The sequence below is a fragment of the Schistocerca cancellata genome, chromosome 4 (assembly GCF_023864275.1).
Source record: "Schistocerca cancellata isolate TAMUIC-IGC-003103 chromosome 4, iqSchCanc2.1, whole genome shotgun sequence".
In the NCBI taxonomy this organism is placed as follows: domain Eukaryota; kingdom Metazoa; phylum Arthropoda; class Insecta; order Orthoptera; family Acrididae; genus Schistocerca; species Schistocerca cancellata.
Window position 1 is genome coordinate 261,634,497 of NC_064629.1, and position 288,358 is coordinate 261,922,854.

Here is a 288,358-nt window from a genome sequence, read left to right on the forward strand (position 1 = left end):
TCTTTTCCAATGTGCACTACATCTTCTGCAGATACGCCATCATGATATCTTTCCCTTCTTTGCACACGTTCGTTTTCGTCACCGTATTGGGTATCAGTATTTTTATTTGCCTTCATCTCGAAATGGACATATAATTCTCGCTGTGAAAGCAAAAAATTTAAAAGCGATTTTACAAAATCGACTGCTGTACGAAGTTCAATAGTTGTTTTTTGTGAAGATATACTGACACCACTGAATTGATCTTGTATAGCAACCCAGAATATTTCCAATACGGTATTCTTCTTCTTCTTTTTTTCAAAGTCCTTGAATAGTCACCTGGCCTCGTGAATCACTCGTGATGTTTGAGTCTCATCGTCAGCAATAGACTGCAAAGCTTTCTGGAAATTGTTATAACCTTTTGACAAAGCGTCAGTGACATCGTCCCTTTGCACACCACACAGTGTCGGATACTTTTTCCAGAACTAATGAGAAGTATTGCTTACGTTCATCATGTTTTACAAGACGTTTGAGCAGAATTGCCCAGCGATGCGTTGACGAGGAAAAGGTTGGATAGTGCCTGTACAAATCTGAAGAATGAGATTCCTCCAACATAACTCTCCGCAGCATGTACTCCAATCAAATTCAGTGAGGGCGCTGCACATGCAACGTAGTGTGCGAGGTGATTTATTTTCTTAATATGTAACTGCATAATATTGTAACAAGCAGTCATATCTGACACATTATCGTACAATTTTTTTACACTAAGGGGATAAAAGTCAAGGAATAGCGACATGCGCAAATGCAGATGGCGTTAGTATCGTGTACACAAGGTATAAAAGGCTAGTGCATTGGGGAATCTGTCATTGGGAGTCTGGTGATTTATCTGAAAATGTTTCCGATGTGACTGTGCACGCACGCTGCAATTAACAGACTCTGAATGCGGAATGGTGGTTGGAGTCAGACGCATGCGACATTCCATTTCGGTTATCGTTAGAGAATTCAATATTCTGAGATCCACAATGTCTAGAATATACCGAGAATACCAAATTTCAGGCATTAGCTCTCACTACAGACAACGCAGTGGCCGACGGCCTTCACTTAACGACTAAGAGCAGCGGAGATTGCTTAGAGTTGTCAGTGCTAACAGACAAGCAACATTGCGGGATCAATGTGTGACGTGCGACGAACGTATGCGTTAGAACAGTACGGTGGAATCTGGCGTTAATGGACTATGGTAGCAGACGACCGACGCGAGTGCCTTCGCTAAAACTAGTGACATTGCCTGCAGCCCCTCTCCTTGGCTCGTGACCATATCGGTTCAGTTGGTAAGAGCAGATGGTAAGGTTCGAGTGCCGCGCAGAACCCACGAAGCCATGTACCCAAGTTGTCAAGAAGGTCCTATGCAAGCTGCTGGTGGCTCAATCATGGCGTGGGCTGTGTTTACATGGAATGGACTGGATCCTCTGGTCCAGTTGGACAGATTATTGACAGGAAATGGTTATGTTCGATCTACTTGGTCACCGTTGACTTCCTGTTCGCAAACAACGATGTAATTTTAATGGATGGCAGTGAGCAATATCACCGAGTCACAATTGTTTGCGAGTGGTTTGAAGAACATTCTGGACAATTCGAGCTAATGATTGGCCACCCAGATCTCCCGACATGAATCCCACCGAACATTATTGGACATAATCGAGAGGTCAATTCGTGCACAAAATCCTGTGCTGACAACACTTTCGCCATTATAGATGGTTATAGAGGCTGCATGACTCAATATTTCTGCAGGGGACTTACGACTTGCTGAGTCCACTCCACGTCGAGTTACTGCACTACCTCGGGCAAAAGCAGTTGCCAGACGGTGTTAGGAGGTATCCCTTGACTTCTATCACATCAGTGTATATCAGTGTTATACTAGTTTAAAAAATTTTAAATTACGACTTTTTATAGGAATAAATGTAAGAAAAATTGCTGTTACTTCATGATTTGAAGCAACGTATTTCAGCACTACAGTCAACTGTTTAGTATGAGATACGTCTGGTGTCGAACCGACGCTTATTGAGAAATATTTGGCTTCAATAATATCACCAACAATGAATTGTAAAACGTAATTCCCCAATATATCAATAAGTTCTTTGCAAATCGGTGAAGACAAATGTGGCTGTTTTCCCTTGCGTACATTACCATATTTGGGTAAATGCGAATTAAGGTACTAAAATTCCCAAATATTTGCCATTGTGTCGAGAAACAAAAATTTCCTTATCACCACGAAATGCTAATCCACGGGATGATAAAAATTTAATCACTGAGAACATTCTCGGAAAATTTTCATGTAATATTCCTTTTCTTTGTTCAATGTAATTTCCGGTGAGGTGTCGGTTCGTCCGTGAATACGTCGTCTACTAATCAGTGTCTGAAAACATACTTGGTGTGTTGCATTATTCTCAAGTGACTGAATTCGGTGCAACGCATTATTCCAATCAGAAAACCCAGTTTGAAATTAAGATTGGCTTTGGACCTTACCAAAAAGAACATATGGAAAACAGTAAACTTTGCAGCAGACGGAGAATACATGAGCTTCTCTCGTTTAATCTGACAACCACTTACACGTATCCGATAAAACAAACATTGAGAAATAAATCTTTTTCTAAGGTCGTATCGTCGACTTGAGGCACAAAAACCACTTTCTAAGTGTTGACATTCCTTGGGATTTCTAGTACAACAAAAATCTTGTTTTTCGTTGGTAATATTTTGCCACAAGTCACTGGCATTCTGGTATTAGACTCTTAAATGGACTACGTTTTGATGTAATTGGAACCATTTTCCTCTGCACTCACTAAAGTAGCTGTTTCTTGATGCTGGCCTGTCTGTTCACAACAGTCGCAAGGAATCTCTACTGGGCCTTTTGTTGCTATTTCCTCTTTTTGCGTTTTTCCGAACTACTTTGGACTTTTTTTTCTGTACTGGTACCTCCGACGTTTTGTTCCGGCAAGAAAAGGTAAAGAATCCTGTGAGTAGAGTGCGAGCCTGAAATTTACAAATAACATTTGACAAGTAAGCACATGTTTAAGTATTTAAATACGAGTAAAATTAACTTAACCTAAGTACATAACTATCCTCTATACTTTTATCATTACATCATTTCTTATTTTTCTGCCTTGCTGTTAGACGAACGGAGGGAAAATGAGGAAGAGCTTGAGATGAAATAGTAACAATTTCTATAATATCCACACAAAAAGTACATCGGCACTTCACGCTCGTCGTATTCAATAATTTAAGATGAAATACGTATGTCAAATAAACACTCGTAATCAAACTTACGTGGTGTACCAAATGTAACTTCAGTTTATTAGACTCGTCGTCTCTTCGATTTTCTCGAATCACTTGCAGTCTTTATAAAAATCTCGTACTCATATCCAAATTCGCAAATTTTGAAACACATACCAGAGTAACACTTTTTAAAGTTAATTCACTGTTACAAAACTCTGCCGGCCGGGATGGCCGAGCTGTTCTAGGCGCTACAGTCTTGAACCGCGCGACAGCTACGGTCGTAGGTTCGAATCCTGTCTGCGGCATGGATGTGTGTGATGTCCTTAGGTTAGTTAGGTTTAAGTAGTTCTACGTTCTAGGGGACTGATGACCTCAGATGTTAAGTCATAGCGCTCAGAGCCATTTGAACCATCAAACAAAATTTGTCGAAAATCTGTAACTTTTAGATTGTATGTATCGCGAATTTCATTTGAGCCCGTGTTCAGACAAACAACAGACCTGCAAACAACGTTAACATTCTATAGTTGCAAAACAAAATAAAAATGAAAAGAGTAGTTGAGACCATTGTAAAGGAACGAGAAAGACTAGAACGTATGCTGGCGCTGGATCGAAGAGATCCGGTGCCAGATTCTCTTATATAAGTGCACAATAATAATTTCCACTTCACATACAGAATGCTTCAATGTAAACCACAAAGAGACATTATATTGAGGAAAATTCAATGAATCAAGAATATTTTTTTGTGCGATCTGTTGCTCCTCTGTAGCTAAGGTGTTGCTTTTGCGGAAGTTAACACACTATTGATTTTTGTGAATGCGCGAGTCATGGGGATAGACGAGAGGGGTAAATACCATCGCCGTCATTGGAACGTAGGCACAGAAACACTACCTAGTGGATCTGTGCGATCCAGCGCCAGCATCGGAGTGTTAATATCCGCGATACTCTTGTATACTGAACAACAGCACGATCGGAAACTCTCCATGTGCTTCTTGAAGGCCTACATTCTACCGAACGAATAATGTCTTCTACTTAGTCTACACTCGGTGCATTTGCAGAGTCAGATGAAATGTAACTTCTGGGCTCTGCAGCAGTCTCACGCAGTTTAGTGACAACACGAGTAAACGCTGTTCAATCCGACACTCTGCTATCAGGAAATAGTTTATCGTCTTCTCTACAAACAGTAGCAGCATTATGACACAAAAACCAAGTTGTTGTTGCTGTTGCTGCTGCTGGTTTTGTCTACTGCTGTACTCAGTATTTGTAAATATGAGCACCATGCCAACGACACAGTAGAATTGGCCAACAAATGTTAATGACAATCATGGTTGAAAACTTCAATTATATAAGATCTTATTGTGGTGTCACCGCCAGACACCACACTTGCTAGGTGGTAGCCTTTAAATCGGCCGCGGTCCGTTAGCATACGTCAGACCCGCGTGTCGCCACTATCAGTGATTGCAGACCGAGCGCCGCCACACGGCAGGTCTAGAGAGACTTCCTAACACTCGCCCAGTTGTACAACCGACTTTGCTAGCGATGGTTCACTGACAAAATACGCTCTCATTTTCCGAGACGATAGTTAGCATCGCCTTCAGCTACGTCATTTGCTACGACCTAGCAAGGCGCCATGTTCAGTTACTATTGATATTATGAATCATGTACAGTCAAGAGCGACGTTCACCATTTATGGATTAAAGTTAGGTATTCCACCAGCTACGTCCGTTTTATGCTAAAGTCTAATTTCCTTGACCTGTTCCGGACCTCACCCCAGCCTGCGTGAGCTAAAACGCGTGCCTTTCGGCTTCCTCTAATATCACGGTGTTGGCTCTCCTGCCAACCCACAATACTTATCTCTGTAACCAACTGTTTATCTGTAACCAACAGCCTGCCGTTGTGGCCGAGTGGTTCCAGGCGGTTCAGTCTGGAACTGCGCGACCGCTACAGTCGCAGGTTCGAATTCTGCCTCGGGCATCGATGTGTGTGATGTCCTTAGGTTAGTTAGGTTTAAGTAGTTCTAAGTTCTAGGTGACTGATGACCTCAGATGTTAAGTGCCATAGTGCTCAGAGCCACTTGAGCCGTTTGTAACCAACAAAAATTGGACGCATGTTATATGGATATTTTTTAAACTGATTCATACTACCAGCACATAAAATATTTATTATTCCTCCTGAAACATCCCTGATTGTGACATATATTTAATGTTACATAGAGCGTAGGACCTGCGGAATTCAGTGCCCCGTATGGCGTTGCACTCTGGATGGAAGCCGTACTTGCAGAATAGGCTATCAGCAAGAGAGATGGCCAACCCGGCAGAGGTACACGGCTTGCCGCCAGAGCGCAGCACAGTCCTGCGACAAGTGACGGCCGTTGGTGAGCGATCGGCGCGTCAATAATCGCGTTAGCCGCCGGCACTCTGCCAGTGGCAACACACCTGCTGCTGTCACAAGCGCGCGCATAAATTTGACATAATTCGTTTCGTCGGCGGCAGGCTTCTCCGTCGTTACATCACGAATTTACTGTAAAGGGTGACCCTCCTGATTAAAAACGGCGCCACTCTTGGCCGCATGAAAAGGAGCATACATCACAGTCGTGAAAAGATGTCGCGTCAGGCGCAGCGCGCGCCCCCGGCTGCTCCTTTATGTTGTCACCCAAATTAGCTGCTCTTGAGGCCGGCCAAAGGATTTGTGGAACTTTGTGTTGCCATTACCGGCGCGTTCTCAAATAAAGTGTGCGAGGCGTTGTCGCACCTGTTGCGAGCAGTCTCCACAGCGCGGGATATTGCGCTAATAGACACTGCAAGCAAAATTTACCATTTTAAAAAATAATGTCTTTCAGTGTGGTCCACAAACTGTGAAAAGTACTGAGTGATGTGATTCTTCTGTGATATGAACTGCCTCTTTATTCGCACGAAGTAATGAATGCTATTCACAGGGGACCTCAAGATGATTCCTTATTTTTAGATTTCGAGAATGTGGAACCTTTCCCCCCACAAGCGAATTCCGTGCCACTGTGCGAACAGATTCGCGATTTCCTCTCAAAAAGGTCACAGTTAACAATAATGTCATCTAGCGAAGTCTGGGATCCACAAATAGGTCCTCTGCTGTTCTGAATTTATATAAACAATTTTGGAGGCAATCTGAGCAGCTTTCTTAAATGATTCACGTGATGTTGTCGTTTACTGTCTATTAGGGTCATTTGAGGATGAAAACGGATTTAAAATTATTTAGATAAGATATCTGCAGGGTGAAAAATGATAATCACTCTAAATAATAAAAGGTGTGAGGTTCTGCATATGAATGCTAAAAACACATTAAATTTCATTTAAGCAAATAATAAAATAAATTTAAAGGCTGTATATTCAGCTAAATACCTACGGTTTACAATCACGAATAGTTGAAATTGGAAACATCACATAGTAAATAACGTTGGAAAGGCGAACTAAATTTTCTAGCATAAAATTTAAATAATGTCACAAATCTACTAAGGAGCCTGTCACTACGCTTGTCCGTCCTTTTCTGGACTACTGCTTCCAGGTATGTGGTTCTTACAAGCTAGTATTGACGGAGCACATCGGGAAAGTTCAAGGAAGTGCAGCACGTTTCGTTTTAAAGAGAAATTGCGGAAATAAGGTCACGGATACGATGATTATTAATCATTAAAACATAGGCGTTTTTCGTTACTTCGAGTTAAGTCCCATTGTGCTCAGAGCCATTCGTTACTTCGGAAACTTTTCACGAAATTTAGGTCACTAACTTTCTTCTCCGAATGCCAAAATATTTTTTTGACACCCACCTATATGCTGAGGCCGCAAGGAACAATTTAGTTCATTTTTTCCACGTCCTATACGAGACTGGAATGGTCGAGAAATAGTCTGAAAGTGGTTCCACGAATCCTTTGCCAGAGCAATCAAGTAGACGGAGATCTTTCCTTCGCTTAGACTATCTCAATTAGCAAAAAGTCTACACGTCTTCCGGAATTAGCTGGTTTCCTTCTGTGTGACCACTATCTGACTAATATACACTCCTGGAAATTGAAATAAGAACACCGTGAATTCATTGTCATCACAGGCATCTTACTTAAGCAGAAATAAGTTAAAAGGCTGGGCTAGCATTAATCACAAAACGTCATTATCTCAGAAAGGTATGAGACGGGAACGTTAATCTTGAAACGTCCCCTTAGAGCAATTTTTACAAGACTATGCTTCAACTGACACACATGATGACCTACCTACCAGTATTCTTCAAAACTTCGAATGACTCTGCTGTGGGTTTGCTCTGTTGTGGCCCATTACCTGTCAGCATGTCAAGAGTCAGCACTGTCTTTCCGTTGGAAGGACAACACTACTTCTTCAAGACTGCATGGAAATCCACTACTTCCATGTGCATTGCCTTTTACTGCTCAGACTTTGAAAAAAAAAAAACCACTGAAATTTTACTGTGATGAACAATCTGGACTGTTTCCAGAATGAGATTTTCACTCTGCAGCGGAGTGTGCGCTGATATGAAACTTCCTGGCAGATTAAAACTGTGCGCCCGACCGAGACTCGAACTCGGGACCTTTCCCTTACGCGGGTAAGTGCTCTATCATCTGAGCTACCGAAGCACGACTCACGTCCGGTACTCACAGCTTTACTTCTGCCAGTACCTCGTCTCCTACCTTCCAAACTTAACAGAAGCTCTCCTGCGAACCTTGCAGAACTAGCACTCCTGAAAGAAAGGCAAAGGTCCCGAGTTCGAGTCTCGGTCGGGCGCACAGTTTTAATCTGCCAGGAAGTTTCAATCTGGACTGTCTTTATGCACTGTGAGAAAATTTTAGCTTTCGACCAACATTGTACTAATAAGTGTGTGCATTTGATTTCTTTGTTATTGTAATTATGAAAATTTTTTTCAAATCATTATTGGCCACTCCCCAAAAGAATTTGTAAAATTTTTTGTGGGGAGCATGGGGGCTATGTAAGTAGGCTGTTTATGTTTTCTTTATGTAAGTAGGCTGTTTATGTTTTCTTATTGGCAACGTTACGTAGCGCTCTATATGAAAATCACTGGCTGTGCTGTGTGCAGTCTGTGGCTAGTTTGCATTGTTGTCTGCCATTGTAGTGTTGGGCAGCGGCAGCTGGATGTGAACAGCGCGTAGCGTTGCGCAGTTGGAGGTGAGCCGCCAGCAGTGGTGGATGTGAGGAGAGAAATGGCGCAGATTTGAAATTTGTGCATGAACTGCTATATATATATTATGATTATTAAGGTAAATACATTGTTTGTTCTCTATTAAAATCTTTCATTTGCTAACTGTGCCCATCAGTAGTTAGTGCCTTCAGTAGTTTGAATCTTTTATTTAGCTGGCAGTAGTGGCGCTCGCTGTATTGCAGTAGTTCGAGTAACGAAGATTTTTGGTGAGGTAAGTGATTTGTTAAAGGTATAGGTTAATGTTAGTAAGGGCCATTCTTTTGTAGGGATTATTGAAAGTCAGACTGCGTTGCGCTAAAAAATATTGTGTGTCAGTTTAAGCATAGTCTTGTTAAAATTGCTCTAAGGGGACGTTTCAATCTGACTAAGGTAATGAAAACGAAATTTTGAGACAAACACCTGATTTATTAGAATAATTACTGTGACAAACCCTCATACAGATTAATATAACACGAACCATCTGCTGCACTTAATACAGTCACATTCTTCTCGCTTCCTGATTTGGCAGTATTAACCTTCTGAATTTTTCTCAAAATTAACCTTTAGTAGTATACCAAGAAAAGAATATAAGAATAAATTTTCAAAAGTAAACAATCTATTATTTTTAAGGAGGTGGTTCACTTAGGACCTACGTGAACGTAATGTTCCATCCACCAATCATTTCATGTGTTATATTTGAAAGCAATTTCTCATATTTTCTGGATGTCCCGTGAACTCAAACGCGTAAAACAAGTTATAGACCAAAACAAAAAGCAAGAAGAGGCCCAAAATGTAACAATGCTTTCATTCTGAAACCACTCAGAAAAGCAGTAGTACAAACTCAAATTTCCGTTGCAATAACTTTAGATATACACTCCTGGAAATTGAAATAAGAACACCGTGAATTCATTGTCCCAGGAAGGGGAAACTTTATTGACACATTCCTGGGGTCAGATACATCACATGATCACACTGACAGAACCACAGGCACATAGACACAGGCAACAGAGCATGCACAATGTCGGCACTAGTACAGTGTATATCCACCTTTCGCAGCAATGCAGGCTGCTATTCTCCCATGGAGACGATCGTAGAGATGCTGGATGTAGTCCTGTGGAACGGCTTGCCATGCCATTTCCACCTGGCGCCTCAGTTGGACCAGCGTTCGTGCTGGACGTGCAGACCGCGTGAGACGACGCTTCATCCAGTCCCAAACATGCTCAATGGGGGACAGATCCGGAGATCTTGCTGGGCAGGGTGGTTGACTTACACCTTCTAGAGCACGTTGGGTGGCACGGGATACATGCGGACGTGCATTGTCCTGTTGGAACAGCAAGTTCCCTTACCGGTCTAGGAATGGTAGAACGATGGGTTCGATGACGGTTTGGATGTACCGTGCACTATTCAGTGTCCCCTCGACGATCACCAGTGGTGTACGGCCAGTGTAGGAGATCGCTCCCCACACCATGATGCCGGGTGTTGGCCCTGTGTGCCTCGGTCGTATGCAGTCCTGATTGTGGCGCTCACCTGCACGGCGCCAAACACGCATACGACCATCATTGGCACCAAGGCAGAAGCGACTCTCATCGCTGAAGACGACACGTCTCCATTCGTCCCTCCATTCACGCCTGTCGCGACACCACTGGAGGCGGGCTGCACGATGTTGGGGCGTGAGCGGAAGACGGCCTAACGGTGTGCGGGACCGTAGCCCAGCTTCATGGAGACGGTTGCGAATGGTCCTCGCCGATACCCCAGGAGCAACAGTGTCCCTAATTTGCTGGGAAGTGGCGGTGCGGTCCCCTACGGCACTGCGTAGGATCCTACGGTCTTGGCGTGCATCCGTGCGTCGCTGCGGTCCGGTCCCAGGTCGACGGGCACGTGCACCTTCCGCCGACCACTGGCGACAACATCGATGTACTGTGGAGACCTCACGCCCCACGTGTTGAGCAATTCGGCGGTACGTCCACCCGGCCTCCCGCATGCCCACTATACGCCCTCGCTCAAAGTCCGTCAACTGCACATACGGTTCACGTCCACGCTGTCGCGGCATGCTACCAGTGTTAAAGACTGCGATGGAGCTCCGTATGCCACGGCAAACTGCCTGACACTGACGGCGGCGGTGCACAAATGCTGCGCAGCTAGCGCCATTCGACGGCCAACACCGCGGTTCCTGGTGTGTCCGCTGTGCCGTGCGTGTGATCATTGCTTGTACAGCCCTCTCGCAGTGTCCGGAGCAAGTATGGTGGGTCTGACACACCGGTGTCAATGTGTTCTTTTTTCCATTTCCAGGAGTGTACAAGGTGAATTCGAACTCCAGCGACAACAAATCGGAGGTTGTTCAGGGATGGAATTATGACATATTTGATACCCCAGTTACCATTGTTTCTATGAAAATGCCATCATCTGGTAGAAAAAGCATGTTATATGCTATTACCAAAATGTACAACAGAAAACAAAGAGTAATGCGACTACGTTCAAACAGATACACAAGTACTGCGAAGTAGCTGCCGTCGCTACGGAAACAGCTTATCATGGTATGGTTGTGCTGCTCTCCAGCAGCATCCAGTAAAGCTATGCATGAGGTGCGTAACCGCCAGTCCTTCATTCGCTCGCCTATCCATATATGCATGACTGTTAACGTACAACTAACACTACCGGAAAAACCAATCCGAGACAGAACAGTGAATGCAAGATTCAGGGTGATGAATAAAGTGAACATTCATGTTGTCATCAGCAAATACTTCGAGTGAATTGAACAAGTTTGTTTCCATCAGTGAACGGGGATAAGAAATCTAACGAAACGTAATTATTCTGTAACGAGCCTGCTAAGGCTATGGCCCTCTTACACCAAAATGCTGTCTGAAATGATATTTTTAATATATTCTCTCGCTTCTTCAAGAAAAAATTTAACACTTTATTTTTCTGTCATATTTAGAAAGCGATTTTTAAAAATACCAGCGACTTGAATTATAGGTCACAATATTGTCATTCGGTTTGTAATAATATCTTGAGTGCTGGCTGATTGTCCTGTCTCTCGTTTCACAATATTCCACATACTTTTAATCTTATCATCCGCACGGTTAATTTCTGTCGTGATATGCATACTTCTGGATATTTTAATGAATTTTCTTAAAATATTGCATTATTTATTGTAGAATGGATGCAACTTCAGGCCTTGATTTCTTTCCTCTTATATGAGACTTTAATCCCTTGGTTTATCTGTGGCGCCGGCCGGAGTGGCCGAGCGGTTCTAGGCTCTACAGTCTGGAACCGCGCGACCGCTACGGTCGCATGTTCGAATCCTGCCTCGTGCATGGATGTGTGTGATGTCCTTAGGTTAGTTAGGTTTAGGTAGCTCTAAGTTATAGGGGACTGATGACCTGAGAAGTTAAGTCCCATAGTGCTCAGAGCCATTTGAACCATTTTTTTATCTGTGGCCTGCTTCGTTTTTAGCGGACTTTGTGGATAACTTTTAGCAAAGCTACTTTCTAGTACTGAAACAAATTCACTGTGGAATATACTTATCTTAGCATCTCTTTCTACGTATACCTCAGCCCATTTCTACTTTTTTCACTTACTCTTAAAATATTGTACCCTGGTATCATTAACGAGCCTCACTGCTTTGTAGGAAAATGCCTCGTAGGTGTAAGGTGCTATGTTGTTTATTTCCATTAATTGTGCCTCATGATCAAATAATCCACTAATAATTGGGTACACATTAATTGTCAGGCAGAACACCGTTGCTAAAAATGTTGCCAATCACGTTATTGCTATCTTGATGTACACGAGTTGGAAAGGTCCCTACTGAAATCAGCTTTAAAGAGTCAAATAATGATTCCAGTTCATTCTTCCTGCCAGAATCTTTTAAGAAGTTTACACTGAAATCTCCACAAACTGCTGTTTCCTCTTGTCTGATAGATAACTCAACAACGAATTTGGATTTCTCTTAAATAGTAGAGCGGTCCCAACAGGGTATCTGTAGACTGCTACTATTACAAGAGAACTAAACTGCAGTAGCAACTCACAAGCACATGCTTCTAGATTTTGGTCTACACCAGAGCTGCTTATTTCAATATCTTTTTATTTTACGTCGCACTTTTACATATGTAAACTCATTCTCTTTCCATGTTTCCTTTATATAACACTGATGCTAGTCTGTAATAAATGCCATTTAACTTCTCTATCCCTGTGGTTATATTATGTTCAGAGGGGCGCAGAACATCTATCACTTCGGTGTCTTCCACATCTTCTAGACACAGAAGAAGCTCATCTACTTTTTCTCCCGCTCCCTAATATTTTGACGAGGAAAACTAATTTTACTTTTCTCTAAACTGATACATACATTATTGTCCTGTTCTGTTCGAATTTTTTCGGGAAAGTCTGTCTGTAACATTAATCTAACCCAAAAAATGTGTCGCTTTTGCTCCAGTAATCACAGGGATTTAATTTTGTGTGCCGTCAAACGGGGTGATTTTGGACACTGGGGCGGATTCGGACAGTATGGCGTATTTGCACTTTGCAACTGCATAGAAACAAAGAGTTGCTTATTTTAACATCCGTGCGCCAGTTATTTTAAGCGTAAGATTGTATTTATCGCTTTCCACAATTTTTATTTTGGGTCAACTGTTTCCCTAGGTGAATAATTGACGAACAGTCTCAGTGTTAAAAATCCATGCTTTATCGTAAAGTGGAAACTTTCTATTGTTGCGCCGATCGGGAAGTTATTGTAACCGTAATTGTCAACGCGCTCAGTAGCTAACAGCATTGAGACAATTCTATACACGTTTGTCGAGTTTCTCGTGCAAGGTTATAAAATAATGACGGTTTTTGTAAAACTGTGTACTGTGTGGGGTGATTTCAGACAATGCCAAGAACGTATAAGAGCAGGAGAGATGCTACAGTGCGGTGTAATTATGACCCGGAACTGTTAGATAAAGCTGTTCGTGATATTCAGAGTGGTAAATTATTGTACAGAAAAGCATGTGATTTGTATGATATACCTAAAGCAACCCTACAAAATAATGTGCAGGAAACACATCCTAAAAAATTGGAGGACAGCCAGTGCTAAATAAAGAAGAAGAAGAAGAAGAAATGTTGAAGCAAGGTTTCTTGAGGGTTGCACATTGGGGTTTTCCCTTCACTGAATTGGATATTAGATATTTAGTTAAAGGCTACCTTGTTAAATCTAGCCGAAAAGAGAAGAAATTTCGTAATATCTTGCCAGGAGAAAAATGGGTGCATTTATTCCTCAAACGACAGTCAGAAGATCTTTCCGTTCGCCTAAGAGAAAATATTAAATGAGCTCATGCAGAAGTGAACAAAGAGACTGTTTATTTAAATTCTTGCAATATAATAACTTATCTGTAATATATAAAATTCATTATATCATTCCATATCACTTATGCGTAACAAAGGGCTCCCTTAAAATGTGTAAAATGTCACCAAAATCAAATAAAAAGCATGTAGAATTTAAAAAAAGAGAGTAACTGTCTGAATTCGCCCTCTATATACTGTAACTTCGGACAGAGATTTAAAAAACACATGTGTCCGAAATCACCCAATCCATGGGGCGACTTCGGACATCTTATTTAACTGCCTCAGATAAATATACCTACACCTACACTTTCTGGTTCTGGGATATTTTATTCGTTACACATATACCGTACCACTTCCATAACAATCAATTTAATCTAACAATATATATGAAAGTTACAATCAAAATAACGACAAAACCGTCCGAAATCACCCCGGTTGAGCTTGTGCTTGTGGCCTCTCTTTCATGTTCTTCAAGATGTTCCCCTGCTCTGTCCTTCGTACTTCTATTGAGGCACAGGCCATGATTTGTAAATCCACGTCTCCAAATTGCAGTACCAAGTTCAGCATAGATATGAAACTCTATTTCATTCAAAAATATTCCACTCAGCTCTTTATTTATACGTATGACAGTTGCGTTAACCCAGGGCTGTTTATGGCACTGCAAAACCCCACAAACCGCATACGAATGTCTACTGTTGTTGCAGTTATTTCGTCCCTAGTATCTTTAATAATTTATTCTAATTTACTAGCAAGGCTTTTTCCTTCCTCTTACTATAAGAGCCCGAATTTTTTCATCAAATTCTCTGCACAAAACACCTATGTTGTTTGCTGCCTGGATAAACTTGGCACCAGGTTGCACGATACTTATAACCCGGTATTCTGCACTTTATCTTTCCCTGCAGTAGTTGGCCTACAGTCCTCTCGTAACTACTATACAGCAGCATTGCATACTCTTCCTACCGACCTAGACTTAAATCTGTTCCTACTAATCTGCTGCACTACACTTTGCTCAATAATTGCTTGAGGCTTTTATCCTGGTTCATGAACAAGTCAGACTGATTAATAATCAGAAACTAAAGCTTGATTTCTAAGATTTTGCCCGTTTGCTTATTACTTGTTACTTTTTCGCAGTTCGATAGTTTCTTTTCCACTTCAACCTAACTAATTGCAAATACATAATTTCTAGTTCTGCCTGAAGGGAACAAATCTTTCTTTTGTGTTCTACGGTCCTCTTGTCTCGACAGCATAATTTACAACTCCATGAGACAGACTCATCTGGTCGTTTAGTGGCTTCCTCGCTACAGTCGCCACAATGAAACACAAACCCACAGTCCTGAGTTGTAACCCCCAGACATGCCTACGGCAACGTCCACAGTTATCACACAAAACGCTACTTTTACAGTAAACTGATAAACACTAAAAATGCTGAAGCTGCAGTAAAGTAAGAAATAGTTAGTACTTATCTTTCAATGAATTGCGCAGCTAACTTCTGAACGGCGGGTGGACGTAAACTCGACAATGTAAACACCCCAAAGATATTCACTTAGATCGCAAAAGACATAAAGTGAGTTAAACTAAAGAACACGTTATTTTAAAAAAATTTAAACATAGGCTATTAGAAAATTATGAGAAATATTGCTATGTATCCAAAACAACACGTAGCGTTTCGAACGGTTCATGCTGATTTCAAAGTGTTTTGAGTGTGCGACCGACAGCCATTACTGCCGAATGGAAACTGTTACTAAACTTAGATAATGCTCCGTTTGCAAAGCGACCCTAAACCTGCGATTCGAAATCGTGGGAGTAGTCATGGGGCGTTGTGAAAGTTTCCCAATATCAGACCCGTCCAGCAGAAGGAACAGATACACAGTGGGTGAATAAAAGTTTCTTGATTTATTAGCACGATCCTTTGCGATGTACCTGCCATGAATTTCACGAGTTTTGGATATCAGTAAAATATCAGTAGCCCAGCTGTTCACTCGTGAAGCTCAGTAAACATTCACGTCTTTCGCAACACCTGTTTGTGCAATGTTGATTTCATTGTAATACGGAGTAAATATCGTATGAACATTAACGTAAACAGGAAACGATGGGAGCTATATACAGTCTGATTCCGACATTTAAGAACTTGGTTGTGAACAACAATCTCATCCATCAGGCTAATTATTGCTGTACTCACCAAATACATGGTAGGTACAGAACCGCTTACCACCAAATGTGGTTAGTGTTTTGAGGTAGTGTGGATACTGTATGATATTGGTGATACTAACCGAGAGGAAACGTGTATCCGCCTATATCCGCGTTTGATGGATTGATGTTCCCTTGCAAACTTTTTGAGCGACGCACAGCGGAAGCATAAAATAGTTGATGCCGTATGGCCTGAACACAGTGCTGGCTGAGCTGCAGGCAACCTGACGTTCGACTGCGTATGGCAGTGTTTTATATTTCTAGATAACGCAGCTGTTAAACAGGGCGTCCAAGAAAAATGGTTAGTATTCAAGGATATGACAGGAACGAACATTTGAAGCAAAAACGTCTAATAATCATGGGCTCATGCATATCTTAAGAGCTATGAGCATATCTTCAGGTTCAATACTCTTCGACTGTAAGCTCTTTGCTTTCCATATTTTGGGAAGAGGTAGTATGGAACAAAACAACAACAAAATTATCAAGTAAGCATGGGCTCTAAAATGCATCCCTTAAGAGCTCATAGCTCTTAAATACGCTAATTAGAGCCCATGTTTACTATAATATTTTGCTTCGAATAACCTTTCCTGTTATATCCCTGAATATTGACCTTTCTTTCTAGGACATCCTGTATTGTTGATAAAACAGTTTAATGAATTGTTTTTGAATTTCAGATGCATATTTAATTTAATGTTGTATGTATTGTCATAGATTTTGAAAGAATTTTCGATACAGCTGATAGAAAAAAATTCTGAGTAATAATGAGTGACAGTGGATACTCACCACACCTGAGAAGTAATCGAAAGATAATATCTTTAAACAAAAATAGTAATGAGTACAGGAGGAGAAAGGACAAATGAGATGAAAATCAATCATGGAGGTAGACAACGGCGTTCTTCCTTCGCCAACTTTTTTAGCATCTATACTGAAAAGTCCTCAAAAATTACAAATCAGATAATTATCCACGAATTAAATTAGATAAACACACGAAGCTAAGTAATTTACTATTTACAGATAATAAAGTAATGACACACGAGAGTAAAGATGATCTGAAGTTAGCAGCACGTCGGCTAAACCTGATATGTACGTAATAGAATCTCAAGATCTCGTCACATAAGATAAAAGTTATGGCCTTTCGAGTTGAAAACTCAATGCCGTCGAAAATAGTAGTTAAAACGAAATATTTGAATAGGTTTCATATTTTAAATACCTAGGATGCAGGACGAGTCGTGAAAATTCATTTGTGATTAGTCTGTTTGATCCTTCTTGCTGTCAGTGTTTTCCACATATTTCTTTCTTTATCGATTCTGTGGAGAACCTCCACTTGTTATCTTATTAGTTACCTAATTTTCAACATTCTCCTATGGCACGATATCTCAGATTCTTTGGTTCTTGTCCCCATAACCCGTGGTTCACTCCCAGGCAGTTCTGTGCTCCAGATGTGCAGTCGATGACAGAATTCGCGAGAACTCTCACCTGTTCGTTATGCTGAACTGCAAAACTTTACTGTCTGGTACAGAGCATAGCAGGCTAGGAGAGACAATGATACCAACTTACCCTTAGCCACATGTGCAGCTAGTATATCTTACATGAAACTAAAGGCGAGAGGAAAACAGTTGTCTCTGACTATTACAGCCAGTATTAACAATTTGCTTTTGAAAGGGAGATTTTTTATGTGACATGAAGTGGACATCGCAAACGGCTTTTCAAATTGTTTTGCAGTCTATTTTTCCTGCAGTGTTTTGTTCTCTTCACGACTGACTCATTTTTCCCTTCATCCCTTTTAAAATAGTTTCAGTAAACTAAGATAGCAATAAGAATTGAAATGCTGCATTTCGGACACGTTACTTAGACATTTCTGACACGTTAGAGTCGAAAAGCTGCTGACATTACATGGAATTCCGTGAATTGTATGACAGAAAAAAAATTATCGATAGTGACTTCTACTGAAAGTAATATTGATCACACTAGGTCGTGTCGAAAGAAGAGATCGGTCGTTCGCGAACTAACGGGTCCGAAGGAACGATTCACTAAGATGAACAGAAGGAGCGAGGATTAAATTCTAAGGAACGGTCTTTCATAGTTCACTTCGGTCGCAGCTTCCTACTTATAGTTCCCGGGAACGGGAGACGGTCGGTCTCATTCCCGCAACGGCACGTCGGCCGGTCTCGTTCCAGCCACGCTCCCGTTCCCGTCTCTGTCTCGGTCTCCCTCCGCCGGACATGTCCTTCGCATGGCCACTCGTATCAGTTCCACTGCCGACTGCTCCTAGTTAGAATCGAGTTGTTCGCTGCGCACGCCCATTCTAGACCTGTTTCAAACCTTTCTTGATCTCTAGATTTCTGGTTCTTCTCGTATTCTATTCAGCGTCCGCGACCGGTACTTAAAATGTATTTTATAATTACTAAATTACATCAAAATTACGTTGTATGTAATACATACACTCCTGGAAATTGAAATAAGAACACCGTGAATTCATTGTCCCAGGAAGGGGAAACTTTATTGACACATTCCTGGGGTCAGATACATCACATGATCACACTGACAGAACCACAGGCACATAGACACAGGCAACAGAGCATGCACAATGTCGGCACTAGTACAGTGTATATCCACCTTTCGCAGCAATGCAGGCTGCTATTCTCCCATGGAGACGATCGTAGAGATGCTGGATGTAGTCCTGTGGAACGGCTTGCCATGCCATTTCCACCTGGCGCCTCAGTTGGACCAGCGTTCGTGCTGGACGTGCAGACCGCGTGAGACGACGCTTCATCCAGTCCCAAACATGCTCAATGGGGGACAGATCCGGAGATCTTGCTGGCCAGGGTAGTTGACTTACACCTTCTAGAGCATGTTGGGTGGCACGGGATACATGCGGACGTGCATTGTCCTGTTGGAACAGCAAGTTCCCTTGCCGGTCTAGGAATGGTAGAACGATGCGTTCGATGACGGTTTGGATGTACCGTGCACTATTCAGTGTCCCCTCGACGATCACCAGTGGTGTACGGCCAGTGTAGGAGATCGCTCCCCACACCATGATGCCGGGTGTTGGCCCTGTGTGCCTCGGTCGTATGCAGTCCTGATTGTGGCGCTCACCTGCACGGCGCCAAACACGCATACGACCATCATTGGCACAAAGGCAGAAGCGACTCTCATCGCTGAAGACGACACGTCTCCATTCGTCCCTCCATTCACGCCCGTCGCGACACCACTGGAGGCGGGCTGCACGATGTTGGGGCGTGAGCGGAAGAAGGCCTAACGGTGTGCGGAACCGTAGCCCAGCTTCATGGAGACGGTTGCGAATGGTCCTCGCCGATACCCCAGGAGCAACAGTGTCCCTAATTTGCTGGGAAGTGGCGGTGCGGTCCCCTACGGCACTGCGTAGGATCCTACGGTCTTGGCGTGCATCCGTGCGTCGCTGCGGTCCGGTCCCAGGTCGACGGGCACGTGCACCTTCCGCCGACCACTGGCGACAACATCGATGTACTGTGGAGACCTCACGCCCCACGTGTTGAGCAATTCGGCGGTACGTCCACCCGGCCTCCCGCATGCCCACTATACGCCCTCGCTCAAAGTCCGTCAACTGCACATACGGTTCACGTCCACGCTGTCGCGGCATGCTATCAGTGTTAAAGACTACGATGGAGCTCCGTATGCCACGGCAAACTGGCTGACACTGACGGCGGCGGTGCACAAATGCTGCGCAGCTAGCGCCATTCGACGGCCAACACCGCGGTTCCTGGTGTGTCCGCTGTGCCGTGCGTGTGATCATTGCTTGTACAGCCCTCTCGCAGTGTCCGGAGCAAGTATGGTGGGTCTGACACACCGGTGTCAATGTGTTCTTTTTTCCATTTCCAGGAGTGTACATCTTTTCAGATAACAAAAGGGCTTCTCAGCTTACTTCAGTATTTCGATAAACAGCAGAAGACATAGTTATAGAAAGGCAACTTTTTTTTGTTATTCTACATGGAATGGAAATCGGCACGACACACACCAGTGGCCATTTTCCGTCCTTTTTAAACCCCGGTAAAACGGCGTGTTGATTGTTATGGAAGGCAGACCGACTCAGCGGAGTGAAGCCCGCGCTCCGTAATCGAGTGTCTGGTTTCATATTTTGTGCAGAGAATTAGATATCTTATACAATATTATTTCACTGGTACAGGGAAGCGCACGAAAATTCGGCCCGACTACTAAACTGCTCACTGTCGCCCACCAATCGTCATCTATTGTTTCGAAGTTGTTGTTTGCATTGGCTTATTTTGTTATTTCTTTACTGCCTAATTATTACATGTTTATTCATTCTAAAATTAGCAGTCAACAAATCCCGTGTAATTGGCGAGCAGTCTGTACTCGCAGCCGGTTTTTCGTGTGCCACCTTATATTATATCACTGCGATCATTCACTTAACGCTACAGTTGGCTAAATGAGAGGTTTTACATAATCACAGAAATTACTTCTACAAACGTGTGAGAATTCTGTATAATGAATAAAAACTCAGTACTCCAGGGGGGAGGTAAGTGCCCTCTCCTGGCGCCTTCCATCCTTATGTCACCTATGCTACTAATTTTCAGTTTTTCGTTAGAACCATATACTATGCAAAAATGAACGGTGAACGCGTAAAAATGAACGGTTGCCAATCACCAGTGAACTAGTTCCCAAGAATGAATGATTTTGCCCATCTCTAGTCGAAAGACGTTTGGTGCGTGCTACATGGCATACTTTTTGGACCCAAGCTGACATCATGACTCATTAACAGGACAGACAAAAGGAATCCTGTTTTACACTCTTTGTTACGAATCACTAGGAATCACAATGCACCACGATGTCTCGACCGGTCGAGTGACAGTTTGTGCCTATCGGTTCTGTCAGGCGCTAGAATAGCGACAACTGTTTGGCGTGGTCGACCGTTGGTGGTTTTCTCGAAGGCGATGATTTCATTCTAACTGTCGCCTCTGCTTATCTTAACACTTTCGGTTGACATTGTGAATAATATCTTAATTTAAATCTAACAAACAAAAACTTGTGACAGTTTCCTCTGCAGATACGTTATTAACAGCCTCTACCAGTGGTTGGATTAAGTTCCAGAGATCTCCGCGGGGTCTCATTCGTTGATGGCACGCGACACTGTTGGTGGTAATACGTCCGTCAGATGGCCTCCTTGGTGCTCTTCGAGACGAGTAATCTATCTGCTGACACCAGGTTTTACCCTCTCCCTTCCCTTATTATCATCCAGCACATACATGACACCACACTACACACACACACACCCAGTACAGCCACCTACACTTAACAGTCACATCTCGCAGAGGAAAGGTACCTACGAGTGAATTTTAAATGGCCGCCACATTCGCCTCTGTCATGATCTAGTCTGACCCGATTACGCACCATTACGTTTCACAAGAAATTACTAAAGGTAGTACGAGGCGATCTTCACTTGGCATTACCAGAGGTGAAGGAAGTGTTTTGGTGTGGGTTAAAATTTTTCTAATAATGAGAACCAAACACGAGGCATATCGCATAATAAAATACAACGCGAAGAAATCAGACTTCTAGACAATCGTCTTACGAGGCGTATTCCGGAAGTAAGGTCCGATCGGTCGCAAAATGGAAACCACAGTGAAAATCCGATAAAGCATTTGCATAGGTGTGTTGGACAGTGTCTCTAGTATGCCGTTGATCGCGTCACTTCTGTCTTTTCAGTTCTGAGCGCACAGTGACCACTTAAAGATGCCTAGAAAACAGTGTCTCCCGCCAATATTAGTGCCCGTGAGAGATTTCACCTGATTTCATGCAGCCCACATAACATAGCTGTCATGCATTTCCTTCATGAAAGTCCTCGGCCGCACTTTGCAGGGGCAATGAGGAAGCCGCTGCAACGTTTTCGATGGGTAGTGTTTCATCGCCCTCCATACAGCCCGGACTTTCCTCCCTCTGATTTTCATCTCTGCTGACATGAACCGCTGACTATGAAATCAACGTTTTGGCACAGACAACGAACTACAGACCAGTGTAGAAAATGGGCGAAAAGTGCAGGCGACTGCCTTCTATCACAAGCGTATTGGAAAGTTGCTACAACGCTACGGCAAATTTCTCAATGTAGAGAAGTTGCCGAAAGATGTGGCTAACTATTGCAAATAAAACACTTCTGATTTTCATTGTGGTTTCCATTTTGCGAGCGATCGGACCTTACTTTCGGAATACGCCTCATCCTTTACAAGCAGAAGGCATTAATTTTATATTGCGAATATAAGCAGAAAAAGTTTGAGTCCTACTTTGGAATACATTCAGACATGTCGAAATATGAAGTTCCTTGAGAAATTAATGTATGGTAGCGGCCGTTCACCGCCCGGAATCTGTCACCCACCCCATCAAAAAACCACACAATACCACAGGCAGGTCTGCTTTCTTCCAGAACGAGCATCCCAGAGTCCTGAATTGCTCCCTTGAGCTCTTGATTCGAAAAGTTCCGGTCTCCACTTGACTCCCATAGTGTTCCTCTATTTTCTGCTTTTCCATTTGATGAAGGCCGTCACCACCAAAAATACATCGTTGTTAAGTCCTACTGACATGGTTTGACTCAACTGGACCACTTCCTGCGCTAAATTAGTACATTACAATATTTAAATAAAGAAATGTCCGCCCCCGGTAGCTGAGTGGTCACCGCGACAGAATGTCAATCATAAGGGCCCGGGTTCGATTCCCGGCTGGGTCGGAGATTTTGTCCGCTCAGGGACTGGGTGTTGTGTTGTCCTAATCATCATCATCTCATCCCCATCGAAGCGCAAGTCGCCGAAGTGGCGTCAAATCGAAAGACTTGCACCAGGCGAACGGTCTACCCGACGGCAGGCCCTAGTGACACGATATTATTAATACAGAAATGTTATAAACATTCGGTCACACTCAGATCATTCACAGTAATCACAAATAAAAGTTTGTTCATAAATAAATAAGCTAGTATTCTTGCACAAGTGCACTCACATGCTGGCCGGAGTGACCGAGCGGTTCTAGGCGCTACAGTCGGGAACCGCGTGACCGCTACGGTCGCAGGTTCGAATCCTGCCTCGGGAATGGATGTGTATGTGGTCCTTAGGGTAGTTAGGTTTATGTAGTTCTAAGTCTAGGGGACTGATGACCTCAGAAGTTAAGTCCCATAGTGCTCAGAGCCATTTTTTTTTTTTTTGCACTCACATTAAATGACAACGAACTGTTGTTAAATATTGTTTAAACAATTATTTATGCCTTCTCGACACATGTGTGTTTGGGTTCTCCTTCCAATTGTGGTGTCCACTAACAAATGCAATCGACAACATTTAAATTAGCACAGCTTTTTGTAGCACTCGCATTCAACATTTAAACAAAGTTACTGGCAAAATAATAAACTGCTCATTGAATAACTACACAAGTATGACGATATGTGAGTTATCATATGCTGTACTCATTTGCTGTGTAACTGTGGAGAATACGACGTTCTGACAAACATTTGCATAACAAAAATGAAATAAAATACATCATAAGTCAACAAATAAAACAGATACAGATGAGTTGCTTTCTGGTATGTTAGCTATTGTGCAGTGCTATCACCTGAGATATTGTTTGCTGAAATCACATGAAGTGGTTAAAACTCGTTAATTCACAGGTTGTGGCCCACAGCTCGTGGTCGTGCGGTAGCGTTCTCGCTTCCCGCGCCCAGGTTCCCGGGTTCGATTCCTGGCGGGGTCAGGGATTTTCTCTGCCTCGTGATGGCTGGGTGTTGTGTGATGTCCTTAGGTTAGATAGGTTTAAGTAGTTCTAAGTTCTAGGGGACTGATGACCATAGATGTTCAGTCCCATAGTGCTCAGAGCCATTTTTTTCACAGGTTGGGAAAATGTTTATTCACTGTGAAATATTAACTTATGTAGTGTTAAAGATATTGAAAATATTGTTGTGTCATAGGACATGCCTCATTTTTCTGTGATCGTAAATACACTACTGGCCATTAAAATTGCTACACCACGAAGATAACGTGCTACAGACGCGAAATTTAACCGACAGGAAGGAGATGCTGTGATATGCAAATGATTAGCTTTTCAGACCATTCACACAAGGTTGGCGCCGGTGGCGACACCTACAACGTGCTGACATGAGGAAAGTTTCCAACCAATTTCTCATACACAAACAGTAGTTGACCGGCGTTTCCTGGTGAAACGTTGTTGTGATGCCTCGTGTAAGGAGGAGAAATGCGTACCATCACGTTTCCGACTTTGATAAAGGTCGGATTGTACCCTATCGCGATTGCGGTTAATCGTATCGCGACATTCCTGCTCGCGTTGGTCGAGATCCAATGACTGTTAGCAGAATATGGTATCGGTGGGTTCTGGAGGGTAATACGGAACGCCGTGCTGGATCCCAACGGCCTCGAATCACTATCAGTCGAGATGACAGGCATCTTATCCGCATGGCTGTAACGTATCGTGCAGCCACGTCTCGATCCCTGAGTCGACAGGTGGGGACGTTTGCAAGATAACAACCATCTGCACGAACAGTTCGACGACGTTTGCAGCATCATGGACTATCAGCTCGGAGACCATGGCCGCGGTTACCCTTAACGCTGCATCAGAGACAGGAGCGCCTGTGATGGTGTACTCAACGACGAACCTGGGTGCACGAATGGCAAAACGTCACTTTTTCGGATGAATCCTGGTTCTGTTTACAACATCATGTTGGTCGCATCCGTGTTTGGCGACATCGCGGTGAACGCACATTGGAAGCGTGTATTCGTCATCACCATACTGGCCTAACACCCGGCGTGATGGTATGGGGTACCATTGGTTACACGCCTCGGTCACCTCTTGTTCGCATTGACGGCACTTTGAACCATGGACGTTACATTTGAGATGTGTTACGACCCGTGGCTCTACCCTTCATTCGATCCCTGCGAAACCCTACATATAAGCAGGATAATGCACGACTGCATGTTGCACGTCCTGTACAGGCCTTTCTGGATACAGAAAATGTTCGACTGCTGCCCTGTCCAGCACATTCTCCAGATCTCTCACCAATTGAAAGCGTCTGGTCAATGGTGGCTGAGCAACTGGCTCGTCACAATACGCCAGTCACTACTCTTGATGAACTGTGGTATCGTGTTGAAGTCGCATGGGTAGCTGTACCTGTACACGCCATCCAAGCTCTGTTTGACTGAATGCCCAGGCGTATCAAGGCCGTTATTACGGCCAGTGGTGGTTGTTTTGGGTACTGATTTCTCAGGGACTATGCACACAAATTGCGTGAAAATGTAATCACATGTCAGTTGTAGTATAATATATTTGTCCAAGGAATACCCGTTCATCATCTGCATTTCTTCTTGGTGTAGCAATTTTAATGGCCAGTAGTGTATATTCAGATGTGCTGTATTGGTCGCTTAGCTGGATCTGCCCAGCACGCCTGAGCCCTGGATCCGACAGCGTTCAGCCGTACAACAATTTCACCTCTCTTTATACCACCGCTAGGCAACCAAATCGCTCGATTACATACGTATAACGTTACATGTGTCAACTAACTGCACAGTTGCTAATTCACTGTGCCTGCACTGTGGGAGAAACAACCTAGCTATGGAAATGAACTGGCGCGTTTTGCTATGGTCATTAAAACATTGTTCAAAGACGCCAAAATCAGACTTCGTGAAAGTATTCGTACTTGCTGGCGTCACAGAAGGCCCTCTGACTAATAATAATGAATGCGTATTCAGTTTTTCAAGATCAGGACGATATTTTCGAAATACAGGATTACAGCTCATTCTCACCTCTTCATCTACCTGTCTGTCGGCAAGGAAGCTTCCGTTCCCCATCGGTATATCAAGATCTTCGTCCTCAGATGTCGGTGAAACATCCTACCAGTCTACTCAACTCCTGGAAACGATTAATATGAATAATACAGAATGGAATTCTGATGGAAGACAACAGCCCGCAACATTATCATGAGAGACCAATGAATGGACAAGTTAAGTAGCCATAATGGTTTCCAATCTCAGGGAGTTCGATCGTTGTCATTCGACCCAAGTGCATTTGACGGAAGCCAAATGTGGATGAATACATGTCGTGTTACAGGTTGTCCCTCCGAAACTGGAACCAATGACGGCAGCAGTCAATTCATAGACAATATGTATAGTATGTTAACAGTTGTGGGACAGTTTGCTACCGGAGCAGAGTTAGATATCGCAGATTGAAGAAACATATTGTAAGCGTTCTTTCAGATAATTGTTTTCCGGCTGCTTCAATGAAGCACTCGGGCAGCCACAGTCAGAAGAGAGAGTCTGCTAATAGAGCTTCACACTGTAAGCAGTACTCAGTTTCTCGGCTAGAATTAGTGCGTTCTTTGACGCTTGGTTTGATTTCAATCCTACCAATTCGATTACTAGTCAAGAAAATATATAAGCTCTTGTTACTTTTCTTTGTTCTCGAAGGTCCGGAAGAGTCGAAACAGGGTAATTATTTTTAGGCTTGAAATCTCAAACTTGCATTTAATTTAAAAATGGAGTTAGTTGCCAGAAATAACACCCCGGCAACATGTTTTAACGATCTTGTTAATTTATTCAAGCTTTTTGTTCCATCGTCGTCGTCGTCGTCGTCGTCGTCGCCGCCACCGTCGGCTGTACCTTAATTCCGATTATGCACAAGTTCTTCCTGCATAGAGTGAACATTTTAACTCCGGCCATAAAAAAATGCCCTCACAAAAATCGTACTGATTTTTTGGAAGATCGTGGGACTACAATTGACGGAGCTTCCTTGCTTGTGTCTGGACCTTTTCATGTTTGTGGCGTTCTCCTACAAACGAGTTGACAGCGATGGGTATAGCGTTGCTTCACAGTATATCATCCACAGTACAATCTTCGCAAATTTGTATATTTACACCAATCGTCTTCATGACGTGTCATCTGGTCCTTAAAGCGCTTAAAAGAGGCCCCACGAGGTCTACTGCCACACCAAAGTTCGCCATAAAGGAATTTGCGGGGAAACCTGGTATCACTCACGCGGTGAATGTGACCCAACCATTGCAGTTGATAAGCAATGATGACTGCCACAATGCTGTGTAGATGCGTTGGTAGAGAACCACAGGGTTGGTTACATAGTCCTTCCGCTTAATGTTCAAGATGTACCTAGTTTCACAGGCATACACACTGAATAGCCAAAGAAACTGGTACACCTGGCTTATATCGTGCAGGGCCCCCGCGAACACGCACAATTCCCACAACACGATGTGGCATGGACTCAACTAATGTCTGAAGTAGTGCTGGAGGGAATTGACACCATTAATCCTGCAGAGCTGTCTGTAAATCCATAAGAGCACGAGCATGTGGAGATCTCTTCTGAACAGCACGTTGCAAGGCGTTCCAGATATGCTCAGTAATGTTCATGTCTGGGGAGTTTGGTTGCCAGCGAAAGCGTTTAAACTCAGAAGAGCGTCCCTCGAGCCACTCTGTAGCAATTCTGAACGTGTGGGGTGTCGCATTGTCCTGCCGGAATTGCCCAAGTCTGTCGGAATGTACAATGGACATGAATGGATGCAGGTGGTCAGCCAGGATGTTTACGTACTTGTCACCTGTCAGCTTCGTATCTAGACATATCATTCCAACTGAACTCGCCCCACACCATTACAGAGCCTCCATCAGCTTGAAAATTCCCCTGCTTATGTGCATGGTCCATGGATTCATGAGTTTGTCTCCAACCCATACACGTCTATCCACTCCATACAATTTTAAACGAGATTCGTCCGACTAGGCAACATGCTTCCAGTCATCAATAGTACAATGTCAGTGTTGTTGAGTCCAGGCGAGGCGTAAAGCTTTGTGTCGTGCAGTCATCAAGGGTACACGAGTGGGCCTTCGCCTCTGAAAGCCGAAACCGATTATGTTTCGTTGAATGGTTCGCACGCTGACACTTGCTGATAGCCCAGCATTAAAATCTGAAGCAATTTGAGGAAGAGTTGCACATCTTTCACGTTGAACGATTCTCTTCAGTCGGCGTTGGTCCCGTTCTTGAAGGGTTTTTTTCGGCCGCAGCGATGTCGTAGATTTGATGTTTTTCCAGATTCCTGATATTCACGGTACGCTCGTGAAATGGTCGTACGGGAAAATTCCCACTACATCGCTACTTTGGAGTAGTTTTGTCCCATCGCTCATGCGCCACTTATAACACCACGTTCAAACTCACATCTTGATAACTTGGCATTGTACCAGCAGTAAGCGATCGAACAACTGCGCCAGACTCTTGTTGTCTTATACAGGCGTTGCCGATTGCAGCGTCGTATTTTGCCTGTGTGTGTGTATCTCTGTATTTGAATACGCATGCCTATACCATTTTCTTTGGAGCTTCATTGCAGCAGCGTGAACATACCAACAGCTGTCTACATCATGGATTTGGTATGCAGCTTTAGGTCTTTGTTTATGAACACACTGTGCAGAGCTCTTATAATGCTGCATTGGCAGTCCCAATTCTTTTATTAACATCATGTGTACCGTTTAGACAAGACGCTTCGAAGATGTGAAAAGTGATCGACCTGCGCCGGTGTGTGTATAAGATGGAGATGTTAAACTCAGGAATCGTCAGTTCCGGGATAAGATGTGCGAGTTTTATTCTTTTTTTCACATTGATGGTAAGACCACATGCATTTTTGAAGCAGTTAACTGATTGTTGTAACTCTGCAGATGTTAGAGCATGAGATGCAGTGTCATCGGCATACCATAGTTCTTCCATATGGCTACCCAAGGTATGTCTATGAATAACGTCTTGCCAGACCGAAGAGACCTCCATGAAAACAAAACTCAGTGTCTGTGTCTTGGCAGCATAGAAGCCATGTACAGAGAAAACAGTGTTGGAGCAAGTACACAGCCTTGTTTCCAACCCAAAATGATTGGGAGCGGATCCGAAGTAGAATTACCGTGAATAATCTGCCTAGGCATGCCATCCTGATGAGCGTGAACACATTCCACAATTCTGGACATGTACGTGTCTCAGTACGTTCCACATTGTAAATCTTGGTACTGAATCAAAGGTTTTTTCCAGGTCATAGAAAGCCAAATGTAGAGGTTTCTGCTTTCTGTTTCCGTGGAGTTGTCTAACACAGAAGATCACATCTGTTGTGCCTCTGGAGGCTCAGAAACCACATTTAGCTTCAGGCAAAATCCTTCCTGAAATAATTTGTAGCAACTTTAACAGAGTTATTGGGAGAGTTTTATATGCATTTGACAATAGCGATATACCACGTGAGTTCCCCCATGCATTACGTTCGCCTTTCTTGAAGCTAGTGATGATGGCAGCATTCTTCAAATCGTGCGGTACTTCTCCAGATTCCCAAATTAAGAGGATGGGTATAAAAGGTCTAGTCCTCAAGGGTATACCTCCATTTTGTATCAATTCCAAAAGGATGTTGTCAGGAGCAGGACCCATTCTTAAACATTACACCACAAGCGCTAACATTGCGTAATAGCATACATGAAGGCTTGCTGGGAAATAATGCCTCCGAGTATTTTATTCTATTCTCGATATCGGTTGAGGTATTACATTTCATTTACTTGATCGACTTTGCCGCTACGCTGACTCAAGTTGCAACCCTCTGCTGTCATACGGCTCCGAATTATGTGTAACGTAACTATGTCGGTGCGTGAGAAATAGCGTGTTGCAATCGAGTTTCTAACCGCAGAAAACGCACCTCCAATTGAAATACGTAGAAGAATGAAAGCTGTGTACGGTGATGATTGTTTCCATATCGTAATGTTTGGCGTTGCGTTGTTCGTGCTCATAACGAAGGAAACGGTGGTGCTAACCTCGACGTGTGTGGCGAAGCCCGAAGTGGACGACAGCTTACGGAAGTCAACGAGACTCATAGGACCGTGTAGATGAACTCATCACATAAAATCGCAGGGTAACATAGACACAACTCTCAGGCAAGTGTGGAATATCGCGAGATCGTGTACAGGCCATCTTTGCATAACTGCGGCACAGAAAACTGTCTGCACGGTGAATGCTACAAATACTCACCCCTGAAGTGAAACAGAGGAGATTCGATATCTATCAACAATTTCTATTGCGTTCTCAGCGTGAGGCCGATGGGTTCAAAATGGCTCTGAGCACAATGGGACTTAATTTCTGAGGTCATCAGTCCCCTAGAACTGAGAACTGTTTAAACCTAACTAACCTAAGGACATCACACACATCCATGCCCGAGGCAGGATTCGAACCTGCGACCGTAGCGGTCTCGCGGTTCCATACTGTAACGCCTAGAACCGCTCGGCCACTCCGGCCGGCGCGATGGGCTCAAAAATGGTTCAAATGGCTCTGAGCACTATGGGACTCAACTGCTGTGGTCATAAGTCCCCTAGAACTTAGAACTACTTAAACCTAACTAACCTAAGGACAGCACAAAACACCCAGCCATCACGAGGCAGAGAAAATCCCTGACCCCGCCGGGAATCGAACCCGGGAACCCGGGCGTGGGAAGCGAGAACGCTACCGCACGACCACGAGATGCGGGCCGCGATGGGTTCCTTTACTACACTGCAACAGGTGATGAAAGCTTGATTCACCATTTTGATCTTGAAAGCATGATAGCATCAGTGGATTTCCGCTATAAAGCATCACGAATGCCAAAAATGTTTAAGGCCATGTCATCAGCAGGCAAGTTATTCTCACAGTGCATTGGGTGGTACATTTGGAATTCATTCCTTAATTCACCGCCATAGTTTCTACAAAGTACTGTGAGGCTGTCACAAAACAAAACACGAATTCCAAGAGTTCGTCCACACGTGGAGCATGTTCCCATTCAGCATGACAATACCAGACTACACACGAGGACTGCGACATCCGCAATAATCCGACGCATTGCGTTCACTGTCATTAGTCATCCTCCATACAGTCCCGACATGGCCCCATTCGAGTTTCCTCTGCCTCCAAAACTTAAAGAACACCTTCGAGGACTTCACTTCCGTAGTGATGAAGCGGTGCAATCAGAGATCAGATTATGATTCCGTCAACTAAGTCAGCACTCCTACAGCGATAGTGTCAACAAACTGGTCTCTTGTTGGGAGAAATGTGTTCATCGCTAGGGTGACTATGTTGCGAAATACACTATGTGATCAAAAGTATCCGGACACTCCCAAAAAACATACGTATTTCATATTAGGTGCATTGTGCTGCCGCCTACTGCCAGGTACTCCATATCAGCGATCTCAGTAGTCATTACACATCGTGGAGAGCAGAATGGGGCGCTCCGTGGAACTCACGGACTTCGAATTTGGCCAAGTGATTAGCTGTTACTTGTGTCATACGTCTGTACTCGATATTTCTACAGTCATAACATCCCTAGGTCCACTGTTACCGATGTGATAGTGAAGTGGAAACGTGAAGGGACACGTACAGCACAAAAGCGTACAGGCCGACCTCGTCTGTTGACTGACAGAGACCGCCGACATTTGAAGAGGGTTGTAATGTGAAGTAGGCAGACTTCTGTCCAGACCATCACACAGGAAATCCAAACTGCATCAGGATCCACTGCAAGTACTATGACAGTTAAGCGGGAGGTGAGAAAACTTGGATTTCATGGTTGAGCGGCTGCTCATGAGCCACACATCACGCCGGTAAATAGCAAACGACGCCTCGCTTGGTGTAAGGAGTTTAAACATTGGACGATTGAACTGTGGAATAACATTGTGTGGAATGACGAATCAATTGCCAGCGTGTGTAACGCCAACACTAAAATTCAGAGACGGTGGTGTTATGCTGTGGTCATGTTTCTCATTGAGGGGGCTTTCCACCCCTTGTTGTTTTGCATGGCAGTATCACAGCACAGGCCCACGTTGATGTTTTAAGCACATTCTTGCTTCCCACTGTTGAAGAGCAATTCGCGGGTGACTATGCATCTTTCAACACGGTCGAGCACCTGTTCATAACCCACAACCTCTGGAGTAGTGGTTACACGACAATAACATCCCTGTAATGGACTGGCCTGCACAGAGTTCTGACCTGAAACCTATAGAACACCTTTGGGATATTTTGGAACGCCGACTTCGTGCCAGGTCTCACGGACGGACATCGATACCTTTCCTCAGTGCAGCACTCCGTGAAGAATGGGCTACCATTTCCTAAGAAACCTTCCAACACCTGATTGAAAGTATGCCTGCGAGAGTGGACGCTGTCATCAAGGCTATGGGTGGGCCGACACCATACTGAATTCCAGCATTACCGATGCAGGGGGCCACGAACATGTAACTCATTTTCAGCCAAGTGTCCCGATACTTTTGATCACATAGTGTAAACATGAAGACATGATAACAGATATGCAGAATGTTAATAAGACTTGCTTTATTTAAAAAAGCTTCAAGGGTTTTCACATAAAAAAATTCTCAGGAATTATTTTTCAGCATGCCCTCGTATAAGGAAACTTCACACAAAGTGTCTCACTCATAAAATATCCACCAAGCTCCACAGTGTCATCTAGATTTCATTGACAAACAACGTAACTTGTTACAGGGTCAAGACAGTTATTACATTTTAATTGTTTTTACAATGGTCATTATTAAATGTTTACATTTAAGTTAAACACAAAACGGATTTTGGTAATTCTCTACTTCTTTGGAGTGGTGAGTGACTATAAAAATATAATTCAGCGTTTCGGCCTTTAGCATGGTACTTGATCTCCGAAGTTGGTTTGGTACTGAATGCATCAGGCTAGAGCCAGCCAGCTGGTTTCATTCTCATTAAGAGTACTACAACCTCAATGATGAGATACAAAGATCATTTTTTTCTGTGGTCGTGCAATGCAGATCTTGATATGCAAATGAATCTCTCGTGATGCTTGCGGAGGTTACAATTTCCCTCTAACAAAATATTTTCCAATAATTGCACGTTGGTTCGCACGTGGGGCTGGCTAGTGCTTTTTCTGAGTCTTGGTGCAGCTCTTGACAGGCTACCGGTGGGAAAGCGTTCCTGGGGTGCAGTGTGTTAGGCTCGACAGAATACATGAGGCCTCAGATAAAAGAGTCGTCAGTAGCATGAGCGGTCTCATCTCTCATTCCCCTTGGCGTTCGTTGTTCAGAAATGGTTCAAATGGCTCTGAGCACTATGGGACTTAACATCTAAGGTCATCAGTCCCCTAGAACTCAGAACTACTTAAACCTAACGAACCTAAGGACATCACACACATCAATGCCCGAGGGAGGATTCGAACCTGCGACCTTAGCGGTCGCGCGGTTCCAGACTGAAGCGCCTACAACCGCTCGGCCACACTGGCCGGCGGCGTTCGTTGTCCTATTGCCCTCACTATCGGGTGAGGCGGCATTTCGCTAATTATACCAAATAAAATCTTGCCCGGGTCGAGGAGCACTATCTCACCCATTAGGCCCGCTCCTGAATTTCGCAATAACCAACCTGGTGTCGAGTCTTGGAGGTTATCAACCTGAGCTTTTGACGCGGGAAATAGCGCACTCATCAGGTGCATGATGTGCTAAAGAAGCCGGAGAAAGAGACGCGGAACGGTGAGTTCTTTCGAATTGGCCAGGGCTTCCCCAATTTTCCCAGGTGGGGCTCTAGAACCAAACTATTGTCATTTTTTTAAACTGAAAGATTAGGACACTGGCTCAAATAATAACAAACGGTTTAGAACAGAGGAGGAATTGTGTTCTATATGGCCTCTGGCGTAATTCCTAACATTCTGTCCAATTGGGAAATCAGCAATTTTTTGCGTTCTTTCCGCAGAGAGCTCTGATAAGCGTCGTTCTTATGGTGCCCTTGGTAATAACTTGAAGCTATACAGTATTCTCGGTCGGGACTCGAAGCATACAGTACTCTGAGTTAGGACGTCACTTAGAACGTTACTCTTGGTCTGCACTGAGCTATAGCAGCTCTCTGCGGCTAGACAGGGCCGAGGCGAGGAATTCATCCTCTGTGAAGGGCAGCGGCAGCATTTGCAGTGCAGATGCCGTCTGCAGTTGCTGAAGTCGCAGCTCGTCTTTTCGCCTCTTGAACTCTACAGGTTGATAATTTCCGATATAGATGTAACTAATGAGACAGGAGTAGGCGCGTTTTCAGTTAAAGCATGGGACATCTTGCTTTCAATCAAGCTTTGGCAGTTAATGGCTTAACCATGACTATTTAAGTTGCTGCTTGTGTTTTTCTAACCTCACATGTGCCACTCAATTATCGTGTCCAATGCGAAACTATATGCATAATTTACTTGATTGAACCCGTGAGTTAGTTACCAGGCTATGTTCGTCCCTTCCCTGAGGACTTCCCCGCCCAGTTTCTGGTACTGATTAATTTTACATGTTTCATATTACGAGTTCTGCTCATCCCCAGTGTGTGAGTGAATTAATTATTACGTGTGTTTGCCGTGTGCAGTTCCTCCTGTGGAGTATTTTTTAATAAACGATGATCTAACTCACCACCCTTTCACTTCAGTATTTAGTGATGGAGCCCTCGACCCCTGTTATCACTTTTAACTTCAACAAGAAGCACACTCTCGACTCAGTTGTCAGGGTCACTCCTTCGTGTTCCCTTTGCTCTCAGTTTATTAAATACATCTGACTAACAAGGGGAGGGGGAGAGGGACTATCTGCATATCGAAGTGGCTCATTCAGTTCAGATCAGTGGCACTGTTTATGTTTAGCCGTAGGTCAGTAGTGTCTTACAGTAATCTTAAAGTATACTAACAATTTAATGAATCTCCAAGTGTTACATACTGTTTTGGTATTATAAAGTTCAGATCATGATGAGAGTATCATTATTAGTGTTAATGAAGTGTGCTTTAGAATTTCCATTTGAGACGCTATTTCCGTATTTAATACTTTGATAATAACTTAACACAACAGCTTTGACATAATTTAAAGGGGATTGTGAGTACTACTTCTTCTAAGCTTTCTAATGAGCTATAAATTCTCGAAAGTTAATGAGTTTATACAGATACGTATATTTTTGAATTAAGTCAGACTACGTATCAGTTAGTATTCTGTAATAATTAGATAGTTTTATAGTTTCTCCACCAGCTATGGAAATTATCGATGTACGTGATGTATTACCAGCAGTTAAATTGCTTCTCAGTATGTTGCTTTTAGCATTTTGATGTTGCAGACGTGGCTGTAATTAGAGTTCATCGATACATCTCACTCCTTGAGTAACTCACAAAAATATGAACTGCACTTAATAAAATTATGTAGATATAGAAGTCGATAACAGTACCCCGATGCTTTTTTCCTTAATTTATTGATTTTATATGTCGACAGATGAGTGTGAAAAATTTTAGTGAATCTCATACATAGCAAAAAGCGTAGTAACATCCAAAATATGACCTGATTCAGTGCTGAATTATCAGGTACACGGTCTAAAATGGCATTACGCTCAAAATATTTCTACAGCTTCCATTTTCGAAACATGGTTCAAACTGCATATAAATGTCGGCTTTAAAGAATTCTCTGTTATCAGGCTGGATGGACCAGACTGAAAAGTAACTATCGCTATCCTACTAATGAAAGATGTTAAGTTTATGGAAGTGCAGATCAATTCCTCCACCACAAGGCTACAAATAGCACTAGTACAAAGTAAATTACGGACTATATGATAACTCTCTTATCAAGATATTGCTCCCTGAGAAGAAAAATATGTGAAGGAGAAAGAAACACGTTGTTCCAAACTAGAATCACCTCTAGCTCTCTATGGGGATTTCAACGGTCACAACCCAAGTTAGGGTTGTGACAAAAATTATCTAATGTAATAGAACCTATTCCTCACATAAACGGTTCTGTTGTAGATCTCACGTTATGTTCATGTATTACTTGGTCACTACTATGTAACATATTGCGGTCAGATCATTTCTTTAATATTCTGTCCTTCTGAGCGTTGAAGTACGGCGAGAGACTTGAAATTTTTAGCTAATACCCCTTGGAACGCCAAGAAAGCAATCTGTCACTCTTCAAAACACAAAAAAATGGAGAATATAACCGCCGAAGTACCAGGAAGAGTCCCTGCGTGTGTGACCCTTATGCACTATCAAAGTTTTAAATGAGGTAGCAGACCTCTCTGTCCGCAAGCTCGTTTTAGGTTAGAATTTCCGTGATTAGGTGGAACACGTAATGCTCACGAGTGATTTCCCAACGTCGTATAGCAGCATAAGATCTCTTCGTCCTGTTAAGGTTATCTGCACTACTGGAAGGTAGATGTGCAGTCTAAGGGGTTTTGGAAAATCAAAATCTTAACTCGATAAATTACTTTGAGTGTTATGCGGAGGACCTGGGTTAAGTTCCCCGTACTGACATGGATGGTGGGAGGAGATGGGTGGGGTGAACTCACAGTCGCGACACCAGCTGAGGAGCTACTTGAATTAGAAGTAGCGACTCCAAAGCCTAGACTGTAATTTAAATTAGTTGGATGGGATCTGACGTTTAATGTCCGAAGTTGTGCCGTTGACGGGAAAAATATACTGTGCAGGGAGTCATAACAGCGCTCCGCTCGTGAGCGACGTTACAAAAAACCGCTTTAAGGTCTTTCTCTTTCTCCTTTAAAAAATCACTTAAAAACTTGAAATTCACGTATTAGATATATCTCCATAGTCTATTTAAGAATGTCAGCTATCTGTTATTTATTTAATTAGGGCCAGAGTTGTTTTAATTTTCTGAAATAATTAAACTTATCGCGTTCGAAGAACAATTTCAATCGTATCCGAAACAGTACTGAACTCACTGAAGTTATTTACTTGCGTTCATTGCCGGCCGGAGTGGCCGTGCGGTTCTGGGCGCTACAGTCTGGAACCGAGCGACCGCTACGGTCGCAGGTTGGAATCCTGCCTCGGGCATGGATGTGTGTGATGTCCTTAGGTTAGTTAGGTTTAATTAGTTCTAAGTTCTAGGCGACTAATGACCTCAGAAATTGAGTCGCATAGTGCTCAGAGCCATTTGAACCACTTGCGTTCATTACCAAATCACCTCGCTCAAAAAAGGATGAAGAGCCGTACAGAAGCGCATTGCTTGTGTATGATGTATGGTAAACGTTTTATGCTTTTTTTAAAAAAGTAGTCAATATTTAACTCGCAACAAATACGAAGTTCAAAGTCTCTGACTCCTAGAGAAATAACGAAGAAATTCTGAAATTTACCAATGTTATAGAGCTCTACAATGCCTCTGAGCAGATTCATAATCTGTTCTTAATATTAATCAGAGTGGAGTCATATTATTACTTGAAACCGGCAAAATTTTCGAGTCAGAAAACGTTTCCTAGCCGCGAATTGGCAAGCTTAATGCTTTGCACATCGAAAGTGGCAACCAGTGGGGGCCGACAGTTTCAGCTCTCCATTGGTGTACGCAGTTTAGCTGGCTCGCTGTCAGATGGCAACTAATTTAAATTGACTTACTAAAAGTCGACAACGGCTGGAAGAGCATTTTGCTGGCGCCATGCCCCCCCCCCCCCCTCACACACACACACACACACACACACACACACACACAGCATCTGAATGACTCCAAGTGGCAGAGAATGACGTGGCGGCCTGTCGGCATGGCCGGTCCCCTGAGCTTGGTCGCGGAGTTTAACGTTCCCTTTCTTTTTAGTATCATTGCGATACCCCAGTTGAAGTTGATTGTTGAGACTCCGCCTGCACAAAGACTATGTACGTTTTTCCCTTGAATTAGTACATTAGGGTATCATTACCTACTCTCATATTACTATTGTAAAGGTGAAAGATGTCTCTTGATTGAGCCACTCTTCGTTTGGATCACACATTTTTCGCATAGATTACGAGAGAGCTCTTTGCGTTTATTTTTGGAGCACATGTATATCGATTTCTATTCTTACATCTGCTACATGAGAAATACTTGAGTTTTACTTGTGGTCTTTGTAGTCGGTAGATCGGCCAACGAACGGCTAGGGCGTGGTAGCGCCAGGTAAAATGTAGAATTTGAAAGGAAGTAGGAGAGGCTGTAGCAGGGAATCAGTCAGCCTGTTGTGGTGAGATATTGGTAGTCTCGCCATGTAATGCAGTGCACGTTTTTGTGAGTTAGTTAGCGCTGGGCAGTTTTACATATGAAGTGCGTGTTATTGACAGTTTTTGTGGGCAGGCAGGGCTGAGCCGGAAGATGCCATTTGAAAGTTGCTTGTATCAGACAAATTGTGGTCTGGTAATTCTTCTGCCACTCAGTCGAACAGAAGGAGTGCATGATTTTGAAATTGGTATTGAGAGTGGGTACACTATTAAATCTTGAGAGAGAGAGCTATATTTTTTTAACTGATTACGACAAGCACATGTCGCTCATCTATTTTTAGTCTGCTCAGCGATAGGATGTAGGTTGTTACTGTTTTCCTCACGATTTGATGTGTTACGCAGAGGTAGTGTCACTGATTAGGTTTTCCTATAAACCGTGTACCGGAGAGACGACTAGAATGACATCAATATAACGCATTTTGATTACGTTCGCGTCCCATGTTTAACCCGCAATCGAGAACTACTATGTCGTCGTCTTATTCGCCACACAGTCTAGTAATATTTCTGCTACTTTTTTTTAAATCGTTGAGCACCAGTCGTCTCTGTCTCAAACTACCATTCCACTAATTCTGTTATGAAGTACCAGCATGAAACTACAGATAGTGTACACTAAGGTGTTTCTACGAATGTAGTGCATCTTAGCAGTCATTTACAGCGTTCAAAACAACAGTTGGTGTAGAGAAAGTGCTACGTGATTGTAGGAGATGGTGAATGTGTTTTCAATGGTCGTCATATCGAGGAGATAATTTACAGTGAAAGTAAGTATATCTAAAGTTATTGCAACGGAAATTTGAGTTTGTACTACTGCTTTTCTGAGTGGTTTCAGAATGAAAGCATTGTTACATTTTGGGCCTCTTCTTGCTTTTTGTTTTGGTCTATAACTTGTTTTACGCGTTTGAGTTCACGGGACATCCAGAAAATATGAGAAATTGCTTTCAAATATAACACATGAAATGATTGGTGGATGGAACATTACGTCCACGTAGGTCCTAAGTGAACCACCTCCTTAAAAATAATAGATTGTTTACTTTTGAAAATTTATTCTTATATTCTTTTCTTGGTATACTACTAAAGGTTAATTTTGAGAAAAATTCAAAAGGTTAATACTGCCAAATCAGGAAGCGAGAAGAATGTGACTGTATTAAGTGCAGCAGATGGTTCGTGTTATATTAATCTGTATGAGGGTTTGTCACAGTAATTATTCTAATAAATCAGGTGTTTGTCTCAAAATTTCGTTTTCATTACCTTAGTCAGATTGAAACGTCCCCTTAGAGCAATTTTTACAAGACTATGCTTAAACTGACACACAATGTTTTTAGCGCAACGCAATCTGACTATCAAAGATCCCTGCAAAAGAATGGCCCTGAGTAACATTAACCTATACCTTTAACAAATCACTTACCTCACCAAAAATCTTCGTTACTCGAACTACTGCAATACAGCGAGCGCCACTACTGCCAGCTAAATAAAAGATTCAAACTACTGAAGGCACTAACTACTGATGGGCATAGTTAGCAAATGAAAGATTTTAATAGAGAACAAACAATGTATTTACCTTAATAATCATAATATATATAGCAGTTCATGCACAAATTTCAAATCTCCGCCATTTCTCTCCCCACATCCACCACTGCTGGCGGCTCACCTCCAACTGCGCAACGCTACACGCTGTTCACATCCAGCTGCCGCTGCCTAATACTACAATGGCAGACAACAATGCAAACTAGCCACAGACTGCACACAGCACAGCCAGTGATTTTCATATAGAGCGCTACGTAACGTTGCCAATAAGAAAACATAAACAGCCTACTTACATAGCCCCCATGCTCCCCACAAAAAATTTTACAAATTGTTTTGGGCAGTGGCCAATAATGATTTGAAAAAAATTTTCATAATTACAATAACAAAGAAATCAAATGCACACACTTATTAATACAATGTTGGTCAAAAGCTAAAATTTTCTCACAGTCCATAAAGACAGTCCAGACTGAAACTTCCTGGCAGATTAAAACTGTGCACCCGACCGAGACTCGAACTCGGGACCTTTGCCTTTCTTTCAGGAGTGCTAGTTCTGCAAGGTTCGCAGGAGAGCTTCTGTTAAGTTTGGAAGGTAGGAGACGAGGTACTGGCAGAAGTAAAGCTGTGAGTACCGGACGTGAGTCGTGCTTCGGTAGCTCAGATGGTAGAGCACTTGCCCGCGTAAGGCAAAGGTCCCGAGTTCGAGTCTCGGTCGGGCGCACAGTTTTAATCTGCCAGGAAGTTTCATATCAGCGCACACTCCGCTGCAGAGTGAAAATCTCATTCTGGAAACAGTCCAGATTGTTCATCACAGTAAAATTTCAGTGTTTTTTTTTTTCAAAGTCTGAGCAGTAAAAGGCAATGCACATGGAAGTAGTGGATTTCCATGCAGTCTTGAAGAAGTAGTGTTGTCCTTCCAACGGAAAGACAGTGCTGACTCTTGAAATTCTGACAGGTAATGGGCCACAACAGAGCAAACCCACAGCAGAGTCATTCGAAGTTTTGAAGAATACTGGTAGGTAGGTCATCATGTGTGTCAGTTGAAGCATAGTCTTGTAAAAATTGCTCTAAGGGGACGTTTCAAGATTAACGTTCCCGTCTCATACCTTTCTGAGATAATGACGTTTTGTGATTAATGCTAGCCCTGCCTTTTAACTTATTTCTGCTTAAGTAAGATGCCTGTGATGAGTCACTGTTGTAGAATACGTCCAATTTTGTAAATGTATGGTAAGACATTCTGTAGTGTGAAGAACCTGCGCCTACCGAGCTCTTATACAGTATTATCCCTTCAGGATATTGCCAAAATAATGGTATGTACCCGTGTCAGTTTAAACGTGCTTAGATATTCAGGGTGATTTTTTCCACCGAGTACAAGCAAATGAACTTATGTCCAGAAATGCATGGTTTGCATGCTAGAGACCATTTATTCAGTAATACCTTGTTACTGACGTTGCGGTCTAATACCCGCTGTACCATGCAGTCACAGTTACAGTACGTGCTGAAAATGGATTCCACGTGCCTCAACGCATGCGTGTACGCGCCGTAGCATGTTTATCTCACACGTTCACATCAATCAGGCTACATCCGAACAGTGTCAAAGAAAGCATGAATACGCTGCTCCAGTGTCTCCACATCTGGGCTCTGCATACACGATACTTCTGAGATGGCCCCATAATCGCACGGATTGAGAACCTGCGAAAGAGCAGGCCCTGCAACAGGACCCCATCGTCAGATCCATCGACCAGGGAAGACACTATTGAGATGTGTCCGAAACATTAACGGCAAAGTGGGCTGAAGCACCATCATGTAGCACTCACATAACCCTTCGAATCATCAGTGGCACTTCTTCCAGCAGGGGAGACAAAGCCACCCGTAAGTAACGCCGATAGTTCCGGCCTGTTAGGCGACGTGGAAGGAGGACTGGTCCCAAAATGCGGTCGCCAATTATCCCGGCTCACACATTCCGGCTGCACCGATGCTGATGATCTGCTTTCACCATACCATGCGAGTTCTGCATACTATTCTACAGATGACTGTTACGAAAGCTGAAGATAACACTCCGCATAATGTTGGCCTCATTGTGAATAGGATGGAAGATACAAATCCCGGAATCGTGGTTGCCTGGTAAAGAAAGCAGAGACAAAACTGCTACCATCTGGGAAGTCTGTCACTAGTAAGCCCAGCACACCCTGTAAGTGATAAGGGTGGTAACACTTGTCATGGAGAATGTGACACATGGTCGTGTGGTTTACCAAAGTGCTTGGTACTGACACGGCGGTCGCCGCCCACAGTGTTAATCACATTTTCCTCCAAGTCTGGTGTCCGAACATTTCGGGTATGTCCTTCATGATTTCCTGCTTCCTGAAACGTACCTGTCTCCTACAAACGATGAAACACTGTTGCAAACATTGAATGCTATGGTTCTGGTCGGCGCGGATAGGTCTGGTACAACCTTGCTGCCGCCGCCCACTGCCATTTGCTTTTCCGTAAGTAAACACCATGTTGGCAAGCTCTCGATTCGAATAAGGAACGACTGTACAACGCTGTGTCATATCCATTACAAGCTGAGTCAGCAAGGGAAGGGAATCGGACACAACATTATCAATTACTATGTCAGGAGAGGGAACTAGGACATGATATATGAGGAACAGTACCACCCTCTAGGAGGAAACCATGCATACTGTAATTGCGGCTGCATCGTACAGCGCTTATTAGACCGCAGTCCCTGTAACAAAGTGTGATTGAATAAGTAGTCTCTAGCATGGAAACCATGCACTTTCCGACATACGTTCATTAGACTTTTTTTGTTCCGTATTCTCTCATCGATTAATCCCTAGATTCTCTACACCGTGGAAAAAATAGAAAAATCGCCCTGTAGCTAGATGCGTATCGATACTATTGCCAGACGAGTCCACTTGCCTTTTAACAGATGCCGTACAATGGTGGTTAAAAAAAAAGAACTTCATATTAGAATTCTGTTAATGCGGAAAGTTGACAACCATAGATTTAATTTTCTTGCAGCATTCTGTACCTGAAAGAAATGCACTACGACAGTTTCCTTGGCGAAACAAGCAGCCTAGTTAGTATGATAGCATATTAAGTAGTTAAGCTTAATAAATACTGTTATGCTTCCTGCACAATTTCTAATAATACTGAGGTGTCTTTTGGTGAGATAAAAGGTTCGTTACCGCGTTACTCGACCACTGATCCATTACTCGAACCACTAGTTCACCACAGATCCTTCAATGATAGCACTGTGACACGCGTCATTTTGGTTGTCATGATTAAGAATCTGAAGACGCGTAGCATATGGGGTAACACAAAGTATTGGAGAGACATCTGTTGGCAGCCCTCAGTACTTTATAAACGTTGCAGCTTTGCAATTTGGGCTGTGGCTGGCAATAGTAAACAACGAATAAAAAAGTTCATGACACGGTGACAAAGGACACAGATCCTTTGTTTTCTCAGTGACTCAGCAACTTGCAACTCACATCGTAATGCTCTCAGAGAACAATATTCATTGGACACTTCTGTCATTTTGAAACCTGTGTAAAGTCTTGAAAAAAAGTGAAATTTTACATGCGCAATTTTAATTAAAGTCCAGATAAACCGCCATAGGTAGCATATTATTTGATTCATAGCTATTTTCGGTCATTATACCCGAACATCTTGAAATATTATTCCGTCCTCTTTCGGGTGTGCATCTGGAAGAAAATTATTTCTTCTTTCGATATTTCAGCTGATAAACGAGCAGTCGGTGACTGAAATAAAATCACTTAATGCAGATCTACTGTGGAGTAAGTACAGGTGGGTAAGAGATAAGGCAATCGCCACAAGAGCGTCAGTCATAGACGAATTTTTACTCATCAAAGAATTAAAACACTGCAAGCTGCTAGTCCACAAATCCACAATGCTTAATAATTATGTAGTTTAATATTAAAATGGTGGGCATGTGTTGGAATGCGAGGCAGCGAAGAATCAGAACAACAATTCCTCTGAAAGCGCAGACTTGAAATGAGTGGTTTCCATCATTCGTCGAAATAGAAACCCTCGTCTCCTTTGAGCAGGTTATCCAATAATTCTACATTGTGCCCATAATTAAAATTGCAGTTTCGAAACGCTGTAGAAAGAGAACCACTGCTGATAATGATGTAGAATTGGAACAGCATATAATTGATGTAGGGGAAAACGCCATGGAACGAAAAAAAGTTAATGAAAATTTAACCAACAGATGGCACTGTAAACGTCAGAATATGCACACCAACAGACGTGCGCCACACGGCTGTTTCTCAATTTGCGGCCGAGAAGTTCCCAACACTCAAGTGTATGGAAAAAGACATTGGTCTGATGTCTGCTAAGGATCTGGAGAAAATTATTACAAAATTTGAAAAGAGATGTTCTTTTGAAGTAGAGTGTGGCAGGGGGAAGATAGGAGTTGATCCGACGTCTGTCGAAGATGTGGCGACAGTATTGAAGGAGGGGTCGAGCGGTGGTGTGTAAAGTGCACTGCACGGGGAATTCCCCGTACGTTGGACGTACTGCGAGCACGGTGCATAAAATCCTACGACACATCCTGTATTGCTAGCAATCCAAAATCGCCGGCCAGTGTGGCCGTGCGGTTCTAGGCGCTTCAGTCTGGAACAGCGTGACCGCTACGGTCGCAGGTTCGAATCCTGCCTCGGGCATGGATGTGTGTGATGTCCTTAGGTTAGTTAGGTTTAAGTAGTTCTAAGTTCTAGGGGGACTGATGAGAAAAGATGTTAAGTCCCATAGTGCTCAGAGCCAATCCAAAATCACCCATGTTCATGAGTTTCTTCCTGCTGGCCGGCCAACAAGACAAACATTTGCTCCGGAATTTCTAGCTCGGATGAAAGTGGACAATGAATGGCCACTGAACATTTTATAGACGGGACAAGCCCATTTCCATCTCGAAGGACATGTCAATCCGCAGAATTGCAGCATATGGGCAATGGAGAAACCGCACGCACATCAACCAGTACCAATTCATTCTACAAAGGTGACTTTGTAGTGCGGGTTGACGGCATCGTTTATCGCAAGGCCGTAATTGTTTCGAAGCGATGAGTCCTGCGGGTCCTGTTACATGTACCGTCAACGGTAAACGTTATGAAAGTCTTTTGCGCGCAAACGTCATTCCAACTCTTCAACAGCGTGGATGTGTGGGCAGCATAATTTTTATACAAAGTATCCGCACGTTGTAGAGAATTTTTGAAATGCTAGAATTATCGGACGTCATTTCCCAGCAGCCTAACCGCCCAGATCACCTGATCATAATCCGTTTGACTTCTGGCTGTGGAGTTTTCTGAAAGATGTTGTGTCCAGTGCTCCAATTACCAACGTAGCTGATTTGAAGGCACGCACTGTGCAAAGCATCCTGAACGTAACCCCCGAGACACTCCAATCTACGGTGGAACATGCTGTGTCTCGATTTCAGCTTGTGGCAGAAAACGGTGAGTAACATATTGAACATGTCTTGTGCCAGTCTCACGATTCGATAGCATTTTGCTTTTTAGATAAGTTTTGGCCGCAGGACAACTACAAACCGATGTCATGTTCTTTTTAAATGGTTTTTGGCCCCAGGACAATTAAAAACCGATTTTCCCATCCGATGTGGTACGACCGTGGCGTGGAGGATTAGCTTACCAAATTAGCACGAGTATGGTGCACTGTTCACACCCCTTAGAAAATGTATCAGGCTTGGTGACAGCACTGAACACAAACAACACTAATGGAATCTGATGGCCGTTCTGCCTGTACAGAGAATAGCAACTAACCATTTACATACCCACCAATATCGTGTATGTGTACAAAGTTAAGCTGATTTCTAACCACGTCTTCTTGGTGATTCACTTTTTTGTCAGGCAGCGTATTTCTCATCTAAATTTAAGAAAACTATACCGAAAAAAACTGATAGAACTGGTTGTTTGACATCGTATGGTTTCACATCTTCACTAGACAATGAATTGTTTTTCTTTTCGTTATTCAAATGGCTCTGAGCACTATGGGACTTAACAGCTATGGTCATCAGTCCCCTAGAACTTAGAACTACTTAAACCTAACTAACCTAAGGACAGCACACAACACCCAGTCATCAAGAGGTAGAGAAAATCCCTGACACCGCCGGGATTTTCGTTATTCGTCATAGTTACTGTTATGCATCGATACAAGCTAATTCGCTGAGCGAAAATTTAATAGGTTATAGTGGTAAAAGCACATTATGTACACTTTGTGTTTGGTTTACATTAGGTCATGAAATGAGTCATTATACTGATGCCTGTGCTCGCCGTCAGTCATCGCACATTGCCACAGTGGACAGATGACAAATCACTCAACAATTTGGTATTGGAAAACTAAAACCAAGGAGAAGCCAAACAGACGCTAACCAAAACAGAGCCTAGAGTGACCGCAGAAACACTGTCACTGGAAGTTCGAAGCATGGAAAAATATCGCCCATACCGTTGCGTCGCGGCGTACGTTCGTACACGCCGACGTCGACGCAGAACCCGATGGCAGGTAAAGGATGCGGAGAAGCGTCCAGCTTGCTAACAGGGAAGCGTGCAGACACGTATCGCAAGTAACAGAGGTATGTATGTACACTCTAACAAGGGTACCTCCCCATCGCGCCCCCCTCAGATTTAGTTATAAGTTGGCACAGTGGATAGGCCTTGAAAAACTGAACACACATCAATCGAGAAAACAGGAAGAAGTTGTGTGGAACTATGAAAAAAATAAGCAAAATATACAAACTGACTAATCCATTCGGAAGATAGGCAACATAAAGGACAATATGAGTTGAGGAGCATCGTGGTCATGTGGTTAGCGTGAGCAACCGCGGAACGAAAGGTCCTTGGTTCAAGTCTTCCCTCGAATGAAAAGTTTATTTTTTATTTTCAGACAATTATCAAAGTTCAAGCACTCATAATCAACTTCGCTCTCCAAAATTCTAGGACATGTTCATATTTGCTTGGACATATGCAGGATTTGACGGTCTACACACGGAAAAATTTGAAAACGTTAAAAACATGTTTTGACAGAGCACAGAGAAAACTGTGGGACTGTGAAACTGTTGCATTCATTTGTTGCAATTTATGTGACAAACTCTTATGTTTTCATCACTTTTTGGGAGTGATTATCATTCATTAACGGGCAAGTAGAAGAATCTTTTTACCCACTCGCCAAGTGTACAAGTCAGGTGGGTCGACAACATATTCTTGTCATGTGATGTACATACCGTCACCAGTGTCGTATAGAATATACCAGACGTGTTTTACTGTGGAGGAATCGGTTGACCTATGACCTTGCGATCAAATGTTTTCGGTTCCCATTGGAGAGGCACGTCCTTTCGTCTACTAATCGCACGGTTTTGCGGTGCGGTCGCAAAACACAGACACTAAACGTATTACAGTGAACAGAGACGTCAATGAAGGAACGACAGATCATAACTTGCGAAAATAAAGAAAGAAAAATTTACACTCGAGGGAAGACTTGATCCAAGGACCTCTCGTTCCGCAGCTGCTCACGCTGACCACGGGACCACGGCACTCCTGAGAGCAAAATGTCCTTGATGTTCCTATCTTACACATGGACTACTCAGTTTGTATATTTTGTTTATTTCTTTCATAGTTCCACACAACTTCTTCCTGTTTTATCGATTGATGTGTGTTCAGTTTTTCAAGGCCTATCCACTGTGCCAACTTATAACTAAATCTGAGGGGGGTGCGATGGGGAGGTTCCCTTGTAAGAAGGAACAGATTCAGGTTTCGGTGCTAAGGGGCTAGGGGAGAGGGTTTGGGGGTTCATACATCGTTACTGACACCTCCCATCCCCCAATATTTTGTGTGTGTGTGTGTGTGTGTGTGTGTGTGTGTGTGTGTGTGTGTGTGTGTGTGTGCGCGCGCGCGCGCGCGCGCGCGCCGTCACTCTCACTTTGAATGAGCGTCAAAGGCGTGCTGAAAAGTTATGCCTCCGAATTTTTTCTTCTATTTTCAATATCGGCGGAGGTACTACATGTAATGCGAATTTTTTCGACCGACTATCCCGCTTGGGTTCACTGTCACAGATCATCCTCTATTCAGTCCCGACTTGAACCGATCCGATTTTCATCTGTTTCCAAAACATAAAGAATACCTTGTAGGACTTCACTTTGATAGTGATGAAGCGGTGCAAGCAGAGGTGATGTGGCTGCGTCAACAAAGTCAAACATTCTATAGTGATGGTATCAGGAAATTGATCTCTCGTTGGGAGAAATTAGTTCGTCACCAGGATGACTATTTCGAGAAATAAATGGATAGACATGAAGAGTAGAGATGTAGCATGAGATGTAGCATGTTAATGCAGTTTGTTTTATTTTAAAAGTTTTAGGAGTTTTCACTAAAAAATTCGGAGGCATTACTTTTCAGCACGTCCTCGTACAGTAAAATATATAAAGTATTCTAATACAATAATAACAAGTCGTTTACATCAGTACTTAGTTCATTGCAGTCCATGAAACTGCAAATCAGAAAAATACAACACTTGAAAAGCATTCGTCTAAAAATTTGAGAAGTAAGAGAGAGTCCTATAGAGTCTTAGAGTCTTAAGAGTCTTAGAGTGCCGGCCATCACTAGTTCTCTTTCTAGCACTAGGTGGCAGCACATACAAGGGGTGAGCTGAAGGACGTAATGATCCCACACATGATACGTCGGGCATTTTGTCCTGCGTTCAGTTGTTTATGAGTTGTGAGAGTTTGATGTTGTTTATGTGAGAGGAGCATGCAAGAAGTTGGATTCAACACTGTGGTTCACGTTTATGAGGTGAGCACCTGAATTTATTTTTACATTTATTTTAACTGTATTGTTTAAGGATACGGTAGCCGTAAAACTTTCAAGACATCGTGTATTAAGCAGTATTCAATCTGTATCGTTTTTATTGCTTTATCGTCGTACAGTACCGGCCGGCTAGTCGTTTTCTAGTACCGATCAGTCAGAAAATTCGGAGAGAAATATTAATAACTCTTTCTCTTCACTTTTCAGAGTGAAATGGTTGAGAACAAAGAGAAAATGAAAGGAAAATGGACTGAAGATTATGTGAGGATGGCAATAAATGAAGTAATATCGGGGAAAATTACAGCAAGGCTGGCAGCTTAGTCTTTTCATGCCCCGAGGAGCACTTTAGGTGATCGAATAAAACACGAACAACAGAGAACAGGAAGTCACAAAGGGACCTGAAGTCAGGTCAAGTACTCAATAGAGGAACGTCAGCTGCATCTAACAGAAGCAAGCAAGTGAACACTTCAAATAGTGGTGCAACAAATAGAAAGCGTCAAAAAGGAGAAGGAATTTGGTGGAACACTGTAACAAAGGGCGATAGCACAATATGTGAAATATACTGTGAATCGTTTGAAGAATGGGTACAATGCACAGAAAGTAGGGTGTGAGCATGTGTTGGTTGTGTAGACCAAGAGTATTTTCTTTGTGATCATTGCAATAAGTGAACAATGGTTTTTGAATTAGTAAATTTTGTTCATATAATACGAGATGCAAGTTCTAAGGCCTCCGATTTTTTTTTCTAATTAACTACTCACCCGAAATCGATGAAACTGGCGTTACTTCTCGACGTAATCACCCTGCGGACGTACACATTTTTCACAACGCTGACGCCATGATTCCATGGCAGCGGCGAAGGCTTCTTTAGGAGTCTGTTTTGACCACTGGAAACTCGCTGAGGCAATAGCAGCACGGCTGGTGAATGTGCGGCCACGGAGAATGTCTTTCATTGTTGGAAAAAGCCAAAAGTCACTAGGAGCCAGGTCAGGTGAGTAGGGAGCATGAGGAATCACTCCAAAGTTGTTATCACGAAGAAACGGTTGCGTAACGTTAGCTCGATGTGCGGGTGCGTTGTCTCGGTGAAACAGCACACGCGCAGCCCTTCCCGGACGTTTTTGTTGCAGTGCAGGAAGGAATTTGTTCTTCAAAATATTTTCGTAGGATTCACCTGTTACCGTAGTGCCCTTTGGAACGCAATGGGTAAGGACTACGCCCTCGCTGACCCGGAACATGTACACCATCATTTTTTCAGCACTGGCGGTTACCCAAAATTTTTTTGGTGGCAGTGAATCTGTGTGCTTCCATTGAGCTGACTGGCGCTTTGTTTCTGGATTGAAAAATGGCATCCAAGTCTCATCCATTGTCACAACCGACGAAAAGAAAGTCCCATTCATGCTGTCGTTGTGCGTCAACATTGCTTGGCAACATGCCACACGGGCAGCCATGTGGTCGTCCGTCAGCATTCGTGGCACCCACCTGGATGACACTTTTCGCATTTTCAGGTCGTCATGCAGGATTGTGTGCACAGAACCCACAGAAATGCCAACTCTGGAGGCGATCTGTTCAACAGTCATTAGGCGATCCCCCAAAAAAATTCTCCCCACTTTCTCGATCATATCGTCAGACCGGCTTGTGCGAGCCCAAGGTTGTTTCGGTTTGTTGTCACACGATGTTCTGCCTTCATTAAACTGTCGCACCCACGAACGCACTTTCGACACATCCATAACTCCACCACCACGTCTCCTTCAACTGTCGATGAATTTCAATTGGTTTCACACCAAGCAAATTCAGAAAACGAATGATTGCACGCTGTTCAAGTAAGGAAAACGTCGCCATTTTAAGTATTTAAAACAGTTCTCATTCTCGCCGCTGGCGGTAAAATTCCATCAGCCATACGGTGCTGCCATCTCTGGGACGTATTGACAATGAACGCGGCCTCATTTTAAAACAATGCGCATGTTTCTATCTCTTTCCAGTCCGGAGGAAAATAATCGCAGTCCTTAGAACTTGAATGCACCTCGTAATGTTTTTGATGTTTTCTTTACTTGCATAATATCACTTATCGAAAAAGCCTGAAGACCTTCCTATAGAGACACTGGCCGGTACGGGAAGACAATTTTTGTACTGACTGAAAAACCACCTGATTTTACTTCTACATGAACTGTCACTCGTGTAAAAATTCAGAGAAATTACACATTTACATCCACAAGGTATTAGTTTAAGTACCAGATTACCGTATTTAGTTCCAAAACTTTTAAATATTTCACATTTTACAAGTGAAAAGATTAAGGTGGGCTGGTGTAGCACTTTCCCCTACATGTGCCTTGAAACTGATATTAAAACTGTTATTTTAAAAAACCTTCTGCACTCATCACTCCCAATATTTCCCTTTAGTGTCTAAGCCAAAATAGTCCCATATTCAGGGAATAAGTTTGGGGGAGCAGATGCAAGGATCCATCATCGCCTAGCTTTGCAAGATCGTAGTAGAGATGGTGTGCTATCGCTTTCCTCTGATCTGTTTTGAAATTTCAAGTCTGAATCTGTGATGTGGGGGAGACTGTGATGAGCGCTTGTACAGTGAAGTGTAGCGTTTTTGTTATTACAGATGGAGGCATGTGGGAAGGTGCAATCCGGTGCCGCTTCGTAGCTTACCTCTCCCGAATAGCACCAACGAGGCCGCTGAGATTAACGTCCTCATCCGACACACGGATCATCATCTTCAGCGTCACACGCCCTCACTTCAACAGACATTGGGGAGAGGTTTGGAATTTAATGCAGGACATTGCCTCAAAGACCGATGATCAGGAACTTTACGCCACGACCTGTCCATTCCTTGCTGGCCAAATACTGGCAGTGAAAATTTTCTACCGCCACGATTCGAAGCGGTTTACTTGCGAGTCGAGCGTCACGGGCGTACGATAGCGGCCTGGGCTACGGAGCAGTTTAGTATTTCACTTAACACTACGATTGTGAACACAGGGCTGGAGACTTTGGCTGTGCGCGCATATAAATGGGACGAATGCTGGTTTTTTTTTCAGTCGGTTCTGATAACATTTGGGTCAGTCTTGACGTTACTTTCTCCCTAGCACGAGGCCTTCCCCCATCTGTCTTGCCTTAATCAACTCCCTCTGTTTTTGCCTGTTCTACTTGTGGATTTGCGAACCGAGTTGAAGATGTTGTTGGTGGCCGATACGGCCAGCGTGTTAATGGAAGGCGTTTCTGGTTGTAATATTTTTTGCAGCCAGTCAATTTCACAACTCAGTCCGTCAGGACAACCCCTCAGGCAAGCAACTCAGAAATATCTTGTGTTAAACGTAGCTTGTAATTACTTCTTGCATTTATTTAGCGTATGGCTAATATTATTTAGCGTATGGCTAATACAGACATATCATGAAATTAAATTACCTATACATATGTACATATTGACACACAAGAAACTTAAGTTTTTAAGTTTCTAAGTCTTTACAACTGAATGTCCAGTCCTTCAATCCAGCGCACTGCATCTGGAGTTGCTAGCAGGAAGTCCTCTTTGGCGCCGTGATAGGCTCGAATCCTGCATTCACTGACAATGTGGTGAACAGTCTGGTATGGAGCCCCGCAGTCACAAGCTGGATCAGGCAGCTTCTTCCACTTAAAGAGAGCATCCCTGCATCGCCCATGGCCGGTACGGATTCTGTTGAGAGTAGACCAGGTCTTGCGTGGTAAGTCGAATCCACTTGGAAGTTTAGCACTTGAGAAGATGTTATGCAGGTGCACATCTGTCACTGCTTCCCACCGACCTTTCCATCCTTCAAGAGGTTTGAAATTCTTAGCAACCTTGTCAGCAGCATCGCACAGAGTTGGATGGCGTGATTTCAGTCTCTTGCGATTTTAAAGTGGCAGGTCGCTATGCACGGTTAGGTTAGAATTCCTGGAGACCTTGTGGAATTCCCTCACAAAGGCAGTACATCTGCGTAGATCAGGAGGCATTATACCGGTTAACAGTGGAAGCCAATAAACTGGAGTAGATCTTATTGCGCCAGATATTATGCGCATTGTCGTATTCAGCTGTGTATCAACAAGCCTTGTATGATGACTGTTCATCCAAACAGGTGCACAATACTCAGCACTTGAGTACACCAAGCCCAGAGCTGAAGATCGCAGGGTGGTTGCTGAAGGTCCCCAGGTAGTTCCGCATAGCTTATGGAGGATGTTGTTTCGAATCCTCAGCTTTTGAGCTAAGTTAAGAAGGTGTTGTTTGAAGCATAGTGTATGATCCAGGATGACACCAAGATATTTTGGTTCCAATTATAACGAAGAATTCTGCCTCTGAAACTTACTTCCAGTTTTACGTTCGCCAACTGGTTATTTAGATGGAAGCAACAAACTTCTGTTTTACTCACACTGGGTTGGAGTCTCCAGGTTTTGAAGTAATTATCTAATGCAGACAGGTCATTGGCTACAATCTCTTCTGTTGTCTTCATTTCCTGGTGTTTTACGGCTAGAGCCAGGTCATCGGCATAGCAGTATTTTCTGGACGAAGTGTCAGGTAGATCAGATAGATATAGATTGAACAGTAAGGGTGAGAGAACTGATCCTTGAGGCAATCCGTTGTTCAGCTTCCTCTCCTTACTTACGTTGCTTCCAGTGATTACCTAGAACTTCCGATCACTTAGCATGCTGTTAATCAGTTGAGCCATTGTTCTGCAGGGTATGATGCGGAGAAATTGGTAGATAATGCCTTCCCTCCACACAGTGTCGAAGGCGGCAGTTAGATCAACAAATGCCACAGATGTTTTCTGCTTCATTTGGTATCCTGACTCTATGAAGGATGTGAGAGACAATACTTGGTCGCAGCAGCTACGCCCTGGTCTGAAGCCTGCCTGATCAACTAGAACGTTCTCTAAGATAGCGCTACTTATTCTGTTATATATTAGCCTTTCAAAAAGCTTGTAGCAGCAGCTGAGTAGGGAAATGGGGCGATAGTTTTCTACCTTGTCGCTGGGTTTGCCAGGTTTCAGAACAGATATTATCTTCGCCTTTTTAAACTCCGATGGAAGTTGACCAGTCAGCAGGATGTCAGTGAAGAATTCTGCCAGCCATTTCTTAGCTTTTCCTCCCATATGGATCAGGAATTCTGGATGGATACCATCGAATCCAGGTGCCGAAGAGGTTTGAGGTCCTTCAGTCCAGAGTCAATGTCTGAAACTGTGAAGGGATGGGTATACTCAGATGAGGGAGATCCCTTCTTTTTCAGGTTACGAAGCTGTCGTCTGATATGTCTTGTATGTTTCTTGTCAGGAAGTACTCTTGAGGTAGTAATGATGTGGGAAGCAATTTGGTCTGGTGTTACTTCGGAATTTTTCTGCATGCTGGTGCACTTCCTCCCAGTTTTCTCAGAAGACTCCATGCTTTCTTGCTCGATTGGGTAAAGTCCGTAGTTTCGACTGTTTCTGCCCATTTCTGCCTCCGAAACATGTCCAAGCTGGACAATAGTTCCGTAGCTACCTCTGGGTCACCACTTTGCTGGAAGTGTTGGTACAGTGTTTCACTTTCATCATTCCATCCTGGAACATATTCTTTTCGGTATCCTCTTGGCATACACTTTTTAGCTGTTGCTGCTACTGTACCAATGAAGCGTTGATAGTTATTATGTGGTGGAGGTATCCATCGAATGGTCTTATCCAGTTCCGTTGAAAACTTCATCCAGTCAGCTTTCTGGAAATTCCATCGAGCATGCGGAGTTGATCGTATGACAGGAACAGTGCAGCCCATTTGTATTATTACAGGTCTGTGTTGGCTGTGAGGAAAGGCATCTATCACTTTCCTTGTGGTGTTGATGGGAAAGCCAGTTTCGTTGCAGCTAACAAAGCATAAGTCAGGATTTGAATCCTTGTCCCAAGCAGCTGACCTAACAGTGCCTTGATCTTTGGCATCAAACACTAGATGAAGATTATTCTCTTCGATCCATTCTGGAAGCATGCTCCCATTTTCACCATTTTGAGAGTACTTCCAAAGTTCGTGGTGACTATTGAAGTCTCCTATGTAAAGTGCAGGATGTTCTGCTGTGTGTAGGACAAAATCGGGCAATGTTGTTTTGGGTGGTTTGTAAACATTTGTAATAGTAATGCCGTGCAATTGTATGACAACTGTATGTATATCTGCCTCCACACTAACAGAAATCAGTGAAGCTTCGTTTATGTTGTTACGAAGATACGTAGCAATTCCACACACCTCGTGGTAAGTTACACCAAGTGCAGAATATCCAGGAATTCGACCTCGGCTTCGGAATATTTCTTCACTGGAAACACGAGTTTTTTTTGAATGGCGACGATATCGATATTGTTGTCCAGCAAAAATTTTGACAGGTAGTCACACTTTGCTCTGCTAATGCTTTCGATATTCAGTTGAAGGAGTCTGATAGTTGGTCCAATGTTTCTTGTTAATGAGCTCTGAAAAGAACTGTTTCTGCTATTTAGTTGATATGTCATTTCCAGGAGATCCTACGGATAGTCTGGCTGCCTGTAATCACTGTTGCTCAATTAGCACCACCCAGGAGGCACGTGTAGGGTATTTTAAGGTTAAACCTACGGACGTGAGCAACGCTACCTCCCTACTTCTTGCAAATCTTATAAATGGGAACATTTTCCTCCTGGACTCACAGCTACGTCTGAGCAGGACTCGGAAGGCCCAACGGTGCCGACGGACCGCCGTGTCATCCTCAGCCAACTGGCGTTATAGGATGCGGATATGGAGGGGAGTGGGTTCAATACACCATTCTCCCAGCCGTTGTCAGTTTTGCTGACATAAATCCGCTGCTACTCGGTCAAGTAGATCCTCAACTGGAATCACGAAACTGATTGCACCCCAGAAGGTCAACGGCGCATGGCGCCCAGGACGTCAAAAGACGGTACTTTAACTTCGGTGATCTGACGGGTGTATCCACCATGGCACGGCCGTTAACCTCGGGCTATAATAAAATACATTAATTCACGGCAGTGATTTTGGGGGTAATATGAAATTGCGTAGGGATGTCTGTAAAATCATAAATTGCTTAAAGACTAGTAAAAATTTAAGAATAAATTGTTCTGCCAATATTTTTACAAAACAAAATTGTTTTTAATCGATATACTTCTTCCTACCTTACTATGAAGTGCAACAATGCATATCGTTCCTTTTAGGAGGACACTGTTCTCGTATTAACTATGATTATGCATTGACGCACTGCATACTGAAGTAGTAACTTTTTTTAAAATCAATAAATTTTTTATTATAAAATACTCTGATAACAGAGTGCTGCATTATCACAGCTGAACTATTCTTTTAACAATTTATGTTATTACAGCTGTCACTTGAGAATGACATTTAGGCCAAAACCACGATTGTGAATAAATACATTTAATAGACTTTCAGGCGAAATATTTTGCCATTCTAGAATGTAACTTGTCGCTGTCTAGAATTCGTTGCCATTTTCACGAAACTTAGTTTCCGTGGTACTGAATTATCCGAAAATTAACAGCCTAATTTGCAAACTGGTATAAGTAAAATTATAAACCTTTTTCCTAAAATGTTCTTCGGAAGTGGTCATAAACCCCATGCGCATGGTTGTGATACTGATGATCTATCAGACGTCGTCTCTTAGTGGGGAACTTACTGTCTGCTCGTGTGCAGCCGTGTGTTTAGCTACAGTAGCCAGCGGGTAAGTCTAACTTGTGTGAGGCAATAAACCTCTTCATCGCTCCCGTATCTGGTCAGAGTAGTTTGTGGGACGTCCTACGGGCAAGAGGGTGCTAGAGTGAATTCGCCCTCCGCCCCCTCCCCCCCCCCCCCCCCCCGACGCACCATCTCCCTCCACTTGACCTCTGTCCTGTTGAGAATATGTCAGACTTGAACACCCCGTTACACTGTGATATAAACCTTAGCTACTATTGACAATTGAGTGCACTGGAGCTCAGGAGAATGCTGGACCAGGAAGCAGAGGGTCCGCTTTAGGGTGGGGGGTGGGAGGGGGGAATCCAGTTTAGGACACTTCCCTCTATATATAGACAGTATTGTCACTTTTGAGGCAATTACGTATCCGAGAACAGTTTCCCAAATGGACACGGATTACCACAATAATACCAGTATCGCGCTTTCCATACAGGCCAAAGGTAGAATAAACGCTACGAAGTCACCTGCGGCATCAAAAGCACGCAACATAACAAAAAGCCAGTTTTACGCCGTATTTCCCGGTCGCATTGTTGCAACAGAATTACGGTTACGTAACGCGACATTCCGGTCTTAATTTACGTCACTGTCAAATTTCTAAGCGGGGAGAGGGGCGAGGGGGCAGGAAACTGTCGTGAAATACCGGGCATTCCGTGACACGCACAAAAATTCTGTGCTCGATAACCTAGAAAAATGCTTCGTTGAACACAATGCAGCTTGAGAGAACACGAAGCAAAGTGCCAGTAAATACAACGAAATTAATGCAGCGTGTCGTGTAAATTACACCCGTGGAGTATTTTAAAGAGAAGTTTCCTTTGTGGCGTCTGGCGCACTTCTAGTAATGGACGCGTGGCTACCGGGCGCGCCGCACTCAATCGCAGAAAACCGGTTCTGCGTTTATTCATTCTACGCTTTTCTCTCCTTCCCTTCCTGCAGGTCCACTGTACACCCCCACTCCCTCCCCCCCCCCCCCCTCATAAACACACATGTATGTACGTAAGCACACAACACTTTACACATACATATAAACGCCGCAAGCCACTGTGCAATGCTTGGTGGAGGGTACACTCGCGCCAATATTATCGATATTCCCCCCTCTGCCATTCGTGTCTTAAACGAGGGAAAGATGACTGTCTATACATGCCATTATGTCTACTAATCTATTTCTAATTCTCATGGACGTTACGCGGTGTGTACGATGGCGGCTGTATAATACTCGCACCTGTGTTCTCCACGCATTGCAAGTAGCTTCTCTAAATTTATGCTTTCTTCCAAGGTTGTCGCCTTTCTTGGATTTTACCCTGTCTGTACACTCAGTCTGCAGTAAGGGAAACCAAAACGAAATATCTCAAGGCAGCCAAAGTTCAAAGACAAGAAATAAAAACTTTCAGGTTTGCCGATGACATTGTAACACCGTCAGGAAGAGATAAGGATTTGGAAGAGCACTTGAACAGAATGAATAGTGTCTGGAAAAGAACTGGAAAATTGAAGATGAAAAAAATGGCTCTGAGCACTATGGGACTTAACATCTGAGGTCATCAGTCCCCTAGAACTTAGAACTGCTGAAACCTGACTAACCTAAGGACAGCACACACATCCATGCCCGAGGCAGGATTCGAACCTGCGACCGTAGCGTTCGCGCGGTGCCAGTCTGAAGCGCCTAGAACCGCTCGGCCACACCGGCCGACCAAGAAAAGATGAACATCAACAAAATTAAAACAAGGTTGGTTTGTTTGGGGAAGGAGACCAGACAGCGTGGTCATCGGTCTCATCGGATTAGGGAAGGATTAGGAAGGAATTCGGCCGTGCCCTTTCAGAGGAACCATCCCGGCATTTTCCTGGAGTGATTTAGGGAAATCACGGAAAACCAAAATCAGGATGGCCGGACGTGGGATTGAACCGTCGTCCTCCCGAATGCGGTGGTATTAAAACAAGGGTAACGGGATATAGTCGAATTACAGTGGGCGATACCGAAGGAATTAGATTAGGAAATGAGACACTAAAAGTTGTAGACGAATTAGGTTATTTGGGCAGCAAAATAACTGACGATGGCCGACGTGCAGAAAATATAAAACGCAGACTGGTTATGGTACAAAAAGCGTTTTTGGAAAACTAGAATTTGTTAATATCTAATAATAGAAAATCTTTTCTCAATGTATTTATCTTGAGTGTACCCTAGTACGGAAGTAAAATGTGGACGATGAGCAGTTCAGACAAGAAGAGAATAGAGGCTTTTCAAATTAGGTGATACAGAGAAATACTGAATATTAGTTGGGTAGATCGAGTAATTAATGAGGAATTGGTGAATCGAAAAATAAATTCATGGCACAACTGGACTAAACGAAGGGATCGGTTGATGAAAAACGTCTCAAGTTTCCTCATGAGGGGAAGTGTTGGGGGTAAAAACTATAGAGGGAGAACAAAAATTGAATACAGTAAGAAGGTTCACTTGACTAGAGACTGCAGTATTTATTCGGAGATGAAAGGCTTTCACAGGATAGAGTATCGTGAAGAGCTGCATCAAATTAGACTTCAGACTTGAGACAACAACAACAACAACAACCTACAGCTTCGTGCTGGTATGCTCTTCCACACATGTTCGAAGTTGGCATGCTTTCTGGCCATTCTGTAAAGGGGTAGCACTTCTGACGAACAGTATTGTTAATGAACATACGTCTAGAATAATAGAGAATTTCATGTTACATGTCTCAGTGGAAGTTGTTTCCCTGTACGCATAAGTGATGCATTTTAGCAGATTCTGTCTGCAGTGTTTCGTGCTACCCTTTGAGCAGGGGTCACTATTATGCTAAGTGAAACGTATTTGCGATTGCGAATATGGACGACCATCAGCTGTATAATGGAATGACCACAATGAAAATTAGTGCCGGACCGGGCATCGAAGCCGGATTTCGAAGGGACTTCAGGAAGAAAAGAACAACCTAAACGCTATCCAGTAGCAGACATTTAATTTATTTTATTTTCCAGTTTTGTTTATTTATTGTTTATGTTTACTTATTTTTATTTTTTAATGTTTTTTATTGTTTTTATGGAAAGAAAACGGAGATCTGCCCTCCAATTGAAAGAAAAAAAAAACATTCATTCGACTAGTAGTTGTTTCATCTAGGGTCCTCGCGTTGCCTTCTCATCGTAGCGTGTCTTCTCCTATCTTTTGTTGGGTAGCTGTTGTTCGTTCTAAAGTCGTCTGCATTAGAACATGTCCCTCATCTCCCGCTATGGATGATGCAGCTACTCAGGGGACTGTGTAGTGCTGGTATAGCACTAGAACTAGTTCGAAAAATATTGTCTATTCTTGGGATTCCTAACTATCGCGCAATGCGTTCCTGCATATAGTTTCAGAAATAAAATACATTCTTTGGGCCGTCACTGAACAAGTGATGGATAATAGGCCGCATAGCCTCGGATCCGTGTTAGGTTATCCGAATACGCTACATGGCAAGACCCAAACTTCCATATGTCGTCAACTATGTGTCTACACCCTGCACTCGTACATTTATTCTGTATATTCCCCTACAGTATTCCCATACAGGGGAGACATTTTAATTAAATGTCGGTTGCCCGGTGTCGGCGCATAATTACAATATTGTAATACCTGCGCTGTTCAGAAGTACGATACAATGTTCCTCTGTTCGAAGGAACATTGCATCGTACCTCTGAGCAACACAGGTACTGCAATATCGTAATAACTCTAACAAGGAACCCCCTGAGTACGAGGTTGCAAACAGTTATGATTTTCACGGCATTCGAGCCCACATATTTTCTACTATACAACCACAGTATTGGTTGTTAATGGCAATAGTGGGCGTGACTGGATGTATCCGATGATGAGCATAGCATGGGGCCATGGAGCATAATTGAACTGCTTAGTTGACGAGTAACTCTCAACAGTGCTACAGTGTTAGTTAATGTTGATACTAAGGAGAGTAACGACAACGATAAACAAAGAAAACATTGCATTATGTCTACAGCAGCTGCCGAAGTTGACATTTCGTCAGAAAGGAACCCAAGGAGTGTCGTAGACTGAGAAAGAACTGGCAGATGAAATATTAACGATTCCGCAAGATGAGTCTGTGGAATGCGTGGTGTTGTATAGGCTCGACTGTGTGGAAAATGTACATACGAAGTACAATGATTATAATACTTGCTTAACAAGTGAAAGTGATATTGAAACAGGTGTCTAACCATACAGTTCGTCATCCTTGACGTACACGGAACTAAAAATCCCGGTTCCATTGAAACACAGTAATGGACAATCGTTGGCTAAGGAGCGAGTACTAAACGTAATTGCATACATGTAAGATCATCCGCAGCATAGTAAAAAAAACAATTAGAAGCATATTTCTAGTAAGTTCGCAGCACTATGACAGTGTAGTTCATAAGAAAAACTGCGGATATTCGAGGGACGACAAAAACTGGTGTTTGCGCGTTTCAGTGATGCTTGATACAGTTTACGGGATGTGGATGATAGTGACCTACTACGTTATGCACATCAAATTGTGCGTTACATATATTAGTGACTTCAAGGGAAGCAGTGGATAGTTGCATAACTTCAAACAGTGTACAGGACTGGAAGACGTAAGAGAACGAAATTTCAAACAAAGCGTCAAGTTGACGATACACAGCAAACTGCGAAATTGTAGATGAGATAAACTTACCCCATTGTTCAGTAAGGAATTTGTTTTCGACTCCGACCAATTGGGGTTTTAAGAGTAAACGCATATGAAAGGAACCTTGGAAACTAGAAGTACAAAGAGACTTTTATCAAAATCAACTAACATCTATGACTTAACGCATTGGTACACAATAATGCCTATCGTTAATCTGGATGGCGAACTGGATGGAAAGTTATTTACTGTTCTGTGCAAAGTTGGAGGTGCTTTGTCCCCTAAGATTCCTTCTCGTGTCCATGGTATTGCAACGGCAGTAGGGAATGTTAACGTAACAGCAAGCAAGAGTGGGAAATTGGGAGTAAGAGAATTATAACTTTGGTATGAACACTGATTTTGGTCAGTAACTGGACAAAATAACTTGCTTTTACATGATACCTGGTCTACTTATAAAAATCATACAACCTTTAGAGCAAACTACACGTTCTGAAAAGTGTCTGACATTGCGGTTCATGCCGCCTGGAAGCACTGAACAATTTGAGACTATGAATGATTGTTTTTTCCGTGCCTATAAAACATATTATCGCACTATTTGTAGCTACGTGTTAAAGGATAGCCGGTTACACGACAAATTCCATGACAGACTGTTTCGGATTAGGAGGAGGAGAAGGAGATTAGCGTTTAACGTCCCGTCAACAGCGAGGTCATTAGAGACGGAGCACAAGCTCGGAGTAGGGAAGGATGGAAGAGAGCGGCCGTGCCCTTTCGAAGGAAACATCCTGGCATTTGCTTTAAGTGAATTAGAGAAATCACGGAAAACCTAATTCTACACTACTGGCCATTAAAATTGCTACACCACGAAGGAGACGTGCTACAGACGCGAAATTTAATCGACAGGAAGATGATGCTGTGAAAAGCAAATGATTAGCTTTTCAGAGCATTCACACAAGGTTGGCGCCGGTGGCGACACCTACAACGTGCTGACATGAGGAAAGTTTCCAACCGATTTCTCATACACAAACAGCAGTTGACCGGCGTTGCCTGGTGAAACGTTGTTGTGATGCCTCTTGTAAGGAGGAGAAATGCGTACCATCACGTTTCCGACTTTGATAAAGGTCGGATTGTAGCCTATCGCGATTGTGGTTTATCGTATCGCGACATTGCTGCTCGCGTTGGTCAAGATCCAATGACTGTTAGCAGAATATGGAATCGGTGGGTTCAGGAGGATAATAAGGAACGTCGTGCTGGATCCCAACGGCCTCGTATCACTAGCAGTCGAGATGACATGCATCTTATCCGCATGGCTGTAACGGATCGTGCAGCCACGTCTCGATCCCTGAGTCAACAGATGGGGACGTTTGCAAGACAACAACCATCTGCACGAACAGTTCGACGACGTTTGCAGCAGCATGGACTATCAGCTCGGAGACCACGGCTGCGGTTACCCTTGACGTTGCATCACAGACAGGAGCGCCTGTCATGGTGTACTCAACGACGAACCTGGCTGCACAAATGCCAAAACGTCATTTTTTCGGATGAATCCAGGTTCTGTTTACAGCAACATGATGGTCGCATCCGTGTTTGGCGACATCGCGGTGAACGCACATTGGAAGCGTGTATTCGTCATCGCCATACTGGCGTGTCACCCGGCGTGATGGTATGGGGTGCCATTGGTTACACGTCTCGGTCACCTCTTGTTCGCATTGACGGCAGTTTGAACAGTGGACGTTACATTTCAAATGTGTTACGACCCGTGGCTCTACCCTTCATTCGATCCCTGCGAAACCCTACATTTCAGCAGGATAATGCACGACCGCATGTTGTAGGTCCTGTAAGGGCCTTTCTGGATACAGAAAATGTTCGACTGCTGCCCTGGCCAGCACATTCTCCAGATCTCTCACCAATTGAAAACGTCTGGTAAGTGATGGCCGAGCAACTAGCTCGTCACAGTACGCCAGTCGCTACCCTTGATGAATTGTGGTATCGTGTTGAAGCTGTATGGGCAGCTGCACCTGTAGACGCCATCCAAGCTCTGTTTGACTCAATGCCCAGGCGTATCAAGGCCGTTATTACGGCCAGAGGTGGTTGTTCTGGGTAGTGATTTCTCAGGATCTATGCACCCAAACTGCGTGAAAATGTGATCACATGTCAGTTATAGTATAATATATTTGTCCAATGAATACCCGGTTATCATCTGCATTTCTTCTTGGTGTAGCAATTTTAATGGGCAGTAGTGTAGATGGCCGGACGTGATTCTGAACCGTCGTTCTCCCGAATGCGAATACAGTTCGCTAATCACTGCCCTACCTGGCTCGGTGAGACTGTTTCGGTTGTATGCCATCACATTCCATCAGTTCTCCTCACCCCGTTACACCAGTATGGTTGTACAATACACGAATTTTAAGAGTGGATACCTAGCTGAACGTCCTGCACGGTTTGTAACTCAGAAGGAGTTCGTCTTCTGTTTTCATGGTGCAAACTTATGTGATCACTGTGGCGGGCCATTTTTCACTCGATGTTCATGGTGAAAGTTAATGGTTTGTTTTGAAGGTTTCTTGAATGTCGACGATGTCAGTTTTGTGAAGTGTAATACATACATCCCATAGAAGTTTGATCTCTTGCAACTTCCGGACACTCATTTCCTGTAGCCCTCCTGATGCACATGGTGAGTCATTAGTAGCTAATTTTTTTTTGTCCTAACTGTTGACACAAAACTTTCAAATGAGCCTTACTAAAGATTGAACATGTCATCTCACACGCAAAGGGTTTCTTTTAAATGTTACAATCTGTTAAGAAATTCTGAACTCGCCTTTTTTTACCCCGATTGTTTCGCGCAAAATCTTTTGCTACGTTTTATCCCCCATTTGTGTCATGTGCCACGAAACTACTGTTTAAGTCGATGTATGTGTGAGCACAATGGACAAAATATTAGCCACCTAAGTCCTACACGACGCCAATAATGTGGAAACTACACTGATTACGGCCTCAGGAAGAGAGCAGATAAGTTTCTGTGGGTATGCCGTATCCATCTGAAGCCACTCATTGGCTGTTTGATCACGTAGAGCTACCAAACTGTGGGAATGTTCATTGCTCTACGTTTCACCTGCTGTTCCGCATAAACCCAGAAATTTAGTATGGTATTAAGAATGGGTCTTTTTTTTTGGGAGGGTGGGAGGAGGGGGAGCGGGGAGAGGGACAGTCGAGGTGCAATAGAGGTTCCGAGTGTTCGTCAAACCAGGAATGTCTGTGTGCAGCCCTGTGGACACAGCTGTGGTCATACTGAAAGACACAGCATACTTATCATGAAAATGTTCGAATATATGAAACAACCACATTTGGTCACCGACAATGTTGAAATAAACATCCTAACAGCATAATTTTATGTCGGATTTGAAACCAGTTGTAATTGAAATGGTGTGACACTTGTCTCCAGTCCCTGCCACATACGGTCTCTTACTGTGATTTTTCTTACGCTCTTTTACATGTAGACACGTCGGACAGTCCGGACGTTTGTGTGATTTTCCTGCCTCTATTTTTTTCTTCAAAGCCCATGACATGAATGTTTTGCTGTATCTACTGCGAAGTGCATGTGTCCACACCAATATTGGAACAAATTCCTGGCATGATGTATTTAGGAGCTACTATAATTTTCATTTTTTTGTGTCCTTTCTCTCTTAATCATTACTACCATGTATTGTCCTCCTGAAAGATTAAACGCATAGCATTGCCTGTGCTCACTCATATTCCTTCCATTACTTCAGTATTTTTCACATTCGTCGTTTGATTTTCATTTATAAACGTGCCCTGCTGCGTCTGAAACATTCCTTCGCTATAGTACACGTGCTAAATGCCATTTATATCTATATAAATGCTTTGCTGTCCAGTTTCATTTGGCTCTAGATTTATTGATTGTATGATTTTGCAAGCCAATACAATTTCTCTGTTGCCCATTATACAGTGTGGTTACAATTAAACTTTCGCGGTGTAGACAGCAAACTATTTACCGTATGTGTAGTGTTAATGCCATGACTTGCCGTCAGGCGCAGGTACTGTAACGGCAACGTAGCATTGAGGTTGGCTTGATTTGGGGGAAGAGACCAAACAGCGAGGTCATCCGTCTCATTGGGTTAGGGAAGGGTGGGGAAGGAAGTCGCCCGTGCCCTGTTAAAGGAACCGTCCCGGTATTTGCTTGAAGTGATTTAGGGAAATCACGGAAAACCTTAATCAGGATGGCTGGACGCGGGATTGAACCGTCGTCATCCCGAATCCGATTCCAGTGCGTAGCATTGAAACATAGGCATAAGTCTGCATTACAGCTGCAGACAGTCAACATGGGACTGGACAAGGTGAGCAGGGCTTTGATTACTAAGCTATTTTATCAAAGCGACAGCAATAGTGCTGCTGCTCCTCGTGAGTATCGACGCATTAAAAAAAAACACGGAGAGATCCTCTATCTACACCGACGTTCAAGAACATGTTTCGGATGTTCGAATTCACAGGTGAATTGTGTATTGACCTTGGAGAGGCCGACGACCACCTCTGCCACAAATTGTTGAAGTTACTGTTGCCATGGCTGAGAATGCTGGATGCAATGTGCGAACTTCAAGCACAGCACGAGCTGTGTCCGACCGTTGAACCTTCAGGGTCGATCTTGGAAAAGTTCTGCGAACAATTGGTATCTGAGCAAACGTCGAGGCTGTCGTGAATGCAGCTGGTCGTCACATTGAGCAACGTTTGTAGCCTATGAGATAAATGTGGTAAGCAATTAACAAGTATTACCCTCTCACGTGGAAATTAAAAAGCGTTTCTTCCATGAGTTTATTCGTTATTTCTCTTCTGCATGGCCTTGCATTATGGGTGATTTTTGGGCCTGCTATTATCCATCGCCAGAAAGCATGTCCCCAGGGGCTATCAGAAAACATACATTCCTGATGGAGGCAGGAATCCACTGACCTCTATAACGAATACTTCGAGAATTCCGACCCTGACGTCGCTGACAAGCTTTTGCAATGTTTTGATTCAGTTCGCCAAGAAAAATGGCACACATTAATGAATTAAATGAGTTTCGAACATTCCAGTAGAAAGTCATGGCACTTACTGTCGAGACTGGGTGTGACTTCAATGAAAACAGTAAACAACAGTGATGATATAAGGTGGCCGAGCGGCTCTAGGCGCTTCATTCCGGAACCGCGCGCCTGCTACGATCGCAGGTTCGAATCCTGTCTCGGGCATAGATGTGTGTGATGTCCTTAGGTTAGTTAGGTTAAAGTAGTTATAAGTCTAGGGGACTGATGACCTCAGATATCCATAGTGCTTACAGCCATTTCTTGATGATATAAGTCACAATGAAGTTGTCAATAGAATTTTGAAACTTACTCGTAAAACGCCAGAGACAGACAAAAAGAAAACCAGAGAAATCAGAGCAGAACTGAACAGTGTCAAAGGAAGAACACATGAAACTGACACCTCAAAGAATTTTGAGACATACGAGATCTCCAAGATCATTAAGGACACAAAAACCGGGAAAGCCGCAGGTATCGACGGCGTATATCCAGAATTTTTGAAGCATTGCGGGCCCAATGCTCTACGATGGATGACAGAATTCTGCAACAACATATTACAAACTAAAAAGCTGCCAGCCCTTTTTAAGAGAACCAAAACCATAGCAGTCCTAAAACCGGGAAAGACAGGAAAGCGCCCTGAAGACTACAGACCCATAGCTCTCCTGAGCGACTGCTATAAATTGCTCGAGAGGCTCGTTCTTAACACAATAAAACCCGCTGTTGAGGAGAAGATACCAGTTGACCAGGCTGGCTTTCGACCTAAAAGGAGCTGCAGCGACCAGGTACTAGCAGTAACCACACATATCGAAAGCGGCTTTGAAGAGAAGAAAAAATCCGCAGCTCTATTTATTGATCTATCGTCTGCGTATGACACAGTATGGAGACAAAGAATGCTGCTAAAATTCCTACGCATCATACCTTGTAAAAAACCTGACAACACTACTTGACAATATTCTGGCAAATAGGCACATCGAAGTTCACCTTAATGGCGAGAATAGCCGCAACTACCAACTCAATGATGGCCTTCCCCAGGGATTAGCTTTTTCGCCTCTGCTGACCTATCAAATACCCACTCCAAAATGTTCATTTACGCCAACGTCATATGTTCAATTAGCCAATCTGTCGACTTAGAGACATCAGAAATTACTCTTGAAAACGACCTGAAAAAGATAGATGAATATTTCCAAGTATGACGACTCAAACCCAACGCCATAAAGACAGAGACAACCTACTGTCACCTAAACAACAAGCAGGCACACTATGCACTCACAATCGCTTTCAGAAACCAAATGTTGAGATACAACCCTCAACCAAAACACCTGGAAGTAACGCTTGACCACACTCTCACCTTCACAGCCCACCTGGAGAAGACAGTCTGCAAAATAAAAACTAGAAATAACATAATCCAAAACCTGACAGGAAATGACTGGGGAACGAATGATAACCCTCAGGACATCGGCCCTTGCTCTTCTGTATTCAGCAGCAGAATACTGCGGCTCTACTTGGTTAAACAACGTCCATACAAGAGCAGTAGATACTCGACTGAATCATACTATGAGGCTGATATCGGGAACCATCAAGTCAACACTAACCCAGTGGCTCCCTGTTCTGTCCAACATCCATCCTTCACACTTACGAAGACAGCTAGCACTGAAAAAAAGAGTGACAAAAATGCCTAGCAACCGTCAACTTCCTGTCCATCAAGACCTCATCTCCCAATCTTGACTAAGGTCTCATGGAAGGTGGGAGAGGGTTTAGTAAGAGACAATTTTAACATTGATGATGCTTGGCGCCGAGATGGTCTTCCTCTAACCCAGATTCAAATAATCTAATCAAAGATCCGAGCCAACGCCCTGTCGGATTTGACAACCAAGGAGATCCTGGACGTCACTTAACCGGTTCCGAACAGGGCGTGGAAATTGTCACTACTGGGGGCATAAATGGGACGTGGTTGATAGACCTGACTGCGAATGTGGACACATCAAACAGACACTACAGCACATCGCCACTGAATGCCCTTAAGGAAATTGCAAGGCGCCTTCCACGACCTTCATTTGCTTAAGGGAGAAGCTACCGCCTGGCTGAAAAGACCGGACATCCATCTTTGAGCATACAGTAATGCCAACATCATGGTCTCCTTATGGAATTGTACATCACATATTATTTTATTCCATGTAACTTGTTATTATATACATTTGTCGTTATCAATATATTACACTCCTGGAAATGGAAAAAAAAACACATTGACACCGGTGTGTCAGACCCACCATACTTGTTCCGGACACTGCGAGAGGGCTGTACAAGTAATGATCACACGCACGGCACAGCGGACACACCAGGAACCGCGGTGTTGGCCGTCGAATGGCGCTAGCTGCGCAGCATTTGTGCACCGCCGCCGTCAGTGTCAGCCAGTTTGCCGTGGCATACGGAGCTCCATCGCAGTCTTTAACACTGGTAGCATGCCGCGACAGCGTGGACGTGAACCGTATGTGCAGTTGACGGACTTTGAGCGAGGGCGTATAGTGGGCATGCGGGAGGCCGGGTGGACGTACCGCCGAATTGCTCAACACGTGGGGCGTGAGGTCTCCACAGTACATCGATGTTGTCGCCAGTGGTCGGCGGAAGGTGCACGTGCCCGTCGACCTGGGACCGGACCGCAGCGACGCACGGATGCACGCCAAGACCGTAGGATCCTACGCAGTGCCGTAGGGGACCGCACCGCCACTTCCCAGCAAATTAGGGACACTGTTGCTCCTGGGGTATCGGCGAGGACCATTCGCAACCGTCTCCATGAAGCTGGGCTACGGTCCCGCACACCGTTAGGCCGTCTTCCGCTCACGCCCCAACATTGTGCAGTCCGCCTCCAGTGGTGTCGCGACAGGCGTGAATGGAGGGTCGAATGGAGACGTGTCGTCTTCAGCGATGAGAGTCGCTTCTGCCTTGGTGCCAATGATGGTCGTATGCGTGTTTGGCGCCGTGCAGGTGAGCGCCACAATCAGGACTGCATACGACCGAGGCACACAGGGCCAACACCCGGCATCATGGTGTGGGGAGCGATCTCCTACGCTGGTCGTACACCACTGGTGATCGTCGAGGGGACACTGAATAGTGCACGGTACATCCAAACCGTCATCGAACCCATCGTTCTACCATTCCTAGACCGGCAAGGGAACTTGCTGTTCCAACAGGACAATGCACGTCCGCATGTATCCCGTGCCACCCAACGTGCTCTAGAAGGAGTAAGTCAACTACCCTGGCCAGCAAGATCTCCGGATCTGTCCCCCATTGAGCATGTTTGGGACTGGATGAAGCGTCGTCTCACGCGGTCTGCACGTCCAGCACGAACGCTGGTCCAACTGAGGCGCCAGGTTGAAATGGCATGGCAAGCCGTTCCACAGGACTACATCCAGCATCTCTACGATCGTCTCCATGGGAGAATAGCAGCCTGCATTGCTGCGAAAGGTGGATATACACTGTACTAGTGCCGACATTGTGCATGCTCTGTTGCCTGTGTCTATGTGCCTGTGGTTCTGTCAGTGTGATCATGTGATGTATCTGACCCCAGGAATGTGTCAATAAAGTTTCCCCTTCCTGGGACAATGAATTCACGGTGTTCTTATTTCAATTTCCAGGAGTGTATTTTATAATCAGTATGTACTGTACATATATCTTTTATCTCAAAATGTACCAGATGTAATTTGATGCTGTATTACTGATGCAATCTGATGCTATACTTAAAGCCATACGAAATAAATAAATAAAATGGACTTATACAAAGTTTCATTGACCTAAGATCTCTCGATTTTGATGGGAGCCCTCTCAAGAAGCGAAAATTTGAGAAAACCCCCAAAGAAGGTTTCTGTATCTCCGAAATCGAATTCACTGCAAGTAGTCAGCGAGCCGCTAAAGTGAGAGAATGATAAAGCTGTTATATACAGGGTGTTACAAAAAGTTACGGCCAAACATTCCTCACACACAAACAAAGAAAATATGTTATGTGGACATGTGTCCGGAAACGCTTAGTTTCCATGTTAGAGTTCATTTTAGTTTCGTCCACCTACGCTCAATGGAGCACGTTATCATGATTTCATAGGGGATACTCTAGCTGTGCTGCTAGAACATGTGCCTTTACAAGTACGACACATGTGGTTCATGCAAGATGGAGCTCCTGCACATTTCAGTCGAAGTGTTCGTACGCTTCTCAACAACAGATTCGGAGACTGAGGGATTGGTAGAGGCGGACCAATTCCATGGCCTCCACGCTCTCCTGACCTCAACCCTCTTGACTTTCATGTATGGGGCATTTGAAAGCTCTTGTCTACGCAACCCCTGTACCAAATGTGGAGACTCTTCGTGTTCGTGTTGTGGACGGCTGTATTACAATACGCCAGTCTCCAGGGCTGCATCAGCGCATCAGGGATTCCATGCGACGGAGGGTGGATGCATGTATCCTCGCTAACGGAGGACATTTTGAACATTTCCTGTAACAAAGTGTTTGAAGTCACGCTGATACGTTCTGTTGCTGTGTGTTTCCATTCCACGATTAATGTGATTTGAAGAGAAGTAATAAAATGAGCTCTAACGTGGAAAGTAAGCGTTTCCGGACACATGTCCACATAACATATTTTCTTTCCTTGCGTGTGAGGAATGTTTCCTGAAAGTTTAGCCGCACCTTTTTGTAACACCCTGTAGATGTGTATTCCACAATCGCCAACGTTCTCTTATAAAACGATGGACTCGTGCTCTGGAAGAGTGAATTTCAAGTCCCTACCCTGTCATTCTCGTCTACACTCCTGGAAATTGAAATAAGAACACCGTGAATTCATTGTCCCAGGAAGGGGAAACTTTATTGACACATTCCTGGGGTCAGATACATCACATGATCACACTGACAGAACCACAGGCACATAGACACAGGCAACAGAGCATGCACAATGTCGGCACTAGTACAGTGTATATCCACCTTTCGCAGCAATGCAGGCTGCTATTCTCCCATGGAGACGATCGTAGAGATGCTGGATGTAGTCCTGTGGAACGGCTTGCCATGCCATTTCAACCTGGCGCCTCAGTTGGACCAGCGTTCGTGCTGGACGTGCAGACCGCGTGAGACGACGCTTCATCCAGTCCCAAACATCCTCAATGGGGGACAGATCCGGAGATCTTGCTGGCCAGGGTAGTTGACTTACACCTTCTAGAGCACGTTGGGTGGCACAGGATACATGCGGACGTGCATTGTCCTGTTGGAACAGCAAGTTCCCTTGCCGGTCTAGGAATGGTAGAACGATGGGTTCGATGACGGTTTGGATGTACCGTGCACTATTCAGTGTCCCCTCGATGATCACCAGTGGTGTACGGCCAGTGTAGGAGATCGCTCCCCACACCATGATGCCGGGTGTTGGCCCTGTGTGCCTCGGTCGTATGCAGTCCTGATTGTGGCGCTCACCTGCACGGCGCCAAACACGCATACGACCATCATTGGCACCAAGGCAGAAGCGACTCTCATCGCTCAAGACGACACGTCTCCATTCGACCCTCCATTCACGCCTGTCGCGACACCACTGGAGGCGGGCTGCACGATGTTGGGGCGTGAGCGGAAGACGGCCTAACGGTGTGCGGGACCGTAGCCCAGCTTCATGGAGACGGTTGCGAATGGTCCTCGCCGATACCCCAGGAGCAACAGTGTCCCTAATTTGCTGGGAAGTGGCGGTGCGGTCCCCTACGGCACTGCGTAGGATCCTACGGTCTTGGCGTGCATCCGTGCGTCGCTGCGGTCCGGTCCCAGGTCGACGGGCACGTGCACCTTCCGCCGACCACTGGCGACAACATCGATGTACTGTGGAGACCTCACGCCCCACGTGTTGAGCAATTCGGCGGTACGTCCACCCGGCCTCCCGCATGCCCACTATACGCCCTCGCTCAAAGTCCGTCAACTGCACATACGGTTCACGTCCACGCTGTCGCGGCATGCTACCAGTGTTAAAGACTGCGATGGAGCTCCGTATGCCACGGCAAACTGGCTGACACTGACGGCGGCGGTGCACAAATGCTGCGCAGCTAGCGCCATTCGACGGCCAACACCGCGGTTCCTGGTGTGTCCGCTGTGCCGTGCGTGTGATCATTACTTGTACAGCCCTCTCGCAGTGTCCGGAACAAGTATGGTGGGTCGGACACACCGGTGTCAATGTGTTCTTTTTTCCATTTCCAGGAGTGTATATTTCCGTCGTTCGAATCACTTCCAGAAAATCTAAACATGATTGCTTCACGAAGGCTGTGACCTATATCGTCCATCTACCTTCTTCAACTGCACTCCCCGTTGCTAGCTAATTTTCTTTCCTACATTTTGTGATTCGTATGTAAACAAGTATGAATATCCTATACTTTGGGTAAAACATGACGGACAGTTCAGTTTATGTTATATGAGTCTTAAACTGCAGGATGACGTCAGTACTCCGCAAGGAGTGGGCCAAAGAATGAAGAGGAATGCAGAGGGCAGAGAGGCATGGAGGGCTATGAAATCTAACACTGCTTCAAGGCAGATAATCAAATGATAATGAGTTACACTACGTGATCAAAAGTATCCGGACACCCCAAAAACATAAGATTTTCGTATTAGGTGCATTTGCTGCCACTTACTGCCAGGTACACAGTATCAGCGACCTCAGTAGTCATTAGACATCGCGAGAGAGCAGGATGGGGAGCTCACGGACTTCGAACGTGATCTCGTGACTGGGTGTCACCTGTGTCATACGTCTGTACGAGATATTTCCACATACTGAATTTCATTGATGAAAGGAGAAAATACAAAAATCCAACAAGTGAAGCAGGCAAACAGGAATACAAACGTATCAAAATTGAGATCGGCAGGAAGTGCAAAATGGCTAAGCAGGTATGGATAGAGGACAAATGTAAGGATGTAGAGGCTTATCTCACGAGGGGTAAAATAGAAACTGCCTACAGGAAAATTAAAGAGACCTTTGGAGAAAAGAGAACCACTTGCATGAATATCAAGAGCTCAGATGGAAACCCAGTTGTAAACAAAGAAGGGAAAGCAGAAAGGTGGAAGGAGTATACAGAGGGTCTATACAGGGGCGATGTTCTTGAGAACAATATTATGGAAATGGAAGAGGAGGTAGATGAAGATGAAATGGGAGATACGATACTGCGTGAAGAGTTTGGCAGAGCACTGAAACACCTAAGTTGAAACAAGGCCACGGGAGTAGGCAACATTCCATTAGAACTACTGACAGCCTTGGGATAGCCAGTCCTGACAAAACTCTACCATCTGGTGAGCAAGATGTATGAGACAGGTAAAATTCCCTCAGACTTCAAGAGGAATACAATAATTCCAATCCCAAAGAAAGCAGGTGTTGACAGATGTGAAAATTACCGAACTATCAGTTTAATAAGCCACAGCTGCAAAATACTAACGCTAATTATTTACAGACGAATGGAAAAACTGGTAGAAGCCGACCTCGGGGAAGATCAGTTTGGATTCCGTAGAAATGTTGGAACACGTGAGGCAATACTGACCCTACGACTTATCTTAGAAGAAAGATTAAGGAAAGGCAAACCTACGTTTCTAGCACTTGTAGACTTAGAGAAAGCTTTTGAAAATGTTGACTAGAATACTCTCTTTCAAATTCTGAAGGTGGCCGGGGTAAAATACAGGGAGCGAAAGGCTATTTACAATTTGTACAGAAACCAGATGGCAGTTATAAGAGTAGAGGGACATGAAGGGGAAGCAGAGGTTGGGAAGGGAGTGAGACATGGTTGTGGTCTCTCCACGATGCTATTCAATCTGTATATTGAGCAAGCAGTAAAGGAAACAAAAGAAAAGCTCGGAGTAGGTACTAAAATCCATGGAGAAGTAATAAAAACTTTGAGGTTCGCCGATGACATTGTAATTCTGTCAGAGACAGCAAAGGACTTGGAAGATCAGTTGAACGGAATGGACAGTGTCTTGAAAGGAGGATATAAGATGAACATCAATAAAAGCAAAACGAGGATAATGGAATGTAGTCGAATTAAGTCGGGTGATGCTGAGGGAATTAGATTAGAAAATGAGACACTTAAAGTAGTAAAGGAGTTTTGCTATTTGGGGAGCAAAATAACTGATGATGGTCTAAGTAGAGAGGATATAAAATGTAGACTGGCAATGGGAAGGAAAGCGTGTCTGAAGAACAGAAATTTGTTTAAATCGAGTATTGATCTAAGTGTCAGGAAGTCGTTTCTGAAAGTATTTGTATGGAGTGTAGCCATGTTTGGACGATAAATAGTTTAGACAAGAAGAGAATATAAGCTTTCGAAATGTGGTGCTACAGAAGAATGCTGAAGATTAGATGGGTAGATCACATAACTTATAAGGAGGTATTGAATAGGATTGGTGAGGCGTTTGTGGCACAACTTGACCAGAAGAAGGGATCGGTTGGTAGGACATGTTCTGAGGCATCAAGGGATCACCAATTTAGTACTGGAGGGCAGCGTGGAGGGTAAAAATCGTAGAGGGAGACCAAGAGATGACTACACTAAGCAGATTCAGAAGGATATAGGCTGCAGTAGGTACTGGGAGATGAAGAAGCTTGCACAGGATAGAGTAGCTTGGAGAGCTGCATCAAATCAGCCTCAGGGCTGAAGACAAGAACAACAACAACAACAACAGTGAAGTGGAAACGTGAAGGGACACGTACAGCACAAAAGCGTACAGGTCGACCTCGTCTATTGACTGACTGAGACCGCCGACAGTTGAAGAGGTTCGTAATGTGTAATAGGCAGACATTTATCCAGACCATCACACAGTAATTCCAACCTGCATCAGGATCCACTGTAAGTACTATGCCAGTTAGGCGGGAGGTGAGAAAACTTGGATTTCATGGTCGAGCGACTGCTCATAAGCCACACATCACGCCGGTAAATGTCAAACGACGCCTCTCTTGGTGTAAGGAGCGTAAACAATGGACGATTGAACAGTGGAAAAACGATGTGTGGAGTGACGATTCACGGTACACAATGCGGCGATCCGATTGGCAGAGTGTGGAAATGGCGAATGCCCGGTGAACGTTATTTGCTAGCGTTTGTAGCGCCAACAGTAAAATTCAGAGGCGGGGGTGTTATGGCGTGGTCGTGTTTTTTATGGAGGTGGCTTGCATCCCTTGTCGTTTTGCGTGATAATATCACAGCATAGGCCTGTACTGCTGTTTTAAGCACCTTCTTGCTTCCCACTGTTGAAGAGCAGTTCGGGGATGTGGATTGCATCTTTCAACACGATCGCGCACCTGTTCATAATGCACGGTCTGTGGCGAAGTGGTTACACGACAATAACACCCCTGCAATAGAGTAGACTGCGCAGAGTCCTGACATGAATCCTATACAACACCTTTGGGATGTTTTGGAACGCCGACTTCGTGCCAGGCGTCACCGACCGACATCGGTACCTCTCCTCGGTGCAGCACTCCGTGAAGAATGGGCTGCCATTCCCCAAGAAACCTCCCAGCACCTGGTTGAACGTATGCCTGCGAGAGTAGAAGCTGTCATCAAGGCTGAGGGTGGGTCAACACCATACTGAATTCCAGAATTACCAATGGAGGGCGCTTCGAACTTATAAGTCATTCTCAGCCAGATATCCGGATACTTTTGATCACATAGTGTATGAGAGTCAAAGGACATGAAAGGAAAGCAGTAGGTGAAAAGGGGGAGAGATAAAGCTGTAGCATATTTCCGATGTTATTCAGTCTGTACACTGAGCAAGCAGTAAAGGCAACTAAGGATAAATTTCGAAAGGGAATTAACGTTCAGGGAGAAAAAAATAAAATTTAGAGATTTGCCAGTGATATCATAATCTTGTCAGAGACTGCAAATAGTTCGAAAGAACCGTTGAGCGGAATGGATAGTGCCTTGAGAAGAGATTATAAGATGAACATCAACAAAAGTAAATCAAGGATAATGGAGTGTAGTCGAATTAAATCAGGCAATGCTGTGGGAACTGGAGTATGAATTATGTCTCCAAAGGTAGTAGATGAGTTTAGCTATTAAGACAGTGAAATTATTATAGCCGAAGTAGAGAGGATATAAAATGCAGTGTGGCAATAGCAAGAAAATCATTTCTATAAAAGAAATCTGTTTAACATCTAATGTCAGTTTAAGTTTTAGGTGGTCTTTTTTGAGGGTAGTTGTCTGTAATGTAGTCTTATAAGTTTTATATGAACGTGAAACGTGGACAGTAAGAAGTTCAAACAAGATGAGAATAGAAGCTTTTGAAATATGGCGCTACAGAAGATTGCTGAAGATTATACGGGTGAATCGAATAAAAAATAAGGAGGCACTGAAAAATGGGGGAAAATAAATTAATAGCATAACTTGACTAAAAGAAGGGATTGATTGATAAGACACATTTTTGAGGCATCAGGGAATCGTCAATTTGTTAATGAATGGAAGAGAGGGGACCAAAAATTGGAGAGGGAGACCATGGCTTGCATACAGTAAGCAGTTTTAAATAGGTTTAGGTTGCGAAAGGGGTTCGTTCAGGATAGACTAGCATGGAGAGCTGCATCGAACCAGTCTTCGGACGGAAGACAGCAGCAACAACAACAACAGTAAAAATAATATCACTTAAATTGAAGTAACTTATAAATGATAGTCATTTCCAGTTATAAGCGATCTAATTTTCGGTCTTCTACTTTTTATTAAAAAGGATACTCTGGCGTATCTACTCTTGCTCTGACATAACTAAATCCACTTTCTTTTCGATTACTGTAGCAACGGTATTGTTAGGGAAAACACTGCTGTGTGTGCCCTGTAGAGTATACTGGAACATTCATTGTGACAGCCCATTCGCTGTATTTCATCAAACGAACGCTTCCACCATTTTGTCATCGCTTCTTACGACAGTGCCGGATCTACCAGTTTGTAACGCACCTACGTATTTCCTAAACTGAAGCCAAATTTCCAAGTTGAGAGGGAATCCTAACTGTCATTAATAGTGCTCGTTCCCTTTCCTCTTTCAAGGATACTGATGAGGCAGCGATCCACTGCTTGTAAATACTTAAAGAACGTCATATTCAACTAAATAAGCTGGTTGTTGTGCGAATAATCGGCCACATGGTACGTACGATAGGCAATGATGTCTCTATCAACAAAACTTTCAAGTCCACCAACACTAGGTACACCTGTACCTCCACGTACAACAGCTACAGTAAGCCAACCATTTCCATATGAAAATGTGTCATTAAGGTCTATACTAAAATTAAGTCTACAACCACAGAAAACACACGGTCCGTCGACAAGTGCGGTAGCGGCAACACTCTTCACTGGTATGCGATTCTTCTTGTCCCCAGCTGTTGTGGCAAACTCTATGTTATCAATGGTTTTGTAGACTGTCTGTTTGGTACGGCGACGAGGTCTTCTGTAAGGCATCGTGGGTGCGTTCAATGCAGTTGCCTGTGCAGCAGCTCGCTTATATAGTCTCTGAGTGAGCTGAATTTATCTAAGTGCTTATCCCGGACGCGTGCGGTGGCGTTATCCCGGACGCGCGCACTACCACGATTGTGTAAGCCGGCCGCGATTGGGAGGTCAAGAAGGTCAAGCGATAACAAAAATATACACAAACACTGTTGCCTCCTTGAGCCCCTGGCTCTCGATGTACTATGTGGAATTAAAAACTACAGATCATTTTGAATACATGTGCCTTTATTTATGAAAGTAAAAGGTACAGTCACCAACAAATTTTACATATTCACATACTCCTTTACCTTTAACCCAAATAAACACAGACTCATTTACAGATATCTTTCTCTTACTACGAGTATACAAGGACAATGGCCCAACAGGCAACTGCATTGACCTCCCAATCGCGGCCGGCTTACGCAATTAATGCACACACCTAGTAAAACTAGTGCGCGCGTCCGGGATAACGCCACAGCACGCGTCCGGGATAAGCACTTAGATAAATTCAGCTCACTCAGAGACTATATAATCGAGCGACAGCCGCGCAGAGGCACAGTCGCGCTGCTGCTGCTGCTGCTGCTGCACAGGCAACTGCATTGAATGCTCCCACGATGCCTTACAGAAGACCTCGTCGCCGTACCAAACAGACAGTCTACAAAACCATTGAGAACACAGAGTTTGCCACAACAGCTGGGGACAAGAAGAATCGCATACCAGTGAAGAGTGTTGCCGCTGCCGCACTTGTCGACGGACCGTGTGTTTTCTGTGGTTGTAGACTTAATTTTAGTATAGACCTTAATGACACATTTTCACATGGAAAATTCATCTGTACTTAGCTTTCTTGTCGTTTATTGTTATTTCAGTTCCTCACGAAGTGGTGGACTGGCAGCAAATAAAACTGCTCTTCAGACTAAGTGTTATATATTTTACAAATCTGTCCAATATTAAAAGCTAAGGCGATAATTTTGGTTTTAAAAACTATACGCAAGTGATAGTTTGACGAATTTTCAACACAATTTTGGGCCTAGGGACGACATTCCATGAAGATGTGAAAAATTGTTAAAATTTTCCCGGGCTGGCTCCAGCGCCAGAGCTGAAGGCAAAGCAGGTTAGTACACAGTATCTAGATTCAAACTGTCCGCCCCCGGTAGCCGAGTGGTCAGCGCGATAGATTGTCAATCCTAAGGGCCCGGGTCGGAGATTTTTCTCCGCTCAGGGACTGGGTGTTGTGTTGTCCTAATCCTCATCATTTCATCTCTATCGACGCGCAAGTCGCCGAAGTGGCGTCAAATCGAAATAGTTGCACCCAGCGAACGGTCTACCCGACGGGAGGCCCTAGTCACACGACATTTTATTTACACTGGAATTCCAACAATAAGAAACAGCCGATATTGTATGTAGAATGGGAACACCACCGAGTCAACTGCCACACACCACCTGAGCTGGATGATCAAGGGGCCGATGCAGCAGAGTGACCTCACAGAGAACAGAACATAACGTCATACTGTTAGCCACGCACAGTGAAGTAACAAAGTGTACGTCGTCCGCAAGAGTAGATTTACAGCACACACATACTGCAGATATAACCACACTGAAAGCCTCAACGGAAGAGTTGAGTTGTGACCCCACAGCGTGGTTCAGGAAACTAATACACATTCTATAATTCCTGCAAAATAAGAACGTCATTGTCATAGACTGACCGGTACAAAAACTCTGACTTCCAAAGCCCAGTTCACAGGCAAAAAGTCTTGAGATGGGACCTGTGATGCTCCATCCACGGTCCCTCCCAGCTAACTTTGACGTACGATGCAACAGCTAGCCCAGCCTGAAGGAACCGACTGCTGTGGGCTACCGCCACCTCGTCTTCGCATTCGGTGATGAGAAGACTTGTGCCTCCACCCACCAGGCCCCCTGGAAGCCTAGATGGCGGTACCTGGTGAGCTGCCACACTACCATCGTCCTGGCTGGATGTAGTAGCTGCCGATCCCTGACCTACATCTACAAGCAGACGCTGGCATCTCTGGCCATTCTCTCGCTGGGAGGCCATGGTGTAACATCACGATTACAGCCACTTCATGTAGAGCTGTTGCCTGTCTATCCTAGGTCACTGTGTATGACGTCAGCGAGTGTGCACTGGTCAGCCTCTAGTCACTGCCACCAGGATCACACAGGCAACGTCTGTAGTGCATCCTGTCAGCAACCTCCAGTCACATAGCTGCCCGCTGCATAAGCAGCTCCGTCGCTGAGGTGGACAAGACTGCGAGGCGCGCAGGTATCAGTACCTACTGGCCTTGCGTCAACTTCACCTGCCCACCTAGCTACAGGCAACCTTAGTTTTAGTTATGCCATGTTCCGTAGATCATTTTTCCCATTATTTTATCGATATGATGTGGAACAAGTCAGGTTACAAGTTATATACAGGGTGTTTCAAAAATGACCGGTATATTTGAAACGGCAATAAAAACTAAACGAGCAGCGATAGAAATACACCGTTTGTTGCAATATGCTTGGGACAACAGTACATTTTCAGGCGGACAAACTTTCGAAATTACAGTAGTTACAATTTTCAACAACAGATGGCGCTGCAAGTGATGTGAAAGATATACACTCCTGGAAATTGAAATAAGAACACCGTGAATTCATTGTCCCAGGAAGGGGAAACTTTATTGACACATTCCTGGGGTCAGATACATCACATGATCACACTGACAGAACCACAGGCACATAGACACAGGCAACAGAGCATGCACAATGTCGGCACTAGTACAGTGTATATCCACCTTTCGCAGCAATGCAGGCTGCTATTCTCCCATGGAGACGATCGTAGAGATGCTGGATGTAGTCCTGTGGAACGGCTTGCCATGCCATTTCCACCTGGCGTCTCAGTTGGACCAGCGTTCGTGCTGGACGTGCAGACCGCGTGAGACGACGCTTCATCCAGTCCCAAACATGCTCAATGGGCTGGCCAGGGTAGTTGACTTACACCTTCTAGAGCACGTTGGGTGGCACGGGATACATGCGGACGTGCATTGTCCTGTTGGAACAGCAAGTTCCCTTGCCGGTCTAGGAATGGTAGAACGATGGGTTCGATGACGGTTTGGATGTACCGTGCACTATTCAGTGTCCCCTCGACGATCACCAGTGGTGTACGGCCAGTGTAGGAGATCACTCCCCACACCGTGATGCCGGGTGTTGGCCCTGTGTGCCTCGGTCGTATGCAGTCCTGATTGTGGCGCTCACCTGCACGGCGCCAAACACGCATACGACCATCATTGGCACCAAGGCAGAAGCGACTCTCATCGCTGAAGACGACACGTCTCCATTCGTCCTTCCATTCACGCCTGTCGCGACACCACTGGAGGCGGGCTGCACGATGTTGGGGCGTGAGCGGAAGACGGCGTAACGGTGTGCGGGACCGTAGCCCAGCTTCATGGAGACGGTTGCGAATGGTCCTCGCCGATACCCCAGGAGCAACAGTGTCCCTAATTTGTTGGGAAGTGGCGGTGCGGTCCCCTACGGCACTGCGTAGGATCCTACGGTCTTGGCGTGCATCCGTGCGTCGCTGCGGTCCGGTCCTAGGTCGACGGGCACGTGCACCTTCCGCCGACCACTGGCGACAACATCGATGTACTGTGGAGACCTCACGCCCCACGTGTTGAGCAATTCGGCGGTACGTCCACCCGGCCTCCCGCATGCCCACTATACGCCCTCGCTCAAAGTCCGTCAACTGCACATCGGTTCACGTCCACGCTGTCGCGGCATGCTACCAGTGTTAAAGACTGCGATGGAGCTCCGTATGCCACGGAAAACTGGCTGACACTGACGGCGGCGGTGCACAAATGCTGCGCAGCTAGCGCCATTCGACGGCCAACACCGCGGTTCCTGGTGTGTCCGCTGTGCCGTGCGTGTGATCATTGCTTGTACAGCCCTCTCGCAGTGTCCGGAGCAAGTATGGTGGGTCGGACACACCGGTGTCAATGTGTTCTTTTTTCCATTTCCAGGAGTGTAGAAGACAACGCAGTCTGTGGGTGCGCCATTCTGTACGTCGTCTTTCTGCTGTAAGCGTGTGCTGTTCACAACGTGCAAGTGTGCTGTAGACAACATGGTTTATTCCTTAGAACAGAGGATTTTTCTGGTGTTGGAATTCCACCGCCTAGAACACAGTGTTGTTGCAACACGACAGAGTTTTCAACGGAGGGTTAATGTAACCAAAGGACCGAAAAGCGATACAGTAAAGGATCTGTTTGAAAAATTTCAACGGACTGGGAACGTGACGGATGAACGTGCTGGAAAGGTAGGGCGACCACGTACGGCAACCACAGAGGGCAACGCGCAGCTAGTGCAGCAGGTGATCCAACAGCGGCCTCGGGTTTCCGTTCGCCGTGTTGCAGCTGCGGTCCAAATGACGCCAACGTCCACGTATCGTTTCATGCGCCAGAGTTTACACCTCTATCCATACAAAATTCAAACGCGGCAACCCCTGAGCGCCGCTACCATTGCTGCACGAGAGACATTCGCTAACGATATAGTGCACAGAATTGATGACGGCGATATGCATGTGGGCAGCATTTGGTTTACTGACGAAGCTTATTTTTACCTGGACGGCTTCGTCAATAAACAGAACTGGCGCATATGGGGAACCGAAAAGCCCCATGTTGCAGTCCCATCGTCCCTGCATCCTCAAAAAGTACTGGTCTGGGCCGCCATTTCTTCCAAAGGAATCATTGGCCCATTTTTCAGATCCGAAACGATTACTGCATCACGCTATCTGGACATTCTTCGTGAATTTGTGGCGGTACAAACTGCCTTAGACGACACTGCGAACGCCTCGTGGTTTATGCAAGATGGTGCCCGGCCACATCGCACGGCCGACGTCTTTAATTTCCTGAATGAATATTTCGATGATCGTGTGATTGCTTTGGGCTATCCGAAACATACAGGAGGCGGCGTGGATTGGCCTCCCTATTCGCCAGACATGAACCCCTGTGACTTCTTTCTGTGGGGACACTTGAAAGACCAGGTGCACCGCCAGAATCCAGAAACAATTGAACAGCTGAAGCAGTACATCTCATCTGCATGTGAAGCCATTCCGCCAGACACGTTGTCAAAGGTTTCGGGTAATTTCATTCAGAGACTACGCCATATTATTGCTACGCATGGTGGATATGTGGAAAATATCGTACTATAGAGTTTCCCAGACCGCAGCGCCATCTGTTGTTGACAATTGTAACTACTGTAATTTCGAAAGTTTGTCTGCCTGAAAATGTACTGTTGTCCCAAGCATATTGCAACAAACGGTGTATTTCTATCGCTGCTCGTTTAGTTTGTATTGCCGTTTCAAATATACCGGTCATTTTTTAAACACCCTGTATACACACACATGAATAGTGTTAATATTAATATTACTGAAATTTTTAGTTCTACACTTGCAACTATATTTAGAGGTACAATTTTTTTGCCATTTATGAAACAGAAACTCGTTCATGGAGTAGAAGGATTTGTCCAAAAGAAATGATTTTAAGGTAGATTTAAAACTTGAGCTGCTACCTGCCAGACACTTTATGTTGTTGGGCAAATGATCAAAGATTTTTGTTGCTGAATAATATACTCCTTTTTGAGCAACTGACAGCTTCAATAACGGATAGGAAAGGTCATTTTTCTCTCTAGTGCTGTACGTATAAACATCACTGTTCTTCTTGGATTATTTGTAACGAATTTCATTAGCGAATATATATAGTCTGATGGTGCAGTTACAATACCCAACTCCTTGAAAAGGTGCCTACATGACGTCCTTGGGTGAAGACCACTATTTATTCTCACTGCTCTCTCTTGTGCAATCAATACTTTATGTCTAAGTGTTGAGTTACCCCAGAAAACTATTCCATAAGACATTATTGAGTGGAAATATGCAAAGTAGGTTAGGAGGCTGATCTGCTTATTACCAAGACTAGCGATTTTACGAAGAGCGATAGAAGCTGAGCTTAGTTGTTTGCGAAGCTTAGTAATATGCTTCTTCCAGTTCAAGTTGTCATCATTGTGAACACCCAAAAATTTGGAGAAATCTACCCTGTTAACTCAGCCCTGTTCATATGCTACATCAATTGTCGGTATGACTCTATTCGATGTACAGTACTGGATCTAGTGAGTTTTTTTTTCAAAATTAAGGGAGAGTCTATTTTCTGAAAACTACTTAATAATTCTTTGAAATACATCCTTAGGATATCTTCAGCTGCTTTTTCTGGGAGGGGATTTATTATAACACTCGTGTCATCTGCAAAAAGTACTGGTTCGGCTTGCTGAACGTTAAGTGGTGGGTCATTCACATGAATAAGAAACAACAGAGGACCTAAAATTGAACCCTGTGGGACTCCCTTTGTGATAACTCCCCAGTCACTAGAATTTACCACCTTCCCAACATTATTTTTGCTATTCACCACAACTTTTTGCTTTCTGTTCATTAAGTATGATTCAAACCAGCGGTGTATATAGCCTTCAGTTCCATAAAACCTGAGTTTTTCTAAGAGTGTGACATGATCCACACAGTCAAATGCCTTGGACATATCACAAAAAATTACCAAATGGCGATAATTTGTTATTTAGGGTTTGTACTATTTGATGGGTAAGTATTCAGATAGCATTCTCAGTCAAGTAACCCTCCCGGAATCCGAACTGTGACATGCTGAGTGAATTATTTTCACTTAAATGTGAGAGTACTCTTGAATACATAACTTTTAGAATATTTTAGAAAATGATGTCAGCAATGAGATTGGTCTATAATTATTTAAGTCACTCATATCCCCTTTCTTATGAAGAGGTTTGACAATTGCGTATTTCAATGTCTGAAAAAATTCCCTGTGCAAGCGAAGCATTACATACATCGCTAAAGACTCCACTTATTAAATTAGAATAACACTCCAAAATTCTGTTAGAGACTCAATCAACACCACACGAGCTCTTCTTTTTCAGTATATTTATAATTCCCTTAATTTCAGTGGGAGATGTAGGTGCTATTTCTGAAGGCCTAAAGTCCTGGGAATGACATTTTTAACATACTTTTTTGCTTCTTCAGCTGAACGCTTTAACCCTATTTTTGCTGCTACATTCAGAATGTGATTGTTAAAAATACTTTCTACTTGTGAATTGTCACTCACAACATCATCATTTAGCTTTATTGCTATGGTATGCTGTGCACTGTCAGGCTACCCCGTCTCCCGTTTGACAATATTCCATATAGTTTTAATCTTATTATCCGCATTATTAATTTCTGTCAGAACACATAAGCTTCTCGACTTCTTAATGACTTTCCTTAAAATATTGCAGTATCTTTTGTAGTAAGCAAGTAACGTCGGATCCTGACTTATTCTGGCCTGTCCATATATTTCCCTCTTCCTCTTACACTATTTCTTAATTCCCTTAGTAATCCATCGCTTACGTGACTTTGTAATGGCTTTTTTGGATAACGCTTCAGAAAAGGAACTCTCAAATATTGAGACAAATATACGGTGGAGTAAATTGAATTTGGCATCAGCATCATTTTTTGTGTATACTTCATCCCATCCTACCTCTTCTAGGCTGCACTAAAAGCTCTGTATCCTGTTCGCATTAATAGGTCTCCCTGCCTTGTATGAACCTGCCTGAATCCTGTAATGTGCTATATGTGTTATTTCCATTAACTGTGCATCATGATCAGATAGCCCATTAACAACTGCGTACACATTAATTGTTTCTGCCTGAGCAGTGTCTATGAAAATGTTATCGATAAGTGACCTACTATACTGCTGCACACGAGTTGGAAAATTTACAAGAGATACTAGATTGAAACAACCAAACAAAGATTCTAGCTAATTTTTCCTATCCGCATCTTTTATGAAATCTACAGTAAAATCACCACAAACCACTAACGGCTTCTTTTTGTCTGACAGGTAGCTCAATAATACCTCCAGATTTTTCACGAATAGCTGAAAGTTACCTTGAGGGGTTCTGTAGATTGTTACAATTACTACAGAAGTATATTGCAGTAGCAACTCACAAGCACATGCTTTAAGGATCTGATCTACATGAAAACTATTTGTTTCAATATTTTTGACTTTGTGTCCAGTTTTTATATAAGTAGCAACTCCTCCTTTTTCCATGTTGACTCTACATGAATAATATGCTAATCTGTAATCCTTTAAATTTAACTTCTCCATTCCTGTGGTTAAATGGTGTTCAGAGAGACGCAAATCATCTATACCTTCAGAATTTACCCCATTTTCTGGGCGTACAAGAAGCTCATCTATCTTATTTTTCAGTCCTCTAATGTTCTGATGAAACACAAAAATTTTATTTCTTTAGATACGGTTACAGACATTATGGCACCGTTCTGTTTAAATCTCTTTTAATACTCTCTTTCTGTAACCTGACTAACCTAAAAAATGTGTCCCTCTGATTCCAGTAATCACAGGTATTTTGTCTTGTGTGCATGTGTCCCCCCTAAATTTTCTGCAAGATCAACTAATCTATCCTTCCCCCTCCTATTCAGGTGCAGGCCATGGCTAGTGTAACCCCACCTCCCAATTGCATCGACAGGCACAGCACAGATATGAGATTTAGTTTCTGCCAACAGTAACCACCCCCCTCCCCCAGTTCACTGTTAACACCGTTGACAGCCGTATTAACCCAGGGCTGGTCATCTGGTCATGGCGCTGCAAAACATCTACAAATCCCACACGAGTGTGAGCTGTTGCTGCACCTATTACATCCAGGTCACACCTAATACTATACTCCAAATTGCTAGCCAGGCTGTTTCCTGCTCCTCCTACTATAAGAACATTGTCCACGCCATCAAAATCCTTGCACAAGGCCCCTAGGTTTTCTGTAACCTGGCTGAGCTTAGCACTAGGTTTCACAGTGCTTGTGACCTGGTACTGGACTCCTAGACCATCCTGTAGCAACTGGCCTACACCTCTCCCGTGACTGCTACCTAACAGCAAGACTCTTTTCTTTCTGCTTGACTTTACTCCCGAGCTAGCATTACAGTTGTACTACGAGTCTGCTGCACCCTACTTTGCTCAAAAACTGTTTGAGGCTCTTCTACTTCAGGTAACAGATAAAACAGATTGCTCCTGGAATCTGAAAAGTGATTTCTGAGGTTTTCTCCTTCTGACTACGACTTGTTACCTGTTCACAGCTCCCATTGTCTCTTTCCCCCTTCAACCTGTGTAATTCAAAGTACACCATTTCTAATTCAGCCTGAAGGGCACAAATCTTTTTTCCCTGTTTTTTCTTGTCACGGCTACATAATCTACAACTTCATTGGCGAGCCTCATCTGGCTCTATAACAGCTTCCCCGCTACAATCTCTCCAGTGAAACACCAACCCACAATCGTGACATTTCACTCCTGTGCACACTAATCTACGACAACATCTCTCCAGTGAAACACCAACCCACAATCGTGACATTTCACTCCTGTGCACACTAATCTACGACAACATCCACATTTGTCACACATGACGGCAGATTAAACAATACAAATTACACTACAAACAAACACAAATACAAACAATCCAAACTACACTACAAACAATTCCCCTACACCAATTAATAATTAGAAAAAGTAACTTAGCTTGCGGTGAGATGAGCAGAGAACTTCTGGACGTCAGGCGAATGTAAACAGCGCAAAGTTAACTGTTGGCGTAGGTTATAGTGGCGGAAATCACGAAACGAATAAGAAACTGAAGAGCTCGATATTTTCTAACGACGAATTTGAACACGCGCTATCACTGAGTTATGTATAAATACTCTAGTGGAAACAGAAAGACCACTCAACGACTTTACTGCACAATATGGAAAATTAACTGTACGGAAGTATAGAAACACAGAAAACACGAACCGAATGCAAACTATACACGTACTACACTCTTCACAATAAAGCTACACACACACACTACCCGGAAATTACTGAAAAATCACATAACTTACTTCGGTAAGTAACGGAATCAAATCCACCCCAAAGGCTTGCACTTTAGAACAGTTAACTTTTCACGAGAACTACGCAAGTAAAAGCGACACCTTCAATATATAGATCGCAATAGGTACTAATTTACTTATTTAAGCTATAATATTGCCTTAATAAATTGTTTTTCCACGAGAAAACACCTATATTTACGAGCGCGCTGAGTATACACACACGCCTGCTCCAAAGAGCTTAGCAATTTATGTTGGACAACTGTGTGTACACAAAAAGTAAATGTGTATTCTCTTAACGATGTCCTTCTAGCACAAATCCTAACCCCCGGCTTCAACACCACGAGATCCTGAGAATGGTAGAGGCCACGGCTCCGGCCCTCTATTATAGATAGGCGCTGTATATAATTTTTAAAAACAGATAAAGATTATGGTGGTGTTGGTATGATACAATAGCGCTCTCGTGATGTAATGGAAACAATGACATTCACAGTAGATGTAATAGGATTTTACAGTAATAATTACATGAAAAACTGTAGGAGACAGAGAAAGGGGGGCATGGAAGGTAAATGAAGTACAAACCGTAGGATACCTAAGGAGTGGAATGGACCGCTTTAGGCTCTGGCGGCAGGACAAATATATTTCGGGGACACGGATTCATGGTTGGGGAGTGTGAGTTGGATGTAGTTCGGGCAGGGGATGATGAACAAAACATAAAGGTGCATGGGAGAAGGGATATGTGTGTAATAGTGCAGCGAGGTACCTGGGTCGTAGGTAAGAGGGTGAACTATGAGATTTTATTTTCCAGTTTACATACTGCGTTTGAAGGTCACCTACAAAGAGAAGATTTTGTGGGAGCTGCCTGAGTTGGTACAGTAGGCGAGTTCAGAAGGTAGACGGATGTGGAAAGCGAGATAGTGTAAATGTCACTCAACAAAATGAACGGATTTGGGATGGGCGGTTGTCTAAGCAAGCCGAAGATGGGTTAAGATGGGAAAGTGAGTGATTTCTAAGTAAGGGTAATAGTAGAGGGATGTACACCCGCAGGTGCAGCTTGTTAGTACTCGCAACTTTAGTATTTTCAGTTGGCTTCGATTTTTGTCTCGGATAGTGCGCATTTCATCTTCATTTTCTATCCAAGGTAAGTCTTGAGTACATTATTGCGTTAGTAAGTGGATCGGGCTGGTTGTAAATGGAGAGGTGGAAATCGGGACGACAGAGTCGCCGAGTGGTGCGACCAAGGATGATGGCTTCGATTTAATGCGGATTTAGATGGAGTTTCCATTTCTTACACTGCTCTGCCAGTGTTAATGTGGTAACGTTAGAGGGAGGCATGTGAGAGATGTAGAATTTTATGGGTAACTAGGTAAGTGAAGTCGCCGACATTTTGGGTGAGATCGGCAGTGTATACAATGGAATGGAGAGGGGATGGGACATGTGCGTAAGGTACTCTAGCAGTAGGGTGAAAGACTCGGGAGCAGGTTAAAAGACGTTCGTTACTTTTAGAAGTGGATATCACTAATTAATGTGAAGAGAAACACGATCCCTACGAAATTTCACTTGCATGTACCTATCATCAGGATAGCTGAGGTTGCCACCTAATCTTCTGTAATATTTGACCTCGAGTCCCAGGGGGACTTCACTTTCAACATATAAAATGCATTTTTTATTACTGAGATTACTCAGCCAATCGTGATTAAATACATAACTTCTATTACTATTACTTAAATAGTATCTACGGTCACCGTACGAGAAAGGTCGTATTGAACCAACATAAAAGCGATATATGAAGTTCTATTTGAACCGATAATTGAAATATTATTGTGCGCAGGTTCGAATCCGGTCTGCGGCATGGATGTGTGTGATGTCCTTAGGTTAGTTAGGTTTAAGTAGTTATAAGTTCTAGGATGACCTCAGATGTTAAGTCCCATAGTGCTCAGAGCCATTTGAACCATTTTTCCGCTTAGTGTATTCATCTCTTGGTCTCCCTCTACGATTTTAACCCTCCACGCTGCCCTCCAATACCAAATTTGTGATCCCTTGATGCCTCAGAATATGTCCTACCAGCCGGTCCATTCTTCTTGTCAAGTTGTGCCACAAACTCCTCTTCTCCCCAATTCTATTCAATACCTCATCGTTAGTAATGTGATCTACCCATCCAATCTTCAGCATTCTTCTGTAGCACCAGATTTCGAAAGCTTCTATTCTCTTCTTGTGTAAGCTATTTATCGCCCATGTTTCACTTCCATACATGGCTACACTCCATACAAATACTTTCAGAAACGACTTCCTGAAACTTCAATCTATACTCGATGTTAACAAATTTCTCTTCTTCAGAAACGCTTTTCTTGCCAATGCCAGTCTACATTTTATATCCTCTCTGCTTCAACCATCATCAGTTACTTTGCTCCCCAAATAGCAAAACTCCTTTACTACATTAAGTGTCTCATTTCCTAATCTAATTCCCTCAGCATCACCCGACTTAATGCGACTACATTCTATTATCCTCGTTTTACTTTTGTTAATGTTCATCTTATATCCCCCTTTCAAGACACTGTCCATTCCGTTCAACTGCTCTTACAATTCCTTTGCTGTCTCTGAAGAATAACAATGTCACCGGCGAACCTCAAAGTTTTTATTTCCTCGCCGTGGATTTTAATACCTACTCCGAGTTTTTCTTTTGTTTCCTTTACTGCTTGCTCAATATACAGATTGAATAACATCAGGCAGAGGCTACAACCCTGACTCACTCCCTTCTCAACCACTGTTTCCCTTTCATGCCCCTCGACTGTGGTAACTGCCATCTGGTTTCTGTACAAATTATAAGTATCATTTCGCTCCCTGTATTTTACCCCTGCCACCTTTAGAATTTGAAAGAGAGTATTCCAGTCAACATTGCCAAAAGCTTTCTCTAAGTCTACAAATGTTAGAAACGTAGGTTTGTCTTTTCTTAATCTTTCTTCTAAGTTAAGTCGTAAGGTCAATATTGCCTCACGTGTTCCAATATTTCTACGGAATCCAAACTGATCTTCCCCGAGGTCAGCTTCTACCAGTTTTTTCCATTCGTGTGTAAAGAATTCGCGTTAGTATTTTGCAGCTGTGAATTATTAAACTGATAGTTCGGTAATTTTCACATCTGTCAACACCTGCTTTCTTTGGGATTGGAATTATTATATTCTTCTTGAAGTCTGAGGGTATTTCGCCTGTCTCATACATCGTGCTCACCAGATGGTAGAGTTTTGTCAGGACTGGTTCTCCCCAAGGCCTTCAGTAGTTCTAATGGAATGTTGTCTACTCCCGGGGCCTTGTTTCGACTCAGGTCTTTCAGTGCTCTGTCAAATTCTTCACGCAGTATCGTATTTCCCATTTCATCTTCATCTACATCCTATGCCGTTTCCATAATATTGTCCTCAAGTATATCGCCCTTGTATAGACTCTGTATATACTCCTTCCACCTTTCTGCTTTCCCTTCTTTGCTTAGAACTGGGTTTCCATCTGAGCTCTTGATGTTCATACAAGTGGTTCTCTTTTCTCCAAAGGTCTCTTTAATTTTCCTGTAGGCAGTGTCTAATTTACCCCTAGTGAGATAAGCCTGTACATCCTTACATTTGTCCTCTAGCCATGCCTGCTTAGCCATTTTGCACTTCCTGTCGATCTCATTTTTGAGACGTCTGTATTCCTTTTTGCCTGCTTCATTTACTGCATTTTTATATTTTCTCCTTTCATCAATTAAATTCAATATTTCTTCTGTTACCCAAGGATTTCTACTAGCCCTCGTCTTTTTACCTACTTGATCCTCTGCTGCCTTCACAACTTCGTCCCTCAGAGCTATCCATTCTTCTTCTACTGTATTTCTTTCCCCCATTCCTGTCAATTGTTCCCTTATGCTCTCCCTGAAACTCTGTACAACCTCTGGTTTAGTCAGTTTATCCAGGTTCCATCTCCTCAAATTCCCACCTTTTTGCAGTTTCTTCAGTTTTAATCTACAGTTCATAACCAATAGACTGTGGTCAGAGTCCACATCTGCCCCTGGAAATGTCTTACAATTTAAAACCTGGTTCCTAAATCTCTGTCTTACCATTATATAATCTATCTGATACCTTCTAGTATCTCCAGGATTCTTCCATGTATACAACCTTCTTTTATGATTCTTGAACCAAGTGTTAACTATGATTAAGTTATGCTCTGTGAAAAATTCTACCAGACGGCTTCCTCTTTCATTTCTTACCCCCAATCCATATTCACCTACTATGTTTCCTTCTCTCCCTTTTCCTACTCTCGAATTCCAGTCACCCTTTGACTATTAAATTTTCGTCTCCCTTCACTACCTGAATAATTTCTGTTATCTCATCATACATTTCATCAGTTTCTTCATCATTTGCAGAGCTAGTTGGCATATAAACTTGTACTACTGTAGTAGGCGTGGGCTTTGTGTCTATCTTGGCCACAATAATGCGTTCACTATGCTGTTTGTAGTAGCTTACCCGCACTCCTATTGTTTTATTCATTTTAAACCTACTCCTGCATTACCCCTATTTGATTTTGTATTTGTAACCCTGTATTCACCTGACCAAAAGTCTTGTTCCTCCTGCCACCGAACTTCACTAATTCCCACTATATCTAACTTTAACCTATCCATTTCCCTTTTTAAGTTTTCTAACATACCTGCCCGATTAATGGATCTGACATTCCACGCTCCTATCCGTAGAACGCCAGTTTTCTTTCTCCTGATAACGACGTCCTCCAGAGTAGTCCCCGCCCAGAGATCCGAATGGGGGACTATTTTACCTCCGGAACATTTTACCCAAGAGGACGCCATCATCATTTAACCATACAGTAAAGCTGCATGCCCTCGGGAAAAATTACGGCTGTAGTTTCCCCTCGCTTTCAGCCGTTTGCAGCACCAGCACAGCAAGGTCGTTTTGGTTAGTGTTACAAGGCCAGATCAGTCAATCATACAGACTGTTGCCCCTGCAACTACTGAAAAGGCTGCTGCCCCTCTTCAGGAACCACATGTTCGTCTGGCCTCTAAACAGATACCCCTTCGTTGTGGTTGCACCTACGGTACGGCCATCTGTATCGCTGAGGCACGCAAGCCTCCCCACCATCGGAAAGGTCCATGGTTCTTACTGGATATCTATGCAAGCGGAAACGGGAGGGTTAGTACTGCTACGTTCTGTGGGGAAGATTCTTCTTCGACCTGCTCTGGTCCCTTTGAAATCATTCGCCCAAGCATCCATATCGTACAGACATTCAGGGCCTGGCAAGGGAAGAAGCCTATATCAAAATAAATAAAACAGCAGCGCTCCATTGTATTCTTTTCCCCATTATTAGCACCTGCTCAGATAGACTTCAAAAACAACGACTTCGCGAAATTAACAATTCAGAAAATCATAAATTGTGAAAGGGGGCCAAAGTCGTACTCCTTTCAAGGTTTGATTGGTTTTGGCATACGCTGGTGAACCAAAACATTACGACCATTTATTAAAGCGTGTTAACTCATCTTTGGAAGGAAATATAGTAGCGTTCCTGCCTGACATGGATTCGACAAGTCCTTGGTAGGTTTTCTGAGTTGTGTGGCACCACATGTTTACACACTGGTCACGCAAGTCCTCTAAATTACGAACTAGTAGTTTGTGTTCTCGGAGCTGGTGCCCGATAGCGTCCATCATGTTAAGACAAGGCGAATTTGGTGGTCAAGAAATCAATGAGTTCACTATCATGCACCTAAAACCACTACAGAACGATTCAGGCCTTGTAATGTGGATATTTATCCTGCTGGAAGATGCCATCACCGCTGGGCAACACATCAAGCATGAAGGGCTAGCCGTTCACCTGGATGATGACATGTCCGAACTCGACCATTGAGCTGTGTATTGTATGATTTCTGACTCTCAAAGCCATAGTCTTCCTCCCATGTATCACATCTGAGTTGACTGAATATATAGTAGCTGACGCTTGACGTCCTAGGGTGGACCAAGGCAGGAGCGACGGACGCTGCTACCCGGATTCAGAAATCGTGGGGAATTGCACTAACTAAATAGAACTGTGTTCTGATTGGCAGCTGTTATACAATATGGAGGGTTTACCTTCAGTCGTACACATCAAAACCCTTATTTTTAATTAATGACTGTTTCTAAACCAACATTTAGATTTAATTCATAATACATGGAAGAACGTCTTATTACGTTGCTATCTGCAATAATTTAAACATTATTTTATTATCAATTATTAGATGAAATCTGAACGACTACAAAGAACCGAATTACTTTGTGTGTCATCAGTTTCACGCCAAATGACTGACTAACGAGGTGGGTCGCTCCAAGCAGTTCAGTGTTAAGCCGCAGAGGGTATGGATTACATGCTATGCTTGTGGGATTGCGGTATGCGTCTAAGACCTGGATTCTACAAGCAGTACAGATTATTATTGATTCTAAGAAAGTGTTATTAACATTTCGCAAGCCAAATTACATCATCTACTCAATTAGAGAAGGAATTATATTTTGACCAATAAGAATGAATAGTAACTTTGTGTGTGAACCCTGTAAGCGTATGCCTTATTACGCAGCATTATTGTTCAGTTTGTTGTTTTATCTACATCGACATGACTACTCTACAATTCGCACTTATTTGTTTGGCAGAGGATTCATAGAACCACTCTCAAATCATTTCTCTACCGTTTAACTATCGAACACTGCACGGGAAAAGCTAACACTTAACTCTTTCCGTGGGAGCTCTGATTTTTATTATTTTACAGCAGTTACCATTTCTTTCTATATAGGTGGACATAAACAAAATATTTTCACATTCATGGGGGAAACTTGTTGACTGAAATTTCATGAGAAGGTCTCACCGTAATAAAAAGCACCTCTGTTTTAATGATTGCCACAGCATGACACTCTCCGCCCTATTTCGCGATAGTACAGAACGATCTGCCCGTAGGTTTTTCGATAGCATCCATCAATCCTATCTGGCAAAGATCCCATACTGCACAACAATACTCCAAAACAGGACAGACAGGCATAGTGTAGGCAGTCTCTTTAGTAGATCTATTGCATCTTATGAGGATTCTGACAATAAAACAAAGTCTTTTGTTTGCCTTCCCCATAATGTATTGCCGGCCCGTGTGGCCGTGCGGTTCTAGGCGCTTCAGTTTGGAACCGCGTGACCGCTACGGTCGCAGGTTCGAATCCTGCCTCGGGCATGGATGTGTGTGATGTCCTTAGGTTAGTTAGGTTTAAGTAGTTCTAAGTTCTAGGGGACTGATGACCACAGATGTTAAGTCCCATAGTGCTCAGAGCCATTTGAGCCATAATGTTCAAAAAATGGTTCTGAGGTCATCAGTCCCCTAGAACTTAGAACTACTTAAACCTAACTAACCTAAGGACATCACACACATCCATGCCCGAGGCAGGATTCGAACCTGCGACCGTAGCGGTCGCGCGGTTCCAGACTGTAGCGCCTAGAACCGCTCGGCCACGCCGGCCGGCGAGCCATAATGTATTCTATGTAATCATTCCAGATTAAGTTGTTCATAATTGTAATCCCTATGCATTTAGTTGAATTGACAGTTTTTAGAGTTGTGTGATTTATGGTGTAACTGAAATTTAACGTATTATTTTAGTACTGATGTGGATGACCCAAAATTTTTAATTGTTTAGAATCAATCGACACTTTTAGCACCATACAGGTATCTTGGCTATATCGTTTTTCGATTGGTTTTGACCTTCTGATGACTTTACTAGACGGTAAACGACAGTATCATTTGCAGACAATCTAAGAGTGATGCTCAGGTTGTCTCCTAAATAGTTCAAATGGCTCTGAGCACTATGGGACAACTTCTGAAGTCATTAGTCCCCTAGAACTTAGAACTAATTAAACCTAACTAAACTAAGGACATCACACACATCCATTCCCGAGGCAGGATTCGAACCTGTGACCGTAGCGGTCTCGCGCTACCATACTGCAGCGCCTAGAACCGCACGACCACTTCGGCCGGTCTCCTAAATAGTTTACGTACATTAGAAACAGTAGAGGGTCTATAACACTTCCTTGCGGAACGCCAAATTTAATTTATGTTTTTACTCGATGTCTTTCCGTTAGCTACTACTTTCTGACAGGGAATCACGAATCCAGTCGCACATCTGAGACGCTATTCCATAGGCACGCCGAATACGAAAATAGTTAGCGTACCTATAAACTACAAAACTGATTATTTCAGTAAAAGAGATCCATGACGTGTTTGTTGGTAGTTTCATTAAAGCCTCACAGCTTTGCAGCAGACTCAGGATCTACCTGCTACCTCTGAGATGGAACAATAATATCAGTTGAAAGCGCCAGGTTAGTAGACGTATAAATTCTGTTTTGTTTTCAGGTGGAATAATAGAACTAGGCCACTTAAATGTAGCGCTACTCCAATACCAGCGGAAACAGTTACGTACCATCTGTGAGAGCACAGGGAAGGGAATCGCATTTATTATACTCTTTAAACAGTCAATTAAGATTGTAGGAACGTCGTACCTGATATGACAATAAACGTGATTTATCCAACCAAGCGATAGTTTCCCATTGATCCACGATCCAGTCTCAGTGATCTCCTGCCCAGTGCAGTAGTAACTTAAGATCTAGTATGGGAACACGTAGGGGAGTCTGCTGAGGACCTCCGTGTCCCATAATGTGCGCTGAACGGTGTGCTCCGAAATACTTGTTTCTGCACCAACCTCTCCACTCTATCGTCAAATCTATAGATAGCAGCCTCTCTGGCTTTATAAATTGGGCATGCCTCTGACTTCCGCGTTAATTGATGAGGGGTGGACATTCATCACCTTGTCGGCTACCGGTTGTATCACCGCCCTTCAGCCACTTTCCATAGCGGCTCAAGACAGTAGTACGCCATCAGCCGACCAGTCCCATCGTTTCCGAGATACTCGTTCCCAGGCGCCGGGCCAAAACAATCTGCCCTTTGTCTCCACTTGCTGTCCGTACCGACGCTAGAATCATTGCTCCATTCCTCTCTGGTTCGATTATATGCTTTCCTTTCAGCAGCATGTTTGCGCAAAACCATAACGCTGGATTCACTCTCCGGGTGGCCAGTGGTCATAATGCTTTGGTTCCTTTGTGTGTGGTGTGTGTGTGTGTGTGTGTTTGTGTGTGTTTGTGGAGGGGGTGGGGGGGGGGTCGATGAAGGAAGCGCCCTGTTAGCCTTAAATTGTTAACTGGCAGAGCGTATATCTGTAAGAGTGTACCACAATTCCCTTCCTGATCGAAGGGATTTTGGACGGGAAACAAATTCTTGGGGTTATTTATTTGATGGGAGATAAGGTAGGTGACTTGAAGGTGTTGGTCATCTATGGAGTAGTTAGGACAGAAGCGATATTGGGTGTTGGGAACAGTCAGATGCGTAACTTCACTTGCCATAGTACTATTTCTTAATTTTTTCGAGTTCAGTCGAATCAGAAGAGAGAGCGCAGTAGCTATGGCACCAGCGCCGGCGCGTCTGCAGAGCGCAGTAAACCATATCGACACGCGTCCCTCGCCATCTTTATTGCCCCGTGACCGTAATGTATAAATCTGTAGGAGTATAAAAGCGCTTCCACCTTACGTTGCACAGCTGCGGTCGGTATTAAAGATGGCCGCACTGAGACAAGGCAGAGCGACGGATATACGAGCAGCCACTGCCACCCCGCGCCGCGTAACTCAGCCGCTGGCCCAAACTGCAGCACACTGCAGCGCACTACCATTTGCATTCCAGATTCCGATATGTAAATAGCACGCAAATCTCACAGTATCGTCCATTTTCAAAGGACTAGCGTTTCTCTTTCTTCGCCCGAGTCTTTTGCCTTGTTCGATAAAGTCAGTCTCTTAAAAATAATTCAAAGTTTCTTGGCCATTTCGATGTATTTTTAACCAGAATTGCACTGTGGAATGTACGCAACACCAGAGGTCACATAAAAACGAGTATATGGGTGTAAGGGAGAGTTCGGTAATTGCGTACAGCGAGTCATCGTACACACTCGGTATCTGAAGTTTGCAATAAACATTACTATTTCCGACTACTCTCGTCTGATTCCTGTAACTAACAGGCGGGAAGAAGAAGCCATGCCGGATTGGCCGAGCGGTTCTAGGCGCTTCAGTCTGGAACCGCGCGACCGCTACAGTCGCAGGTTCGAATCCTGCCTCGGGAATGGATGTGTGTGATGTCCTTAGGTTAGTTAGGTTTAAAAGTTCTAAGTTATAGGGGACTGATGACCTTAGATGTTAAGTCCCATAGTGCTCAGAGCCATTTGAACCATTTTTTTAAAGAAGCTATGCGACATTCGAGTTGTGGAATGTGTGCTTGTGAGGCAAATAAAACAGGCCAGTTTTTTTTATTTTCAGCAGACAGAAAACAATAATGTAAATTTACAGTTGTAATAACTGATTTACTGTTATCTGAATACGTAATTAAAACCTGTAACTCATTGTATAACTGAATGGATTCACTTTCTAAATATATGAATTTAGCTTAGAGAATGTGATCACATTAGTAATTAATGGCAGACTGGATTGAAGAACAACAACGGGAAATCTGTATCTTGGTGCTTTACTGAGCAGCCAGAAAAAAAGAAAAAGAAAACCAGAAGTAAGGAGGGAATATGTGAGTCATCATAGGTATCGGATATTTGTGCTGGTAACAGTCACAATGATTACGATAGCCAGTTTACTGGTGCATTGAAACCGCCAGCACGTAGTGAAGAAGGTAATGAGTCCTGTTGCATCTGTGGAGATGCAGATGAAGGCAAATAATTGTAGTACAGGTGTTTTGAGTGCTACCGGTATGCTTGTAATCAAGGTGCATGAATTGGAGAAGACTATATTTGTGATGACTGTTTATCCTTGAAACTAATATCCTAAAAGATTTCACAACCATGTTGCTCTTTAAATAAGTTTCAGTAATCTAATTTTTTAACAGAATTTGGAAGGTATATTTTCACTCGCGTATATTTAATATGAGCTCTTCTCCAGCGTACAATTCCAAAACCACTGCAGATGATTACCTCGCGGAGTGGGGATCCGGGTACAGTCGCATTTTTGTGATATTCGCAGCTAGACTTTACTGTACTCTTTTTTAATTTAAATTGATTTAATCCAGCAGACGTAAAGAAACTGCAGCAATCTTATACACAGTTAATTATATGTAGCTTATTAGGAATTTGTCAAAATATTAATTTTTGCTTTAGTACACAGGATCCCCCTCTTTCCCATTTGTTTGTGGCTGATTGATGTTCGTATAATATTGTTTGTGAAAATTTTAACTCCGGTTTATCAGACTGTTTCAATACTAATCTACAATTAGCACATAATCGGGTAAGCAGGTGGCACATTATTACTAGCACAAAATGAACATTTTGTGCCGTAGGAGCTTTTACAGACTTTGCTATTGAATTGATAAGGATTAGTATGCCAAGTACATAATGCTTCTCTCATTATGCAGAAGAGTCGTTATAATTCTCTAAATTTCTGATAAATTAAAACTGTACTTGGTACAAAGAATCGAGACGGATCTTTTAATACTATGTACAATACATTTTAAGCTTAACTATCATTTTATAAGTACTTTGCTTTACATCAGATTTAGTCTTTTTGTGTAACTGTTTATACGGAATTAAATCAATAATATCACATAAAAATTTTACATAAGAGAACAACAAAAGAATTTTATAGTTCCTGGGGCAGACAAAAATATGCGTCGCTTATAGTGAGAAATAGAATATATTTACACTACTAATTTTAGTTAGAAATGCAGCATTCATAAATTATGAGCTTATATTTAACATAGCTGAAGTACGCAAGGAAAAAGTTATTAATTAGCGGGAGTTATTAGAAAGGAATCTTCTCTGTCACTCTTAGATGATGGCATTTTAGTATCTACTTTTTTTCCCACTACCTGAAGTTCCTTCCCCTTTAGTACAACTGTGATTTCTTGCAGTAAACCTTAACTTCAGAGAAAATGTAGCCCAGCGTTCCACAAGTTTTTTGAGGCTTTTCAGTATTGTCTACTTGACCCTCTTAACGGCATCTTTTCAGCACATGTGATAATCTGACATCAACTTTACTTTACATCATCAGTCTCTGTTTCTTCTCCTGCTTTCTGTTTTAACATCACTGTCGAACAATAATTTAACGGAAGCATGGGCTGTGTAGGGAAAGTATTTGGCCCGTAGAAAAACTGAAACCACGGTCTTAGCGTTATTAGAACGACTTTCCACTCTTTCTCTCGCCTTTTTTGTTTCTATTTTTTATTTTTGCTTATTTTTGTACTTAATTTCTTTTCAAACCATTCACAGGATTGTTATTCAAAATTTATAGAAAATACGCCTTTAGTTAGGGATCAAACTTACTAACATGTTGACACAAAATGAAAATAAAATCGCAGAAGTGAAGGCCTCGCGGCTCATGGCACAGCTTCAAGCTCTCAGCACGCATCCTTCCACATTCCAAACTCCACAGCAGCTCTCCTACGTACCGCCAGCTTAGGTACTTTTACAGTGTACACTCGAGTGTCGGACGTTAGGTTTAATGATTCACTTCGGCAATAAACTATAGGGTGCGGCTAGGTCATACTCTGCGACATCGTTTCTCCCAGCCGTACTAGAAGAGCAAGATACACAGGAGAAATTCAGAGGAATTTAGACACATGTAGAGCACTTGCATCACTTGAAAAGGGGCAATCGTGATTCGTCAGCATCTGATGTCTTCCCTTCGCAATGTTCGATCGGAAACTGGTCGCGATGGACTATCAATCACCGACAGCAGTAATTGCTGTCATATTTGAAACAGAATGTCTTTGACAAGGCGTGACACTCATCTCTGGTCACTGTCGGTTGTGATCTTTTTACGACCACTGTTTGTACACCGTGTGATATGGCTGTGAGTGGCACACCATTCCTTGGAAACATGTTGGACCTTATGTGTTCATATACAAAGAAATAGGGCAACCTGCTTCACGGAGAAAACGATCTCTGTTCTTGAAGATGTGTAAACTACCGATCACATCTTGGATACATGCCAGAAATAAGACTCCAGAAGTAATGGAAAGAGGTGTGGCTTACTCCGTGCAACTGACAGTAGGAAATTCTTTAGATCGAGTAACTAAGGCCGTTTATTGTTGTTGGTATATAAATATGCGCCTTGACTCCACAGCGCAACTGTGTAGAAGCAGAACAATGGTCTGCCTGCAATGCTACGTCCTTGGGTCAATACTCTAGAGAAGGCTCTACAGCACTTCACTACCATGCAGTTGAGGTGACTGTAATCTAGTCCTAACATCATAATTTGCGGCCTTGAGTTGAATTCGCTACTTGTCTAGCAATCTTCATCCTATATCTTTTACACAAGCAACATTATAGAAGCTTTACGACCACGCTCACAAAGGGCTACAATTACACACCTCTCCCCTTCCCCCCACCCACCAAATACTATCTGAAGCATTGAATATATTGAAACAGAGTTTACAGCATATTATCTTACACAAAGCATTGTATATTTTACTGCATCTTCAGCGCTTTTAAAACTTTTGTCCCCTAAAACACTTAGAAACGTTTGTTTAATGGAACATATTTTCTTTTCTGAAAAATCATTTAAAAGCCTTTGAAAACAAAAGTTTATTGAAGTCCTACCTGATATGATTTATAGTGTATGTTTTCCTGAAAAGAAATGGATCATATTTGCAACGTCAGGTAATGACCAATGAACGAAATCCAGGATCGTCAGACACAACACCACACATTCCACCACAGTTCCAAAATCAGTCCAGTTTCAAAAAGCGAGGTTATTCGAGAGTCGGCGACACTGTGGCTTCAATAATGAAATATGAACTGGTGGAGCGAGCCACGAAACACAGTTATTTACACCGTCTGATCAAATGTACCCGGATGTACACTCCTGGAAATGGAAAAAAGAACACATTGACACCGGTGTGTCGGACCCACCATACTTGCTCCGGACACTGCGAGAGGGCTGTACAAGCAATGATCACACGCACGGCACAGCGGACACACCAGGAACCGCGGTGTTGGCCGTCGAATGGCGCTAGCTGCGCAGCATTTGTGCACCGCCGCCGTCAGTGTCAGCCAGTTTGCCGTGGCATACGGAGCTCCATCGCAGTCTTTAACACTGGTAGCATGCCGCGACAGCGTGGACGTGAACCGTATGTGCAGTTGACGGACTTTGAGCGAGGGCGTATAGTGGGCATGCGGGAGGCCGGGTGGACGTACCGCCGAACTACTCAACACGTGGGGCGTGAGGTCTCCACAGTACATCGATGTTGTCGCCAGTGGTCGGCGGAAGGTGCACGTGCCCGTCGACCTGGGACCGGACCGCAGCGACGCACGGATGCACGCCAAGACCGTAGGATCCTACGCAGTGCCGTAGGGGACCGCACCGCCACTTCCCAGCAAATTAGGGACACTGTTGCTCCTGGGGTATCGGCGAGGACCATTCGCAACCGTCTCCATGAAGCTGGGCTACGGTCCCGCACACCGTTAGGCCGTCTTCCGCTCACGCCCCAACATCGTGCAGCCCACCTCCAGTGGTGTCGCGACAGGCGTGAATGGAGGGACGAATGGAGACGTGTCGTCTTCAGCGATGAGAGTCGCTTCTGCCTTGGTGCCAATGATGGTCGTATGCGTGTTTGGCGCCGTGCAGGTGAGCGCCACAATCAGGACTGCATACGACCGAGGCACACAGGGCAACATCCGGCATCATGGTGTGGGGAGCGATCTCCTACACTGGCCGTACACCACTGGTGATCGTCGAGGGGACACTGAATAGTGCACGGTACATCCAAACCGTCATCGAACCCATCGTTCTACCATTCCTAGACCGGCAAGGGAACTTGCTGTTCCAACAGGACAATGCACGTCCGCATGTATCCCGTGCCACCCAACGTGCTCTAGAAGGTGTAAGTCAACTACTCTGGCCAGCAAGATCTCCGGATCTGTCCCCCATTGAGCATGTTTGGGACTGGATGAAGCGTCGTCTCACGCGGTCTGCACATCCAGCACGAACGCTGGTCCAACTGAGGCGCCAGGTGGAAATGGCATGGCAAGCCGTTCCACAGGACTACATCCAGCATCTCTACGATCGTCTCCATGGGAGAATAGACGCCTGCATTGCTGCGAAAGGTGGATATACACTGTACTAGTGCCGACATTGTGCATGCTCTGTTGCCTGTGTCTATGTGCCTGTGGTTCTGTCAGTGTGATCATGTGATGTATCTGACCCCAGGAATGTGTCAATAAAGTTTCCCCTTCCTGGGACAATGAATTCACGGTGTTCTTATTTCAATTTCCAGGAGTGTATGATGAACATTAACAGGGAGTCTAGTTTAATTTATCCATATTTTGGTGCTGTGAACATGACTGTATTCAACACACAGCAAGTATGAATAATGACGCCGTCGGTCACGATTTTTTCGTATTTTACTGAATCGCACTATGCATTTTAGACGCTGTGGGTGAGACGGTCATGCCATATCAAACGAAGTCTGTAAAGTATTTTGAAATGTATAAACCAGTGTGCGCATTATAAGTGACGTCTTGTGTTACTGCAGAATGGATAAACCAACACCTGCTGGGATTAAAACGTTAAAAATGTTCTTTTTCAGTAAGATTTTCGTTGTTTTTCACTGTTTCTCATCATATTTTCCGTCATTTGATTCGTAAAATATAAAACCTAACATCCATCTCCTCAGAACAGGAACATAATTTAGCGTTACCTCACTCAAGAGCAGAATTAAATAATTCTCTAAGACGATTTGCACCTGAAGTTTAACCGACAAGGTTGAAATACATCATGTGATTCATTAAGGCATGGGAAAAAATTACCAAAGGCGTTATTATTCATACTTCATGAATATAACGCCTGTCCACCCATCGCCCTTATGACGGCTTGAACTCTCAGTGTGTTGTCTAAATGTCTGCTGAGGGACGGCAGCCCATTCTTCCACAAGAGCCGAAACCAGAGGAGGTAGTGGTGTTGGACGCTGGGGTATGGAGCGAATGCGACGTTCTGACTTATCCCAAACGTGTTCTTCTGGGTTCAGGTCAGGACTCTGGACAGGCTAGCATACATCGGAAATTTTATTGCCCACAGATCATTGGCTCACAGATGCTGTTTACGACAGGGTGCATTGTCAGGATGACGCAAACAGTCATGGTCTCCCAACTGTTCCTCTACTGTGCGCAGCATACAGTGCTATAAAATATCTTCATATCCTTCCGAAATTAGCGTTTTCTTAAGATCAATAAGGGAACTACACGCCAACCACGATAAACACCCAAATATCGTAACACCACATCCTCTGTACTTCACATGATAATGTAAATTGCCAACAGTGAAGTACAGAGGATGTGGTGTCACAATATTTGAGTGTTTATCGTGGTTAGGATGTAGTTCCCTTATTGATTGTACTTCCCTTATTGATAGCAGTATCGTTCTCCAGGCGTTCGCCAAACCCAGGCCGTTCCGTCGGATTGCCACGGAGAATGTGTGATCCGTCACTCCAAGTCACTCATTTCCACTCATTCACCATCCAGTGACGTCGCTCTTCACACCGTATCAAGAGTCGCTTAGTACTGCTTACAGAAATGAGTGACTTATGAGGAACCGCTGAACCATTCTACTGCTTCTTTCTAACTCCCTAAGCACAGTCGCTGTGCTAGCTGGACTGCTGGTAGCACTTTGGAATTAACTAGTGATTTTTTTCAGCTGATTTCATGTGATTTTTTACGATTACCTTCCGCATTGCTCGATGGTCCCTGTCCGTCAGTTTTTGTGATCTGCCTTGTCTTGGTTTAGGTGCGGTTGTTGCTTCACATTTACCCTCCACCAACACGTCACCAACAGTTGACTAGGGAAGCTTTAGAAGGGTTTAAATGTCCCTGACGAATCTGTTACCCAGATGACATTCAGTACTCTGTACACAGTGGAAGTCATTGAGCTCATCTAAGGGACCCATTGTGCAGTTACTGCTTCTCTGTTGAGAACAATATGCTCCTTGCCTTTTTATAAAGGCAAATCTGACACTCATGACATGTACTGCTCAGTTCGACATTAAATGTATAGATACTTTTTATCAGCTAGTGTATTTTCAGTAAAGAGCTGACGTCATCATAATACATAGTGTTCTCATGTCTCCTATGCTTGCGGCTGCCGAAGATGTAACGTACAAATTATATTTCTCCACTCTCAGAGCCATTCTCCATATCGCTGGGATGGTGAAATGTTAAAATTAAAAACGGTGTTAGTCGTTGGCTGGGTTTGCAACTTATTCGCCTAGCTCTGAATAATCCATTGACGAACTCAAGTTAGGTGATAAGCATAACTTTTACAGCGTCTCTACCAACAGGAAGTCACTGCAGTGGCCGCAGGTTAAGTTCCAGGTGCGCACAAATCCACCGACAACACTGACCTATCTGTCTGCTGCTGCTAGCCGGCCCACTTCAGTGATGTAGCAACCTGTACCCTCACCTGCGTTACCTTAACGGACAAGTTGTAACGTTGCCCTTCTACTGATGGCACATGCAAAGACTGTATGAAATGAGGGCCGGGGAAGAGGTTTGTTTGCCAGAAGATATGCAACCAATGTCTCTGGCAGAAATAGACTATATTCTAGATTCCCTGTGTCCTCCAGTTAAGTTGGTTTACATCAGTGCGAGGGAGGTTCAGTTAGTAACGCAACACATCTTTTTGTCGGCCAGTTTCTACAGCTGATACATTTCCCCTTCTCCATCGTCTGTCGAAGTTCGTATCATCAATGGTGTCTGTATAAACCAGGCACACGAGAAATTATCCCTAATTGTATACTCAAATTTCCACTCTTTTTTAAAGTATTCAACAGCTATAGAGAAAGTAGACATTCGTATTACAATAAAAAAAAGCATTAATTTCCATTCATACTGGAAACCTACTAATCATTGCGCATTTATACCGATCCATAAAACAGGTATCCAACGATGTAGTTTCTGAATTTATTGTAAATGTCATGTGTTAGATCCAAATGTTTTGTCATAAAAGATATTTTAGCGTCATGGCCAAACGAAGTTCATCGGCTTCCCTTTTTCATAGGACATTTTCTTGATTAATGCTCGTAGAAATCACAGAAGAAATGTATCTCAGAAGAATTATGGGTGTTTGAAGGTTTAATTCTTGTGTTACTCAATAAATCTACTTCCTCATTTTTTACCTGAGAAACGGTAATTTTCAGTTTACTAACCTAAAATAACTTGAACTACCACTTCACGTACAGTTTCTAAGACGACAAGCATGCTGGCAGGAGTGGCCGAGCGGTTCTAGGCGCTACAGTCCAGAACCGCGCGACCGTTACGGTCGCAGGTTCGAATCCTGGCTCAGGCATGGATGTGTGTGGTGTCCTTAGGTTAGTTAGGTTTAAGTAGTTCTAATTTCTAGGAAACTGATGACCTCAGAACTTAAGTCCCATAATGCTCAGAGCCACTTGAACCATTTGAACGACAAGCATGTTTTTCTGATATATGTTTTAAAACGGCGCATTTTTTCTGAATATTTGTAATGTTTATTTAAGCAGTAAAAGGTAATTATTTGGCGGTGTGAGCACGTGTCTGCCGTGCGCAGTGCACAGTTCAATCCAATTCGTACGTTTTACATAAACTTGTTTTCGCACACATCTATCGCGTTCCTTTGAATGAACCAGGAAGATCGTGATAATGCACACGAGAATGCTATTAGTAGACCTGTGTATTTTGACTGCGAAAGTGATCCAAATTTATGTATGACAATAGCGTGTGAACCGTGCAGCCCTGAGAAAGAACAAATTTCAGTATATAGTTGGCAACACCAGAAATGTGTTACCTTAATCGCTATAAAAACACACATTCCCTCAGTATCTACCTGTATATCGTGTTAAAAAGTTTCAACGTATCTGCTAACGACAGTGGTGCAGAGAAAAGAACAACCTGGGCTGAAACTTGACGTTGGTAGTACAGGCCACAGTGGTGACACCAACTTTCCAATAACCTATCAGGAAAATGTTCAGATTTGTGTGAATTCATAAGGGACCAAACTGCTGAGGTCATCGGTCCCTAGACTTGCACACTACTTAAACTAATACACCTATGCCAGAGGGAGGGATAACCTATCGAAGTGCCGGACGCGGTGGTCTAGTGGTTCTGGCGCTGCAGTCCGGAACCGCGGGACTGCTACGGTCGCAGGTTCGAATCCTGCCTCGGGCATGGGTGTGTGTGATGTCCTTAGGTTAGTTAGGTTTAAGTAGTTCTAGGTTCTAGGGGACTTATGACCTAAGACGTTGAGTCCCATAGTGCTCAGAGCCATTTGAACCATTTGAACCTATCGAAGTGCAGTGTAATATCATACAAAACAGTTATAATTATACCTTCCGGGCCACTTACATGTTCACAGTATTTTTACAGATTGGCCACAGAACATGAAAAATCGTGAACTATATGAATATTCGAACAAATCAGTCTCTTGGAAGTTGAGTGTCCTGTCTCAACTGCTACGTTTTCTTTTATCCATTATTCCTTTAAGTCTGAGTCATCACCAAGGATCTAGCCTGTAAATTTCGGTGACTGCTGTCTTATGACTAAAGATTGTCTTGTTGATGCTGCTTATCTGAGTGCAGCCCGACACGAGACGCGCGCCAGGTGGGTTGAGATCTCTTTCAGACGGTACCGAGCGCCGGCCACCCACCGCCGAGGCGGCTGCCGCACTTTTGAGCGTCCCTGCATAATTAATCACACCTTATTAGCCGTTCCTCTTAACGTCTTAAGCAAACGTGCTTTTATTCTGGCTTTTGACCGTTGCTCGTCCGCCCACGCAGCCGGAACATGGCAGGTCACGCCCCCCTGCGCTTCCTCGCTGTAATTCATCACCCGCACCGCCCCGGCGTGCGTGGGCCGCAGCAGCCAACATTTCTCAACCGCCCCTCACGACCAATGACAGCAGTTTCTCGGTTCCGTTTCTTTTAATCAAATGACACAACTGCGCGTTTTCTTTCTGATAGTTGGTCTGTCATATCTCTATTTTCAAAGCATTACCCATATTAGCAAATCTTTCCTATTGATGTCTACTGGCCAGCTTGTAGAAACGAGTTACTTTATCTTATACAGTCGAATTTACCAGTAAGGTACCTGGTTGAGCCTCAAGATACGATTTTATGTGGTATGTGTGCATTAAAACAAGAAAATGAGTAAACTTACACAATTTCTGTTCGCTGGCCAACAGCAATCAGTCAATAGTTAAAGTGCCTAGTGTAAAATCCCATATGGCGAAAACATTTAAGACAACCACTCAAGCCGGCCACGGTGGCCGAGCGGTTCTAGGCGCTAGTCTGGAACCGCGTGACCGCTGTGGTCGCAGGTTCGAATCCTGCCTCGCGCATGGATGTGTGTGATGTCCTTAGGTTAGTTACGTTTAAGTAGTTCTAAGTTCTAGGGGACTGATGACCTCAGACGTTAAGTCCCATAGTGCTCAGAGCCATTTGAACGATTTTGAACAACCGCTCAAAAAAATTAGTCTCGCAACTGCAGATCTGCATTTAATAACACCAATAGTGTCTTAAAATTTTTAATAAATAGGGAAGACAAACTACAACTCTTAGGACAGAGTGATGTGAGTAAAGTCAGATTCAAGGAGTGTGAAAAAGTACGTATACATTGATCAGTCAGGCCGAGCTGTAACAGTTAAGCTATCTGGACATGAAAGAAGTTCGAGATTAAATAAGAAAGATTCAACTTTTGCTCATCGTCTTTCAACAGAAAACCATTCATAGGATGTGGTATGCGAATTTTTACATTCTGTTAAGGAAAACAGAAACACAGTCCTAGTGGAACTACTGAAAATCGAAAAACACATGACGCAGGAAGTCACCTTCGTATTAGATGATCAGGCTCAATTTCCTTTTTCCCCTTTCTTGAATTAAGTTTTCGTTACAGATACTAGATTCGGACAGTAAATTCATCTTATTTCTCATCAGTTGTTCAGTGTATCTCAACATAAAACTGTTTTCTCCTCTTTTTTTAGTTAATGAAATTAATTTCTGTGTGACAAAAAAATGTAATGTTTTCCCACTAAAACACTCTGTCATCCTCGTGTCTTATGTACAAATAGTATCTAAGTCACATATCACGTACATTAGTGTTTGGGACACACATATGTCGCTTGAAGATGGCCTAAGAAGCTGAAAGCCAGTTCGTGACAAAATAAATATAATTTTTCAGAACATTAGGAACAACTTTCGTTTTTAATGTTGTTATCATATTCTGTCAAGCACGGACGGAAAACTGAGTTTATTTTTCACTTACCTCTGGAAGGATGATAGTCTGATCTCTAGCGACAAATTTGTGATATCTACAGACAATAAACCGCGCACATCTCATTAACAGCTAGTCAATAATAAGTTCAATGCAAGCTAAAGCACATTGGACAATACAACTCTTCTGAACAAAATAATGTAGATCTTTCTTCTTTTAACCGGCCGGAGTGGCCGTGCGGTTCTAGGCGCTACAGTCTGGAACCTAGCTACCGCTACGGTCGCAGGTTCGAATCCTGCCTTGGGCATGGATGTGTGCGATGTCCTTAGGTTAGTTAGGTTTAATTAGTTCTGAGTTCTAGGCGACTGATGACCTCAGAAGTTAAGTCGCATAGTGCTCGGAGCCATTTGAAAATTTCTTCTTTTAACTGTAATTATTGGTTTAATCAGACAATCAGCAGATTAAAAATAGAACACCCCGATTGCCAACAGCGTTTACGCGCCGCCTCTGGGGTTCGAGGAAACGAGCCTGCCCGCTGATTAACGTTGAGGGCTGGTGAATCGGCCAGCCAGGACGTGGTTTTCAGGAGGTTTCCCACTCCCAACTAGGCACCCTCGTTCCAGCTCAGGTATACGTTAAGGAAACATGTATAAAACGTTCTCACTCTCGAATATGAGATTTGTCTACACGCAGGCACGTGGTGAACACAGATTCCGTCCCCAGCGGGAAAAGGGGTGACGTCAGAGAGGGCACGTCATTAACATTGGCACTACCCAAATAACAGCACGGATCCCGTACAGAGTACGGGAAAAAGGCAAGGACGAAGAAGAAAAATAATAATAATAAGAAGAAAATATTCTTCTTCTTTTTCTGGTGCCTTTGTCCAGCATTTTCTTAGGGTCAGCATGGTTACGATCGGATTTGGCAAGTTCAATTTTAAGAGGTGACCGGATGCCCTTCCTGTCGCCAAAGAAGAAGAAAATATTAAAATAGAATAAAGAAAAATATATGAAGGCAGCTGTAAAGTAGTGACTCCAGTTTTTGAAAACTGTTACACCATTTTAAATAAAACAAACTTTGTTAACATGCTACATCTTCATTTATCACATATACATACGAGGTCTGTTCAAAAATTCCGGAACTTTGTCGACAAAATTTTTCTGCGGTTACTTATTACTTACTGTGCATGGTCTCCTTCGAGATACTCTCCTCCACAAGTGATACACTGTTCCCAACACGTTTCCACTTCCAGTAGCAATCTTGGTGCGCCTCTTGCTGCATCGAGCGAAGCGCCGTCCTCGAATTTTCTTTTATCTCGTCTATCGTTGCAAATCTTCGTCCTTTCAACGGCGTTGTCAGCTTTTTAAATGAAAAAAAAGTCCGCAAGGGCCAGGTCTGGAGGGTACGGAGGATGAGGCAACACAGTGATTTCGTTTTTTGTGCAGTAGTCTCGCAGCAGTAGGGATGAATGTGCGGGTGCGTTATCGTGATGCAAGAGCCATGAATTGGTTAGCTCGTAAAATGTTCTTGGCGCATACAATCAAGATGTAGTCATAAGCGAGCTTCATAGAGCCTTTAATTTTTGTGTGTCCTCAGATGCTTCAAACCGTAGAAATATAAAAACATTTCCGTATGTAGTTCAGTGCTTTGATATTAACCACGGGATGCGAAAGACACTGACAGGTTTTCTTGAAGATTCCAAAGGAACCCACAAAGACATTTTCCAAGTAATAAATAACATTAAAGGCTCTAATGGCTTTCATCTGAAAGCACATACAGTCCTGACAATGATCCAGTGAATTATGGAAAAACCAATTCGGTTTTTGTCTTACAGGAAAACGAAAATCCATCAATTTTGAGAGATAATTGCAACTACCATGTCATAAATTATGCTGTAAAAATGGTTTTAAAACGTTTAGTTTCGATGTAGAGGCATTAGTTCTCAAAATGTAGAGTGAACTTGGTTCCTATGCATCGAATGCTCAGTCACTATGATAATTTTCTGAGTTTGTGGAGATAGGGTTTAAGGAAATATTACGACACGTACGTACAAGGTGCATGTCGCTATTTCCTACAATTGGCAGAATTGTATGCTGCTGGCCAGCTATAAACTCATTTTTTTTTTTCAAAAGGCAAAGAAGACTCTTCAAGATTGATTTGGCAGTTTATGATATCAAATGGGAAGTACGATCACAGATTAATAAGAGACCTTAAGAGCAAGATAGAAAAAAAGAAACAACACAAATTCTTATGAAAGAAAGTTTATAAAATTCTAGAAGAAATACCAAAATCCCAGAGGTTGAGTTTCCAGAATGATGCAAATCTTTCTTGTCACGTTGCTTTGATTATTTGTCCCAGAACTATGATTTTCTGAGAACAATGTCATCGAGTCTGCTTACACGTTTTTGTCTTGAAGAACAGGAAGATTTTGTCTGCAATGGCAGTATGTTTTAAAGGTTATAGAATTTTTCTCATAATGAGAATATTGAATGGCGATTGTTTTAATCGTTAAAAATCTTCAAACAGCCAAGATCGCAATTTCTTTTTATTAAAGTTAACCAGGTTCAAGAATCTTAGATGTCTCTTCATGTCTCCAGCATTTTTCTGAAGTAAAGTGAGCATGTTTTACCACAAAAAAGCTTAAGACCTGAAGATGACAGCTAAGACTGTTGACACCAGTTGTCTTGAATAAAAATATTTTGAGCGGTTTTGGATTTTGAATGGTTTTCAACAATGTCAAAGGTTACCAAGAAATTGAATCTCAAACTGGGTGAAGATCAGTTACACAATTAATTCTGCGATTTCCAAAATACATATGTTGGGCGTGATGAAAATAAATCAGAAGGCCAGATTCTACATTTACACATCTACACGATTACTCTGCAATTCACATTTAAGTGCTTGGCAGAGGGTTCATCGAACCACAATCATACTATCTCTCTACCATTCCACTCCCGAACAGTGCGCGGGAAAAACGAACACCTAAACCTTTCTGTTCGAGCTCTGATTTCTCTTATTTTATTTTGATGATCATTCCTACCTATGTAGGTTGGGCTCAACAAAATATTTTCGCATTCGGAAGAGAAATTTGGTGACTGAAATTTCGTAAATAGATCTCGCCGCGACGAAAAACGTCTTTGCTGTAATGACTTCCATCCCAACTCGCGTATCATATCCGCCACGCTCTCTCCCCTATTACATGATAATACAAAACGAGCTGCCCTTTTTTTGCACCCTTTCGATGTCCTCCGTGAATCCCACCTGGTAAGGATCCCACACCGCACAGCAATAATCTACAGAGGACGAACGAGTATAGTGTAAGCTGTCTCTTTAGTGGACTTGTTGCATCTTCTAAGTGTCCTGCCAATGAAATGCAACCTTTGGCTCGCCTTCCCCACAATATTATCTATGTGGTCTTTCCCACTGAAGTTGTTCGTAATTTTAACACCCAGGTACTTAGTTGAATTGACAGCCTTGAGAATTGTACTATTTATCGAGTAATCGAATTCTAACGGATTTCTTTTGGAACTCATGTGGATCACCTCACACTTTTCGTTATTTAGCGTCAACTGCCACCTGCCACACCATACAGCAATCTTTTCTAAATCGCTTTGCAACTGATACTGGTCTTCGGATGACCTTACTAGACGGTAAATTACAGCATCATCTGCGAACAACCTAAGAGAACTGCTCAGATAGTCACCCAGGGCATTTATATAGATCAGGAACAGCAGAGGTCCCAGGACGCTTCCCTGGGGAACACCTGATATCACTTCAGTTTTACTCGATGATTTGCCGTCTATTACTACGAACTGCGACCTTCCTGACAGGAAATCACGAATCCAGTCGCACAACTGAGACGATACCCCATAGGCCCGCAGCTTGATTAGAAGTCGCTTGTGAGGAACTGTGTCAAAAGCTTTCCGGAAATCTAGAAATAGGGAATCAACTTGAGATCCCCTGTCGATAGCGGCCATTACTTCGTGCGAATAAAGAGCTAGCTGCGTTGCACAAGAACGATGTTTTCTGAAACCATGCTGATTACGTATCAATAGATCGTTCCCTTCGAGGTGATTCATAATGTTTGAATACAGTATATGCTCCAAAACCCTACTGCAAACCGACGTCAATGATATAGGTCTGTAGTTCGATGGCTTACTCCTACTACCCATCTTAAACACTGGAGCGACCTGCGCAATTTTCCAATCTGTAGGTACAGATCTATCGGTGAGCGAGCGGTTGTATACGATTGCTAAGTAGGGAGCTATTGTGTCAGCGTAATCTGAAAGGAACCTAATCGGTATACAATCTGGACTTGAAGACTTGCCCATATCAAGCGATTTGAATTGCTTCGCAACCCCTAAGGTATCTATTTCTAAGAAACTCATGCTATCAGCTGTTCGTGTTTCAAATTCTGGAATATTCCATTCGTCTTCCCTGGTGAAGGAATTTCGGAAAACTGCGTTCAATAACTCTGCTTTAGCGGCACAGTCGTCGGTAACAGTACCATCGGCACTGCGCAGGGAAGGTATTGACTGCGTCTTGCCGCTTCTGTACTTTACATACGACCAGAATTTCTTCGGATTTTCTACCAAATTTCGAGACAATGTTTCGTTGTGGAACCTATTAAAGGCATCTCGCATTGAAGTCCGTGCCAAATTTCGCGCGTCTTAAATTTTAGCCAATCTTCGGGATTTCGCGTTCTTCTGAACTTCGCATGCTTTGTCCGTCGCCCTTGCAACAGCGTTCGGACCTGTTTTGTGTACCACGGGGGATCAATTCCATCTCTTACCAATTTATGAGGTATGAATCTCTCAATTGCTGTTGCTACTATATCTTTGAATTTGAGCCACATCTCGTCTACTTTTGCATAGTCAATTCGGAAGGAATGGAGATTGTCTCTTAGGAAGGCTTCTAGTGACACTTTATCCGCTTTTTTAAATAAAATTATTTTGCGTTTGTTTCTGGTGGATTTGGAAGAAACGGTATTGAGCCTAGCTACAACGACCTTGTGATCACTAATCCCTGTATCAGTTATGATGCTCTCTATCAGCTCTGGATTGTTTGTGGCTAAGAGGTCAAGTGTGTTTTCGCAACCATTTACAATTCGGAGAAAGTATTTAGGACAATCTCGGAAGATGTTTTCTGCCTACCACCGGTTTTGAACAAGTATTTTTGCCAACAATTCGAAGGAAGGTTGAAGTCCCCACCAACTATAACCGTATGAGTGGGGTATTTATTTGTTACGAGACTCAAAAAACTGTTCAGCAACTATATCATCGGAGTCTGGGGGTCGGTAGAAGGAGCCAATTATTAACTTAGTTCGGCTGTTAAGTATAACCTCCACCCATACCAGTTCGCACGGAGTATCTACTTCGACTTCATTACAAGATAAACCACTACTGACAGACACAGAAACTCCACCACCAATTCTGCCTAATCTATTTTTCCTGAACACCGTCTGAGACTTCGTAAAAATTTCTGCAGAACTTATTTCAGGCGTTAGCCAGCTTTCTGTACCTATAACGATTTCAGCTTCTGTGCTTTCTATTAGCGCTTGAAGCTCAGGGACTTTCCCAGCACAACTACAAGAATTTACAACTACAATTCCGACTGCTCCTTGATCCAAGCACGTCCTGTATTTGCCATGCACCCTTTGAGATTGCAGCCCACCCCGTACTTTCCCGAGGCCTTCTAACCTAAAAAACCGCCCCGTCCACGCTACACAGCCTCCGCTACCCGTGTAGCCTCCAGCTGAGTGTAGTGAACTCCTGACCTAGTCAGCGGAACCCGAAACCCCACCACCCTATGTCAAGGAATCTGCAGCCAACACGGTCGCAAAACCGTCTGAGCCTCTCATTCAGACCCTCCACCCGGCTCTGCACCAAACGTCCGCAGTCGGTTCTGTCAACGATGCTGCAGATGGTGAGCTCTGCCTTCATCTCGTAAGCAAGACCGGCAGCCTTCACCAAATCAGATAGCCGCTGGAATCCAGAGAGAATTTCCTCAGATCCAAAGCGACACACGTCATTAGTGCCGACATGTGCCACCACCTGCAGCAGGCTGCACCCTGTGCTCTTCATGGCATCCGGAAGGACCCTTTCCATATCAGGAATGACTCCACCCGGAATGCACACGGAGTGCACACTGGATTTCTTCCCCTCCTTAGCCGCCACATCGCTAAGGGGCCCCATTACGCGCCTAACATTGGAGCTCCCAACTACCAATAAGCCCACCCTCTGTGATTGCCCGGACCCTGAAGGTTGAGAATCATCCTCTGAAACAGGGCAGGCAGCTGCATCTGGCTCAGCCAGAGACAGTGCCTGAAACCTGTTTGACAGACGCACCGGGGAGGCTTTCTGATCATCCTCCGGGGACGTCTTTCGCTGCCTGCCACGCCTTGGAACGACCTCCCAATCAACCACAGGTGAGGGCTCAGCCCCACTGCGGGCAGCAACCGGGGCAACCACAGCGGCAGACCGATCTGGGGACTAACGGGACGAGGTTGACATCCCCTGATACCCAAGTCCGGCTCCCCACAGTGGTGCCCATTGGCAACAGCCTCAAGCTGCGCGACCAAAGTCAGCGCCGCTTGCAGCTGTGAGCGAAGGGATGCCAACACAGCCCACATCCGAACACAGCAATCACAGTCCCTGTCCATTCTAATCGATGTTGAACAACAGTTATTGAAACACGAGTCCGTGCCTAGATAACGCAAGGGAAACACACAAAGAATGTTAACTAACCTGTACAAATGCCTAACGACTGCACTACAATCTGCCTGAATTTACGATTACAGTAGCTAAAACTCGAAATTACACCTCCTATACGAAACTCACACGCAATTTAAGAAGAATCTACGAAGTAAACACTAAAGCGCGATGCTACAACTCTCAAATACTATAATACGCTCGAAATTTATGAATTAAACAATGCAAGTACCCAAAACCACGCAAAGAAATTAAGAATTAAACTATGTAACAAATAAGTAAGCTAGGAGTATACGACTTGCTGCTGCAGCTGCTTATCCATCGGCGGCAGGGAGCACACTGGCTGTGAGCAACCGACACTGGCCATTCAAAACAAAAACAGAAGACAGACGACTACGCGAATTTACACTATTCAGGTACTAAATCGCGATGCTACAGCTCTCAAATACTATAATACGCCCAAAATTTATGAATTAAACAATGCAAGTACCCAAAAACACACAAAGAAATTAAGAATTAAACTATGTAACAAATAAGTAAGCTAGGGGTATACGACTTGCTGCTGCAGCTGCTTATCCAACGGCGGCAGGGAGCACAGGGATAGATCTCTTTAATCAGGAGACCGCAATTGACAACAACCATTCCCAATTTCTTAGGCTTAATTCCTACCAGTAACTAACTCAATTTCTGAAATAATTTTCAGTATGATGAAGAAACAGTGGTGAGAAGAAAGGAATCGGGTGTCTGTGGCCACAGTGAAAATATAACATCAAATAAAAGTGAACTTCTCTGAACGTTTTAATGAATTCTGGAATTTTCTGAAAGAGAGAGGGTGAGACAGTGAAGGACTACTGAAAACAGCAAAGAGCAACGCGAAATACCTTTCAGAAATACGAAACAGCGATCACGTTACCGTAGAATATTTTCTTCAAGATTTTTTATCTCTCTTTTTTATCTGACCTTTGAATGGAACTTATTGGAGTGCCTGTAAATATTCATTTAAAAATGCATTTCATGTTTAAATGGCAAATCTATACATTTCAAATAAGAATAAAAAGTAGAAAACTTTCTTTTCATTCTTTTGTTAGCACAATATTAAAGATGAATTTTGATATATTTAGAAATTAGAGGTACAACAAATTGTTTACATTATTTATGACATTTTTTTCGTTTCGTATGACCGAGAAATCGTGTATCCCAAGGTTTCTTGAAAGGTGGCGTCCCTATCTGCAATAATCTGACGCCTTGGATACACTGTCATCGATCGTACTCCATACTGTCTCGACTTGGTCCCATCCGATTTTCATCTCCTTCCAAAAATTATAAGAACAGTTTCGAGGGCTTCAGTTTCATAGTGATGAAGCAGTACAAGCAGAGGTAGGGTTGTGGCCCCGTTAACGGAGTCAGATACTCTATAATGACATTATCAACTAACTGGTCTCTCGTTGGGAGAAATGTGTTCGTTGCTTGGGTGACTATGTTGAGAAATAAACATGTATACATTGAAGAATAAAGATATACGAGTGTTATTCTGAAAGTAAGGAACGATCGGTTGCGAAATGGAAAATACAGTGAAAACCTGATGAAGCTTTGCACAGATGCGTTGGGTACTGCGTCTAGTACGCCCGTCGATCGCATCATGTCGCCCTTTTCATTTCTGAGCTCACAGTGAGAACGTAAAGATGGCTAGAAACTAGCGTCTCCCGCCAAGTATGAGGGCCTGGCGAAAGATTTCGCCTGAAGCTATGCAATCCACATAACATGACTGTCATGCGGTTCGTTCTACACGACAATTCTCGGCCGCACTCTGCAGGGGCAATGAAGATGCTCCTGCTGCGTTTTCGATAGGAAGTGTTTGATCACCCACAATACAGCCCGTAATTGGCTACCCCTGAGGTTCATCTCTGCTCAAATGAACCGCTAGCTACGAAGACAATATTTTGACACAGACAACAAGCTGCTGCCCAGAGTAGAAAATTGTCGAAAACCACTGGCGGCTGTCTTCTATAACGAAAAGTTGGTACAACGCTACGACAGAGCGGCGACTGTGTAGGGAAGTAGCTGGAAGGAGTAGCTAACCGTTGCAAATAAAACAGTTTTGATTTTCACTGTGGTTTCCATTTCGCGACCTATAGTTCCTTACTTTCCGAATAGCCCTCGTACATAGTTCATGATTTGCTTCAGTTAAAAATCGTTAAGAGTTTTCACATAAAGAATTCGGAGGAATTACTTTTCAGCACGCCCTCGTATACAATTAATTGCACCTAGTAACACAAAATACTGGAGGACTGTTTGTACCAACTGCGTCAGCTGACGCGCGTCGCTAAAACGGGGAAATCTTCAACAGCTCCACGATTATTGAGCGTGTATCATAATTAATAAATAAAAACTAATACGGATGAAGCTATATGATAACAGAAGCAAAAACGTTCTAGTAAACACTGCTCGGCAAACGAATCGTTTGAGAAATAGTTACGAATGTGTGGCTTCGTTCAATTGAGCTCAAATTTCACTCAGGCCTACTTTAACAAAGAATACAGTACTTCTTCAGCACGTGACACGTTACAATTTGCTGTACACTCGTACCTATTAAAGCAGATGTTCCACGCTTCGCTAGATGGCTGCGGAGATGTGTAGCGGCGAGTAGACGTGCAACTATTGAGCAACTGACTATCAACGGTGTCTCCTCAACGACTGTTCTGCGAACGTTGCTGCGTATGTGCCTCCACAGCAGGCGCGTGAGCCAAGCACCCACGCTTACTACTGTTCCAAATGCTCAAATTTGTGTGAATTCCTAAGGGACCAAACTGCTGAGGTCATCCGTCCCTAGACTTACACACTACTTAAACTAACTTATGCTAAAAACAACACACACACACACCCATGCCCGTGAGAGGACTCGAACCTCCGGCGGGAGGGGCCTCGCAGTCCGTGTCATGGCACCTCAAACCGCGCAGTCACTCCGCGCGGCTTAAGAGCGTTCATCAGCAACGAAGATTGGAATTTGCGAGCCAATACATGTACGTCTCGAAACGCCTGAGAACAAACACCCTGCAACAGTCGTCGGAAGGGAATGTTTTCGTGGCATTCCCTGGGTGATCTCGTCATTCTGGAAGGCACACTGGATCAACAGACTAGTATGCTTCAATCCTTGTGGACCATATGCACGCATTTGGCAGGTGGTTACACTAATATGACAGAACTGTGTATTGTTGCACACCCCTGTTCAGTGAGTTGCAGATTACTTCAGATACCTCCAGACCATCTCGCAGAGCTTGACAAGACTGTACAAATCGCTGCTCAATTTCTTAAACTGTACAATCGATAATCCTATACACATTCGTTTTTGAGAAGACCCCAGACACAAAAATCCAGAGGACTGAGCTCAGGTGATTTTGGAAACACGATACAGATCCTGCCCGACTTGTCCGCCTTGGACTGTATTGCCCAGTTAGATACACTGTGTCACCATCAGAATATGAATGTTCCCCTTCATGCGTGTACCGTGTTCCCCAGCATTTCGCAGATGAAAAATCCTCAAGCTTTGCTGCAACATCCCATGGCAGAAAACGAAAGTACCCTCGATCGTCAAATTTTCTTGAATGAATCTGTGGTTTAATGAGACGATAAAATAGTGTCCCTAACCTCAAAGGGAATTCATAACTAGAATGTGTGTTATGTTTCAAAGACATTTGTATTAACCACGGCCGGCCGCGGTGGTCTTGCGGTTCTAGGCTACGGTCGCAGGTTCGAATCCTGCCTCGGGCATGGATGTGTGTGCTGTCCTTAGGAGAGTTAGGCTTAAGTAGTTCTAAGTTCTAGGGGACTGATGACCTAAGATGTTAAGTCCCATAGTGCTCAGAGCCATTTGAACCATTTTTTATTAACCACGACAACAAAAAATGGCTCTGAGCACTATGGGACTTAACAGCTGCGGTCATCAGTCCCCTAGAACTTAGAACTACTTAAACCTAACTAACCTAAGGACGTCACACACATCCATGCCCGAGGCAGGATTCGAACCTGCGACCGTAGCAGTCGCGCGGTTCCGGACTGCGCGCCTAGAACCGCGAGACCACCGCGGCCGGCACCACGACAACACTCGTGAGCACACTCTCGCAATTATCTCATGTTATCGCCTAACCATATGTATATCATCATGTGAATACTGGGGCTCTGGCACTCATATGCAATGAATTAGAGACAGCTGTCTCCTTGCATAGTGATTACTAATGTCTCCATGACGAATGGAATAATTCTTTCACGCCACGTGGTATACTGTATCTTTGTTGGTGGTTTTCAAGGCCTGTTACTAACGGCAACTATGTCAAAGAGGAGAAACTGTCCTTTAATCTCGCTTCTGAAATATACTCATAATGGGAAAATGCTTATCTGTAATGCAAATTATTAAAATTTATTCAGTCTACATTGGTGAGCCAAAACACTGTCATTACTATGAAACATAGCAGTGGAGCGGTGGTGCTGGGGTTTACAGGCACACGTAATGACACTCCAATGAACAAGATTTCATGCTTTTCTTACACACAAACATTTAAACAGAAAACTCAAGAGGCGAACACCTAGTCAGCCTTACAAGATAACTGATAAAACAATTTTATCATACAATGTCTTTCTTTTTCTTAATACCACTTTTAAGATCAATGCGAAGGGAAAATTTGAATTTAAACTTTCGTTTCCCTTTACTTTTAAGAATTAACTAATGCTGATACAGCAGCTAATGAACCAACGTGACATAAACGTACTTGGAATCAACCAACACGACTTCCAAATTATGTAGTGGGTTGACCTTCCTGCATTTAGAATAAACAATTTTAAAAGGCCCTACAGAAAATCTTTACATAAAAAACAAATCCAATCAACTAACATGCCAGACAGAAATCGCACAAATTTCACTAGCAGTTAACAGGAAACCAGTATGACTTAAGCGTTCTTGGAATCAACCAAAACAACTTTCAAATTATGTACACGGTTCACCTTCCTGGATTTAGAATAAACAATTTTAAAGCGCCCACGGATAATCTTTATCTACAGAACAAATCCCATTAACTAACATGGCATACAGGAATCACACAGATCTCACTAGCAATTAACAAGAAAGATTTAAATTTACGCACTGCGTTCACCATCCTGCATTTCAGAATAAATAACGTTAAAATGGCCAAAGGTAATCCTTACACAATAGGCAACTCCATTACTACATTGAATTGACAGCTCACACGTTGTCAATACACAGATAAAGTCCTCCTTCCAAAATGTGGACGACACATTTTTCAATAATAATCAAATGAATAATAGGATACATCGTACTCTACTGAATAGTACATAATGTAATAAATATGATTCCTGTCAAGGCAAGCACGCCCATCCAATACCACATGGACTCAGTACAATAACTATGATGTTTTACGTCGTTCAGAGTCCACAATTCGGCGAATGGCAGTATGCAGCAGTTCCAGCGGGCTCCATCACAAATCTCTTCCTGCCCAATCGATCCAACAATGGCTTGAAACCTCCGGTTGACCGACTATGTGCCCCGACCATTGCAACGGATCACCAGAGCAAAGACTGTAGCCACTGTTCATCAGCCGTTTCTGCCGCAGGGAGAGGTTTACGTCGTCCATCTCCGGAAAGTTCCGCCCATACGTTGCCAGCAGTAGGAGCATGACCGACCCCGGAGCGCCCTCTCAGTCATTGCGACCGCCGGCGGTGCCACTCGGCGGGAAATCAAAGTGGTGCCGCCTGGCGCCAGACTCGAACCGTCACATACTGTCTACTGGTGAATGAACTCACTGGAGAGCTAAACATTAAGGGCTACTTTTGCCAAGGATATGTAGACTATTTAATCATAGTAATACTTGGAAAATTTGCTAGTACTGTTAGAAATGTAGCGCAATGTGCGTTGAACATTGTGCAAAAGTGGTGCAGGAAATATGATCTAAGGGCCACGCCTAAGAAAACTGTTTTCTTACCATTTACGAGGAAGTATATCCAACACACGTTCTGGAATTATCTTCTCGATGAAACACTACTTGTAGAGGGGGTAGTGAAGCATATAGGGATAACCCTGAATGTGAAACTATCATGGAGCTCTCACATAAAGAATATATGTTCCAAGGCGAAGGCTTCTCTTGTGGTCACTAGAAGTGCCTGTGGAAGAAACTGGAGTCTAAACCCCTAGAGCATGTACTGGCAATACAACACTGTAATAAGACCTATGACAATCTATGGTGATACGGTGTAGTGGAACAAAGTAGAAAACAAGGTGGCTGCTAAAGAGCTTGGCAAGGTGCAGAGACTGTCCTGCTTAGTCATAATAGATGAAATTAGCAGTACGCCCACTCCTAGGATGAAAACCACGCTGTACATGCCCCCGTTAGACTTGTGGGTTTAACATTTATGCAGCGGCAAGGGCATATAGGCTAAAATCTGGAAATCACTGGATACTTTTACGATATCCTGAATCCCACACCAATATAGGAAATGGAGCAGGCATAGGAATGGTCGGGAAAATGCCGGCTAGCTATACAATAACTCCTTGCAGGTTCAGTAAGCCTTTCATTGTAACAGTTGGAAGTAGAGATCAGTGTCGGACTGAACCATGACGTCATACTGAAGGCATAGTCTGGTTTACTGACGGGTCAAAAACACACGATGGCGCTGGGACCATGGTATACTGGCTAAAGCCTAAACTAGAGAGCGTAATCTTTCTAGGGCAGCTGGCCACGCTATTCCAGGCGGAAATATCCGCTATCCGGGTGTGCGTGGAGGAGAATTTGCCTAGGTGCTACATTTACTCAGAGGGCCAGACAACTCTGAAACCTTTGTCAGCCCAGAGATTGTTTCAGTAAGCCAGAATGGTCTGCTGAGTTATGGGAAAGCAACAGGGTGAACCTGCTGTGGGCCTCAGGTCACTCAGGAATCGGTGGCAATGAACAAGTTGATAGGCTAGCCAGGACAGCCCCGGCGATTATTGGACTTCAACCGATCCTACCTTCATTAAGGCGATGGCTAAATCAAAACTCTGAAACTGAATGAGGAGATAGCATGTAGAATATTGGACTCTGATCCAAAAACAAGAACCTGGCGTGCTATTGATGCCAAAGCCTTGTTTTGAGAGAATTTCTGTAGTCCTGGGCTTGAACATGAGACAGACTACACTCATCGTAGGATTAATGACAGGCCATCGGATCTTTAAGAAACACCTACTCACGGCTAGTATGGAAAACCGCGTGTAGGCTCTGTGGCGAGCGCGATGAAACCGCAACGCACCTAAACTTCCAAAGTGAAGCGTTGGACTCAAAAGATACAGAATATTCGGAACATCAAACCCTGAAGAAATTCTGTGTAATAAAGAAATAGTAAAGGTCCTCCTACTATTTTTTAAGGGTACTGGCTGGCTTTACTAGAACCACAGGGCGTGAAAAGGCACAATAGACTGTTTCCGTGCTGGCAATAGTGAGCTACGACACACATTGTTTTTATCTCCTTTTTCAAATAAAGCCAAATCAAACCAATTTACATCCATAGCTACGTACATACTCCGCAAGCCATCGTATGGTGCATGGCAGAGGTTTTCTTGCACCATTACTATTCAATGCCTTTCCTGTTTCACTGCCAAATGCGAGGGAAAAGCGACTGTCTGTCTGCCTCCGTGCGAGCATTAATTTCTCTTTTCTTATCTTCGTGGCTGCAGCAGAATCGTTCTGCAGTCAATATCAAATGCCGCATCTCTAAATTTTTTCAGTAGAGTTCCTCGAAAAAACAGTCTGTCCTCCAAGGATACCCATTTGAGTTTGACAACGATTCTCCGTAATATTTACGTGCTGATCGAAGCTACCGGTAATAAAAGTAGCAGTATACCCCTCTGAATTGCTTCGACGACGGCCTTTCATATGACGTCATGGGAATCCCAAAAACTCGACATGCACTCAAGAATGGGTCAAACTAGTGTTCTACTCGCGGTCTCCTTCTTAGATGAGCTACACTATCGTATAATTCAACAAGTAGACCGAAGTCAACCATTCGTCTTCCCTATTGCCGTTCTTACGTGCTCGTTCCATTTTACATTGCTTTGCAACGTTACGCCTAGACCTTTAATCGACGTCATTGTGTCTCGAAACACATTGCTAATACTGTATACGTACATGATAGGATTGTTTTTCCTACTCAAATGGTTCAAATGGCTCTGAGCACTATGGGATTTAACATCTGAGGTCATCAGTCCCCTAGAACTACTTAAATCTAACTAACCTAAGGACATCACACACATTCATGCCGGAGGCAGGATTCGAACCTGCGACCAAAGCATCATCAGCAAACAGCCGCAGATTGCTGTCATACTGCACGTCGGTCATTTATGAATGTGGAGAAGAAGACTGGCACTATCACGCTTCCTTGGGACACTCCTCACGATGTCCGTGTCTTTAACGTACACTTGCCACCGCGCCGAGGACAACGTGCTGGGTTCTATTACTCAAGAAGTTCTCGAGCCACTCACATATCTGGGAACCTAGTCTGTGCGTTTGGACCTTCTTTAACAGTCTGCAGTGGGGCATCGTGTCAACCGCGTTCCGAAAATGTAGCAATATGGAATCAGCCTGTCGTCCTTCATCAATGGTTGTCAGAATATCATCTGAGAAAAGGACAAGCTGAGTTTTGCAAGAGCAGTGCTTTCTAAATCCGTCCTTATCTATGGACAGAAGCTTTTCGATCTTAAGGAATTTTATTATATCCGAACTCAGAATATGTTCAACAATTCTGCAGTAAAGTGACGTTAAGGGTATTTTTCTGTAATTTTTCGGGTCCGTTCGTTTACCTTCCTTATATACAGGAGTCACCAGACCTTTCTTCCAGTCGTTTCGGACTTTGCACTAGGTGACGAATTAGCCATAAATGCATGCTAAGTAAGGGGTCGTTGCCGTAGTGCACTCTCGTACTCTCTGTAAAACCGAACTGGGACTTATACGTTTTCTATTCTTTCAGTATTTCCTTTTGCCATTTTCTATTGCCACACCAGGCTGGTCGACAAGTGACTGAATAGAAGCCTTCGGCCCGGTTACTAGTTTTTCGTAGGACTGTAATTTCTCGGGTTCTCGGCAATATCTTTCTCTAAGTACGATAGTGGAAGTTAATGTATGCTTCGCGCCTCGATCTTTGTACAGACGTACGAATTTCTACTAGATTCTGCTTATCTACATTTACGCGGCTTCTTTTCGAATTTTTTTATTAAGCCACGGTGGATCTTTTCCGCCTTTAATAGATCTACTCACTTACTCAGTACATATTCTCCAGAATGTGATTTATGATCAGTTCAAACATTGCCCATACTTCCTCTACGAACATCATATTCGAACTAAATGATGTCCATCCATTGTCTAAGTGGAATGTCAATAACTTTTTATCTCCTCTCCCTAGCAAAAATATTTTTCTAGCCTTCTTGTTGTGTTTATTAACTTTAGTAATCATCGTTGCTTTAATGACATCATGATCACTAATATCTCTCTGTACATCGACACTGTCCATAAGGACAGGCCTCCGAACAGCTCCTCTACTCTACGCAATAGACAATGCTATAAAAATGTGTTTGCAATCTTCCGTATTCAGCGTTGTTTGAAGTTCTCTAAGAGGACCGCACCACAGCCATGAAAAATACCCTCATAACGTAACACCACCTGATCCGTACTTCACTATTAGCACTACACACGATGACAGGTAACGTTCTCCAGGCAGTCACCAAACCCAACCCCCCTCCTCCTCCACCCCCATCCGATTCCCATAGTTACAGCGTGATTCATCACTCCAAAATACGATTTTCTAGCCATCCACTGTTCAGTGGCTTAACTGTTTGTGCCACTTCAAGCTTATGAGGAACTGATTGACCATTGTACCCCATTTATTTTAACTCCCTATGCATAGACATTGTGCTAGCTTGGCTGTTGCTAGAACTTTGAGATCCACAGGTGATCTACTTTCTTACGATGTTTTACAAACACCCTCCCCAGTGCCAGACGGTCCCTGTCCGTCTGTACATGAGGTCTGCCACGTCTTGTTTTAACTGTAGTTGTTCCTTCGTGTTTCCACAGAACTATCACAGCACCAACAGCGGTCTCGGATACCTTTAGAACGACTGAAATCTTGCTGATGGACTTCTTACTCAGATAACATCCAACGACTAGACCACGTTTGAATTCACTGAGTTCTACTGGCAGACACACATTGAGTTTATTGTTTCTCTACTTACAACACAACATTCCCTGCTTCCTTTTTTACTGGAGGGTCCGCCTGTCGTGACATCTAGTGGTCAGTTTCGTATTACATACCAGTATCCAGATACGTTTGGTCAGATTGTGTCTTTAATATGAGATACAGCACTTATAAGTAACTTTAACATAAATAGTGGGAACAGTAATAGCTATAATAGAAAAAACCATAGTTGGTATCAGTTCATGAAAAGTAAAACAACAGAAAGAAATTACCGGCAGATCGATTTAAACTGAGATCATTCGTAAGAATGGGAACGGGGGAAGGCGGAGGGGAAGAAAGGGGCTTGGCTGATTGAGAACCGAAAAGAGAAAGAACTATTACTGTGAGAAGGCGAAAGAACTTTCTTTACTGTTTGAAGGAAGGAAGGGGGATTAGGTTTAACATCCCATCGATATCGAGATCGTTACAGACGGAGCACAAGGTCTGACTGTGTCTACAATGGGGAAGGAAATCGGCAGTGCCCTTTCAAAGGAACCATCCTGGCATTTGCCTCGAGCGATTCAGGAAAATGATGGAAAATCTAAATCTGGATGTTGGTCGCGGGTTTGAATGCTTTACTGTTTGACAGAGATAAACTGGCCAGATGTACTGATTTCCAGGTGAAAAATTTCGAGGTTGGCAAAAGGAATTGCTTCAGCTTGTTCTTAAATGGAAGAGAGTAGTGAATTGCGCGTGGAATCCAAGGTAGCTAATTCTAGAGAGGGACAGCAGCGATAGAGAAAGTGTTTCCAATTATTATCATTTCTTTTCTTTCTCAGACGTTATGTCTGGTTAAAAATGGAAAGTGAGGCGGACCTTGATCAAGCGTGACTTTCTTTTAACAGTACAGTATATGTTAAATTGCATTTAGGAACTTTCGGGTAATTAAATATGTATCTATAATTACAGATTTCTGTAGTTGTATATATACGTTTGGATGTAGCTGTATTGCGTTGATGTACTGGTGGATATTGTGTGGTATGACTCCTGTAGCTGATAATATAATTGGTATAATGTCAACTTTATCCTGATGCCACATGTCCTTGACTTCCTCAGCCAGTTGGATGTATTTTTCAATTTTTTCTCCTGTTTTCTTTATTTGTTGTATTGGGTATGGATATTTCGATTAGTTGTGTTAATTTCTTCTTTTTATTGGTGAGTATGATGTCAGGTTTGTTATTTGGTGTTGTTTTATCTGTTATAATGGTTCTGTTCCAGTATAATTTGTATTCATCATTCTCCAGTACATTTTGTGGTGCATACTTGTATGTGGGAACGTGTTGTTTTATTAGTTTATGTTGTATGGCAAGTTGCTGATGTATTATTTTTGGTACATTGACATGTCTTCTGGTGTATTCTGTATTTGCTAGTATTGTACATCCGCTTGTGATGTGATCTACTGTTTCTGTTTGTTGTTTGCAAAGTCTGCAATTATCTGTTGTGGTATTGGGAGCTTTAATAATATGCTTGCTGTAATATCTGGTGTTTATTGTTTGATCCTGTATTGCAATCATGAATCCTTCCGTCTCACTGTATATATTGCCTTTTCTTAGCCATGTGTTGGATGCGTCTTGATCGATGTGTGGCTGTGTTAGATAATACGGGTGCTTGCCATGTAGTGTTTTCTTTTTCCAATTTACTTTCTTCGTATCTGTTAATGTTATGTGATCTAAAGGGTTGTAGAAGTGGTTATGAAATTGCAATGTTGTAACCGATGTATTTATATGAGTGATTGCTTTGCGTATTTTGCTAGTTTCTGCTCGTTCTATAAAGAATTTTCTTAAATTATCTACCTGTCCATAATGTAGGTTTTTTATGTCGATAAATCCCCTTCCCCCTTCCTTTCTGCTTAATGTGAATCTTTCTGTTGCTGAATATATGTGATGTATTCCATATTTGTGGCATTGTGATCGTGTAAGTGTATTGAGTGCTTCTAGTTCCGTGTTACTCCATTTCACTACTCCAAATGAATAGGTCAATATTGGTATAGCATAAGTATTTATAGCTTTTGTCTTGTTTCTTGCTGTTAATTCTGTTTTCAGTATTCTTGTTAGTCTTTGTCTATATTTTTCTTTTAGTTCTTCTTTAATATTTGTATTATCTATTCCTATTTTTCGTCTGTATCCTAGATATTTATAGGCATCTGTGTTTTCCATCAATTCTATGCAGTCGCTGTGGTTATCCAATATGTAATCTTCATGTTTAGTGTGTTTTCCCTTGACTATGCTATTTTTCTTACATTTGTCTGTTCCAAAAGCCATATTTATATCATTTCTGAATACTTCTGTTATCTTTAGTAATTGGTTGAGTTGTTGATTTGTTGCTGCCAGTAGCTTTAGATCATCCATGTATAGAAAATGTGTGATTTTGTGTTGGTATATTCCAGTAGTAGTATATCCATAATTTGTATTATTTAGCATGTTGGATAGTGGGTTCAGAGCAAGGCAGAACCAGAAAGGACTTAATGAGTCTCCTTGGTATATTCCACGCTTAATCTGTATTGGCTGTGATGTGATATTATTTAAATTTGTTTGGATATTAAGTGTGGTTTTCCAGTTTTTCATTACTATGTTTAGAAACTGTATCAATTTAGGATCTACTTAGTGTATTTCCAATATCTGTAGTAACCATGAGTGGGGTACACTATCAAAAGCTTTTTGGTAATCAATGTATGCGTAGTGTAGCGACCTTTGTTTAGTTTTAGCTTGATATTGCACCTCTGCATCTATTATCAGTTGCTCTTTACATCCTCGTGCTCCTTTGCAGCAGCCTTTTTGTTCTTCATTTATAATTTTGTTCTGTATTGTATGTGTCATTAATTTCTGTGTAATGACTGAAGTTAATATTATGTATATTGTTGGTAGGCATGTTATGGGGCGATATTTTGCTGGGTTTTCTGTGTCTGCTTGATCTTTAGGTTTCAGATAAGTTATTCCTTGTGTAAGTGTATCAGGGAATGTGTATGGGTCTGCAATGTAACTGTTAAATAATTTAGTTAGATGAGAATGTGTTGAGGTGAACTTCTTTAGCCAGAAATTTTTTATTTTATCTTTTCCAGGGGCTTTCCAATTGTGCGTAGAATTAATTGCTCGGGGACTTCATTTTGCAAAATTATCACTTCAGGCATTTGTGGTATCATCTTCTATGTGTCTGTTTCTGCTTCTATCCAACGTGCATGTCTGTTATGTCACGAAAGGTAGTTTAGTTCTTGTGGCGTGTTTTGTGCGTCAGAGATGGCTTCCAGTCGATAAAAAATGTTGTTAAAGAAGCGGGGGTTTGTGCCAGGCGGTGCGGTGGTCACGGTAGCAGCGTGCAGATATCTGTCCGTATGAATTGGTTTCTCTGTACAAAGTGGCTGAGACACCCACTGGGTTTTCGGCAGACCAGGGTGTCAAGAAAAGGCAATGAACTATTCGTTTTCAACCTGCACCGTGAATCTAATGTGATCGTAGGTGTTAATGGGCTGTTCACAGGACACTTCTAGTTTTTCACGCTCGTGTAACCATACAACGAACGTGTCTTTGACAAAGCGGTACAAAGAAATCGATTTTGTGGCAGCAACGTCCAAAGCGACATCCACAAATATCTTCATGGACAATTTAGCTACGGTTACAGCTAACGGCCAACACCATCCGTCTGATGGAAATACTCTCGCTATAAAAAAACAAGACGACGTCAGGGTATGCTTGAATACAGCCACCACCGTGCTATCAATGAATTGGGAGGGCACGTCTATCGACTCTTTGGTAGGAACACCACATCAGGTCTGACCACAATGTCATCACCTTCAAGACGCAATTCGGCTGATAAAATCGTCCGTATTCTTCGTATGATGCCCGCTGCGACCCACATGTAGACTAAGTACACTGGCGAAATGTTTTGTCAGTCTGTGCGTCGGCGATCAAGTGTTATTAACGACACTCCGCAAGGTCGTCTCCCCCATGCGTATCTCCGGCAGACCATAAAATTTAGGTCATCCAACTGTATTATGGAGAAGATTCTTGATAACACTCTCATCCAAAGTCCGCAGCTCGTGGTCGTGCGGTAGCGTTCTCGCTTCCCACGCCCGGGTTCCCGGGTTCGATTCCCGGCGGGGTCAGGGATTTTCTCTGCCTCGTGATGACTGGGTGTTGTGTGCTGTCCTTAGGTTAGTTAGGTTTAAGTATTTCTAAGTTCTACGGGACTGATGACCATAGATGTTAAGTCCCATAGTGCTCAGAGCCATCACTCTCATCCAAAAACGACCACCTGAGTAGCTCATACGACTTCCTCGTCATTTTTCGTATCATACTCAGCTTGTTTCTCAATGACTGCTGCATTTTCCTCGTAAACTTACAAGACAAATATGATAGTATCGTTGTAGGGTGCGCGGAGACCGTTACTCTCAGCGCTTGTAAAGTTGGCAGTTTGTGATTTAGATTTTGAAAGGATACCTCCCGTTTCAAGGTAAAATCCCTCAACAGTTTCAATGTGCATCTTGAGAACTGCTTGTTCTAAGCCGCTTTTTATTTCGCATTTAAGTTCTCTCTTACGTGCCAAGACAGCAGATAGAACCAGCGCCGATTTCCCTCATTGCGATGTTGATAACGGTTATTTACGTTCCTCGCCGAGTTGCTCTTGCGGAAGTCGGCTGAGTTTCCCTTTGGGGTTATCTGTGGACTTTTCTATGATGACTTTTACTGTCCCACTGTGGTCCCCAGTCGCAGATTAAGAATGAAGGTGGCTCCGTCCGTTGCAGGTAGACGGGTAAGACTTCGCGGCCGTTTTGTAGCCAGCTGTTTCCTGGTGTAATCTTCCTGTCGAATCAGGCCTTGGATGGCACGACGGAAGAGTGTTATGGGCTCACCAGTGATGATATAATGGCTTACCACGTTTAACTGTGGGCGAGCGTTCTCATCACGGTAGCGTAGAAGGAAAGCAGATAACTTTATACATTCTTCTTCTTAAGCTTGCTGGTGTGGTGCGACCATTTTTGGCAGAATGTTTATGAATATTCGTTTATAGACATAACGGCTTTTCCTTCCTGAGATATGCTACCTAATTTCAAAATCTGTGTCAGCTGTTAAGGAATGGATCGTTTCAAATTTACTATTAACTTAAATAAAAACAAAACTAGAATGAGATTTTCACTCTGCAGCGGAGTGTGCGCTCATATGAAACTTCCTGGCAGATTAAAACTGTGTGCCGGACCGAGACTCCAACTCTGGATCTTTGCCTTTCGCGGACAAGTGCTCTACCATCTGAGCTCCCTAAGCACGACTCAGGCCCCGTCCTCACAAGGTCGAGTCTCGGACCGGCACACAGTTTTATTCTGCCAGGAAATTTTAAAACCAAAACTGTATATTATTCCAGATTAATTTACTAAGAATGCCTTTCGTACGGAGTGTCGAAACATATCAGTAAATAGATGAGTAGTACTGCAACAAGATAAAGTCTTTTAATATATAAATTTAATGTAGAACAAGATTGTACAACTAAAAATCGAATTTAGCATTGGCATAAGCGCTGACTAAAATAGGACAATTCAGTATTGTGAGCATGAGGCCGTACATGTTCGTTGACCTCGGAAATATGCCTCGTCCCTAATCTTGTTTGTGATGCCCTTGAGGCTCAATACAGTAGAAAGCTATACACGTTCAGTCGGAGTGCCAGTATCGACACGGAGCAGCTTTATCACGTAGGCTATATCGATCGGTATTACACCACGGTGGGTCGGAAATCGTTAGGTAACAAAGTGGAAAGGACGCTGCTTTGAGAACTTCTTTCTCAGGAACTGAGTGTACAAGTTGTTTACTTGGGAGAAATATTTTCGGGATTTTAATCTCAACATAAAAATGATGTTGTTATCTTCGGATTACCGTCTTATGTGGGACGAGGAAGCCTTCCGTTTCTTGCGTACACACTGATGTGTGTGTGTGTGTGTGTGTGTGTGTGTGTGTGTCTGTGTGTGAGCGAGTGAGCAAGTGAGAGAAAGGGAGAGAGAGAGAGAGAGAGACAGCGCAGTAGCGTCATATATTACTCGGACAGAACTGAGGTTTATCTCGTGTAATGCCGCACGGAGAAAGCTGAGCTAGGCAGTGCTAGGCGGTGTATCTGTAATTGTGGGCTGCGCAGCTTGCTAGCGGCGGAAATTTCAATCGCCGTCGGAGGCGGCCTTAGGCGGGATGGACGCGACCCGATAACGGCGGCTCCCCTAAAAATGCCGCGCGCGGCCAATAATTGTCCCGCGGTGCGCGCCGGGCTACGACGCAATCATAAAGTGTAGAGAGCCTGTCGCGATATCAAGTGAGAGAATCTATTCTATTTAGATGTAAAGCAGGCGCTGGCGGTAGCTGGGGCGCCCCGCTGGCCGCCTATTCATATTAAGCCGGACCGTCTCGCGCCCAATGAATTACTGTGATGAGCCGCCAGCCACCCCACCGGCTACCTGTTGCTCTCCTCCCTCGTCGGCTTTCGCACATGCGCGGCTCCCTGTCCATAACGTCCAGATTTCCAGTATTAAAATTAATAAACGTCTGAGGATCTGAACTGGGAACAACAAACTGTTGCAGCACGCACGAAATGTCTCTCCTACCTACGTGCAATCCAAACTTTAGGAAGATTATTTGACCTCGAAGTAAACAAAAATTAGTCCAGTCTATATTTCTACCAAGTCTTTATTTTTGTTATTAGTTCAAACAGTGGAAAGTCCAGATGACACGTGACAGCTATGAAAGCTTTTGTGCATGCAACATTCCGTTGTTTGATCGCATCAGCCATTCCTATACTCACTTACGTTGCATGTGACCGGACAGGCGGCGCGATATCCACACACTCTGTTTGCTTCATCGGTTTCTTAGTCTCTCTTCATGTATCAGATGCCTCTCATCATTCCAGAACTGCATTAGGAGATTGGATACGTCCAGCAACTTGGCTGTATGAGATATTCATTCTGGAAACGTCTCCCAGGCTGTGGCTAAGCCGTATCTCCGCAATATCCTTTCTTTCAGGAGTGCTGGTTCTGCAGGGTTTGCAGGAGTGTTTCTGTAAAGTTTGGAAGGTAGGAGACGAGATACTGGCAGAAGTAAAGCTGTGAGGAGGGGGCGTGAGTCGTGCTTGGGTATCGCAGTTGGTAGAACACTTGCCCGCGAAAGGCAAAGGTCCCGCGTTCGAGTCTCGGTACGGCACACAGTTTTAATCTGCCAGGAAGTTTCATACCAGGCTGTACACCCGAGATTTATTCCGACAAATTTAAAAATATGATGATGATGATGATGATGATGTCCTCCTCGCCGTGTCCGGCGACAGCGACTCCGTCAGTCTTCTCTGTCCTTGTTGTGGTAGGCTCGGATGTGGCTCGCGAATCCGAATTTCGCTTTGAATATCCTGTTGCACGGAGCACAGTGAAGTTGACCAGCAGAGTTGTAAGTATACGTGTAGACAGGCTTGAGCTGAGATTTTCGGAGCTCACTTTTAGCATCCAGGTTCATTAGACGCTTTTGCTCGAATTGTTCGATGCTCTTATGTACAGTTGATCGCCACTCCGATCGGCGCAATGCTAGCTCCTCCCAACGGTTGCTTGTGATGCCACAGGCTGCAAGGTGGCGTTTAATGGTGTCTTTATATCGCAGGTGTTGACCACCTTTCCTCCTCTTTCCGCACGTGGGCGGCGAGTAGAACACCGCTTTAGGTAGCCTACTGTCATCCATGCGTACTATGTGACCACTCCATCTCTGTTGATGTTTCATTATTAAAGCTTCAATACCAGCCAGTTTCACGCGGCGCAAAATCTCCGTGTTTGGGACACGGTCTTCCCATTTGATGCGCAGAATTGATCTCAGACATCGAAGATGAAATTTATCTAGCTTCTTAATGTCAGCTTTGTAACAGCACCAGGTTTCCGAGGCATAGAGTAAGGTGGATAAGACTACTGCTTTGTAGACTGCAGTTTTTGTTTGTAGTTTGAGATCATGTGATTTCCATACTCGGTCATTAAGCTTACCGAAGGCTGAGACTGCGCTGGCTATACGCGCTGCGATTTCCGTTGTCAGGCTGTTGTCACTTCTAATTTGGCTTCCCAGGTATTTGAACTTTGACACATTTTGCAAGGGTTTGTTATTTATCTCAATACTGGAGTCATCTGCATTAAGACCTCTAAGTGGCTGTTTGAGAACTTGCGTCTTAGTGATGCTAATGGCTAAGCCAAATCTTCTGCATGAGGCATTTAGCAGATTTATGTAAGTCTGAAGAGTTTCGCAAGAATTAGCCATCATGCATACATCATCCGCGTAGAGAATCTCTAAGATGGATAATTTGGTTACACGACTTTTTGTTCTGAGGCGAGAGATGTTGAAGACACTTTTGTCTGTCCTTGTGTCGAGACTAATTTGATTACTACAGGCTTTGGTCGCGTCTCTCATAACAACTGCGAAGTAAAGTGAGAAGAGTGTGGGAGCCAGAACACAGCCTTGTTTTACACCACATGTCACGGGAAACTGTTCTGAGAGCTTGTCCTCATGGCGGATTTTTGCCATCATGTTTTCATGAAACTGCCGAATCAAACTGACAATTTTGTCAGGGCACCCAGTTTTCTTTAGTATGATCCAGAGAGCTTCCCGTGGGACACGATCAAAAGCTTTTTCCAGGTCTACAAAGCACATGAACAAAGGCCGATGTTGCTCTAAGCTTTTCTCTCGCATTTGTTTGACAACAAATATGGCATCCACTGTGCCTCTGTTTGGGCGAAAGCCACACTGGGTCTCTGGTAGCAGTTTTTCTGCAAAGTGTGTTAACCGGGTGTCAATTATGTGGGCAAGGACTTTTCCCGCTGCTGAGAGAAGAGAAATGCCCCTGTGGGAGCTGCAGTCTGATATGTCACCCTTGCCTTTGTAGATCTTGGAAATACAAGCATCTTTCCAGTCTTGTGGAATCATTTCATACTCCCAAATCCTTAAGATTTTGTCATTTTTCAGCTTATCCAGTGCGGAAATGAATTCATAGTAGGAAGGGGCATCCGCAAGTTGTTCCTCAACTGGCAGGTCTTCAAGTGCTTCTATGTATGGAATATCGGTTGTCTGATGGTCGGGATTAAGAACGTCATTAAAATGTTCCGCCCACCGAGACAGGATGTCACTCTGTTGCGTCAGCCGACTACTTTTATCTTTGTTATAGACTGGTGCTATCTTCCCAACTCTTGGACCAAAGATAGTTTTCAGGGACTCAAAGAATCTGCCCGTTTGGTGTGTGTCGGCATATAACTGTATTTCATTTGCTTTATTTGCCCACCAACTGTCTTTGAGAGCACGTACCTTCACTTTCAGATTGTAATGCGCTGCTCTACGCTTGTTATCATCAGGGGTGCGAAGAGAGGTTCTGAAATCATTAATTAGCTTTCTGATCTCTGGATCTGAGTCGTCAAACCAGTCCTGGTGCTTCTTCTGAGGCTTTCCCAAGACTTCTGAAGCACAGCCACGCAGTCTGCTAGCGTATGCACTCCACTGTTCATCTACAGGGGCAGATTGAGATATCAAAAGGCCATCGACACCAAATTTTTAATCTAGTTTTGCTCTCATAGTCTGATCATTGGCCAAGATTTTGCAGGACAATTTTGTTGGTATTTTGTGTGAAGCTCGGCCTGGTGCCTTCAAAGTTATCTTTAATTTGGACCTCACGAGTCGATGGTCTGTCCATCCCTGAGCGCCTCTCATTGCACGTGTGACCAGTACGTCACCAAGATCTTTTTTCCATGTTGTTGTTGTGGTCTTCAGTCCTGAGACTGGTTTGATGCAGCTCTCCATGCTACTCTATCCTGTGCAAGTTTCTTCATCTCCCAGTACCTACTGCAACCTACATCCTTCTGAATCTGCTTAGTGTATTCATCTCTTGGTCTCCCCCTACGATTTTTACCCTCCACGCTGCCCTCCAATACTAAATTGGTGATCTCTTGATGCCTCAGAACATGTCCTACCAACCGATCCCTTCTTCTAGTCAAGTTGTGCCACAAACTTCTCTTCTCCCCAATCCTATTCAATACTTCCTCATTAGTTATATGATCTACCCATCTAATCTTCAGCATTCTCCTGTAGCACCACATTTCGAAAGCTTCTATTCTCTTCTTGTCCAAACTATTTACCGTCCATGTTTCACTTCCATACAAGGCTACACTCCATACAAATACTTTCAGAAATGACTTCCTGACACTTAAATCTATACTCGATGTTAACAAATTTCTCTTCTTCAGAAACGCTTTCCTTGCCATTGCCAGTCTACATTTTATATCCTCTCTACTTCGACCATCATCAGTTATTTTGCTCCCCAAATAGCAAAACTCCTTTACTACTTTAAGTGTCTCATTTCCTAATCTAATACCCTCAACATCACCCGACTTAATTCGACTACATTCCATTACCCTCGTTTTGCTTTTGTTGATGTTCATCTTATATCCTCCCTTCAAGACACCATCCATTCCGTTCAACTGCTCTTCCAAGTCCTTTGCTGTCTCTGACAGAATTACAATGTCATCGGCGAACCTCAAAGTTTTTATTTCTTCTCCATGGATTTTAATACCTTCTCCGAATTTTTCTTTTGTTTCCTTTACTGCTTGCTCAATATACAGATTGAATAACATCGGGGAGAGGCTACAACCCTGTCTCACTCCCTTCCCAACCACTGCTTCCCTTTCATGTCCCTCGACTCTTATAACTGCCATCTGGTTTCTGTACAAATTGTAAATAGCCTTTCGCTCCCTGTATTTTACCCCTGCCACCTTTAGAATTTGAAAGAGAGTATTCCAGTCAACATTGTCAAAAGCTTTCTCTAAGTCTACAAATGCTAGAAACGTAGGTTTGCCTTTCCTTAATCTTTCTTCTAAGGTAAGTCGTAAGGTCAGTATTGCCTCACGTGTTCCAGTATTTCTACGGAATCCAAACTGATCTTTCCCGAGGTCAGCTTCTACTAGTTTTTCCATTCGTCTGTAAAGAATTCGTGTTAGTATTTTGCAGCTGTGGCTTATTAAACTGATTGTTCGGTAATTTTCACATCTGTCAACACCTGCTTTCTTTGGGATTGGTATTATTATATTCTTCTTGAAGTCTGAGGGTATTTCGCCTGTTTCATACATCTTGCTCACCAGATGGTAGAGTTTTGTCAGGACTGGCTCTCCCAAGGCCATCAGTAGTTCCAATGGAATGTTGTCTACTCCGGGGGCCTTGTTTCGACTCAGGTCTTTCAGTGCTCTGTCAAACTCTTCACGCAGTAATGAATCTCCCATTTCATCTTCATCTACATCCTCTTCCATTTTCATAATATTGTCCTCAAGTACATCGCCCTTGTATAGACCCTCTATATACTCCTTCCACCTTTCTGCTTTCCCTTCTTTGCTTAGAACTGGTTTTCCATCTGAGCTCTTGATGTTCATACAAGTGGTTCTCTTATCTCCAAAGGTCTCTTTAATTTTCCTGTAAGCAGTATCGATCTTACCCCTAGTGAGATAAGCCTCTACATCCTTACATTTGTCCTCTAGCCATCCCTGCTTAGCCATTTTGCACTTCCTGTCGATCTCATTTTTGAGACGTTTGTATTCCTTTTTGCCTGCTTCATTTACTGCATTTTTATATTTTCTCCTTTCATCAATTAAATTCAATATTTCTTCTGTTACCCAAGGATTTCTACTAGCCCTCGTCTTTTTACCTACTTGATCCTCTGCTGCCTTCACTACTTCATCCCTCAAAGCTGCCCATTCTTCTTCTACTGTATTTCTTTCCCCCATTCCTGTCAATTGTTCCCTTATGCTCTCCCTGAAACTCTGTACAACCTCTGGTTCTTTCAGTTTATCCAGGTCCCATCTCCTTAAATTCCCACCTTTTTGCAGTTTCTTCTTTTTTTCCGTACTATCACATAATCCAGAAGGTGCCAGTGTTTAGATCGCGGATGCATCCATGTCGTTTTATATTTTTCAGGCAAACGAAAATATGTATTTGTCAGACAGAGTTCAAACTCGGCACATAGAGTTAGAAGATCCAAACCATTCGAGTTGCATTTTCCAATCCCATGGCGACCGAGGACTCCATTCCAAGCACTGAAATCATTCCCAACACGAGCATTAAAATCACCAAGTAACAGAAGTTTATCTGCAGAAGGAATATCCCTAAGGACATGTCGGAGGTCTTGGTAGAACTTGTTCTTCTCTTCATCCGGAGATGGCAATGTAGGTGCGTATACATTGATCAAGTGAAGATATTTCTTGGATGCCAGGTGAAGTCTGAGTGTTATTATTCTGTCACTGATACCTTTTGGGAGTTCTGTTAGTGAACATGCCAATTTATTGCGTATGGCAAAGCCTACCCCACTTTCCGCCCTTTCAGTGGATGATTTTCCACTCCAGTAGTAGGTATAACCTCCGAGCGGTTCACATAACTGTCCATAGTCACTAAGATGTGTTTCACTTATAGCGGTAATGTCGATGTTATATCTAGCCAATTCCCTTGCGATAAGTCCTGTCTTTCTCTCTGGGCACTGATTATGGTCGTTATCCTGTAAAGTACGGACGTTCCAGACTCCAATCATTAGATATTTAAGGTAACTGTTTATTTTATTATTTTTTTGACCGCATATGTTAGTGAACAAGTGACTGCAGTTTGCCACTTGTGCTGGGTTGAGACGGGCTATGTTTAGGCCACCTTTTCTAGGCCCCTCCCTGGATTAGGGAAAGCAGAGCGATCCTAAATAGGGCTGCTTTGTCGTCTGACGAGCTGCTGAACCAGTCCTCCCGTCTCTCACGAGTACCAGAACGACCATCACCGTCTGACTGCCTAACGTGCAGAGCACCAACTAAGGTTCAGGTACACCAAACCCTTGCCTCACCATCAGTACTCCATCGCCGCAGGACTTTCAATGCTCATAGTCCATTGAAACTTTGCCGGAGTCATCTGCGCGTGAAGGTATTTAAAGTGGACAAGCAGTTGCGCAGATGCAGATCCACTCTCTCGTCCTCTGCCTCTGGTTGGCAGTGGATCGTAGGGCCGATACAACTGGCAAGAGGCAGGGGATGCAGTGAATGGCCATATGCCACTGGAAGTATCCTGACATACGCCCTTAAGGCACATCACAGGTGCCTTGCTTCGTCGGTACAGAAGCCGTGAGTGTTTACCTATCGATATTACCCGCCACCTACACCGATGAAGAGACTGACAGAAGGGAAGAAGGAAAGGGAAGGGACTGGAAGGGAAAGGGAGGAAAGGACGGTAGGTCGTTGTGAGGCACACTTCGTCTGGCTCCTCTGCTGAGACCTGACCGGCTAGGTTGAACCTGCCAGTAGCTACGCTACCACCGGTATAGCTCTCAGCATCACAGGAACACGCAAACTCTCCCACCCGCACGGACAGTGCTGCGATAGGGTGGTGCCTCCAGGGAGAGAGGTGGTGCCTCCAGGGAGAGGCAAAATATATTATACTACGATAAATAAATACATGTGACTGTTACTGACATATTAATTTTAACATGGATTGCGAGATTTGAGAGCGAGTTAGTTGGCATACATTATCAACGATGCTTGAACTTTGTAATATGCCGAACGAGCGAACAACCCTTTCCTCTGCTATAGTAATCTGCACCGGTTGGACCGACCGATATACAGATTGCTCCATACATATGTGTATGCAAATGAATCTGTCGCGCAACGGACTGAACGATATGAATAGATGGTCCATATAAACGAGTCATGGGTGCATGTTCTTACAAAAAGCATTAAAGATTCTAGGATTAGGAGGAGGCTTATCTAACTGCTAAATTAAAAAATGTGTCCTAATTTTAACCTCATTTATATAACTACTCCTTGTGAGCACATACATAAACAAGAAAGCAATAATTACACATTAATGTGATTAATAAAATACATCGTGAAACTAACAGTCAATTGTGAACATTGAAACAAATTTAAAGCACAACTTGTTTGATTTGGCAGAGCTCGCAAGGAGCAAATCAGATGGAAGAGTCATGCTCAGAAAAGCATAACCATGGATGAGTGCACAGTGATTACCCCGTCCATACTAGAAAGATGTAGTAAATCCACGTCCAAATGAAAAAGTCTGCTCCATCATGGATGAGCCATCGGTGCCTTGACCAAGTGTTACATCACGGGATCTAACCGAATTTAATCTCAATGTACCGGAACACACCTAACTGCTCTCCTTTCTGGGTAGCCTATATTGCCAGGTATTCTCACCATAGTTGACGAGTCGAGTCCTGCATATAGCTGTACCTGCTGCCAGCCTCTACTCATCAGCTGCTTTGTGACGGGCTGGCTTTCAAAAATGCAACTCTGCCTTCTGCACTTCTCCAAAGTCAGGGTGTTCTCTTCGGCATCTTTATTCCAGAGTACCCGCTTTTCCACAACGGAGTGTGCGCTAATACGAAAGTTTCTGGCTGATTAAAATTGTGTATGGACCGAGATTCGAACTCGGGACCTGAGTCGTCTGCTGACTGCGCTACCCAGGCACGACTACAAACCCGTTGTCACAGCTTTACTCCCGCCAGTAACTCGTCTCCTACACCCAAACTTCACAGAAACTCTACTGAGAAACTTGTACGACTAGCACTCTTGGAAGAAAGGATATTGCGGAGACATGGCTTAGCCACAGCCTGGTGGATGTTTCCAGAATGAAATTTTCACTCTGCAGTGGAGTGTGCGCTGATATGAAATTTCCTGGCGGATTAAGGTAGGAGACGACGTACTGGCGAAAGTAAAGCTGTGGGGACGGGTCGTGAGTCTTGCCTGAATAGCTCTGTCGGTATAGCACTTGCGTGCGAAAGGCTAAGTTCCCGACTTCTTTCGAGTCTCGGTTCAGATACAGTTTTATTCTGCAAGAAAGTTTCAGTAGAGGACCCTGACAGTGAGGGTCCCCTGCTCCGGCCGACTTCATCTTTAGACTCGCCCATTCTCCCAAATGAGCTCTGGAGGCTGATCACCAGCAGCCCCTCGCACCCTCATACCGTGTGCCCCAATGTACATCACACAAATATGGGACTACGCAGACAGAGAGAAATTAAAACACGTGTTAGTGGTTCGAGCACCTATACCACCCATATTATTAGCATCGGATAATCATCAGTCTGTTGATACATGATGCAGATTATGAGAAACTGAATCACTGGCAGTGGTGTATGAGATTTGTGAATCCACAACTTGACTGACGCACTTGAACTTCTGTAGTAGAAACAGTTCGCAATCCTTTAATATTTACATCTACAGCTTTGCTCCACTAGTCACTGTATGGTGTGTGATGGCGGCTAGATAGTATCATTTTCAGTTTTCCATTCGCAGTAAGATTCCAGGAAGAAATATAATTCCCAATAAATATAATTCCGAAGTTCTCTTATTTTACGATCATGATCAATGCATTAGATGAATTTTGAAGCTATTAGAGTTAATCATGACTTACGTTGGGGCGTGCGTTCTCGGAATTTTGTAAGACATTACACCATGCGCAACGTTTTTCTTGTAACGTCTCCTACAACACTTCGTCGAGCATTTCTATGGTAACCTCATGCCCAACTAATAAATTCGTGACCAATCGTACAGCTCTTCTATGAGTATTTTCTCTCTTCTTCGTTAGTCCAATATGGTGCTAGTCTCAGACCGCAGAAAAATGTCAGGAATTAGTCATTGAGGGTTTTGTAAGCGTCTTATTTCTACGTTAATCAAACTTCCTTAGGGTTCTTCCATAAATTCGAGTCCGTTACCTGATTTCCCCGTGGCATGATTTATGTTATCGCTCCACTTCGACTTGTTCGAGACAGAAACAAAACGATACTTGTAGCTTCTGACTGATTCCAGAGAGTGAATGCCGTTCGGCAAGTCAAACTACATCAGATCTTTTTTACAGATTAGGCGCTTTGCATTATGTTTATTTCTGTTAAGGATCAGCTTCCAATCTTTGCACCATCCCGGATCATCTGCGAGTCTCTAATATTTCGTAACGTTTAACGAAATGCACAGCTATATGTTTTCAACATACATAGCGAGTTGCAACGTTCAGTAAAGAGTGTATTCGTGCCAACATGAGATGGGACACTTATGAAATAATCATCCTGTAGACAAAAGTCGAATATCGTAGCTTATGTTTCGACTGTTATTGGTTAACTTGCATTTCCTAACTACAAACTTACTCTTAACCAGCTAACAAGAGTTTCAGTTTCATGGTATTTGACCTAATGAGAAGCCAATGCAATCTCTCATTGATATAATCGGAAACTATGTGCTTCGTAACGGACTTTACAGACAGTTTTGCGCAAATGTAATGAATCTAAAGAACTATTGTTAACTTTTATTAGCGTTCGGACCGAAAAATAAAGCTTGATACAACAGTCACAACCAGGGAGAACTGCACTCTTAAAATATTTGTTTCGTAACGTGCAGATGTAATCTCGTAACAGGAGGAAGACTTCCGCTAATTCTACATGCAAGTCAATTAATGTGGTTGTTTCTTTTCCTGTGCCTACGTCTTGTGGTCCAGCGTTCTTAGTATGAGATTACTCACTATAGTATGCATTAATTAACCAAAACTTTTAAATACATTGTCATTTATTTTAGCGCAAAATTTTATATTGTCATACATTTTCAGTCAGGGCCAGTTCGTATACCAACGGCGTCCTGAATGTTTGTGAAACTTTCTTCCAACAGCCTTTTCCCATGTACAGATCAGTCTTCTGTAAACGTGTGTAGCAAATTTGTATAGTCGTTGGCTTGAGATCAAGCATTGTTACCCCTTTTTATAGGTGTTCGTGCAACATACAGAGAAGCTGGGCTAGGGTTAGTTTTCTTTCCATAACGCTGTGTGTCCCGCGTGCGTCCTTATAACGCACAGGTGACTGCAGTGGTATCATACACAGTGCAGTGTTGTTATGGATGATTGTGGACATGAAAGGAAGAGAGAGGGTTCACCCCAGTGTCGACAAGATTGCTAGTTAATTTCGAGCACTGAAATTTGAGTCCAGTGAAATTTTCGTCCATAAAAGGTCAATGGAATTACCGATAATCCTATTGTCAGATTTCCGCAAATACCCCGGCGTGTAGAAGAGCCGAGGGCTCCTCCGTGGTGCTTTACGTTTTAATGAACCTCATTAATAGGACTGGAGACGTTCGAACATGAAGTGTCACCACAAATTTTTTTCTTATTTTCTGTTTAACGCAATCACGTTTTTCTTTATTTTCGTATTATTTTTACTTGCGATTGTGTAACGTACTCTTCGCTGCTTGATGTTATGGTGCTTCAGTAAATCATACCTTACATTGTGCATGTCATCTTATTCTTCGAAATATATTTTAGAAATAGATGTTTCTTCCCCTTATGCCCTCTTCTTTGTCTGAGTCAGAGTATAATGTACTTATAAGCGAGCATCATCCAGATGTCTACAACGCTACTCGTTAGAAAACAGCACCTTAAAACCTTTTGTCTTAAGCATTCTTTGACAATATGTTGATTTCAGTTTTAAACTACACCAAATCACAGTGGTTTCCTTTACGATGTACGAGTGGACGCATAGTGGACACATGGCTTATTGCTTATCTGGTCGACACTTCTGTGTCGAATCTACACTCCTGGAAATTGAAATAAGAACACCGTGAATTCATTGTCCCAGGAAGGGAAAACTTTATTGACACATTCCTGGGGTCAGATACATCACATGATCACACTGACAGAACCACAGGCACATAGACACAGGCAACAGAGCATGCACAATGTCGGCACTAGTACAGTGTATATCCACCTTTCGCAGCAATGCAGGCTGCTATTCTCCCATGGAGACGATCGTAGAGATGCTGGATGTAGTCCTGTGGAACGGCTTGCCATGCCATTTCCACCTGGCGCCTCAGTTGGACCAGCGTTCGTGCTGGACGTGCAGACCGCGTGAGACGACGCTTCATCCAGTCCCAAACATGCTCAATGGGGGACAGATCCGGAGATCTTGCTGGCCAGGGTAGTTGACTTACACCTTCTAGAGCACGTTGGGTGGCACGGGATACATGCGGACGTGCACTGTCCTGTTGGAACAGCAAGCTCCCTTGCCGGTCTGGGAATGGTAGAACGATGGGTTCGATGACGGTTTGGATGTACCGTGCACTATTCAGTGTCCCCTCGACGATCACCAGTGGTGTACGGCCAGTGTAGGAGATCGCTCCCCACACCATGATGCCGGGTGTTGGCCCTGTGTGCCTCGGTCGTATGCAGTCCTGATTGTGGCACTCACCTGCACGGCGCCAAACACGCATACGACCATCATTGGCACCAAGGCAGAAGCGACTCTCATCGCTGAAGACGACACGTCTCCATTCGTCCCTCCATTCACGCCTGTCGCGACACCACTGGAGGCGGGCTGCACGATGTTGGGGCGTGAGCGGAAGACGGCCTAACGGTGTGCGGGACCGTAGCCCAGCTTCATGGAGACGGTTTCGAATGGTCCTCGCCGATACCCCAGGAGCAACAGTGTCCCTAATTTGCTGGGAAGTGGCGGTGCGGTCCCTTACAACACTGCGTAGGATCCTACGGTCTTGGCGTGCATCCGTGCGTCGCTGCGGTCCGGTCCCAGGTCGACGGGCACGTGCACCTTCCGCCGACCACTGGCGACAACATCGATGTACTGTGGAGACCTCACGCCCCACGTGTTGAGCAATTCGGCGGTACGTCCACCCGGCCTCCCGCATGCCCACTATACGCCCTCGCTCAAAGTCCGTCAACTGCACATACGGTTCACGTCCACGCTGTCGCGGCATGCTACCAGTGTTAAAGACTGCGATGGAGCTCCGTATGCCACGGCAAACTGGCTGACACTGACGGCGGCGGTGCACAAATGCTGCGCAGCTAGCGCCATTCGACGGCCAACACCGCGGTTCCTGGTGTGTCCGCTGTGCCATGCGTGTGATCATTGCTTGTACAGCCCTCTCGCAGTGTCCGGAGCAAGTATGGTGGGTCTGACACACCGGTGTCAATGTGTTCTTTTTTCCATTTCCAGGAGTGTATAAGAACGCAAGCACACAACGCGCACGAACTGAACATTACGAAAGTTGGAGTCGTACCAAGCGGTCATCCACTGGGATGGACGAGGACTTTCTAAATGCAGGTAAACTGTGTCTCATAGGGAGCGTTTCAGGTGGAAGATGACTGTGGTGGTGCAGATAGGCCTTGAATTAGTGTGCAGGTAGTTTCCAGAAATACTGAGTGCAAATTTCATATACTTTTCAATGGGCGCAAATTTCAGTGGGCGCAGATTTCATTCCGTCGGCACATCCCATTACGGGTAGCAAAAAGGAACTGCCGAGTATAACGACACCGTCTGATGGACAAATCAACGACAACAGCGTCACTCATTGAAAAATTGGAGAGATATCTGGTATACTTCAGACTGCACTGTATGCTACCACCTCCCATTGTTACCTTACTTAGGGCGATGAAAATTTCTTCCTCCATTAAGCATTCGCGACCTTGGCTACGGTGGTGAGTAGTCTGAAGGCACAGGTGTTATCTGCCAGGCCATTAGTGCAGAGAAAACCAATTTCGCCCTATCACGTATTTCAGATTCCATCCCCTTCCGAGAAGGCTGCCCTCACTGGAAGCGAATTCGGGAGGAGTGTGGTTCAGTTCATATTCCGCCATTCACATTTAGGTTCTCCGTGGTCTTCTTAAACCTTCTTAGTCGAATGCTGGGACGATTCCTTTTTGAAAATGGCACGGGTGATCCCCTTCCCCACCTTTGCCCTATCTCAGCTTGTGCTCCTTGCTTGTTTCATTTTCCAAATGTCCCTCCCCTCTTCTCCTCCTCGCTACTTTTGCATAATGCAACGTATGTTTTCATCAAAGGAAAGTAGTAGCTCCTACTGAATACGAGAAACTGCGTGGTAATTTATGGGTATAGTTTATATGGATGTGATACTGAAACGAATGTTCTTTTAAAATGTAGTAGTAAATCCACATAAGTAAACTGAGTCACGTGAATGAACAAATGTTTCCCTCAGAAAGGTCATTGATGATATTTCCGCCGTAATGCTGAAAACCGAGATTTTACTCCTTCTACTCGCTATGAGCAGAAAGTGAACATTTAATGATAAAAATCAAGTTTCATATGAATTAAACATTTCGGCAAAGGTTATCACAATCTGTGATCAAAAAAATTTAAATCTTACTGTGATGTGGTAGAAAAATTTTATAAATCGCGAACTGGGTTGATAGTTTGGCTTAGCGCTTTAACCCGAAGTTACATGACAAATGAAGGAGTTAACGCTCGACTGGATGATTTATGGGTACTATGCATGGTGTGCAAACTGGGCATTACGTTCACAGATTCTTAAAAAGGCTATTTAGGTGAATTCAGGATCGCCTCGCGATTTCCATCTTAGGTATCCACTTAAGAAACATTTAAAACGCAAAATACAAAAGGAAACAAAAACTACCTGGCACGCTGATAAATATTCGGTAATACTGTACAACAAGTTACGTTAAATTCTGCTACGTTTGTGGATGTCACAATGTGGTCACGCGGTGAGGCTGAAACAATGCTGCCAGAAGCTGTACAAGACGTAAGACAAAGAATAAACCCGATACGGAAAAAGAGCATAAAGACGATTCCAGAGTTTCATAGATAGAAACAGGAAATAAGTGAGTACAAGTGGGAGAATAAAGATAGCTATCGGCAACACAAGAGGTCCTAGCAACATTGTGGGATATGGTACAGAGAATCACATACTGAGTACCACTTGCTATTCTTATAACAGACCGTCATCGATGGAAGCAAATAGAAACAACGCAAGCCACATCAGTATCGTCCCTTACACTTCAATGTACTAAGATAATTAGCAAGGATTTCGAAGTGTTGCTCTACGACCTTGTAGGTACGCCATTGGGTTGAACACCCTCTAAGCTGTAGGCACGCCGTACGATCCTTCCATATTCAAGAAGAGCTCTTGTGTTTAGTAAGCTTATTAACATCCGTTTGCTGCGGCAAGTTTACCGCGGCGCATTTCTCAAGATGCGGCCTCAGATAGGCGTCTGAGAAGCTTAATCGCCAGCATCTGAGACAAATTCCGCCTATCTTGCTTCATGTTCATCATTCCACAATGCGGTACATGGCAGGATTAACCCTCTAGGAAAATACTGTGTCATTTATCCTGAGGGATTACGTACGCTACATTTCCGTGTCATGCCTTTGAATACTTAAAGTGCATTGCGCGACGGAATTACGCAGTTCGAAGATGAATTCCAAGCAGCAAGGTATGCTACACAGATAAGTAGCTGCCAAAGACGTCAAATTTCCATGGCTGTGGGAAAGCGCAGCGGTTCCCAAAATCTCTGAAACCCTAACCCCAGGACGAAAATAGATATTAGCATATCTTCCCAACAAAGTTCAATACCCAACTAAAATTTACACTGAGAAAAGTAACAGTCATGTTTTTTAAAATGACAAAGATGGATGGTATAAATTAACGTTTAAATAAATGGAACTCATCTGATTTTGTAGCTTTTGTATTAAACCCAGAAACAATGAGTCGATGAAGCGGTTACTATAGCTTATTTCTAATCACTTTTTGTATATTTCGCTGGATGTCGGCCAATTCTCGTCGTAAGTGATGCTCTGAATTCATTTACTTCCACTCTTTTATTTGTAATTCGTATCGTAATCGAACATCTATTATCACTCCTGCGAATGGAATTGCTATTCTTAAGATTCACTAACCATTCGTCAAAATGTTGTCACTTCAATTTTTATCAAAATATGTTTTCAATGTGTTGTCGTCGCTTACCCTATGGAAATGGTCTTAGAAATTGGCCATTTACTTTTCGGTATATCGAATAAATAAAATGGCTGTTAACAACATACATTAATTTTTTAAACTAAGTGAATAACTTTTGCGTTGTTTCGCAACATTTGATTTCCGTGCGACTTAGGTTTCTAGTTGTAAACACATTTCCCAGTGTGCAACTAATTCCAAAGGATGCATTCAAGCACAGATGTATACGTGTCAACTTTGAAGTATCATCCAGCTAATGTCTACAAGACATAAAAAAGCACATTCAAACCCTTTGCCTTCCAAATGATACTTACTCTCTTAAAAATTTTACCTAGGCGTATAAAAGGCAAACTGTACAATTTCCTGTTTGATCTGTCTGCGTTGTTCACTGGATAAAGTTGGGATCCGGCTTGCCTCTTCTGTTTTGTTTTTATTATGTTAAGTTTCTGGTCATAGTCTTCTTGGGACATAGGGATGGAAAAAAGATGGCGGGCGGATCGTTTGGTGGAGTGCTGAATACTTGGAAACTGTTAGGTATGGAAAAGAAGATGGGCCATATCAAGAACTGACGACTGAATGGACAGAAAAAAGAATAACAGAACAGCTAAAAATTCCTGGAATGCTTTTGATACAGTAATTTGGGTTTTCAAACTTCCAATTTCTTTTAAAAAGGAAGTTTAAAATCAGTGGGTATAACCTGTTTTGTGTTACGGCAGTTATACACTGACTTTTAACAGAATCCTTCAAAAACTTGGGGTCCATCAGTGAGCAATGGGGAGGCGCATAATGAAAATTATTAGCAGAGATAGGAGAGCAAAATATGAAGCAGGGCGTAGACTGGGCTAGAAGAGCGTAACCAAAAGGAAATGGAGATGGGCGGGGCACGCGGCAGGCTAATGGGTTGTAGATGAACTAAGGGTGTACTTTTCAGGATGCAGAGATGTAACGTAAACCTAAAGAAGTACTGAAGTTATGTTTGATAATGGGAGCCAAACTAAACCCTTGTGCCCACACTCAAAACATTACACTTATTTCTATAACCATATTACTTGGGTAACCCAATAAATTTATTGCCAAACACTCACGATTCGTAGCACTCTGCTCTGGGTATATACGAAATCGTTGCAACAAGGCAGTCTAATTATTTGCGACCGAACCGCTGAATCTTTCCATCAGTAAATGGGGTATGTTCTCCACTGACTCGGTTGTTTTAACCCCCTCCACTGACGGAATGACCCACTTCCCAATTCCGTATGTATAAAACCAATACTTGTAGCTGTCACGCCTTTGCGCTTACTGCTACGTATTTTAACTGTAAATAGCTCAGTCCCAATGGTAAGAGGCAGTAGTGAATTCACGTAGTTAATATTTGAATCCAGCACAGCTGCCACAAGCTCAGCTCACTTTTACTCCACTCCTACCCTCGCCATTGCACCACATTAACTAGGTGCTACGTGGACCTTGCTAAATTCACTTGCGTATACATTTTTGACCGTTACTCGCCAGTATTTACCTAATGAATAGTACACTCCTAACCGGACTATTTCCCTAAGAGCTGTGATGATTGAACGGGTTCGATCCACGGCCTACAGTGCCCTACAGTTCACACGGTAACACTGCCTACCTGACCCACTTAACTTGGTAGTGAGCTTATGTATCCAATCACCACTGCTGGCAGCAGTGGATAATCCTATCAGCACGACGAGAGCAGCAGACTTACCGTCGAATCCTCCTGAAAATACTTATAACTACGGTCGCCAGCTCTGAAGGAGCAAAAGAATAAATCAATTTTTGGGCTCGTTTCAAAGTGAAATGGCTTGAGTTGAATTTAAACTTAATTCTGAATATTACTATTTCTGATCATTCTAGATGATTCTACAAAGCAAATACTCTCTCAATTTCTGTGAGGTGGCTTGGTAATTACTACCAAGACAGTTTATGCAACTTCGGTTAACAAAATTCTATCCTTCAACTTATTTAATGATTTTGGATATTACTCTTTGGACCATTGATACAGAATTAGTTAGGTGACTTTACTTGAAAGGTTGCTCAGAAAAATTTAAGTAACTGTAAATAGGCGACTCATTCTGGTGTGACCATTGCTCTTTTCAACATTCTTATACGCTAAAGTATTCTACAACCAAAAGAATTGTAAATGAAAGAGGCGATGGTGGCCTCAGTCTGATTTCACTATACTATGTTTGAGGTTACTACACTTTACAATGAACAACATGCGTCGTAAATTTACTCATTACTATATTCTGTCCTCTGCACTTGCATAAAAGAAAACTGGTATTCTCCTTTTACATGTATACAAAGTTCGACTTAACAATTGCAAGCAGTCTTGCCTTGGGTAGACGTGTCGGTGCTGGTGGTGAGATGCACGTGGCTAACGCAGCTCTTCACGCCTCATGCCCTTAATGGCGGCTGGAACTACGAGCTGTAGCACTCGTATAAGCTACTGCACGTCCGCCATAAATTCTGGGCGCAGGAACTCTTACAATCAGCCCCAGTGGCATAGAGGCGGCTTCGACAACCATTCGTCGCGTTCTACTCCACAAACGGCGACGATATTCGCCTCTTCGCTGTTGCACAATCACTTTTGCGTGAGCACAGTTACGCACGTCCGATCACGTCAACACTCCCCAGGCCATTTCTTGTTCAGTCCCTGTGTCTCCAGCTACCCCTAGCTACGCTCGTATCACCAAGAGTGGGGGCGTTCCCCTACCACCTTTTTACCGAAATCATTTAGTATTTAAGAATATTTATATTTACTATCCTGGAGTTCATACAAGTCATAATAATTTACTACTAGCGTTTTACAACATTAAATTATACAGTAATAACTTATAATTACCAAGAAAAAGAATACATTTGACTCTGAGAGCTTAGTGCATTGTCTGACAGCGCTAATTCCCAGTTTCGCCAATAGATGGCATCAGGGTGCACTCCCTGGCAGTCTCACACAAGCGCGCCCGTTTCAGACGCGTGGGCTCCAAATTACTGTCAGCCCACCATCATTTCAGTTCCATTACACATGCCCCACCTCTTATTGAAGTATCTTACAGTGATAATTCAATAAGAAGTCTCTCCTATAATGAATCTGAAATGTTCGATAAGCTTTTTACCAAGGGTTTTCCCTTTCTTACTGATACACCTCGATACTTATATTACATATTTAAAATGAAACACCAATTCTTTCTCTCTTTCCTACTAAACATTACATAAATGATTTACATATATTCTTTCCAATTTTCTTACTTCTAAACACAGTACACTTTAAACATTTTTTTTTCAAAGTTTTAAATACACTTCTTTTATCTCAGGCAAGTAAAACACACGTTATGCGCCTATTACTTTGTAGCCCGTCCTTTTCACTTTACCTCCTCACTTTTCTACCTCTTCCACAACACTTATTTACACATCTATTAAGGCTTTCTTAGAAGCTCAGTCTTTCTCAGTCCGTTTAGTCTCTACTTAAACTAGAAGTTTCATTAGAATACTGCAATATATTTTAGTGAGCATTTACCTTTCACATAGAACAAAAGAAACACAACTATTTACATATTGGTTTACTTTAATATTTATTTATATATTTATTTTCAATCTGGTAGAATTCGTGGTTCATACCTTTTGAGATCCACTATGTTTCTTACTCCCAGGCGTTTGCCTGTTAATGGGTACTCTAAATAGTAAGCATTCACATTGGGTATGGACACTATTTTAAATGGTCCATTATATATATATTTAAATTTGCTGATCTCGTTATTAATTTCACTTGACTTTTCATGTGTTTTTACAAGAACGAGATCACCTATTTTGAATTTGGGATTCCTTACTTTTTCGTCGTGACGACGAATTCTCGCATCTGCTTGTTTTCTCATCTTGTCATTTACTAAGTTCTTTTTACTATCATAATCTAATTCAACTGTATTTGGAAATTCTAGTAGGTCTTCTACTAGACTTTTACTTCTTGTCTTTTTCAGGATTTCTTCTGGAGTAAATCCAGTGCTCTCGTTTGTTAATGAATTCATGATTTCTTCGAATTCACTCACATACATGCCCCACTTCTTGTGGTTACTATGGCAGTACGTCCTAAATAACCGACCTATCTCACGCATATATCTTTCTGCTGGATTGCTTGATGGGTGATAAGCTGAGATATGTACCACTTCTACCTGTTTCTCAGTTATCCCATCCTTCCACATTTTTGAGCAAAACTGTACACCATTATCTGATAGTATTCTCTTTGGCTTCCCTACTTTCACAAAATAATCACACACCATTTTATCATACACAGCTCTGGCAGTAGCTTTTCTCAAGGGATAAAGCTTTATATACTTTGAGAAAAGTTCAACTGCTACAAATATGTACACAAAAACCCCCATGGTTTTCGGTAATGTTCCAAAGATATCTACTGCTACTATTTCTAATACTTCATCAGGTTTTATTGATTGCATGGGCCCTTGATTAGTTGCATTTGTTACTTTCGCCTTTTGGCATAGATCACAAGATCTTATCCTCTGTGCTACCCTTCGTGCCATGTTGTTAAAGGTAATGCATTCATCTAACTTATCGGTACACTTCCGTGCACCACAATGGCCATATGCCAAGTGAACATAATCTATCAGCACTTCAGTGTGTTGTTCCGGCCAGCATACTCGCCACTTCCCTGGATTATTTAATCTTTGAAGATACAGTACACCTTTATGTATTTTATATGAAGCCCTTATGTTAGTTGCGTCCGGATTGTCAAACTTGACCTTTACCGACTTGAGTGCATCATCATCACTTTGATATCTTCGCATATTCCGACATATTTCCCTAATTTTTTCTCTTCCTTCCGCTTTTTTGAAGTAATTCACCTCAAAACCATCTTCCCTATTCTTTACACTTTCTAGTGTCTCACATCCTTCCGGTAATCTCGACAAAGCATCCGGTACTGCATGTTCTTTCCCTTTAACATACTTGATCTCTATATCAAATTGTTGTAAAAACAGCGCCCATCTGGTCAACCTTTTATGTAACAATCTGCAGTCCTTCAAAAATATTAAAGCTTTGTGGTCTGTATGGACCACAGTCTTATGTCCCCATAAGAAAAGTTGAAATTTCCTAAAACCCCATACTATAGCTAAAGCCTCCTTCTCTGAAACTGTATAGTTTCTTTCGTACTTAGACATGGTTCTACTCGCAAACGCTATTTGTCTATGAGTTTTTTCCCCATCTATCATTACCTCCTGAAATATGGATACTCCCAATCCATAATTTGAACTATCTGTTGCCATGTGGAATGGTTCACACAGGTCAGGGTGCCATAACTTTATGTTTTTAGCCAAATTGTCTTTTAGCCGGTTGAATGCTGTTTCACATTCCTCAGTCCATATATACACACTGTTTTTCTTAAGTAGGTTGTTCAAATGTGGGCTATTGAACACTTGATCATCCACATACTTACGATAAAAGGAACAAAGTCCTATAAACGACTTTAGTTGTTTTTTATTCTTGGAAGCCGTACAATTTCTTATTGCTTTGACTTTGTTGGGATCCTTTTCAATTCCCTCTGGTGTTACTATGTGACCTAAAAACTTTATTTCTTTCTTCATAAACTCGCATTTTTTCAGGTTCAGGGTCATTCCTCCTTTAATTAAAGCTTTGAACACCCTGTCGCATAACTCCATGTGCTCTTCCCATGTCCTTGTAGCAATTAACAAATCATCTACATAAACCGTGATTAGCGAACTTAGTTCACTCCCTAAAATTTTGTCTAAAGCCCGAATGAACACTGAAACGGAAGTATTTAGGCCAAATGGTACCACTGTGTAATGGTAGCATTTGCCATTGAATAAAAATGCCGTGTACTTCCTAGACTCCTCACTTAATGGGATTTGCCAGTATCCTGCCGTTAGGTCTAAACTAGTCATGTACTTTACACCATTAAACTTCTGCAATAAATTATCTATGTTCTCTGGACGATCCAACTCCCTCTTCACTACTTTATTCAGAGTACGAGCATCTATCACTATTCGTACACTTCCATCCTTCTTACCTACTATCACCAATGGGTTATTATATGGGCTAGAACTCCGTTCAATGACCCCACATGAAACCATTTTATGTATTTCTTTTTGAACTGCTTCTTTCTTAGACAAGGGTACATTATATGGTGGTTTAAAGAAAGGTTCATGCTCCTCTACCTCCATGCAGTACTCATAATTTATCACTCGTCCCGGTTTGTCCGAAAATACCTCCTGATTTTCTTTCAGAATTTGCCATAGATCCTCCCTTTGGGCATCATATAGTCCTTCCGTTTTATCCACTACATTTCGAAGGAGTGTCTCCTTATTTCCATCTTCAACTATCTGCCTCACCAGAAACCAATCGAATTTTTTACCTATTCCTGAATCATGATCATCTCTAAATTCTACCCATCTCAGCTGGTTCTCTTCCATTACTCTAGATGATTCAAATGGTATTTCTGATACCGCACTATCAACTTTACAAACTATTATCCCTTTGTCACAATCTATAATTACTTTTTGTTTTATTAACCAATCAATGCCAAAAATGATCTCGGCACTGAGCTCTGGAACTACTAAAAATGCATTAGAAAATAGCTTGTTTTTTATCTTAAATTCCATCATCACTTGATGTTTAACAGGTTTACTACATTTCCCTGTCGCCCCTATCACTTTAACACCTGTTACTGGCATCATGACTACTCCTCGTTGCTCTTTGATCATCTCAAAAAATGCGTGCGAAATAGCACTTATTTGAGCACCCGTATCCAACAATACATATAAATCGTACCCACATACATTAATAGGTAGGATTGTTTGCATCCTATTGTCCTCTTTCATACTTTCTTTATCTTCCCATAATAAATCCTTTTCCACCGCCAAGTCTTGTCATATTATTTTTCCGGTTTTTATACTGACCATTCCATCCGGAGGTTTCTTTCTCCTTTTCATCCTAAATTCTTTCACCACTTTTTCCAATAGTCCTTCGTCTAGGCTCTTTAATGCCATCTCGTTCTCATTCGAATCTGTCATGCCTGAACTGTCGGTTGCGGAATCGGAAACTTCCTCTATTTCTTTTTCTCCCTGGATGCTTTCTGATGATTCTGACGATAATTCCTCCTCCTTAGAAATATGACCTTCTTCGGGTTCAAATAATTCTCGCAAATTATAATCCATTTCAATACTTTCCCTTTGTTGGATAGTGCATTCGCCACTCTTACTTTCATTATTTTCCCCTACTAATGGAATTCCAGTCTCACTCAACTCATTTGCTTCAGTACTACAGGGATCACAACACTCTTTCTCTTGGTTAGATACACTTTCTCTAATTTCTTTAAAAGAATCTTCATCACAGTCATGTACTCTTGCTGTCACTAGGTACACATCATAATCGGTATGGCTCTCTAACACTGTCATATTCGGGTCCAAATTAATCACTTGAGTGGAAGATCTTTCTAATTGTGCTGGCTGGCTTTTGAGCTGATGTATATATTCTGCATACGAGGTAATTTCTGAATCGGCATGCGTCTCTGCACTATGCCCCTTTTTCTTATCCACCCTTTCCTCTTTAATTACTTCTCGATGCGATTCGTCGACTATTCGTACGAACCTTTTACCATAAGTCACATCACTCCTCCCTTGCCCCTGCCTCTCTGCACAGTTGCCATCCCTACCGACAAACAACTCCTCCTCTGACTCTTCCTTCATCAGTTCGTCACTCTGACCGCGAATTGTACTTATTTCATTCACGTGAGCCTTTACATCCGACCGATATTCTTTTCCTACTTCATTTCCCTTAATAATTCCTCCCTGCTCTCTCTCCTGCTTGGAAGGCAGCGTGGAGGGTAAAAATCGCAGGGGGAGACCAAGGGATGAATACACTAAGCAGATTCAGAAGGATGTAGGTTGCAGTAGGTACTGGGAGATGAAGAAGCTTGCACAGGATAGAGTAGCATGGAGAGCTGCATCAAACCAGTCTCAGGACTGAAGACAACAACAACAACAACTCTCTCCTCTGTTTGTATCCCTGCATTATACTTCGCAAAGTTTCGTTTATGTAACTGATGATGGTCGAAGTAGAGAGGATATAAAATGTAGACTGGCAATGGCAAGGAAAGCGTTTCTGAAGAAGAGAAATTTGTTAACAGCGAGTATAGATTTAAGTGTCAGGAAGTCATTTCTGAAAGTATTTGTATGGAGTGTAGCCATGTATGGAAGTGAAACATGGACGGTAAATAGTTTGGACAAGAAGAGAATAGAAGCTTTTGAAATGTGGTGCTACAGAAGAATGCTGAAGATTATATGGGTAGATCACATAACTAATGAGGAAGTATTGAATAGGATTGGGGAGAAGAGAAGTTTGTGGCACAACTTGACCAGAAGAAGGGATCGGTTGGGAGGACATGTTCTGAGGCATCAAGGGATCACCAATTTAGTATTGGAAGGCAGCGTGGAGGGTAAAAATCGCAGGGGGAGACCAAGAGATGAATACACTAAGCAGATTCAGAAGGATGTAGGTTGCAGTAGGTACTGGGAGATGAAGAAGCTTGCACAGGATAGAGTAGCATGGAGAGCTGCATCAAACCAGTCTCAGGACTGAAGACAACAACAACAACAACTCTCTCCTCTGTTTGTATCCCTGCATTATACTTCGCAAAGTTTCGTTTATGTAACTGCTCTTCAGGCGAACGACGCACTATCCTACTATAGTACTGCCTACTCCGATCTTCCCTATATTTGGGCCATTTCTTTCTTTCCGCGCGCGTTAGGCCCTTGACCTGCGCGGTATTTAGTTTTCCTGATTTTGATAATGCATCCTGTTTCCCTGATAGTGTCCTCTCCCTCGCTGAGAGTTACCTTCTTGACCTCTTCCTCTCATTATGTTAATTTGCGGTTCATTCCTACCACCTTTTACTATTCCATTCTGGTTTCTGAAACCTCGAAACTCTCTAGTTTCACGCCACCTACCTTCATTCTCGATTTTTTCTAAAAATTCATCGAATGTTCGATGAGTGCCTCCTACATAACGCTTTGAATCGTCAGGTAGCTTTTTCCACAACTCCCACACTATCACCGATTCTGATCTACGATCTTTAAGATACTCCAAACGCTTGAACCATCCTTCACAGTATTCTTTCATGAGCCCACGCCCATGTTCTGGCATTCTGGCGACAACGAATTCTCTCCACAACCTATCTCTCTGTTGTGTGCTCCAGAATTCCTCAAGGAACTTTTCTTTGAAGTCTGTAAACTTCAAATTGTCGATATCCAAATTCAATCCCCAACGTTTAGCATGACCTGCTAAAGCGTCTATTACTAAATTAATTTTTTCTTTATCCGACATGTCTGTTGGTAAGACACGTTCACAATTTTTTATAAAATCCATTGGATGCCATCCACCTTGTTTCTTTTGAGGATCGTATTTTTCCTCCATACTCAGTATTTCCGATTTTTGCATTACCAATGGGATACCACTACAGTTAAGAAACGTCTGATTCTGAACTTGCTGACTTAATAATTTTATCTCATTACGCAGTGTATTTTCCTGCTCCTGCACACATGCATCAAAACTCAACATGGTATTGCGCAGTGTTTCAATATCAGCTGCCGTTTCTTTAACAATCTCTTTCTTTAGAACTGGTACTATCACCTGTAATTTACTTTCAATTATCAGTTCTAATTTATCACTAACCAAAGCTTCCACTGATTTCTCTATTCTCTGAATTTCGGTATCAAATCTTTCCTCTATTTCTGTGACTTTTCTCTGAACATTTGTTATTTCAGCCCTAATGCTATTTACTGATTTGTTTACCTCTGTGATACGTTGGCTTTGCGTATTCAAAATATCTAAATTGGCTTTTATTTTACCAGATAGGTTTTCATCCAATTGGGATATATGACTAGCCATTTCTGCTTTCAAACTAGCATTCCCTTCTTGAATTTGCGCCATCATCCTACTTAACAAACTTGTTAATTCCATATCCTCTCCCTTGTGACTTGCATCCACAGATACATTGGGTTCACTTTTCACTACCTTTGGTTTCACTTCCCGTTCCTCCTGTCTTATGGGTGTGGATTCATCTATAAGATTTTCCAACCCTACAACAGTATCTATGATCCCTAATTCTGGGTCTGACCTTGTAATGTTTTCGTCTTGCTTGTTACTATTCGACTCCATCTTATGCTGCTGTATTTCGTGCCTAATAGAAATGTTTATTAAACCAAGTATTACTTGTTTAACTCCTACTATTGGACTTTCTTTTGCTGCTTTGCAGGTTGTCGACTTGAACTTACCAATTGTGGTATATTTGTCTACAACAGAATTTTAAATTTAAAATTTACTTGAAACTAAAAGTTTATATAAAACACTTTTATTGCAGCCATTATTCTACAAACTTGGTTAGTCCTGTCACGGTCGCCACATGCGACCGTGGCGCTGAATCTTTCCATCAGTAAATGGGGTATGTTCTCCACTGACTCGGTTGTTTTAACCCCCTCCACTGACGGAATGACCCACTTCCCAATTCCGTATGTATAAAACCAATACTTGTAGCTGTCACGCCTTTGCGCTTACTGCTACGTATTTTAACTGTAAATAGCTCAGTCCCAATGGTAAGAGGCAGTAGTGAATTCACGTAGTTAATATTTGAATCCAGCACAGCTGCCACAAGCTCAGCTCACTTTTACTCCACTCCTACCCTCGCCATTGCACCACATTAACTAGGTGCTACGTGGACCTTGCTAAATTCACTTGCGTATACATTTTTGACCGTTACTCGCCAGTATTTACCTAATGAATAGTACACTCCTAACCGGACTATTTCCCTAAGAGCTGTGATGATTGAACGGGTTCGATCCACGGCCTACAGTGCCCTACAGTTCACACGGTAACACTGCCTACCTGACCCACTTAACTTGGTAGTGAGCTTATGTATCCAATCACCACTGCTGGCAGCAGTGGCTAATCCTATCAGCACGACGAGAGCAGCAGACTTACCGTCGAATCCTCCTGAAAATACTTATAACTACGGTCGCCAGCTCTGAAGGATCAAAAGAATAAATCAATTTTTGGGCTCGTTTCAAAGTGAAATGGCTTGAGTTGAATTTAAACTTAATTCTGAATATTACTATTTCTGATCATTCTAGATGATTCTACAAAGCAAATACTCTCTCAATTTCTGTGAGGTGGCTTGGTAATTACTACCAAGACAGTTTATGCAACTTCGGTTAACAAAATTCTATCCTTCAACTTATTTAATGATTTTGGATATTACTCTTTGGACCATTGATACAGAATTAGTTAGGTGACTTTACTTGAAAGGTTGCTCAGAAAAATTTAAGTAACTGTAAATAGGCGACTCATTCTGGTGTGACCATTGCTCTTTTCAACATTCTTATACGCTAAAGTATTCTACAACCAAAAGAATTGTAAATGAAAGAGGCGATGGTGGCCTCAGTCTGATTTCACTATACTATGTTTGAGGTTACTACACTTTACAATGAACAACATGCGTCGTAAATTTACTCATTACTATATTCTGTCCTCTGCACTTGCATAAAAGAAAACTGGTATTCTCCTTTTACATGTATACAAAGTTCGACTTAACAATTGCAAGCAGTCTTGCCTTGGGTAGACGTGTCGGTGCTGGTGGTGAGATGCACGTGGCTAACGCAGCTCTTCACACCTCATGCCCTTAATGGCGGCTGGAACTACGAGCTGTAGCACTCGTATAAGCTACTGCACGTCCGCCATAAATTCTGGGCGCAGGAACTCTTACAATCAGCCCCAGTGGCATAGAGGCGGCTTTGACAACCATTCGTCGCGTTCTACTCCACAAACGGCGACGATATTCGCCTCTTCGCTGTTGCACAATCACTTTTGCGTGAGCACAGTTACGCACGTCCGATCACGTCAACACTCCCCAGGCCATTTCTTGTTCAGTCCCTGTGTCTCCAGCTACCCCTAGCTACGCTCGTATCACCAAGAGTGGGGGCGTTCCCCTACCACCTTTTTACCGAAATCATTTAGTATTTAAGAATATTTATATTTACTATCCTGGAGTTCATACAAGTCATAATAATTTACTACTAGCGTTTTACAACATTAAATTATACAGTAATAACTTATAATTACCAAGAAAAAGAATACATTTGACTCTGAGAGCTTAGTGCATTGTCTGACAGCGCTAATTCCCAGTTTCGCCAATAGATGGCATCAGGGTGCACTCCCTGGCAGTCTCACACAAGCGCGCCCGTTTCAGACGCGCGGGCTCCAAATTACTGTCAGCCCACCATCATTTCAGTTCCGTTACATATTGCTGTCTATTGTTGCTACCGTTTCACAACATTATGGACTGTTCATTATTGTGTAAGCTTTGCTACTGCGAACCTCAACTCCGGATTCTCGCTGATGATAAACTGAACTGTATACATCTGCAAACAGCAGATTAAGCTACGAAGGGAAAGAAGATTATATTAGGAAGTACTGTTTATACAGAAGAGGATGACGCTATAGATTTCTGCGACAAAGATTCTAAAGACGAATGGATTCAGTAAGGAAGATGTTATTGGTGCTTGTAATGATACTGAAGTTGAAAGAGAGACAAGCGACAGAAATAGCGAAGATCTACATCTACATCTACATCCATACTCCGCAAGCCACCTGACGGTGTGTGGCGGAGTGTACCGTCAGTACCTCTATTCCAGTCTCGTATTGTTCGTGGAAAGAAGGATTGTCGGTATGCCTCTGTGTGGGCTCTAATCTCTCTGATTTTATCCTCATGGTCTCTTTGCGAGATATACGTAGGAGGGAGCAATATACTGCTTGACTCTTCGGTGAAAGTATGTTCTCGAAACTTTGACAAAAGCCCGTACCGAGCTACTGAGCGTCTCTCCTGCACAGTCTTCCACTGGAGTTTATCTATCATCTCCGTAACGCTTTCGCGATTACTAAATGATCCTGTAACGAAGCGCGCTGCTCTCCGTTGGATCTTCTCTATGTCTTGCATCAAACCTATCTGGTACGGATCCCACACTGCTGAGCAGTATTCAAGCAGTGGGCGAACAAGCGTACTGTAACCTACTTCCTTTGTTTTCGGATTGCATTTCCTTAGGATTCTTCCAATGAATCTCAGTCTGGCATCTGCTTTACCGACGATGAACATTATATGATCATTCCATTTTAAATCACTCCTAATGCGTACTCACAGATAATTTATGGTATTAACTGCTTCCAGTTGCTGACCTGCTATTTTGTAGCTAAATGATAAAGGATCTATCTTTCTGTGTATTTGCAGCACATTACACTTGTCTACATTGAGATTCAATTGCCATTCCCTGCACCATGCGTCAATTCGCTGCAGATCCTCCTGCATTTCAGCACAATTTTCCATTATTACAACCTCTCGATACACCACAGCATCGTCTGCAAAAAGCCTCAGTGAACTTCCGATGTCATCCACAAGGTCATTTATGTATATTGTGAATAGCAACGGTCCTATGACACTCCCCTGCGGCACACCTGAAATCACTCTTACTTCAGAAGACTTCTCTCCATTGAGAATGACATGCTGCGTCCTGTTATCTAGGAACTCCTCAATCCAATCACACAATTGGTCTGATAGTCCATATGCTCTTACTTTGTTCATTAAACGACTGTGGGGAACTGTATCGAATGCCTTGCAGAAGTCAAGAAACACGGCATCTACCTGTGAACCCGTGTCTATGGCCCTCTGAGTCTCGTGGACGAATAGCGCGAGCTGGGTTTCACATGACCGTCTTTTTCGAAACCCATGCTGATTCCTACAGAGTAGATTTCTAGTCTCCAGAAAAGTCATTATACTCGAACACAATACGTGCTCCAAAACTCTACAACTGATCGACGTTAGAGATATAGGTCTATAGTTCTGCACATCTGTTCGACGTCCTTCTTGAAAACGGGGATGACCTGTGCCCTTTTCCAATCCTTTGGAACGCTACGCTCTTCTAGAGACCTACGGTACACCGCTGCAAGAAGGGGGGGCAAGTTCCTTCGCGTACTCTGTGTAAAATTGAACTGGTATCCCATCAGGTCCAGAGGCCTTTCCTCTTTTGAGCGATTTTAATTGTTTCTCTATCCCTCTGTCGTCTATTTCGATATCTACCATTTTGTCATCTGTGCGACAATCTAGAGAAGGAACTACAGTGCAATCTTCCTCTGTGAAACAACTTTGGAAAAAGACATTTAGTATTTCGGCCTTTAGTCTGTCATCCTCTGTTTCAGTACCATTTTGGTCACAGAGTGTCTGGACATTTTGTTTTGATCCACCTACCGCTTTGACATAAGACCATAATGACACAGCTGACGAAAACAGTGAAGCGATTGTATCTCCTGTAGACATTATACGTGGTAAAGATGGAACTAAATGGCATAAGGAATCTTTTGGGACAAGCAAGTTGCTGAAGCATAATATTTTGTGGGAAATGGCTCTTGCAACAGGTACAACAAAACTTCTTTCTATAAAATACACCTTCAAGGGTATATTTACAGAAGAAATGTATTATATAATAGTGCCTGAAACCAACAGGGAGGCAAATCAAGTATTCACAAACTATAACACCAATTCAGAAGGAGTAGCGAGAGTGTGGAAGCCACTGACAAATGAAGAATTTGATGCATGTCTTGGTATACTGATTACAGCAGGAATAAGGTTCTCCAACACTGAACACACAGAGGAAATGTGGAAAACAAATGCATTCCCATTTTATTGTGCAAGCTTATCCCTCAACAAGGTTTGTCAGATAAGCAGATTTGTAAGATTTGACAAGTGAACACTAGGACTGAGCGTTTGAAAAGTGACAAAGTGGCTACAATATCTGACATATTTGAAATGCTTCGTAAAAAAAACTCTGTGCCTTCTGATTGCCTGACTGTTGATGAGTTTTTCCCTTACAAAGGAAAGGCAAGATTTATTCAATTCAAGCCCTCAAAGCAGCCAAATATGTCTTGAAGGTTTGGTGGGTTTATGATACGCGAAATTCTTATCCAATAACTGGCTGAATTCATGCAGGTAAATCTCCATCCGGAAGAGAAACTAATGAAGGGGAGAGGATAGTAAACGATTTATGTTACCATATCAAAGATGCTGGTAAAAATATAGCCCCTGACAACTTTTTCACAACTTTATCATTAGCAAGGCTGTAAATGACTTGAGATTTGTCCATATTTGGTACTGTGAAAAGAAACAGGCCCCATATACCGCCAAAAATGTAACCTTCCTCTTCTACATCTACATTTCTACATTTATACTCCGCAAGCCACCCAACAACGGTAGTGTATATTTGGATTCAGTAAGAATAACGTTTCTCGGTGTTCATATGATCCAAGGAAGAAGAAATCAATTCTAATGCTGTTCACAATGCCTTATGATGCATCCACTTTTGATCTCTTTCAGAGCCAGATGTTATACATTGTTATAACAGCACAAAAGGCGGCATTGATAATATGGACAAGTTGTGTTCTCATTACAATGTAAAAAGGAGGACACAGAGATGGCTGCTAGTATCCTTTTACAGCATTCTGAATGTTAAATCTTTGCGACATACATTATTTACAGAAAACAATCCTCAAGGAAAAAATGTGTCTCACAGACGCAGACTGTTTCTACTGGATCTGGGAAAACATTTGGCAATGCTTTCCATTATCTCTAGATCAACAAATCCTAATTGCTTGAGAAAATTTTCCATGAAATCGGGTATTGAGTGCATGATAGGAGGACCTCTAATTCTGGTTCCTGAACAAGTGGAGCCTCAGTCAAAACGCGATGCTTCTGGACGGCTGAAAATCGTTGGTAACTATTTTGTATGCAAATCTCAGTCAAGCAAAAGGAAGAGGAAAACAAGTAAAAGTTGTAAGAAATGTAAAACACCAGTACGTGATGAACACTGCATTCCAACAACACTGTGTCGACTTTGTGAATAACTAATAATTCCAAGTTTATCTTTCCATTGTAACGAGCAGCAAAGTTTAGTAGCTACAAAAATTGTGTAGTTTGCTCAGTCACATATACTGAAAACTTGATATATGAGGGCTATTCGGAAAGTAAGTTCTGATCGGATGCGAAATGGAAACCACTGTGAAAATCTGATGAAGCTTTGCACTCTATGTGTTGGGTAGTGTCTCTAGTACGCCAGTCGATCGCATCACGTCGCTCTTTTCAGTTTAGAGCGCACAGTGAGCACGTAAAAATGCCTAGAAAGTAATGTCTCCTGCCAAGTACGAGGACCTGGTACGAAATTTCACCTGAAGCTATGCAGCCAACACACCGTAACTGTCATGCGTCTCCTTCTTCAGACAATTCTAAGCTCCATTCTGCAGGGGGAATGAAGATAGTTGATCACCGACAGTACAGCCAGTAATTGGCTCCCTCTGAGTTTCATCTCTCCTCACATGAACCGCTGGCTATGAACACAACATTTTGGCACAGGCAATAAGCTGCAGACCAGCGTAGAGAATTGGCGGAAAGCACTGGCGGCTGCCTCCTATGACAATGGTATTCGAAAGTTGACACAATGCTACCACATGTGTATAAATAGGAGCGGCGACAATGTAATAAGTAGCTGGAAGTTGTATCTAACCATTGCTAACAAAACATTTTTGATTTTCACAGTGGTTTCCATTTCAAGGACTATCGGAATTTACTTCCCGAATACCTCTTGTGTTTTACACATACTTGTGTTATTACTCTTTTGTCTAATAAATAAAAAAACAGTTAATATATTATACATTGAAGCGCCAAAGAAACTGGTATAGGCATGCGTATTCAAATACAGAGACATGTAAATAGGCAGAATGCGGCGCTGCTGTCAGCAACGCCTACATAAGACAGCAAGTGTCTGACGCAGTTGTTACATCGGCTACTGCTGCTACAATGGCAAGTTATCAAGATTTAAGTGAGTTTGAACGTGGTGTTATAGTCAGCGCACGATCGATGGTTCAAATGGCTCTAAGCACTATGGGACTTAACATGTAAGGTCACCAGTTCCCTAGAACTTAGAACTACTGAAACGTAACTAACCTAAGGACATCACACACATCCATGCCCGAGGCAGGATTCGAACCTGCGATCGTAGCGGTCGCGCGGTTCCAGATAGAAGCACCTAGAACCGCTCGGCCACACCAGCCGGCCACGATCGATGGGAGACAGCATCTCCGAGACAGCGATGAAGTGGGGACTTTCCCGTAGAACCATTTCACCAGGGTACCGTGAATATCAGGAATCCGGTAAAACATCAAGTTTCCTACATCGCTGCGGCCGGAAAAAGATCCTGCAAGAACAGGACCAACGACGACTGAACAGAATCGTTCAACGTGACAGAAGTGTAACCCTTCCGCAAATTGCTGCATATTTCATTGCTGGGCCATCAACAAGTGTCAGCGTGAGCACCATTCAACGAAACATCATCGATATGGGTTTTCGGAGCCGAAGGCCCACTCTTGTACCCTTGATCACTGCACATCACAAAGCTTTACGCATTTACGCCTCGCCTGCGGCCGTCACCACCGACATTGGACTGTTGATGACTGGAAACATTTTGCCTGGTCGGACGAGTCTCGTTTCAAATTGTATCGAGCGGATGGACGTGTACGGGTATGTAGACAATCTCATGAATCCATGGACCCTGCATGCTTGCAGGCGACTGTTCAAGCTGGTGGGGCGTGTGTAGTTTGAGACATCTGACGCGTTCCTAAGCATCCCGTCTAATCACCTGCATACATTCATGTCTGTTTTGCATTCCGACTGACTTGGGCAGTTCTAGCAGGACTTTGCGACATCCCACACGACCAGAATTGCTACAGAGTGACTCCAGGAACACTCTTCTGAGTTTAAACATTCTGCTGGCCACCAAACTCCCCAGACATGAACATTATTGAGCATATTTGGGATGCCTTGTACGTGCTGTTCTGAAGAGATCTCTATCTCCTCGTACTCTTACGGATTTATGGGCAGTTCTGCAGGATTCATGGTGTCCATTCCCTCCAGCCCTACTTCAGACATGAGTCTAGTCCATACCACGTCGTGTTGCGGCACTTCTGCCTCCTCGCGGGGGCCTTACACGATAATAGGCAAGTGTGTCAGTTTCTTTGGCTCTTTAATGTATAAAATAAAGTATTTCATTTGTGAACTTCACACCTGTTATAATGGAGACATGTGGTTTCCTGGGTAACCCGTTTTTAGATTGAAGAGTGCATTACGTTCCTTCCCACTAAAAAGCTCTTTTTTGAAATTATTAAGTTTTGCTTAAAGGTTACCTGGACAATCTAATGTGGGCATTGGTTTAAGAGAAATCGAGACACCTTTATAGTGTTTGGTGGCATAGAAAAAGCTTTAGATGATGTAAAATGATGTAAGATATTCGAAATTCTTAGAAAAATTGGTGTAAGTCATTGGGAAAGAAGGGTAATTAGTGTACAGTATGTACAAGAACCAAGAGGGAACAACAGGAATGGAAGACAAAGAGCAAAGTGCTCGCTTTAAAAAGAGTGTAAGAAGGGAATGCAGCCTTTCCCACTTGCTGTTCAACATTTACATCGAGGAAGCAATAAAGAATATAAAAGCCGCAGCATTTGATCAAAAGTATTTGGACAACTATTAGTGAATACCTATTAGTGGTCATTAACATGGTGTGTGTTCACTCTTCGTCTTTATGACGACTTGAACTCTTCTGGGGGCACTTTCAATGAGTAATTTGAATATCTGTGGAGGAATGGTAGCACATTATCCCTGAGCAGCCGAAATCAGAGAAGGTAGTGATGTTGGACGCTGGGGTCTGCTGGAAATCAACGTTCTGACTCATCGAAAAGTTGTTTCATTTGGTTCAGATCGCGACTCTGGGCAGGCCAGGCCATTTCATGAACGTTACTGTCCACAAATCACTACCTCACAGATGCTGCTTTATGACAGGGCGCATTGTCATGTTGATACGAACAATCATCGTCTCCGAAATGATCCTCTACTCTACGCAGTGCACAATGCTTTAAAATGTGCTCATATCCTTCTATATTTAGCGTTTTCTAAGCCGAATAATGGAACCACACCCTAACCACGAGAAACACCTCCACACCCTAACACGATCTCTTCCGTACTGCGCTGTTGGCACTGCACGTGTTGGCAGCTAACGTTCAAAGAGACATTCGCCAATCCCAAAAACTTCCATTGGATTATCACTGATTCCTCAGTCCTCATCACTCGTTTTCAGTTAAATTGTACTCCATTCTTTTTAATATATCACGCAGTGTCATTGTGAGAACTGGTGGTAGCGCTTTTGAAATCTCGAGTGATTCATTTCGTTGATATCATGCGATTTTTTACGATCAACCTCCACAATGTTCGACGGTTCCTGTCAGTACAAGGGATCTGTCCGGTCTTGGTTTAGCTGTGGTTATACGTTTGGGTTCCACTTCACATTCACATCACCCACGGTTGACTTGAGCAGCTGTAGGAGGTTTGAAATGTCGCTATAGATTTTACATTACATAGGGGTGTCCAGATTCTTGTGATCAGATAGTGTTGGTTGAGGAGTGAGATTATAATTCAGGGTGAAGGGATATCAGTGATAAAATGGTTCAAATGGCTCTGAACACTATGGGACTCAACATCTTAGGTCATAAGTCCCCTAGAACTTAGAACTAGTTAAACCTAACTAACCTAAGGACATCACACACACCCATGCCCGAGGCAGGATTCGAACCTGCGACCGTAGCAGTCCCGCGGTTCCGGACTGCAGCGCCAGAACCGCACGGCCACCACGGCCGGCTATCAGTGATAAGGCACACTGATGACACTGATGATATTGCTGTCCTCACTGAAACTGAGAAAGTATTACAGGACGTACCGGATGGACCGAGCTGTCTACTGAGAAGACTCTATAGGCCGACAGTAAACAAAAGAAAGCCGAAAACAAAAATCTGCTGCCTTAGAAGCAAACTAATGTACGAGATCACGCACAAAGCAAGGAGGATATAAAATGCAAACTTGCACAGGCAAAGAGGGCATTCCTGATCAAAGAAAGTCTACCAGTATCACACGTTGGCCTTAATTTGAAGTAAGAAAATTCTGAGTGTGTACATCTGGAGCACAGCATTGTATATAAGTGAATCGTGGACTGTGTAGAATATTGAAAAGAAGGGACAGGGAGATGGGACGTGTGTTAAGACATCGGGGATTATTTCCATGGGACTAGAGGAAATTTTGCAGGGAACAACTATAGGGGAAGATAGAGACTGGAGCCGGCCGGAGTGGCCGAGCGGTTCTAGGCGCTACAGTCTGGAACCGCGCGACCGCTACGGTCGCAGGTTAGAATCCTACCTCGGGCATGGATGTGTGTGATGTCCTTAGGTTAGTTAGGTATAACTAGTTCTAAGTTCTAGGAGACTGATGACCTCAGATGTTAAGTCCCATAGTGCTCAGAGCCATTTGATTTGAACAGAGATTGGAATATTTGCAACAAACATTCCTGAATATCAGGTATTAGTGCTACTCGGAGTTGGAATGCTTGGAACAGGAATTGAAGTTGTGGCGCTCTGCACGTAACTAGTCACAGGACCTATGACCCAAGAACTCAATAATAAATTAGATGAGACGATAGGCTCAAAAAAAATGGCTCTGAGCACTATGGGACTTAACATCTGTGGTCATCAGTCCCCTAGAACTTAGAACTACTTAAACCTAACTAACCTAAGGACATCACACACATCCATGCCCGAGGCAGGATTCGAACCTGCGACCGGAGCGGTCACGCGGTTCCAGACTGAAGCGCCTAGACCGCACGGCCACACCGGCCGGCTGAGACGATAGCCTAATGGGTTTTGGCTGGAAGACATTACAAACATCAAGGAGCAGCATGGATGCGTATCGCTGAATACCACACCACGAGAATGTCTGGAATGGGTATTCATCTATGTTATCTTTGGATGTGATTCAATAAAAATAAAAGAGTCGCATTAAAGAACGATAATAGAGGTAATTGCTTATAAAAAATTTAGAATTGGGACTGAAACATATTCGAAATCTTTTTTGTATCTAACCCCTCATTTCACCCCCAAGGAGGTAATTTTCTGAGCTTGGGAGGCACTGTTCTAGATGGGCATACAGAAGTGTTTCCTATCTCGTCAAGTTATGTGAATGAGTAATAGTTTGTCTCTCGTTAAGTACATTAATTTCATTACTGTTTCTTGAAGTTCAAATATTTATTTCTTAGTTCGTAGTGTTCGTAAGTCTTCCGCGCAAGTAGTAACAAATTTTCAGGGCCTTAAATTAATAAGTAACAAATCATCCTAACTACCGGAAACTTTTACATACTTGACGCCTCCCTGAGAGACAATCTCCACCCCTTCCAAATTAATGTATAAGTGTAGACCAGATGTGGCTTCAATTCAGAGAAATGATATCGGCAGAGATTGAGAGATTTATACCAAATAAATAAACAAACGACGTAGCTGGTCCTCATTGGTACACAAAAAGCGCTGCTGCTGAAAAAACGAAACAAACATGCCAAATTTAAACAGACGCAAAATCCCCAAGATTGGCGATCTTTTATAGAAGCTCGAAATTTACCTCGGGTTTCAGTACGAAATGCTTGTAACAGTTTCCACATCGAAACTTTCTCTCGAAACCTGGCAGAAAATCCAAAGAGATTCTGGTCGTATGTGAAGTATGTTGCGGCAAGAAACAATCAATGCCTTCTCTGCGATATAGCAATGGAGATACTATCGAAGACAGCGCTGCCAAAGCAGAGTTACTAAACACAGCCTTCCGAAATGCCTTCACAAAAGAAGACGAAGTAAATATTCCAGAATTCGGATCAATAACAGCTGCCAACATGAGTAACGTAGAAGTAAATATCCTTTGAGTAGTAAAGCAACTTAAAGCACTTAATAAAAGCAAGTCTTATGGTCCAGACTGTATACCAATTAGGTTCCTTTCAGAGTATGCTGATGTATTAGCTCCGTACTTACAATCATATACAACCGTTCGCTCGACGAAAGATCCGTACCAAACACTGGAAAGTTGCACAGGTCACACCAATATTCAAGAAAGGTAGTAGGAGCAATCCACTTAATTACAGGCCCATATCATTAACGTCAGTATGCAGCAGGATTTTGGAACATATATTGTGTTCGAACATTATGAATTACCTCGAAGAAAACGGTCTATTGACACACAGTCAACATGGGTTTAGAAAACATCGTTCTCGTGAAACACAACTATCTCTTTATTCGCATGAAGTGTTGAGTGCTATTGACAAGCGATTTCATATCGATTCCGTATTTCCGGAAGGCTTTTGACACTGAACCACACAAGCAGCTTGTAGTGAAATTGCGTGCTTATGGAATATCGTCTCAGTTATGTAACTGGATTTGTGATTTCCTGTCAGAGAGGCCACAGTTCGTAGTAATTGAAGGAAAGTCATCGAGTAAAACAGAAGTGATTTCTGGCGTTCCCTAAGGTAGTGTTATAGTTCCTTTGCTGTTTCTTGTCTACGAGAGTAATCCCAAAACTAAGGTCTCCTATTTTTTTTATAAGTACATAACTCTGTTTGTGTGGCAGTTGGTCACAGTGTTATGAAGAGTGCTTCACGCGCTGAGTGTAAACATGCGATCGCCGCGCTGAGGCGCTCAGTCAGTCAGTCAGCCGTTGAGAATGGAGCTCCCGTTGGATGTTACCGCCAAGTTCGAATTGCGCGCAGTTATTCGGTTTTTGAACGCAAAGGGCACTGCGTCGATTGAAATCCATCGCCAATTGACGGAAGTGTATGGTGAGTCGTGCATGGATGTCAAAAATGTTCGTAAGTGGTGCAGACAGTTTGCAGCTGGTCGGACCGAAATTCACGACTAACAAAGGAGCGGGAGACCGTGAATTTCTGAGGAGACAGTGTTGAAGGTTGAACAAAACATGCGTGAAGATCGGGGGATCACCCTGGATGATCTCTGCACGTTGGTTCCTGAGATTTCCCGAAGCACCGCTCACAGAATTTTAACGGAAACATTGAACTACCGGAAGGTGTGCGCAAGATGGGTGCCACGTATGCTGACTGAGGACCATATGCGGCAACGAGTTGATGCTTCCCGCGGATTTCTTCACCGCCTTGCAGTCAAACAAGAACAACTTTCTGAACTCAGTTGTCATGGGTGATGAAACCTGGGCATACCACTTTACACCTGAGACCAAGCAACAATCACGCCAGTTCATAACTTTCTGAACAGCATGGCGGCAAGCTGGTATGACATGGGCATACAAAAACTGCCACAGCGTCTACAATAATGCATCGACAGAAATGGTGATTATGTCGAAAAATAGCTAAATGTTCACGCTGTAAACTGATGTAAACCATCGTAGACATAAACAGGTCTATGTATTTTTAAAAAAATGTGAGACCTTACTTTTGGGATTAACCTCGTGTATAAACGATTTGGGAGACAATCTGAGCAGCCGTCTTAGGTTGTTTGCAGATGACGCTGTCGTTTATCGACTAATAAAGTCATCAGAAGCTCAAAACAAATTGCAAAACGATTTAGAAAAGATATCTGAATGGTGCGAAAATTGGCAGTTGACCCTAAATAACGAAAAGAGTGAGGTCATCCATATGAATGCTAAAAGGAATTCGTTAAACTTCGGTTACACGATAAACCAGTCAACTCCAAAGGCCGTAAATTCAACTAAATACCTAGGTATTACAATTACGAACAACTTAAATTGGAAGGAACATATAGAAAATGTTGTGGGAAAGGATAACCAAAGACTGCGTTTTATTGGGAGGACAGTTAGAAAATGTAACAGATCTACACTACGCCTGTTCATCCTCTTTTAGAATAATGCTGCGCAGTGTGGGGATCCTTACCAGATGGGATTGACGGACTACATCGAAAAAGTTCAAAGAAGGGCAGCACGTTTTGTATTATCCCGAAACATGGGAGGGAACGTCAGTGAAATGCTGCAGGATTTGGGCTGCACATCATTAAAAGAAAGGCGTTTTTCGTTGCGACGGAAGCTTCTCACAAAATTACTATCACCAACTTTCTCGTCCGAATGCGAAAATATTTTGTTGACATCGACCTACATAGGGAGAAACAAAATGGTTCAAATGGCTCGGAGCACTATGGGACTCAACTGCTATGGTCATAAGTCCCCTAGAACTTAGAACTACTTAAACCTAACTAACCTAAGGACAGCACACAACACCCAGCCATCATGAGGCAGAGAAAATCCCTGACCCCGCCGGGAATCGAACCCGGGAACCCGGGCGTGGGAAGCGAGAACGCTACCGCACGACCACGAGATGCGGGCATAGGGAGAAACGATCACCACTATTAAATAAGGGAAATCAGAGCTCGTAGGGAAATATGTAGAAGTTCGTTCATTCCGCGCGCTATACGAGATTGGAATGATAGAGAATTGTGAAGGTGGTTCGATGAACCCTCTGCCAGGCACTCAAATGTGATTTGCAGAGTATCGGTGTAGATGTAGCTGTAGATGTAGATGTTTTTGCCTTTTGTTCCAGAATCTGAACAGGTCTGAGGTAGAACCAGAGATTAATTTCTTTCCAGGTAATTTAATCGGCCAGCATTTGGTGCATGGCGAGAGCAGGGTGGGGGGGGGGGGGGGGGGTACCTCGTACCACTGCTGGTCAATGCCTTTCTTGTAATACTAGAAAATGAGCGAGGAAAAACCAACTGTCTATATGCTTTCAGACGAACCCTGATTTATTTTATCTTCGCGGTCTCTACGTTAGACTCATGTTGGTGGTAATAGAATCGTTCATCAATCTTAAACATCGGTCATCTAAAATTTATCAATAGTTTTTCTCAAAAATATAGTCTTCTGCCCCGCAGGGATTCCCATCTGAGTTGTTTGTGGAGAATTTCTGTAACAGTCGAGCGTGGATGGAACCTACAGGTTACAAAACTAGAAGCACGCTCTTGAATTGCTACGATGTCTCACTTTAATCCGCCCCGGTGGGGATCCAAAACATTCTAATAGTGTTAAAGAATGTAATACATGCGGTCTCCTTTATAGATGAGAATTCATCCAATAAACCAAAATCGACTATGCATTTTCCTTACAACGGGCCTTAAGTGCTTGTTCAATTTCATTTCGCTTTGTAACGTTATGCCAAGATAATAATTTAATCGACGTGACACTGTCTAGCTACAAACCACTAATACTGCATTCGAACATTACAGGATTGTTTTTCTGGTCATCTACATTAACATACATTCTTTCCAATTTAGAGCAAGCTATCTGAAATAGAAGCTCCGCTTAAAACTTTAGGCCACTTGTGCAGCTTGGTCAGAAAACAGGGTTCCTTTACTGAATGCTGCTGAACCTTCTCTCGAGATATTAGATCTGTTAATACAACATTTATTACAATAAAGCTTTCACTGCTTGGTTCTTAAGATACACGTCAGTAAAACTTCAGCTCAATAAAGCATTCATTTAAAGAAAACAATGAATCAGATCTCAGTAATATTAACTACAATGAAAAAGGCAATAAAATGATCAAAGGAAACTATTAGCCTATGGCTACCTTTTCCGCTTTTCTTAATAAAAGATGACATTTTCGGTGAACTGCTTGTATATCAAACCACATAAGGCATCTTAACGGCCGGTCGCTTTGGCCCAACGGTTCTAGGCGCTTCAGTCCGGAACCACGCGGCTGCTACGGTCGCAGGTTCGAATCCTGCCTCAGGCATCGTTGTGTGTGACGTCCTTAGGATAGTTAAGTGTAAGCAGTTCTAAGTCTAGGGGACTGATTACCTCAGATGTTAAGTCCCATAGCGCTTAGAGCCATTTGAACCATTTTTGAGCATCTTAACATTAAACAAATTTCATGGAACATCTGTCCGTAAAATGAAATTACTGCCAGAAATTCAAGCCGTTGACTAAAATTTTTATCGTCAACAAACATCCACAGACCAGCTTGCGATATAAGCTTCAATCACCTTTTAAGTAACAAAAATGGTTCAAATGGCTCTGAGCACTATGGGACTCAACATCTTAGGTCATAAGTCCCCTAGAACTTAGAACTACTTAAACCTAACTAACCTAAGGACACCACACACACCCATGCCAGAGGCAGGAGTCGAACCTGCGACCGCAGCAGTCCCGCGGTTCCGGACTGCAGCGCCAGAACCGCTAGACCACCGCGGCCGGCTTTTAAGTAACATCTAACATTAGAGTTACAAAACACATAAATAGCAAATCTAAGAATTATGTACTGATAGTAATCAAAACTTCTAATCATTCATAAATTGTTACAGTAACATTAAAGAAATGTAAAGCAGATAAAAATCTTTCTAGAAATTTTAATAACGAAAAATTCAGGTACCACCATTACAGAACTGCACCCCGAAAATGCACCATTCCAGAGCTTGTGCAAGAGTAGCCAAACCCGCCCCAGGCCGCTTGCTATTACAAACAATCCCGTGCTAGAACGGGAATCAATGCACAGAGTGTAACCAGACTTCTGCAGCAAACGGAGAAGTGAAATCAGTTAACTGAACTGATATACACTACCATAAGTGCACTTATTATCGGTTGCAATGTGCCCAGTGGACAACAACACAAGGAACTAGAACAGTCTTGTAATCTTTCTTGCAAATTTAAACTTGGCAGCTAAATTAAGTCCACGCTGCCAAAACTTCTTCGTCTGAATTTCAAAACTTATGGAATAGATGTATTCTTGACCACTTGAACCGGCCGTAAAATGAGATTAATAATCTCAAGTAGAAGCTTGGAATGCCCAGAAGAACAAAAATTCAAAATCCAACGGTAGCAGCGAAGGCACTGTATAACGTTTATAATGAGCCGCAACCCCATCACAGTCCCCCACAGTTCAGTGTTTCAGCTCACAATATCAGCTGTCGTCCACAGCTGCTACAGAATGCCCCGCATCTCACAAGGACGTCCGCACACTCCATCTCATGAAAACAAGGCGTCTCATCCGGCGCGCAATGCTCACTTGGTGGCCTACGTGGCGCTTACTCACCACTACCATAGAGCCACTGCCGACACCATAGTCTCCCAAGCCACATCGAGCCTCGTTCGCCAACCTCTCAACCCTCTGTAGCGCGCTGCTTAAGACAAAACCCCGCCACGTAGCATGTGTCCACAAGTCAACTATCAGCGATGTATCTGGAATCGATCGTGTCCAAGCAAAATCGATTGGGGCACACCACTACCATTCATTACACCATTCATTACACCATTCATTACTGGACAAATAGTCAGTATTGTGACGAATACAGGGATTAGAAACCACAAGGCAGTTGCTGCTACGTTGAATACCGTAATACCTACACTCATCAAAAAGAAACGCAAAGTATATCTATTTAAAAAATCTGATAAAAATGCTCTTAACGCCTTTTCAAGAGACAGTCTTCACTCCTTCCGATCTGATCATGTAAGTGTAGAAACGTTGTGGAATAAGTGATGGTAGACGAAACGGGTAAGATCTTTGTTGCAGAAGCAACGAAAAAAGCATGCCAAATTTAAAAGAACGCAAAATCCCCAACATAGGTATAGTTTTACAGAAGTTCGAAATATGGCGCGTACTTCAATGCGAGATGCTTTTAATAATTTCCACAATGAAATTCTGTCTCGAAATCTGGCAGAAAACCCAAAGAGATACTGGTCATACATAAAGCACACCAGCGGCAAGACGCTTCACTGCGCGATAACAACGGTGAAATCACTGATGACAGTGCCACTAAAGCAGAGTTATTAAACACGGTTTTCCGAAACTCCTCCACCAAAGAAGACGAAGTAAATATTCCTGAACTCCAATCGAGAACAACTTCCAAGATGGTAACGAAGCAGCTTAAATCACTTAATAAAGGCAAGGCCTCCGATCCAGATTGCATACCAGTCAGGTTCCTCTCAGAGTATGCTGATAAAATAGCTCCATATTTAGCAATTATATACAACCACTCGCTCACAGAAAGATCCGTACCTAAAGACTGGAAAACTGCTCAAGTCACACCAATACCCAAAAAGAGAAGTAGGAGCAATCCGCTGAATTACAGGCCTATATCACAAAAGTCGATTTGCAGTAGTGTTTTGGAACATATACTATTCGAACATTACGAAGTACCTCGAAGAAAACGATTTATTGACACATAGTCAGCACGGTTTCAGAAAATATCATTCTTGTGAAACACAACTAGCTCTTTATACTCATGAAGTAATAAGTGCTATAGACAGGGTATGTCAAATAGATTCCATATTTTTAGATTTCCAGAAGGCTTTCGACACCGTTCCTCACAAGCGTCTTCTAACCAAACTGCGTGCCTATGGAGTATCGCCTCAGTTGTGCGACTGGATTCGCCATTTCCTGTCAGAAAGGTCACAGTTCGTAGTAATAGACGGAAAGTCATCGAGTAAAATAGAAGTAATATTAGGCGTTCCCGAAGTTCCTGATCTATGTATATTAACGACATAGGAGACAATCTGAGTAGCCGTCTTAGATTGTTTGCAGTTGATGCTGTTATTTACCGTCTTGTAAAGTCATCAGATGATCAAAACGACTTGCAAAATGATTTAGACAAGATATCTGTATGGTGCAAAAAGTGGCAATTGACCCTGAATAAGGAAAAGTGTGAAGTTATCCACGTGAGTACTAAAAGAAATCAGCTAAATTTCGATTACGCGATAAGTCAAAAAAATCTAAAGGCTGTAAATTCAACTAAATACTTAGGGATTACAATTACAAATAACCTAAATTGGAACGATCACAAAGATAATATTGTGGGTAGAGCAAACCAAAGACTGCGATTCATTGGCAGAACACTTAGAAGGTGCACCAGGTCTAATAAAGAGACTGCTTACACCACGCTTGTCCGCCCTAGTCTGAAGTATTGCTGTACGGTGTGGGATCTGCATCAGGTGGGACTGACGGATGACATCGAAAAAGTACAAAGAAGGGCAGCTTATTTTGTATTATCGCGAAATAGGGGAGATGATCATCACGATAGAATAAGAGAAATCAGGGCTCGCACAGTAAAATTTTAGTGCTCGTTTTTCCCGCGTGCCGTTCGGGTGCGGAACGGTAGAGAGACAGCTTGAAGGTAGTTCATTGAACTCTCTGATAGGCACGTTACTGTGAATAGCAGAGTAATCACGTAGATGTAGATGTAGAAATAGAAATTCCGTCCAAGCCCCGTCTAAAGACCCGTTTGAAAATTCCAAAGACAATACCACAACTAAAGATCGTATGTAAGTGCGTTGTAGCGTAGTCCGGATTGTCTGGTTCGTAAGAACACAAGCTCCTTGTAGACAAAGCCAGTAGTTATCTGAAAATGGCCTAATAAGCCGAAAACTGTTTCATACAAATAAATATCAGGAGAACAAAAAACCGCCTAAGTGTTATTCATCCTCAATATGCAATTGTTCTATCCAGAAGCGACTGAAGAAACCATAAATAAGATCAATAAGTATATTTTTATTTTTGTTTTTGGGCACGAGTCCAACGACCAATAAGAAACCTACCAGTGAGGGTGAGGGGAATAGTCGGAGACTGCGATGAAGCGAGCGATATTAAGTGTTTTCGAAGGCGAAATGACCGTAAGGGCTGCTGCCAATCGTTTTAATGTTCCTGGAACGCGCTGCATAGGAGATTAAATCAGTTGTAGTGGATCATCAGACGTCTATGATAAAGCAGATAGGATTTTTCAAACCCACATTTGTAGAAAATTGCAAAGAAATGCTTGTAGCACACATAAGAGATTTAGATTCCAGGTTACTACCGCTAGCTAAGACTGAGTTTCAAAAGATGGCTTCACAGCTGGCAGAAAATTTAAAACAGTCTCACAGATTCAACATAAAAAAGAAAGTGGCAGGTAAAAAGTTGCATCAAAACTCTATGAAGAAGGACCAAGAACTTACAGAAAACCTCAATTCATAAATCTAATGTGTTGTGTCAGGTTCCATCGACCAGAAGTTGAATGGCTTTTTAACCAACAGTTTTTTATTATCTTGTACTTTTGATACATAAATAGATTCATTTGTTTGTGAATCACAGAAACACGTTTTTATTTAAAAACCTATATTTTGTTGTATGGATCATACCGTCCATCTCTCTGTTTTAACACCTCTAACTGTAAGTCTTTGAAAATCCTTTCTTGCTGTGTGTTGTTTTGGTTAGAAATCTTTCTTTCGCTATTTGCACCAAAACAAATGATCAATTAGGAGACTGTATGCAGCTATACCTTATTTCAAAACAACAACAAAAGTTTTATATCAGTTTCGGCTTAAGCTGGCCATACTAGCCTCCGCTACCAAACTATTAATGTGGCAAACCTACGTGAAATACATAATACTTCGTAATCTGCATTTTTGGGAATCATTAATACAAAAAAGGTAGTGCCTTGCAACACGTGTGCGCTATATGATGCCAAACAAAAGCTGCAACAGGAACCCTCGCCTTCTTCTTCCTTGGAGCATGTCCCACATGCTGGTGGGGTCGGCTGTTTTGGCCCTCTGTCACCTATTTATCTGGCCTTATGCCTGATCATGTTGCAAGCCTGAGATCTTCGTGCATGGTGTCAGGTCGGTCCTATCTTCGTCTCCTCAAACTAAAACTAGTCTTTGCCACTGTTGTTGTATCTCTCTAAGAATATGCTCATACTTTTGTACCTGCACTATTTATTGACAACCACTAAGTACACAGAAATTGTGTCGGCTGGTAGCTGCACGCTGAATAATGACAAGGTTAGAGAATTTTAACACAACTATTAACTGTCCAAGTCTTGAGTCCTATCACTGACAACTGAATGCATACTGACACATAGGTGGTTTGACTCGAGAACGTTTGTGTACGGCGGAGAAGATGCAAGTAACAAGTAGACGTGGCCCCGCTGGCAGCGGCCCGACTAGTTCGTATTTGCCGGCCGGGGTGCTGGCTGCGGGTGACGGCGGCGCACTTTCTTCGCCCAGCCGCCGCTGGAGCCGGATACAAACGCTGCGGTGGCGGATTCGCAGGCGTGCCACCACATCCCTCCCCTCTTCTGCGGAGCCGGAGACTCAGGCGTCGGAGCGCAAAAGCGGAGGACCGCGCTGGCCGTATCACTGCTGCCGGAAAGTAGGCACGGACGAGGAAGCCACACGGTCCCCAGGTGACCCGACGACGACGACAGCAGTGATGGCAGCAGCGTAACGACAGCTGCACGGCGACAGGGTTGGCTCCCATCGGCTCGTCAGCACCCGAAGAGGCGTCGTAATCGCAGGGATTAATCGCCAGTTCTATCTGGCTCCTTGGGGGTTACAAGCAGAAGTGACCCGGACAATGGTGAGCTATCCACAGTGACGGCCCCACACATGGTGGCTCTGTGGATCATGCAGTGGAAAGAGACAGAGGCAGAAACGACAGGGCAACGTCGACCTGATGCTCCGATTAGCGGGAGCCGTCGGGCAGCCCTCCTCAGAACCAGTTGAGGATACGAGGCGGGCAGCATCTCCATCTAGACATCGTCAACGCACATCTGGACAACCACGGAAAGAGCGTCCATGGTGCCCGGCCCCTGGGAGGGGGCAGTGCCTGTAGGAGGGCACTCTGACAATGTCTGCTGCGGCTGCAGCAGGTCGTTGCCCTACTGATGGCATAGTTGATTCTAAAGTCGAGCCGAAATACGATGATTCCTGGTGCTTCCACCAATCGGCATTGAGCGCTGGATGCGGCAGCAGACCATTGGAGTAAGTCAAACGCGAACGCTGCTCTGCGCATCCGCGCGTTCAGCTGCTCTGTGAACTTTTGCCAGCTCTGTCCGAGAGAACAGACACCACATCCATATAAGTATGTAGTTCTGGCAACACCGGCCATGACCTTCTTCTTCTGTGCGGATGCACACATATTACCCGAACTCTTACGGGACTTAGTAAGAATGTCTTCCACGAGTAATGAGTGTGTTGGGATGGGACACTACGAATGTAGTGTGTGGACATATAAGGTGAGAATTTAGGTCTCGGGGGAGGTGTGTGCGAGATAGTCCCTGCAGTCGCACTATCCTCTGTGCCCTCGTTGGCTCATATGGATAGAGCGTCTGCCATGTAACCAGGAGAACTGGGGTTCGAGTCTCGGTCGGGGCATACATTTTCACCTGTCTTCGTTGATATATATCAACGCCCATTAGCAGCTGAAGGTATTAATATATAATTCTAATTTCACAACGAGCTTGCTTTCTGTTTCTGCGACCGGTTCAAAATGGTGGTGTTGCGGTTTTTGTCCGTGACATGCACCACTCATCTGAGCTCCCTCTCGTTACAGACTTGCAAGCAGTTGCAGTTGACCTTCTTGTGGGTCGGAGGCTCACAGTCTGTTCAGTTTATTTACCGCCTCAGGATGCAATAGACTCTGAGGCTCTCACAGACCTTATTAGCCAACTCTCCCGCCCATTTCTTCTTCTGGGGGACTTCAATGCTCATAATGTCTTATGGGGCTCTTCGACTACTTGCCCCAGGAGTCGCATTCTGGAAAGCCTCATGATGTCTGAAGAACTGTGCATCCTCAACTCTGGTGCTCCCACCCATTTCTGTACTGCTTCTGGGTCGTCATCAGCTATTGACCTTTCCTTTTGCTCTCCAGCACTCGCGGATTCTGCTCTGCGGGAGGTTGCTGCTGACCTCCATTCTAGTGACCACTTCCCCCTTTGGATTCGCCTCCTGGATGAGGCTGTGGCATTACCAGTGCCGCCCCAGTGGCACCTCTGCAGAGCTGACAGGACACTTTTCAGCCAACTGGCTGTTTTGGAACACCGTGCCAGCGTCCACGAATGGGTAGACCATGTTACAGCCGTGATCTCCCATGCTGCTGAATTGTCAATCCCACGGTCATCCGGTCACCCCAAGAGGCGTCCTGTCCCTTGGTGGACCACTGAGTGCCGCTCAGCCATCCGAGCCGGCCGTGCAGCTCTGCGCCGCTTCAAGTGCCGTCCATCAGCTGACAATCTTGCGGCCTTTCGGGTGGCAAGGGCCAAGGCGCGGCGAGTGATTAAAGAGAGCAAACGACGGTCATGGCAATCGTTCTTGAACTCCATCTCCCGCTTCACTAGTTCTACGAAAGTATGGGAAGCCATCAGGAGGATTTCCGGGAAACTCAGCCAGCTACCTGTCACGGCATTGCTGCATTAGGGATGTCTCCTCACAGCGCCCAGAGACATTGCCCAGACACTGGCCATGCATTTTGCGGAATCTGCCGCCACTATTAACTGTGATCCAGATTTCTGACGCTACCTCACTGCCATCGAGAGGGGTCACTTGGACTTCCGGTCTCCAAATTCTGAACCCTACAACTGCCCCTTCACAATGTGGGAACTGGATTCGGCGCTGTCTGTGGCTCATGATACTGCGACTGGTCATGATCAAATCCGGTACAGCATGCTGCAGCACTTGTTGTTGCCTTCCAAGGAAGTTCTCCTGAATTGTTTTAATATGATATGGTTATCCGGCACGTACCCTGACTCGTGGAGGGAGGCGATTTTGATTCCCCTCCTCAAACCGGGGAAGGACCGGACGCATCCCAGTAGTTATCGAAGTATTGCTTTGACGAGCTGTGTCGGGAAGACGTTGGAACGCATGGTCAACCGTCGCCTGGTTTGGCTGCTCGAGACCAGGCAGCTCCTTAGCCCCTCTCAGTATGGCTTTCTGAGATGTCGTTCAACTACAGACAACTTGACCCTGCTTGAGGCGGCCATCCAGCAGGCCTTCCTACGTAACCAGCATTGTCTAGGTGTATTCTTTGATATTAATAAGGCGTATGACACTACGTGGCGCCGCCTTATCCTCAATCAACTCCATCAGTGGGGCTTTCGTGGCCGTCTCCCCATCTTTATTCGGTCCTTTCTTTCCCACCGCCTCTATCGATATCGGGTTGGTAATGTGCTTTCTGATTTTTACGTGCAGAAGAATGGTGTTCCTCTGGAAAGCGTTTTAAGTGTCACCCTCTTTGCCGTCGCCATTAACAGTATCACGTCCACTATCCGGAGTCCTGCCCAATGCTCCTTGTTTGTGGACGATTTTGCTGTTTTCTGTTCTTCCTCCAGTCTTGTCACTGCTAGTCGGCAGTTGCAGCTTACGATAAAGCGATTAGAGGCATGGACTGCGAAGACGGGTTTTACCTTTTCTGCAGACAAATGTGTGTGTGTTCATTTTAATCGTTCTCGACGTCTTTTTACCTCCCCTGCATTGCGTCTGAGGGACACAATTCTTCCTTTTAGCGACACTGTGAGGTTTCTGGGCCTCACTTTTGATTCCAAGTTGTCGTGGTTGCCTCACCTTAAAGACTTCAAGGTGCGGACCCTGAAGGCACTGAATATTTTGAAGTGTCTGAGCCATCGGTACTGGGGAGCAGATCGGGCGCGTCTGCTGCAGTTTTATAGGGCTTTCGTCCAATCGCGTCTTGACTATGGTTGCACCGTGTATGGGTCAGCGAGGCCTTCGTATCTGAAGATTCTTGACGCAGTACGCCATGAGGGTATCAGGCTGGCCATTGGTGCCTTCCGTACCAGTCCCATCCCCAGCCTGTGTGCTGAGGCAGGGGAACCGCCGCTCTCCATCCGGCGGAAACTCCTCACGGTTCGACGGGTGTGTCAATTCCTTGCCTGTCCTACCTCCCCTGCGTACCCTACCGTTGCCCGACCGCCTATGGAACGTCTCTTTTCCAGTCGTCCCAGGGCAACGAGACCATTTGGGATTCGTACCAAGCATTTGCTTGAGTCCCTTGGTGTCGAGCGTGTGGCCCCCCAACGCCAAGGTTTTACCCGCCTGCCTCCCTGGTTGCTCCAGAGGCCCAGCGTCCATTTAGACTTGTCGGAGTAAAGGGCGGAGCTGCACTCCTGTGTTTGTTTTTACCTCCTTATTTTCCGATATTTTACACCAGCATCCCGACCATGTACCAGTATTTACGGATGGCTCTAAACAGGTGGACTATGTTGGTTGTGCTGTTGTTTTCCCTGATCGAGTCGTCAAGTTACGGCTTCCTGCGGCGTTTACCATCTTTGATGCCGAATTGTTTGCGATCTTGCGGGCATTGGAGCAGATGAGATGTGTTCCCAGTCTTAAGTTTCTCATCTGGTCTGACTCCCTGAGTGCCCTTCAGACCATGCGACACTTGTACCCAGCGGATGCGGTCGTCCAGAACATCCATGATGCCCTACTCCACCTGCAACGGCAGGGGAAGGAGGTTTCTTTCTGCTGGGTGCCGGGGCACGTGGGTATTAAGGGAAACGAACTGGCGGATATGGCTGCCAAAGATGCATGTTCCCTCCCTCACGTTGTTGAATGTGCCGTCCCCCTCCATGCTGTTACCTCCCTCCTGCGTTTTCGTGTTATGCGTCAATGGGAAGAGGAGTGGCTGGCAGTCGGTGAAAATAAGCTGCGTCTGGTCAAGGCCACCACGCGGCCATGGCGTACGTCCTACCAGTCATGCAGGCGGGATGAGGTTCTCCTCACTCGCCTCCGCATCGGGCTCAGTCCCTTAACGCATGGTTTTTTACTCCGGCGGGAGGACCCCCAATCTGCAGTGCTTGTGGCGTCCAGATTACTGTCCGCCACATTTTACTTGACTGTCTTTTATTCTCTGACCAGAGGGCGGTGGTTTCTTTGCCACCGGATTTGCCCTCTATTTTGCAAGATGACGCAACGACTGTGGTTAAGGTCTTATGGTTTTGTGTCCTGTCCAATTTGTTGCCTCGGATTTTAGGGAGAGGGTTTTAATGTGCTGCTGGGTGACTGGCTCACCCAGGTTTTAGGTAAGAGGTCCGCCAGTCCCGATTACCTCCTTGTTTACCTTTGGTTTCTGTTCTCTTTTCCTGGTGTTTCCTTTCCTTTTTTAGTACGTTTCTTCTCCTCCTGTTTTGCCTCTGTATGTGATGATTTGGAACTGCGTCAGGTCTGTGTCTTTTAGCCGTTCTCCTTGTTCGCTGTCCGTCTTCGTCCCTTCACTGCATCTGTTCCTGTTTTTATGCGTTTGGGCGCTGATGACCACGCTGTTTAGCGCCCGTAAACCTCAAACACACACACACACACACACACACACACATAACGTCTACGTTTCCGTGATAGCAAGCCGACCTCTTGTGACTGCATCCAAGCTGCACCAGGAATATATCTGAATATTAAATAAATGACTTAGCATGTGTAAGAGTAAATGGAATTAAACGATCCGTACTGAGTTCAGATTAAGCAAACAAAGGACATGAACCACTTGGCATTCAAGATACACTTGGAACGTAAGTCGACAATTTCAGTAATCATACGGGTTCAAATCTAACAGCATGACAACCATAAAAATATAGATGACTTAAATTTTAGGAGAGAATGGCAAAATTGAAGGCATAATGCTTCGATCTGAATGATCAAAACACTATCTTATAACCAGCAACCATGGTGTTTGGCTCTATGCCATATTTAACCAGCAACCACCTCACGAGAAACACAAAGATTCGTAACTTTAATATAAACTCGCAGCTAACGAACAGCTTACCTTTGCATATCATCCCAACTTTACCACACGGACTTGATGAAAAATGACAATGCGATACAAATACGAGGGTTGCCCAGAAAGTAATGAACTGCATTTTTTTTCTCAACCGAAAACAATGCTAAGAGTCCGAAACGCTACATGCGTATTATTTGAAGTCTCCTGAGTCAATGCGCCAAGTTTACGTCACTTCCGGCAGATAGATTAGCTGCAGGACAGTTTCAAAATTGCGTCTGTAGGTGATGTAAGTTACAAGCAACGTGCCGTCATTGAATTTCTAACTACAGAGAAAGAACCTATGGGGAATATTTACAAACATTTGTGCAAAGTCTATGGAGCATCTGCTAACGACAGAAGTATATTTAGCCGCTGGGCACGGAGGATGAGGTCATCAGAAGGCGGTTTCGCGGAGCTCCTTGATTTGCAGCGGTCGGAGAGACCATCCACGGCTGACACACCTGACATGTTGTAACGAGCTGATGTTGTTATTCGCCATTAAAGATGCCATTCGTGGTAGACGTTTTGAAGAGGTGATTCACACAGTGAAGCACTGGCTCCGCCACCAGGACAAGGATTGGTACCGACAGGGCATACACGCCCTTGTTACGTGCTGGAGGAAGGCCATAGGAAGGAATGGAGACTACGCGGAAAAATAGGGTATGTAGATAAAAACCCATTATTTCGTGTGTGTAATTCCCATCATGTTCAATAAAGAATTGTTGAAGAAAAAAAATGCTGTGCATTACCTTCTGGGCAGCCCTCGTACAACACGCGTAAACTGACGGCAACACTTTGATTAGTAGCAACCACTTAGAATAAATTGAATGTTCTCATCAAAACTGCTGACTGCTACTGTCGCATGAGACATGCGCCTACCCCACATGTGACTCTGAGAAGCAAGTGCGTTTCAAACTATACTCATGTTGGCTCAGCACGGGAAAGTCGGCACAAATAGCACATGTCCACGGCGCTGTCTCAAATAGAAACAAATCCAAAAAGCTACACTCCATATCAGTTCTCGTTACTGAACATATTTGCGAACATTTATTAAAGACTAATATAAACGTGACATAAAGTCACGAAAGAGGCAGGCGACAAGCATTATAATAAGCAGTAGTTCTGAATTCAGACCGACTGGGTCTCTAAGGTAAAAGTCCGACACCAGGCAAAGAATGACTATTGCTTGCAACAAAGTCATTCCTTGTGTGATGTCTCACTTTAACCTTTATGATCCAGTCAACCTGAATGCAGCACTACTGATTATTAGCCACTAGTTCATATATTATAGAAAGAAAACTACCTAGGAATTGAAAGTTTCATTTAACACGTAGCTATCATGAGCCTCTCCTTCTTGAATGAAGCTGATTTGGTAATGTGCCCTGCAGGGAACCAGCTGGGTACATTACAAGCTGGTCTGATATCACCCTTCTTAAATTTTAAAAAACTATCTAACAATTAAAATTTAAATTAAAATGATTATCTTGAGGTAAACTGAACCAGTGGCAACTTCATGGCAGAGCCTACAGATTTAACACTATACCTTGCTCAGAAATAAACAACAATGAATTGATTTATACAATAGTGAAGATGAATAAACAATTACTTAAAAGCTTCAGTTAAGGAAATAAAATTATTGAACAGGTCCACAATGAGTTGTCAAAATTGAAGTTAAATAGTGAACATTAATGATTCGCAGTTAGAACTAACGCCATAACATATGATAAGAGTAATAATTAAATTAATGAACCTTCTCATGGCTGATGACTAATGCTTGAATATACAGGGTGATTATAATTAAAGTTAAACTTTCAAACCACTGTAGAAATAACACCACGGGTCAGAAAGACGTGAAATTGCAACGGAATGTTATCAGAGAAAGGGGAAACCGTATGACAGAAGAAAAATAAATGGTTACAAAATGTAGGGATAGATGGCGCTGTAAGGATCATAATTTAATAGTGGTCGATTACAAATGAATCATACACTCCTGGAAATGGAAAAAAGAACACATTGACACCGGTGTGTCAGACCCACCATACTTGCTCCGGACACTGCGAGAGGGCTGTACAAGCAATGATCACACGCACGGCACAGCGGACACACCAGGAACCGCGGTGTTGGCCGTCGAATGGCGCTAGCTGCGCAGCATTTGTGCACCGCCGCCGTCAGTGTCAGCCAGTTTGCCGTGGCATACGGAGCTCCATCGCAGTCTTTAACACTGGTATCATGCCGCGACAGCGTGGACGTGAACCGTATGTGCAGTTGACGGACTTTGAGCGAGGGCGTATAGTGGGCATGCGGGAGGCCGGGTGGACGTACCGCCGAATTGCTCAACACGTGGGGCGTGAGGTCTCCACAGTACATCGATGTTGTCGCCAGTGGTCGGCGGAAGGTGCACGTGCCCGTCGACCTAGGACCGGACCGCAGCGACGCACGGATGCACGCCAAGACCGTAGGATCCTACGCAGTGCCGTAGGGGACCGCACCGCCACTTCCCAGCAAATTAGGGACCTGTTGCTCCTGGGGTATCGGCGAGGACCATTCGCAACCGTCTCCATGAAGCTGGGCTACGGTCCCGCACACCGTTAGGCCGTCTTCCGCTCACGCCCCAACATCGTGCAGCCCGCCTCCAGTGGTGTCGCGACAGGCGTGAATGGAGGGACGAATGGAGACGTGTCGTCTTCAGCGATGAGAGTCGCTTCTGCCTTGGTGCCAATGATGGTCGTATGCGTGTTTGGCGCCGTGCAGGTGAGCGCCACAATCAGGACTGCATACGACCGAGGCACACAGGGCCAACACCCGGCATCATGGTGTGGGGAGCGATCTCCTACACTGGCCGTACACCACTGGTGATCGTCGAGGGGACACTGAATAGTGCACGGTACATCCAAACCGTCATCGAACCCATCGTTCTACCATTCCTAGACCGGCAAGGGAACTTGCTGTTCCAACAGGACAATGCACGTCCGCATGTATCCCGTGCCACCCAACGTGCTCTAGAAGGTGTAAGTCAACTACCCTGGCCAGCAAGATCTCCGGATCTGTCCCCCATTGAGCATGTTTGGGACTGGATGAAGCGTCGTCTCACGCAGTCTGCACGTCCAGCACGAACGCTGGTCCAACTGAGGCGCCAGGTGGAAATGGCATGGCAAGCCGTTCCACAGGACTACATCCAGCATCTCTACGATCGTCTCCATGGGAGAATAGCAGCCTGCATTGCTGCGAAAGGTGGATATACACTGTACTAGTGCCGACATTGTGCATGCTCTGTTGCCTGTGTCTATGTGCCTGTGGTTCTGTCAGTGTGATCATGTGATGTATCTGACCCCAGGAATGTGTCAATAAAGTTTCCCCTTCCTGGGACAATGAATTCACGGTGTTCTTATTTCAATTTCCGGGAGTGTACAACAATGTCTAAGGTGTACGTTCGACGCTAAGCAAACTATACTACGAAGTGTGCATTGATGTACAGGAGTGATACTATTAGTTAGGTAACCCCACACACCACCGCAAGGTCATATCATATCGGATGGGAAAAATCGGTTTTTAACTGTCCTGAGGCCAAAAACCACATAAAAAGCATCACTCACGGCAGTTTTTAATTGTCCTGAGGCCAAAAACCGCGTAAAAAGCATCAATCACATCGGTTTTTAATTGTCCTGAAGCCAAAAACCGCATAAAAAGCATCAATCAAAATCAAATCGTATTATTAATTTCCGCGTGACTGGCGCAATACATGTTCAATATGCTGTTCACCGTTTTCTGCAACAATTTTAAATCGAGAAACAGCATGTTACACAACTTATCGAAGTGTTTCCAGGGTCACGTTCAGAATGTGTTGCGCAATGCGTGCCTTCAGTGCAGCTAAGATTGCAGTCGGAACACTGAACACAACATCTTTCAGATAGACCCACAGCCAGAAGTCACAAGGATTAAAATCAGGTGATCGGGACGGCCAGGCTGTAGGGAAATGGCGGCTGATAATTCTAGCACTTCCGAAATGGCGCTTCAGCAGCTGCTTAAGTGGATTTGTAATGTGCGGAGGTGCGCCACCTTGCATAAAAATGATCCCACACATCCACGCTGTTGGAGAGCTGGAATGACGTGGTTGCGCAAAACACTCTCATAGCGCTTACCAATCACGGTACAGGTAACAGGACCGGAAGTGCCTCTCTCTTCGAAAAAATAAGTCCTTATGATAAATGATGCCGTAAACCCGCACCACGCAGTGACCTTTTCAGGATGAACTTGAACTGGTTGATTTGCGTGTGGATTTTCCGTTGCCCATATTCCACAATTCCGTGTATTGACATATCCTATAAGATGGAGTTGGGCTTCTTCTGTCCGCAAAATCTTCCACAGTCAATCATTGTCCACTTCCATGCGAGCAAGAAGTTACAAAGCAAAGGTCTCTCTTGCTGGCAGATCAACACGACCAACGCCTTTTTTCAAACCCTTCAGTGTCCAGAACTTCTGCAGAGCGACGTGTGCACAGTCATTATTCTTGTAATACAGCATTACAAGAAGAGAGGGCTCATGCACTGAGACGGTCAAGGTGAACGTCACAGACGCGAAAGGAGAAAAAGCCTGGCGTTTTTATACCAACGTCAATGGGTCGTGCGCACGACAGGTGTTTTCATTTACATATACTGACATATACAGCGCCATCAATTTTCACACTATTTTTTGTCTTCTGCCATACGTTTTCCTCCTTCTCAGATAATATTCCATTGCAGTTTGATGTCATTCTGGCCAGTGGTGTTATTTCTACAGCGTTTTGAAAGTTTAGCTTTAATTATAATCATCCTGTACTTCCCGGAGCCATAAATGTGAATCCGCTTGGAATTAGTTCTAGCGAGTATAACTGTATTGACAGTAAACCTTCGCATCTCTCACAGTGGGTACTAAACGTCAGCCACAACAGAGGTCGCATCCCATTCCGATACTAAATCTGTTATCCTTGTAAATGAGCGACGAGCTTATACCATTACACACTGAAGCGCCACAGGAACTGGTATAGGCATGCGTGTTCAAATACAGTGATATGTAACGCCGATACAAGACAGCAACTGTCTGGCGCAGTTGTTAGATCGGTCACTGCCGCTACACTGGCAATTTATCAAGATTTAAGTGAGTTTGAACGTGGTGTTATAGTCGGCGCGCGATCGACGGGAAACAACATCTCCGAAACAGCGGTAAAGTGGGGAATTTCCCGTACGACCATTTCACAAGTGCACCATGAATATCAGGAATCCAGTCAAACATCAGATCTCCGACATCGCTGCTTCCGGAAAGAGATCCTGCAAGAACGGGACCTACAACGACTGAGCAAAATCGTTCAATGTGACAGAAGTGCAACCATTCCGCAAATTGCTACAGATTTCAGTATTGGGCCATCAACAAGTGTCAACGTGCGGACCATTCAACGAAACATCATCGATACGGGCTTTCGGAGCCGAAGGCCACTCGTGTACCCTTGATGACTAAACGACACAAAGCTTTACGCCTTGCCCGAGCCCGTCAACAACTACATTGGACTGTTGATGACTGGGAAAATGTTGCCTGATTGGACGAGTCTCGTTTCAAATTGTATCGAGCGGGTGGACATGTACGGGTATGGAGACAACCTCATGAATCTATGGACCCTGCATGCCAGCAGGCGACTGTTCAAGCTGGTGGAAGCTCAGTAATGGTGTGGGGCGTGTGTAGTTGGAGTGATAATGGACCACTGATACATCTAGATACGACTCTGACAGATGACACATTCGTAAGCATTCCGTCTGATCACCTGCCTTCATTCATGTCTATTTTGCACTTGGCGGCCGAACTTCCCAGGCTGGGGCCTCCCGGCCAACAATGCCATACGATCAGCAGATAACGTATTGATTTGGAACCTATGATCAGAAATGTACAGTTTTCGTGCTACAACCACTCGAAAATATGTTAGTAACGCGATGACTTTTACAAGTACGCACTTGTTTTACAGTTCCATTCATTAACAGCCAAACAAATAGCTCGTGTACCTGTTGACGGGTTGTCTTCAACGTGATGCAGTACGGCCTCGTCCAGTTTGGGTGTGCGGCGTCTCCTTGAAGCACCACTGTGACGCCTCCTGACGGTCAAGATACCGTTTCTCGAAGCTGTTCCGCAATTATGGCGAAAAGGTTATGCCATTGAGTTGGACGTTGTTGGTAACGATCTTGATAAAGGAGACGACCAGCTCTTCCATTACCGCGGTCTTCGCCATTCAGAAGGATCATGTCGGTCTATTCTGCAAATTTGTACACAACCATGTTGCTCTAACACTTGCAGACATGTGAATGACGCTCGAACCAGGTCAGGGAGGTAGGACAGACGTCATACGATATCAGCCGATCCGACGTAATCACCCCTCATCGTGACTACCTTGTTGCATACCTACCTAGCAAACATGTTTTCAAACAGCTGTAGCACGGAAACGGTACGTTTCTGGACGTGGTTTCCTATTCAAAATATTATGTACTTGCTCTCATCTACAAGTCCGAGAAGTTTGGAACGGTAATTTCCGAACACCCTGTATACAACAAGCAGTAGAGGAAACGAAGGGGATATTTGTAAAAGGTAATAAAGTCCAGAGAGAAAAAGTAAAAATTTTTAAAGTTAGTCTGTGACATAGTAAGTCCCTCAGGGACAGCAAAGAATTTGCAGGATCATCTGAACGGAACGGATAACGTTTTGAAATGAGGTTGTAAGATGAACTTTAATAAAAATAGCATGAGTTTAATGGAGCGTAGCAGAATTAAGTAAGCTGATGCTGGGGGAAATAGATTAGGAAATGAGATGCTGAAAGTACTATACGAGTTTAAAATGCAGAAGGGCAATAGAAAGGAAAGCTTTTCTCAAAAAGAGAAATGTGGTAATATTGGACAAATTTAGGTGTTAGGAAATCTTTCCGTAAGTTACTTGTTCAGATTGTAGCCTTAAATGAAAGTGAAAGGTACGCAACAAACAGTACAGACATGGAGACAACAGAAGGTTTAAACATGTGGCCGTCTGATATAATTCTGTTGAATACGTCGCTCTTTTCATAAATCAATGACCGACTGCGACCTCTCTATCTATTGCAAATCGATTACTTTGCAGAAAGAGTGCTTTGCAGAGTGTATATCCTAACCCGAAGTTGGATCTGATGTAACATAACAGACGCTTTTGGCCACGACAAAAAATTGCGTGAGGTTATCCATCCCTTTCCACATAGTTACGTTTTCTTGTATTTAATTTATCAGTTTTCTTAGTGTGGTTTAAGTTTTACTTTTTAGAAATTATCCTCAGCTTTACTATACATTCTGCAGGTCAGACCCACCTCTTATTCTCAGCGACAATAAGTTTTCTGGGAGATAGCCTCCATAATTTCATCCAGCAAAGCTTGATATGAGGGCACTGATCTTCTTTGTTTTTACGCTTTTGTTAGAAGAGCCCTTTGAAACAACTAGCGTGTTTCAGTCGAAGTACAAGGTCAAAGTACTTCTATTCTGATGGCTAATTTTACTTAAAGTACGATATTGCAATTGCTATTAATTAATTAAAACATCGATAATGCTAGTAATACTTTACCTAGACGACAAACTATGTATTTCAGTTTCATAACCCTCCAACATACGGAGTCGTTTGATGTACATCAAAATATCCTTGAGTTTTATTTTTATTTAGGCTTTTTTCTAGTGAGTATAGTTCCTGCATGTTTCCTGTGCCTCTTCATCAATCCAACATCAATCAATAAATTATAAACGTGCTTTGAGTGCGAACAGGACTGGCAGTTTGTGAGAGAGTCACAATGTCAACTGGATGCTCTCAATTATCTGTATAACTGACCATAATCATACACTATGTGATCGAATGTATCCGGACATCTGTCTGGAAACGGATTAAAAGTTCGTGGCGGCCTCCGTCGGTAATACTGGTTTCAATATGCTGTTGGCCCACCTTTAGCCTTGATAACAGCTCCTACTCTCGCAGGCTTACGTTCAATCACGTGCTGGAAGGTTTCTTGGGGAATCGATGTCGGTCGGTGAGGCCTGGCACGAAGTCGGTGTTCCAAAACATGCCAAAGGTGTTCTATAGGGTTCAGGTAAGGACTCTGTGCAGGCCACTCCATTACAGGGATCTTATTATCGTGTAACCACTCCGCCACAGGCCGTGCATTATGAACAGGTGTTCAATCGTGTTGAAAGATGCAATCCCCATGTCCTAATTGCTATTCAACAGTGGGAAGCAAGAAGGTGCTTAAAACATCAATACAGGCCTAGGCAGTGATAGTACCACGCAAAACGACAAGGAGTGCAAGCCCCCTACATGAAAAACACTACCACACCATAACACCACCGCCTCCGAATTTTACTGTTGGCACTACACACACTGGCAGATGACGTTCACCGGGCATTTGCTATACCCACACCCTGCCATCGGATCGCCACATTGTGTACCTTTGATTCGTCACACCACAAAACGTTTTTCCACTGTTCAATCGTCCAATATTTACGCTCCTCACACCATGCGAGATGTCGTTTGGCATTTACCAGCGTGATGTGTGGATTATGAGCAGCCGTTCGATCATAGAATCCAAGTTTTCTCACCTCCCGCCTAACTGTCATAGTACTTTCAGTGGATCCTGATGCAGTTTGGAATTCTTATGCAATGGGCTAGATTGATGTCTGCCTATTACGCATTAAGACCCTCTTCAGCTATCGGTGGTCTCTGTTAGTTGAGAGACGAGGTCGGCCTGTACGCTTCTGTGCTGTACGTGTCTCTTCACGTTTCCACTTCACTATCACATCGGAAACAGTGGACCTAGGGATGTTTAGGAGTGTGGAAATCTCGCGTACAGACGTATGACACAAGTGACACCCAATCACCTGACCACGTTCGAATTCTGTGAGTTCCGAGGAGCGCCCCATTCTTCTCTCTCCGATGTCCAATGACTACTGCGGTCGCTGATATGGGGTACCTAGCAGTAGGTGACAGCACAATGCATCTAATACGAAAAACGTATGTTTTTGGGGGTGCCCGAATACTTTTAATCACATAGTGTAGCTTAAAATTGCACAAAACCGAAATTGATTTATCAGATACGTCGTAACTCTGGCGTAGTGCTTGTTTGACACTACTACAATAAAATCGACAGCCTTAGCTGAAGGTGAGCGGTAGTAGTAGCTGTGGGGACGGTCCTGGCACGGGTGCAGCAGGCAGGCGTTCCGGCAGCTACAGATGTGCCTGTTTACAAGTTAATGCTATATTGTTCTTGCCTATTGTGTATGTGGCAACACTGATGCAGTGAGGTAATTCTGTGCATCGCGCTAGTGTTATATTTTTGTACCGAACAATAATAAACAAACATCACTCCAAGTTTTTCTTTATCATTTATAAAAACAAGATCACCTCAGACACTAAATAGACTGCTTGACCTGCAAACCTAGACACCCAACGACCATAAGAGAAGTATATCCATAGGATTCAAATTAGGAGGAAGAGCAGCATCGGTCCTAAATTTTTAATCTGTACAGTGCAGATCGATTTCAGCTACTGTGTAGCTGTCTTCAGTGTTTTATGCCCAATTCATGATAACTCATCCTAAATATAATAGCACAAGGTACCACTTGACATTACAGATGACTGATATCAGTTAAACTCAGTGTAGTGTTCAAGTGATACCATGCGTTATTATACAGGACGTCCATACGTAAAGCACCAGTTTCAAATCGCTGTAGAAAGAGATCCACTGCTCATAATGGCGTCAAATTTGAACATCATATTATTGGTGCCGGGGGAAACGTTACGAAACAAAAAATAACAAAAATTCGACCAATAAAAGGCGCTGTAAGCGTCAGAATATGCACACTAACAGACGCGCAGTACACGGCTGTTCCTTAGTTTGAGTCAGAGAAGCACAACATGTCTCCATGAGGGATAGCGCGCTTCTGGTAAAGCTCTTTTACAAGAACGGTGACTGTGGAGCAATATCCCTGCAGAAGTTTCGGACACTCAGGGGTATGAAAAAAGGCATCGGTTCGATGTCTGTTAAGAATGTGCAGAAAATAATTACAAAATTTGAAACCACGAGTTTTTTTGACGTGCAGTGTGGCAGAGGGGGGAAAGCACTTGATTCGACATCTGTCGAAGATGTGGCCACAGCACAGGAAGGGTCGATCGGTGATGTGGAAACGTTGGACTTGCCTGCGAGCACCGTGCATAAATTCCCACGAAACATTCTGCATTGCTATCCACACACAATCATACATGTTCAGGAGTTGCTTCCTGCTGACCTGCAAGCATGACAAACGTTCCCTCTGGAATTTGTTGCCAGCGTGGAAGTGAAGATTCTGTGGGCAGACGAAGCCCATTTCCATCTCCAAGGACATATCAATAAGCAGAATTTCAGAATATGAACAACGGAAAATCATAACGCACATCAGTCGGTACGACTTCATTCTGCACAAGTGACTGTGTGGCACGAATTGACGGCATCGTTTGTAACAGGGCATCTTTTTCGAGGAGATAAGACCTGCGGATCCAGTTGCCTGTACCGTCACTGGTAAACGCTATGAGAAACATCTGCGCACCAACGTCATTCTAACCCTTCAACAGCGCCGATTTGTGGATAGGGTCAGTTTTATGCAAGATAGTACTCCTCCGCTCATTGAACAGGTAGTGCAGCGGCTGCTGCAGAGGCATTTCGGAAGTGCTAGACTTACCAGCCGCCGTTTTGATAAAGACTGGACGTCCAGATCACCTAATCTTCTGGCTATAGGGCTATCTGAAAGATATTGTGTTCAGTGCTCAAATTACGAATGTAGCTGAATTCAAGGCACGCATTGCGCATTGCGCATTGCATTCTGAACGTGACACCCGAGACACTCCGATATGTTACGGAACATGAAGTTTCTCGATTTCAACTTACGGAAGAAAACGGTGGACAGCATATTGAACATGTCTTGCGCCAGTCTCATGACAATTAGAAACCGATGTAATTTTGCTTTTATACGGTTTTCGGTCCCAAGACAATTAAAAACCGATGTCATTTTGCTTTTCATGTGGTTTTTGGCCCCAGGACAATTAAAAACCCCTATGTCATTTTATTATTTTTGAGGATTTTGGCCTCAGGACAGTTAAAACCAGACTTTTCCCATCCGATGTGTTGCAGTCTTCCTGTGATGGATGGGCTTACCTAATTACTGTATCACAACTGTTCTCTGCCGAACTTGTGCAGTCATGTAACTGAATAGTAAGGATGGAGTAATCTGCAACTCAAACCATAGCCGTGTTATTGCGATTCATCTGTCATTTGTAGCCTACCCTATTGGTAAAATTTTCGTTTTTTTTTTTTTCATGACGTTTTCCCTGCATAAATAACATGCTGGTCTGATTGGACGTCATTCTGAGCAGTGCTTTTCTTTCTACAGCGTTTTAAAACTGGAACTTCAATTATGGATACCCTGTATTTACGATAAATCGTCATGACTTGGATATAATGCTATGAAGATAGCTGCACAATAGCTGTAATCGACCTGGAATATACAAATCAAAGATTTACTACCGATGATGCCTTTCTCCTATCTTGGATCTCGTAACACGGTCGTGGAGAACGCTGTTCTTCATGCAAACAAACCTGAAGAAAGATATCCGTAGACGTTTCCATGTAATTACTACACGTCATATCCATAGGAGTTGTGGATCTGAGAGTGTACTTATGGGAAGTATAGCTAGATCTCAGTTCTACTGAAGAATGCTGACCATTTATTTCGTAGATCAGATAACCAATGATTAAATACTGAATCGAATTGAAAAGAAAAGATCTTTATTATCCAACTTGGCTAAAAGAAGCGATACGCTAATAGGACCTATTACACTTTCTGAGGTATAAATTAATAGTTGAATTGGTAATAGAAGGAAATGCGAAAAGTGTGTATGTGTTTATTTGTGTGTGTGCGTGGGAGGGGGGTATTGTAGAGAGCAAGCAAGACTTGAACACAGTATTCAGGTGGGTGAGGCAGGGGGCGAGGAAATCATCGTTCTCCTTCTCTCGCTTTCTTCCTCCCAGCCGCTGCTCATTGACGTCCGAAAAATACTGCCTTACTGCTAGACTTTATTCCCAGTATTGTTGCATTTCCGTGTTCTACGTTTTTCATCTGCCATTTTCTTCTATTTTTTATATGCAGCACCAGTTGGAAAGGACAAATTCTAGTGAAATTTTCATGAAAACATTACATCCCTATTGTAAGAAAGAAACGAACGAAAAAGCCCTACAACTGGCGATGTTCTAGTTGGGTGAAACGAAATCGCTATCGTGGCGAAAAACGTATTTCGTAATACAAGGGTTAATAAACTATTAATACAGCAATAACTAATGAATAATGTGGCGGATATTATTCCGAAAGTAACAGTGCACTGAGGACGTGATGCAGTTTGATATATTTACGGTCCTCTGCTTGATCAAACCCGTTACAGTTATAGTATTAACATAATTACAGTATTGGAAATGTTTTCAAAACAGCTCATTCTGCTCTGCTCCAGAGTACTTCGCTATTCCCTCCTCGCTTCTACATTCGGAGATTCTTCTCCGCAACAGATAGCAACTATGCAGAGATGAGCTGACTTGCACAGAATTTCCTAGCATGGCCACGTGCATCCAATCAGTCTTCCGACTGTGTATTACAACAACGTATCAAATGGTTCAAATGGCTCTGAGCACTATGGGACTTAACATCTGAGGTCATCAGTCCCCTAGAACTTAGAACTACTTGAACCTAAGTAATCTAAGGACATCACACACATCCATGTCCGAGGAAGGATTCGAACCTGCGACCGTAGCGGTCGCGCGGTTCCAAACTGAAGCGCCTAGAACCGCTCGGCCACAACGACCGGCCAACAACGTATCTCTTCACTTTTTATGCGAAAGGCAAATTTTAATATCAATACATGTTCAGGGTATTTATCTCCAACGGTGGTGCAGTGTGTTTCAATATGTGTACGTACTTATTTAGTTACCTTTAGAAAGCAGAGCATTATCTATCACGAGTATTTGCAGATACTCATGTGGCCATCTTCAAAGGCGCTGCCTCCCTCCCCCCCCCCCCCCCCTGCTCACAAGGTAAGGAAAGAATATAGTATAGTCGGGTGCTTTTTTTTCAAGCAAGTAATAGAAAAATGTCACAGCTGTGAGGAGCGGGCGTGAGTCGTGCTTGGGTAGCTCAGTTGATAGAGCACTTGCCCGCGAAAGGCAAAGGTCCCGAGTTCGAGTCTCGGTCCGGCACGCAGTTTTAATCTTCCAGGAAGTTTCATATCATTGCACACTCCGTTGCAGGGTGAAAACCTCATTCTAAAAACATCCACCACGCTGTGGCTAAGCCATGTCTCCGCAATATCCTTTCATTCAGGAGTGCTAGTTCTGCAAGGTTCGCGGGAGAGCTTCTGTGAAATTTTTAAGGTAGGAGACGAGGTACTGGCAGAAATGAAGCTGTGAGGACGGGGCGTGAGTCTTGCTTGGGTAGCTCAGTTGGTAGAGCACTTGCCCGCGAAAGGCAAAGGTCCCGAGTTCGATTCTCGGTCGGGCACACAGTTTTAATCTGCAAGGAAGTTTCATATCAGCGCACACTCCGCTGCAGAGTGAAAATCTTATTCTGGTAATAGAAAAATCAGTATTACGCAGGTTTTTATCAGGACTTGCAAGTCACCGTTTATCTTCCAAAGCATTAAAAACACTCCGTACCCCAGATCTTCCCCTCCCCCCCCCCCCTCGCCAATCTACAAACTATCGTATGGGTACCTTTGTACATCTTACTACACTTCTAGGTCGGTTGTTTTGAAAGCATTGATGACGGAAATGTATGATAGTTAGAGAAATATAAGGAAAAAATTCAGCATTTGCTTTGTTTAATTAACGGTCGCTACAACCACCTGGAGTGTATTAGAGAAGCCACCAAACCTAATTCAAGGTTGGCGGACTGAACTTAGAACTTATTTTCTTCTCTAATGTCTTATAGTTGGGTTCTCACCGTAGCGCAGCATCATGCATTTCTCAGCATCTTTAGAATGTAACGACAATTATTTCCAGATATTACGCCGCCACTGCCAAGAATACTAAACTCTCTCACCACGTGCTACACACCTACCGATAATTAACACAGCTTACCTCCGAATAAAGTGCGTCATTACCACTGGAAATGTAATGATATTCACGTAGCGGTCGCCTCTTTAAGAAAGAGGTTACGGCACAAGCACACTGGCTGCCGAACGCGGTGATTTTAATAAAATGGCTTTATCTTAGCAATTTTACCGAGAAATGCGTGGAAAGTCCGGTGCTTATTAAAAGAAAGCCCCAATTATAAAAAAGGAATTCCTTTTCGGTGAGAAGAGCTGACCGATTTAGAGTCTATTTATTCATATTACTACGCCATTACTCCAGTTATATTCATTTTCTCGCGTATTACATCAGCCGTTCATAATGACAAGACTGCGACCGACTCGGCATCGAGAGCCTTCATTCCGAACGCTGGCCGCGTTCTGTTTTTGATCGCGTTATAATGCTTCATAATTCAGCGTTTTAGTATTCCGGCGCTGCCGCCGGCCCGCTCGCCGTAAAAGTACAATTCACAATAATTGTTCTGTACATAAAAAGCGGCCCGGTTATGAGGCAAATTGATTGCGCACACATCACCGGCCGCGATACGATCAGTATGCAGGTCGGCGTCAGCGTTGATACAGATATTAAAACGCACGTCACAAACACTGCTCGTTACCCGGGCCTGTCCCCGATATCAGACACCATAGCGCGTCTTACGCAAATTAACGAGATTTTTAGATAAGATTTCCATCAGATAACAACGACACGGTGGCGGCTTCCACGAAGAATGTAAATTATATTCGTTTTACCATTTGTCGCATCTCGGCTAAAGGCGGCGCCCTTTGATAAAGCTTCGAACATTCTGGAGCTATCACGTTCCCCACGGTGATATCGGAATACGTATATGCGGTCAAAGAACCTTTTATCGTATACTTTTCTAAGGTTACATACACACTCCACAATCACTGACTCATAGTTTTTAGTTTTAATAACAGCGGGCTGCGATGGCTTTAACGGAAAGTGGATACAGCTATTCTTCAATCAGGTAAACAGTGAGAAAAGTGAGATTATTGTAGTTAAACGCTAGGTAAGTCTGCATTACATCAACGCCTTCTGATTCTTCGTGGCTGTACCGTAAACCTTACAAACGTTGAGAGTGGTAGAGCCATTTTGGCCGAACGTGATGATAGAATCTGTCACTAAAAGTTGGTAATACTTCTCATGTAGGCCAAAAAAGACTTAGGAGAAGGTCAGATAGTATCATACACGTAAGCGTTTCAAAATTATAAGACATTCTAAGACAAAAACACGACGCATCACAAAGGAATTATCCGAATGGGACAGAAAGCGATAGATGTGACGTGTATGTACAGACAAACATATGATTACAATCTCAGAAAAACAGTCACTTATTCTAGAGAAAGAGCTTCACAAAATGAGCAATACAATAACGTGTTGCCTTGCATGGAAAACCACCCTGAGCTTACAAATATGGTTCAAATGGCCTGAGCACTATGGGACTTAACTTCTGAGGTCATCAGTCCTCTAGAACTTAGAACTACCTACACCTAACTAACCTAAGGACGTCACACACATCCATGCTCGAGGCAGGACTCGAACCTGCGACCGTTGCAATCACGCGGTTCCAGACTCGGCCACCCCGGCCGGCTTCCTGAGCTTACATTTCGGCAAGATAATGCCCGCCCGCACACGGCGAAAGTTTCTACTGCTTTTCTTCGTGCTTACCAACACCTACCTTGAACAACAAGAGCGCCGGATCTTTCCCCAGTTCAGAACTTTTGGAGCATTATGCGCAGGGTCATTCAGCCAGCTCCGTATTTTGACGATTTAACGCACTAATTGGACAGAATTTGGCACGATATCCCTCAGGACAGCCAACAACTCTATCAATCAATGTCAAACCGAATAACTATTAGCGAAAGGGCCAGAGGTGGACCAATGTGTTGTTGACTTGCTCAATTTGTGAAGCTCTTTTCTTGCAAAAATTACTCTGTTTTTCTTAAATTGTAATCATTTGTCTGTATATGTACATCACATCCACGGATTTGCATCCCATTCGGATAATTCCTTCGTGCAGCGTCTTTTTTTGTCCTTTAGGGTGTATTTTCTGTTGGTTGTACTGGAAAATTGTTCTAACTAAACAATACTATGATAGTTACATAATATAGTTATAAAACTGGATGTCACAACATGTGTTGATTTGTAATATTATTCCCCCTTTGCTTTTTGTTCGTTTAAATTTTTGGAAGGTTGTATCGAACGTAAAGCCGTAATGGGTAGAAAAGTCGTTACTATTGCAAATAAAAGTCATTATTCTCGCAAATCAAATTTAATTAGCTCTGAAGTGATTATAAACTTAACTGTTTCCTCGCTGAAACCTGCTGCTCTTTGCAGACTCGTAGATTCAGATGTCCTCAACGTTAAGTCTTCGTGACTTTTTAAAAAATCATAGAAAAAACCTTTACTCGCTTTGGTTTGTGAGTTACTGAACCGTTGCTTTGCTTGCGTTAGCTTTGCACAATTGAACACTAAATTTAAGCACTCATCTTCACTCAAACGTATAAGCTCGCTATATAAATATTGAATATGATTCTACAATTCTATTTGCTGTTCATCGCTGCATATTTACTGAAAGAACTTGTTATGTCCTGAAACAAGTTTCATGGCTACCTTCTGGTTTCTTACATAAAGCTTTAAATCTACTACCAAATACACTCCTTAAAACTGAACATTTCTCACTCGCCTACCGATTGCCATTTCATGGTATATGATTTACCATTTGGCTACCCGAACACGACTCACAGCCAGACTAGAACTTCCATACGTCGTCAACTATGTGTCTAGGTAAGGCGACCGCTCGCGGTAAGCGGGAAATCCAGTTTCGGGTCCTGGTCAGACACAAATTTTCACTGTCGTCATTCCATTGTACAACTGATGGTTGCCCATATTCGCAATTGCTAATACATCTAATGTATTTCATAACGGCTGTAATCGCTGCAGTGCCTGTTGCTTTGGATAAGCATGTATGTCCAAAGGAACATTGCATCGTAATTCGGAATAACACAGGCACTGAAATACCGTACTTTAAATTTACTTTCGAGCACCAAAAAGCGCACCAGGAGCCCATAACTTGGTGCAACTCCGAAAAGAGCTATTGTTTTCGTTTGAAATCACGTGAGTGGGATTGTTCGTCCGCTGTTTTTCTTTATTAGTGGCCACTGGGTACACCAATGCAGTGAGTTCATACTTACAGTGCTGCCTATACTCTGAAGGCATCAACCTGTCTTTTCTACAACTTCTGGAGAATTTAAGGCATAAATTTCATTGACATGCATAATAACACATAATTAAATAAAGAGGCCTCTTAGGTTAATTGACATCTTTCTGATAAGTCGAAATAAACACACACACTCCTCCATAGTTCATACTGCAGTTGCGCGACACGTGGTGCCACTAGCGTTATAGTTCAGAAACGGCTCTTACACGGCACAGTCTTCTGTGCGGTACTACCCGACCTTCCTGTAATCTACAACGACTTTGGAAGGATGGATGGCTGTTCACGATGGCGCCATTTTTCGTTTGGGAAATTGTGGGGGGGAAGTTATAAACATGTACACCTATACTCCGCAAGCTACCGTGTGCTGTGTGTGGCGGTGCGTACACAGTGTAGCAGAGTCACGTCACTCCCCACCACTCCCCACTTTTCTGTTGTTTTAGCAGTTGGTAAACTGGAGGAAATATTGTTCGTACTCGTCTATACAAGCACAGACATCTCTAATTTTGCCACCGTCATTCTTACACAAAACGTACATTGCAAAAAGTGATAGGGTCAACGCCGCGGATCATTTGAATACATCGTTGCTAGCTGACTGTAAGGAAATGCAGAAAGACAATATTTCAGCACCTCGTGCTCCAGTGGTTAACGTAGATACCTCTAATCGCGGGGAGCCGGGATCGATTACCGGATGGGCCGGAGATTTCCTTCTCTCGGGGACAAGGTGTTTGTCTTGTCCTAATCCTTCTATCTCATCTTCATCACAAAGACAAGAAAGTCGCCGAAGTAGCCTCAAATACAAGGACTTGAGCCAGTTGGTCGAACTACACCAGACAGGGTCACCCGGTCGATAATGCCATGCGATCATTTCATTCTGCTTTATACACCGAATGACAGTTCCCTTCAAATATGGATAAACGCACAATAAAACATATAACAAAGAGAAACAATGAAATAGTACTTTGGATTTTGTCACGTAGTCTTCGAGTAATACTTCGCAGCATTGGGTAGAGAAATCACTAGTGGGAAGGCGAATAGAGCGCCAAGGCTTATTCAGAATACCCAAGAAAAATTTGGTAAACCACTGCAGACAGACAAGACGCTAGCGTGACAAATTGTAGAGAGATTCTCCTGCGTTGAGAGTCCTTATGATGTATGTTTAACAGTAGACGTCGAGCTAATGCAGAGAAAGACTGCTACGACATAAGCTGGTTTCTGTACCCTTTAGGAAAGAGTAAAGGACGCTCTTAGGAAACTTAAATGGAGTTTATGTATGAGAGGGAACGTAGTTCTCGCAAAAAGCTGTTCGGTAAATTTAGAATACTAATATTCGAGGTATACTGTGCAATAATTCCTTTACCCCTGTTGCATAATCTCGTGTATATGTCACGAAGATGAGATTAGGGTGCTTTCCAAGATACAAAAACTTCGTTGCTCTATTTCTCGAACTGCGAATGGAATAAGACAGAGAGTATTAACAGTGTTGCGGAGTACACTTCGCCCTGCACTGTACAGTAGCTTGCCAAGTATACACGGAGATGCAGAACGAAGCTAAAAATCCGTTGGGATTTTATCATTTAGTTTTTCTCCTGGTTTCCGCAAAGCACGGCAGGTTAGTTCCTGCTACTTCCTTACCCATCCCGAGTTTCTGCTCCGTTTCTAATGATCTCGTCCTCAACAGCACATTAAACCTGACTCTTCCTGTATTCTACTTCCGAACAACATAACAGCGGCATACCGTTACATAGGCTCGGATAAGCTGTATTTCGCAGAGTCTGTCATAAAAGTCTGGTCGGCCGCGGCAAATAAGACTGAAGAGAACAATAGTAAACATCGAGTAAACGCCAAACAATCGTCTTTCATTGCATTTCTTTTACACGCATAACAGCTGTTTTTACAGCGCTGCAAGTGACCACGATTTCGACGAAAGAATGTGGTCGTTGTATATAAAGTTATTCTATACTGGAGCCTCAACTATTCTGTTATGCTACCTTATCTCTCCTAGTCTAAGTCTGTCTTCCTTTCTCTTTCTCTTTTACAATGCGAAGAGAGTTTTTGGAGCATACCGTAAATCAGGAATTCTTTTATTAGTGTGATCATCAAAACATCCGCTTAGTGTGAACAATGTAACCAAGCTCTTTTGAAGGTTTTGAGCTGCAGGCCGTAGCAGCCATCAACAAGATGTACTCAGCAACATGCACTTGCATTTTTTTAAACTTATTATTTTATTTCTCAATAATACGTGAAGGTAACTTTCGATAAAATTTTATGTCACTAATTTCAGCCCCAAAACGTGTGGCGCGCTACGAGGTTTCAACCATCATCTGGTAGTAAACTGTCATGGAAAGCCCATTTTCAGAGCAGATTCTCAACTTAAAGTCAGTAATAATGTATCTGAAGAGCAGACATAAAAATTTCTTAATCACCTTTGTCAACTTCAGGTAAGCCTATGACATAGTTGATAGGAAGTCACTGTTTGAAATGAGTTTAGTTAGTGAATCCACAGCTCTAATTACGCAAACTCTAACAAACACGAGTTCTAAAGTGAAATTTTTAGAAGTTTTGAGATATAAACTGGAGTGAGGCAGGGAGATGGTCTCTCCCCCGTGGTCCTCAATTGTGCTGTATAAATGTCATAAGCGAATGGAGAATGTCATTAGGAGAAAGCCAAATCAACGAATAAATTAGATTAGGTTACAAAAGGGACAATCTACAAATAGACTATTTAACATTAGCAGATGACGTTGCAATTCTTTTCAGACTCAGTGGATACAGCAACTAGACAAATAAAATTGCTTAAAGCACAAGCTGAAAAAGCAGGCTTACAAATCTCTTTCTAGGAAACCAAATTTATGTCAAACATTAAGGCAGCCTCGAACATAATGAAACAAAGTATGTAAAAACTGAGGTAACTAATAATTTCAAGTATCTAGGAGAAGTAATAAAACAAGATATTCGGAGAAAGAAGGTATTAAAGCGAAAGCTAAAAAGATGGAAACAATATAACTCACTAACGACGTATGTAACAAGAAATTGATATCTACCAATGCTAAACTTACACACTACTCTACAGTAATTCCCCCAGAAGCTCTTTATGTAGCACAAGTGTTTAGCTCTGAACAAAAGGGCAATGATGGAAGCGCTGGAAATCACAGGAAGAAAGATACTAACAAGGGAACCTCCCCGTCGTACCCCCCTCAGATTTAGTTAGAAGTTGGCACAGTGGATAGGCCTTGAAAAACTGAACACAGATCAATCGAGAAAACAGGAAGAAGTTGTGTGGAACTATGAAAAAAATAAGCAAAATATACAAACTGAGAGTCTATGTGTACGATATGCAACTTCAAGGAGAGCATAAGCTGAGGAGCGCCGTGGTCCCGTGGTTAGCGTGGGCAGCCGCGGAATGAGAGGCTCTCGGTTCGAATCTTCCCTCGAGCGAAACTTTTATTTTCGCAGAGTTATGATCTGTCCATTCGTTCATTGACGTCCCTGTTCACTGTAATAAGTTTAGTGTCTGTGTTTTGCGACCACACTGCAAAACTGTGCGATTAGTAGACGAAAGGACGTCCCTCTCCAATGGGAACCGAAAACATTTGGTTGCAAGGTCGTAGGTCAACCGATTCCTCCACAGGAAAACACGTCTGATATATTCTATGCGACACTGGTAACGGCATGTACGTCACATGACAGGGATATGTTGTCGACCCACCTAACTTGTACACTTGGCGAATGGGTAACAAGATTCTTCTACCTTGCCCGATTTAGGTTTTCTTGTGGATGTGATAATCACTCCCAAAAAGTGATGAAAACATAAGAGTTTGTCACATAAACTGCAACAAATGAATGCAACAGTTTCACAGTCGCACAGTTTTCCCTTTGCTCTGTCAAAACATGTTTTTAACTTTTCAAATTTCCTGTGTGTAGACCGTCAAATCCTGCATATGTCCAAGCAAATCTGAACATGTTCTGGAATTCTGGAGAGCGAAGTTGATTATGTGTGAGTGACTGAACTTTGATAATTGTCTGAAAATAAAAAATTAAACTTTTCACTCGAGGGAAGACTTGAACCTAGGACTTCTCATTCCGCAGCTGCTTACGCTAACCACGGGACCACGGCGCTCCTGAGCTCAGAATCTCCTTGATTTGCGTATCTTGCGCATGGACTACTCAGTTTGTATATTTTTTCATAGTTTCACACAACTTCTTCCTGTTTTCTCGATTGATCTGTGTTCAGTTTTTCAAGGCCTATCCACTGTGCCCACTTATAACTAAATCTGAGGGGGTGCGATGGGGAGGTTCCCTTGTAAGGAAAGTTTTGGGATCAGAAAAGAGAAAACAGAACACAGAAGGCGTCGTAACAGCGAACTTTGTACGTATACTGAAAAAAACTACAGACGTGATTGCGGAAACAAGAGTAGCATTCTACGTTCAAATGCGAATGAATTCATAAGGGACCAAACTGCTGAGGTCATCGGTCGCAAGACTTACACACTACTTAAACTAAATTATACTAAGAACAACACACGTACATGCCCGAGGGAGGACTCGAACCTCCGGCGGGAGGGTGCGCGCAATCTGTGTCATGGCGCCCATGGCGCCTCAAACTGCGCGGCCACTCCGCGCGGCAGCTTTCTATGGTCACATCCATTTGATGGATCCCAACAAACTGATAAAAAGTATCCGTCCACTTATTTCGGTAAATTAGAAATTGGTAGGGAAATGGATGAACTGCAGATTGGTTCACAGTAATTTGAGGAACGACTATCATTCACAAAGAAATTACAGGACTATAAAGGTTTCCATGAAAAACAAATGAAGAAGACTGAAGCCACTTAGGCACTATTAGGTTGGATGTACCTTCCTACCTTACTTACGATGTACACAAACAGAAAAAATACGAAATAATATGTACGCAAACAATAGCTCAATAATACATAGAGTCATTTCAACAATCATACACCGGTTTGTAATTTTAGTCAACCTATTTATATCGCAAATATTCAGCACTGTATTTGCAACCATGTTTTTGTAAATGCTGGAATGTTGGAGAGAGCCACAATTTTCGCTCACGTGACAGTAAAAGTCGGGTAGTATCAGACACTCAAGTTTTTTGCAAATTTAAATTTCTCTGAAGGTTATATTGGTATCTTCTTCAAACTAAACAATATCATAATACGTTATTTAATAGAATTATAGAAATACAAACTCATAAAAATATATATTCGTTGATTTTTTTACATGTTTTCCTTCCTTTGTATTTTGGTCGTTTATATTTTTGGAGGGTCGTGCTGGACATGAACAAAAAAGTTTTTAATGGATCGTGCATGGTTACAAATTTAATTTAAATATACACCGCAGCGACGCACGGATGCACGCCAAGACCGTAGGATCCTACACAGTGCCGTAGGGGACCGCACCACCACTTCCCAGCAAATTAGGGACACTGTTGCTCCTGGGGTATCGGCGAGGACCATTCGCAACCGTCTCCATGAAGCTGGGCTACGGTCCCGCACACCGTTAGGCCGTCTTCCGCTCACGCCCCAACATCGTGCAGCCCGCCTCCAGTGGTGTCGCGACAGGCGTGAATGGAGGGACGAATGGAGACGTGTCGTCTTCAGCGATGAGAGTCGCTTCTGCCTTGGTGTCAATGATGGTCGTATGCGTGTTTGGCGCCGTGCAGGTGAGCGCCACAATCAGGACTGCATACGACCGAGGCACACAGGGCCAACAACCGGCATCATGGTGTGGGAAGCGATCTCCTACACTGGCCGTACACCACTGGTGATCGTCGAGGGGACACTGAATAGTGCACGGTACATCCAAACCATCATCGAACCCATCGTTCTACCATTCCTAGACCGGCAAGGGAACTTGCTGTTCCAACAGGACAATGCACGTCCGCATGTATCCCGTGCCACCCAACGTCCTCTAGAAGGTGTAAGTCAACTACCCTGGCCAGCAAGATCTCCGGATCTGTCCCCCATTGAGCATGTTTGGGACTGGATGAAGCGTCGTCTCACGCGGTCTGCACGTCCAGCACGAACGCTGGTCCAACTGAGGCGCCAGGTGGAAATGGCATGGCAAGCCGTTCCACAGGACTACATCCAGCATCTCTACGATCGTCTCCATGGGAGAATAGCAGCCTGCATTGCTGCGAAAGGTGGATATACACTGTACTAGTGTCGACATTGTGCATGCTCTGTTGCCTGTGTCTATGTGCCTGTGGTTCTGTCAGTGTGATCATGTGATGTATCTGACCCCAGGAATGTGTCAATAAAGTTTCCCCTTCATGGGACAATGAATTCACGGTGTTCTTATTTCAATTTCCAGGAGTGTACTTGCTTCCCTGATAGTCATTTCGAGAAGTCAGTTTTTTCCATAGCTTTCTTCGTGTTAGTTTCGTCCCATTTCTGTCGTGACTCCATATTTCCCCCGTAAAGGAAAAAAACACTCAAAATTTAAGTTTTTATGTTATTTTTTTATTGTTAGGATAATGTTTTGCCCGATACAACCCGAACGTATCGCTGTGGTAATTTAAATTCCCATTGTTATTACTTGCGAAATGAAACGAAATGATCGTGTGGCATTGATGGCCGGGAGGCCCGATATGGGGAAGTTCGGCCGCCGGGTTGCAAGTCTTATTTCACGTGACGTCACATTGGGCGTCGGTGATGATGAAATGATGAGAAGGACGACACAACACCCAGTCCACGAACGGAGAAAATCTCCAGCCCCGCCAGGAATCGAAGCCGTGCCCGCTGCATGGTAGGCAAACAAGTTACCAGTCTGTTAAGCAGGCGGACATTACTTGCGATAGACGCTGTAACAGCCTGCAACACTGAGAATAATCTCAGTTGCATCTAAAGCTGCTATGAAAATGCAGTATTTTTTAATACAACATATTTAAATTCCTGGGCTGAAAACTCGCTGCCACTCTCAAACGCACTGTTGTTTTCATTCAGAATCGCGAATGCTGTCGTGTTGCTCCATAGTTCATACTGTAGTTGCGCGACAGGTGATCCATTAACGCAGTAGTTTAGAAACTGATCTTGTCCGGTACCATCTGATACTATCCGACTTTCCCCTACTTGAAGCTGGACTAGCACTGTCGAAACACTTATTCGGTTTGCCTTTTACGAATAATCATAAAACTGAATAAAACAGAACTGGCAGTCGGTTGCAGTGGCTTGTTTCGAAACTGCGGGTTCATAGCGTGTGCTACATGTACTTTATGGATCAACTTCCTCTGCAGAAATGCGTCTTACTTTCAGACTACAGATAATTAAACGTTACCTTCTTCTGTCCTACGTGAAACGACGGTCTCGCCCACTCGAGGTGAAGCAATTACAATAATTGTGCGGCATACAAGTTTATTTTATACCAGAAGAAGTGAAAGCTGTGCCAAGTTTACATGAAACTCCCAGCATCTGCCGACAGCCGACGCGTTCGCCTTCACATTAACACCCACACACACTCGCCGCTGAGTCACCATGTGGGGAAAAGATAAAGCGGCGAACAATCTGAGGGCGTAACCGTGCGAGCGCCAAGTCGTCTTGCAGTCTGCTGTCTGTGTTGCATTCCGCGGGAGACTGCCTCTGGGGAATGTTTTCTTTTTTTTAAGTGTACTCTTTGCAGGCGGCGTGTTTGACGACTGCTCGCAAGCACTTGCAGATCGTCCTCGGTGGACAGTTACGACCCTAACAAGACTCTGAGAATTTCTTCGTGAATATAAGTACCCGTATTTGTGTTTTCTGCACGTTAAGGGATGTTTCTTGCAACAGTTTTCACATATCTCTTTCGGTGGAATTGTTTCTCTTCGAAATATTTTACAACGTATCCGTAAAGTTACAACTCCGCTCAGCATAAAAACAGTGTATTAACACAAGCGGCTAGTCAGAGTGTGTACTGATAATATCCTAAAGCTCGTTTGCGAAGAGTAGCGTACAAATCCTCCACCGTCCATCGTCAGTTATGTTTACTATTACCGCCGTGTATTAGGGTGAGCCTTCCAAATATAACCTTACCCTAACAATCTGACGACAAATGAAGCTGGAAATTCAATAAATGTTACAGTAACAACCTACTTTACTTTTAAATGTAAACATTTTATGTTAAGCTTTACCGTGACTGTTGTCGATATCAACTGAAACTACGCGTTAACTGTTACCTGTCACAATTAATTTCATTTTCCCTGTGCGTTTCAGTGGTTTAAACCTCCAACATCAGGTGGATCTGTGTGAACTGTTACAACATTTATGATTTGTGCGTACAAGTTTTAAGTAATTGTGTGCCCTTTTTATTAGCATAAAAGGAAAACGAAACACTATTTTAAAAATACTTCGGGAAATACAACTAGTCACCCTTTATGTATTTTTTATGTATACCAGTACGCGTTTCTGGCTTTCACCCATCTTCAGTTGGCATAATAGACATTTAAATCTTCAGGTAGCACATCATTTAAAACTTCAACTGCAGTTTGAATCCTGCAACCGCCCTGTGCAAAATAACAATTTTGTTTAACTACTACACTTCACGAGATGTTTATTTCCAATAAACACATGCCCACAAGGTGGTGCTCAACTCGGAGGTAAGCCGCTTCGAATCCTGGTTTGGGATGAAATTTTCACTACCAGTATTTGACTAGCAAGGTGAGGGGTGGTGGTGGCTTAAGGTTCCCGATCACCAGTCTTTGCACTAATGTCCGGGGTTAAATTCCAAATCCCTGAGTGTTGTGAAGTGAGTGAGGGCATGTGACACTGTCGATGGCGATCGGTCCGTCGGATGGGGACGTTAAGCTCGGCGAGCCCATTGTTGCTCTTCGACACGAGAAGGCTGTGTGCCGTCAACGGATTTCACCCTCTCCTTTCCTTTAATTCATAACAACACAAACCCAACACAAGACTGCACACGCACTCATCTCAACCTTCTACAAGACAGGTAAACACTTGACACTTCATAACAGGTCAGAGGAATTCAACAGCAAACCACATCCACCAGGACCTTGCCCTCAGAGGCGGTGTAGGATTCCTGCATCTGCTCCCCCTACACTCACTCCCAGAGTATGGGACTATTAAAAAAAACTCGTTAGATGCACTGATTTTCTATTATACTAGTTGTTGCTCCACTTCCCGCATTTAAACGTGGCACAACATTTGTTTCTTTGCATAATGCACAAAAAAGCCCATTTTCCGCCATGTTGTTGATTGACATGTTTGTTTACATCAGAAAATGATGCTTGTGTTCAAAGATACATTTTGCTTAAACTTCTGAAAATACTGCTAAAATAATTCCGTTGCATACATGAAATATGTTTAATGTAAGCTTCTGAGTGAATAAAAATTTGAAATTGCTCAACATGCAATACACTGAGTGCTTTGCATGGTCATTTACTAAGGACAGTAGTGACTAGTGAACCAAACTATATCAAATATTACGAAAGTAGAGTACATTTTATTTAAAACAAATAAAATTACATGTTTTACCCATAGTTAATAAATTTTACATTCTGGAGTGATGTTTTCAACGAATAAAGGCAGAACGACTGACGTACATGATGCAGAGTTGTAGTATAAATCGGATGGCCTCACGCTGAAAGTGACAATGGAAATAAGTGATCTCTCATTTATTGTTACTATTATGTTATTTCCGCGATTGTGATTGGTGTGTTGTTGTATAAGTAAATTATAGAAGTTTCTTGAAACATTTTGTTTCATAACTCTGATTGGTCATTTAGAATGTCATTTGGAAACGCACATTTTTTTAGAATAAATTTCAATTTGTTCGAATAGGTTCATACTTTGCCTTTGTTTGCAAGTTAAAGTATTTCTAAGTTGTGCGCTGTGGCTGTTCATCTTCAGCTACACGTAAGACAAATATAGATTTGTTTAAGCTTTTTAAACGAAGAGCATCCATGCGTTATCGGGAACTTATACTGGCATTTTTTTCCTGTTTAGTCAAGTGTACAGGATATATCAAAAAGAGTCATCCTATTTGGCACGTCTAATAATAAACTAATAAGCATATAGAATGAATTTTATTTTTTGATCGGGAAACTCAAAAAGTTTTTTCTCATACATGTTCATGGGTGTTCAAATAGCCCCCTTGAGATGCACGGCAGATTTCAATGCGAAATTAAAATTGCTCTCCTACCGCAGCGAACATGTCTTGAGTTCAGCTTCCACAGCTGCTGTTATGCGATGTCTCAGTTCATTCATTGTTACTGGTAACGGAGGCACATAAACAGAGTCTTCTATAAACCCCCACAAGAAATAATCACATGTAGTCAGGTCCGGTGCCCTCGGAGGCCAGTAACACATGGCTGAATCATATGGTCTAATGCGACTGATTCATCGTTCAGTAATCCTTTGATTTAAAAATTAGCCCACCTCCAAAATGCTAGTGTGGCAGTGCCCCAGCTTGTTGGCAAATAATGTCTCCAACTGTGGGAAAAGAAAGTTCTCAAGCATATCGAGATATGTGCTTCCTGTAACAGTGTTCTCGGCAAAGAAAAATGGATTATACAGCTTTGCCCGTGAGACTGCACAAAACACATTACATTTTGGAGAGTCCCTCTCATCTTGTACAACTTCAGGTGGCTGTTCCGTATCCTATACTGTATTCTCACATTACTACGGTTCACCTTTCCGTTTAAATGGAATGTTGCTTCGTCACTAGACACTAAGCGTGGAAGGAAACTGCCGTTCTCCATCTTGCAAAGAATGAAATTACAGATTTCCACACGTTGTTGTTTGTCACTTTCACGAAGAGCTTGCAGTAGCTGAATTTTGTATGGTTTCATGTGTAAACGTTGGCGCAACAGACGCCAGGCGGACAACGGGGGCATGCTGAGCTGTCGAGCTGTGTGGCGAACGGATTTCTGCGTACTCCTTGTGAAACTATGGCGGATGCGTTTGACGTCTGCGTCAGACACTCGGGGACAGCACGGCGATTTGCCTTTACACAAATAACCTGTTTCTCGGAATTGTCCATGCCATCGTCAAATACTCTGTGTTGTAGGAAGATCCACATCATACTTAGTGCGAACGTCACACTGAACAATTATCACTGAGCCGCACTGTGAAAAACGTAGAACACAAAAAGCTTTCTGTTGCTCCGACACCATTTTTGTTAGAACTGAAGTGGGAGCACACTGCTGCTACCTAGCATCTCTTTCCAATACTACGTTGTTGATCCCCATATCTCAGATAACATAATAGTTATGATTTTTTTAAATCGGATGATTCTTTTTGATCACTCTGTATATCTTAGAATAGGAACGCAGTTTTTACATACATGATAGATTGCACAGCTTGCTATTATTTTTAATATTATGGATGGTATTGTCATTTATATTGTTATTTGTGTGAAAACTGATTCTCGTATTTGTTTCTCGGAAAAGGTTTGCTACTTCATGTGACAGTTTTCCTAGAAATAGTATGTTCACATATTTTACTGTTAGCTGTAATATGGTGTTATTTACCATTGGACCTTCTTTATAATAATGTCATTATCTGACGTATACTTTTTTTTAATACATTGCTTAAAGGTTTGTTAGGTCTTTGACTGCAAAGCTGAACAAAAATATAGATGTAGAAATAGTTCCTACCGAGCGAAGTGGCGCAGTGGCTAGCACACTGGACTCGCATTCGGGAGGACGACGGTTCAAACCCGCGTCCGACCATCCTGATTTAGGTCTTCCGTGATTTTCCTAAATCGCTCCAGGAAATGCCGGAATGGTTTCTTTGAAAGGGCACGGCCGACTTCCTTCCCCGTCCTTCCCTAATCCGATGAGACCGATGACCTCGCTCTCTGGTCTCCTTCCCCAACCAATCCAACCAAATACTTCCAGTGGTCACAAACTTCTATTCCTGTCGGGATGAGACTTCTCCTACAAAAATTGTGTTTTCTTTTCGCCATTATTGGTAATACTACTATTTTGTGTGTTCTTTCGACTTATTGGTTTCTACACGCCATGTCTGCTTATTTCCGTGCTCACAAAGTGTATGGGATGTAAACATGACAGGACTAGTGGAGGTATTTTTACTTTTACCTTTTTGTTCGTGCTTACAATCGGAAGACTTCCATAAACCCCTAAGACACGTTCTAAAATAGTGCTTTGTTTTTGCTTTCTGCTACTAAACTTTGGCACAAGTTACCTTAAAGCTGTACATACAACACGTACATTCGTATTATTTAACATTAATCCAGCTGACGATGGAGATTTAGAACTCTGGGAAAGTTTAGCTTGATGTTTCAGTTGAATCCTACTTTAGTTTTCTGGAATCAGTTTCCTTATAATCCTTTCGTGCCTGATATTATTCAGCAGTTATGGAAAACATTGAAATTGGGAACTTAGAAATCTTTCTCCTAATTCTGCACTCCTGTTCCTAACGTCACTTACTAGACGAGATGAGAAGCATATTTTAAAGGAGCTACCAGTTCGGCGCACATATATCAGATATAAAAATAATAAAACCGATGTTTTGTTATGTTGTGTAGTGTGAACTGGATTTGAACACAAACATATAGATATATTTCTTTCTCCTTTCTGCTACCAGACACATTTTTTTCAATGTAACTCAGTGTTAAGAATTTGAAGTATGTTTTGTTCACCAGCAGGCTTTTTTCAAAATTATTGAATATGAAACAAGTGTTAATGAAATAATCTAAACAATGGTTCAAATGGCTCTGAGCACTATGGGACTTAGCGTCTGAGGTCATCAGTCCCCTAGAACTTAGAATTACTTAAAGCTAACTAACCTAAGGACATCACACACATCCATGCCCGAAGCAGGATTTGAACCTGTGACCGTAGCGGTCACGTGGTTCCAGACTGAAGCGCCTAGAACCGCTCGGCCACAACGGCCGACCAAATAATCTAAAATTAACTATTTGTTAATTAACAAATTACGTCTAACATAATCTTGACGCAGCCGCAGGTTGTGAGAAAATGAGGTATTTGGTGTGTGTGTGTATGTGTGTGTGTGTGTGTGTGTGTGTGCGTGCGCGCGTGCGTTTGTGTGGATGAGGGGGAAGCGGTTCAATTTCACATATTTCCTATTATAATTATTATACTAGAATGGCTATTCGGAAAATAAGGTCCAATGGGTCGTGAAACGGAAACCACTTCGAAAATAAAAAATGTCTTATTTGCAACAGTTAGCTACATCTTCCAGCTACTTCTCTACGTATTCGCTGCTCCAACTTAGACATCTGTCATACTGTTGTACAAACTTTCCGATACCCTCCTCATAGATGGCAACCACCTGTGCTTTCTGCCAATTCCCTTCTCTGGTTTACAGCTTATTTCCTGTGCCAAAATGTTGTCCTCATAGAGATGAATCTCAGGGGGAGCCATTTACGGACTGTATTATGGGTGATGAAACACCTCCCATCGGAAACGCTGCAGAAGCATCTTCATTTCCCCTGCAGAATGAGGCCCAGAATCGCCATGAAGAAGGAAACGAATGGCAGTTATGTTATGTGGGCTGCATGACATCAGGCGAAATATCTAACCAGGCCCATTACTTGAAAACAAAAAATGTCTTATTTGCAACAGTTAGCTACATCTTCCAGCTACTTCTCCAGATCGAAGGCGGGAGACATTGTTGTTCTAGGCATCTTCACGTGCTCACTGTGCGCCCATAACTGACAAGAACGACGTGACGCAATCGATGGACATACTAGAGACACTGCCCAACACATCTGTGCAAAGCTTTAACTGATTTTCACTGTCGTTTCCATTTCGCTCCCGATCGGACCTTATTTTCTGAATACCCCTCATATGTTAAAGAATTCCAACATTATGTTATAAGGACTGAGCACTTAGCAGCTGTGCTATGATTTATTCGTAATAGTCACGGCCCCACCGTGAGTCGCACTTACGTGGTTGTTTTCCAACAGGAATGGAGATCTTCGACTTCCATCACTGTCTTTATTATCACTGATGAGGAACGAGATACTAACACTGTGTGAATTGCACCACTATGACCACAGTCAACATAGGTATGTTTGAATAGTTTTATTAGAGACCATTGCCCGCATCTCGTGGTCGTGCGGTAGCGTTCTCGCTTCCCATGCCCGGGTTCCCGGATTCGATTCCCGGCGGGGTCAGGGATTTTCTCTGCCTCGTGATGGCTGGGTGTTGTGTGCTGTCCTTAGGTTAGTTAGGTTTAAGCAGTTCTAAGTTATAGGGGACTGATGACCATAGCTGTTAAGTCCCATAGTGCTCAGAGCCATTTGAACCATTTGCCATTATTAGAGACCATCGAAAAACTTTTGATGTTTCATAAGGCATTTTGTAACCAAATGGGAACCAAGGCATTATCGCTTATTAGTTTCAGTTATAGTTCATAGCTTCTTACAGGGTATTCGTATAAACGAAAAGACATCACAGGAAACTTGTTGAAGAAAATGAGCTATAGCGAATTATTTAAACATCAAGAACAAATATACATTTTTCATTTGTGGTTACATCACAAAATTTATGGTTCTAGTTGAAGCTGGTAGACAATCTACCCACTAAAATCGTCCAAATGGTATTCTTGACAAGCCATATAGTTGACGCCCATTGCGTCAGCGGCCACATCGAGATAGATATCTGAGACAACAGAATAAGTTCGCCTGTTGAATCTTCACTGCTTGAAATTTTGCTGTTTTCCTGTAGTTTGCTTCAGACTTTTGGTAGCACGTTTATAGTCTTAAGCAGTATTAATTGTCGAGATGAGAGTAGAATCTTCTTTTTTTTCTTTTTACGATCATAAAAATGTTCCACGTTCTTCTTGAGTAGCTGGTTCATATTGCTTTCCTTTCGTCATTCCATTTGTGAATCCCTTTTTCCTATTAAGTTATTGGTCTTATGTTCTTAAGTGATGAAGGGAAGGAAACAGTAACGGACTGGAAAATGGGCTTCGGAAAGGGATCAGAATTATCACAAAATTGAGATAAAGTAAAGAAAAATTGAAAGGCAAGTAGACACATTAATTACTATGTGAACATTGCTCATATATCCTATAGGGAGTACTAAACACATGCTAGTGGCCGTAGTTCAGATGGTACACTCCCAGAAAATACCAAATGTCAAGTCTTTTTGCAAAATATTATATCGTCGGATTCACAATATATATGGCTTTTCAAATGATACCAGCAAAAGAAATTTTGGGTCGCACTTACGTGGTTGTTTTCCAATAGGAATGAAGATCAAAATAATTAAGAATAAGCTCAGAATGTTCCACATAATCACTGTCTATCGCTGATAGGGAAAGCAATACGAACGCCATGTGAACTGCACCCCAAAGATCGAAATTAACCGTATAAAATAAAAAAATGACGTGCATCTTAACTTCAGAATACGGGTTGTCGATACAAGAATATTATACATGTAGGGAATATTTGAGACATTCCCCCTAGTTAATGTAAATTCCTGGATGGTTTCTCTAAGTGTGTCAGCCGTTTCCTTCCCCAACGTACACAGACTACCACCTTCGTCAGTAACAATTGCTCTAACTCGGCTGGGCATCGAATCGAAATGAGCTTGGATGACAACTACATGTACGTCATTCTACAATGTTTCAACTCTGTGCCAGCGATAATCAACCGTAGGGTCCGCAGCTCGTGGTCTAGTTGCTAGCGTTGCTGCCTCTAGATCACGGGGCCCCGGGTTCGATTCCCCGCCGGGTTGGGGATTTTCACGGCCCGGGGACTGGGTGTTTGTGTTGTCCTTATCATTTCATCATCATCCTCACCATTCGTGACAGTAGCTAGATTGGACTGTCAAAAAAATGGATTGTGAAAAAATTGGGACTTTGTACGGGCGCTGATGACTGCACAGTTGAGCGCCCCACAAACCAAACATCATCAACAACCGTAGGGGCTGGCTAATGGTGACGTGCCAGTCTCTTGATAACTCATAACCAGACGTTTTCATTAAATAAGAGATCTGGACAACGTGCTGACTAGGGCAACTTTCTATATAAAAAAAAAGTGTCAGACTGTTAAAAAAAATCGGTGTAGTTGCGTGAGTAGGACTAAAAAATTGTACGTTCGTTAATGTTAACAGTAATCATCTGTACATATCCTGTAAACTGGGTTGTTCTAAATCGTTTCGATAAACATCATCGTTCAAATTATCTATGACACATGTAACTAACTAGCTAACTAACTAACTCTGCATCCAAGTAGGATCAGTCGATCTTGCGTTATCTTGTTGAAACATAAGAGCACAGACACACCGAATATATGGCACAGCCGTCAGCATTAACGTGTCAGAAATGTAAAACTTGTTTACCAAATTTTCGACTATGTGAGTCAGAGGTGATCGTATTGGGCAACCAATGCAATCACATAAAATCACGCCAGGTGTTGGGCCCGTACGAAAATGACAAATGCAATCTGGCAACATTTCATCTTCTCGGAACCTCCACACACGGATATATCATTCTCGGGAAAAGACGAGGTGGTGGCACTCCTGTGTGCCAGTCATTGGTGGCACTACTATAGCTTGCCTCTCACGTCAACTTGATGAAGACTCGAAGCACTGGATGAGTACTCTAGAGTTAATCGCACTATCATCTCGTACACGATTTCCTTTATAGATGCACTGCATTTTCAAAGAACTCTTCCAACATCTAAATATGCTATTCGCCCTCCCTTATACTGATTTTGCGCGTTTGTCCAATTTCACACAGCTTCTTTGTCTTACCCGTACATATTTAAACGATGTGATGTGCTACAGTTGTCGCTGATAATCTTATAATCGGGTAGTATCGGATTCTTTCTCTTTGTTATAGCCATTCTCAAGTTTTCATCATCATTTGAAGAGAGCTGACATTTATGAAATCTTCTTTTGTTATCAGACCAGTCGTGGCGTCGTGTTGTCCCCATGTTTCGACGAGTTCCCTATTGGCCATTTTCAGGCGACGTCTGTGACAACACGACCTCACGACTCACCTGATAATCCCAGTAGATTTCTTCAATAAAATTCAGAAAGTCTACATTCCGATAGAGCTATATGTGTGTGTGAATTCCTAAGGGACCAAACTGCTGAGGTCATCCGTCCCTAGACTTACACACTACTTAAACTAACTTATACTAAGAACAACGCACACACCCACGCCCGAGGAAGGACTCGAAGTTCGCCATCCGTGACATGGCGCCTCAAACAGTGCGGTCCCATGGGGCTGACAGTCCTTACGCATATTGAAAACTTTTCCCAGTCTTTCTGAATTTCCTTGCTATCGTCCAACGACGATACTTTTCTGTAGATAACAGCAACGTCAGCGAAGAATGTGGTAGTGCTCATAAATCGTTTACGTATATTGAGGGCATCAGAGGTCCCATTGCACTTCTTCGAAGTAATGTCAATGTCGCATTCGTTCCCTCGAGGCACCACTGTTAATACTTAGTGAACTTATATACAGACAGTGTTGAGGGACTTTTCGTAGTAGTATGGTAGCAGTGTGATTCCATGTGACGACGTGTAGACGTTTTGCTTGCTGAATGATGCTTTTCTCAATGAGTCCCTGAAGTCAGATACCCTGCACAGTACTGCAACACAAATAATGTGTCAATTGACATATATATAATTTCAGTAATTTCAAAAAAAATTCATTTCGGTTACATGTATCGTTGTTGCAATTTTTATAGCCTTTTGGGTCATTTTTCTTAATGTCCTGTCCATTTGTAACTACATGTCATAGGTGTACTAAAATTCATTCACTTTTCACCATATATTCACGACATTACGATTTTTACAAGTGACCATGCATGAGTAAAAATAAAGGAAAGACGTCCAGTGTACGTTCCTGTGAACATGTACGACATATTTATACCTAATTACACTGGTATGCAAAACAGTGCACGATACACCCGCAGAGGGCAAGAAGTGGGACCACGTAATGCACCCAGGAACACTGTAGAACATGATCGTTGCGGTGGTCCAAGTGTTTTGATGAGTGGAGGCATAATGTTGAATGGGCGTACTGACCTCCAAAACTTTGAAAACGGTACACTCACTGGTCAGCGTTACTGTAACACTGTACTCCTTCCACATATGCGTCTTTTCAATGGTGCGCGCGGACTTGCCTTCATTTTTCTGGATGGCAACGCGCGACCTCATCGATCTGCACAAGTAGAGGAGCTCTTGTGGGCAGACGTGTCGCAGCATGTCCACATGCACCAACGACCATCCAGCAGTTTTCAACAGCACTGGTGGAGGAATGGAACGCCCTACCACACTAACACCGCCGCCGCAGTGGCCGAGCGGTTCTAGGCGCTTCAGTCTGGAACCGCGCTGCTGCTACGGTCGCAGGTTCGAATCCTGCCTCGGGCATGGATGTGTGTGATGTCCTTAGGTTAGTTAAGTTTAAGTAGTTCTAAGTCTAGGGGACTGATGACTTTAGATGTTAAGCCCCATAGTCCTTAGAGCCATTTGAACCGTTTTGAACACTAACACCTTACCAACGTTGTGGACAATATAGGAGCACATAGCACAACATGCACTGTCGTCCATGGTGATCACACGTCCTATTGAGAACCATGTCCCACGTTCTGTAATGTCCAAAGGACCATCATGAATCGCCGTGACAGCAGTGTAATTATCTACCAGCTTCTTTGTCCTCTCCCTCAGCAAGGAGTCTAGGTGTAACAGTAGATGAAAATCTAAATTGGTTGGAGCACGTAACTACAATATGCAAGAAGGAATCAGCATCGCTCGATGACCTAAAAAAATATAAAAAGCTCACCCCTCTAGACCTGAAAAAGAAACTTGTACAAACACTTACACTTCCATTTATTGCTTACAGCGATGTTATCCTGCAAGGTCCTTTTCGGGAATGCTCATGGTGCCTGGAACTGGCTATGAATGCTTGTGTCCGTTGTGTCTGTGATGTTCGACAGTTTCATCACATTTCACTATCATATTCACAGCTAACCTGGCTGCGTGCAGACAAGCGCAGAGATTTCCATACCCCCTGTCTACTCTGCTGTCTTGTCAACGTACAATGTCCCTGATATCTCTTCTCGACCTTAACGCTATTGTCTGAACAACACGGCAGTAACACCCTTTCCTGCCGGAGCAAATCATTTCTGTCCAGCCCCATCGTTCAGCCATTTTCTCAAAGTCCTTCTCAGTAGCAGCAATCTGACTCTGAAATAACCTCCTGTATTGTATAAGACAACAGAGTAACATCTCTAGCTTCAGAAGGCATTTAATGACATATATTATCACTACTAGTAGCAACAGTAGCCGTATTAGAAGTACTGTCAGTATTAACTTTATTAGTTCATAGTCAATACTGTTTACTCACGTTATCCCTTTAGCGTCCACTCCCGGTAGCTGAGTGGCTGTCGGCACGGTAGCTCAGCGCGCTCGGTTAGAGGGTTAGCCGCCCTCTCAAATAAAGAAACTGAGTTAATAGATCAACAACGACCTTAAAACGGTGTCTTACGACGTCCGCCCCGATCAGACACAACGAACGAAAACGAACAAAATGAAATTAAAAAAAAGAAAAAAGTGGTTAGCGCGACAGAATGTCAATCCGAAGGGCCCGGGTTCGATTCCCGGCTGGGCCGGAGATTTTCTCCGCTCAGGGACTGGGTGTTGTGTTGCCCAAATCATCATCATTTCATCCCCATCGACGCGCAATTCGCCGAAGTGGCGTCAAATCGAAAGACTTGCACCATGCGAACGGTCTACCCGACGGGAGGCCCTAGTCACACGACATTTAATTTAATTTAATCACTATAGACACTCAAATCATTTTATTACAATTTTAATATTAAAATTGTTACCTCTTAGGCAGTTATGATTTAAAAACAGGTACTGTATGTGTGAAACCCTGGTCCGATGCAAAAGAAGGCCTCATGGCCATAATCAGATCGCGTTAAATAACTAAATAAATTGTCTTTGAATGTAAGTTTCATTTCTGTTCGTGTGAGGACGTATTTGTTTCATTTACGCTCTGTACTGTAATGCACTGTACTGTACCAGCTCTTTCTGTTTATGGTCCGAGTTGCAAAGAGCTGAGTTACCTGGCAGTGACACGGCATGCGGAATTACTTTCGTCCTTTATGTTTCGACCACCAATGTACGAAAATCGGCAAGAAAATAAGGTAACGTATCGCTTGAAATCATCCAGCACTATCTTCGACGAAAATGGACGAAGAACTTAGTAATCTCACCTAAACTGCTGATCGTCTGGTGCAACGTCTAGTGTCACAGACCTCTAACCAATTACGACTACATGTTCAGGCCTGTCTTTCAAGAACATAATGAGCAAGTGTTTAACGCTTTGCCCACACAGGCGACGGTGACGCATCATATTTGACACCAGCTAAATAGTCGGGTACACATGAAGCTATTGCCAAAAACATATCATTACTTAAACAAGGCACAATCTGTTCTGCGGCAGTAAATGGAAAAAAAGTAATTCTCACTTCCCACACAGTACGAAATGTCAGCAAACACGATAACCCGCAACATCTCTGACAGCGAGCTTCTTGGTCATCTTATGTATGTCGCTGTAAGAACTACAGATGGGTACGCTTCACAAGCTATTTTCCTCCTTTTCAGTTCCATCTGCCCGTATGTCACAAATATTTAGATAAATTCCCAAAACATATTATTTTTTGGAATTTCATTGTTGCTATCGTTGCCACTGAGTTGACATTCTCATAAGTACTGTGTATGTTAATTGTCTACCTCTCTTTCTCGCCAGTTCAGTCGTATAAGAATTTTTCTGTTGAATGAGGAGTATGACGTTTATTAGGACATGTGATCTCCCAGGCTTCTAAGAGTGTTTGATTATTAGCGTGCTTTCAAGAGTTCAAGGGAGTTGTTACTTTTTGCACAATTTTTCGACGATAGATTTAGCAATCGTCTTGGTGTGCTGTGAACTGTATTACGAAGGAATGGGTACTCAGATCGACACATTGAGTGGGTATTTCATTTACTGCTAGGGAAGAGGTGAAGCCTGAGAAACAAGAAAGCGCTTTCTAGGAAACATCGGTAGACTCCTGTGAAAACACGGTATCCATTGTATTTCGCTCTAGTTAACAAAGATAAAAAGCGTTTTCTGTAATGTTAAAGACGACCTACGTCTCCGAAAGGCGAGTCCATACAGCATCCCATGTGAACACAGCTTGTATTACTTGGTGCAGTCTGTTTCAACAGTCAAGAAAAGGTGCAAAGAACGTCAGCGAAACACCCGGCTAAAACGCTAATCAAAATAACTGTCGCCGATCACTGCCTCGAGTATGGCCATGAAATGAAATATAACGAGACCAGTATCATGGTTCGAACACCAAGTTTCTGGGACGGCGTAATTAAGGAGTCTGTCAAAATAATTATAGCGGAAAACCCAATAAATTAGGACGAAAGTTTCAATTCAAACAATACTTGGGTTCCAGGACCAAGTTTATTAAGATCTTGCCAGTCGCCTCATCCACTAGAACTGGAAACTCTAAAGAAATGTGCTTTTCCCGGAACAACAATGCGGTCTCTGGGTGAAAACATGAATATTCAAGGGCGTAGTCGGTGCTGGGAGACGAACTCGGTTATAAACAGTGACGCGACAGCAACAAATCTTAGCTGTCTGGCTGGAGTCCATGCGGTAAGTACGCATGACGCAGATCGCATCACCTGAAGAAGACGGCTATGGAGGTCATCGAAATACTGCGCATGAAAAGGGATTCAACAACTCGACTACACACCCGACGTCATATCGGGTGTTTATAATTAAAGTCCAGCTACTCACAGTGTACCAGTGTGGGCAGTAATTATTGTATGTCAGCGAAACTGGTAGATATTCTAATGTGTTAATGCGGAACTGATTTACACTGGAAAAAAATCAATTCCAATTTTGGCCACCAGATGCAAATCTGACTCTGTGAATGCAAGGAAGACGTATAGATGTTTGCAAATGTAATGGATTAGGAACGCGACATGGCAGAAAAGGTGAAACAAGTGAGAAAGGCATAATGTTGATTTTAATATTAACAAGTGCTTACATAATGTGTTCAATATGAACACCGGAGACGTCTACGAGATGCTGTACAGCGCCAGATTCGTACCTAGTGGCTAAAACTGTAATTAAAGTTTTAGTAGTAGTAGTAGTTCAAAAATGGTTCAAATGGCTCGGAGCACTATGGGACTTAACATCTGAGGTCATCAGTCCCCTAGAACTTAGAACTACTTAAACCTAACTAACCTAAGGACATCACACACACCCATGCCCGAGGCAGGATTCGAACCTGCGACCGTAGCGGTCGCGCGGTTCCAGACTGAAGCGCCTTTAACCGCGTGGAGTAGTAGTAGTAGTAGTAGTAGTAGTGGCTTCATTCATCCGTAGATCTGTTTTTTACAAGAATATAGGACATGTCAAAGTATTTACAAGTTTAGATCAATTTAAAATAAGCTAATTTCCAATGTAAATCGGTTCCTCACTGACACATTAGTATATTTAACGCGTTTCGCTACTATATGATAATTACAGCCGACACGGACCTCCGTGAGTAGCTGCACTATAATTATAACCACCCAGTAACTTGTTTATAAAGTTGTTTATCTCTGAATATGGTAGAAACGATATAGACTGCAAGGCTTATGTGCACATAAAGAAGCACAGATTACTCTGTAGGTCGTGACAAATAAGCTCTGATACATTTACGGTATGCAGAGAGTGTAGAGGAAGAAGAAACTGAAGTGACTCAATAGGACGTAGATAGAGAGATTAAGAAACTGAAGAATAATAAGGCACCAGAAGAAGAGAGCATAACGGTAGAGCTGTTGAAGGCAGAAGGTGAAACTCTTTAGGAACACTGAAATATGGAGGAAGGAGGAAATCCAGAAGTTAGCTACCACTATCCCTTGCACAAAAAGAAAAGTAAATGGAACCGTAGTAATTGCAGAGGTATTTCTCTGCTAACGTAACATACAAAGATTTATCATTAATAATTCTTGAAAAGCTGAAGCCTTCTACTGAGATATTTTTGGAAAGTACCAGGTAGAATTTCGCCCAGGAAGATCAACCGTAGATCACACTCTCACCTAGAGACCAATCTTGGAGAAGTGCTCGGAATTCAATCATCGGTTTCTGGTAATATATGTAGCTTTCTCAGAGACTTATGATAGTACAACCAGATTAAGTACCATGAAGGAGCTTGGCATATCACGGAATGTAATTAACCTGGCGTAGGTGTGCGCAGCAGAGACAAAAGCCAAAGTAAACTTCCACAGGGAGACATCCAAGGAATTCGGCATCAGAACAGATGTGAGACAGTGTGATGCCATTTTACCACTGTTTTTTAGTTAGGACCTGGAGTAAACAATTATGGAAGTGGAAAGAGAAGGCAAGGGGGTGAAGCTAAATAGAGGCACACAGTTATTGGGATATGCATTTTATTGGTATATGCATTCTACCACTGTTTTTTAGTTTGGTCCTGGAGAAAACAATTCTGGAAGTGAAAAGAGAAGGCAAGGGGGTGAAGCTAATTGGAGGCACACAGTTATTGGGATATGCAAACGACATTGCAGCTAAAGTGAAGTCAGAGGAAGATAAGGCAGAAACCATAAGAAACTTAGGAAACAATGCCGGTAAAATTGGACTGAGGATTAATACGGAGAAGACTCAGTTGAGAGAAGTATTCAGAGAAGCTTCTAATACTGCCCCATCACAGGTAGCAATACGGAACATAGCCAAAGTGGAAAATTTTGAATACCTGCGAACCTGGTTCAAAAGGCATAATAAATTAAAACAAGAAATTAATCAACGTATTGTCAATTGGTCTAAAACTTATTTCAGTTTCACGCAGATTATGTCATCAAAAATATCTCTCCGTTAAGTCCAAAGATAAATCATATAATGCAATGAAAGTCTCACTATTGTTATATGGGACAGAACCCTAAGCACCACAAAAAAGAGGATCTTGATCTTTGAACGGGAAACCACAAGAAATATACTGGGACCAATCAACAAAGAGAACACCTGGAGACGTGGAAAGAAGCAGGAATTTTTGGAACTGATGGAATAATCGACAATCATACAGAAAATGAAAGCGCAGAGAATAAGCCTGGCAAGGCACAGTGCCAGGAGGTCAGATACTTCCCGGCCCAAAGCTGTGCTTACGAGAAAACCTGATACATCTCGTCTAATTAGACGGCCGAGGATGCTGTGGGCGAATGAACTGCAAAAGGACCTGAGTGCCAATGAGAACTGAAGACAAAGTACACAAGATCGCCATCTATGGAGGAACATTGTAAGGTCAATGCATGATCGTCAGGATCGGTGATCGCCAATATGTATGTATGTATGTATATAGGAAGCATATAAATTTCTAAAGCCCAAAAGAATAACCTAAGTAACGCAGTCTTACTCCAAAATAAGTGGTAAAATAGTCACACAGCACAAACTTTCATAATTTCGGAGCAACGTAAAGAAATGAGGGTCTGCGTATCTATGCTATGTCATTAGGAAGTAGATCAATAGGAGTCGTGAAGGCAATAGATTACTTTAAACGTGTGTTACCTTTCCCAACTGTCCAGTTGGGCAGTCTCCCCGGTTGTGTACACATCTTTTCGGATTGTAGAGAACAGTTAGTTATATGTGTGAGCACTTGCAATTCTAGTTCATTTCGTACTTAACATAGCAGTAGGTGAGTAGGACGACACCACATAATGTTTCATTTCAGCAGCCTAAGATAAAACGAATATCTTTTTTATCATCACCTGAAACCTAACTGAGTTGCAGAGACATTTTACTTATTATTATTTATAATCCTCAGTGTCCGCTCTGCTGTTGAGAGGCAATTCAGTAGAATGACTGTGACTAGTAAATTAAACTTTCGAAGCAGGACAAGATGGCACCTTCACATAGATCAAGCACAAATAATAATACGGTCCTGGCAAAAGAGTTCATAATACGTGAGTTTAACAACGAACGTTTTGACGTTGAGGACAATAGAAAAACTTTTCAACACCATAGAGTAATCCAACCTGCACTGAACTTCACAAACCAAGGTGACAACATATAAATGCCTAACCCTGAATCCATAACACAAGAATAAATCTTACACTCTATAATGACTTAATATCGATGAATTTATGGTAGCACGGTATTCCATACAGCAACAATCAGCTTCGAAATATTTTGTGATAGCAACCTTTTCACGCCTATTGCACTGTGTGCAATCATGCTATTGGCTTCCTAGGCGCAGAGTACTCCTCCAAGCATTCCCAAACTAATGTCGTCACGAAAAACTAACCTTTCTTACAGTAAAATAATTTGAGTTGGTTTCAGCCAACCCTGCATTGATGCTCAATGGCGTGGACCCCTGCTAGACAAAAACCACTTTCTTCTGAACACAAGAAACACACTACAAAGTGCCTCTTCGTTTTTATCATACCGGTTCCAAACAAGAAACGACCACGATTAATGATGAACTTCTTTCAGACAAGCAAAATCACCCGCGAACGAATATTGTTTGTCGAGAGAAAAACTGACATGCCGAAGACTTAAGTGAGCAGTTAAGATGTCGCTGTAGATCTAATATCGATATACTGAAACCGGTTAGAGCAAAATCTCATAAATGATACCAAATATAAACATCGCGATACACAAAAAGATCAAATATACTGGGAGCAATTGAAAGTCCTAGCTAACATGTACGTTTCAAGGTAGTTACAGTTGGAAATAGAAGAAGTGTAATAGCGATTAGTACACACGATACTGAAAGAAAATCATCATAACGAAAGAACGTTAGCAGTAAACTCGTGTAAGTCCCGCTATGAGCGCGTAATTGCCAGTCACAGCAAAGATGCTTCCTCACTACGGCGCACTTTGTTAGTTGGCATTGACGACTGGCAAAGCGTGGACATATTTGCTGGTTTGCGCGCAAATTTTTAAGTTTATTACACACATATCGCGATCGGATAAGTTTATAAGATTGTCGACTGACAGGCTACAAGGATCATAATAACAGGCACGATTGTTATCAGTAAATTACTGTAAGTTTCGACTTCTGGCGCAACTATGTGGAGCCCTGGTACACTACTTACCAAGTTCCAAACCTAAGTGAGCGTAGACCTTATGAAACTTTACAATCCGAATCTAGACTTCCTACTTCCCAATCCTAATCCACTATGAATCTTCGAACGGAGCTTCCATGTACGTGAATATTTTCACCCTGCACACAAGTTTTGTGAAAATGTGTTTCAGAATACTTGTAACAGCAATTTCTTTGAATTACATTATTTTCTAAGAACAAATTAGGACCTATACAATATTATCATTTAAGTGGACGTATCTTAATACAGCTCTCCACATAGAGCAATATCTTATGGTTTACCTGAAAATAACGCTGGAGTCGAGCCAGATTGCGTGCTACCAAAATGAAAACACGATACTGTACTAATGAAAATGGAAAATGTTACGCCATGACCTAGCAGACCGATATTTATCAAACTTTCTGGATATGTCTGTCACATAACGGATATTATATTATCAAACTTTCATTCCATTGTGAACTGATGTCCATCGTTAACACCAGTATAAAGTATGACACCCACAGGCACGAGTATACGCCTGTATTCGTTGTAACATGGAAGCAAACAGCTTCCGAATGCCATTTTAAGGAATTTCTTATCATGCCTGAAACACATTATGTGTCATTTCATGAAGGTTCCTCTCTGTAGGTTGGTAGGAAAGTATATGTTTCCGCAACGTATCCTAAATATGCTCTATGGTTGACCAGTCAGTGGACCCAGCAGACCAGTCAGGGATCCTTATATTCCTCAAACGTTTGTGGTTTGAAATGTCGTGTGGGTCTTGCATTATCCTATTAGAACATACCATACGGTACCATGGTTCTCAAGTCCAATCAGGCCTGTTGTCACACACTGTTATTCGAGGAATTTGAAAGGTATGGGGCTCAAGAACCGCTGTTTACTGAGACCTTGCACATGGTACTCTAGGGACACGTTGGCATATATCGCATCACCAAAAATACAAGTGAGACTTGTCACTGAATACCATAGAATGCCACTCAATATCCCTGTTGACTCTGGCTCTATACCATACACGTATCCGTTGACCATGTACGGTGCCAGAATTAAATGGCACATTGAAACTTGAGATCTTAGCCAAGCTTAGTAATCATTTCCTGACAGGAACTCTACCTGTAAACTCTGCCCAGATTCCAGAAGTTGCCATGCATCTATTAGTATCCCACAATCTTCTGGTGGAGTGGTCCTTCTGCAAGAACCCGTGCCTACTCTTCTTACCATGTTGTTGTCCTGAGTCTACATGGTCACTACCCGTCAGTGATTCGAAATTTCTATAAGTGGTGGCAAGCTACAAATGCACATCGTCTGGGTATGCTGTGTTGCGGTCTCCACGAGAAAAGTTCCAGTAAGGTAGAGATACCCAATAGCCACCATTTATTCACACCATTCTTCATTTGTGACTTTTTTCTGTACTGAAAATAAACTCACGTAAGGGTATAATTTTAATCAATATATCTCTAAAAAAATCTAAACTCCGCCTAAACAGGCCATGAAGTCCCAATGGTACCATTCGGCAGCCGTGTCGTCTTCAGCCCACAAGCGTCACTGAATGCACACTTGGAGGGGCATGGGGTCAGCACTCCGCTATCCCGGCCGTATGTCAGTTTATGAGTCCGGAGCCCCTACGTCTCAGTCAAGTAGCTCCTCAGTTTGCCTCACAAGGGCTGATCGCACCCTCCTTGCCAACAGCGCTCGGCAAACTGGATGGTCACCCATCCAAGTGCTAGCCCAGCCCGACAGCGCTTATCTTCGGTGATCTGACGGTAACTGGTGTTACCACTGCGGCAAGGCTGTTGACAATCAACATATCTCACAGGCAAGAAAATACTGGAGAATTAATTTGGTAACGTTCAGGCAAAGTGTTCATGGTGTAATAGTTTCCATTTCCATCAGTGTACCGAGCGAGGTGTCGCAGTGGTTAGTACACTGGATTCGCATTCGGGAGGTTCAATCCCGCGTCCGGACATCCTGATTTAGGTTTTCCGTGATTTCCCTAAATCCCTCCTGGCAAATGCTCGGATGTTTCCTTTTAAAAGGCACGGCCGACTTCCTTCCTCGCCATTCCCTAATCCGATGAAACCGATGACCTCTCTGTTTGGTCTCTTCCCCGAAATAGCTCAGCCCCTCCATCAGTGTATCTCTCCGTATGTCTGCTCTTTAGACTCACCTGTAAGTACACTCAGATCCATAAATATAAAGATGTGTGAAACAACATGAGATAAGGCAATGATGACTGAACTGTTATGCCACAGTGCAGTAAACGAGAAAAAATTATATTCTTCTTTAGTTCGAAATAGCACAGCTACAGGCGACACCCAGCAGAAGTGCGACACACACATGCAGCAAAAGTCAGCCACATACACGAGGACTCATTGCTACATTGGCACCAGTCGCCAAGCACAAGTTACACATTCAGCAAAATATCGAGTGAAAGAGGGGTGGAGATGTACTCGTTACCCCTTGCGACATCTAGCAACAAGCAATACCTCAGCTGTAATAACACATTTCAGAGGCCTAACAGTGCAGTTAAGAGCTTGTAACAAATTGTTAAGCGACACAGCGGTACGAGGACCACTGACAACTGGTAAAGAAGCAGGCCTGGGAAGCCCTGCAACTTGCTGTTCAGAAAAGATCTCCAACCCCTCGTACTCTCAGGGATTTATGGACAGCCATGCAGAATTCGTGGTGTCAATTCTGTCCAGCACTGCTTCAGACATTAGTCAAGTCCATGCCACGTCGTGTTGCTGCACTTCTGGATGCTCGTGGGGGCTCTACACGATATTAGGCAGGTGTACGAGTTTCTTTACCTCTTCACTTTATGAATGACGTTGAGCGTGTTTCACGCTAGGAAGTACTGTCTTGCGTATTTACCAAAAAGATTTATTTATATAGGACATTGATATTTATAAAGAAAGCAAACAATAGCAGACGTAAATAAACATTCAATACCTGATTTGATGGCTTTATTATCGTTGGTCTTGGGGGCAGTTCCAGATAGAAAGCCTAGAGTTTTTGGTTCTACCGTCATGTTGTTTTGTGTGTGGCTTTCAGCAATTGTAATGGAAGATAGAACTATCATGTATCATGCCACATTGTGTTACGATTTTCGTGTTTTGGAAAAGAGAAATACCAGGATCCCTAAGATGAGAAGAGCATATACGAGTGCGTGCTCAAAAGTGATCCCTCCGAATTTTTTATGTGAAAACTCTTAAATGTTTAAAATAAAACAAACCGTATTAATTTTCTACACCTCTATTCTTCGTCTCTACGTATTTGCAGCCCTCTGCCTCTAGAGGGTTCCGAAATGTAGTGCGTAACATGGCGTGTGACGTAATTATGTCGGCTCTTGAGAAACAGTGGATTGTAATCGAGTTTCGAATTCGTAGGGTTCGTTCACACATGGAGTACCGTCTTCTTCAGCATGACAATGCCAGAACAAACACGAGCGCTGCGACAAGTGCAAAAATCCGACGCCTTAGATTCACTGTCATCGGTCATCCCCCATGTAGTCCCGACTTGGACCCATCCGATTTTCATATTTTTCCAAACTTAAAGAACACCTTTGAGGAATTCACTTTGATAGTGATGAAACAATACAAGTAGAGATGAGATTGTGTTTCCGTCAACAAAGTCAAACAGTCTACATTTCAGTATCTACAAACTGGTCTCTCCATTAAAGAAAAGCTTTAAGAGTTCTTTTATAACAGTTTTGAAGGCATTAGTTTGCAGCACGCTTTGGTGCAACTATACTGAGTAATCAGCCACTTGTTCGCACCTGAAGTCGGATTTCCACATTCAACAAAAGGGACCCCACTTGTCCGCCACTCGAATGGCGTCACCGAAGTTGCGTGTGCTAATAACCATATTCCTGTGGCACCATTCCAGTGACGGCACCTTTAGCCATGTCATAGATGTTAAAGTCGCTTTAACTTTGTGATGCCACGTTCCTTCTCGCACCATAGATTCCAGTCTTTTGATTGCCATCTCACGTTCGAAATTCGATGCAACATTGCAATATCGTGGTTTTCTTGTCGACAATTTTTCCGTGTGTGGGTTTGTCAATGCCTAAAAAGTCTAAAGTGGCTTCATAGGAACAACTGTAGAGCTTATTGAGCTGTACGAGGAGCGACCTTGTTAACTTCGATACAAAAACAAGGGTTACAAATAAACAAGTAGGAACATGGCTTGAAACTATGGATGGTATGTGGCAGCACTCCCCTAGTTGTGATTTATTTACTGTAAAAGCTAAAATCAGCATTCGAAATGCCAGCGTCAGTAAACCTGACTAAGTGTTAAAATCTCATAAGAGTGATGTGTCTATAGAGCTATTTGGCACCCAGACAGACAGATTTCTGAAAATTATGTAGCAGCTGTATAGTCATAACAAAATAAATTATAGTCCAAAACTTGTCACTTGCTTTTATGTTTGTTTAGAAAAATATCCTGCACTTAATTTAAAATACACGTGAGATAATTTGTGAAAGTAGTATGAAAATAATTACATTGCTGTACTTCAGTAATACAAAAAAATTGAAAATTTTGTGCTATATGACAAACGTGCAGCTACAACAACAATATAAAGTGGCGTAATATTTCATTCCATGTGGTACGAAGCAACTCTGGAAACATGATGTGTCTGTTTTTATTCTAAATAATATGTGCCAATGTCCATGACAAAATGCCGTGTATTTTAACAGCAATATAATATCACCCTTTTATACTCATGTTGCTGGCAGCTCAAGGTTTTGCCATTGCAAATATCAGCAAAAAGATGGTTCAAATAGCTCTGAGCACTATGGGACTTAACATCTGAGGTCATCAATACCCTAAAGCTTAGAACTACTTAAACCTAACTAACCTAAGGACATCACACACATCCATGCCCGACGCAGGATTCGAACCTGCAACCGTAGCGGTCGCGCGTTTCCAGACTGAAGCGCCTACAACCGCTCGGCCACACCGGCCGGCACAAATATCAGCACAAAACAGTTATTTTATGTGGTGAATATACATGATATTTTCTGTTATATGATGTGTGAATAAAATCTGGCCGGCCGGAGTGGCCGTGCGGTTCTAGGCGCTACAGTCTTGATCCGCGCAACCGCTACGGTCGCTGGTTCGAATCCTGCCTCGGGCATGGATGTGTGTGATGTCCTTAGGTTAGTTAGGTTTGAGTAGTTCTAAGTTCTAGGGGACTGATGACCTCATAAGTTAAGTCCCATAGTGCTCAGAGCCATTTGAACCATTTGATAAAATCTGTGGGTGAGTAAGCAAGTATTATTGACTATTTAGTGAAAAGTGATTTTGCGTTTCACAGCAGGTGACTTAGGACAAACAATGAAAATTAACGCAATACTGGCAGTATATCCTGATTCTACTACTGGGGACATAAATGCTGTTACAACTGCTCAGTGAATTTAAGAAAGAAAGTAATAAGGTTTTCAAAAGTAGTATAATGAAGCTTGACTGCAGTTTTTAACATAACAACATGAATATCCAGTCACCAACTATGTTATAGCGTCTTTTAGTGGACTTCCAGAAAGAATAATTAAAAATTATGTATAGAAACGGATTTCCGTTTCGTCTTAAGTAAATAATGTGGGTCAACGGCGTGGCCACAGTAGTAACGCTGGTTCTCCGTATATAATCGACGTTAAGAGCCCTCAGGCTTGGCTAGCACTTAACTGGGTGATCGTCCGGATCTGCCAAGCGGAATGCACTCAGCCCTTCTGAGGCCAATTGAAGAGCTGCTTGATTGAGAAGTAGCGGCTTCGGTCACGAAAACTGAGAATGGCGGGGGAAGCGGTGGGCTGACCACATGCCCCTTCCATATTTGCAGCCAGTGACGCCTACGGGCAGAGGATGACACGACAGTCGGTCGGTACCGTTGGGTTTTCAAGACTTTTTTGGACGGAATTCGTTCCAAGAAATGTGAGGTACAGGAGTGAAGATATTAGCTTGCAAACGAGCCTTTAGGACTCAGTATCCAACGCATCATACAACAACGTTGAATCTGTACTTTTGCGAACGTGGTGTATATAGGAGAGAAGACAGGTAATTGCTAGATGTCAAATATCGAAGAGTTACTTGTAAAGTACACAAGCGGCAAGACGCAGTCAATACCTTCACTGCGCAGTGCCGATGGTACTGTTACCGACGACTGTGCCGCTAAAGCGGAGTTATTGAGCGCAGTTTTCCGAAATTCCTTCACCAGGGAAGACGAATGGAATATTCCAGAATTTGAAACACGAACAGCTGCTAGCATGAGTTTCTTAGAAGTAGATACCTTAGGGGTTGCAAAGCAACTCAAATCTCTTGATAGGGGCAAGTCTTCAGGACCAGATTGTAAACCGATTAGGTTCCTTTCAGATCACGCTGATACAATAGCTCCCTACTTAGCAATCATATACAACCGCTCGCTCACCGATAGATCTGTACCTACAGATTGGAAAATTGCGCAGGTCGCACCAGTGTTTAAGAAGAGTTACTTGTAAAGTGCACAAGCGGCAAGACGCAGTCAATACATTCGCTGCGCAGTGCCGACGGTACTGTTACCGACGACTACAGACCTATATCACTGACGTCGGTTTACAGTAGGGTTTTGGAGCATATACTGCATTCAAACATTATGAATCACCTCGAAGGGAACGATCTATTGATACGTAATCAGCATGGTTTCAGAAAACATCGTTCTTGTGCAACGCATTCGCACGAAGTAATGGCCGCTATCGACAGGGGATCTCAAGTTGATTCCGTATTTCTAGATTTCCGGAAAGCTTTTGACACCGTTCCTCACAAGCGACTTCTAATCAAGCTGCCGGCCTATGGGGTATCGTCTCAGTTGTGCGACTGGATTCGTGATTTCCTGTCAGGAAGGTCGCAGTTCGTAGTAATAGACGGCAAATCATCGAGTAAAACTAAGGTGATATCAGGTGTTCCCCAGGGAAGCGTCCTGGGACCTCTGCTGTTCCTGATCTATATAAATGACCTGGGTGACAATCTGAGCAGTTCTCTTAGGTTGTTCGCAGATGATGCTGTAATTTACCGTCTAGTAAGGTCATCCGAAGACCAGTATCAGTTGCAAAGCGATTTAGAAAAGATTGCTATATGGTGTGCAGGTGGCAGTTGACGCTAAATAACGAAAAATGTGAGGTGATCCACAGAAATCCGTTGGAATTCGATTACTCGATAAATAGTACAATTCTCAAGGCTGTCAATTAAAACTAAGTACCTGGGTGTTAAAATTACGAACAACTTCAGTTGGAAAGACCACATAGACAATATTGTGGGGAAGGCGAGCCAAAGGTTGCGTTTCATTTGCAGGACACTTACAAGATGCAACAAGTCCACTAAAGAGACAGCTTGCACTACACTCGTTCGTCCTCTGTTAGAATATTGCTGCGCGGTGTGGGATCCTTACCAGGTGGGATTGACGGAAGACATCGAAAGGGTGCAAAAAAGGGCAGCTCGTAATAGGGGTGAGAGTGTGGCAGATACGATACGCGAGTTGGGATGGAAGTCATTAAAGCAAAGACGTTTTTCGTCGCGGCGAGATCTATTTACGAAATTTCAGTCACCAACTTTCTCTTCCGAATGCGAAAATATTTTGTTGAGCCCAACCTACATAGGTAAGGATGATCATCAAAATAAAATAAGAGAAATCAGAGCTCGAACAGAAAGGTTTAGGTGTTCGTTTTTCCCGCGCGCTGTTCGGGAGCGGAATGGTAGAGAGATAGTATGATTGTGGTTCGATGAACCCTCTGCCAAGCACTTAAATGTGAATTGCAGAGCAATCATGTAGATGTAGATGTAGATGTAAAGTCACTCGCACAAGTACTGCATCTCTAACGTAGGTATCGGAATTTTTAATAAATCTCAATACCCAGCTCACCCAGTAATCAAAATTTACTCTTGTTATTCGAAAGTGGTTCTCCAAATGATTTTCGTATAAGATTGCTACTTCGTTTATAAGTGTGTTTGATGCCCTGTGTTATTTCTGCGCAAAACTCACTACCAAGCCTCATATTGATGTTTTGTCTTCTTATTACTGGACTCTTGGCTCCATTCTAATGACATAACCTGAATGACAGCACAAATGTCTGTCCGAATAATTTCGGTTGACGCAATATTGGAAATGGTGCCACAAAAATTTTGTCAGACGTGTGTGGAAACAGCAGCACAAGACGCCACTTGCCGTATCAGCGGTCATACTGCTTTTTGTATTGTTATTTTAATTGCATTTGGAAGTCCAATTTTATGTTGGTTAACTCTTGTTTTTCAAGGGAATTATGTACGAAAAAGGAAACGATAGCTTAATTTGACTTTAACAAAAACATGAAAACACCGTGAGCAATGCATCCCTGAACAAAAATGCAGATTCTAGGCAATCCTGCAGATTGCGCTGATGTATTTAACCACGAACGGCACCTGTGCAATGTCCTCAGTATGTAGCAAGTAACAGCTGTGGTCAGAACAATGTTGTGCGCACTTGTGAACGCATTATTTCAGAGTTAAGTGAATGTGAACCTGGGCAAATTCTTGGTGGTTGTATAGTTCGTGCTTCCGTGAAAAAGGCAGATGAAGTGTTTGGTGTATTAAGAGGCACCGTATCGAAGATTTATACCGCATACAGGAAATCTGAAAAAAGTCATCCGCTAAGTCATAATGCGGACGAAAGTAAGTGTTTGAGTGATCGTATAAAATGGTCGCTGAAGAGGATTGTGACGAAAAATAAGAGAAAGACAGCTACAAAGGTCACTGCGTAGCTGAATGTCCCAATCGCGAACCCTGGCAGCACCAGAACCACAAGAAGGGAGTTGCATAAACTGAGAACTACGGCGAGCTGGAATTCCAACACCATTCATCAGTGATGCAAATGCTCGTCACAGGAAAACATATTGCCGGAGCCATAAAGCCTGGACTATGGAACGATGGAAGAAGGTCGTTTAGTCGGATGAGATTTGCTGCACACTGTTACTAACGTCTGGATGAATTTACGTCCACAGAGTGAAACATGGTGAGGGTTCGGTGATAATTTCGGCAGCTACATCGTGGTATTCCACTGGCCCCACAGGTACTCTGCAAGATTACATTACTACCAAGGATTACGTGACCATTATGTCTGATAAGGTCCATCCCATGGTACAATTCCCCAATATTGATACTGTGTTTCAAGAAAACAGGGCCCCTGTTCACAAAGTTTGCATCGTCCAGAACTGGTTTCGTGAGCACGAGGATGAATTTTCACATCTCTCCTGGCCAACATTGGCATCAGATCCCAATATTTTTGAACCTTTGTGGCTTACTTTGGAGAGAAGGACGCGTGATCGCTATCCACTTCTATCATCGTTACCTGAATTTGCCACTATTTTGCAGGAAGAATGACATAAGATTCCTTTGAAAACCATACAGGAACTTTACTTATCCACTCCGAGACGACTGAAAGCTGTTTTTAATGCCAATAGTTTTCCTGTTCAGTGTTAGATATAGTAATACGTTGCGTTTTTGATATTTCCATTTTTTTTCACCCCGTGTACATATATAGCCCACATGTCTACCGTAGTTATCGTTCAACACGTACACTACTGGCCCTTAAAATTGCTACACCAAGAAGAAATGCAGACGATTAACAGGTATTCATTGGACAAATATATTTACTAGAACTGACATGTGATTACATTTTCACGCAATTTGGGTGCATAGTTCCTGAGAAATCAGTACCCAGAACAACCACCTCTGGCCGTAATAACGGCCTTGATACGCCTGGGCATTGAGTCAAACAGATCTTGGATAGCGTGTTCAGGTACAGCTGCCCCCGCAGCTGCAACACGATGCCACAGTTCATCAAGAGTAGTGACTGGCGTATACTGACGAGCCAGTTGCTCGGCCACCATTGACCAGACTTTTTCAATTGGTGAGAGATCTGGAGAATGTGCTAGCCAGGGCAGCAGTCGAACATTTTCTGTACCCAGAAAGGGCCGTACAGGACTTGCAACATGCGGTCGTGCATTATCCTGCTGAAATGTAGGGTTTCGCAGGTATCGAATGAAGGGTAGAGCCACGGGTCGTAACACATCTGAAATGCAACGTCCACTGTTCGAAGTGCCGTAATTGCGAACAAGAGGTGACCGAGACGTGTAACCAATGGCACCCCGTACCATCACGCCGGGTGATACGCCAGTATGGCGATGACGAATACACGCTTCCATTGTGCGTTCACCGCGATGTCGCCAAACACGGATGTGACCATCATGATGCTGTAAACAGAACCTAGATTCATCCGAAAAATGACGTTTTGCCATTCGTGCACCCAGGTTCGTCGTTGAGTACACAATCGCAGGCACTCCTGACTGTGATGCAGCGTCAAGGATATCCGCATCCATGGTCTCCGAGCTGATAGTCCATTCTGTTGCAAACGTCGTCGAATTGTTCGTGCAGATGGTTGTTGTCTTGCAAACGTCTCCATCTGTTGACTCAGGGATCGAGACGTGGCTGCACAATCCGTTACAGCCATGAGGATAAGATGCCTGTCATCTCGACCGCTAGTGATACGAGGCCGTTGGGATCCAGCACGGCGTTCCGTATTACCCTCCTGAACCCACCGACTCCATATTCTGCTAACAGTCATTGGATCTCGACCAACGCGAGCAGCAATGTCGCGACACGATAAACCGCAATCGCGATAGGCTACAATCCGACCTTTATCAAAGTCGGAAACATGATGGTACGCATTTCTCCTCCTTACACGAGGCATCACAACAACGTTTCACCAGGCAACGCCGGTCAACTGCTGTTTGTGTATGAGAAACCGGTTGGAAACTGTCCTCATGTCAGCACGTTGTAGGTGTCGCCACCGGCGCCAACCTTGTGTGAATGCTCTGAAAAGCTAATCATTTGCATATCACAGCATTTTCTTCCTGTCGGTTAAATTTCGCGTCTTTAGCACGTCATCTTTGTGGTGTAGCAATTTTAATGGCCAGTAATGTAATTTTATTTTGGACAAAAAGATGTGCCGTCGATACGCAGAGACCCACTAAATGCAATAGTTTCGTGTACTTTCATAAAATCGTCTGCTTGACATTCCAGATCCCATAAAGATTCAGGAAACACGATAGTCATAGTTTGGCAAATACGACAGTTGCGTACAATAAATTTTAGAAGCGAAACATGCTAACACTTATCTAAGGAACCGCATTCGAACTGTTTCATTACTACAATTAATACACCTTTAAACTGAACATACACTGATCATGATATATTACCAACGAAAGAACTTTTAAAGTATATTTCGATCACAAAATATATCATTTTCAGCATCTGTTGCATCTTGCCAACTTAAATTTTCGGTGTGCCTGACGTCACAAAAGACAGCGGTCACTCAGAGTACAACATAGATTAGCCTCTCCACGTTGACAATATACCTCTTCGGGACAGACATACTGTTAGCTCGAAGATGCAGAACAGTATAGCCACGTCAGGTCCTTTGAGTCAGAAAATGTTTCTTCTTTCGCAAAAACACAAGCATCCACACAGACAAAGTGACGATGTCTGAAGCCCATGGACTGTCAGAATGGCGATAAGTGTTGAGGCTTCTCCTTGCTATGGCAGAGTAGAGAGACGTTACAGCAGGTGTTAAATTTATGGCGTGTCTGTGTCCTATTTTTGAGGTCTCTGTGCCGTTATGTTTCAACAAGATTACGCGAGACCGACTGTTGCCCTTGCTGTCCTCATACGAGGGTTGCAACTTAAAAAGTGACAACTATTTATTCACAACCGATACAGAAGAGTTACATGTTTTCACCTGTTACTGTCCTTCAATGTAGTCACCAGCGTTGTGTAGAAGCCGTTGCCAGCGATGTGGAAGGCGTAGTATACCGTTAGCAGTGCCTGTTCTGTTCATGCTGCGTATGGAGCGGTCTACTGCCTGTCGAAACTCAGGAACAGTTCTGAAGCGAATGCCACGAAGTGGTTGCTTCATCTTCGGAATCAAATCAAAGTCACAAGGACTTAATTCCTGGGAGTGTTGTTGATGATACAGTATTTGCCAGTCCTATCAACCGAACAGAGCAGCCACAGCTTGTGCTGTATGCGCCCACGCATGGTTGCGCAGAAAGTGTCGCCGCTTCTTTCGCAAAGCTGGTCGCAGGTGATGCTCCAAAAAAAAGCTTTGCGAAAGAAGCGGCGACACTTCCTGCGCAACCTACCAATCATTTTGCACGACAATGCGCGGGCGCATACAGCGCAAGCTGTGGCTGCTCTGTTCGGTTGATGGGACTGGGAAATACTGTACCATCCACCATACTCCCCGGACTTAAGTCCGAAGATGAAGCAACCACTTCGTGGCATTCGCATCGGAACTGTTCCAGAGATTCGATAGGCAGTAGACCGCTCTATTCGCACCATCAATAGAACAGGCTCTACTAACAGTGTACTACGCCTTCCACATCGCTGGCAACGGGTTCTACACAACGCTGGTGACTACTTTGAAGGACGGTAACAGGTGCAAACATGTAACTCTTTTGTATCGGTTGTGAATAAATAGTTGCCACTATTTAATTTCAAACCCTCGTATATTTCACTACAGCGGGTGTTTGTCTTTTACCTTGGCCAGCACATTCTTCATATCTCTCACCCACTGAGAATACTTGGTCATGGGTTGCCGAGACACTGGCACCTCACGACTCGCTAGCCACTACGACTGACGATCTCTGGCACAGAGTTCAAAACAGCAAGGAATTACGTAGTCATATGAGTCATCCAAGCTCTGTTGTACTCGATGCCCAGTCGGATTAGAGCCGTTGTTGCTGCCAGAGGTGGCAGCACTGTGTGCTAAATTCCGTACCCTGTATACCCCAAGTCACCTACATATTTAATCACACATCCTTCCTACAATACTCTGTACTCATAAAAAGTCAAATTTCATTATTCGCTACCCTCCCTGGTGTTGCAAATTAAGGCCAGCACTTTAGATTCATCTGCTTCATTCGTGAGTATTAAAATCGAATATTATGACATTGCTGAGTGGATCAGTACAGTAATGTGTAAAGCCACTTGTATGAATACAGCTCGCTTAACTCATCCATGATTTGTTGCAAATGGTATATGCATGTGAAAGGGTGGCTCCCGTCTTCCAAAAATCTCCGAAAGATACTATATCACATTTGTGGCTGATAACCGGGATTCTGACCATAATGCTCGAAATGTTCTCCATTGGGGAGAGATTCAGCGACCTTACTCACCAAGGTAGGGTTTGACAACCACACCATGAAGGGCAACAAAACGGTACATCGAATATCCTCGATTTAACGTGTGCTGTAAGGGTGCCGCGGACGACAACCAAATGAAAAGAAATGGCACCCCAGACAGTCAGTCCTGATTGTCGGGCCGTATGGTGGATGACAGTCAGGTTGGTATTCCACCACTGTCCGAGGCATCTCCAGACACTTCTACGGCCTGGACTCACACTGACAGGAGTAGATTTGTCATCGGCAGTGGTTTATGCTTCGAACTGAGCCCCGACAACCACCGAGGACGTATCTGGAGACGCGCCAGACAGGGGTGGGATACTAACCTGACGTTGCCCACCATAACACCCCTAAAATCAGGAGAGGTGATCTGGGGTGGAATCTCATTTCTTAGAAGGAGCCCTTTCGTTATTTTCCGCGACACCCTTACACCACAGCGGTACGTCGATCATATTCTACGCCCATATTTGTTGCTCCTTATAGCAAGCCATACTGAGCTTACATTTCAATACTCCCGTACCCAGTGTCTACTGCTTACCTTCTTGCTTGCCAAATGCTGTCTTGGTCAAGAAGATCACCAGATCTCTCCCCAACTGAGAACGTCTGGAACATTATTGTTAGGAGGAACGATGTAAATGCGTGTCCGAAGGAACACTGCGTCTTTCTTCTTAACACACACACACTGCAATATTGTATCTATCTGCAATATTGTATCCATGTCCATACCTTGTGGTCTCGCGCTAGCGTTATCGCTTGACGAACACGGGGTCCCGGGTTCGATTCCCAGGTGGATCAGGCATTTTCACCTGCTTCGAGATGACTGGGTGTTGTTTTGTCGTCTTTATCATCATCATTCATCCCCATTACGGTCGGAGGAAGGCAATGGCAAACCACCTCCACTAGGACCTTGCCTAGTACGGCGGTGCGGGTCTCCCGCGTCGTTCCCCTACGCTCTGTCAAGCGGTATGGGACTTCATCTTCATCATTATTGTTCCAATCAGCGACTTTCAATTAATATGTACTCCCCTCTACAGGAATTACATAATGTGTGCACGAGTACAGATTGTGATACAGTGACGACGACATACAAATTTTCACTGTCGTCATTCCGTTATATAGCTGAGGGTTGTTCGTTTTCGCAACTGCGAATACATTTCTGTATTAAATGGGAATGTCTTGAAGAAATGAAACGTTGTTTTCGTGATGTTTAGGCAGTATGTCCTCGAGGATAATTAATAATGTAAAAATAATTTATTCCATTGCTTCAGTTACATTTCTTACTCTGAAAATACCTTCAATACATTGAAAAAGCCTGTAATATTCAGTCACCAAAACGTACAATACAAAACACATAGTAGTACAATAACCCTCTGACGAAACTGTGACAATGTTGCTGTCACTGCGAACCAGCTCATCATATCGTTGTTGTGCCGCCTTTACAATACTGCATTTAGTGAATCCATACACAAGCTACATATCGACCAACTCTTCGTACGTAAATTTATCTATACTGCTGTGTACCACTGTTAACGTACAACTAAAACTGACAGAAAAGCTAACCTGATACAAAATCGAGTAGTAAGGAATGTAAGCTTGCGCCCGAAATGTAAAGTAGGCATTGCTGTTGTCAGCATCAAGTACCATGACTGAATATAACAAGTCTGTTTCTGCGCAAGTGACCCAGCGCATATCGTCGACATTTGCACTGCCATGTAGATATTTTCATTGCAATACAAAAGAAAAATGTGGGTAAGAAATAAAACGAAATGCAGTCACTCTGTACCATATCGCCGGCCGCGGTGGCCGTGCGGTTCTAGGCGCTTCAGTCCGGAACCGCGTGACTGCTACGGTTGCAGGTTCGAATCCTGTCTCGAGCATGGATATGTGTGATGTGCTTAGGTTAGTTAGGTTTAAGTAGTTCTAACTTCTAGGGAACTGATGACCTCAGATGTTAAGTCCCATAGTGCTCAGAGCCATTTGAACCATTTTTTGTACCATGTCGGTCTCTGTGACTATTTATGAGCTCCAGCTACATCCATTTATGTTGTGGGTAGATTACTACTCCCCCAACTAAGCAGGTCTTCAAGCATTTCGCTACAATGTTATGGCGTAACGATTTCCGTAGCTACTGCGGCATCCTCTCGGAAAGCCAAACGTTATGTACTATATCACGAGAAATAACCGCCGTGCAGAACTACCCTGTAGTTACTGTCATATCTGACTGTTTCTCTCTCTTAGGAAAGACGAACTGTGTTCTGTCTACAAAGAAATCCTCAGTAAAAATGTTGTCTGGTTCTTGTAAAACCAAGTACACCTACATAACATATTTGTATGTGTGTGACATTATTGGACAGAATTTTTCATTTATACCAAGATGCAATGCAATCACCACGTCTAGCTGCACATGGTCCAGAATATAAAGATCCAATAAACACCTACATCTGATACTGAGCCAGCAGTGGCACCAAAACTAGCTAATGGTATAATAAATTGTATCAAATTCAAATATCGACTGGTTGTGTGTCACAACTACGTGCACCGACACCAAACATTGTTTGGTTCCAAAAATAACATTATCCAACGCTACCGAAATTCAATTTAATGATATACTCTAAAATACGCTATGGTAACTACTATTTTTAAGTGGAACTACAGGGTATGGACGAAAATATGGGAACACCAAAAACGCAACACGTTACCGTTCTTAACACGCTATAGGAAAACAGTTGGTATTAAAAACAGCTTCCAGTCGTCTCGGAATGGATAAACACAGGTCCTGTATGGTTTTCAAGGGAATCTTATACCATTGTTCCTGCAAAATACTGACAAGGTCAGTTAACGACGATGGAGGTGGATAGCAATCACACACCTTTATCTCCAAAGTAAATCACAAATACTCTTTTATATTGAGATCTGGTGTCTTTGGTAGACAGGGGAGATGCTAAATTCATTTTCGTGCTCACAAAACCAGTTCTGGATAGTACGAACTGTGTGAACAGGGGCGGTGTCGTCTGGGAGCACAGAATTGCCATTGGGGAACAAATACTGTAAAATGGATAGACCTTATGAGCCCAAATATCCACACAATCCTTCGCTATACTGCGATCTTGCACAATAACCATGGAGCCCATGGAATACCACGAACCCTCGCTTAGTTGCGCTCTTGTCAACATCGCATGCTTGGGACGAAGTACGACAGACTTAAATTCGTCCAGAATTTGGAAACAGTGCGAAACAAGGCTTGTAACGACAACTGTACATATAATAATTTTTTTTCTTTATGAATTTAGATAAATTAATGTAAGCAATGTTTTGAATTTCTTTTTCTTTTCGTGTCATGTTAAAGAAACTGTAAGCATCTTTTGAAATGAATGTTATTATTTATGTTAGATTTCAAGCAATGTGACAATCAAAAGAAAGTGTATTTAATGTTAAAACTATTGTAAGATGTGAAAATTGTAATTTATACACTTGGTCCATACGTAGGTAATGCATTAGGATATGTGTAGTAGAAAACCTGTAGTGAATACCCTACCTGTAGGGGAGCGGGAAAAGGTGGATGCAGGCGAGCGCGGGAAAACGCACACTGGCGCGGTTCGGCACAACGGGCTCAGTATTACAGTCGGAGTCGGGCATCGGTCAGAGGAACATGTACGGTACCGAGGAGGCTATCTAGGAAAAGTGGATTCCATTGAGCCTCGGATGGGCCGATTCCGACGACTACTTGGCATGGCTATATTCTTAGGCACAAAATTGGAAAGATTACGACGCTAAGAAGAAGGAAAGTGCCGATGCAGTGAGAGCCTTAGCCGTGCTTGCATGTGTGCTGTGCTTCTCGCTATCTCGCTACCCGCCATCCGCCGCACCGACTTGCACAGGTCAAACATTTATTTCATCTTTAGAAGTGTATCTGTGTGGACCAGTGTCGAAACTGTTTCTAACTGTTCAATAATAACGTGACTTTTACCAGAATTGCCTTAGCCGTTACTTATCCTTATCACTGACCTAGACAGGGTCCTTACCACATATTGTGCAACCCGAGTATCCCGAACTGAAAGTTTAAAGATAGTATTAACGAGAATTATCAGTAGACAAAGCTATGCTATAAAGAAGTTAAAATTTATGTGTGTTATTGTAAATGTTGATAAAGAACAAAAGTATGACTATATTGAAAGAGAGTTTTTTGAAATGAGTTAGCAATGTTATTTAATTAATGTGAGACAGTCAAATAATTCAGAAATAAGAGAAAAGAGTAGTTATCCATAGATTGATAAATTTGAGTGTTAATTTACCTTCAGGACTTTATAGTTTCAGTATAACGACCATAACAGTTTCAGGACCCCCCCCCCTTTCTCTTGCCCATTCTTTCACATCTTGAAGTGTACTGATCAGATTTGAACAGCAAAGTTAAGTTCTATACTAAACCTAAGTGTATTAGCGTTTTTTCCAATTTTAATAGTGACATTGTATGTGTGCTTTCAAAATTGCTAATTCTAGGGTAATCTATGCCCGATTTCAGTCTGATCAATATACAAAATGCAGTTCGTAGTAATCATTGCTGTGTGGTGTTGTGTAATTTTAGCTCGTCCAAATTAGTACAAAAGAAGAAAACCTTAGTTCAGTAGATTCTTTCTGGTTCCAAATTTTGCCATAAAACGCAACATTACTACGTATCATTATGCTTGTACATGCACCCACTTGTACAAGGAAAAACTCACTCAATGCCTAATTAGGCTGGCGACCGTATTATTAATCATTGGTAGCATCTACTGTGTGTACTTCTTGTCCATGCGAACGTGTAATTGTACTTTACATTTGCTTGACGCATCACTGTAGTTACTGACTGAGTATAGGTCCGATCTTGCTTCCATTAGGTACACGCGGTCAATTTATGTACTAAAATCCTTGTTTACAAGGTGAAGCCCGTGAACTTATTACAGTACAGGCTTTAAAGAGCTAACGTACGTCCGAGCGGTCGGTAGCGTTACAGGCTCATCCAACCAAATGGCTTTCTTCTATTGCTCCACGGTCCAGGTTCTATGACTTTGGCATCACCGATGTATGGTTTTGAAATTCCATCTCACCCTGCATTTCCCAGTCTATGGAGCTCCCTTCGTGTTGTTCTGGTGCCAATAAGGTTCACAAGTGCGACATTCAGTCCTGCAGTTGCAGCTGTCGTCCTCTTATTTTTCTTCACAATCCTCTGCAACGACGGTCTGTCACGTTCACCCAGTATACACTGCCCTCTGCGTTGTGACTTTTTTTTTTTTTTTGCTTTTCCTGTATGCGATGTAAATCTTCGATAGGGTGCCTCTTGAAATACCAAAAACTTCGGCTAATTTGGTTACGGAAGTACCTGCCTTACGAGCACAGACAATTTCCTCAGGTTCGAAGTCAGTTATCTCCAACATAATACACTCACAACGACACAGAAAACTATTCTGACCACTACTGACACTTGCAACGTATTGACGAGACAGCACACATACCATTCGTGGTCAAATACAACAACGCAACCCGCAGACTTGGCTAGTTTGTGCATTTATGTTCAAGCATTCATTTTTCACGGTTTGTTTGTTGTGTACGACTTCGTACGTAATAGTTAGGAGAAGTAGGCTACAGCGTGAAGTGGAAGCTGCCATCGTAGCAAAGCTGAACAGGAGCAGAAGTGATTAGTGGACAAGTTAAAACAACAACAAGAAGATTTACTTAACTTGTATTTCTCCAAGCGAACGAAGACTGATTACAAATAATGCAGCAAGAATCGGAATCCAGCTATCGCTATGTCAACTAGGATTAGGCTCACTGTATTGCAACACGAACACTGGTATCGGAGCTGCGACTAGGCGGCGCCTGCGTAGCTTCAAATAGCGAAGTGGTTCCGAGCGCAAGTGGTTTGAGTGGCTGCCGCCGGCCACTTTATATCATGGCGGCGGAGGGCACTCCCAGTCCAGAGAAGCTGGAGGTGTGGCTCAGCAGGCGTGCTCCATTGGGTCCACCGAATTCCACACGTCCTGTATTGGCGTCTAACAAAGGCTTACCATTCCGTTACAAACTACGGAATGCCAGGGGGATAGTATCAACGTGGTACCATCGCTTCCATATTTTTCTCCAACCCCTGTATGCTATTTTTTGCGGTGGAATATTAGATCACTGTGAGAAAACTGCACATCTATAACTCTTTTATAGATGTGGCAATTAATTACCTTTCCTAATCTGTTACGTTCCATTCTAAGATGTATCCAATAATGTTTCATCCCCCGTCATTTTCTTTTAAAATATAATCCATTGTCTGTCCTTTTATCCAGTTGAATGTATTTTTATTGGTGTCGGGATACGATATTTCGTCTGGGTTTAGGATATCCGAAGGTCTTATAGCGTTTGGTAAAATTCTAGTCATGGCGGCAAATTTCTGTTTTGTAGTGTTCCATGGGTCTTCCATATTATTAAACACAAGTCAGTGTTCCCAAATATTTTTTTTAAGTTGTGAGTGTGTCTTATTGATAATCTGCAGATATTATCTTGCGAATTGTAGGTATTCTTGTGTTGACTGCTATGTACCATGCTGGATCTCACTGTCGATGTGAGGTCTCGTTAAGGATATTTGTCCATATCGCTGGCCAGTGGTTATGTGGGAATTTCAGCTCAACATCATTTCTGTTGTTACATCCGCCTGCTTAGCTGAGTGGTGACTTGCTTGCCTCCCATGCCGCGGACTGGAGTTCGATTCCCGACCGGATTGGATATTTTCTCCGCCGTGGACTGAGTGCTGTGTTGTCCTCATCATCAACGACGTGCAAGTCGCCCAATGTGGTGTCACATGAAATAAGACTTGCAACTCGGTGGCCGAACTTGCCCGGACGGGGTCCCGTGACCAACAATGCCACATGATCATTTCATTTCATTTCTTTTGTTACATTCCATTAATTTCCTGTATACTTCTTTGACGTTTGACATTTTCTTTCCTGGTTCTCTGAGTTCATTGGAGCTGCATTCTGTTAGAAAGTGTTTCCAATTGGAGAGTTCATTAGTTATGTGTTGGACATTAGTTGAAGAATTAAAACTGCCAAGTGTGCCATTAGACTACTTGAGGTGTTATTTCCATTGTCTACACATACTACGCACGTACAGGGCTTTGAATTTACTGCCAGCATCATTGAGGTTTAGTCATCCGTTTGGCAGTGGCTAGTGAATCATATCTGATTCTGAATATGCGACCTCAGGTTACGACCTATCTTATAGCAGACATGATTCTTTTCACCAATGTTGTAGGTAGTGTCAGAACTTGAGTCACGTAATTAATTTTGCTTATTTTATACACAATCTGATCAAATGTATCCGGAAACCTATTAGTGGACATTAATATAGTGTGTGCCTACCCTTCGCCTTTATGACGGGTTAAACTCTGCCGGGGACCGTTTCAGTGAGGTGTCTAGAAGTCTGTGGAGGAATGACAACCCACTCTTCCCCGAAAGCCGAAACCAGAAAAGATCATGATGTTGGACGCTGCAGTGAAGAGCGACGTCGACGTCATCCCAAAAGAGTTCGATTGGGTTCAGTTCTGGGCTCTTGTCGGACAAGTTAATTTCAGGAATATTATTGTCCACAGACCAATGACACACGTGCTGCTCTTTGACGAAGTGCACTGTCGCGCTGACACAGTCAGTCATCGTCTCTGAACTGTTTTTCTTTTTTTCTTTACACATTGCACAATGCTGTAAAACTGTTGTGTCGGTAGTGCAGGTGGCCAACAATCAGAAGCTAACACATTAATAAGATTATTTACACAAGCTGCGCTTAATAACTGAGTTAAAAATAACTTTGGGTGCTGCAAGACCTCGGATGGTGCTCAGTTATGTACACAGAGATTAAAGTTCTTGAATGCAATAAATTCTGTTGAATACTGATACAGCTATACAGCTCACTGATGTATAATAATGGTTAGTAGCGTCGTGCTACTTCTATGTATTGTCATCCCTGCAGTCTTGCACACCTATGCTGATAAGTCTATAGGTGCACTGAATCTACGGTGCGGGCCTGAGTGCGGTTGCTTAAAAAGATGCGCCGGCCAATCAGAGTAGCAGCAGTGAGGTCATGTCTATTCTGCGTCTTCTGGTGGTGTGTATGTGTGGTGCCCACAGTCGGAGACCGCGTGCGATGAGACAGAGAGGTCACCCGGAGGCGCGCTGGCGGGATATTTAAATGCGTCGTCCCTCATGTAACTTTGTGCGGCGCGCCGAATGCGGTCGACGAAGATACCGTCGATACCGGATTCCTCCCCCTCAGATTTGCGCACCGTCGTCGCATGTTAATGGTACGGGGGACGACTAGGGGCAGATCTGTGCCGTGGTGCTGCTGATGAGGTTGGTTGTGGCGCGAAGGTAGATGGTGCCGACCAACCTCCGTCTCGAATTTCATCTTTGCAACCACGAAGAACATCTGCCGAGAAACCGGGGGTAGGTCGTCCATGTCACGGTACATATGTGTGCAGCACTGGTGATGCTGAAAACGCTAGAGGATGTACAACTGTTGCACGCTCGATATCCGTGAATGTCGTCGCTGCGAACGACGGTGGGTGTGGCAGCTGCGGCCTTAGATTGGCTGCACTTGCACAGCTTAGTGGCCTCACTCCATTATCATTACTTTCAACATGCAGGCTTTCAGTCCCAGCTATTCCTTTCCAAATGATCTCCCTTCCAACTTTAGCATTTGCATCTCCTAGAATGAGCTTCTTATTATATTCTGGTGTCTTACTGATTACCTCTTCGAGAATTCCATAAAGACTGTCTTTATTTTCGTCTTCCGCTTCCTCGGTCGGAGCGTATAATGGAACTATTGTTGTATTTGTGAATCTACCTTTTAATCTCATGACAGCTATTCTATCATCAGTCGATTGGAAATCAATTACTCCCGCTGGTAAACGTTTGCTGACCATAAAACCTATTCCCTTCTGGAACTTTCTATCTTCCGATCAACTGTAGTACAGATTGTGCCTGTCCGTTTACAGTTTTCCTGTTCTTGGAGATCTAATTTCTTGCAGTGCTACAAGATCCATGTCATAACTGTCGAGTTCTTCTGACCGAATATTGACAATTCCAGGTGCTGCGAAACCCTAATGTTCCACTTCCAAATCGTAATTCCTTGTTCATAAGCCGTTTTTATGTTCCTCGTTTCTGTTTTTCTCCGAGGCATTTCCTTGACGTTTCGTAACAAGTTCTTTTTCATGGGACTGGTTGTTAGCCCAGTAGACAAGCCCCAACCTAGAAGACCAGTCCAGTTAGTTTTTCCCGTTGAGTATTTTATTTCCTCAATACACCCCGATTCAGCTGGCGGCAGAGCCAGTGAGCTTTGCTTTCCCAGTTCTAAAGGGGATGCACCTAGTGGAGGTAACTGGCAAATCCCCACACGGCACGGGCACGGCACGTACAGGGCTTTGAATTTACTGCCAGCATCATTGAGGTTTAGCCATCCGTTTGGCAGTGGCTAGTGAATCATATCTGATTCTGAATATGCGACCTCAGGTTACGACCTATCTTATAGCAGACATGATTCTTTTCACCAATGTTGTAGGTAGTGTCAGAACTTGAGTCACGTAATTAATTTTGCTTATTTTATACACAATCTGATCAAATGTATCCGGAAACCTATTAGTGGACATTAACATAGTGTGTGCCTACCCTTCGCCTTTATGACGGGTTAAACTCTGCCGGGGACCGTTTCAGTGAGGTGTCTAGAAGTCTGTGGAGGAATGACAACCCACTCTTCCCCGAAAGCCGAAACCAGAAAAGATCATGATGTTGGACGCTGCAGTGAAGAGCGACGTCGACGTCATCCCAAAAGACTCGGAGAAAGTTTAGTAATGGCACACAGGTCATGAGAATTAAGTTTCTCTCTGAAAAGATATTCATACAATGCTTTGAATCCATTCGCCTTAAAACAGTCCAGAGATGGGTGAAGTGCAAACACAGAAAAAAATTAACATAATATCGAAAATCCAAAGGAATTCAAAACAAATTAAAGAGTGAGTCAATAGACATAGTATAATTTATCAGAATATTTAGACTCAGGTATGCAACTTCTGGTTAACGCTAATGCTCATGCTAACCAGTTCCGAACTATTCTCTGAAATGAGTAAAGTCACATAAATCCTCAGCATGAAGTAGTAGATAAAATCAGAATTTTGATATTAAGAAGGAAGTGCAGTGGATTTTCTTCAGAGCAACTGCTTTTCTCTTGTAGTGATTTGTTATTACTATATTTAACAGGAATAGTCTGCAGTGACTCCTTCCGCCTTTTAATGTATATCTTGACTTATTTAGCAGAATGACAATTATGCCACATGATGAATCAATAAATAAAGACGACAGAAACATAAAACACAAGGGAAACTACTAAAAACACAGCATTACAAGAAAACCAGTCTGTAAAACCAACTCTTCCATCCATACTGTGTTCTCATCACATCAAAGTGTGTAGAAACGTTATTGAAAGGGGCCATTTCTATAGTAAAACTATTGGAAGAGGTAGATTAAAAGCAACTGTCTGTATTTTTAAACGATGTTTCCAGCATTCTCTTCCTGCTACCTTTTGACTGGATACCTGGTGTGTTTATTTTCTTTAATAGTAGTTTTTTACTAATGAATTTGTGGCAACCCAGAAAATCGTTTTCAGAATGTTGTCAGTCATATTACTGCTACATAAATCGAGCTTATCGAAATTTATCTACAAATTATATGGTATCAAATTTGTAACAAGTTGTCTATGGTTTTGTTCCTGCAGGATATGATTTCCATAATCAGGTCTAACAAGCTTAGAAACAGTGATACAGCAGTATATGACAGCATAACAACAAATGGAGGTGGTTAGCGTAAGCCTCCTCAGTCTAAGATTCTTATAAGCTTCAAGAACTCCTCATAGTGTATGAATTCATAAAAAATAAACTATCCTTGCATGCACCACAATTCAGTTGTCTTGTTACTGTATATGTACAATATTTACCAAGGTATGTTATTACTGAAAAGTAACCGCTAACACCAGTAATGTCAGAATCTGCTGTGGAGAGAGGAGAAAAGGTGTTTGAAAAAGATGTATGTTCTGCATTAATTCCTTCTATGTTTCTAAAGCAGACAAATAATTCACCTTCATGGGTCCATTTAATTCATATTTCAACTAAAACCTTAAAAATGTAGGAAACCGCATTTTTTCTCCACTTCAAAACGTGGTCTTATTTGAGTATGGTACTGTGCCCCTCCTGACTACCTATACTTTCCAAACTGCTCCTAAAGGAAGTCAGTTTCAAATATTTCGGACAAAATTTGTTTCAAATAAGTTTTAAAAGAAACATACTGGGCGAGTCTTATTGAGTTTTGGCCTAGTTTAAAACCTTTTTACAGAACTTTTCCTTCACTCGCACTTTGTAGATAATCACACAAATAACATTCTCGTAATTACACGTTTTATTAAATATAAAACCTTTACTAGAAGACAATTTACCCACCTAAAATGTATGCGAGGTAGATTTTCAACTCTACTTTGCTTGAGGAACAGCTCTCTCGAATGTCCAACACTTGTCTGCCATTACAGCTGGAGTCCGTTTTCCCTGGTAGGGTTTTTCCGTTTAAGCGATATCCTGATGGAAACACTCGCCAGATTCGTCGCTGACAGCGCCGAGGTGCATAGGAAAGAAACAGAGATGAGAGCCCAGCACGTGTATTTTCAACGACGTACTACATTCTGTAACACTGTTATCGTTGTCACGTATAATTGCCTTCTCTAACTTCTTTGTCTTTTTTATTTAACGTGACTTCTGTATAACCTTGCTCTTTGATGTAACATCTATGTAAATGTTTTATTCATTATTTATACAAATTATAATCATACATCTTTCATTGGAATAATCCTAGAGAAATAAAATTAATCCACGAAAGCAGTGGCTTACAAAAAGTGGGGGTCTTAGAGGCACCCTTTGTCCTTTTAGTCACGAATGTGTCAATATTGCACCTTGTAACACAATTATCGATATTACCTATAATGGTCTTATCTAACTCCTTTGTCTGTTTTTACTTAATGTGACTTCTGTATAAACATGCCCTTTGATGTAATATCAATGTAAATGTTTTATTCTTTATTTATGATAATTTATGTAATTGTTGTTAAGGTATGAATCTAATTTCAAAAGCAATGTGCTGTAAAAGAATGTAAAAGCTAAAAATTTAATGGTAATACTGGTTCTTGCATAGGGAAAATACATTTTCAATCATGTAAAACTTGGAGGGAAGACCCTCCACAACGAAACTGTCTAGGCGGAAGTAGAAAAGGAACGGGCAGAGGAGGAACTAGAAAGGTTGAGGAGGGTGAATGGTGATGGGGAATGGGAACTGGCAGTTGGCAAGAAGGCAGCTAAGAGGAAGAGGTATTCTGACAGTTATACTTTGCGTATATGCAATAGATTTGACCAGCTGTCAGAGTTGAGTGGAGAGGAGCCTCTTGTAGCTATAGATGTAGGGAACATGCAGCAGTCAGCAGTTAGGAGGCCTAGGTGAGTTGCAAAGTCTAACAGAAGGAAGAACGTTTTGCTCCTAGGTAGTTCGCACGGTATATGTGTGGGCCAGCAGTTGCAGGAAGTGTTGGGGAGTGAGTACCAGGTCACCAGCATTGTGAAGCCTAGTGCAGGGTTGGCTCAGGTGACTGATAGCATAGAGTTATGTAGGAATTTTACGAAGGAGGATCAGGTAGTGATAGTAGCTAGAGCAGGGAACAGTCTTAATAGGGGCGGGGAATATGATGTAGGTGGTTACCTGGCAAAGATAGCTACTCAAACTGGTGGCACTAACGTGCATTTCGTGCAACTGTTTCAGCATCATGATCGTCCTATTTTCACGCGACTGTTAGGCGCGTTAAGATGGGGCTGGAGAGAGCGCTGATGGCAGAGGACACGGGTCACATTTCAGTGGTGCCAGTTGGGTGTATCAGTAGATTGGATTTCACTAGGCATGGTCTGCACGTCAGTAGGTATGGGAATGGGAGGCTGACAGAGCTTATAGGTGACACTGAAGTGGGTGGAGGTGGAATCACCCATGGAAAAATTCCTGTAGTAGTTGGTGTTACCTTTTCTAGATTGAAATCAGCTGATAGATATACCTGCTTAAAGGAAGTCCCTCTAATTAAGAGCTCACCTTCAGAGGAGGTCATGTTTCCAAGTAGAGAAGGAATTATCATGTTTCATCAAAATATAAAAGGTATTAGAGATAGAGTTAGTTCAAATGGTTCTGAGCAATGGGACTTAACATCTGAGGTCATCAGTCCCCTAGAACCTAGAACTACTTAAACCAAACTAACCGAAGGACATCACACACGTCCATGCCCGAGGCAGGATTTGAACCTGCGACCGTAGCGGTCGCGAGGTTCCAGACTGAAGCGCCTAGAACCGCTCGGCCACAGCGGCCGTCCACATAAAGTTAGTGAACTGCTTATAGATGTTCACTCTGAAGTTGTTGGTATATCAGAGCAACACTTAAATAATTTGACAATTCAGAGGCTTCCTTTACAGGGATACAGATTAGCTGGCTGTTTCTCAAGGAGTTCCTTGCGGGGAGGGGGAGTGGCTATGTACGTAAAAAACGGTATTCCATTTGAGTCCATAGACGTATCACGACACTGCACTAAACAGATATTTGAATGTTGTGCAGGGGCAGTTGAATTTAGTGAAACTAAACTTCTAATTGTTGTTGTTTATAGGTCCCCTAACTCCGAATTCTGAGCATTTCTGCTCAAGCTAGAGAGGGTTCTTGATTCACTTTGTGGGAAGTACCAGACATTAGTTATATGTGGTGACTTCAATATTAATTTTTTATATGATGTTGCAATAAAAAGGATGTTGGTAGGTCTCCTAAATTCATATGATCTGATGCAGACTGTATTTTTTCCAACTAGGGTGCAGGGGAACAGTAGCACAGCCGTTGACAATATTTTTATTCACTCTTCTTTACTATATGGGCATTCTGTTAGTAAAAGCTTGAATTGCCGTTCAGACCATGATGCACAAAATCTAACACTAGACGGCTTTTGTACTTAAACAAATGTCACATATAGCTACAAACTATGTACGAAAGTTAATCCAACATCAATAGAGAGGTTTTTAAACCTTGTCAAGGAACAAGAGTGGCAGGATTTTATAGTGCCGATAATATAGATGATAAATATGATGCTTTCCTTAATCATTTATCATGCTCTTTAAGAGTTGCTTTCCATTAGAAAGTTCTAAACGTGGTACTAGCAGTAATAGGCAGCCCGGATGGCTGACTAGTGGGATAAGGATATCATGGAGAACAAAGCGTTAAATGTTAAAAGTAGTCACAACCAAGCTACAGTAGCCCGTTACAAACAGTAATGTAACGTGCTTAAAAATGTTATTAGGAAGGTAAAGAGTATGTGGTATGCAAATAGAATAGCTAATTCACAGGATAAAATTAAAACCATATGGTCAGTTGTGAAGGAAGTGTCTGGTCAGCAGCACAAGGTCAACGATATAACGTTAGTTCGTAGTAAAAATATTTCTGTTATTGATAAATCAGATATATGTACAGTATTTAACAATCATTTTATGAGCATTGCTGGTGAATTAAATAAAAATTTAGTTTCTACAGTGAATCATAGAACTTTCTTGGCAAATGCCTTCCCGAATTTGATGTCTGAAATACTCCTCTGTCATGCAGACAAGGGTGAGATTGAGTCAATAATTAAATCACTGAAGACTAAGGACTCTCACGGATATGATGGAGTGCCTACCAGAATATTAAACTACTGTGCTGCACATGTTAGCTCTGTATTCAGCCATATTTCTAGTTTTTCCTTTAGGAATGGTCAGTTTCCTGTACGATTACAGTACACGGTAGTAAAGACGTTCTATAAAAAGGGAGAAAGGGATAATGTAGACAATTTTAGACCTATTTCTATGCCATCAGTGTTTGTTAAAGTTATTGAAAAGGCTGTATATGTAAGAATAATTGATCATTTTATGTCACACGATTTGCTATTAAATGTACAGTTCAGCTTTAGAAGTCGTTTAACAACTGAAAATGCTATATTCTCTTTTCTCTGTGAGGTATTGGATGGGTTAAACTAAAGGTTTCGAAATCTAGGCATGTTTGTGATCTAACTAAGGCGTTTGATTGTGTTGACCACGAAATATTGCTCCAGAAGTAGGACCATTACAGGATACGGGGAGTATCTCACAATTGGTTCACCTCTTACTTTAGCAACAGACAGCGAAAGGTCATTATTTACAATGTTTATAATGGCTGTGGCGTGGGGTCTGAGTGGGATATGGTCAAGTGGTGCGTGTCCCAGTGATCAGTGCTGGGGCCACTCCTGTTCCTTATTTATATAAATGATATGCCCTGTAGTATTGCGGGTAACTGTAATATTTGTTTGCTGATGACATTAGCTTGGTAGTAGAGAAAGTTGTGTACAGCATTGGCTCGGTTTCAAATAGTGCAGCTCATGACCTAAGTTCATGGCTTGTAGGAAATAAACTAACACTAAATCACAGTAAGACTCAGTTTTTACAGTTCCTAACACACAGTTCAGCAGCACCTGACATTTTAATTTCACAGAATGGGCAAATAGTTAGTAAAACTGAACAGTACTACTTTCTATGTGTTCAGATACATAGTAAACTGTGGTGGAAAGCCCACGTTCAGGATCGTGTTCAAAAGCTTAATGCTGCCATTTTCATTATTCGAACTGTATCTGTCGTGAGTGATCGTTTGACACGTAAATTAGTCTACTTTGCTTATTTTCATTCGCTTGTGTCGTGTGGTATTCTATTTTGGGGTAACTCTTCCCATTCTAAAAGAATATTTTTACCTCAAAAACGGGCGGTTCGGGCAATAAGTGGTGTAAGTTCACGAACCTATTGTCGACACCTGTTCACGAGGCTGTGTATTTTGACATTGGCCTCGCAATATGTATTGTATATACCTTGCTGTCATTTCTTATTGACAATACTAGTTTTTCCCAAGAATAAGCAGCTTTCACTCAGTTAGTACTCGGCGGAAATCGAACCTGCATTTGGATCGGACTTCCTTAACTCTTGTGCAGAAAGGTACGCAGTATATTTCTGCATCCATCTTCAATAAGCTACCACTTTAATTCAAAAATCTTATCAGTAATGCCCGCGCTTTCAAATTGAATCTGAAGTGTTTCCTCATGGGTCACTTCTTCCATTCTGTCGAGGAGTTCCTTGAAAAATTAAGCTGATTCCTGTTGTATTGTTGATAGCGTTTACTTAAACTTATGGACTTTTTTCGGGTTCATAAACATTTTTTTATCATCTGTTATTACGTTTATGTTGTAATTTCATCTACTGACACGTTCCATGACGCTGGAGATTTGCTCTTCAATTTGATCCTACGTAACTTGAAGTGTAAATAAAAAAAATAAAGAAAAGATGATTCTGGCGGTCGAACTGCATGGCTCCTTTGTGGCAAGAGTCAGTCGGTGGCTAGCAGGCAAAGTGTATGCATCTTGCGAGTTGAACGAGGCGAGAAGAACTGCTAGATTATATAATATAGTCTTAGGTGTGGAAGTAATTTGGCTTACTATTCATGGGATACTCTGTACTATGAAAATCCGACAATAAGAAGAGAATTCTCAGAGCTTGCTACAAAAGAACAGCAATGGATACTTTTGCCGCGTTTTTTGAATAGCCACAAGAGATCGACAGTTGACGTATATTTTCAGTTCAGTTTTTTCAGCCTTTCCGTGACACTCCTTCATGGGTCAACCACACTCGTGACCATTCGTCTGACCTTCTCTTTATAGGTTCAATATCCCTTGTTAGTCCAATTACGTACAGGTCACACATATTTATGTAATATTCTAGGATTGATCGCACAGCTTGTTCGTAAGCAATCTTTTTTGTAGACTGTTTTTCCTTAATATTCTACTAACGAACCGAAATCTGCCACAAATCTCAACTATGTGATAATTCCATTTCATATCTCTATAAACTGTTATATCTATATATATTCATAACTTCACCAATTCCAATTGGGACTCGCTGATTTTGTAATCATAGGTCACTACGTTTTCTCGTTTCAAAAAGTGCACAATTTTACGTTTATGAACATTTAACGAGGGTTGCCAATCTCTGTAAAAATTTGAAATCTTATCAAATAAATATTTGACACTTTTGTGACACAGTACTTCATTATATATAATTTTATCATCTGCGAAAAAAGTGAAATTTCTTATTAATATTGTCTGCAAGGTCATTAATAGACAACATTAATTACAAAGATTCCACTTACCTTGTCGCACCTGACGTTACTTCAACATCCGCCTATACAAAAAACATGTTGCGCCCTCTCCACCAAGAAATGCTCAGTCCAGTCACAAATTTCACTTGATGCCACATACGATCGTAATAGCGTAGATGCAACACAGAGCCAAATGATTTTCGGAAATCGAGATATGCTGCATTCACCTTACTGCCTTGACCCATGGCTTTGGTACGTCATGTGTGAAAAATGCCAGTTGGGTTTCACATGACCGATGTTTCCAGAATCCATGGTATTAGGTTTGGAGATACCTTATTAGTTATTACATCTGTGCTCAGAACTTGTTCTTAGAGTCTATAACAAATGGATGTCAAGGATATACGAAGATAGTTTTGTGGATAACTTATGTTACCCTTCTTGGAGGTAGGTGTGGTCAGTGCTTTCTTTCAACTAATTAGTACAAGTTTTTGTTTGTGAGATCTTCAATATTTTACGGTTAAAAGAGGGGCTAAGTCAGTTCTGTATGATAACCATATGGTCAAATACTCTCCTCTCTGTGTGCTATCATTTGCCAGAACCTCGTTTCGATATCTCGAATGGTTTATTAGATAAGTAGGATGTTACGCATACTTCATTCAAGCACCTGCGTGGTTGGAAGTCAACATGCCACATAAAATCCATTTTCTTGTGACTGGAACAGACATTGATCTTGTCCCAAGATTAAAGAAAATTCAAAATGTTAGCTACGTTTCACACACAGCAATATACACTCCTGGAAATGGAAAAAAGAACACATTGACACCGGTGTGTCAGACTCACCATACTTGCTCTGGACACTGCGAGAGGGCTGTACAAGCAATGATCACACGCACGGCACAGCGGACACACCAGGAACCGCGGTGTTGGCCGTCGAATGGCGCTAGCTGCGCAGCATTTGTGCACCGCCGCCGTCAGTGTCAGCCAGTTTGCCGTGGCATACGGAGCTCCATCGCAGTCTTTAACACTGGTAGCATGCCGCGACAGCGTGGACGTGAACCGTATGTGCAGTTGACGGACTTTGAGCGAGGGCGTATAGTGGGCATGCGGGAGGCCGGGTGGACGTACCGCCGAATTGCTCAACACGTGGGGCGTGAGGTCTCCACAGTACATCGATGTTGTCGCCAGTGGTCGGCGGAAGGTGCACGTGCCCGTCGACCTGGGACCGGACCGCAGCGACGCACGGATGCACGCCAAGACCGTAGGATGCTACGCAGTGCCGTAGGGGACCGCACCGCCACTTCCCAGCAAATTAGGGACACTGTTGCTCCTGGGGTATCGGCGAGGACCATTCGCAACCGTCTCCATGAAGCTGGGCTACGGTCCCGCACACCGTTAGGCCGTCTTCCGCGCACGCCCCAACATCGTGCAGCCCGCCTCCAGTGGTGTCGCGACAGGCGTGAATGGAGGGACGAATGGAGACGTGTCGTCTTCAGCGATGAGAGTCGCTTCTGCCTTGGTGCCAATGATGGTCGTATGCGTGTTTGGCGCCGTGCAGGTGAGCGCCACAATCAGGACTGCATACGACCGAGGCACACAGGGCCAACACCCGGCATCATGGTGTGGGGAGCGATCTCCTACACTGGACGTACAGCACTAGTGATCGTCGAGGGGACATTGAATAGTGCACGGTACATCCAAACCGTCATCGAACCCATCGTTCTACCATTCCTAGACCGGCAAGGGAACTTGCTGTTCCAACAGGACAATGCACGTCCGCATGTATCCCGTGCCACCCAACGTGCTCTAGAAGGTGTAAGTCAACTACCCTGGCCAGCAAGATCTCCGGATCTGTCCCCCATTGAGCATGTTTGGGACTGGATGAAGCGTCGTCTCACGCGGTCCGCACGTCCAGCACGAACACTGGTCCAACTGAGGCGCCAGGTGGAAATGGCATGGCAAGCCGTTCCACAGGACTACATCCAGCATCTCTACGATCGTCTCCATGGGAGAATAGCAGCCTGCATTGCTGCGAAAGGTGGATATACACTGTACTAGTGCCGACATTGTGCATGCTCTGTTGCCTGTGTCTATGTGCCTGTGGTTCTGTCAGTGTGATCATGTGATGTATCTGACCCCAGGAATGTGTCAATAAAGTTTCCCCTTCCTGGGACAATGAATTCACGGTGTTCTTATTTCAATTTCCAGGAGTGTATGTTCCAGCACCCACAAAACACAAATTCATAACAACCCCTACTTTTCATTGCAACGTTTTAGAATTTGTTATTTGTATGTGAAATTCACAGAAGCTATGACCGTTAACGAAATGATGGGCACTTCAGCATGAAGCTGACACATAAATCTAGAAGTAACTTGCAGTGTCAGACGCAGAGACTGGCGGTCGTGACAGCAGCGGTAGCAGCAGCTGCAGCTGTCTCATACACAGTTAACTTCGTTCAGTTTCTGTTTCTTTTTCTTTTTTTTTTACGTGCTTCTGCAAAGAAGTGAGCTATACCTGTGTATTTTACTGTGTAAACTAGTGGTTAGCAAATTATTAAGTTTTTGTTTTTGTGCAAATCTTGGTGCATATCCTTGTGTAAGGTGGATTCCGAGTGTAATTTTCCCTTCTCCAGAAGCTCCACGTCACACCACTAAGTTTAAATCTCGTGCAGGTACACAGCATACAGATTAGATCAGTGCACTCTAGTTTGCATACTTACGTTGTGCAGTAGCTTTTGGGTAAGCAGAGTTTCTAGTAACAGATAACTATATACACATCCACTGCAATAGAGAAGTTTATTTCTGTTTAAGAGCTTGGCTTCTTAGGATATAGTGAGAAATCTTCAGAACAGATTTTAGTATTTTATTATTCTCCTCGATATTTTTTGCGTACGTTCCAAACTCAGTAACGTCACTTGAAATCTTATAACTATTTTTACGCACTACAATACGGCTAAGGGCTGCGCTTGTTGTGAGCGGACACAAACATAATTGGTTGGTGAAACTTCCTGGCAGAGTTAAAATCTCATTCTGGATAATTGGTTGATGTCTGTAAACAGCTGGAAGCTACGTTGGCTACCGTCGACATATTTCTGGCTAATATGCACAAAGTGGCGGCGACATCGGGGCGCTGGTGGCGAGACCTGTGACATCTTTGGGCCGTTGGAATCCCCTGGTGGTTCGGGTGTCGCTGCATCTTCTGATACGCAACATCTGAACGGTGCCTCCTCACTCGAGAGTGGGTGACAGGCAGAGGTGGGTTCGCGTCTCACTGGGTGGAAGAGGGAGCAGGCCGCGCGGTCGGCTCCTTACGCCTTAGCAACAGGTACGAGGTGCTACCCAGCATTAACGATAACTCTAAGCGTGTCCTGTTGGGCCAGCGGCCGATTTTCCTGTCCAGTCCGGATAAGTGCTTCTCATTCGGAGATCCAATTTTAGGCGGGTCATGGAGCCCCTCAGGTAAATAGCAGGCAAAACGGGAAAGAATACCAGTGTGAACTCGGTATGTTCGCCAGGGGATCTCGTCCGTGATGTGGAGGAGGCCCTTCCGGAGGCTATCGAGCGCACTGAGGGCAACCGGGTGCATGTAATGGCACATGTCGACGCGAATGACGCCTGCCGCTTGGGTTCTGAGGGCATCCTCTGCTCCTTCCGGCGGATGGCTGATTTGGTGAAGGCAACTAGCATCACATGGAGGGTGCAGGCTAAGTTGTCTATTTGTAGCTCGTACCCAGTTTGTATCGCGGTCCTCTAGTTTGCAGCAGAGTGGAAGGTCTAAACCAGAGGCTCAGACGACTCTGCGACTGTATGGGATGCGAATTTCTGAACCTCCGCTATAGGGTGCAGAACTGTAGGGCTCATTTCAATAGGTCAGGCGTGTACTACAAGCAGGAAGCGGCCTCAAGGGTAGCGGAGTACATGGGGCTTTTTTAGGTTATAGAAACCCTCGCTTGAGATCAAAGACAATTTGCCTGATAAATTAGCCACAACGTCCTCAGAAAATATTCGTTGTCGCTGATCAGTACATGTACAGGTACATGTGGCGCATACATGGGGCTTTTTTAGGTTATAGAAACCCTCACTTGAGATCAAAGACAATTTGCCTGATAAATTAGCCACAACGTCCTCAGAAAATATTCGTTGTCGCTGATCAGTACATGTACATGTACATGTGGCGCACACATGGGGCTTTTTTAGGTTATAGAAACCCTCGCGTGAGATCAAAGACAATTTTCCTGATAAATTAGCCACAACGTCCTCAGAAAATATTCGTTGTCGCTGATCAGAGACAGAAAAGGTTAATATGATTTTAGTAAACTGCAGGCGCATCCAGGGAAAGGTACCAGAATTATCATCACTTACTGAAGGCTATAATGCACAGATCGTATTAAGAACGGAAAGCTGGTTGAAACCAGACGTTAATGACAACGAAATCCTAAGTTCCGATTGGAATATTTATCGTAAGAACAGGTTAGTCGCCAATGGTGGCGGTATGTTTATTGCAGAAAAGAACTCGATAAAATCTAGCGAGGTTATCAAGGATTCCGACTGTGAATTAATCTGGATGAAGTTAAGTATCGAATCTCGGTCGCAAATGCTTCAAACAGAACTTGCAGAATATCGTTAACGGTTTGCCTAATCATGCCGTTGTAAAAGTGGGCGACTTCAACTTGCCACGTATAGATTGGGAGTGTCACGCTATCAAAACTGGCGCCAGAGACAGGGATTCGTGTGACATTGTTCTGGATGTCTTGTCCGAAAATTACTTCGAGCAGATAGTTAAAGAACCAACTCGTGAGGGTAACGTCTTAGACGTTCTGGCAACAAAGATACCTGAACTTATTGAATCAGTTAACCAAGAGGAACTATCAGTGATCATAAGGCTGTGATAGCATCTATGACAACGGGGCTTGCAAAAAATGTTAAGAAAAGTAGGAAGATATTCTGCTTAGTAAGAGTAAGAGGATACAAATTTAAGAGCATCTGAGCAGTCAGCGTCAATTATTCTGTGAAGAGGACGAAGATGTGGAGAACAAATGGAAAAAAATCAAAGGCATCTTGCAATATGCAATAGGCAAGTATATTCCGAGTAAGGTCTTATAGGATGGGAATGACCCACCACGGTTTAATACCCGTGTTAAAAACTGCTACGTAAACGAACTTCATCTCAGACTCAAGAGAAGTAAAAACCTAGCTGACAAACAAAACCTGAAAGAAGCAAAAATGAGCATAAGGGGAGCAATGAGAGAAGCGTTCATTGATTTTAAAAGTAAAACTTTGTCAACCGATCTGATTAAAAATCATAAGAGCTTCTGTTAGTATGAAAATCAGCAAGAGGGTCAAAATTATCTGTTCATTCACTCAGTGACCATACTGGCAGTGAGACGGAAGATAACGGAGAGAAGACCGATATACTGAATTCGGTCTTCCGAAATTGTCTCACAGCGGAAGATCGTAATACGATCCCTCCTTAAAATCGTTGTACGAAAATCGAAATGGTAGACATTGAGCTAACCGTTCGCGGTACAGAAAAAGAACTACAATCGCTTAGTAGTAGAAAGGTGTCAGGACCAGATGAAATACCTATACGACTATACAAAGATTATGCTAAACAACTTGCTCCCCTTCTAGCAGTAATTTATTGTAGATCGCTTGAGCAACGAAGGGTACCTAGCGACTGGAACAAAGCGCAGGTCATTCCCGTTTTTAAGAAGGGCTGTAAAACAGATGCACACAATTATAGACCTAAAGTGTTGACGTCAATCTGTTGTATAATTATGGAACATGTTTAATGTTCATAAATTATGACATTTTTGGAGAATGAAAATCTCCTCTACAAAAATCAACACCGATTCCGCCAACAGAGATCCTGCGAAACTCGTCTCGCTCTGTTCTTACATGAAATCCACAGCCCCGCAAACAACGGCGTTCAGGTCGATGCGGTGTTCCCTGACTTTAGGAAGACATTTGACACCGTCCCGCAATGCCGTTTAGTGAATAATAAATACGAGCATATCGAGCATCGGAGCAGATTTGCGACTGGATTCAAGGCTTCCTTGAATTTTCCGGAGTACCCCAAGAGAGCCACGGAAATGGAAACACCTCAGTTCATCACAATGAGACTGCCACGCCAGAAGAACAAAGTGACTGGCTATTACAAAACATTTTCATGTAAACATCAGTCCAGCTTCCAAAGTGACATCGCCTCTTACTAAGTTTCCTCTTCATCCGCGGTATAACCACAGCATTTATGAAAATACTATGCAAGATCAGTATAATCTTATCGTGAAATTGTTTTTGTTATCCCATTTAGCATGAATATGAGGTGTTCCCTCGAAACATGTAGCAAAATAAATCAATAATACAATAGTTAACAAAGTCTGTGACTGGTAGCGGTAATTTAAAAACACCTTTACATATTTCTTGAGACAGTCACGGTCGAAAAATAGTCAAAACGGCTTCAAATTCCAAGGAAGAGTGATAGGAGCGTTGCTCTTTAGTAGAAAGTGTCGGATGTTCTTTAAGGATGTTCGCACCTGATACGGTTGTCTATAACAAAGCAGCAACGACAGAAGATAGTAACGATTTTTCAGAATGACCTCCAGAGAATTGGTGAATGGTGGAGGCTCTGGCAGCTGACACTGAACGTAAATAAATGTAATATATTGAGCATACACGGGAAAAGAAATCCACTACCGTACAGCTGGACACAGTATCTACCGTAAAATATCTAGGAGTAACTATCCATAACGACCTTAAGTGGAATGACCATATAAAACAAATAGTGGGAAAAGCAGATGCCAGACTCAGATTTGTAGGAATAATCGTAAGGAAATGTAACTGATTCACGAAGGAAGTGGCTTATAAGGCGCTTGTTCGACCGATTCTTGAGTACTGCTCATCTGTCTGGGATCCCTACCAGGCAGGACTGATGGAAGAGCTAGAGAAGATCCAACGAAGAGTGGCGCCTTTCGTCATGGGATGGTTTGGCTGACGCGAGAGCGTTACGGAGATGCTCAACAAATTCCATTGGCAGACGTTGCAAGAGAGGCGTTGTGCATTACCGAGAGATTTACTATTGAAATTTTGAGAGATCACGGTCCGGGAAGAGTCGGACAACATATCACTTCCCACCACAAACGTCTCGCGTAATGACCACGAGGAGAAAATTCGAGAAATTAGAGCCAATACCGACACTCATTCTTCCCACAAACTATTTGCGAGTGGAAGAGGGTTGGAGAGCTCAGTTAGTCGTACAAAAAGCACCCTCCGCCACACAGCATTAGGTGGCTTGCAGAGTATGGTGTAGATGTAGAAGAAATGAGTTTTATTTTTACCGCACAGATTTTGCAAAATCGTTTCGGAAAGATTGCAGCACGTGCACCACGATTCTGAGAGAGCAGCACCTCGCCAAACGTGGCCCCCTCTGTATGACGTCAAACAAGAGTGCGTTGCGGCCTGCTCTTTAGGTGGTTGTGGTGATCGTGATGCGATTCCATCAGGCTCTGAATCTTTGTTAGATTTTAGTGATGTCAGTTGTTTCCCGATACCACTTTCACTAATATCTATATTATTTATCTTTGCAGTCATGAGAGGGTTAACTTCCTGGATTTCCCTTTGTAAAGGAACATTTGAAAATGGAATTCAGCATTTCTTCTTTTGCTTTGCTACCTTCAATTTCAGTTTCGATCTCATCCATGAGTGTGTGGGTGATACCTTTAGTGCCACTAACAGCCTTTACGCATGACGTTTGTCTATCAAGTGCATTCATCCACGCCAGTACTCACTTCACTAGAAATCCTGTCCTTCCTGCCCTGCGCATCACGAATTATCAGTATATTTAGCTTCAGCGTATCTATTTATTTTTTCAAATTCTTTGACGTATCCGTACGATTAAAGTATCAAACACTCCACGCTCCGGCTCATATAATGTAAAGATTTTTTTATAACTACATCCTCTTGAATAGTCTTCCTTCAGAGACCCGATTAGGCGAATATTTTACCATCGGAATAAAAGCCCAGGGGAATGCCGTCACCATTAAACTACACAGTACAGCTGCATGCCCTCGGAAAACACGAGGGCTGTTCAATAAGTAATGCAACAGTTTTTTCTCAGCCAATTTCGGTTGAAAATATGCAGAATTTGTTGAGGAACATCGTTGGACATTCCCGCTTCAGCCCCCTTTGTTTCATGAATTGCCAATAGGTGGCGGCGCTATAAGTAGCCAACAAAATTACATCTATAACGAAGATGCATTTAAAGCAGAGAGCTGTCACTGAATTTCTTTTGGTGGAAAACCAGAGCAGCGCAGCTATTCATAGACACTTGCAAAATGTCTACGGAGACCTGACAGTGAACAAAATCGTGGTGACTCGTAGGGCAAGGTGTCTGTCATCATCGCAGCAACATTGGACTGTTCTATCTCATTCACCCTACAGCCCGGATCTCACACCCTCCGACGTCATCTGTATGGTCAGTGAAGGATGTACTCCAAGGAACGCAGTACGTGGATGATAGGGAGATTATTGATGCACCAAGACTTCGGCTCCGACGTCGACCAGTAGAGCGGTAACACGCTGTCATACAGGGCCTTCCAGTTAAGTGGGGCAAGGCTATCGTACTGAATGGAGATTATGTTGAAAAATAGGGTTTTGTAGGCAAAAGAGTGGGGAGTAATTTGGTGTATCGGAATCCTGGATAAAACCTTGCAGATAGAAGCCCGCAAAATACTTCCTACAAGGTTTTAATAAGCAGTATTAAGTAAGGAATCCAAGAATAAATTACACCCTCCTACATAGCGTTCCATTAGCGACCGTCAAGAAAAGATATGACTCATTACAGAGCGCACAGAGGCATGTAGGCAGTAATTCTTCCCGCATTCCATAATCAAATCGATCTGGAAGAAATCTCAACAGGAATTACCTTCTGACGCGTACTTCGCAGCATTTCGTAGAGTCTGGATGTAAGCGTGCATCTTGTTTCCACTTGCTTTCAGTCGTGCTCCATTACCAACACATCAAGCCATATTGGCAGGTGTTTAAAGGCCAGATCAGTCAATTATCCACACTGTTGCCCTGAAAAACGCTGCTACTTCTCTTCAGGAACCATGTATTAGTCTGCTTTCTCTGCATATAACACTGCAATGCGGGATATCTATCTCCACCGTTCCGGCACACAAACCAACCCACAACCGAGACGAAGCCATGCATCGTGACACACGACGGCAGAGCATCCACCTACATCAACCTTGCCGAAGCAGTGAGGAGATGAGCCTTGTCGAGGACAAGAAGGGATTTCCTGATACCCTGTCACCCATCTCCAAATCTCTACATCTTGAGTGGCATAGGAGCACAGCCCCCGTGAATCCTGAGTGGTACCCCAGCTTGTCGAGGTCTCACAATCCAGACAAATGAGGAACATAGCTTGGTTATGATGCCAAGTGCAGTAGTATACTGTAGTACTGTGTGGTGTAGTGTTGTATAGTAGTGTAGCCCAGAATTACAAATTACAAAATTTGTGATCCAGCAATGCAGCATAGTGTATCAGACCAGTAGCATGTGCCTTATGCATTAAGAATGAACATTTATCTGCGCACCAGATGGCCTAATAGAGTATTAGACTTTTTTTCAATTTTTTCTCTTTCGATGTAGTTTATTATGCAGAGGTTTCTCCTTAACCACCATAATGCTTCGTCATAACACATCTGAAATTATGTTAAAATATTATGCGCTATATATGCCAATTTAAGTGCAACGTTTGATCTGTTCTTGTATCTACATAACAGAGTAAAAGAAAATAGCAAATAAATAAATAAGTCGATCCAGTGTGATTCATGCGTGGGGGCGGGGGCAGGGCTCTGTAGTTTCCTCAGTATTTATATTCACAATGTGCCTCTTTACCTACATTTGAAAATCCATTGTTTATTTTTAACTGCTTAACGGTATTTGTCACCACAAGATCTCTCGAACGTCACCCAGATTGCATCAAGAGGCTGATAAAAGTATTTAAATTTCTGGTGCTACTTTATACCCCAGTCTGCGACAAATACAGTGAATCATGGCCTGAAGTAACCGACTGTTATCTTGTCCAGTCCAAGGGCAAGTACTTCACAGAGGTGTTAGGACGAGGCAACATAGTGCCGAAAGTAGTCTTAGTGCTAGGCTGTTGGGAATCTTAGTTCCCTCAGCCTAAGGGTCACAAGTGGAGACCATTTCACCGCAGCAAGACTTCCGAAGCTGCTTTCGAGCCCTTATTTGCAACATTGCGCTGAACGGAAAGAACTGTGCCATCTTTGTCATACTTCCGGAGACAAAAATAGAAGTGGTGGACAGTTTAGTTGTTTTGGCAATTTACAATTAATTGGGCAATTAAAGATTGGTACTCTAATGATAAGCCATTTTTAGTTAATTATATACCATGAATGGGATTTTTATATACCACCCATTCATTCCGCCAATTGGCAATACCGTGTCAACCTACTTGTCTACGGTATGTCTCAGTAAAGAAAAGACGGCAGCTGCAGTTTCTCGCACTAGATTTGGGAACGAAGTGCTACAGTAGGGAGAGGGAAGAAAGGCTTGGAACCCTGGATGACTCCATTATTGGATGAAGCTACCAGCAGATTAAGGTACAGGCAAAGGACAGAGAAAAATACACAGAGCCAATGAAAGAACATGGGACAGATAAATATTCCTAACTGGCACTGTTCCAGCTTAAAATTATTTTCAAAGTATATTCAAGATGCACGTCCCATTCTAATTGTTTCCTTTCGTGTATAAATTTAATGTTTATGGTTCAAAAATGGCTCTGAGCACTACGGGACTTAACATCTGAGGTCATCAGTCCCCTAGAACTTAGAACAACTTAAACCTAACTAACCTAAGGACATCACACCCATCCATGCCCGAGGCAGGATTCGAACCTACGACCGTAGCAGTCGCGCGGTTCCGGACTGAAGCTCCTAGAACCGCTCGGCCACCGCGGCCGGTTTTAATGTTTATAATGACGTTCTCCAGGAGATTACAATGCCTAATGTTCTCCCTCGTTTAGTTAACATGGATGTGTCTAATACGTTAGTTGGCCATAGATGGAAGGTGATTGGCGCAGACTACGACCTGTGATATGCATAGACACACTGATGTATCGCTCGTCACTCGACTGCTATGGTAGGTGGTGCTCTTTGGCGCCCACTTCATTTCACCACACGTGTATCACACAACGCGAATTTTATTATGAAGTAATATTGTTTGTTAAAAGCTATAGTTATTTTCATAACAACATTATTTTTCCCGTTTTTTAAAGATAAGAGTCCTTAGTATTTCTATTTTCATTTATTAAATGAATGAAAATTCTTAAAATGGTTTTAAAAAATTATAGACTCAAATTCACTCTCTTACCAAAATATACAAACATGAAGAAAATTAACGCTGTACAGTTTATTGTGTGGTTGTTTCCTACATTTGTATTTTATCAAAAATGGTTCAAATGGCTCTGAGCACTATGGGACTTAACTGCTGAGGTCATCAGTCCCCTAGAACTTAGAACTACGTAAACCTAATTAACCTGAGGACATCACACACATCCATGCCCGAGGCAGGATTCGAACCTGTGACCGTAGCGGTCGCGAGGTTCCAGATTGAAGCCCCTGGAACCGGTCGGCCACACCGGCCGGCTGTATTTTATCTTTTTCTCTATAACACATCATATATACTTAACTGTATCGTTTAATGTGTTTGTCAATCGTATTAATTATTTTTATTTAATGACGGAAGACGCAATGTCTTGTGCATATGTCACGTAGCTGACTGTATAATTTTTCCCAATGTATCTTTTGTCTTTTTACTTCAGTTTTAAGTCATTCATACTACTGTTGACAAACTGGAATTTTCTGCGCCAGATATGTGTGGTGTCATGATGTTTTGATGTTAAGTGTTGTACCTTTGGTCGTATTGTTTGTAATACTACAGTTCTGTAATTGCTATTTTATCACGTCTTTCTCCTTTTCCTACTAAGACCTGAATATGATCTGAAGGGTAGTTAGAAACCAGTAGTGGTTAATAAAAGGAACTGTGATCCACATGGTGTTTCTTCATTTATTTTCATGGAAATGTGGCGAGAGTTCTGACGTCACTTTGCAACAGTCTGTCGCATGTATCTTTCTCTGTTTTTAAGTAAATCAAGATTTCTTGTTCACAGGCATAACAGAGCGGCACCAAGTAGCGCACAGCCCTCGTACCGTAGAAGAATTCCGAGACCCAGGGATATTGTGTGACAGCATGATTAATCTCTGTAGTCCGGACGGCGGCAAGCCAGTAATCACAGTTATTTTCACATCAGAAAGGTGAAGCGTCATTTCCATATAAGCTCTGATGTGAATAAATTTCATCTGCGTGCTGATCTCTCACACTTAACATCTTGAAATCTGTTTGAAGATCAAGCAGACGTAACAGCTCCCAGCTTTTGTTTGGAGTGCGATAATTGAAGTATCCCCCTCGACCGCCGTTGGCTTAAGCAATGGGCTGCCCTGAGGTGTGCATTCAGAAGGGAAACCATTTTATTCTCCTGCAGCAGCTTCTGTGTCTACAAATCATCAGCCGCTTAAAAGTGTATTTGGTATCGATACTTATCGGTCGGTTTGAAGGCCTTATTGCGGATGATGTACTGTCCTTAGGCTCTGGAAACGTTCGTCCACCAATTTTGATGTAAGTGTGAAAGGTGACACCTGTGAACGGACCTTGTTAGTTCCTCGCGTTTGGAAGCCAAAGCGACAGATAATAACCGAGTTACTTCACCTCATATTCTCACGTAATTGCATTTATAGCTTTGAAAAACAAAAGCTAATATACAGATTACTTTCTCCAATCAAAGGTAAAACGAATAAGTGGTACAAAATTTGCAAAATATTGACGCAGTATTAGCCTCCCATAACATATGCGTTTCGCTTGCATTATACCAATGAAATGAGTATGATTGTTCAATATGTGACAGTTCCTAATTTTCAAACATTTTGCAGTATTGACTACACGCTTCTTCAGTGGTTCTGCTAGAAGGGCACCCAGAAATTCCTCAGTTCTTGGGTTACGATCAGAAAAGACGACAGGAAATAACATTTATAAAGCTTGTAACCTGGACACTACAACCAGCAACATATATGGTATAAAAAATTTATTCGCATTTCGAATTTTTTAAAGCCAACATCAGATGACCCTCAAAAGAGTTCACACTGAGGCCTCGCATTGTGGTAGTCGGTTGTTTATTCCTCTCAGAAAAAACACAAACTTTCTGTTTAAAATTCAGTAGACAAATGCTAAACATTTTTAATTTGAAGTATAGTGTGTGAAATGTTCTTAAACATGGTCGATATATAATTTCGTGAAAATTCGTGATATATGTTCCTGAGTGATGCATTCGCCGAATATTTCTACTTTACCTTTCTAACTGATACTGTGGTGCGTGAGCATTCTGTTAGTACTGCAGAGTTCACTAATTTTCGGTCTGTAAGCAACATTCTAAATTTTATGACAATACACAATATGATCAACATTCACAAGACATTACTCAGTTTCACATCCGTAACGAAAACAAAAACATTATTTCCAAAAACGTTAAAGTAGCAAAGAAATTAAGTCTCAGATACTGCGTACAGTTCATGGGCATTATAAAATATGCCTTTGCTCAAATGATGATACTGATTTTAAAGATCAAATAAAAAGTCACTTCATGTAGAATAAATTCTCTCTCTCTGTCTCTCTCTCTCTCTGTTTACGTGTGTGTGTGTGTGTGTGTGTGTGTGTGTGTGTGTGTGTGTGCAACAATAATATGTGATTATATGAATCGTTTCCTTCATGGTATTCAATGCTGTAGAGTACCAGTCAGATGTTCTTAAATTAATCTTTGATATTCGAAAGAATGTAACAGGACACTGATTTACACTTTTGTATGTGACATTTTTCAGCCAACCAGACGTTCCTTTTCCATGCGTTTTACCTCAGTGAGTATGTGATGACGAATGCTCCTAAGGAATAGGTAAATTTTTGGGGTAAATGTATCTAATAAAAGGTATCAATATTTGAAATACATAAAAGACTTACACTATATAATGCAAGTAACTGTGTATTGTTTGGTTTAGTTTTATGGATGTAATTGAGTGTATTGCTTTTATGGTATCAGTTTTGCCTCTACTTTATCTACTGACAAGAGCACATTCCCAAGTGTCAATAAACGATCCTGATGAAACTCGGCTGGTGTGTAGCTGGGATAAAATAATGCAATACGTATTTTTTGTTTGTGTCTGATTTCATTTATAAGGGGTAAAGCGCAGCCCGAAAGGTAAATTGGCATATTAAGTTTGGAGGGAATATCTTAGAAACGATTATGTATATATAAACTGTTTCTCATATAAAATTTGATGCGTAATTAATATTCTTGGCCATTTATTATCGAGTTTTGTAATAATTTTAAATGTTGCAAAATACCTCACCACCATTAATGAATTTCAAAAAATGAAAACCTTTATTAGAATATGAATTAAAGAAGCTCTCAGGATACATACATGAGTGTGTAATAAATCTGGTTTCTGAAATATCATTTTTGAAAAATACGCTGTACACAATGTGCTGTTAGAGTATTTTCAACATACCCAAATAAAATTCTAAACATTTTTTCTTAGTCTAGCTGTTTATTTTACTTATATTTGTTTTATGTTTCAAACTGTTAGTTTACGTTTAAAATTCATTTTGGTTAGTGAAGTCAATGGAGGTGGCTCAGAGCAGTTCTGTCGTGTGTAGGGAAAAGGATATTCTTGTTTCTGATAATTCTGGCATGGGTGATTTTCATATTCAGGAAGTCTCGATGATTGACATATGCGACGAACTGCGACCATTTAAATATCATGTAGCATTTGCATTCAATAGACAAGGTTCGGAATCAGGTGTAGGAGTACTGCGTGCTCTAATACTAAGCGACAGAAATCAAAGGGATTACGACGACTGTATTTTTGCTTGAACGATTTTAGTTTGCTCGGTGAGCATTCCCATGTAAATATTATTACTCGTGACGGTTAATGATGCCTTTATTGGAACTTCTTAAGACAAATTAAGGTCTGAGCCCTAACACATGCTAAACACAGTGTGAACATAATAGTTTGTTGTGCACTATGAACTCTTACCCATGTGTGTGTTCATGCCATCTGGCATTTCTTGTCAATAAATGAGAAAGCTTCCCGAACAGTGTAACAAACCAAACGACAAAATCGCATCACGTGTTGCTGCTACGCGATAAGACAACCTGCTAACTTCACAAACGGAACTATAGAAGAGTTTGTTTCGGAAGCCATCCCTCGCACATTTATTGTTCCAATCATGTGATCTCAAACGTTAAGCTTTCCCACTCCTTAGCGAACAAGCGTCAAGTAAATTGCGTTCTGGACTAAAATTCAATCAAACCTGGCTTGTGTATTCATAAAAATCAAAAATTATGCCAGCAGTGGCATAAAAAGCCATTACCAGTGTACATTGTCATAATCTTTTCCCTCTTACACTGTGCGGTTCTGAAAGTAGTGAGAAGACTTGTGATGAAGAAGTTGTCTTAAGAATTTCTTATTAATTTTTGATCTAGTTCCTTGTAGTTATGTCACATAACAAGTAAAAATGTGGCATCCAGCGAGTCTGGAACCGAGAACCTTCACAGCCTTCACTGTACAGCACGGCCCCTTAACCTCAGAGCTAACAAAGAGCTGTGGTATTCATCTCACCCTCATAAAAACAATAAATTATTTGCAGTTTCCTTGTGGAACGACCTTCCTTGAAAAATATTACAGTCTACTACGCAACTGGAATGACAGTCACTACATACGGTCTGTATATTACAGTTGGTTAAATGACCAGCTCGTTGAAATCATTTCCTCTTTACTGACAAATCTATTGTAGTAATTTTGAGTAGATAATACTTGTCACTCTTTCAGTATTTATAGACTGAATGACAGTTTTGCTTGGGGATGACTAATTCTAGACACTACTGTCTACATTTTGTGTGCTTTGTTCCACGTTCTGCTGACATTTGCTTCTCCCTTCATGTCAGCAGAAACTAGAATCGAACTTGCACTGCACACATTTGCTGGTTTCATTTTCTTCTCGGCTTTTTGAACTCACATTTTCGACCACTGTGTATTTTTTCCCTTGCACAGTACAGTTTCTTGGTTTGGAAATTCATGTGATGTGTAGCTTACAAAGTCACTCTGTGAATGTCCACATTTTGCAGTCAGTGCTGTGCTCAGTTTTGATTTGTGGTCCACTGTTCTATGGATACTGCCTATGGCAGCGATCTTCAGAAAAACTTTTTGTAAGTCTATAATTGTCTCTAATTATCAACATACGTGTTTCCTACTCATAATATTTACAGTACAAACTTTGGAGAGGCTCCAAAAATGTTAATCACATCTGGTGAATGAGGTTTTAAATTTTCAGTGCGCTTAAGAAAGAAAAACAAAAATAACAGTGTCAGTTATTGACAGAAGTCTAATGGGGTTAGAGGTCTGGTGATCTGACAGGCCAGTTAATGGGTCCGTCATGGCCAGTCCATCGTTCAGGATAGGTGTTATTCAGATACTGAGATACTTGTCCGGTACAGCTAATCGGTGATCCATCATGTTGCGGGTACATTTGCCATATTTGATCTAATATCATGTCTTCCAGAAGTGCAGGTAGGACTTCTTTCACGAAATGTGCGGATACTGTGGCTGTCATGCAATTTGGCATTCACGCATGCCCTATGACCAGTTTATCATTCATACCGCATCAGAAGTTCACTGAGAGCCTAACTTGTTTCCTTAGTGTCATATGGGTTCTCCATCGCCCTTGTATGACAATTACTGGAGTTCATGATACCATTGTTTGTAAATGTAGCCTGATCTGTAAATAAAGTGTATTGCATGACGTCTGTGTGTACCATTCACAAAACTGTTGTCTTATTACTGAGTCACCTGGATGTAGATGTTGCAGACGCTGCACATGGACTGGGAACAAGTCTATGGAGTGTAACGTATGCCACACTCGCATTTGTGGATTATTGAGCTGAAACCTAATGCGCCGTCTAATGGTTGGGAGTCACCGTTGTATTATTGCAATAATGTCTTCACTTTCTTCAATTGACCGGACGGCCTCCCAGTCTGATGTTACATGTACACTGGGGAGTGTTGTGGATTCACGTAATGTTTGAAACACCCTAGGAACCAACCTGGAACAAGGGGTTCGTCGATCAGCGAAACCTCTCTGGTATTCTGTCACAGCCACAAAGGCGCTGCCATTATAGTACCTGTACACAAACAACATCTCCGTGTATTCTGCATAGGTGAACTTATTCAGCATATTGATATTCACAAACACGATGGACTTGCTCAATTAAACAACACTCAGGCACGACACGCTCGTGGCCTCACGACTGCTCACTGATCCAACCCACGACTGCACGCTTGGGTACACTTGCACCTGTTGCCTCAGTGCGACGTCACATTTCTCGTAATATGGATCAGTCATCTGCCCCACCATTATTCTGTCCATCACAGCACCTAGCAGCATTTTGGTAAGTAATATTCACACTTGTCTTCATATTCATTCATGGATGTGTGTAGTCTTCAACCTGCTACAGTTCTTTAACGATCGCAAATTGGACCCAAACTCAGAAGGATTCTTTCGGTTTATTTTCACATGTAGAAGCACCTTACAAATTATTTGACATTCCTCCTGAGCCTAAGCGCATCTGAATGTTAGAGTTACGTGTAAAAATTTGAAGTCAATCGGTTAAGAGCTTTTTGTGATTTTTGGTAATAATGTTTTCCATTTATATGTTACATACATATTTATACATTATAGATATTAAAATAAAATATAGCCTTGTCCATTAGAGTGTCATGTAAAAGATGTGTAGTAAATCGGTTAAGAACTTTTAGATATTCTTGGTAACAACGTTAAATAACCATTTGTCTTTATATAGTAATTTAGACTAGATTCGTAAACAGAGCCAACCTATCTGTCCAGACACTCTGTAACCACAGAGGTATTGAAACGGGTGATGGGACAGAAAAGGCCAAAATACCAAATGTCTTTTTCCAAAACTGTTTCACAGAGGACGATCGCAATGTAATTCCCCCTTTAAGTCACTGCACGAACGACAAAATGACAGATACCGTAATAAGAGCCCAAGGGAGAGAAAATCAACTGAAATCGCTCCTTAGAGAAAAGGTCACTGGATCTGGGGGGTTAACAATTCGATTATATGAATTAGACTATACATAGACTATGCGAAAGGAGTTGCCCCACTTATAGCAGCAATGTACCGTAGGTCTCTGCAGAAACCAAGCGTACCTAATGATTAGAGAAAAGCACGTGTCATTAGCTTTTTGAAGAAGGGTCGTCTTATGGGCACACAAAACTCAGACGTCGGTCTGTTGAAGAATTTTGGGGCATGTTTCATGCTCGCGTATTATAACATTTCTGGAGACCAAATATTTCCTCTGTAGGAACCGACATAGACTCCGAAAACAACTATTCTGTGAAATCTAGCTCGTTGTGTTCGGCCACGGGAACCAGAAACCAGTAGATACGAGTACAGGCGCCTACGTAGATGCCATGGTCCTTGACTTCCGGAAGATATTCGACACTGTTCCCTACTGCCACAAAATCAACAAAATACGAGAGTAAGGAATATCAGAGCAGCTGTGTGATTGGATAGAAGAAATTCTAGGAAACAGAGCAAAGTACGTAATTCTGAACGAAGAGAAGTCTTCAGACGAAAAAGTAACTTCGGACGGGCCCCAGGTGAGTGTTACAGGACCATTACTTTTCACAATATATATCCTATTAGATAACGTCGGAAGTTCCGTGAGGTTTTCAGCGGATGATGCTGTTGGCACACATAAGCCGCAACGCTAGGAAATTGTAGCGGAATTCAGGAAGACTTGCGGAAGAACGACACTCGATGCAGGGAATGAAAATTGACCCTCAATAAACGAGTGAACAAATACACTGAAAAGCCAAAGAAACAGGTATAACTACGTAATATTGTGTAGGGCCACCGCGAGCACGCAGAAGTGCCGCAACACGACGTGGTATGGACTCGACTATTGTCTGAAGTAGTGCTGGACGGAATTGACACCATGAATCCTGCAGGGTTGTCCATAAATACGTAAGAGTACGAAGGGGTGGAGATCTCTTCTGAGTAGCACGTTGCAAGACATCCCAGATACGTTCAATAACGTTCATGTCTGGAGAGTTTGGTTGCCAGCGGAAGCGTTTAAACTCGGAAGAGTGTTCCTGGAGCCACTCTGTAGCAATTCTGGACGTGTGGGGTGTTGCATTATCCTGCTGTAATTGCCCAAGTCCGTTGGAATGCACAATGGACATGAATGGATGCAGGTGATCAGACAGGATACTTACGTACGTGTCACCTGTCAGAGTCGCATCTAGAAGTATCAGGGATCCCATATCACTCCAACTGCACATGCCCCACACCATTACAGTGCCTACACCAACTTGAAAAGTCCCCTGCTAACATGCAGAGTCCATGGATTCATACCCGTACACGTCCATCTGCTCGATACAATTTGAAATGATACTCGTCCGACCAGGCGACATGTTACTAGTCAGCAACAGACCAATGTCGGTGTTGACGGACCCAGGCGAGGCGTAAAGCTTTGTGTCGTGCACTCATCAAGGGTAGACGAGTGGGCCTTCGGCTCCGAAAGCCCATATCGATGATGTTTCATTGAATGGTTCGCACGCTGACACTTGTTGATGGCCCAGTACTGAAACCTGCAGCAATTTGCGGAGGGGTTGCACTTCTGTCACGTTGAATGATTCTCTTCAGTCGTCGTTGGTCCCGTTCTTACAGAATGTTTTTCCGGCCTCAGCGATGTCGAAGATTTGATGTTTCACCGATACACTCGTGAAATGGTCGTACGGAAAAATCCCTACTTCATCGCTACCTCGGAGATGGCGTGTCCCATCACTACTGCGCCGATTATAACACCACTTTCAAACTGACTTAATTCTTGATAACCTGCCATTGTAGCAGCTGTAACCGAACTAACAACTGCGCCAGACACTTGTCTTATATAGGCGTTGCCGACCGTAGCGTCGTATTCTGCCTGTTTACATACCTCTGTATTTGGATACGCATGCCTATACCAGTTTCTTTGGCGCTTCAGTGTATAACCTATTTCGCATACATAGAATTTCATGATTACATGATTTCAAAACATTCACTGGAAGCAGTTATTTTCATGAAACATTTATAACGTGTAAATAACATTCATAGGTTTGAAGCATGCGAAATTCAATACGCAACTGCAGGACAGATACTGGACCTTCAAATAAGAAAATGAAGATTGATAAATACTCTCACAAAAATCTACACGTGTTGTTACTGCTCGGTATTCATTCGGTTTATCGAAGTTATTACATGAGGGAAATCGAACTATAGTAATAAACAATTTTGTGCTTACTAATGCGAGAGCAGAAAAGTGCGACAAGGGTGACGTGACGCAATGACATGGTCGGACAACGCCTGCGTCAGGTGGCCGATGGCTGATGAAGGGCGGGGAAATTCCCAAACATAAACGGAATAAATCTTGATGCAGTCACGATTTATTTCGCAGAAATGTTCTGGAAGTTTTTATTATTACTAGTAGGTGAGAAAGTGAAGCAAATTCTCTTTGAGATTCCATCTGTCTATTAGCAAGCAGCGGAAAGGCGACTTAAAAAAAGGAAATCATTGACTGGATTCGAACTCGCCACTTTATGTCTCCATTTGCAACGTTTACCACTAATCCACGAGCAGATGCAGCTCCAGTGGCAGACAACATTTTCCTTCAGAAACGTCTGCAGCTTACAGTGTCGCGAGATCGTCCAAATGGCCGGACTTAGAATTCAGAGGGGCAACCGGTTTTATTGGTGCCTGAAGTGAGTGGCTCGGACTAAGTCTCTGCGGCGGCCAGGATCCTAAGGCGCTATAACCATCTTACATTCATCTAAGTATAAGCAACTTTAGGAGCTTCCATTTTACTATGTGCAATTACACGGCCCGATACCTACCCAAGGAGTGATTGAAATTAAGCAATACCAATTAATCTCGCCTCAATAACTAAGATTCACCATAGTAACAGATTAAAATGGTCTCACCAAATTCTTCAATCATCACTGAATCTCCATAACGGCAGGGACCTTCACGAGACAAAGGCAGTCTTCTCTCCAAAAACAGCTCCACCAACAAGCATTCAACCGAACACGGAACAACAGATGAACTAGAAGCATCACTTAATGACGAATTCGCTTTCAAAGAAAAAGGACCTCATGGCCTGCAACCCGCGAACGATTCCCACTGATCCGGCCGCTGTGGTTGAGCGGTTCTAGGCGCTTCAGTCTGGAACCGCTCGACCGCTACGGTCGCAGGTTCGAATCCTGCCTCGGGTATGGATGTCTGTGATGTGCTTAGGTTAGTTAGGTTTAGGTAGTTCTAAGTTCTAGGGGATGATGACCTCAGATGTTAAATCCCATAGCGCTCAGAGCCATATGAACCATTTTTTTTGATTCCCACTGGTCAAAAATGAACGTACTCCACAATGGCATAAAATAGCTTCAGGAAGGAAGTAAAGAGATTGCTACAGGACTTGAATCGACTAATCGAAACTGATTATAACGGGCTCGCGTAAAGTATTGCAGAGATAAATATCGCGATCTACTATAAAAAATATAATGGGAAGAAATGAAAGTAATCATCGAGCAGGCAAGTTTCAACTTCCCTCGGCGAACCAGCCAGTCGCCTCTGCTTCGTTTTATATTCCGCGTTCATCTGTAAAATCCAGCATCCTCATTTATTATTGTTTCGATTAAATATCCCGTAACAAGTTGGCAGAGACTTCAATGAAAATGTGAGCTCGCATGCTTCATTATAGTGTCAGGTTATTCACGTCTTTTTATCTCCAGCCACTCACAGTATCCACACAGATATTTTTTTTAATTATTGCAAGAGAGTATGTGACAGCAACAACGCTTATAGAATTTCTTTTAATCTAAGTAGACTTTTAATTTAGAAACAGTGCAAATCAAACAATTTGTTGTTGCGATCTTCAGTGGAAAGAATCGTTTGATGTAGCTCTCCAATTTAGTGTATCCTGTGCAAGCTTCTGCATTTCTGATTAACTACTTCAACCTACATGCATCTGAATTTACTTACTATATTCATGTCTTTGTCTCCCTTAACTATTTTCGTCCTCCACAAATCTTTCCATTACAAAACTGACGATTCGTTGGTGCCTCAGGGCCGGCCGGGGTGGCCAAGCGGTTAAAGGCGCTACAGTCTGGAACCGCGCGGCCGCTACGGTCGCAGGTTCGAATCCTGTCTCGGGCATGGATGTGTGTGATGTCCTTAGGTTAGTTAGGTTTAAGTACTTCTAAGTTCTAGGGGACTGATGACCTTAGAAGTTAAGTCCCATAGTGCTCAGAGCCATTTGAACCATTTTGGTGCCTCAGGATGTGTCCTAGCTACTGATTCTTTGTTTTGGTCAAATTGTGCCATAAATTTCTACAGTCCTCGATTTGGTTCGGTACCAACTCATTAGTTATTCGATCTACTCGTCTGATATTCAGCATTCTTCTGTAGCACCAGATTCAAAATTCTTGTCTTCTCGGCTTGACTTCCGGACAAGACTATACTACACTTAGGTGACAAAAATCATGGGACAACAATATGCACATACACAGATGGCGCTAGTATCGCGTACACAAAGTATAAAAGAGCAGTGCATTGGCTGCGCTGTCATTTGTACTAGGGGGATTTATGTCAAATGGTTTCCGCCTTGATTATGACCACACGATAGTGGGAGCTAGACGCATGGGACATTCCATTTCTGTCGTTAGGGAATTCAATATTCTGAGACCCACAGTCTCAAGAGTGCGCAAAAAATACCAAATTTCAGACATTACCTCTCACCACGGACAACGCAACAGCGACGGCCTTCACTTCTTGACCGAGAGCAGCGGCGTTTGCTAGAAGTTGTCAGTGATATACAAGCGACACTACGTGAATAACCGTAGAAATCAATCTCGGACATACGTCGAAAGTATCGATTATGACTGTGTGCCGAAATTTGGCGTTATGTGCTATGGTAGCAGACGATCGACGCGAGTTCCTTTGCTAACTGCACAAAATCGCCTACAGCGCCTCTCCTGGGCTCGTGATTGTATCGGTTGGTAATAGAAAACTGGAAAACAGTAGCTTGGTCAGATGAGCTGATGGTAGGGTTCGAGTGTGGTGCAGACCCCACGAAGGAACGGACGTAAGTTGTCAACAAGGCACTATGCAAGCTGGTGGTGGTTCCACAATGGTGTTGTCTTTGTTTACGTGGAGTGAACTGCGTCGTTTGGTCCAGATGAACCGATGACTGACTGTAAATGTTTATGTTCGGCTGTCTGGAGACCATTTGTAGCCATTCAACGATAGAATTTTTGTGGATGACAGTGCACCATGTCACCGAGCCATAGTTTCTCTTGATCGGTTTGAAGAATATTGTAGGCAATTCAAGCAAATGATTTGGCCACCTAGATCACCCGACACGAATTCCGTCGAATATTTATGGGACATCATCGATAGCTCAGTTCGTGCACAAATTCCTGCACTGACAACACTTCTACAATTGTGGACGGCTATAGAGGCATGGCTCAATATTTCTGCAGGCGACCCTCAACGACTTGTTGAGTCCATACTACTTCGAGCTGCTGCACTACACGGGGCAAAAGGAGGTCCAACACGATGTTAGGAGATATCCCATGAATTTTGTTATCTCAGTGTAAATACAAATACTTTTAGGAAAGACTTCCTAGCACTTAAATTTATTTTCAATGTTAATAAATTTCTCTATTTCAGAAATGATTTTGCTGTTATAGCTGGTCTGCAGTTTATGTCCTCTCTGCTTTAGCCGATGACAGTTATTTTTCTGCCTAAATAGCGTAACACATCGACTACTCCTAGTGGCTCATTTAGTAATCTGATTCTTTCGGCATCATCTGATTTAATTAGATTACATTCCATTCCTTTTGTTTTACTTTTGTTGATATTCATCTTATAAACCATTTACTTCTGCTGCTGAAGACAGCATCCTCTTGAACAGTCCCCGCGCAGAGATCCAAATGGTGGCATATTTTATCTCCGAAATATTTTACCCAGGAGGATGCTGTCACCATTAAGCCATACAGAAGAGATTCCTTTCTTCGGGAATTATAAGGGCTGTAGTTTTCTCTCACTTTCAGCCTTTTGCACTTCCAACATAGCAAGGTCAGAGTATTGTATTGTTTTGAACTGGGGATCTAGAAACGACAGAGATGCTTCGTCCCCGCCGTAGCCCTCAGTGGTTCACCACCCCACAACAGGCTACAGCAGTCCATTCACCCCACCGCCGACCCACACCGAATCCAAGGTCAAGGTCAGAGTAGTCAATCATCCAGACAGCCGCCCCTGCAACTACTGAAGAAGCTACTTCTCCTGTTTTGCGAATCATGTATTTGTCTAGCCTCTCCACAAATACCACTCAGATGTGGTTGCGTCTAATGTATGCCTGTCTGTACCATAGGGGCACGCAAGCCACCCCACTGCGGCAACGCCAGTGGTTCTTTGCATGCGGATGGAGATGGGGGGGAGGGGTGTGGGTGGGGGCGGATGTGGCAGTGCCGTAAATAAAAGTTTGCCACTCGATACGGTGTTTTAACATTTTTCTCCTTCTCCCTCCCCCCCCCCCTCCCATCTCCCACCAACCTCACAAAAAAAATCGTATAATACTATTTCGGGAAATCATTTTTTGATACAAGGGTTAAGTAAGCAAAGTACGATGTTAACTATTTTGTAAACAGTTTTTATGAAGAGAAATACAAATAACACAGAACTGATTATTTTTAAGACATAGATTAGATCTTATTTCTTCTAAAATTTTCTGCTACAAATTTCGAAGTTATGTAATTAAAATCAATACCTTTAGATACCCTATTTTCGATTGACAAATCTGACAAACTAGAGAGTCATAGCCACAGAACGCGGAAACATTTTATTGACACAGACCTACATAGGGAGGAAGAATTATCATAATAAAATGAGGGAAATAAGAGCTCGTGCGGAAAGATACAGGTGTTAGTTTTTATCCGCGCACTCTTCAAGAGAGGAATAAGAGAGAATTATTGTGAGGATAGTTCGATCAATCCTCTGCCAGGCTCTTAAATGTACTCGTAATTTGCAGGGTAGCCATGTAGTTGTAGATGCATGTAAATGTAGATGTAATGGAGCTAATGTAATTGTTAAGGAGTACGTGTTTCGCCGGCCGTTGTGGCCGAGCGGTTCTAGGCGCTTCAGTCTGGAACCGCGCGACTGCTACGGTCGCAGGTTCGAATCCTGCCTCGGGCATGGATGTGTGTGATGTCCTTAGATTAGTTAGGTTTAGGTAGTTCTAAGTTCTAGGGGACTGATGACCTCAGACGTTAAGTCCCATAGTGCTCAGAGCCATTGGAACCATTACATGTTTCGAGAAACTCCACTCATATGGCGGAACCGAAACACACAAAGTTAAGTAAAATCTTAAAATGAGGTTGAGAAGAGGTTCGGAAAATTCATATTCAGCCAAAAACTGTAAGGATCTTAAAGTTGTCCAATCAAGAAACTCTTCCTCTGGCAGCTTGCAGAGATCTTCTTAGACTTGGGATTTATGAAAGGAGACCTTCTTCAGAAGCCTCATCATAGTTGTCAAAAATCGTTCAAATGGCTCTAAGCACTATGGGACTTAACATCTGAGGTCATCAGTCCCCTAGACTTAGAACTACTTAAACCTAACTAACTTAAAGACATCACACATATCCATGCCAGAGGCAGGATTCGAACCTGTGACCGTAGCAGCAGCGCGGTTCCGGACTGAAGCGCCTAGAACCGCTCGGTCACAGTGGCCGGCCATAAATGTCAGCTAAACATTTTACAGTCGTGGGAGGTTTCTGAGAGTTTAATCATACTGATGTGTTTTAAAGCAGCACAATGAGTTGGTATACGTTTCATGGTTTTGCAACGTGTATCGATTTCTTGTAGAAGAATGCCGATACACTACAACATAGACTTTCTCAGTTCCTAGTGCAAAATAAGTGACTCGTCTGCAGTCTTCTCCGCAGGTATCATTTTCTTTTACCAGATACTTCTACAGGAACGCCCATCGCGTCACATTTGCCCTTCGCAAATGGTAATACTTCGTTAACAAGATAACTTCTCTCGTCTCTTAAACAGATCTTTAGACTTCTCATCTTTTATTACGTATTTCGAAGCTGACTACAAGAACTAGTAAATTCTTTTGGCCGTGGCTGCCTTTTTGTAAGGGAATACACCGTAATCACAAATATCACAAAACCGAGAAATGCAGGTGACATAGATTGTGCAGTTTCTTTGTTTTCTTTAAGTTCCGCAGAATCAGGTAGTTTCCTCACAGGCAGCGATAATCTTTTAAAAACACTTTTTGTAGCGTTGTCATACTTCGATTCGCCAAACATTTCGAGAATACAGCTTTGGAAAACATTTTGCACTCACTTCTCTTATAAGTAGCGCACTATGTTGAAAGCTAGTTAGCTATTGTGCTTAGACAGATGTGACGTCTCTTCATTTTCTGCAATGTTGGCCCAGTTTGTGTCTTCTCTTATTTTTGTTGTTCCTTCCACTGTTGTTGAGTTTGTACTTCTATTCATCTATGCATTAGAAACGGCTTCATGCCCTCTGATAATATGGGATATATGGTAGTTGCCAATTTTTTGACAATGCTTACCAAGATATGTCAGTCTTAAGTTTCTTGAGAAACACTTTTCTTTTTGTCTTTTCATTGGTGCTCATTTTGTAAATGACAGAGTTTAATGCGTAGACGTTTAAAAATTAGAATACAGCAAGGGGCCTTGTGCTTGTTTTGCGACCAACACCATACTCGTTGCACAGATGTTCATACGTGTCCAGTCATCCCTTAGTGCAGTTGTAGGAAGCTACTTTTCTCTTTTTTTACAGCCACCTCTACCTTCATTGATGTTAGCATCACTTTGCATTGTATATATTAGAACTAAACAGTGAGGCTTCCTCAGAAACATAAAACATCATACAAAGCAAACTTGAACTGAACAGCTCTGTGTTTATTTGGCAGGTGTTCAGCAACAATTTCACGTTTGTTTTTATGTAATATATATACGATTAGACTGCCTGAACGAACGATTAGACTGCATTCCTGCATACGCATCAAACGTGTGACCAAAGAAATTTCTACGAGGTTTATTCGGAAAGTAAGGAGCGTTCGGTCACGAAATTGAAAATACAGTGAAAATCTGATGAAGCTTTGAACAGATGCGTTGGGCACTGTGTCTAGTACGCCCATCGATCGCATCATGTCGCTCTTTTCAGTTCTGAGCTCACAGTAAGAACGTAAAGACGGCTAGAAACTACCGTCTCCCGTCAAGTATGAGGGCCTGGCGAAAGATTTCGCCTGAAGCTATGCAATCCACATAACATAACTGTCATGCGGTTCGCTCTACACGAGAATTCTCGGCCGCACTCTGCAGGGGCACTGAAGATGGTCCTGCAGCGTTTTCGATGGGAAGTGTTTGATCACCCGCAGTACAGCCGGTAATTGGCTACCCCTGAGGCTCGTCTCTGCTCAAATGAACCGCTGGCTATGAAGACAATATTTTGACACAGACAACAAGCTGCAGTCCGAAGTACAAAATTGTCGAAAAGCACTGGCGGCTGTCTTCTATAACGAGGGTATTGAAAAGTTAGTACAACGCTACGACAGATGTCTAAGTGTGAGCGGCGTTGTGTAAAGAAGTAGCTGGAAGGCGTAGCTAACTGTTGCAAATAAAACAGTTTTGATTTTCACTGTGGTTTCCATTTCGCGACCTATCGTTCCTTTCTTTCCGAATAGCCCTCGTATATTCTGCTGTAGCAATCACTTCTTATTTCAAATTTCTAGGCAAATACTGCTTCATTGAGCTAGGCCCCAAAAATATAATTACACTGATCTGTAAAACATCAGGGCAAGATAGATAAAGTAAGCTAATATATTAACAGGTCTGTGGAAGTGACTGAAAGTGCGAGAGCTTGTTGCCAGAGGTCTCCCAGTTGTGCATAAGAAGCTGGACGTCACATGGCGTGAGGGCAGCGTGACTATAGAGCCAAACGATGGTGACCCGGCAACACGAGGCAGTTGAAGGAACGAGAAAAGCTAGGATGTCAGTCATCGAGCAGTTACGGTGCACCGTGGTGGTTTCTTCGTTACAACATCGCTGGAGACAATATTTGGATGACTTTACATGGAGAAGAATCATCGGAAATGTAGATCGCGCGGATTTAACAATTGCAGCCGATACACGGCTCGTCCATGAGCATACAAACATAGCGACGTGTTCTCCAGCATTATGAATAAGGCAAAACGCACACGCATCGATTTTTATCGTACGTAAAAATATTGTACTATTAAATTCTTTTAGAGGAAAAAAGGAGAGCACAGGAACTTCTTTGTTCCACTAAAAGAATTTGATCGTACGACATATATCCTTACGATAAAAATCGATGTGTGTGCGCTAGGCCTAAATGTTGGTTTCGCGAGTGACGCGTGCTACCTAGTTAAACTTCTCGGTCTAGTTACGTCGATTCAAAGAGGGATATTCGAGTCGTTGCTTTTGGTGCGTTTTCTTCAATTACCTATCTGTCGAATAGTGAAAGACTATCACCGCTAGACACCTGGAGGACATAACTGATCAAGTGATAATTGATCAGTTATCGACCGGGGTTGAAAATTATTAAATTACTAAAATCGGTATTAAAAATAGGGGTTGGTGGCAGAAGGGTGAAAATTTAGGGTTGCGTGTATTTTGTAATGCCACATCATAAAAAAATAAAAACAAGAAGTTCTGTCCAAAAAAATAAGAAAAAAGTTTTTTGGTGTAACACTCTTAGGGGTATGAAAAATATATTAGACCGATTCTCAGACCTACCGAATATACGAGTACATGTAAAATTTCATCAGAATCGATCGAGCCGTTTCGGAGGAGTATGGCGACTAACATTGTGACACGAGAATTTTATATATAAGGATAGATGCTTTCGCGTATTTTTTCTCTTACATGTGTCAAGAACTCAAGGATAGCAAACAATGGACGATTTCTTCATCTCATTAACACATACGTAATACGTAAATACCGAGTGAAACCACTATTTGGCCGCACAGTTGCACTTAATAACCTACCCAAATTGTATTTTCTTGTAATTTTCAATGTCTTGTTGCTACACTATAAAATGCAACGTACCACAATGGCAGCTACGGCGAAAAATATCTCTGGTTTTATGTTATACTAGTTTAACGGTTGCGTCTTGCTGTTCACGTGTAAGCATTTTGTCACCATACCCCGAGGTAAACAGTGATAGCAATATTGCGTTTTATAGCAGAGCTCTTTTGGCTAAATAGCTGCTAGTTTCCCTTGGTTCAGATAAGAAAAAGTAGCCATTATTTACAGTGATCATTTCAAAATCAGAAATGACAGTTATATGTGACTAAGTATCGAATTCACTTTTTTGAAACTTACAGTGTTAGAGATCAGAGAAATATCTCACCAATTCATCATCATCTTCGGCGCAAAGTAATTCCGCTGAGATTTTCACGGATTCTGCATCATGAAAAGATACCCCTTCTCACCTTCCTTACGACTAACAAGGAAAGTATTTGGGCTCGAACAAACATTTACACCACAGTCCCGTGAGGGATCATTTCCCTTATTTCACTGGAGATATTCCTTTATCGGTAAACCTCTGCAATTGTCCTTTCTAGGCCGCTGAGTATACAATGCTGAATTCGACCTTTGTCTGCAGTTATGCCAGTCGAGAGCAGTAGAGACGGTGTAGTGTGTCTGTGAAGTTGTATTCTGTGAAGTTATTTGGGTACTGAGGCGTCAGATGGGTCGACGATTGGTAATCAAACCTGCTAATCTACTGCGATTGACTGAGATGAAGATGCGACGAACTCTTCTTCCTGAAAATAGCACTGGTGTAGAAGACGAATCATTCACATAGTTCCTGGTATACATTGCAGTACAAAAATATTTTCACCGGTTAGAAACGGATACTGTTGTAATACTAACATATAATTATGATGGTAGTGATTTGTCGGTTTGTAGGAGGAGCCTAAACAGAGAAGGATTAGAGAAGAATGGGGAAGGAAATCGACCGTGCGCTTTCAAAGAAACTATCCCGGCATTTGCCTGGAGTGATTTAGGGAAATCGGGGAAAACCTAAACCAGGATGACCGGACGCGGATTTGAACCGCCGTCCTCCCGAATGAGAGTCCATTGTGATAATCACTGCGCCACCTCGCTCGGTATGATGCAAGTGATGATAGTGACGAATACTTCACTGCAAGCGGTAGTGACAAGGCAAGTTCTAGAAGAGGCAATGCAAGCAGTGAAACTGAATTCCAACCTTCTCCTGATAAGAAGTGTAAAGTCAAAAATGCCATCACGGTGTTCGATGGCAACGTGCTAGAGATGACATATACGATGATCATCGTGTCAGAGGTTTCAACGCAAATGACAAGCTCCTGAAAAGACATTCTAAACTGAAGGCTAACAGCAATATTAAAAACGTACTAGACTATGTGGCTAAGAAAACAGACGGCGATACAGTTTTCAAAGGAAATTGTATGCTGCAGTTGAATATCAAGCAGTGTGTAATGGCTAAGTTCGATGAAACGTGAAAATATGGTTCTTCCGTTCATTATTACCATTTTCAATAATGTGCACTGGACGTAGCCAGTAATCTCGGAT